The sequence below is a fragment of the Neoarius graeffei genome, chromosome 17 (genome assembly GCF_027579695.1).
Source record: "Neoarius graeffei isolate fNeoGra1 chromosome 17, fNeoGra1.pri, whole genome shotgun sequence".
NCBI lineage: Eukaryota > Metazoa > Chordata > Actinopteri > Siluriformes > Ariidae > Neoarius > Neoarius graeffei.
This window is the reverse complement of record NC_083585.1, coordinates 3,279,095-3,567,452: the sequence shown is the minus strand read 5'-3', so window position 1 is coordinate 3,567,452 and position 288,358 is coordinate 3,279,095. Positions and strand designations below refer to the sequence as shown.

Here is a 288,358-nt window from a genome sequence, read left to right as displayed (position 1 = left end):
CCGCGGGAACCCTGCATGTAACTCAGAGGGACAGATTTGGGGGGAGGGGGGAAGAGAGAGAGAGGGAGAGAAAACACAGGTTGCTAGGTATGCCCAATGTCACCTGAATAAGTAGGAACAGTATACATATTGCACTGAGTACAAGCAGGGACTCCAGCAACTAACTATAACAGCATAACTAAAAGGGGAGAGCCAGAAGGTAACACAGGCATGAGGGAGCCCCGGGACATAAAGCAGCAGCCACTACACCGTCAACAAACTCGAGTGAGCAAGCGAGTGGGGGACTGACAGCATCCATACATCCCAGTTTACCAAAACATTCTGTCTGAGGACCCTCCAGATCTACACCTTTACCTCATAAACACTCTTAACAAAAGGCTTGACTAAACAGATATGTTTTCAGCCTAGACTTAAATGCTGAGACTGTGTCTGATTCCCGAACATTACTTGGAAGGCTGTTCCATAACCATGGGGCTTTGTAAGAAAAGTCTCTGCCCTCTAATGTTGCCTTCACTATATGAGGTACCAGCAGATAGCCTGCACCTTTTGATCTAAGTAGGCGTGGCGAGTCATAAAGGAACAGAAGTTCACTCAGGTGTGAGACCATTTAGTGCTTTAAAGGTCAATAGTAGTATTTTATAATCAATACGGAATTTGATTGGGAGCTAATACAGTGTGGATAAGACAGGCATGATGTGGTCATATTTTCTAGTTCTAGTAAGGACTCTTGCAGCTGCATTTTGAACTCACTGGAGCTTGATTATGCACTTATTGGAACATCCAGACAGTAAGGCATTACAATAATCCAACCTGGAGGTAACAAAAGTATGAACTAGTTTTTCTGCGTCATGCAGTGACATTAAATTTCTTATCTTAGCAATATTTCTGAGATGAAAGAAAGCTATCTGGGTAATGTTATCAATGTGAGTTTCGAATGAAAGACTGGGGTCGATAATCACCCTGAGGTCTTTTACTGCTGCACGCGAAGAAACAGAAAGGCCATCCAGAGTCACTGTGTAATCAGAAAACTTACTTCTAGCTGTATGTGGTCCTAGTACAAGTACTTCAGTTTTGTCAGAGTTAAGCAGAAGGAAATTAATAAGCATCCAGTGTCTAACGTCCTTAACACATTCCTCAATTCTATTAAGCTGGTGTCTCTCATCAGGTTTTGCAGAAACAACTGTGTGTCATCAGCATAACAGTGGAAACTAATATAATGTTTACGAATAATATCACCCAGAGGTAACATATATAAAGAAAAAAGCAGTGGACCCAAGACAGAACCTTGTGGAACACCGAACTTTACCTCAGTATGTCTAGAATTATCACCATTTATATCAACATACTGATAACGATCAATTAAATAAGAGCTGAGCCAGGAGAGGGCCGTTCCCTTAACTCCCACAACGTTTTCTAGTCTATCCAGATGAATGGAATGATCAATGATATCAAATGCTGCATTAAGGTCAAGCAACACAAGCAGTGAGACACAGCCCTGATCAGACACCAACAGTAGGTCATTTACTACTTTAACCAAAGCTGCCTCTGTGCTATGATTAGGTCTAAATCCTGACTGATACATTTTGTGGATGTTATTCCTATGTAAATATGAGCATAACTGTTGTGCCACAGCTTTTTCAAGGATCTTGGAGATAAAGGGGAGGTTTGATGTTGGCCTATAATTGGACAGCTGACAGGAATCAAGGTCAGGTTTTTTAATCAGGGGTTTGATAACTGCTAGTTTAAAGGATTTGGTTACATAGCCAATTGTGAGAGAAGAATTTATTATTTTTAGAAGCGGTTCAATTACTTCAGGTATTATCTGTTTGAATAGACGTGTAGGTAAGGGATCTAGTACGCAAGTTGAGGCTTTTGATGCCGAGATTAATGAAAGTAATTCAGTTTCTTTAAGGGGAGTAAAACATTCTAATTGATGATCTGATACAGTTATATTGTTAACTACAGGGTCACTTTCATTGTCTGACCTTAAATTAGTAGTTTGAATTTTTTGTCGGATATTCTCAATTTTGTCATTAAAAACAAATCATGAAATTGTTACTATTATATACTGCAGGTGTGCATGTGTCTATAGTGGACTTATTCCTCGTTAATTTTGCTACAGTATTAAATAGGAATCTAGGATTATTTTTGTTATCTTCTATTAGGGAGGAGAGATACAGTATGTTTATCTCGCAGCACTAAGAGCTTTTCTATACTTCAGGAAGCTCTCCTTCCATGCTAATTTGAACACTACCAATTTTGTTTGATGCCATTTACATTCCAATTTTCGAGTGGTCTGTTTTAAAGTGCGAGTGTCATCATTATACCAGGGTGCTAATTTTTTGTCTCTGACCATTTTCCTTTTAAGAGGAGCTACATTATCTAAGGTATGGCAGAATGTTAACTCTAAGCATTCAGTTGCCTGATCAAGTTCTGCAGGGGCTGACAGTGACCCAATCAAAGTTGATAATTCTGGGAGATCATTTATAAAGCTCTGTGCTGTAGTTGACATGAATGTACATTTAATACAGTAGCGTGGTGAGGTGCATATATTATTACTCAGACATAGTTTGAATGAGATGAGATAATGATCTGAGATAACTTCAGACTGTGGAAGTATGACTATATTGTCTATGTTTAACCTGAATGTTAAACATAGACCACCATTATGGGTCGGTCCTATGACATTCTGATTAATCCCTACTGAATCTAAAATGGACACAAACGCTGTTTTTAAAGGGTCTTCTGGGTTATCGAAGTGAATATTAAAATCTCCGACAACTAAAGCTTTGTCTAAGGAAATAATCAGATCTGAGATAAAATCTGCAAATTCAGAAAGAAACTCAGAATATGGCCCCGGGGGGCTGTAAATAATAAGCAATGGAATTAACTGGGTAGACTTATTTTTCGAGGCTACATACATTATATGAGTCTGAAGAACTTCAAATGTATTCAATTTTTAACCAGGTTTTTGTGTTACACCTAGATAATCATTATAAATTACCACAACGCCTCCTTCTCTGCCAGTTTGGTGAGGCTGGTGTATATAACTGTATCCAGGAGGACTCACTTCATTTAATGCTATATATTCATTTGGCTTAATCCATGTTTCAGTTAAACAAATTACATTAAACTCCTGATCAGTAATGAGTTCATTAACCATTAGCGCTTTAGATGCAAGAGATCTAATATTTAATAGCCCCACCTTTAGATCAAAGGTGCTGGCAGCAGCTGTACACACAGAGAACAGCTCGCTGTCTGTCACTCAGGTTTGCAGCTCTTTTCTGTTAACGTTTTGGGTTTCTTCAGCTTCAAGTTTGTTTATATTTCAGTTTGTACTTATAACCAGTAGAGTTCTGGTAAATGTGGGTTCGTTCAGACATGGTGCTTGGTAGAAAGCGACTCGCGTTGCATCTCTGCCTGTCAGAGATTTGAAAAAAACAAAGCAGTGTTAATTTTGAGGGTTGAGCACAATTCAGTGTGAACAAAACAATATAGTATTTTCCTGGAGTTCTCTATTTAGCTTCCAACCTCAAACTATGCAATAAAATAAACTAAAGAAACTATGTGATGTGGACTCTGGACAACAATATTGGAAATCTTTAAATAAAGAAAATAAAAATACAAAACCCAAATAAATGCATTTGTTAAACCACACAGCTCATGAAGATGTTTTCTAGTAAAATGCAATAACTGGTAAATATACAGAACATTCATGAGCAAAAACTGCATTTATCAACACTTAAATAACTCACAAATTTCTCAGAATAAAACACACTCTCACTCCAGTGTGCAGCCTGCACACTTACGGTACACACACACACACACACACACACACACACACACACACACACACACCCCTTAACACATCTTCTTTTCTCCCCATTGGACCATCAAAAGCATATAAAAATACACACATAACCAGTCAGAATGCAACGATATAAGTTGATTCTGTACATAAGTGCACTTTATCATGACTTATGCTGACCAGCCACTTACTACATTGCTCGCTCTCTCTACGTCACTTCCTGATTTCTGAAACAACAGTGGAGGGGCACAGAAAATGCATGCGTTAATCACACGTGGGGAAAAAATGGTGGCGTTAAAAGGAATTTGCATTAACTTCAACAGCCCTAATTTTATCTATAAAACTCCCCACTCCTGGCAGGAGAGGTAATCCGCCACCACCATATGCAGCCCCCGGCCTGTGGGCCAAATCAAATTTAAAGTGCTGATGGGCGATAGCCAGAGTGATCCACGCGGTGGTCCCACTGGTTGGAACAGAGGGTGAACGGGTGTCTGAGCAGGTAGTACCGGAGAGTGAGGACTGCCCAATTGATGGCCAAGCACTCTTTCTCCATCGATATTTTCCACCGATCCAGCATTCAAGAGTGACCCAGAAAAAGCAGTGCTGTAACCACAGCCCCATAATAAGAGTGTTTGCTAACTGCCTGTAATGTAATCTCAAAACAAAATTTTGGCTTGCTGTATGTATTTGACAAGGGACAAATTTTGTATCCAACTGTTTGGATTGATCTGTGATGTACTTGCCCCAGGAGTTGCTGAAATAGCTCAGTAGGGAGAGTGTTAGAGTAAAAATCTAAAACCTGTGGTTCAATCCCAGGTTTCAGTATCAAGGACTGTGGCTTGTGAACAACTTAAATTCATCTCATCTCATTATCTCTAGTGGCTTTATCCTGTTCTACAGGGTCACAGGCAAGCTGGAGCCTATCCCAGCTGACTATGGGCGAAAGGCGGGGTACACCCTGGACAAGTTGCCAGGTCATCACAGGGCTGACACATAAAGACAAACAATCATTCACACCTACGGTCAATTTAGAGTCACCAGTTAACCTAACCTGCATGTCTTTGGACTGTGGGGGAAACCGGAGCACCCGGAGGAAACCCACATGGACACAGGGAGGACATGCAAACTCTGCACAGAAAGGCCCTCGCCGGCCATGGGGCTCGAGCCTGGATCTTCTTGCTGTGAGGCAACAGCACTAACCACTACACCACCGTGCCACCCACAGCTTAAATTAATAAGACAAATTAATAAATGCAAATAAACAAATTAATAAGACAGCAGCAATTGCGGCCGGCCCAAGACCAAAAAGGGGGTGAGACAGTTCCTGGGGCTGGCTGGCTACTATCGTAGGTTTATACCTAATTATTTGGACGTCACCAGCCCGCTGACTGATCTCACTAAAAAGGGAGCACCAGATCCGGTCCAGTGGACAGAGCAATGCCAGCGGGCTTTCTCGGAGGTAAAGGCTGCACTGTGTGGGGGGCCACTGTTACACTCCCCTGACTTTTCTCTCCCCTTTATTTTGCAGACAGACATGTCAGACAGAGGGCTGGGGGCTGTTCTGTCCCAGGACATGGGGGGGGAGGACCACTCAGTGCTGTACATCAGCCGGAAGCTGTCGGTCCGCGAGGGCAGGTACAGCACAATCGAAAAGGAGTGCTTTGCCATCAAGTGGGCAGTCCTCACCCTCTGCTACTACCTGCTGGGGTGCCCTTTCACCCTCTGTCCGGACCACGCACCCCTGCAGTGGCTCCACCGCATGAAGGGTGCCAATGCATGGATCACCCATTGGTATCTGGCACTCCAGCTGTTTAAATTCAAGGTGGTCCACAGGCCAGGGGCACAGATGGTTGTGGCAGATTTCCTCTCCTGTCAAGGGGGAGGGGAATCGGCTACAGACCGGACGGCTCCCCAGCCTGAGTCGGGCGGTGGGGGTATGTGGTGGTGTGGCCAAGCATCAGTCTGTGAATGGAGGGCGGAGTCAGGGAAGGTAAGTGGTGGAATCATTGCGCCTGATGGGGATTAACCTGTGTTTATGTGTCTTCCCCAGTGACCGTGTTAGGGTTTTGCTGGGAATCAAACCCGGGTCGCTGGTGTAGTGATCCAGCAAACCCCCACTAGACCACCAGGGGAATGACTCAAGTGCAGAGGCATGAGGCGAAAGTAGAGTATAAAAAAAAAACAGTTTATTTACACTATATACAATCCAAAAAGTATAATCCAAAATGCTCAGAAGATATAAGGAAAAAATAAAAAAATCCAAAAATTCAAAGTCAATAACCAGAAAAGAAGGGGTAAAAATCCAAATGCTCAGAAGATCCAAAAAAGTCAGAAACAAAATCCACAAAGTCCAAAAGAAAGCAAAAATACAAAGAACACAAGGACATAGGCAAGGCACATGGGACAGAGGTAACTAGCACTAAACAGCATAGCAAAAAGACTCCGTGACTAGGGACCACACAGAGGGAGTATAAATACACAAAATAAATGGGAAACAAATGACACTAATGAAGACAAACAAGCAATCACACAAACACCAAACACAGGAGCAATAGCAGCCTCTAGAGGCCAAAATAAACATGACAAGACAGAATAATAGTGGCCTCTAGAGGCCAAGATCGTCCAAGTCCTAACAGGACCCCCCCCCCTCAAGGAGCGTCTCCTGACGTTCCTAGGACACTCAGGATGGGCCAAATGGAAGTCCCGGCAAAGTTCTTTATCTAAAATGTCCTGGGCAGGGACCCAACAGCGTTCCTCAGGGCCATAGCCCTCCCAGTCCACCAGATATTGAAGCCCGCCACGGACCCGGCGGGAGTCCAGCAGACGGCGCACAGTGAACACAGTCTGACCCTGGAAGATGCAGGGGGGGGGGCAGGGGATTCCTAGGGGCAGGGGCATACGTGGATGACAGTACAGGCTGCAACAGGGAAACATGAAATGTAGGGTTGATCCTAAGAGTTCGTGGTAACTGGAGCCGGTAGGAGACAGGGTTCACCCTGTGCACAACTTTGAAGGGGCCAATGTAGCAAGGAGCAAGCTTGCGATTCTCCACCTGCAGTGGAAGGTCCTTGGTGGACAGCCAAACCCGCTGCCCCGGGCAGAAAACATGGGCAGGCCTTCTATGGTGGTTGGCCTGAATCTGGTTGGACCTGGAAGTCTGGATGAGGGTCCTCCTGACCTTGTTCCAGGTCTTCCGACACCGTCTCACATACTGATTGACCGAGGGCACCCCAGCGTCCTCCTCCTGGTCCAGAAACAGAGGTGGCTGGAACCCGAACTGGCACTGGAACGGTGATAACCTGGTGGCCGATGACTGCAGGGTGTTGTGAGCGTACTCTGCCCATGGCAACCAGGTGCTCCATGTAGTCGGGTTATCCATAGCCAGGCCTCGCAGGGTGGTTTCCAGGTCCTGGTTGAGCCTCTCTGTCTGGCCTTGTGAGTCTGGAAGGCCTGTGATAAAGTCGACCGCCACATGGGACCAGGGATGCCGGGGAATAGGCAGAGGGTGCAGGAGGCCCTGGGGATGCTGTCGTGGATTCTTGCTTCTGGTGCACACTTCACAGGACAGGACGAATGACCTCACCTCCTTCTCCATGCTTGGCCACCAGAAGTGTCTTTTCAAGAAGTCCAGACTCCTCTGAGCTCCCGGGTGGGTGGTGAGAGGGGATGAATGACCCCACTGGAGAACCTTGGCCCGGGCTTAACGAGGGACATACAAGAGGCCCGGTGGCCCCGTCCCAGGACCAGGGTCCTGGCGTTGAGCTCGTCAGACGACCTCCTCGACACCCCAGCGGACAGGGGCCACAATCCGGGACACAGGGATAATAGGCCCGACTTCACTCTCCCTGTTAGTGGCAGAGAACAGCCTGGACAGAGTGTCAGGTTTGGTGTTCTTGGAGCCGGGGCGGTACGATAGGGTGAAGTCGAATCGACTGAAAAACAAGGCCCACCTAGCCTGTCATGGGTTCAGTCTCTTGGCTTGCTGGAGGTACTCCAGGTTCTTGTGGTCTGTCCAAACCAGGAATGGATGTTGCGCTCCCTCCAGCCAGTGCCTCCACTCCACAAGGGCCAGTTTGACCACTAGCAGTTCTCGATCCCCCACATTGTACCGGGACTCCGCAGGACTCAGACGGTGGGAGAAGTATGCGCAGGGGTGCAACTTTCCTTCCGAATGTTGAGAGAGTACCGCGCCGACACCACTGTCCGAGGCGTCCACCTCCACGATGAATGGTTGGGAGGTGTCCAGGAGGACCAGAATGGGTGCTGTGCAGAAGCGGTGCTTGAGGTCTTTAAATGCCTTTTCCGCCTGAGGAGACCAGACATAAGATCCACCAGTCCCTTTGGTGAGATCTGACATGGGTGCTGCTACGGAACTGAAGTTCCTGACGAACTTGCGGTAAAAGTTAGTGAATCCTAAGAACCGCTGCACCTCCTTGACGGACTTGGGAGTGGGCCAGTCCCGGACGGCCAGGGTCTTGGCTGGGTCCATTTGGAGTTGTCCTGTCCATACAATAAATCCCAGGAAGGAGACCTCGGGGACATGAAACTCGCATTTCTGGGCCTTAGCAAACAGATTGTTCCGTAGCAGCCTCTGGAGAACCTGGCGGACATGGTGGCGGTGCTCCTGCAAGGTCTTAGAAAATACCAAGATGTCGTCGAGGTAGACAAAAACGTACTGGTTAATCATGTCCCTCAAGACGTCGTTGATTAGGGCCTGAAAAACAGCTGGTGCGTTGCTGAGTCCGAAGGGCATCACCTGGTACTCATAGTACCCTGACGGGGTGTTAAAGGCAGTCTTCCACTCATCTCCCTGTTGGATACGGATGAGGTGGTATGCGTTCCGTAAGTCCAACTTGGTGAAGACGGTGGCGCCTTGGAGCAGGTCGAAAGCTGTGGACATCAGCAGAAGGGGATAGCAGTTGCGCACAGTGATCTTGTTCAGGCCCCTGTAGTCAATACATGGTCGGAGCCCCCCATCCTTCTTGCCGACAAAGAAGAAGCCGGTACCAGCAGGTGAAGTGGAGGGTCGAATGAGCCCAGAGACCAGGGCGTCCTTGAGGTATTCCTCCATGGCCTTGCGTTCTGGCTGAAAGAGGGAGAACAGTCTGCCACGAGGAGGGGTAGTCCCAGGGAGCAAGTCGATGGCACAGTCGTAGGCCCAGTGTGGAGGAAGAACGGCGGCCCTGCTTTTACTGAATACCTCCTTCAAATCCCAGTACTCTGTGGGAACTTGAGATAGCTCGGTGAGATCAGGGGGCTCGGCAGGAGACACAGGAGAGCTAGAGAGCAGACAAGAGGCATGGCACGCAGGGCCCCATTCCACAACCTGGCTTGTTACCCAGTCTATGCGAGGGTTGTGGTGGGTAAGCCAAGGAAGGCCTAGAATCACTGGGAACTCTGGTGAATGAATAAGATGCAGGGATATCTCTTCCTTGTGACCTTGAGACTGGAGAAAGACTGGAGAAGTAACTTGGGTGACTCTTCCATCACCTAATGCTTGGCCATCGAGGGCAGACACAGACAGCGGAATTTCAAGAGGAGCAGTAGGAACATTGATACTTTGGGTGAATTGAACATCCATAAAGTTTCCAGCCGCCCCGGAGTCTAACAAGGCTTGACAAGAGTGGACGGACTCACCCCAGGAGATGGAGACTGGAATGTAGACTCCTTGGCCAGGAAGTTCAGGAGAGAGGGTAGGCCCCGTCACAACCCTCCCTCGGCTGGACGGGGCGGTCCTTTTCCTGAGAGCTCGGGACATGATGCTCGGAAATGGCCAGGCTTGCCACAGTAGATGCAGCACTTGTCCCTCCTTCTGCGCTCCCTCTCGGATGCGGAGAGGCGAGTACGGCCCACTTGCATGGGCTCTGGACAGTCACTGGAGGAGGTAGATGGGCTCCATGTTGAGGCAGTGAGGCCGGGGAGGCTCAGGACTTGGCGGCATTCTCTAATCCTGTTGTCAAGACGAATAGCATGTGAGATCAGAGTTTCGAGGTCACTTGGGCATCCGATAGAGGCCAGGCTATCTTTGATGGAGTCAGACAAACCATGGTGAAAGGCTGAAACCAGGGCAGCCTCGTTCCATCCGCTGACTGCTGCAAGTGTCCGGAACGCGATGGCGTAGTCTGCGATGCTTCCTCCTTGCTGGATGGACATGAGCTTTCTGGCTGCGTCTGTACTGATGTCCGCCTGATCGAAGACACAGCTCGAAATCAGAGCACTCGGGTCCATCTCTGCCAGATAGCTGTTGCCCAAGCTCGTGCCTTACCAGCTAACAAGGTTATCACAAAGGCAATCTTGCGGCGATCTGTAGTGTAGGTGGTAGGCTGGAGCTCAAAGGTGAGTTGGCACTGGGTAAGGAACTCCCGGCACTCACCGTGCTTGCCGTCATACCTCTATGGTGCAGGAAGGCTGGGTTCGCGAGGTGAAGGAGGCAGTGTGGCAGGAGGCACTGGAGTGGGAGCAGATGGTGGAGCAGGAGCCGGATCAGGATGAAGCGATGCGGGCAGAGGAGTCAGCTGTGCCAGGGTTTTCCCAATCTGCTGAAGCAGTACCTCATGGTGAGCAAGGGCCTCACGTTGGCTTGCAAGCGTTTGTCCATGAGCGTCCATGGTCGCTCCGAAGCGTGTCAAAGCTGACATAATTCCCTGAAGGTTGGGCGGGTAGACAGTTGAAGCAGCCTCTGCTCAGTCATGACGGAGTCTTTCTGTTAGTGTTTTGCTGGGAATTGAACCTGGGTTGCCTGGTGTAGTGATCCAGCAAACCCCCACTAGGCCACCAGGGGAATGACTCAAGTGCAGAGGCGTGAGGCGAAAGTAGAGTATCAAAAAAAAAACCAGTTTATTTACACTATATACAATCCAAAAAGTATCATCCAAAATGCTCAGAAGATATAAGGAAAAAATAAAAAAAATAAAAAAATTCAAAGTCAATAACCAGAAAAGAAGGGGTAAAAATCCAAACGCTCAAAAGATCCAAAAAAGTCAAAAACAAAATCCACAAAGTCCAAAAGAAAGCAAAAATACAAAGAACACAAGGACATAGGCAAGGCACACAGGACAGAGGTAACTTGCACTAAACAGCATAGCAAAAAGACTCCGTGACTAGGGACCACACAGAGGGAGTATAAATACACAAAATAAATGGGAAACAGGTGACACTAATGAAGACAAATGAGCAATCACACAAACACCAAACACAGGAGCAATAGCGGCCTCTAGAGGCCAAAATAAACATGACAAGACAGAATAATAGTGGCCTCTAGAGGCCAAGATCGTCCAAGTCCTAACAGACCGCGCCCTTTAAAAGGAGAGGAGAGCAGAGAAAGGGAGCTCTCCCCAACCAGAACACTTGTGTGTGTGTGTGTGTGTGTGTGCATGCGTGGCTGGGAAGTGATAAAAGGCTGAAAAGCTAACAATAAATAGTTCATTGAGAACTCAGTTCTGGCCTGCCGTGCTTCTGTGCTCCACCCACCTGGTCCAATACTAGTGTTACTTTTATATCCAAGTTATATGGTCATCTTTTTTTTCTGAGAGGGTTAAATAGTGTTTGGATTTCTACCAAATGGTTGAATTTTTACTTATTGAAGATAAGTTACTGTATATGCATTGACCTACTTGTCCTTACTGCTCAGGCTATACTGTAGGTTCATTGATCTGTTGTAGAGTTCATTTGCATCAAGTGTTGTAAGAAAAAGTTGAAATTCTCTCGTATTTTTTTCATATTATTATTTTATGTCTTTATCTTTGTTGTCTATCAATGCTAGGGGTCTTAAAAATAATATGAAACATAAGGCATTATTTTAGTTTGCAAAGAAGTACAAGGCAGATTTTTCTTTCTTTCAAGAATGTCACTCAACACCCAGTGATTTAAGCTTTTGGAGGTCACAGTGCGGAAACGATATATGGTTAGCTCATGGATCTGAGCATTCAGCTGGAGTAGGAAATTTTAAATATAACTGTGGCAGTGGGGGCGTGGTCTAGCATCGGTCTGTGACAGGAGGGCGGAGTCAGGGAAGTTAAGTGGCAGAATCACTACACCTGTTGTTAATTGATGTGTTTGTGTGTCTTCCCAGTGACCGCGCCCTTCTTAAGGAGAGAGAGTGAGAGCAGAGGGGCTCTCTCCACAACCAGATGGCTGATATGTGTGCGTGTGTCTGAGTGTGTGTTTGCATCTGAAAAGTGCAAATAAAAGAGAGTTTTGTTAAACAGTTCTGTCCTGCCATCCTTCTGTGCTCCACCCACCTACATGGACTGTTACAGTGGTGCTGAAACCCGGGACCCGAGCACAGAAGACAACAGCCCCATGGAGTCCTCCACCTTCGCCGACCTGATCCACGCCCTCGCCACGGCCCAACAGAGCCAGCACCAGGTGCTGCTCGCCCTCCGAAAGGAGCAAAAACAACGGTTCGAGGCCCTGGTGCTGGCGCAACAGGAAGATCGTCGGGCATTCCGGCACCTCCTCGCATCGGCGGGGTCCACCAACTCCACCGCCGCGGGCCCTTCCACCCTCACCCTCATGAAGATGGGCCCACAGGATGACCCTGAGGCATTCTTCACGCTCTTTGAGCAGGTCGCAGAGACCTCGGGGTGGCTGGTGGAACAGCGCGCGGCGCGCCTCCTCCCCCTGCTAACCGGAGAGGCGCAGCTGGCCGTGCTACAGCTCCCCGCTGACCGCCGGCTGGCCTACGTGGACCTTCGCCGGGCCGTCCTCCAGTGGGTGGGACGCACCCTGGAGCAACAACATCAGCGTTTCCGCGCTCTGTGCTTGGAGGAAGTCGGCCGGCTGTTCGCGTTTGGCCAGCAACTCCGGGACGCCTGCTGGCAGTGGTTGAGGGCCGACAGCTGCGACGCCGAGGGACTCATCGACCAGGTGGTACTGGAACAGTTCGTCGCGCGTCTACCAGCGGGAACCGCAGAGTGGGTCCAGTGCCACCGCCCGGCATCGCTGGATCAGGCAATCGAGCTGGCGGAGGATCATCTGGCGGCTGTCCCGACGGCAGGACAGCAGACGACCTCTTCTCTTCTCTCCTCTCTCTCTCTCTCCCCTCCTCCTGTGTCTTCTTCTCGCCCCATTCCCCCACCGCGGAGACGGGGGCCGGCGCCACCTCAGCCGGCCCGCTGCACCCGCGGTGCCCTTCCGTGTCTCCCTTCTGTGTCTGTCTCTTCCCCCCCTCAGGTGAGTGAGCCCCAGAGCACTAGTGCAGAGAGGAAGCCCGGGCCGGTTTGCTGGCGCTGCGGGGAACCGGGCCACCTCCAACAGCAGTGCTCGATAATGGAGGTGGGCGCGGTGGTTCGGATCCCCAACGCGCCAGGAGCTGCCCTCAATCGGGCCGGAGCGTATCGCATACCGGTGAGTATCAGGCGTTGGTGGATTCTGGCTGTAATCAGACCTCAATCCACCAAAACCTGGTGCAAGACGAGGCATTGGGGGGAGCACAATTGGTGAAGGTGTTGTGTGTGCACGGGGATGTTCACCGCTACCCTTTAGTGTCGGTCCATGTTATTTTCAGAGGGGAAAAATTTATAGTGAAGGCGGCGGTTAATCCTCGCCTTACCCACTCTATAATTTTGGGGACAGATTGGCCAGGATTTCGGGGTTTAATGACACACTTAGTCAAGAGTGGGTCCTGCCATTTGACAGGGGGAGGTCCCAGTGTCGCTTTGGTGGGAGCAGCTGTCACAGAGCCGTCTACGTCATCTCCGCACCAGAGTGAGGAGCTGCTGGCTCCTCCTCTCTCTATTGGGGAATCCCTCGCGGATTTCCCATTAGAGCAATCGCAAGACGAGACTCTGCGGCATGCTTTTGACCAAGTGAGAGTAATCGATGGTCAAACGCTCCCGCCGAACGTCACCCTGTCCTTCCCCTACTTTGCGATTATGAAGGATAGATTATACCGAGTGACACAGGACACTCAAACGAAAGAGCGAGTCACGCAGCTTTTAATTCCGAAGAGCCGCCGGTAATTGGTATTCCAGGTGGCTCACTTTAATCCCATGGCTGGACACTTAGGGCAGGATAAAACACTAGCCCGAATAATGGCCCGATTCTATTGGCCGGGGATTCGCGGCGATGTCCGTAGGTGGTGTATGGCATGCCGCGAATGCCAGTTAGTAAATCCAGCAGCCATTCCAAAAGCACCTTTGTGCCCTCTACCGTTAATCGAGACCCCGTTCGAAAGAATTGGGATGGATCTTGTCGGGCCATTAGATCGGTCAAAACGAGGGTACCGCTTTATATTAGTTCTGGTGGACTATGCAACGCGATACCTGGAAGCAGTGCCTCTTCGCAATATCTCAGCACGCAGTATTGCGGAGGCGCTCTTCCGCGTCATCTCCCGAGTTGGAATCCCGAAAGAGATTCTGACTGATCAAGGCACCTTGTTTATGTCACGAACCCTGAATGAACTGTATGGGTTATTAGGTATTAAGCCGATCCGCACCAGCGTTTATCACCCACAAACGGACGGCTTAGTGGAACGGTTTAATCGCACCCTTAAAAACATAATTAAGAAATTTGTAAGTGAGGACGCGCGTAACTGGGATAAATGGCTCGAACCCTTGCTTTTTGCAGTGCGAGAGGTCCCCCAAGCCTCCACAGGGTTCTCCCCGTTTGAATTATTATATGGGCGTAAGCCGCGCGTCATTTTAGATGTGCTGTGAGAAAATTGGGAGGAGGGACCTTCACCAAGCAAAAATGAAATTCAATATGTTATTGACCTGCATGCAAAACTCCACACACTCACACAACTAACCCAGGAGAATTTGCAGCAGGCCCAAGAACGGTAAACCCGCCTGTACGACAAGGGTATGCGCCTTAGAGAGTTTGCACCAGGAGAGAAAGTACTCGTACTGTTGCCCACATCGAGCTCTAAATTAGTCGCCAAGTGGCAAGGACCCTTTGAGGTCACACGGCGAGTCGGGGACGTCGACTATGAGGTGAAGTGAACGGACAGGGGTGGGGCGCTACAGATTTACCACCTCAACCTACTCAAACTCTGGAACAAGGAGGTCCCCGTGGCGTTGGTGTCGGTGGTTCCAGAGAAGGTGGAGCTGGGGCCGGAGGTTCAAAAAGGAACATTAGAATCACGTCCCTCTCCGGTCCCCTGTGGAGACCACCTCTCCCCGACCCAACTCGCGGAGGTTGCCCAGTTGCAGACCGAGTTTTCGGACGTGTTCTCACCCCTGCCCGGCCGCACTAACCTCATAGAGCACCACATTGAGACGCCCCCGGGGGTGGTAGTGCGTAGCCGCCCTTACAGGTTACCGGAATACAAGAAAAAGGTGGTTCGGGAAGAACTTGAGGCCATGCTCGAAATGGGCATTGTCGAGGAGTCCCACAGTGACTGGAGCAGCCCGGTGGTCTTGGTACCCAAGGCCGACGGGTCGGTCCAGTTCTGTGTGGACTATAGAAAAGTCAACGTGGTGTCTAAATTCGATGCGTACCCAATGCCTCGTATTGATGAGTTGCTCGATCGGCTAGGCACGGCTCGTTTTTACTCGACACTGGATTTAACAAAGGGTTATTGGCAGATCACCTTGACTCCATTATCCCGTGAAAAAATGGCCTTTTCCACACCGTTCGGCTTACACCAATTCGTCACACTTCCTTTTGGGCTGTTTGGGGCGCCTGCTACGTTTCAGCAGCTGATGGACAGGGTCCTCCTCCCCCATGCCACCTATGCGGCCGCGTACTTAGACGATATCATTATTTATATTAATGACTGGCCGTGGCACCTACAACACCTGAGGGCCATCCTTAGGACGCTGAGGTGGGCGGGTCTCACGGCCAACCCAAAGAAGTGTGCGATTGGGCGGGTGGAAGTACGGTATCTGGGCTTCCACTTGGGCAACGGGCAGGTATGTTCCCAAATTAACAAGACTGCAGCGATTGCGGCCTGCCTGAGGCCCAAGACCAAAAAGGGGGTGAGACAGTTCCTGGGGCTGGCTGGCTATTATCGTAGGTTTATACCTAATTATTCGGATGTCACCAGCCCGCTGACTGATCTGACTAAAAATGGGGCACCAGATCCGGTCCAGTGGACGGAGCAATGCCAGCAGGCTTTTTCTAAGATTAAGGCTGCACTATGTGGGGGGCCACTTTTACACTCCCCTGACTTTTCTCTCCCCTTTGTGTTGCAGACGGATGCGTCGGACAGAGGGCTGGGGGCCATTTTGTCCCAGCAGGTGGAGGGGGAGGATCGCCCCATCTTGTACATTAGCCACAAGCTGTCAGTGCGTGAGGGGCGCTACAGTACCATCGAGAAGGAGTGCCTGGCGATCAAGTGGGCAGTCCTCGCCCTCCAGTACTACCTGCTGGGACGCCCTTTCACCCTCTGTTCGGACCACGCGCCCCTCCAGTGGCTCCACCGCATGAAGGATGCCAATGTGCGGATCAGCCGTTGGTATCTGGCACTCCAACCCTTTAACTTCAAGGTGATCCACAGGCCGGGGGCGCAGATGGTCATGGCAGACTTCCTCTCCCGTCAAGGGGGGGGAGTCGGCTGCGGGCCGGACGGCTGCCCGGCCTGAGTCGGGCGGTGGGGGTATGTGGCAGCGGGGGCGTGGTCTAGCATCGGTCTGTGACAGGAGGGCGGAGTCAGGGAAGTTAAGTGGCAGAATCACTACACCTGTTGTTAATTGATGTGTTTGTGTGTCTTCCCAGTGACCGCGCCCTTCTTAAGGAGAGAGAGTGAGAGCAGAGGGCTCTCTCCACAACCAGACGGCTGATGTGTGTGCGTGTGTCTGAGTGTGTGTTTGCATCTGAAAAGTGCAAATAAAAGAGAGTTTTGTTAAACAGTTCTGTCCTGCCGTCCTTCTATGCTCCACCCACCTACATGGACTGTTACAATAACTTTAATGGAAATTTTATTGAGACCAATATAGATTCCTCAGGTCATTTTATTATTATGATAATATCCATAAATAATATTAACATTATTATAATTAATATCTATGGATACTACTCTTTCATGGAGAATACCATCCTCTTTGATACCTTAGAAGAAAAAATTTCTGACTAGTTAACCAAATATCCTAATGTCTCTTTAATCTTAGGGGGGGATTTTAACATAGCATTAAACAATATCTTAGATAGATGGCCTCTGAGGAAATCAGTATCTCTCAACCCCACCTTAAAATGTTTTATGGAAAAATTCAATCTAACTGACGTTTGGAGGGAATTGTTTCCAAATGTTATGCTGTATACCTGGTCCAATAAGGGCTGCTGAAGGCAGTCTAGAATTGACTACTGGTTACTTTCTCAGTGTCTGCTAAATTATAACGTTTTAGATCATATTTATAGCACTCCTCTGACTGATCACAGAGCAATCCATTTATCAGTATGATTGTCTGGAAGTCACTCAGCAAGTCCGAAAGCTTCATTATGGAAATTGAATAGTTCTCTCCTGAACTTAACACAAGTCAAAGAGCATGTCAAAGATTTAATCAAAATTCATTGACCCAATGCAAAAACACAGAAATCTTATGGGAGGAATTGGGAACTTCTAAAATATGAATTGGGGATGTTTTTCAGGAAGTTTAGTGCTAATTTAGCCAAGCAAAAAAGAGCATTTGAAGATGATGTTATTGTGCAGCTAGCTTCTCTTTCTCAAAGGGAGGACCTAACTGATAGGGAGAGATCTGAATACATAGAATAATAATTTAAAAAAACTAGATGATTTATATAAAGAAAGAGCTAAAGGAGCATATATTCGATCTAGAACCAAGTGGTTAGAGGAGGGTGAACAAAACTCAGCCTATTTTTTTAGACTGGAAAGAAATAGGGCTGCACTCACCACAGTTGATAAACTTAAAAGGGATAAACAAATATTTGATGATGCTAAAGATATAGCTTCCATTTGCCACAGTTTTTATAGCAACTTATACATGTCTAAATATTCTGAAGCAGCTACCAACTCATTTATAGATTCAATCAGCCAGTGTAAAATGATTTCCTCGGAAGATAGGGATACCTGTGACTGTAGCATCTCCCCTGATGAGGTGATAAAAGCAATTCATAATTTTTAAAAATAAAAGCCCAGGATGTGATGGTTTAACCTCAGAGTTTTATAAAAGGTTTGATGAAGAACTGTCTCCCTTTTTCGTGAAGTTCTTCTCATAAAGCATTGACAGTGAAGCTCTTCCAACAACTATGACTCAAGGTGTCATCACCCTGATCCCGAAACCAAATAAAGATAAAGAAAATTTAGATAGATGGCATCCAATCACACTCTTAACAAAGACTATAAAGTGTTGGCTACCATATTCGCTAATAGGCTGAAGGATGTTTTGGACTTGATCATAGGTGAGTCACAATCTGGATTCATGAGGAAGACACATTGCTAATGTAGCCCTTCCCATCATATGGTAAATGATAAGTGGACTGGTGTTGGGTTCAGCAACCTAGACTAATAAATAAATATAAACTGTATCTGAATCCTAATAGCTTCTATCCCAGCAGTGAGTGACAAATATATCCCAATAAAGTATTTATTGACAATACCCAAAATATTGATGCTGTCCCAAAAAATTAACTAAGAAGTGCCTAGTACCATGAATTTTAAACTAATAAACAAACAAACTATTATATATATATATATATATATATATATATATATATATATATATATATATATATATATATATATATATGTGGCAGATCACAGAATCCAGGGACACATGTCTGCCTGGGGGCATTTTGAGTTATTGACAGTTTCTAAGCTTTCCAATGATGCCTTCCATGTGGAGATCTGACAATATTTGAAGAATGTGTGGCCTTTTGAAAGTGTATACTTCTTAAAACAGAAAAGGGAGAAAATCGGCCTCAAAGTTTTCCATCTCAGCTACTCTGGGTGTAGGGCGGGCACATAATGGTGCTCATTTGCATGACATTAAGGAAAGCCCTACCCCCTACTAGCTAGCACGATACTACTTTCATGTAAACAAAGATCACCACGTCAATTTTCCTTCCATGCAAAGTATGCCCAAAACAATTATGAAGTACAAAAATAAGTCCTAAAGTATACTTTAACATTTTGTGGTTGAAAAATTGCACTGTAAGAAAGAAAGATAGCACAATGATGACACAACTAACACAACACTAGTTTCATGTAAAGCCTCGGTCACAACCGGCCGTATGTGCTCCTCCGGCCGGTCTACATGCAAAAAATGCAAGAAACACACGGAGAGCGCGCGTGTGAAAAGCACGACAGCGCGCGTGTGATGTGCTGATTTTCAAGCCGCAGACCGGCCGCAGAGGCTCTTTGTCATGTCAAACAAACTCTATGGGTGCTTACGTTTTTTTCAGGTTGCAAGACAAACTTACGGCCAACGCACGTCTTTCTCCATGAACAAAAAAAAAAAAAAACGCAGCGATTAGGGAAACGCCAAAAATCACACGGCCAAAAAATCGTACGTCCGGTTGTGACCTAGGCTTAACCAAACCACAACACTCTCCGTTACATGCAAAAATAACCACACAGCCTTAGATTAATAAACTTACCCCATCAGAAAGAGAAACGGTGCCTTGCACACACCGATGCCTCCGATGGAATGTAATCCTAGAATGGTCCGTGTATCATCCGATCATTCAAGTATTCCATTCAATCTGGAAAACGAGGTTGCGGTTTTTTTTTTGCTAGAAATGGTCATCTCTGATGTAAATACCGTGCATCTGTTTGCTTCGCGGGGCTCCTCTGCGCTCTGTTTAGTAACTCATTCCATAGTGAAATTACATGCCTGTATGCAGTTAAGTAGCCATGCGCTATCATACAGCTGATTCGTGAAAAAAAAACAAAAGACTTGAATCATCATGTGAATGGCCCATATGGTAATTTACCCACACCCCCCAGCAGGCTACAGTCCTGACAAAAACGAGACAATTTGCAACAAAAAATGTATGCTTTTCCAACAAAACAATCTATTATCTGAAATACTGATTGCATTATTCAAGATCTCAACTTGCACATGATGGAAAAAAAACAAAAATCACAAATTTAGAAAAAAATGCTTCTTTTGCGATTATCTCGGATTCGTTTCGGCCGACATGTGTCCCTGGATCCGGTGAGGGGTCACACACACACACACACACACACACACACACACACACACACACACACACATATATATATATATATATATATATATATATATATATATATATATATATATATATATATATATTAGTGCATCTCAAAATATTAGAATACCATGAAAAAGTTCCTTTTTTTCATAATTTAATTCAAAAAGGTAAACTTTCATATATTCTATATTCATTACATGTAAAGTGAAATATTTAAAGCCTTTTTTGTTTTAATTTTGATGATTATGGCTTATAGCTCATGAAAATCAGAAATCCAGTATCTCAAATTATTAGAATATTCCCTAAGATCAATCAAAAAAGGATTTACAATACAGAAATGTCCAACTTCTGAAAAGTATATTCATTTATGCGCTCAATACTTGGTTGGGGCTCCTTTACCATGAATTACTGTATCAATGTGGTGTGGCATGGAGGTGATCAGTCTGTGGCACTGCTGAGGTGTTATTGAAGCCCAGGTTGCTTTGATAGTGGCCTTCATAGTATCTGTATTTTTGGGTCGGGTGTTTCTCATCTTCCTCTTGACAATACCCCATAGATTCTCTATGGGGTTCAGTTCAGGCAAGTTGGCTGGCCAATCAAACACAGTAATATCATGGTCAGCAAACCATTTGGTAGTAGTTTTGGCACTGTAGGTAGGTGCTAAGTCCTGCTGGAAAAGGAAATCAGCATCTCCAAAAATCTCATCAGCAGATGGAAGCATGAAGTGCTCTAAAATCTCCTGGTAGATGGCGGTGTTGACTTTGGACTTGATAAAATACAGTGGACCAACACCAGCAGATGACATGGCACCCCAAATCATCACAGACTGTGGAAACTTCACACTGGGCTTTAAACACCTTGGATTCTGTGTCTCTCCACTCTTCCTCCAGACTCTAGAACTGTGATTTCCAAATTAAATGCAAAATGTACTTTCATCTGAAAAGAGGACTTTGGACCACTGAGCAACAGTCCATTTCTTTCTCTCCTTAGTCCAGATAAGACACTTGTGACATTGTCTCTGGCTCAGGAGTAGCTTGATATTAGGTATGCAAAAGTTGTATCCCCTTTCTTGAAGATGTCTCTTCGTGATGGGTCTTGATACACTGACACCAGCCTCAGTCCACTCCTTGTGAAGCTCTCCCAAGTTCTTGAATCAACTTTTCTTGACAATCCTCTCAAGACTGTGGCCATCCCTGTTGCTTGCGCACTTTTTCCAGCCACCCTTTTCAGCAATGACCTTTTGTGGCTTACCCTCCTTGTGGAGGGCATCAGTGATCATCTTCTGGACAACAGTCAAGTCAGCAGTCTTCCCCATGATTGTAGTTGTGTGTACTGAACTAGACTGAGAGATACACTGTGTTCATACTGTTTTACTCAAACTTGAAATGAAATATTCTAATATTTTGAGATGGGTTTTTTTATGTTTTTGTACTGTATGCCATACTGGTTAAAATTAAAATAGAAAAATGCTTGAAACATTTTAGTTTATGTGTAATGAGTCTATAATATATAACATTTTCACTTTCTTAAATAACTGATGGAAAATATTGAACTTTTCCACAATATTCTAAATTTTTGAGATGCACTAGTATATATATATATATATATATATATATATATATATATATATATATATATATATATATATATATATATTTCTTTTAGTGGAAAATTGGTCCTATACAATGCAGGGACAGCCACAGTCCCCATCTAGAACTGCAAATCACATCAACTAACTCCCGCGATGACCTATGTCACATCATCCATGACCACCTACGTCATGTGACCCTGACTCTATAAGTGACCCGGTCACCCTCAACTTGCTCTCTCTCTCTGTTGATCTTCGCGTCATACAGACATATAGAGATACCCCCGTTCATCGGACCATCCGAAATCACGACATCTGCCTTGCAAGAAAGAAGACTCAACGTGCTTTCATATATACCACTGGCCATGGTAAAGAGTACCTAAGTTGCGTCGTCTCACTCAACTGAGTTACAACCGGTTTATTTGTTTATTATAAGTAATGTTACGACTGCAGCCCAAGCAGTTAATTAAAAGTTAGAAGCGACCGGATTCCTTCTGACTTCATCACTGTGCACATTATTGATCAGAGACTTTTCCTCATGAACGACGAAGCTTCGGCTCAAGGACTTCTCTGTGCCTTCACAGGAGCAACCCACGAGCCTTCTGTGAACCTCCGTAAGCACCCGAAACTCCGGGAAACTTTGGGACATCTCTGCATTCCTGCATAGGAGCAAGATACTGGAAGTAAGGCTGGCATTTGGGCAAACTAGTCTTAGGAATTAGCTTTATGAAGTAGTGTGAATTTAAACTCAGAAACTGTTTAATTGTGCACACTGTAGACACTTAGAATGTCGAGTTGATCATTGTTGTTCTACATTGTTCTCTCCATTGTTTTAATAGATAGGTTGTTGCATGCTCCTTTCTATCCTCTCTAACACCCCTAAATTTCATTATTACACACACTTTGACCTCATCAAGATTTCAGTGGATTTGGTAATGTTATAAGGTAGTGGAATTAGCAACTACGACGAATTCCTTTGTCTCAAGAAAACCACGAGGTGACTTTCCCTTCCCCCAACACCTTAGATAACATTCCAATCTCTGATTTATTTCCAGCACATCCTCATGCATACACACATTCTGTCCATGCACCTCCCGCATGCATACTCAAACTCTCTCTCTCCTCCTCTCTGCCTCGCACTCCTCCCTTCTTACACTGCGCAGCTACACACGGGACACGCCCTAAGAGCTCAGTCGCTCGCTTGGCAGCAAGGAGACAACATCTCTCTCTCTCTATCTCTCCTCTCGCTCGCTCTCCCTCACACACACACACACACACACACACACACACACACACACACACACACGCTCACACACACATACACACATGCTCATCGAGTGTACTACCTCACTGTGCCTTGTCTATATATTGCTGCTGACCATATTGAATGTATTCAACTGCTATTACCCATTTAGTATCGTTGTTATAATAAATTCAATTATTCTGTTAAACTCTGCTTGTCTGTTTTGCTGCTGTATCCTTGAAGTCACACAATCTCAAAGAACTCCAAATTGCCTTCAACCAAGTGTATATGAATGCTATTGGCTGTAGTGTCTATGTAATACGGTAAGTAATACATTATTGCTGCATCAGTAGTGATCATAATAATTTGGAATATACCATAATTTAGCTGTTTGGTAATTTATTATTAAACACCAAAATTAATGGTATTATTAATGAGACTGATTTAATGAGATTGATTTAATGAGACTGATCACTTAAGACCAATTGCACCCACATATTTATTGGTGCCCCATGTGAGGAGATTGGTTTGTTGACTTCTTGAATATTGTTGCAACAACAGATAAATTATTAGTTTGATTAAGCAACTCCCAAGGTATATCCCCAGGTGTGTTAAACGGTTAACAGTAGCGTGATAACCATATCACAAAATACTAATAATCTATTAATAACTTAGGATAAGAGATAGCATTTCCAAACAAAAACAAACTTTATTAATTGATTGATTAATTACGTAGTTAATATTAATTAATTAATTAATTAATTAATTAATTAATTAATTAATTAATTAATTAATTAATTAATTAATTAATATCCAACCTAAATAAAATGGCATCCCCTCATGTCTCAGATGCTGAAGACAACGCTCAAGACATGTCTCTCTTTGATGTCATCGCAGACCTCATTCACTGCTCTGCCTCCGGAAAAGCAAACATTAGGAACATGAGTAAGGGTGAATGCCAAAATAACATAGATAACTCAATAAAACATATGAGAGATCCAAAAAGAACAACTATTAGTGTCCAAGAGGCACTAGGTAGGCTATTCCTGTTACACTTCCAAGATACTGATTTAGAAATCAGATACCTCTGCGGAGAGGTTGACAGGCTGACCACCAGCAATGCCGAGCTGGCAGCCGATAACAATGATTTATATAGGGAGCGTGAGCTCTTGAAAAACTCCCTTGATGATTGCGCCAAAAGGCTAGAGAAAGCCAAAAAGGCTGCCAAGAGGGCTGCCAAGGACCAGACCCCCCAAGAAGGGTGCGAGGGGCGTGAAAGACCCCCAGCAATGCACCAAAGCTCAGAGCAGAAAGAGGCATCCGAACCGGACACCATGGATTACCTGGTTGAGGACCAGACATCCCGCCAAACTCCATCAACTCGCTACACGACCTCTTTGTCGTTTAGCCAGGGTGGAGCCATACTGCGCTCATCCCGAGCCCAGGCCCATAGCACACCCAGGTCAGTGCGCTACCATATCCCTGATCCATCTTTGGATGAATCAGACTACGACTCTAGTGCGAAAAGGGAGCAATACCAGAGTACCTCAGATAGTGAGTACTCAGGAGAGCCAAGGAGGCTGCACAAGGACATGCACCAAGCCCTTCGCATACGGCAAATTGACCTACTTGCCAAAGATGTTGAGCGATTCGATCCTGACAATAAAAGAACAAATGTAAATGATTATTTGTGAGAAATTGACCGATGCCTGATGGACTTGCCGAAAGCCACAACGTGAGAGAAACTTAAACTGATCTGGAAGACCTCCAGTAGCAGCGTTCGTGCCTTTTTAGAGATGCTACCCCCAGACGTTCGTGATAGCTATTTGAAACTTCGCAATTACATGTGGGAAGAATATGCGCCATACACGGATGAAACCTCTGCGACATTGTGTGCAATACAAATTAAACAGAAACGGTCTGAGGTGCCTCGTGAATATTATAGACGTCTACGTACTGCCTATTTCCAGGGTAGTAGCGCACCAGGCTTGGAAGAAGATAGAGGCTTCAAATCCCTCTTCTTACATAACCTCCACCCAAGCGTGCGGACTCAAGTCACACTGACGTGTCAACAAGGTTTCTACTCGATGAGTGAAATTAGGCAACTAGCCCAAATGACCTGGGAGACCATTGTCAAAACTACATCCAGAAACGATGATGAACCCAGGGTCCTTAGTCTCCAGGGTGCAGACAGGCCCCCGCTAGCCTTAGAAGGAGGTGAAGCTCCACCAGGGGGACCCACCTGGAGAAATCCTGGTCCGAACCGCCCCTTGCCGAGCCATCACCAGGATGAGTGGAAGAATTGGCAAGGTAAGGCCAGGAGAGACCGAGGGCAAGGCCACAGTGACCATGGCAACCGCTCATCATATGAAAAGGTTCATAAGGAACAAGGCGGTTGGCAGCAAGATAGTCATCCCCGCTCTGGCCAGAGATGGCAGGAGTGCTCCGACCATAGCTCTACACGTAGGGGTAGAGGTGACTGACACAGTGACTCAGACCAACCTGGTAAGTTCCGCTCAGAGCTGGATTCTTTGAAAGCCCAGTTGGCTGAGGTTAAAGGACTGTTACAGAAGAGGTCAGACCCCTCAACAGATAAAACAAAAGAGCCCAAGAAAGATAACAAAGGCCACCCGCAGGCATGACTAGGCCAGGAACCACGAGTATATCTCGTGAAATGGGGAGGAGATTCCTGTGAAACAGCAGGCGATGGTCAGGATGTAGGGCCCCCCTGATGGTGAAGGCAAACACACAAAACGCACCTCTGATGCAGTTCTTAGGCGATCTAGTTAGAAGGGGCAATGCTAAGCGCATTTACACCCCCATGGTGGTCAAGGGTACAATCAACCTCCAAGCCCTTCTAGATACTGGATCGGAGATCACGCTCATGTGCGCTAAAGTCTTCGCCACCATCTCTCAGACACGGATCTCACAAGGCGACCCAATCCCAACCAAGCCCTGCAACATAATCTTGGTCAGCTTCACGCTCCCCGACTGAGTAATTTCGGAGTTGTTGGTTTTAAGGGTGTAACGATGATCCATCTATACATATTGTTGTCATTTTAAATGGAGGTGACTCCGCCCTCCATTTACAGACCCTCGGCCAATTGAAAATGTCGTTCACACACTTTTCTCCCCCATGAGAATTTTGAAACGGTTTGTAATATTAATAGAAGAATGTGTTACATTACATACTGACAGTGTATTGTAGTTAGAATTAATTCAGCCCAGAGAAAGGCATCTGTTAGACTGAGGAAGATTTTACCCCAAAGGGTCTTGCACAGACAAGTTTGGTCTCATCACAATGGTATACTGAGAAAACGGATAGGCCCCTGTGGGCCACAGGGCCACCACTCATTTGAAAATGTTTGTAATATTAATAGAAGAATGTAGTACACTATAAGCATATCCATGGAAAAACACCCAAGAAATCAGTATTTTCCACTATTTTTGTTTGATAGCTGTTGAAGATCAACATTTCCATGTGACCATGCTATGACAAGCAAATTCAAACGATGATACACTCTGTCAGTATGTAATCTGGGAAAAATCATCGTTACACCCTCAAAAACCGACAACTCCAAAATTAACTCAGTTGGGGATGGTTCAGCGCTATTGCTGACCTTCCCCACATATGAGAAAACTTTAAATCATTTTATCCATAACTCAGGCTTGGATAAAATGATTCACTATATCCATAAACCATATTAAAGGGTACCTTAAGGCCTACCTCAGAGAACATTCTTGTTCAGATAGCCCTTCAGAGATCTGAGTCCACCTCCATCGTTTTGTGGCTTAAAGTTCTCTCATATGTGGGGAAGGTCAGCAATAGTGCTGAACCATCCCCAACTGAGTTAATTTCTGTCAGGGTTTTGCTGGGATTTGAACCTGGAACCAAGTCAATATTTCTAAGTCTGAATGCCTTGTTCTTTTATTGCACTATTTTCAGCAAAAAGCCAAAGTTTTATATATATATATATATATATATATATATATATATATATATATATATATAATTAGAAGGCACAGTTTGAATGTGAAGATTCTAAATACATGTTAAAAGTCAAAGTGCATTAAGAAGCTGTGTTTTTTTCACGTTGCAATTACATGCTGATCTGTTCTAAATTCACAAAGCACGTTTTGTTGTTTGTAGATTTTGTGAAGACTGAATGTATTTTCAAATAAATTACTTGACTAAAGTATTGCAAAAGTAATAAAAAAAACAGTGAACACTATTTTTCAATAAAAGTACAAAACTGCACATTTTAGTGACAGTAAAAATGTTAAATTTACAGTAATGTATTGGCAAATCTGCTGCAGTTGTTTACTGTTTTTATACAGGAACGTAATAAAAAAGGCCCATACTGTATTTTTCATTAACAGTACGAAACCGTAAACTTTAGTGACAGTAAAAAAAAAATGTTAATTTTACAGTAACATAATGGCAACCCTGCTGCCAGTTCTTTACTGTTATTTTACAGGAAAATATTTAACAGTGTAGCTTTTAATAATAATAATAACAATGCATTTTATTTAGAAGCACCTTTCAAAACACTCAAGGACACTATACAAACAGTAAAATCAAGAATAAAAACAACAGTAAAAACAGTAAAACAAGACACAATAAAAGCACAGAGAAAGTAAACAGAGAATTTAGAGATGGTAAGAGTCACAGTGAATATGCTAACTGAAACAAGTGAGTTTTCAGTCTGGATTTGAATAGAGGTAGAGAGTCGATATTACATATGTCAGGGGGAATGAATTCCAGAGTTGGGGAGCAGAGCGACTGAAAGCTCTACTCACCATAGTACTGAGGCGGGCAGAGGGGACAGTGAGGAGGATGGAGGAGGAGGATCGGAGGGAGCGAGAGGGGGTAGCAATGTGGAGAAGGGAGAGGGCTCTGGGGTCAGAGGGCTCTCCCTTTAAAACCAGTGGCTGGTCCCTTGCTGCAGGTGGAGCATCGCCAGCGGGTCCTTGCTGAGACACGAGGAGAGCTTCGCCATCTTCCAAACATCTGCAGTCACTGGAGGCGGTTGCGCCTTCTGATTGGTCAAGCCAACCATAGACTCCCAATCCTAGGCACCGTATGCAAATTGCAAATTTAACTATTACAAAAATAACGGGTAGGTTGGAGACAAATCTGCGACAAACAACTGGGTTTATATGAATGCAAACACCAGGTTTCATGGGAGGATGAATTTCCATGGATAAGCACATTTTCGACTATACAATATTCAGGCATGAGATTTTTCAACTCAAAATCTGATTTCAGACTTCCCTTTCATTGTTATTAGATTAAAATTCAAGGCCAGAGTATTACTTCAGATCAGGGCTTGACATTAACAGTAGCCTGATTGTCCGGGGCAACCATTCAATAGATTCAGACAACCAGACTCTCACAAATGCTTGCCCGATTGGGCAACTACCCAAATATGTCAACTTACGTGAAAAACGATGTTTATTCATTCATATTATGATGAAATTCCATCACGATTTGCAATTGTTTGACTCGGAAAGACCGCGTCCATGTTATCATTACGGGATGTTCAACAACTAGCAGAATTCACATTTGCACATCGTGGGCTCGCAATGCAGTTTCCCATTGCTAATAATTATCGCGTAGTGCATATTCAGTGTTCTATTCAGACCCTCCAGGATTTCATGATGTTGTGATTTGCAACTTCAACACAAATTCAACCAATCCCCGCGAATTCAGGGTGGTGTTGCAATTATATCCAATCACCGCAACTTTCCCACAAACTTGACCAATCGTCGGCGTCATCTTGAGGTGACGTCGACAAACTACCTTCCGCCTTACTTCTGTGTATACGTTCAAGAGAAGCAGCATGTGCGCAGTGTTGCCAGATTGGGTGGTTTTAAGTGCATTTTGGTGGGTTTTGAACATATTTTGGGCTGGAAAACATCAGCAGTGTCTGGCAACATTGCATGATGTGTGAGTCAGTGTTTATGTAGGCTTAAATTCTGTTACTGAAAGTGTGTTATGTTTATAGTGAAGGACTGTGTGCACTTTACATTATTTTTTTTACTTAATACAAGAAATTAATGGATGCCAACATTTTTGCCAAAATGGTATTTTATTTTCCATTGTTTGGCAGCTTCAGCATCATACTGTGAGATTCTGTTCAAATTGTTTTTTCTTCTTCTATGAAGCCTGAGCCATTTATTTTATTAGTTTATAATTATTATTTAATTTAGTCTTCAGGAGAGACTGCCTGCACTCAGTACTAGTATTAATAGTTTTTTTTCTTACATGAAAGCTGAGGCATTTATATTATATTTTAAGGTAACTTCATGTTGTGCTGTGAGGTTCTATGCACTTTAACTTTTGAACCAACAGGTGCATTTGGATAAGTAAAGCCTATTTTTCTGCATTTTTGTAGTCCTGGTAACCTTTTATATTGGTAAAGTTGTTTATAGGACCATTTCTCAGTGTCTTTGTTTTCTTAATTAATACACTAAGTAACTTTAAAAACGCACAGTGATAAAACTTGCTGAATTCGTGCTGAGTTTATCTCAAGAAGAAAAGAAATACATCACAATGGAAAAATAACTTCGTTCCGCCCAAATAAGTTTCAAATCTGTGCTCAAATCAGAATTTAAGGGAGTTGTACTCAATAACGTACAATATGACTTGGGTAGTCAATGACATGGACAGGCTTTAATTTTCAAACAAATTTTGCATACACTGTACACACACAATCTTGCCTATAAATACCCAGGGGAAATGATGGGAAAATTGTCATTATTGAAGATGCCATGCCTAAGCCAAAATCAACGTGAACAGGCCATCGGGATGTTGCGTGCTGGAAGTACACAGACAGAGGTCGCCCGGCACTTCGGTGTTCATCATTCGACCATTTCCCGTTTGAGTCAGCGTTACAGACAGACAGGGAGCACCAGGGATCGTCCACGCCCTGGTCAGCCTCGAGTCACGACGCCAGTTCAGGATCAGCACATCAGGCTAGCTCACCTCCATGACAGATTCCTGACACCCTCAGTCACTGCTGCTGAGACCCCTGGACGACACAGACCCAGAATCTCCAGCATGATGGTCCGAACATGGACCAACTGTCACTTTGAATTTTTTTATTGTGAATTAATTCTTGAGTTTGACAATAAATGTCCTTTATCGATGTTTCAAGATGTGTGTGCATTACATACAATATCATAAATTTCAAATATATGCATAGATCTAAAGTGATATCGTGTTGAATTCCATTGTGCGTTTTTAAAGTTACTTAGTATAGTTTTTCAGTAATAACTTAATATTTAACATATCACTCAATTTTAATCACAAAAAGAGAAAATCACAACAATTTCTTGCAACTTTCACTTCCTCCCGCAATGTAATCACAACAAAAACCTAAAAAACACCACAACTTTCATCGCAATTTTTTGGAAACCCCCCCGCAACATCAGAAATTTTAGCCCACAACAATCACAAAAAAGGCCCACAGAATCCTGGGGGGCGGCACGGTGGTGTAGTGGTTAGCGCTGTCGCCTCACAGCAAGAAGGTCCTGGGTTCGAGCCTGTGTGGAGTTTGCATGTTCTCCCCGTGGCCGCGTGGGTTTCCTCCGGGTGCTCCGGTTTCCCCCACAGTCCAAAGACATGCAGGTTAGGTTAACTGGTGACTCTAAATTGACTGTAGGTGTGAGTGTGAATGGTTGTCTGTGTCTATGTGTCAGCCCTGTGATGACCTGGCGACTTGTCCAGGGTGTACCCCGCCTTTCGCCTGTAGTCAGCTGGGATAGGCTCCAGCTTGCCTGCGACCCTGTAGAAGGATAAAGCGGCTAGAGATAATGAGATGAGATGAGAATCCTGGGGGGACTGAATGATGGTATGTCCTTCACTACATGACTTATTACCGCATTACTCACACGGGGCGCTAGTGTCAATGCTTGTTGATACAGACAGCATCTGAGAAGGTTGAATAATACATAAAAAAATAATAATATGTAATATTTGGGCAACCATCTTCTGAGTTCGGGCAACCAGATTTCTACAAATGGTTGCCCGAATGGGCAACCATGTCTCAAAATTAACGTAGAGCCCTGCAGATTTTTCACTCTGAGCTCTCTCATGCCTGATACAGGAATCCCATAACCTTTAGTCACTGAGAGAACAAAATCAACAATTCAAAAACTCTTTAATTGTATAAATCTGAACCGGTTTGCAGTTAATTGGGATCCCCGGTTTTTATCGTTTCAGTCGCGCATCAGACCCTCGGCCAGCTGAACATGTCCTTCACGCGCTTTTCTCCCCCAGGAGAGATTTGAAAAGTATAATTTTCTTGCCTTTCATTCTCTTGACAAACAAGCATGCACTCATGTAAGTATAACGTTGTGTTGCCAGTAGGGCGATATATATGGAGACTTTTATAATGACACACTGAGAACAAATAGCACTTTTATTTTGATACTTGTTCCTGCCATTTCTGCTTAGCAACGGTTGCTTCCTGCCTTGTTCCTACCAGTTAAAAACAGTTCTAGCAAACGTAAATTCTGACCGTGAGCGGCGCTAGAAGCAAAGTTGTAAGTAAAATTCATTGTTAAGTTAATAAATGATAGATTAAGTTATGTTAAAAGTTGAAAGGGAAGATAATAAATAGTTTAAAAAGATCATTTTTATTTACATGTATGTACAAGAATATTTCATCAAACTTTATGTGAAGCTGAGCCAAATGTTAAAACAGTCATACTTTATTTTTTGTTACAGTTTTCACCCTGTCATGTAATGTCGGAAGCTTCAGTAAACAATGTCAATGTTAACTACATCGCAGACTCCTCATCATTGCATCAGGGTTTAACTGGCTGTATAGCTACAGTTGCTACACTGCAGTAAGGACAGCATAAACGTTATAATCGGTTTCTAACCTCTTTTAAGTCCATTAAATGCATGGACTTCATGCCAACTTCCGCCTCCTCATTAAGCGCGTGCTGCTTCCGCCCAGCACCTGGGAAGACATCGTGCTCTCCAAATCTCGTGAGATTACGATATACCTAGCTTTTAAAGGGAGAGCGCTCTGGCATGACTTGGAAAAAATACAAATGGCTCCAAATATTGTATGAGTATCTTTGGTGTGATTCAGATCTGGGCAGCGCTTCTGTATGTTCAGCAAACCAGCCAAGAGGCTAAAGACTTTAGACAGTTTTTTTTCCAAACAAACCATGTAAGTTGAGTAATGCTGTTGAATGTAGATGATGTTTAGCTAAAAGATGACAAATAGATGTCAGTATGTTAGTTATGCTGTATGTCAGACCTCCCTTACAGATCTTAAACTGCCTTGACCCCAACGTATCACACACCGAAATAAAGCTTATAATAAACTTTATTTCTCACATGCAGGGAAGGTCAACAATAGTGCTGAACCATCCCCGAATTAGTTAATTTTGGAGTTCCTGGCTTTAAGGGGCTAATTTTTGATCCATCTACACATATTGTTGTCATTTTAAATGCATCAAGTGAGACCATTTTCATCGATCCAGCCCTTGACTTTTCTTTCTGTGTGGAACACACCTCCTAAATACAAGTGATGGCAACAAAAGAGTGGGTTGATGCTTGGGTTAAAAAGCAGGGATGGAAGATGATGACTGCTGAGATCAGCGATGAAGTTCTTAAGAACTGGAAACCATCTGGATCTGAGGACTGTATCATGGACAACACACAGATACAGAAATTGGTGTAAACACAGCAGTGGAGAGGACTTCACATCACTGAGTTTGAAGGGAAGGGCAGAGGGATCATTATGACCCACATACAGTGGGGCAAAAAAGTATTTAGTCAGCCACCAATTGTGCAAGTTCTCCCACTTAAAAAGATGAGAGAGGCCTGTAATTTTCATCATAGGTACAATTCAACTATGAGAGACAGAATGGGGGGAAAGAATCCAGGGAATCACATTGTAGGATTTTTAATGAATTAATTGGTAAATTCCTCGGTAAAATAAGTATTTGGTCACCTACAAACAAGCAAGATTCCTGGCTCTCACAGACCTGTAACAACTTCTTTAAGAGGCTCCTCTGTCCTCCACTCGTTACCTGTATTAATGGCAGCTGTTTGAACTCGTTATCAGTATAAAAGACACCTGTCCACAACCTCAAACAGTCACACTCCAAACTCCACTATGGCCAAGACCAAAGAGCTGTCAAAGGACACCAGAAACAAAATTGTAGACCTGCACCAGGCTGGGAAGACTGAATCTGCAATAGGTAAGCAGCTTGGTGTGAAGTAATCAACTGTAGGAGCAATTATTAGAAAATGGAAGACATACAAGACCACTGATAATCTCCCTCGATCTGGGGCTCCACACAAGATCTCACCCTGTGGGGTCAAAATGATCACAAGAACGGCGAGCAAAAATCCCAGAACCACACGGGGGAACCTAGTGAATGACCTGCAGAGAGCTGGGACCAAAGTAACAAAGGCTACCATCAGTAACACACTACGCCGCCAGGGACTCAAATCCTGCAGTGCCAGACGTGTCCCCCTGCTTAAGCCAGTACATGTCCAGGCCCGTCTGAAGTTTGCTAGAGAGCATTTGGATGATCCAGAAGAGGATTGGGAGAATGTCATATGGTCAGATGAAACCAAAATAGAACTTTTTGGTAAAAACTCAACTTGTCATGCTTGGAGGAGAAAGAATGCTGAGTTGCATCCAAAGAACACCATACCTACTGTGAAGCATGGGGGTGGAAACATCATGCTTTGGGGCTGTTTTTCTGCAAAGGGACCAGGACGACTGATCCGTATAAAGGAAAGAATGAATGGGGCCATGTATCATGAGATTTTGAGTGAAAACCTCCTTCCATCAGCAAGGGCATTGAAGATGAAACGTGGCTGGGTCTTTCAGTATGACAATGATCCCAAACACACTGCCCGGGCAACGAAGGAGTGGCTTCGTAAGAAGCATTTCAAGGTCTTGGAGTGGCCTAGCCAGTCTCCAGATCTCAACCCCATAGAAAATCTTTGGAGGGAGTTGAAAGTCCGTGTTGCCCAGCGACAGCCCCAAAACATCACTGCTCTATAGGAGATCTGCATGGAGGAATGGGCCAAAATACCAGCAACAGTGTGTGAAAACCTTGTGAAGACTTACAGAAAACATTTGACCTCTGTCATTGCCAACAAAGGGTATATAACAAAGTATTGAGATGAACTTTTGTTATTGACCAAATACTTATTTTCCACCATAATTTGCAAATAAATTCTTTAAAAGTCAGATAATGTGATTTTCTGGATTTTCTTTTTTTTTTTTTCATTTTGTCCCTCATAGTTGAGGTATACCTATGATGAAAATTACAGGCCTCTCTCATCTTTTTAAGTGGGAGAACTTGCACAATTGGTGACTGACTAAATACTTTTTTGTCCCACTGTATTTGAGGCTGGCGAGGTGCTCTGTGACTGCCATGGAACTGTTGTCACATTCAGTGAGGGCCAGAAAATACACAGGAACATCACTGAGAGGGAGACTGGATATGTCTTCTTTTTCAAAAATAAAAAAGGAGAGTTAATGTGCATTGTTGCCCACTCAGACACCTGTGATTGCCACCCTGGGATGCAGAATATTGGCAGGTTGATCAATCATTCCAAAAAGAAAGCCAACATCAAGCCAAAGTACTTCAGTGTGAAAATTAATGGAGAGGAAAGGGACATGATCCTTTTCCTCACAACCAGGGCTTTGTTGGTGAATGAGGAAGTTCTGTTTGACTATGGAGTCAACAGGAAATCTTTTGGAGGAGAGGGTGGAGACCTCGACTGACTCTCATAGCCTGCAGGGAATCGGCCATCAGACATTCTGTCGCATGTCCCAGACCCGGTGAAATGTTAAATGAATTGTTTTGGCCAGTCCTAAGGGCCCCATCACCATTCATATCAAGACAATAAACTGGGAATCTTCGCTCTGCCTCGCTGAAAAGTAACCTGCACTGCATCTGCCTACACTCACTCTGATCTATATTTCCAACCATCTCATTGCTGAGGAGTGTGCACCCATCACCCAATCAAGGCAAGTATTGATATTGTTTGACAGTATGATAACAGGACTCCGGTGTTCTCTCTACCTGCCCCTTGTTGATCTTTAAGATGTTTTTCCCCTCCGTCCCACATGTCCTGCTGCTTACAATGTCCTTGCTCTGGATCTCCAACCATCTGTTTCTCATGGCTGAGCAACATGTAACAGGCATCCAGCCAGAGCAGGTCATGATAGTTTTAACCATATTAACATGCCATTGTTGTTTATTATGCCTGATGTCAGGACTCTCATCTCTGCAAGCCTACCACACAGACTTAATACTTGTGTCATTTTTAGACATAGACAATAATGAAGGAGCACCACAGACAGTATTATGGCAACTGGTTCTGCGAGGAGATGTCAGATATCTCTTATGAGGAGTGACGGGACTAGTTTGCTCATAAACAGTACAGGAAAAATAAATGAGTTCTCACACTATCTCACCCAATAAGAAGACAGAATATAAACAGAACTATATACTAGTGCATCTCAAAAAATTAGAATATTGTGAAAAAGTTCAATATTTTCCATCAGTTATTTAAGAAAGTGAAAGTTATATATTATAGACTCATTACAGATAAACTAAAATGTTTCAAGCATTTTTCTATTTTAATTTTAATCAATATGGCATACAGTCAGGGATGCAAACAGCGCGCCTTTTGGCGGATTTACAATACAGAAATGTCCAACTTCTGAAAAGTATATTCATTTATACACTCAATACTTGGTTTGGGCTCCTTTACCATGAATTACTGTATCAATGCGGTGTGGCATGGAGGTGATCAGTCTGTGGCACTGCTGAGGTGTTATTGAAGCCCAGGTTGCTTTGATAGTGGCCTTCAGCGTATCTGTATTTTTGGGTCGGGTGTTTCTCATCTTCCTCTTGACAATACCCCATAGATTCTCTATGGGGTTCAGGTCAGGCAAGTTGGCTGGCCAATAAAACACAGTAATATCATGGTCAGCAAACCATTTGGTAGTAGTTTTGGCACTGTGGGGCTGCACAAATGTGCGCAGCTTCCAGATTTAAACTGTTTTTTTTCTCATCCTTATACTTCCTGTTTCATGGACTGTAACGGATTTGCTTATTTAGTAATTTTAATACAGAATTTACTTTGAAATTATAATCAGACACTCCAACGCCCCCCCCCCCCCCAAAAAAAAAAATCGGATCTGCGCGATTCAGCCGTGAAAAAGGCGGCATCTGCCAAAAGGTGCGCTGTTTGCATCCCTGTACAGTACAAAAACATAAAAAAATCCATCTCAAAATATTAGAATATTTAATTTTGAGTTTGAGTAAAACAGTATGAACACAGTGTAACTCTCGGTCTAGTTCAGTACACACAACCACAATCATGGGGAAGACTGCTGACTTGACTGTTGTCCAGAAGATGATCACTGATGCCCTCCACAAGGAGGGTAAGCCACAAAAGGTCATTGCTGAAAAGGGTGGCTGGAAAAGGTGCACAAGCAACAGGGATGGCCGCAGTCTTGAGAGGATTGTCAAGAAAAGTTGATTCAAGAACTTGGGAGAGCTTCACAAGGAGTGAACTGAGACTGGTGTCAGTGTATCAAGACCCATCACGAAGAGACATCTTCAAGAAAGGGGATACAATTTTTGCATTCCTAATATCAAGCTACTCCTGAGCCAGAGACAATGTCACAAGTGTCTTATCTGGACTAAGGAGAGAAAGAAATGGACTGTTGCTCAGTGGTCCAAAGTCCTCTTTTCAGATGAAGGTACATTTTGCATTTAATTTGGAAATCACAGTTCTAGAGTCTGGAGGAAGAGTGGAGAGGCACAGAATCCAAGGTGTTTAAAGCCCAGTGTGAAGTTTCCACAGTCTGTGATGATTTGGGGTGCCATGCCATCTGCTGGTGTTGGTCCACTGTATTTTATCAAGTCCAAAGTCAACACCGCCATCTACCAGGAGATTTTAGAGCACTTCATGCTTCCATCTGCTGACGAGCTTTTTGGAGATGCTGATTTCCTTTTCCAGCAGGACTTAGCACCTACCCACAGTGCCAAAACTACTACCAAATGGTTTGCTGACCATGATATTACTGTGTTTGATTGGCCAGCCAACTTGCCTGACCTGAACCCCATAGAGAATCTATGGGGTATTGTCAAGAGGAAGATGAGAAACACCCAACCCAAAAATACAGATACGCTGAAGGCCACTATCAAAGCAACCTGGGCTTCAATAACACCTCAGCAGTGCCACAGACTGATCACCTCCATGCCACACCGCATTGATACAGTAATTCATGGTAAAGGAGCCCAAACCAAGTATTGAGTGTATAAATGAATATACTTTTCAGAAGTTGGACATTTCTGTATTGTAAATCCTTTTTTTGATTGATCTTAGGGAATATTCTAATAAATTGAGATACTGGATTTCTGATTTTCATGAGCTATAAGCCATAATCATCAAAATTAAAACAAAAAAGGCTTTAAATATTTCACTTTACATGTAATGAATATAGAATATATGAAAGTTTACCTTTTTGAATTAAATTATGAAAAAAGTTTTTCATGGTATTCTAATTTTTTGAGATGCACTAGTGTGTGTGTGTGTGTGTGTGTGTGTGTGTGTGTGTGTGTGTGTATATATATGTATGTGTGTGTGTGTATGTGTGTGTGTGTATATATATATATATATATATATATATATATACACACACACACAAAACATTCTAATGCTGCCTAACATTATATAACATTTATGTAATGTTAGAAGGTCCCAAGCCCTTACAAACCAGAGGGGAATGTTTAATACAACTAATAAATATTAACCTCCTAGGGCTTAGCGGTCACATGTGTGGACAGCACTTTTTAGAAATTCAGAACAAGAATCCACATATGTGGACATACTTTTTCTCTAAAAGTACATCTTATCAAAAGATGATGCTTAGTTTTTATTCTAATCAGGTTCTAATAAGCCCAAATAGCAAAGAGAAATAAAAAATGCATGTAAAAAAACAGCTTGGGCCTTAGGAGGTTAAATACATTTGAAAAGAATGACTTAAGTTACTTTATAACATATGCATACTCATATCCACAATTGCATACAAATATACACACAACCCCAATTCCAAAAAAGTTGGGACAAAGTACAAATTGTAAATAAAAACGGAATGCAATAATTTACAAATCTCAAAAACTGATATTGTATTCACAATAGAACTTAGACAACATATCAAATGTTGAAAGTGAGACATTTTAAAATTTCATGACAGCAACACATCTCAAAAAAGTTGGGACAGGGGCAATAAGAGGCTGGAAAAGTTAAAGGTACAAAAAAAAGAACAGCTGGAGGACCAAATTGCAACTCATTAGGTCAATTGGCAATAGGTCATTAACATGACTGGGTATAAAAAGAGCATCTTGGAGTGGCAGCGGCTCTCAGAAGTAAAAGATGGGAAGAGGATCACCAATCCCCCAATTCTGCGCCGACAAATAGTGGAGCAATATCAGAAAGGAGTTCGACAGTGTAAAATTGCAAAGAGTTTGAACATATCATCATCTACAGTGCATAATATCATCAAAAGATTCAGAGAATCTGGAAGAATCTCTGTGCGTAAGGTCCAAGGCCGGAAAACCATACTGGGTGCCCATGATCTTCGGGCCCTTAGACGGCACTGCATCACATACAGGCATGCTTCTGTATTGGAAATCACAAAATGGGCTCAGGAATATTTCCAGAGAACATTATCTGTGAACACAATTCACCATGCCATCCGCCGTTGCCAGCTAAAACTCTATAGTTCAAAGAAGAAGCCATATCCAAACATGATCCAGAAGCGCAGACATCTTCTCTGGGTCAAGGCTCATTTAAAATGGACTGTGGCAAAGTGGAAAACAGTTCTGTGGTCAGACGAATCAAAATTTGAAGTTCTTTATGGAAATCAGGGACGCCGTGCCATTCAGACTAAAGAGGAGAAGGACGACCCAAGTTGTTATCAGCGCTCAGTTCAGAAGTCTGCATCTCTGATGGTATGGGGTTGCATTAGTGCGTGTGGCATGGGCAGCTTAGACATCTGGAAAGACACCATCAATGCTGAAAGGTATATCCAGGTTCTAGAGCAACATATGCTCCCATCCAGATGACGTCTCTTTCAGAGAAGACCTTGCATTTTCCAACATGACAATGCCAAACCACATGCTGCATCAATTACAGCATCATGGCTGCGTAGAAGAAGGGTCCGGGTACTGAACTGGCCAGCCTGCAGTCCAGATCTTTCACCCATAGAAAACATTTGGTGCATCATAAAACGGAAGATACGACAAAAAAAACCTAAGACAGTTGAGCAACTAGAATCCTACATTAGACAAGAATGGGTTAACATTCCTATCCCTAAACTTGACCAACTTGTCTCCTCAGTCCCCAGACGTTTACAGACTGTTGTAAAGAGAAAAGGGGATGTCTCACAGTGGTAAACATGGCCTTGTCCCAACTTTTTTGAGATGTGTTGTTGTCATGAAATTTAAAATCACCTAATTTTTCTCTTTAAATGATACATTTTCTCAGTTTAAACATTTTGATATGTAATCTATGTTCTATTCTGAATAAAATATGGAATTTTGAACCTTCCACATCATTGCATTCCGTTTTTATTTACAATTTGTTCTTTGTCCCAACTTTTTTGGAATCGGGGTTGTAGTTGCCATTAAGAATGTTCAAATTTGACCATCAATAAACCTGTTGAAATCTGAGGGTACAAATATTGAAAATGATTAAGATGATAATGTCACTTAATAAACAAGTTTGCTTGAATGAATGTCCACACATTTCTCAATGTATTCCCATGCACTACTTGAATATGTCTCCTATTCACAATTTCTTTTTGCACTTGGCAGCAAGATTCAGTAGACGTTCTTCTGTTCACCTCTTTTGGTTCCTCAACTGTACTTTCTGATGAGCCAGTCTTGCAACCTTTGCTGCTTGTTCTTCTTTCCTTTTCTGTTGCTCCCTGCTCTCCATGGCCTCCTGATGCAGCCGCGCACATGACAGCTGTTCTGCTTTCTTTGCTTTCTTTTCTTCCTTTTCTTTCCGATAGGCAGCAGCAGCTTTGTTGAAATTTCGACAAAGACTGCCATTTACCACATCATGCTTTATGTCTCCCTTTTTGAAGAATTCTAGGGCAGACCTTTTTCGTGAGTGCAGGCCATACCTGACGGTTTGCATGGCACTGAAGGTTGGGATGTTCATCCTAGCTGACCTAATGTCAATGATGTCACCCGTTGTATTAAAGGATGACTCTACCATGGGTCCATGGAAGCAGCTCAGGCATGCTCTGACTATCTGGCAAAGGGCAGGATACTTGCTGCTTTCAATGATGAGGCTCCACCACTCATCAATCTTTTCTCCTTCGAGTGCTTTCAGGCTCCCATCCACTTGATATCAATGAACCTCCAAGGGCAAACTTTCTCTCTGCTTTACAGAAAGAAATTGGTCCAGGTGTTTTCCCAGCATTGTCATGGCTTTTGCTGTCAAACTGTGTCCTCTAGCTGTCGGATCAATGGCAGACATTGCTCTCAAAAGGCTGTTGTCAAGAGGTAGCCTCTTCTGCATGTGTTTTGTACACTGGGCATAGGCCGCTGATGCATTTCGTAGGAACTCTGCAACACTCTGGTCTTCTTTGTGAGATGCCTTGATAATTTCCTCTACTCCTGGCCCAACAAACATGTCCTTTGGTGCAAGAAACTGGCCCTCCTGAGTCTCCAGGTTAAAAGACTTGAGCTGCTTTGCAGTCTTCCCAACCAAATACTCAGGTTTGACAAAGCAGGCAAGGAAGTCTCTGAACACTTGTTCTTGTCTGTCATGCAGTATATGGATCATGGGATCACGCAACTGGAACAGGCACACATACTCCTTCAACAGCGGCAGAACTGCAACAAAGAACTTCATTGTCAGTAGAGTCTTCTCAGCCCGAACAATCAGCTTCATGGCAATGCGTTCCTTCCATCTTTGCCCATCATGTGTCAACTTCTTTTGACTAAGTTTCTGCCAGATTTCTTTTATACGTGACATGCCTTGGGGAGAGACCCTTCTGTCAGCGAGGATTTTCCTTACAGTTGCCTGGTAAAGGTTTCTGTCTGCAGGTCCAAGGAAACTGTAATAGAATATTTTGAAGGCATCCAGCATTCCCATGTTGCCTTTGCACACATCGTAACAGGAAAACCACCTGTGGTTGAGGAAGTGCTCTGGCTGGGTAAATTTGATCCCCATAATGAGGCAAATTTCCTCCAGAAGTTGACGAGGGTCTGGAGACCACTTGACATTGTGTAGATCGGACTGCAGATGTTCTGCCCAGTTTTCAAATGGTTGGCAATTTTTTTTTGCATGCATTATGCATGTGGTAACAAGAGTCACCATCCACATCCAGCAACTGAGGAGCCTTGAGACTTAGAATCCTTGTCTCTACTCCAGTCTTGCTTCCCCTCATAACACTGCAAGAATCCATTAATATGGATACAACATTGTTCCATGGGATGTTATGTTCAACAAACATGGAGTCCAGCTCTTGAAAGAGACTCAGCGAGTCAACTCGGATGACAGACAGTGATGCCAAGTGTTCCACAACAACAGCCTTCCTCTGGTGGGAGTAGAAACTTGCAAGGATAGCAAGCACTCTATGATCATTGTTGCTGGTGCTTTCATCGATATTCAGAGAAAATGGGGTCATCTTGAGTGAACTGATGGTTTCATCTTGGAATGTCTTGGCGAGACCAAAGCGCATCTTGTAGGATGATGTCCTCTCCAGGTTCAAGTGATTCAGGGCCTTTGGGTCTTTTGGCTAGTTTCCTTGCTGTGTCCATTATTACGGGTGCCATGGCTAGAGGCAGGGAATATTCACCGACCACGCCAAGTACCAGAGCTTAAACAGAAAATATATTAAATTCAAAATGAATTAGATTTAAACTTGTAATGTCTTTTGTATTGAGGGGTATGTAACATCAAAACATTAACTGATAGCAGATGAATTAAACAGTTAACCAAATAAAGCTATATGACAGACCCTAAAACATTTTTTAAACTACAAATGAGGCATTAAAACCTGATAGCAGGACTAAGAACGACTCATAATTGTACACTTTTGAATAATATTGTTCATTGCGACACCATAGGAATTATGATGCAGTTATCCAGTCTATTTCATCTTAAATTTGTATTTGCCATAATTAAAAGTCATTTGACATAATTGATAAATGTAGGGATACATGTCTGCTGGAGAGGATACATTGTACACATAAACACAATGAGAACCAACACCAAAAGAATATATTATTTTTATATATTAGTCTCAAAATAGGTCAGGGCCTTTAGTCTATAGACTACCTTGTTAAAGATTTTTTCGTTAAATATAGTGACAAACCTCGGAATGTGTCTTCCTGTCCGCTAGTGGTACCAATGGTTTTTCATGCTGCTGCGCCCAACCTGGTGATTTGTGTTGACAGCGGGGCTGCTGCCCCATCACTAGTTGGAGTTTGAAATGCTGACCCCAAAGAATAGTTTGTCCATCGTATGGTGACTTTAGCAGCATGTTTCTTCCCTTTCGCAGTGTGGTCAATTAGTGCAATGCATCCACGAGATCTGTAGTTGATTACCTCCTCGAAGTAGAGGCACTGTGCTTTCCCCGCCACATCACATTTTGCGATGTAGTCGCCCAGCTTCTCGGAAACCTCCTGCGTATTTTGTCCAACTTTAATCATGAGAGTCACAGTTTTCTCCAACCAAGACCACCGAAATCTATTTCGCACATTGTTGCAGCGACCTGCTGCAAGGAGTGTCTGAACGCAGGCTCACATGATTGACAGCTGCCTCCGCCACTCCCTGCTATGCTGAATCTCAGTGCTGTGCTACCAGCACACGGCCTGACAGCACGCTGCACTGAACAGGCAGCCAATCACAACGCTAATTAGCAGGGCAGCGGTCATTCTAGAATGATAGGCAGAATTGACATTCAGTTTGTAACGAAGCAGCAGCACAGCAGTTGCAAAGAGAATTCGCTACTAACACATACTTTACAGCACATCGGGGAAAAAAGGACAAAAAAGGCTACCGGTAAGCCCACTGAACTATATGCAAATGCTGCGCTCGCAGTAATCCGTGGGCATGAGAAATGTTTGTTTCTTATAGCTTGCTGGTAGTTGCTAACGTGTCCTTCGTTTCATTACATTAGTTTAATTCCATCAGTTTCCTTTCTCAGTGGCGTGCAGTAAAATATATTCAGTTAAAGTGCACAAACTGCCTGTTAAAGGGCTAATGGTTAGAAGTAAATGATTCTTAGTTTAAAACTGGTTTTCTGTTCATTTATGTTTGTTCAGCAACATATTGCCTGAATGATTAAAAATGGTTAAAATATACTTAACTTACCTTATACATAAATATTTATATATTGTTGCCTAATTAACTTGGGCTTTGTTGTAGAAAAATAGGCATTTATTCATACATTTATTTTTATGTTTGTTTTTCTACTTCTGCTTCTACTTCTGATTCTACTTCTACCTTTTCTTCTGGAAAAACCCTATATTTTACTACTACCACAATTCTACTATAACGTCAGCTCCACTGAAAACCAATAAAATACAAGACGAGTGGAATCCTGTGTCCGAGTCCTTCCCTTTCAAGTGTGGGAAACCCATGATGCTCATATACACTTAACAGTGAAAAAACAATGCACCAGTGGAAACTGACGACTGCCAGTGAATCACCGCTGCACCAGTGCATCATACCGAAACCAGTGACCAAGAAGCAAGACTCCACTCGTGCCACAACCCAACAGAGAGGGAAGACACTTCACCTGGGGGCCTGGAGGATAAAGCTTGAAGTCACCTGAAAAAAAAGAAAGGAAATGGCGAAGTCATTAGAAGAACTGAAAACAGAGTGAACCACAGCCAAAAGACTTTTCTCCTCTCTTGCTAACTGCATTGCAAGAACATACTCAGAGATGACTGTGGAGGAGCTAAAGCAAAGCTTCAACAAGCTTACAACAGAAAGCTCGAGACTCATGGAGGCGAACGAAGAGATTGAGGCCGCCTACATGGCAGAAGCAGACGCAGCCACTGTAGAGGACCTTGGCACCAAGAAGAAAGCCGACCTGGAGAAGATAGAGGCATACTGTAAGCAGAGGACTAAAGAAGTAAAGCTCCTAATTCAACAAACACTCTGGGAATCGTATGGGGAGAAAGAGCTGCCCCTTGCCCTATACATAGCTGAAGCTGACTGCAAGAACGTCTCCTCTGCCCAGCTCGACATGACTCTGGAGGCATATGAGTTCATGCTGAAGCACTTCGAGGCATTGGTGCTGAAGGCAAAATAAGCGCACCATGACTGGAACCGCTGGGCTCCCGCTGCAGAGCAAAGAGACTTTGATCACCGCATGACAGAGCTCGAAGTGCAACTTCCCCAGCTGGTGTCGCGCAAGGCCACCTTCATCAAAGCTGCAAAAATCAAGACAGACTCTGAAGAGCCTACTGTCCACCATACAGCTCCAGTGCCAGTAATAAAGCTGAAAGCCACAGCCCTTCCAAAGTTTGCTGGCAACCAGCGGAGTTACTACAGGTGGAAGAAGGAGTGGGAAGCTCAACAGAAGCAGGGTGAACCGACAGGGTCTAGAGAGGTCAAGAAATTCCAGCTGCTCGACAGCATCGATGAAAAGGTGGCCAGAAACCTACACCTGTCGACCTACAGCTCCTCAAATGAAATCTTCAGAGTCCTGGATAACCGGTTTGGGAACCAAGCCAACATCGCTCTTGAGATCATTGAAGATCTACAAGCAACTCCTCCAGTCAAAGCCGGCCAGCCAAGAAGAGTCATCGAGCTCGTCCAAACAGTGGAAAAAGCTCTCTACGATTTAAATGAACTGGACAATGCCGAGGCCATAAAGAACCCCATTGTGACCAAATCCATTGAGGGCAAGCTTCCAGAAACTTTAAAGAAAGACTGGCTCACCTACGCCGCTGACGTGAGTAATGCTGTGGACCGTCACAACTGCTTTGACAAACTGCTGGCTTACCTAAAGTCACAGGAAGCCATATATGAGCAACTTGACCAGCTGAAAGATGGCGTTGAACCTGTCAAGGACAAGACCAAGTTCCAGAAGCAAGCCAGAACAAAAGCAACCAACAGTCCGACAGTGTCATCCAACAGTGACGCAGCAGGCTGCATCGTCTGTGGTGACCCAAAGCACAGAAGAAAACTGAGTTTAGAACCAACCTAAAGCCATCGGAGAAGAGGGATGCAGCACAACAACTCGGTGCCTGCAAAAGATGCCTCGAAGTCCACACTGGTGAAAGCTGCAAGAAAACCACTTACCTGTGCGGGAATCCAGAATTCAAAGATCAACACCACTACCTCCTCTGTCCAGTTGTCAGACCCCAGTCCCAAAGAACACCCAAGTTTAGTCCAGTGAGGGCTGAGGGCGGAAGACTCACTGACACCCAGGAGCAGTTCCTCTCCAAACTCACACCAGAGCTGGCACGGCAGTGTTGAGATGCCTTCTGCAACATAGCGTCCAGGGCATTCAACTCCAGTGCTGCTGAGAGAGGTCTTCTAGATGAACACTGCCTCACTGAGTACCCAGTCATCCTAATGCTCCTCAATGTCACTGCTAATGACGGACAGAGTGTCAGGACCCTCATTGACCTGGCATCAGACACAAACTACATAACGCACAAAGCTGCAAGCAAGTTGAACCTGAGAAGTGAAGACATTACACTGGAGGTTCATGGCATTGGAGGGATGGTGTCTGTTGCAACCAAGCACTACCTGCTTAAGATATGTGTCGGCACCCCAAGAGGGACACTCAAAGCACACCAACTCATCTGCTATGGACTTGACAAAATAGCAGAAGTCCACAGACATGTCCCGGCAGAAAAACTGCAGAAAATCTTCTCAGACATCTCCCTGGAAGATCTGGCAAGACCAAAGGAGATCCAACTCCTCATCAGCCACAAAGAAGGGCAGCTGGTACCCCAGAAGGTTTGTTCCATCGGTGACTTGGTGCTCTGGGATGGCCCGCTTGGCAAGACCATTGGAGGCACACACCCGGACCTCTTTGAAGAAGTCACCTTAACGGCCCACACCTCCAAGACTCACTTCACAAGATCCATGCACACTGCAGCTGTCAGATACACCAAACTCACCTGCAAAGTCCCAGTCTCCTGCCGGTTTCCCAGACATCACAGCTCCCAGTCCAACACAGCCACTAGCAACAGAGACTTCCTGAAGTGGTGGAAATGGGAAAGCATTGGAGCAACTTGTGAACCGAGATGCGGAGGATGTCGCTGCGGGAACTGTCATCCTGGTGTGAAAGAGATGACGCTGGCCGAAGAAAGGGAGATGGAGATGGTGAGGGACAGCTTGACTTATGTGGCCAGAGACCACCACAGCCTTGAACCACACTGGCACGCCAAGTACCCATGGAAAGAAGACCCAGCATCTCTTCCCAACAACAAGAGAGCAGTTGAAGCCACGTTCCACAGAACTGAGAGGCAGCTGGTGAAGGAACCGGAGTGAAAAGTGGCCTATGCCTCACAAGTCCACGAAATGGTGAGCCACAGAGCTGCAGTAAAACTGTCCAAAGAGGTTCTGCAGAGCTGGACTGGGCCGGTGTGGTATATAAGTCACCTGATAGCCCCAAATCCACATTCAGTCTCCACCCCAGTGAGACTAGTATGGAACAGCAGCCAGAAGTACAGTGGCCTCAGCCTAAACGACATCCTGATCAAAGGCCCTGATGTCCTGAACCCAGTCAGAGGTGTCCTGCTGAGGTTCCACGCTGGTGTCTTCGCAGCTTTAGGGGACATCCGCAAAATGTATAACTCTGTCTGGCTTGAAGAAAGAAGTCCACCTGCACAGATTTCTATGGCGTGACACAGAAGATGCAGAGATTGAAGAATTCGCCATAACAAGAGTCAACATTGGAGACAAACCTGCTGGTTGCATAGCCCAAGTTGCCATGCGAGAGACCGCCAGCCTGCCTTCATTCAACCATTTCAAAGAGGAGAGATGTGTCCTCGAAGGGGATGCCTATGTCGATGACATATTGACTTCCCACAACAACCTCGACCACCTGAAACGCATTACATCCAACATTTGAGCAGATCCTTCAAGCAGGAGGGTTCTTCATGAAGCCCTGGATCTACTCGGATCAAAGTGGGAGGAGCGAGTCGAGAGGTGAGAAGATCGAGTCAAACACCATGATCCTGCCAAACCAACTCACTGAAGAGGATAACAAAGCCCTGGGCCTCGGCTACACCGTCGACGATGACAAGTTACATGTCATGGTTGTGGTGAACTTCTCCAAGAAGAGGAAGAAAATGCGCTTTGGCCAGGACTTGTTGAAAGAACAAGTGAGAGAACAAACCCATGACCCACTCACCAGAAGAGAGCTGTTAAGCCAAGTCTCTGGTCTCTATGACCCTCTTGGCCTTGTGGCCCTAGCAAAACAGAAGGGAGCCATCCTGATCCGCAGGGCCTTCCAAGAGGCAAAAGTCATGTACTGCGTAGAAGACACCTGGGATGCCGCCTTGTCCAGAGAGCTCAGAGACGATGCCATAAAGCTCCTCGAAGAGTACGCTGAGCTGAGCCAAGTTAGATTCCCCAGAGCTCTCACACTGCCAGATCCAGCTGAAAGACCATGTGCAATCACCTTCTCTGATGGCAGTGAGTGTGCATATGGTGCCGTGCTGTACCTGCGTTGGAGCTGCAGCCATGGTGTCATTGTAAGGCTAGTTGAGGCCAAGGCTAAACTGACCCCCCTCGACCATAAAGGTGACCCTGTGAAAGCAGAAATGTGCGGAGCAGTCTTTGCAGCACTGCTGAAGAATTACTTCCAAAAGCACTGCCGAATCAAGGTCAAGAGGTGGTATCATCTAGTCGACAGCCAGACCATCCTGGGTGCCATACAGCGTGAAAGTTATGGATACCAAACCTTCTACGCAAACAGAATTGGTGAGATCCAGAGCAGCACTGACATCCGAGATTGGTGGTGGATTCCAGGTGCCGAGAACATTGCAGATATTATCACCCGAGGGGCCAGTCCTGATGACCTAATCGAGAAATCCAAGTGGCAGTCAGGTCTGCAGTTCCTTCAGCTTCCTGAGAGTGGCCAAAAAAGTCAGTGAAAGATGTTGCTGCACAGGCAAGAGACAACGTCACAAAAATGCAGAAGAAAACATTCACTGCTGTACTCACCCGAAGTCAGCTGAAGACACAAAGCCCAATTGCAGTCCAGGACAAAGCAAAATCCAAGTCCAGAAACCCACCACCAACAGTAGCAGCAGTCCAAAATCTATTGGACGAAAGGCGCTTCAGCAGTCTAAGATGGCTAGTCGGGACGGTTGCATGGACTTGGAGGGCGGCTAAGAAGTTCTTGCATGCCAAGAGGGGAGATGAAGCAAAGTGGGAGGCAGTACCTTAATCTGGCGTCATCACTGTCAGCGAAAGGAAAAACGTGTTCCTGAAACTATGTCTGGCAGCGCAAGAAGGTGTGAACTTCCCAAATACAACTACTGACAGGCTTGTTGTATACAAAGATCAAGTAACTGGAATCCTGAGGTGTGGAGGGCGGATACAGGCCTTCAAAGAGGACCGCATCAACTACGTAACCCCAAACACGCTGTTGCTTGGCCGAGCCACACAAACTGGAGACTTCAAAACAATAGACTACACCACCTACCCCTTCAAGAGACTGCAAGAAATGCAAACACAAGTTAGCCACTTCTGGAGGTCCTGGAGCCAACTTGCAGGTCCAAACCTGTTCATCCACAGCAAGTGGCACACTGCAAAAAGAAATGTCGCCGTTGGAGACATAGTGTGGCTCTGCGACCAAAACGCACTGAGGGGGCAATTCAAGCTTGCAAGAGTGGTCAGCGTGAATGCAGACTCCAAAGGCATTGTCCGGGATGTCCATGTGAAAGTCCCCCTAGGTGGACGTGCTCAGGTGAAGACTCCAAAGCCAACCAAAAAGTCCTGGGACCCACAGGGTACCACACTGCATCGGGATGTGCGATGCCTCATCATCCTCCTCCCAGTGGAGGAACAAGTCAGCAGAGACCAGCTCACCTGATGGGTGTGATCTTCCCGTGTCGTGCCACGCCAAGATCGAGTGGGAGGTGTCGCGGCAACCTGCCGCAAGGAGTGTCTGAACGCAGGCTCACATGATTGACAGCTGCCTCCGCCACTCCCTGCTACGCTGAATCACAGTACTGCGCTACTAGCGCACGGCCTGACAGCACGCTGCACTGAACAGGCAGCCAATCCCAACGCTAATTAGCAGGGCAGCGGTTGTTCTAGAACGATAGGCAGAATTGACATTCAGTTTGTAACGAAGCAGCAGCACAGCAGTTGCAAAGAGAATTCACTACTAACAAACTTTACAGCACATCGGGGGAAAAAAGGACAAAAAAGGCTACTGGTAAGCCCACTGAACTATATGCAAACGCTGCGCTTGCAGTAATCCATGGGCATGAGAAATGTTTGTTTCTTATAGCTTGCTGGTAGTTGCTAACGTGTCCTTCGTTTCATTACATTAGTTTAATTTAATCAGTTTCGTTTCTCAGTGGCGTGCAGTAAAATATCTTCAGTTAAAGTGCACAAACTGCCTGTTAAAGGGCTAATGGTTAGAAGTAAATGATTCTTAGTTTAAAACTGGTTTTCTGTTCATTTATGTTTGTTCAGCAACATATTGCCTGAATGATTAAAAATGGTTAAATATACTTAACTTACCTTATACATAAATATTTATATATTGTTGCCTAATTAACTTGGGCTTTGTTGTAGAAAAATAGGCATTTATTCATACATATATTTTTATGTTTGTATGTTTAAAACCCTTTGGTGACTGACCCCTTGAAAATGGTTCCTCCAGGAACGATGACGTTTCAGTTGTCAAGACAACGGAAAAACTAAAATACAAGAGCATTTTGTTTTGTGCACAAGAGCATTGTGACGTATCTTTCTGTTTTTGTATTTTAGTTTTTCTGTTGTCTTGACAACTGAAAAGTCATCGTTCCTGGAGGAACCATTTTCAAGGGGTCAGTCACCAAAGGATTAAAGTTTTTTCTACTTCTGATTCTACTTCTACTTCTGGTTCAACTTCTACCTTTTCTTCTGGAAAACCCTATTTTACTACTACCACAATTCTACTATAACCTCAGCTCCACTGAAAACCAATAAAATACAAGACAAGTGGAATCCTGTGTCCGAGTCCTTCCCTTTCAAGTGTGGGAAACCCATGATGCTCATATACACTTGACACACTTTATCGATTTCTTTCACTAACGCTTCGTTCTCTTTAGTGATGAGCTTCATTGCTGCATGACGATGAGGCCACGGAGTGTTTCACAGACCGTTCGCCATGTGCTATCGACTGTAAATGTATCGCGATCCCTGATTTGTTATCCAGCTTATCAACTGATAAGTAGGTCGACTTTCAACCAATCGCAAAGTGCCTTCTATTGAAAACCGCGGTGACCTAAACTCGGCTGCAGACTTTGCTGCTCGTAGCCCGGACTGGTTGGTACACTGAGTAATTGATGCTTGTGCCGTGCCTTTAGTAGACCGGGGCTGGAGTGAATTGTCTCAGCCTCCCCATACACACATTTTTTATACTGAATTTACACGTTTCACAAGAATGACCCAATCGGCCTCCAATTCCGCGGATCCGCAGACAATTCTCGTCCCTGAGAACTTCAGTACCTCACCATGAATTTGAAATTGAATTAAAACAGATCTATAATACATATTTTGTTCATCTTTCTGGTGTGTGTTGTAGTAAATAAAATAAACCTGTGTGTGAAAATTATTTTACTGAATGCATCATGTTCAACAGAACGAATGCACAGGTTTCATTAAAATACACAGTAAATAAAAGAATCACATTTATGGAATGTCTTAGTGGCACTTCTCTGGGGACAGTTTCATACTGTAGTCTTTGAGCCGATTAAGCACTTTAAGCAATCTGGTCTCATGCTCTTCTAATGTCTCTGAGAAGACAATGAGATCATCCAGAAAGACTAGGACTTTGTTCAGGTGTAAATCTCCCACACATTTCTCCATAAGCCTCTGAAAAATGCTTGGTGCATTTGTTACGCCTTGAGGCATCTGGTTAAACTCCCAGAAGCCTAGAGGGCATACAAAAGTGGTCTTGTGTTTGTCTTCCTCAGCAACCTCTACTTGGTAGTAGCCCGACTTCAGGTCCATGACAGAGAACCATTTTATGCCACTAAGAGCAGAGAAGGTGTCTTCAATGTTGGGAAGAGCATAGGCATCTTTCACTGTTCACATGTTCAATTTTCTGTAGTCAACACAAAGCCAAATTTTTCCATTTTTCTTTTTGACAACAATGGGTGATGCGAATGGGCTCTCTGACTCTCTGATGATTCCAGCATCTAGCAGCTCTTGGAGGTGTTGTTTGACAGCTTCTCTGTTGGAGGGGTGAATGGGCCTGGGTCTCTCTCTAAAGGGAGTGTCATCCTGGAGGCGGATGTGGTGCTTGATGGCAGATGTATGGCCGTAGGACAGGTCATCAACAGCAAAGATCTCCGGCATGTTGTTCAGCTTTTCTGTGATTCGTTTCTTCCACGCTTTTGGAATGGGGGAATCTTCCAGGTTGAAACTCAGTCCATCGTTCTGAGACTGGGGGATGTCAGACACTGTTCCATGTGGTTCGGGTGACATCACATACTGTGCTACCATCATCTGAGCTATCACCTGCTTTGGATGCAGCATGACATTTCGGTTGGTCACATTCCTCAGGACAGTGGGAATCTTGCTTGATGATCTGTGTGGAATTTCTTGAAGGGCACTCTCAACGAACATGTCTCTTGGCAATGAAGATGTTTCAGGGGACTCAACCACAAAGAATGAGCATGGAGAGTTCTTCCTCATCCTGACATCACCCAAGACAGACACTGTTCTTTGAGCTTCACATTTTCTTTTTAGTTCTACATTCTTCTGATGGACCAGAACAGGGTTGGGGGCATTCGAACAGTGAGCAGCAATATGGCCGTCCTCACCACACTTAAAGCAGAACCAAGGCTTAGGGAAATGAGGAGCGTCATGTCGAGGCATGGAGGCATTTGCGACCATGCAGCTGGCTTCAACTTGATTTATGCTTGGCTGTGAGTTCATGTCATTCCTAGTGGACAGAGTGGCAACCTGTTTGCGCAGCTCGGATATCTCACTAAGCAACCTCTGTGTATCGTTTTGTTTCTTTTCAACAGGTACTTCAGTGTTGCTGTAACAGGTGGGTAAGCCATATACTGTGTGGGCATGTGCAATCGCTTTCGAGCTTCCCATATGCTTTTTCATCCTATCCATTTTAGCTGAACAGCGGTCTTCTTCAGTTCTAAGCAGGAGCAGCAATTCGGGGAAAGGTGAAGGACTGTTCTTTTTCTGCTCAAGCTGGAGGCTGATAAGCAAGGAGTGGTCCCAGCACCCTCTGCAAAACTGTCGGATTAAGTGTTTGAGTCTTCAAAGTGGACTCCCCCTCTTGAAATGACTTTTGTCAGGAGGGTCTGAAGTCTAAACAAGTAATCTGATGGCTTCTCTCCAGCATTTTGCTTCATGCTCAAGGACTTTGCAAACAGCTCCTCTCCATCCTCTACAACACCAAAAGCTGACTCAAGATGATTTAACATATGCACAAGGGGTTGACGTGGTCCCAAGTGGCTTTACCATGTCAGTGGCTGGGCCAACCAGACTGTCTAGAACCTTCCTCACCTTCTGTGAGTCTGTGACATAAGGGTCACTAAGAAGCAGCTCAACTTGAGTTTTCCATGCTTCATAATCTACTTCACCGTTCAGCTTTGGAACTCTTCCTGAGAAGGTGCGGATTTTAGTCTGGCTTGTGTATGGTGGTGCAGAATCATTCCGGATAGCATGTTCTAGAACTACTCTTTGGACACTTGGAGGATTAATAACATCATCGGCAAGGCTCAGTGGGCTGTACCTAGCGGAGTGGGCGCTCAAAGGGGGAACTCCAGACATGAAAGAGTGACTGTTGCACTGCGTGCTCATGCTCTGAGTGGCTTTGACATCCATGCTGGTCTCAGTGTGTGATATGGGGCTGTCTCCAGGGGTGGGAATGCTGTCTGTTCTCTCAGAAGTCTCTGACTGAATCCGTCTAAGCTGTCCTTCCAGGATGCTGGCATATCCTGATGTGGCACTGCCACCTACAGCAGTCAATTCTTCTAGGTACTGTCGGGCAAGCTCTTTGCCCAAATCTTCTTGGCATATGTCTCTAACTGTTCTAACATGCCATAAAGTGGTTGGGTCATTGGGACTGGGTATATGGCCAAGGGTATCTGGGTTGATCATAATTATTGAGTTTTCTGAAGCATAAACTATTAATACCCTGCCATTAGGTTGATTGGGCTCATCAGGAACTCTAATGCATTTTGAAATCTTGCCATTTTATTCAAGAAAGCTATAATTAGCAAGATTTTTCATCAGTGCATATTTGATTAACACCTGCTACTTTCAAGCAGCATTGTCCGTGTACTTTATAACGGTTGCAAAGATCCATGTTTGACTAAGGTGAGCACTATTTTCAAGTAGCCTAGTTCACTAGAAATATTTTTACAGTGAGGTGTGGTCAAAGGGGTGTGGTACGTGGTCTTAAAACCATTTAACCAATCTCCTGGCTGGCTTGCCAAACTTTCTGTAACCTGCACAACAAGGGAGGGGCCTGTGCTTGTGCAGGAACAGTCTACTTCTAAGTTCTAGGTTCTAGAGGAGACTGGTTTAGGTTAGGCTAGACCACAATCAATTACTCACCCCAAACAACACACAACACTCACTGGTATAAGGATAAAAAAAATACAACAAATATTTATTTAGACAATAAGTTAAAGAGAACAACAGTCATTTACTCTGTGCAAATTATCAATCATGTTACTAGTATTCTAAGTGCAGTTAGTTAAGGTGTCATGAAGAATAAATATGTCAATACGAAGAATCTCTTTGTGTTTTAACTAGGTTAGTAAATGTCTCAATAGAGAGAATAAATAGCCACTCTATCAATAACTATTTAAAGACTTATTTAATTTCTACTAAAAATCTATTTAACTCAGTTAAATTATTAAGTTGTGAATGGTAAGCTACTTTTGTTTCCTAGGGTTTTCTATGTGATACAAGTGTACCCAAAACACTGTTAAATTGTAACTAGATGTAAAAAAAAAAAACCTGTATCAATACCAATACACTATTAGTGCCAGCACTAGGGTTCTAAATAACAAATAAAAGAAATGAATGAAACAAGCAAAATATTAAATAAAACCCAATTGAGATCTCAAAAAAAAAACCTAAATAAAAATAAGCCTAAAGAAAACTGAGTGCACCCAAAAATATGAAATTAAAATAAGAAGAATGTAGTGGGGATGTTAAATGTGTGGCTCAGTCCAATTTCTGATCCTAGTCTGCGTATTGTGTTCAAATTTGATCCTACCACAGTCACAGGGCAAGGGATGGTGGCAAGTAGCTCAGGGAGAGCAGCCACAGGAGATGTGAGGAGGCATGCAAGGGGGAATGGTAACACAAGAGAGATGGGGAACACAGGTGGGGGACTCCAAGGTATCCACAGACGAAGATGACGGTGACACAGGTTTTCCAGGTGTACAAAAAAAAAAACAGTCAGGATATCTGCTCTTAATCAAGATCTCCAACAATCTCGGGGTCTTGATTGTAGATAAGGATAGATTAGATGTCAGTTTCTCTCTCTCGGTATCGAAGGTAATCGTGTCTATCCAGTTTCTCGATTTCAAGTCTGGTTTTAAAGCGGCAGTTGCTTATTATTATTTGAGTAAACACTCTTGCGCATGCTCTAGGGGCTATCAGCAAACTCTCAGTGCATCAGAATGGGTTAGGGGCGTCTAAAAATCATATGGGTTACACAAGCTTGCTCAAAAGTAGCCTTCAGTTGAAATATATTATTTCACAGGCCTAGAAATTCATATATTTTTTCGCCAGCCAGCCGGACTAGTTACCTTCCAAAGTAACTAGCCAAACAGAAAATCAACTAGCCAAAATTTGTTCATGTGTGAATTTTACTTCTGTCAAAAATAACACAAAAGAGAGTAGTTACCATTGTTCATGACTAATGTGCATTTATTTCAAGACCCGAGTATTTTGATACTGTTGTTAAATACATAAATGAGAACAACACAGAGCACCATAATATAATATCAAAAAATAATAATATATTGGGAAACTTGGCAACTTGGTGTATGAGTATTGAAAACAAATATATTTACTATCATGACTATAGCACCCAAAATATGTCCAACATGCTTTCTGTATTTAACCATTTATGAGAGCGAAAGCATTAGGAGCTTCATATTGACTAGGAATCAACTTGAAAAAAATTAATTATTCCATAAAAATCGTATCGCAGCCAAGGCCTACCCTGCTCCCACATTTGCTTATAAGTCCTTTGTTGTTTCTCCTTCTCGTACGCTTTATCGGCGGCCCTTTTCTCCTCTTCAGACCGAGGTCACTTTGTCCCCATCTCTGGCGGTTTCTGTACACCTTTCAGAAAATTCCACATCGCAACATAGCTTTGGCAGATGTAGATGTAAACAACAAAAACACATGTTTAAATGGGCGATAATGTGGCCACATCTATTGAATTTGATAACGTGATTACTGCGATATTCAGCGAGATGCGTTATATGCATCCGCATTTGTGAAAAAACCGACAGCCTGACTTGTACACGATGTGATTCAGAATTCTGCCAAACCTGATGAGAGACACCAGCTTAATAGAATTGAGGAATGTGTTAAGGACATTAGACACTGGATGCTGATTAATTTCCTTCTGGTTAACCCTGACAAGACTGAAGTACTTGTACTTGGACCACATACAGCTAGAAGTAAGTTTTCTGATTCCACAGTAACTCTGGATGGCCTTTCTGTTTCTTCACTTACAGCAGTAAAAGATCTCGGGGTGATTATTGACCCCAGTCTTTCATTTGGAAAATCATATTGATAACATTACCTGGATAGCTTTCTTTCATCTCAGAAATATTGCTAAGAAATTTAATGTCACTACATGATGCGGAAAAAAATAGTTCATGCTTTTGTTACTTCCAGGTTAGATTATTGTAATGCCTTACTGTCTGGATGTTCCAATAAGTGCATACACAAGCTCCAGTTAGTTCAAAATGCAGCAGCAAGAGTCCTTACTCGAACTAGAAAATATGACCACATCACCCCTGTCTCATCCACACTGCATTGGCTCCCAATCAAATTTCGTATCGATTATAAAATGCTACTATTGACCTTTAAAGCACTGAATAGCCTCGTGCCACAGTACCTGAGTGAACTTCTGGTCCTCTATGACCCGCCACGCCTACTTGGATCAAAAGGTGCAGGCTATCTGCTGGTACCTCATATAGTGAAGGCTACATCAGGGGGCAGAGCCTTTTCTTACAAAGCCCCACAGTTATGGAACAGCCTTCCAAGTACCCAGAGCACCCAGAGGAAACCCACACAGGCATGGAGAGAACATGCAAACTCCACACTGAATGGCCCCCCTCAGCCAATGGGCTCAAACCCAGAACCTTCTTGCTGCGACGTGATAGTGCTAACCACCATGCCACCGTGCCACCCACTTTTGACCTCAAACGCAAATGTCTTCAGTGTATGGCAAAAAAAAACCCAAACAGAATTGGCCTTGTTGTTCCAGTACTTTTGGGCTTGCAGCTGGAAATACTGTCAGAGCTGTTGCTATCAAAAATGAATCACTACATTCTGAGCAGCTTTGAGAGTGGTGTGGTGGTGTAGTAGTTCGCACTGTTGCCACACAGCAAAATGGTTCCAGGTTCAAACTTCATGGCTAATGGGGGCCTTTCTGTGTAGAGTTTACATGTTATCTGTGTGGATAACATGTAAACTCCACACAGTTTCCTTTTTCCAGTGCTCCAGTTTCCTTCCACAGTTCAAAGACATGCAGATGAGGTAAAAATAACCAGCCACTGGGGTTGCACAAGCCAGTGCATATTTAGTGCTAGTCCCAAGCCTGAGTACATTGTATCTGGTGTTTGGGGGTGTGAAGCTACACCAAATCAAATATGTGGCTCATGGGAGCAGCTGAAAGAAGCAGACTCTACTTAATCTGTTTAAAAATCTGTCTAATTGATCTCAGAAGCTAAACAGAGTTGGGCCTGGTTAGTACTTGAGTGGGAGACTGCCTAGGAATACCAGGTACTGTACGCATTTTATTTTGCCTTCTTGCAGATATCTGTTTGAATTTCCCCTCTGGGTGGCGCAAGCCAAGCCTTGAAAAACGCCACATTTCCAAACCACTCTGACAATGCCTGATCCTGTCTGATCTCAGAAGCTAAACAGAGTTGGGCCTGGTTAGGACTTGAGTGGGAGACTGCCTAGGAATCCCAGGTACTGTATGCATTTTATTTTGCCTTCTTGCAGATTTCTGTGTGAATTTCTGTCTGCCTGCCTCAATCCCTCTCTGCCCCTGCCAAGGCCTGCAAGGGGACACAGTCACAGCTTAAGCCAAAGCTGTGCCCAAATCAACCAACCCCCCACGGACCAGCTCTTCTGTTAATGGCTCTCTCTTTGTTCAACTCTGGGGGAGGGGTTGTAGGCCTTAGCTGTCAGAACCAGGCCCAACTTGCCTGTCTTTCTTAACAGAGAGATAGAGAAAGACAGAGAGAAAAGCAGGCTAGAGAGAGAGAGAGAGAGAGAGAGATCCTGAAATGTGGAAAAGAGGCGATAGATATGTTAGACTGAATACTACTACTACTACTACTACTACTATTATTATTATTATATTATTATTATTATTATTACAACAATAATAATCAAGTCAAGTTTATTTGTATAGCACTTTTAACAATAAACATTGTCGCAAAGCAGCTTTACAGAATTTGAACAACTTAAAACATGAGCTAATTTTATCCCTAATCTATCCCCAATGAGCAAGCCTGTGGCAACGGTGGCAAGGAAAAACTCCCTCAGATGACATGAGGAAGAAACCTCGAGAGGAACCAGACTCAAAAGGGAACCCATCCTCATTTGGGCAACAACAGACAGCCTGACTATAATATTAACAGTTTTAACATGAGGACAGGTTCGTTGATGTTATAACTCTTCATTGATGGAAAATTGAGTGCAAAACTGTTCATGATAACTGCAGTCCTAAAGTTAGCAAGACAACTGTAGTCCTCAGCCATAAAAGCATTACTGTAAGAGTCAAGAGCATCCTCCAGGTATAACCCTCAACTATCCTCATGGGGCCGTCCTTCACAGGAGCGATGCAATAAAACTCCGACCAGACACAGGGCACCAGGATGGATCAAGCAGGTCCAAGGGGCAGAAGAGGCCAGCATCTCAATCCCAGGACCAACATGTAACTCAGAGGGACAGATTGGGGGGGAAGAGGGAGAGAAAGAAAACACATGTTGTTAGGTATGCCCTAAAAATGACAAGTATTAAATCTGTGTGGTAGGTTCGGAGAGACGAGAGTCTTGACATCAGGCATAACACACAACAATGGCATGTTAATATGGTAAAAAATATATCATGACCTGCTCTGGCTGGATGCTTGATTGGGTGATGGGAGCACACTCCTCAGCAATGATGAGATGCAGATGGGACCCTTAGGGCTGGCCAAGACAATTCAGTTACATTTCACCGGGTCTGGGACATGCGACAGCAAGTCTGACGGCCGATTCCCTGCAGGCTACGATAGCCAGTCGAGGTCTCCACCCTCTCCACCAAAAGATTTCCTGTTGACTCCATGTAACTCAGAGGGGCAGATTTGGGGTGGGGGAGGGAAAGAAAACCCAGGTTGTTAGGTATGCCCAATGTCACCTGAATAAGTAGGAGCAGTATACATATTGCACCGAGTACAAGCAGGGACTCCGGCAACTAACTAAGACAGCATAACTAAAAGGAGAGAGCCAGAAGGTAACACAGGCATGAGGGAGCCCCGGGACATAAAGCAGCCAGCCACTACACCGTCAACAAACTCGAGTGAGCAAGCGAGTGGGGACTGACAGCATCCATACATCCCAGTTTACCAAAACACACTATGTCTGAGGACCCTCTAGATCTACACCTTTAACAAAAGACCTAACATAAGACATAACATAAAGTCTAACATAAACACCATTAACAAAAGGCTTGACTAAACAGATATGTTTTCAGCCTAGACTTAAATGCTGAGACTGTGTCTGATTCCCGAACATTACTTGGAAGGCTGTTCCATAACTGTGGGGCTTTGTAAGAAAAGGCTCTGCCCCCTGATGTAGCCTTCACTATATGAGGTACCAGCAGATAGCCTGCACCTTTTGATCTAAGTAGGCGTGGCGGGTCATAGAGGACCAGAAGTTCACTCAGGTACTGTGGTGCGGGACCATTCAGTGCTTTAAAGGTCAATAGTAGTATTTTATAATCAATACGAAATTTGATTGGGAGCCAATGCAGTGTGGATAAGACAGGCGTGATGTGGTCATATTTTCTAGTTCTAGTAAGGACTCTTGCTGCTGCATTTTGAACTAACTGGAGCTTATTTATGATTTATTTATGGTAGATTTTCTAAATTATTTCACTGCATTGCATATTGCAGGTGTACATAATTTGGTAGGTTAAGCCAGCTTGTGCAAAACGAGTTTTGGCACACAACAATATCAAAAGGCTAGTCAAAGAGTCCCATATACATTTTGGGTACATACGTCAGGGGAGTGCCTGTTAGAGAACACACTCCGTCTATGCCGTTGGCATGGTGGCTAGTTCCTTTCCTCACCGCCTTTGACTTCCCCAGTGTTTTTCCACCAGGTCCCCATTCACTGCTGGGTGGACAAGGAGCGAGCCCCAGATCCCCGTCGAGCCAAGGCTTGAACCGGGGACCATTCGCTTAGCAACCGAGCACTCTAACCACTTGGCTACCTGCACTCCCACAGCAATATATATGCAGTATATTAAAAGCAAGCGCTGTTAGAGATTTTGCTTGACAGCTCACTCACCAGAAAAGCACTTCAAAGTACCCTTCGATAGCTCAGTTGGAAGAGCAGAAGACTGTAATTGCTTACAATGGCCACTCTTAGGTTGCTGGTTTGAATCTGGCTTGAAGGAAGTGTTTGTTCTGACAGAGTGTCTGATGTTATTTTAGTAATAATGTTGGGAAGGGGGGGGGGGAAATCACACACATCCCCAAGCCAAGACTTTTCCCTGACCGGGAATCAAACCTGGGCTGTGGCAGTGAGAGCATCAAATCCTAGCCACTAGCCCACCAGGGAATGCCCAGTGGTGAATGGGAATGGCCACAGGACCTCTGAGGACCACCAGTGGCTGGGTGTAATATGGTACCTTTGAGGCTCTATGTACTGTCTGGGCAAAGTACCTCTGTGGTCCTCGAGTGGCTTGGGGCAGTACCTTTGTGAAACTGTCATCACGTCTGTGTCCGGTACCTTACAAGCTTCTCGTGGCCAGGCGCAGTTCCTCCAAGGCCCTCTGGTGGATGTTTGGGGAGACCTGTTTGAAAATGTCGATGATGACATTCTTCACGTTCTCACCTGCTTGCTCCGGAATGCCAGACACTCATAAAGTCCATCTTCTTTTATAGGCATCTAGGTCGCTGCATTTGTCTCGGAGGACATTGTTCTCTTTTTCTAAGATGTGGACTTTACTTTGTAAGGCAACGACTTTATTTGACACGTCTTTTACTTGTTTCCCCATAGAGTCAAGGAGGTGGGTGACACTTTTAATGGAATTTGTATTATCTTTAACCATTGCCTCAAGTGACTGCAGCTGTTTGAGAGATTCTTCTCGCATCTTTTTAATTCTTTCCATTATTATTAGCAAATGCGAGATGGGCACAGCCTCTTTATCATCCTCGTCATGAGCACGTCTTCGACTTTTTGGCTGGTCGTGGTTTTGGAGTTTCTGGTTGTGGCATGAAACACTGTTCCATTTCATCTTGTAAAGCATCCGATTCAAACTTTCCACTCAGAGACTTTCTGGCACAGGAATGCATTACGCTGTGGATATCTTCCTCTGTTTTCATATTGACGGATAACCTGAATAAAATAACAAGTATGTTTACCAACTCCTGTCAGTTTAGTTTGTATAGTGCAATGTTCACTTCTCCTTTAGTTAGCAGGTTCACTGAATGGTTAACTCTAGGAGCTATTTGGATAACAATTAATAAAATGAAAGAGAATTCTCATCTCATTATCTCTAGCCGCTTTATCCTTCTACAAGGTCGCAGGCAAGCTGGAGCCTATCCCAGCTGACTATGGGCGAAAGGCGGGGAACACCCTGGACAAGTCGCCAGGTCATCACAGGGCTGACACATAGACACCCATTCACACCTATGGTCAATTTAGAGTCACCAGTTAACCTAACCTGCATGTCTTTGGATTGTGGGGGAAACCGGAGCACCCAGAGGAAACCCATGCAGACACGGGGAGAACATGCAAACTCTGCACAGAAAGGCCCTCGCCGGCCACGGGGCTCGAACCCGGACCTTCTTGCTGTGAGACGACAGTGCTAACCACTACACCACCGTGCCACCTGAAAGAGAATTATAATTTAAAAAAAAAAACTTTGAGCAAGGGCCTTGTAGTAGCTATTTAGTTTATTAATTAGGTTCATTCTAATCAGCCCTTAAGCATATTTAGCAATTCAGCACATTAGGTTTTGTTTATCATATTGTGGAGCTACACAAATCACGTGACACAGACGCCATCTTGGCCGCCCCCCCCCCCCCCCCCCCCCCCCCATGGAGGCACACCCTTCATGGTCAATATGAGGTTAAATGACATGCAACAGGATGACTCAACGACACCTTAGATGAGCTTTTCATCCATGAGAGGATAAATACCTGATACTCCCTACTAGTCAGACAGAACTGAAGAAGCCTTTCGGATGAGAGGTGAAACGTCTTCAAGAATCTTCAAGCAAGTCCAGTTGCTCTCTTTTACCACCCACAGTTTCTTTTTTCTTCTTCTTAAATAATCTTCAGTAGTCATGTGCATTATATTTCCATTAGTCAGGCAAAAATAGGTTTACCTTTTATGGCAACTTCATAAAGAATCATTAAACGATCGCTAGCACGAGCTAACTGGCTTTGTTTGGTGGTTTTTTTGGCATTTTTTTAAGATACTTTATTAGTCTTTATTTTTTGATTGGAAATGAGACTTTTGAGTTTAATCCTTCCCTTGTTCCAGTGGTGATCGGCAACCAGTGTTAATTATGCAGCTACTGTAACAAACATTGTGATTGGTGTTGTGTTGTTCAACACGTTTTCATTCATTGTTTACTTGCTGACAATTGCAGGTTTGCTAACATCATGAACTCGTTATTATCTATGTCATTACTGTATTTGATTGCAAAAGAACAACAACAACAACAAAAAAAAACAAATCGTGTAATTTAAGGTGACCAGATTTCTGAGAAAAAAAAATGAGGACATTTTCCGTTCAGCGGTGAAAATATCATTAAAACATCTAATGTTTTCATCTATGTAATAAAAAGAGGGGACATTTCTGTTTTTCATGTATTTTGATCATGCATTGCATAAAAAGTGGGATTTTCCTCACTGAAACAAAACTGTCTTGTTTATCCATCATTCAATGCAGGCACAAACTTTTACAGGTTCCACCAACATTTGAACTCAGATGCCTGGATTGACCATCTAGAGTGCTAACCATGACACCATGGAGCCAAATCATTCAGCACTTGTGCGTTTCGGAAGATCAATACAAACATATAGTGGCCAATACCCTCGAAGCTGCAATGATACTGCAATAAAGCCCAGATGCAAAATTGCAGAACTGAACATCTTGAAAAGAAGTTGTTCCATGGTGACGGTCACAAAGGGTTTGGGACATAAAAGCTGGCTTGACCAAAAGGAGCCTTCTGTTAAGACAGTCTGTGTATGTTAGTTTAGAAGCTGGAAATGAAGGATTCAGAGGTATCACTGAGATTTGAACTCAGATCACTGGATTCAGAGTGCTAATCATTACACCATGGAACCAAAGGTAAACAGTGGGATTGTTTTAACCATCAAATTACTGGCATCGACCTGGCAAAAAAAAAAGTACAGACCAAGATGTACGTAAATCACATTCTTTGAGGTTGAACCAAGGACTTTTAAATTTTCAGCCTAACACACTCCCTACTGAGCTATTTCAGCAACTCCTGGGGTATTTATGTCACGGCTCTATCTAAACAGTTGGATACAAAATTTATCCCTTGTCAAATACATACAGCAATCCTAAATTTTGTTTTGAGATAACATTACATTATGTTACAGGCATTTAGCAGACGCTCTTATTATAGGGCTGTGATTGCAACAGCTCCAGTTCGAATCTGTGTGACAGCACTGCTTTTTCCAGGTCACTCTTGAATGCTGGATCAGTGGAAAATATCGATGGAGAAAAAGTGTTTGCCCATCAAGTGGGCGGTCCTCACTCTCGGGTACTACCTGCTCGGACACCCGTTCACCCTCTGTTCTGACCAGTGGGACCACCGCGTGGATCACTCTGAGTATCGCCCTTCGGCACTTTAAATCCATATTGGCCCACAGGCCGGGGGCTACATATGGTGGTGGTGGATTACCTCTCCTGTCAGGAAGGGTGAGTGGGGAGTTTATATATATATATATATATATATAGTGGGGAGCAAAGAAGATGTGTTAAGGTCCGTGTGTAAGTGTAAGGCTGCACACTGGAGTGAGAGAGTGTGTTTTATTCTGAGAAATTTATGAGTTGTGTAAAAGTGTTTATTAAAAAAAGAAAGAAAGCACAACTTTATTCATTACACACTTGTGAAATTCCTCTCTACATTTAACCCATCTGAAGCAGTGAACACACACATATACCAGTGGGCAGCCATGCTAACAGTGCCCAGGTAGCAGTTGGGTGCCTCACTCAAGGCCATCCCATATTAACCTAACCACATGTCTTCAGGGGAAACCAGAGCACCCAGAGATCATGCAAGCTCCATACAAGAAGGCCCTTGCCAGTCAGTGGGGTCAAACCCAGAAACTTCTTGCTGTGAGGCGACCGTGCTAACCACTACACCGTCTTTGCTCATGAAACTTGTGTGTATTTACCAGTCAGTTACTGCATTTTACTAGAAAACATCTTGATGAGCTGTGTGGCTTAACAAATGCATTTATTTTGGTTTTGTATTTTTATTTTCTTTATTTAAAGATCGCCAATACTTTTGTCCAGAGTCCACATCACATAGTTTTAGTTTATTTTATTGCATAGTTTGAGGTTGGAAGTTAAATAGAGAACTCGAGGAAAATATTATCTTTTGTTCACACTGAATTGTGCTAAACACTCAAAATTATAAAGTTAACATTGCTTTATTTTTTAAATGCAGTGGGGGAATAAAATACCCACAAAAATAATTTTTGATGTGTCCAGCCTTATCCTTCTTGACCTGGCCACATACATTTGCAGAAAGCAAACATATTTGTCCACTCCCACTTCCCAAAAACTTGAAAAGTATCCCTTTAAGGTACATTTAGAACAGATAAAAAAAATGTGTGATTAATCTGAAATTAATCGCAAGTTTACTACCAATCAAAACTTGTATTCAGTCAAACCCAACTCAGGAAGATAATGGAGGAATTGATTGAGTGAAATTGTTCTCATGAACATTCACATGAGGCTAACCAAAGGTAACCTCATCACTTCATCCATTTAACCACATTTCTATAACATTATATCATTAAAATAATATTTTCTCAGAACATATTATCAGTCATTAAATTGCACCAAATAATACGATGTGTAATCATTTCAGTTTTCACAGTCAATACAATATCAATACAATTAAACAAAAGTGAATATTTGAAAGTTGAATTGAAGCTTGATAACTCAGTGAAAGGTAAGATGTATAAGACAGTAGTGAGACCAGCTGTGATGTATGGATTGGAGACCGTACCCTTAATGAAGAGACAGGAGGCAAAGTTGGAGGTGGTGGAGTTGAGGATGTTAAGGATTGCGATGGGAGTGATGAGGTTGGACAGGATAAGGAACGAGCACATCAGAAGGACAGCACATGTGGAGAGCTTGGGAATTAAGCTAAGAGAGATGAGACTGAGATGGTATGGGCACATCCTGAGAAGAGATGCAGAGCATATGGGAAGGAGAATGTTGAGGATGGAGCTGCCAGGCAAACGAAAACAAGGAAGGCCAAAGAGGAGATACATGGATGTGGTGAGAGAGGACATGAAAGTGGCAGGTCTGGTTGAGAAGGAAGACAGGGAGCAATGGAGACGAAAGATCCGCTGTGGCGACCCCTAATCAGGAGCAGCCAAAAGAAGAAGAAGAATCTATGCTGATGGGGCTCCGTTCGCACAGGCCGGAGCTCCGCTAACACTGGCCACTAGGCGGTGTGTATGACTGGTAATTACTTACACTGGACACTAGGCGGTGTGTATGACTGGTAATTACTAACACTGGCCACTAGGCGGTGTGTATGACTGGTAATTACTAACACTGGCCACTAGGCGGTGTGTATGACTGGTAATTACTAACACTGGCCACTAGGCGGTGTGTATGACTGGTAATTACTAACACTGGCCACTAGGCGGTGTGTATGACTGGTAATTACTAACACTGGCCATTAGGCGGTGTGTGTGACCTATTCCTATACCATTCTTGAGGACTCAAGGCATTTAAAAACAAAAAGTGAGGCCATGGTTCTGCATATCTCATTTAAGTACCTTGCTCAAGGGCACTTCAACCCGAGACCAGCCCATGTTAACCTAACATGTCTTTGAACTGTGGGTTAACCAGAGCAGCCCAAATTAATAAATTTTTAAAGCCTCCCCATCAGGGAATTTAACTCCAGTTTTCCATGTAAGAGGCAGAGATACTGTCCACTATACTAACAAGAATGATATAAAAGCTCTTATTTTAGTTTTAGTGGTGCCTCTACATGTGCCTCTACTCCAGATGCCTGTTTTTTCATCTTAATTCTTGTTTGTGTCAAATTAAAACAACAATTTTCACCTTTAAAGTGGTAGGCATGTTGTGTAAATCAAATGGTCCTAACCCCCCAAAAATCCATTTTAATTCCAGTTTGTAATGTGACAAAACAGGACAAATATGAAGGGAGATGGATACTTTTGCAAGACAATGTAAGTTTGATTCTTCAGATACAAATATGTGAAAGATGAATGAATAAGCATCTAAACTATTTAAAGAATAGTTACTTGCCAGTAATCAGATCTTGGCAATGACACATCTAGCTCTGTTAGAAGACCTCTGCACATCCATAAGGCATGAGAGGGTATTTTTGCACTGCTGGGATTTTTTTTTTTTTAATAGAGAGTGATAAGTAGTTATTCAGTCACTTTCTTCTCCTTCTCTCTCACACAGCTCACCATTTCCTGGCTCTGTGGGGTAGCTTCAGGCCGGTTTGTCGAGCCAAAGGCTGAACACCACTGGTGCCTGACATTGATTAACTTGTAACATTAAAATGAGAAAATAACTAAACTTTCCAACCCTTTAATTTTTCGTGACTTGTTTGAGACCTGACCTTTTCTTCTCCTACATGTAAAGATTTATGATGGAAGCTATTATATTATATTATCATGTTATCACTCGGGCAGTGACCTCCCTGCAGTTGTTGGTAAAACCGGTGACGTCCCATCCCGGGTTTTAGTAATTGCCTGAGCTGAGCAGAAATGGCGGAGTACTCAGTACGGAGAAAATGGAGAATGAGTGGACCAGCCGTCTGATTTCTCCGCTGGATATGCTTGCCTCAGCAGCAATATCTTGCCCTTATGTGGAAGAAGTGAATGAATGGAGAACTGAATGAACAACTGAAAGTCAGATTGTTTCAAAACAATCATCCACAAGGTCAGCCTTCAAGAAGTGAGAACACAGAAGGGTAAGATGCAACTCTCATTTGGATACAAAACAACAAAAACAACAACACTCGTTGTTTACCTGCATTTAGATTAATACATGTGACTTGTATTGTGCATTTAAGTTACCGGTATAAGATTATTTAATTTGCTTCAGAATGTGATTGTCTCAGTGCATCTGATTATTTAATTAGCCTTTTACATTTTATCAGTGAAAATGCATGCATGTACATGTATGTTGCATCAGTTATAACACCTATCCTGTTTTAATGAGTCAACCCTCAATCAATGAAGTCAAATCAGTCTTAGTTGAGCAAGTCGGTAACGGTATTTCTTTCTTTCACCATAATTTTTTATTTAGATGACTTTGGTCTATAACTGTCAAAAGCCTCAGGCTTAAAACCAGTTCTTGCTGTGACATCACCCATCCAGGGCTGGCTGGCTCAGTGGGGCAGCTCAAATGCCAACTTTGCGGTTGATTTTAACTCTCAAAAAAAAAAAAAAAAAATATATATATATATATAAAAATCTCCTTCTCACCCCCGGCGGGGGGGTGGTATCCATGTCATCCTCAAGCTCGGGTCCTCTACCAGAGGCCTGGGAGTTTGAGGGTTCTGTGCAGTATCTTCGATGTTCCTAGTACTGCACTCTTCTGGACTGAGGCTTCAGATGTTGTTCCTGGGATTTGCTGGAGCCACTCTCCCAGTTTGGGGGTTACTGCCCCAAGTGCCCCCACTACCATGGGGACTACGCAACCCTTGACCTTCCACATCCGTTCCAGCTGTTCTTTCAACCCTTGATACTTCTCAAGTTTCTCATGTTCCTTCTTCTTGATGTTGGCGTCAGCTGGGATCGCCACATCTATCACCACCACCCTCTTCTGCTCTTTGTCCACCACCACTATGTCCGGTTGGTTAGCCAGGATCTGTTTGTCAGTCTGGAAGCTGAAGTCCCACAGAACCTTGGCCCTGTTGTTCTCAGCCACCTTCTGTGGTATGGCCCATTGGGACTTGGGTACTTCTATTCCATACTGGTTGCAGATGTTCCTGTATACTATCCCAGCCACTTGGTTGTGCCTCTCCATGTACGCTGATCCAGCTAGCATCTTACACCCTGCTACTATGTGCTGGACTGTTTCAGGGGCTTCTTTGCACAGTCTGCATCTTGGGTCTGATCTACTCTGGTAGATCCTGGCCTCTATGGCTCTTGTGCTTATGGCCTGTTCTTGTGCTGCCATGATTAGTGCCTCTGTGCTGTCTGTCAGTCCTGCATTATCCAGCCACTGGTAGGATTTCTTGATATCAGCCACTTCCTCTATCTGATGGTGGTACATGCCATGTAGGGGTTTGTCTCTCCAGGTTGTCTGTTCCTCCTCCTCCTCTGCACTCTCATCAGGGTTCTGCTGCCTGAGACATTCACTTAGCAGTTCATCCTTTGGGGCCATCTTTCTGATGTATTCTCGGATTTTCGATGTTTCATCCTGGACCGTGGTCTTGACGCTCACTAGCCCTCGGCCTCCCTCTTTCCGCTTAGTGTATAGTCTCAGGGTGCTGGACTTGGGGTGGAACCCTCCATGCATGGTGAGGAGCTTTCTAGTCTTGATATCTGTGGCTTCTATCTCCTCCTTTGGCCAGTTTATGATACCAGCGGGGTATCTGATGACTGGTAGTGCGTACATGTTGATGGCTCGGACCTTGTTCTTACCATTCAGCTGACTTTTCAGGACCTGCCTTACTCTCTGGAGGTATTTGGCTGTGGTTGACTTCCTTGTGGCCTCTTCATGGTTTCCATTAGCCTGTGGAATGCCAAGGTACTTGTAGCTGTCTTGGATATCACCTATGTTGCCCTCTGGTAGGTCAATCCCCTCAGTCCGGATGATCTTGCCTCTCTTTGAGACCATCCGGCCACACTTGTCCAATCCGAATGACATCCCTATGTCATCGCTGTAGATCCGGGTGGTGTGGATCAGCGAGTCTATTTCTCGCTCGTTCCTGGCATACAGCTTGATGTCATCCATGTAGAGCAGGTGGCTGATTGTTGTCCCACTACGGAATCGGTACCCGTAGCCGCTCTTCGTGATGATCTGACTGAGGGGGTTCAGGCCTATGCAGAACAGCAGTGGTGATAGCGCATCTCCTTGGTATATGCCGCACTTGATGTTGACTTGGGCAATGGGTTTTGAGTTGGCCTCTAGGGTTGTCTTCCACATTTCCATTGAGTTCTGGATGAAGGTCCTTAGGTTCCTGTTGATCTTATACAGTTCCAGACATTCCAGTATCCATGTGTGTGGCATTGAGTCGTAGGCTTTCTTGTAGTCAATCCAGGCAGTGCACAGGTTGGTCTGTCTCTTCTTACAGTCTCGGGCGACTGTTCTATCGACCAGTAGCTGGTGCTTGGCTCCTCTGGTGTTACTGCCAATTCCTTTCTGTACCTCGCTCATGTATTGAGCCACATGCTTACTCATTTTTGCTGCAATGATGCCTGACAGGGCCTTCCATGTTGTGCAGAGACAGGTAATTGGCCGGTAGTTGGATGGGATGGGTCCCTTCTGGGGGTCCTTCATGATTAGGACTGTCCTGCCTTGGGTTAGCCATTCTGGGTGGGTTCCATCCCTCAGCAGCTGGTTCATCTGTGCTGCTAGGCGTTCATGGAGTGCAGTTAGCTTCTTCAGCCAGTACGTATGGATCATATCGGGGCCTGGTGCTGTCCAGCTCTTCATCTTTGACACTCTTTCTTGGACGTCTGCCATTGAGATGGTTACTGGTTCTTGTTCTGGGAGGTTGCTGTGGTCAGCTCTTAGGTCCACTAACCATTGGGCATCGGTGTTGTGTGATGCCTTTCTTTCCCATATGTCTCTCCAGTATTTTTCCACCTCAGCTCTTGGTGGGTCTGACTGGTTGTTGTTCCCCTGCCACTGAGAGTACACCTTGGCTGGTTCAGTGGAGAACAGCTTGTTTATTCTCCTGGCCTCTCCCTCCTTGGTGTATCTCTTCAACCGGGTGGCCAGAGCTGTTAGGCGCTGTTTGGCAGTTTCGAGTGCCTCTGGTATGGAGAGTGAGTTGTACTTCCTGGGTGCCCCTTTATTCACCATGTTCCCTTTCTGTAGTTCAGCTAGCTGGCTAACTTCTCTCCGTGCTGCCTTTATCTTGGCCTCTAATCGTCTCTTCCATGGTGGATACTGTTTGTTATGTCCCGAGCCCACCTTGTGTCCAAGCATCTCCATGATTACTGTTGCTGTACTGTGTATCAGCTTGTTGGTCTCAGTGATGGTTCTTGTGGAGATTGTCTTCAGAGCAGCATTCACATCTACTAGTAGATCTTCTGAAGGTACTTGGCAACTCAGCTTCGGTATTCGTCGGGGGCTCCAGGTTTCCAGTTGGGTCACGATCTTCCTTCTCAGGTCAGCAGCTGTTGTGTTGAGGCTGTTAGTTTTTGGGGCTTGGTACCCAATCTCTGGTTGTGGGGATGATGACATCTCCCCGCTGACCTGTCTTCCTGGCTCCCCCTTGCCGTAGCATCGTTGTTGTATTTCATTAATCTCTAGTTGTGATAGTAGATTTCGATTACGGATGTTGGAACACTGGGCTAATAGCTGTTTCTTTGTTAGCCTTGATTGTGGGTTTCGAAGTATCCAATGGTCCCACATTCGCTGCATGTATCCCCTCGCTCTGGGATTGCTTGTATAGTAGCATTCCAGCAAATCCGTATTTTCTGTCCTCGTCCATCGATGTCTTGTTCCAGTAGCCCATTTCTCATCAGTTTGCCCTGGTTCCCTAGCAACTGACGCAGACCTTGTTGACCCGGGCGACGTCTGAGCCGGTATGACTCTATCAGTTATGTCTTCACTCATTCCTGAGGTAGGCTGATATATCATGAGGGGTTTTTGCCTAAGAACCCTTACTGGATGATGTTTTGCCCCGACCGGGATTCGAACCCCGATCTCCTGCGTTGTAGTCAGTGAGTGTTACCACTGTACTATCCAGCTGATAACCCTATATATATATAATATTTAGTCCAATTTATGCAGCATACAAGAGTCAAGGATGGAGATACTATCCACTCAGAAATTAATTTAAAAATAAAGGTTCTGCATATCTCTTTTAAACCCTACCTGCTCCCTGGGTGCTGTAGTATGGCTGCCCACCGCTCTGGGTGTGCGTGTGTGTTCACTGTTTCAGATGGGTTAAATGCAGAGGATGAATCTCACTGTGCATGTGAAAAATCAAGGTTTCTTCTTCTGAATGTTATGAACAGATACACAGGTTGTGTTAATTTTAAAACTACACATAACTATGGGTAAAACAGCTGACATTAACACAATGTGTAAATTAGAGTGTTACACATAATTTGTGTAAATATTCCACAAGGACATCTTAATCTACACTAAGAACATTTGATTAATTAAATTATTTCCATGATTGATTTAAAAATACATGATAACTGGGCTTGGTACTGAGTGAATATTCAAAAACAGGAACTATTAAAACCACTCCTTTTAAGAGTAGCTGGACTTTGTTTCTGTTTCCACTGATCTTCATCCAGAAATGTAAGTGCTAAATCTGCATGAACACTACATTTAATTTCATGATATTCCTTACAGTAATTTCATTTCATGTACTGAGCTCATCACTGTTCTGATACACAACTCTGCTGCAATGCGCATCTAGATTCATGATTTCAAGCTTGCTGATGACATGACAGTGTTGAGCCTCATCAGCAAAATGATGAGTTTACATACAGAGAGAAGGTGGGGAGTTTCAGGACTCGTGTAGAAGCAACAACACATGGACATAACAGAAGATCTTATTTTTGACCTCAGGAGGATCCACAGTGGTTAATGTGTGTCTGCTCATGTGATCATGGGATTCTAAGAGTCTTGGGTTGCATATCACTGAGGATCTCATCTGGGCCAAAATAAATGCCTACAATGTCTTAATTTCCAAGAGAGACTGTACCCTCAGGACATTCATGGGAACAACAGAGAGCATCCTGTGCAGCTGTACCACTGTACTACAGCTTAAATAATTAGATAGAAAACTTTACAGAAAGTAAAGTGCTACTGCACTTGTGAGTGCTACTGCAGCCATGCAGTGCACATAGTAACTTTTAGTGGAACCTTTATTGATTTTTGTTTTGGAACAGCATTAAATCATAATGTATTTTGTGTATGTGAGCAGTTTAAGGACAGTTCCTCCATTTCCCCCTGATGAAGCAATCAGCCAGGATGTGTGTTTCTATCTGACACTTAAAGACATTGATTTGAATTAAAAAGTCTGCAAAGGGAATAAATCTGAATTAAGAGTACAGATCTTTGGACAGATAATGAGAAAAGGTGTCATGAATTCAGTTACAGGTGTTTAAATTTTTCCTAAACCTTTGTTTGTTTGTTAAAATTGCATGTTATACTCTATGTTAATATTTACATGTGTTTATTTATTTTGTATGATGCGAGCTCTTAACAACATGAGCAAAGTCTGGAAGGCTAGTGTCTCCCAAGAGCTGAAACGTAGGCTTTTTGTTGCCACTGTCGAATCTGTGCTGCTGTATGGTTGCAAGTGCTGGTCGCTTACTTCCACTCTTGAGCGATTAATTGATGGGTCCTACACCCGGATGCTTCGGACAACCCTAGATGTCCACTGGCAGGACCTGGTACCAAATGAGATCTTGTACAGCGATCTCCCAAGAGTTTCAGACAAAATTGCCTGGAGGCGTTTGGGATTAGCAGGCCACTGCCACAGACACGGCAACCTGGCTGGGGAGCTCATCCTGTGGGAGCCCCGACATGGGTGGAGAGGCAGGGGTAGACCACCCTCTAACTTCGTTGACACCATTAAGAGGGATGTTGGTGTGGTTTACCACAGAGCTCACCGACTGCATGGCTGACAGGCTGGATTGGCGTGCTAGGCATGAGACTCGGCTGCCGTGATGATGATGATGCGATGATCTTTGGTGTGTTAGTAACTCTGTCAAAGTCAAAAATCAGACTCATTAAAATATTTGTTGGAACATTATTGCTGTATATTTAGTAAATAAACCGATTATGAAAATGTGAAAACTACATATTCAAAAATAAATCTGTCTAAAATGCTCATCTGAAGTCTGACTGAAAATGACAAGATAAGCATTTGAAACCAATTGCAGTGAATTCTGTGCTCCTTTTCCTGAAGGTAGAATAATTATTGGACTTGGACTGATGGGTTCGGAACCAAACAAAACTGTTTCCTCATAAAGCAACACGGTGGAACAGAAAGACTTCACCGGCCAATCAGGTGGCACTTTCCTCATGAATATTCATGATTTCCCCACCTACCTCGCGAATATTGTTAGGGTCCAACCCAGTCTGAACGGTCCTTATTTCTCGAGACCCCCGATGCCTTCGTGCCCCTCGGATCCAGGACGAAATACCGCGAGAGAAACAGACAGAAAAACCAGAAAGGTTTCACAGCCAGTTTATTCACAGTCACTTCGTCGAAATGAAAACATTCTTGAAAACATTTTATAGCATCCATTTATCTCTGTGTTTATGTTTTGTCTACATATGTGTGTGTGTGTGTGTGTGTGTGTGTGTGTGTGTGAGCGTGTGTGTGTTATGTGTGTGCGTCTGTGTAAGAATGTGTGTGTGGGAGATGTCAGCCTAAGACATCAGCTATGTTCGTCTCCTTACTTGCGTGCAATTGAGGGGACCTTGATCTGGAAATAATAATAATAATCTCCATCAGTGTGTGTGTATAAATCTTGAATCAATCATAATATAATAACATATTTCTGATCATATGACATGATAGCAAGGTACAGACAGATTTTAAAGGTCTCTGCTTACGTACACCCCTTCAGGTCAGATATAACATAGGGCATGGAATTTTTAAACACAGATAATATGTCTAGTCTATGAAGTCTATTCAAAGAAGGTCAAATACATCAGAAATTAATGAGTTTACACAGAAAAGGATCTAATAGCTAACATATTAAAACCATAATTTCTTAACACATGAATGTGTGCTAAGTCAGTAAATTACATCTTGATTTCATCAATATATATAGTAAGACAATCATAAGCAAAATAACAAATAACAATATGTCTTTAACAATGTTATAAGAAAGTAAACCAAAAAATAAGAACAAACTTAAACAAGAAAGTCATACGAAACATAAGAAAAATGAGAATATGTCTGGCAAACCGACTAACAGGATTCAGAATTAAACTCATAACAAAAACCAAAAACTAAATTAGTTTAATGCTTTTAAACTAAAAACCTTAGAATCATAAAGTCTTAACAACCCTAAGTTATATTCTGTAATTATAAAACTAACTTAAAACTATAAAACTAACTAATTAATCACTAAATGCAGCTTTAATTCTACCATTACAGATTCAGATTCAAAGTTAGTGTGTGTGGGTCGATCTGACATCAAAACAGACCTTGGCGGATCTTTCAGACACATCTCTGATCAAAAATACACATTCATATCAAAATAAACAAAATGTTCCCAAACAATGTCCAGCCGAGACATAAGGTCATTTCAGCTAATAATATAATTTTGTCACAGAATAATTTGCTAACTTCTTGGCCAAGAATTAATACTTAATTAAAACCTAACAAATACTGAAAGGTGTTTGTGTTTAAATGTTTGGAAATCTCCACAAAACACTCATTTGTGGAAGCGGCGAGATCAGGATCCACCAGCGACTCTGACACAGCGGTTATTCCTGCAGCACCACTGGGTTTGTTCCCGCACCAGCAGCAATGAACTCTCAGTTTTCCTTTTCACTGCAACAAGCGCTTTAAACACCTCATTATTACAGAAAGGGTCAAAAACAGCAGTAAATAGGCGGAAACGCTGTGGGGAAAATAGTTAACAGCGTTCAGAGGGGTTTTGGTCAAGGCGACCTGTTCCTTATTGTTTGGCGAATCGGTTTATATCCACGATAATAATGAGCCTAAAGTTAGCGGCTAGTCAGAAAAGTTGGATAAAGTAGCTAAGCTAACTGGCTGTCAGCATTAGCACATTACTGTTTGAGTATTAAAGCTATAACGGATACAAACACTGCAGATAACCTGATGATTGCTAAAAACAGACGTGCTGAAAATGTCATTAAATGTGTTAAAGTACAAACAGCAAACAAGTAGAAAAGAAAAAAAAGTCTTCATGTTTTCAGAAATGTTAATGTTAGCCATTCAGCTAATGGTGTAAGAAATAATAATCTCTCTAACTTGTGTGTGTTAGTTTGTTAGAAAAGTCTGAAAGTTTACTGCAAGTCAAATAGTTACTCGGAGGAGGAATAGTAAATAAACCATATATAATAAATCATATGGTTACAGAACATTTCTGATTTGATTTTTAGCGTTAGAAACCTTTATTCCTTCATCTGAAGCAGTAAAAACACAGCAAGTGTGTGTGAGAGAGAGTGTTTGTTTTATCAAGACAGAACTATGGAAGATTATTTGGCTATTTACAAGACAGTCTTGCTTGAGCTACTCTACACAGATACTACAATTAATTATGAGTAGATCTGATGGTAAAACAAGTGACCTAATTGAAAGAAATGTATTTTGAAGTCATATCCCATTTTATTAACTAGACCTTGTTTCAAGGAGTTTTTTGTTTGTTTGTTTTTTAACTAAGATAAACTTGGTTATGAATAAATAAGCTTTTAAAAGACACCAAACTGAAGATAAATCTGTCACTGTGAACCCTGTTTTTGGATGTCTACTTTCCAACAGAATATAGTTAATCGAATTATTGCAGTAGACATAAATCATGGCCACATCAAAAAAGGATTTTCTTACTCATTATGATCACAGACAGCTTGTAGAGACTCTCCTTGGAATCACAACACCTGCTACACAATTTGTCTCACAGACCAAGACAATTTATTTTTAGCCCTGGTTGAAGACAGCAGAATCAGTAAAGCCATCCAGATTTTCTGAAGAAGGCAAAGGTAACATGAACCTGCTTTCCCCCGAAGATCCAGTGCAACTGTCTGAAATGTTCAGTCTGATCCTGCAGACACGAAAAGACATACATTTGCAGGATATAATGGAACTCCAGCAGCACATGCCAGCTTGTAGGTGGGTCGTTGGTCTTGGGGTTTACATTTTGCTTTGGGTGTGAGAGGTCCTGGATTCAAATCCCAGATGAGCCCATGATTTAATTACAAAATGTCCAGTTCCTGTTGGAAAGAAAAATAAAGGAAGCCTGGACCACATGGATTTTGCTTGGTTGCATTGTTCTTAAAGTGTATGCAATGCCCCTAAATCACACTTCTTTCCTTGTACAAAGCAACAATCATTATGTTGATTGACTATGTGTTTTCGAACCATAGCTGATCCAAAAGGACATAAATTGATGGAAAATCAATAAGATCAGCCGATTTTCACGGAATCTGCTGAGACTGAACTGGAAGATCCCGAATGGGTGTGTGATATCACGTGTAACAATTCAGGTATCAATTTCATTCCCATGCACAGCAGTGGTTAAACCAGTCTCCATATGGAATCACGTTTTGGAAATAATTCTGATATGGCTGGGATTCTTATAAGTTGGATGAAGGGGCAGAAGGTTACCAAGGATATTCCAGAATAAATGGTTATCTTTTCAAGTCCCCAACATGAGAAACTGCCAGTTCACTCAGTTCATGACAGTCTTTCTCTGTAGCACGAGTAAGATGGCGAGATAGAGAGATGTGCAGAATGCAGTGGTTACCTTTCATTTTGTTTTCCTCAACAAAACTAAAAACAAATCGAGTCTTGCAATATTGCAATCTGAGAGCATTTAACATGTTTCAGTTAATAATTTATGATGATTGCACGCACGCATTTTTCTTCCGGTTAAAGTGCATCAGAAATGATAAGATCAGATGTCACGAGTGTGTAAATGTTGCTCATAATTCTGGGTCTGGTGCGCTGTGTGTGTGTGTGTGTGTGTGTGTGTGTGTGAGAGAGAGAGATAGAGAGAGATAATAGGGGAATCAATGAACTGTCCAAATGTCAGATCAAATGTAATTTATTTAATCAATGGGGTTCTTTTTGCTCCAATAAATCCCATGTGGTCTTGCTGGTGGTGGTGAACACTTGATGAATCAGATTTATTATTAGTACACAACACGAACTCCGCCCACTTCTTTGCACAAACCTCACCCACCGTCGCTTTAGATTAGTGTCATTTCTCAGAAATTTGTGAACTGAATGTCCTGTTGTATATGAATTTGAACATCCAAATACAATGCAGTGCTTTCTCATCATTATTTTTGTAAGATTCCAACAACAATATCCAATTTCAGCGAGTAAACAAGAACAGAGTCAGATGAACCGAAATGACCCAGATAACCGGGGTTCCGTGTGTGACATCATGCGAGATGAGCCCTGGGGGAAGGCTGCCTTTTTCTGGGATCTGGAAGCTGCGATTTATTGATAGTTTTGTGCTTGATAATAAAATAGCAAATAATTAATATTATTTTTCCCCTGCTTTATTAATTAATTTTGGTTGTTACTAATGATATATATTCATTTTAAAGCATTACAATAAGCCATTACATACACTAAGAGATTCATGTCCCAAGAGACCCATTGATCTTCTGTAAGGTTGGCTGGTTTTGCTTGGATACCTTTCAAATAATCTCCTTTTCATGGAATCAGAGCTTTCAGGATTAGTCTGCCTCTTGGTTATATGGATTGTCATACCAATTTCCGCAACGAGAACCTGCACATTCTGTATGTCACCACCCATTTGTAATTAAATCAGTGCTCACAGACATCACTTGGCTCTCTGAATACAAAAGCACAAATCATTTTGACAGGAACATATACCACTACACTGAAACGTCTACTGTGCTGGACTAAGGTTTGAACTGAATTCTAAAGGATTTGAAACCTTTCTAAGACACCCAGAGTCATATTGATGCTCAGGTGGTTATGCAACTGGAAATGAGCAAAAACAAAAGTACCTTGAGCGAACACACTACAACAGGCGATTGGGCATGTTGATCCAGGGATATGATGATAATAATAATAATAATAATAATAATAATAATGTATATTACTTACATTGCGCATTTTAACATTTGGTAATATGATCTCGATTTAGGTGTGAGAGTTGCTTTTCTGTCATGTCATCCTTCTCTGATCAAGGGCCTTTTTGTTCAGACGCCAGTCACCATGACCAAGCTTCCTGTCATGGTGTGGCAGCGGGGGCGTGGTCAAGCATCGGTCTGTGACCGGAGGGCAGAGTCAGGGAAGGTAAGTGGCAGAATCACTACACCTGATGTCAATTAACCTGTGTTTGTGTGTCTTCCCAGTGACCACGCCCAATATAAGGAGAGAGAGAGTAGAGGAAGAGAGCTCTCTCCCCAACCAGATGGCTGATGTGTGTGTGCATGTGTTTGAGTGTCTGGGAGAGTGAAAACGCTGAAAAGTGTTAATAAAGAGCTTTTGGAAACTCAGTTCTGGCCTGCCGTACTTCTGTGCTCCACCCACCCGCGCAAAGTTCTACACATGGTTACTGGAATGTCATCTTGTGGTCTCAAACATCAAGCTATGTTTAGGGAGCGTATTAAGGCGCAACTTTTTTTCTCACAAAAGTCTGTTTTTGGGGAATCCACACATTTGGGCTGAGTATGCCTTGGGTTTAGTGCTTTGGCATACCAACTTACCAACACACTCTCAATGTCTCTCAACAAGATTCATGACATAGTGAGTCGAAAGGTGGGCGAGAACGTCTTGCGATATGAAGTGTCCAGCTGTGAATAAAGAGCACATTGATTCTAGCCTTCTAATCAAAGAGGGCCCCTTTCAAGGAATGCACCTTCCAAGAGAAATCCTTTTCAGCCATATACCAGAAGAGGGAAATTGGAGGGTCTAGGATGCAGATCACGAATACAAACAAACTTCCAAGTTCCTTCCACTTAATACTGGCTTCCTTTGCATTCTTTGGCTCATTCTGAGACTTGACCATGTCTCAGTAAAACATGCAAACTAATAAATTAATAAATAAGTAAATATACTAGGCTCCAGCTTGCCTGCAACCCTGTAGAACAGGATAAAGTGGCTAGAGATAATGAGATTAGATGAGATGAGATAAATACATGAATGAATGATAAACTTAAAGTCTTCTGGGCAAATGTTGATATTTTTGAAAATATTTCCTTTTATTGTGAAGGATAATGTTTCTGCCCAATTTATCATAGAATTAACTGAGATGAAACTGAACTGGCTGCATCAACTGCTAAACTGGCTGTATTGCAGGCCTCAGATCTGAAAAGTTCTTCTCAAGCACCCTCAGATGGCATGAACTATCTAGAAAGGGAAAAATGGAAGCGGCAATCCATCACTGTATTAAATCCTATAGTGAAGGAACACAAACTGGGATTTTGGAAGTCAACACAACAAATCAGTGTGATGAAGGGATCATTTCCATCTAATGACCCACAATTACAGGATGTCCGGAGAAAGGAAATGGAACACTGGTGTGAGGCTGCCTCAAAGCAGTGGCACAATCCCAAAGAGCAGCAGCAAGAAACCAATACTATGGGAACATTACAACAAATTTGTCGCCAGCCAACAATGGCACCAGTGGAGGGTGAGCAGAAGCAATTCTCATATCATCAGCAAAGTGGTCAATATTCATCTAGTGACCTCCTTACCATCATTCACAGGGAAAATGACATAACTGCATCTTTAGTGCGACATCAGCACACATTGTCCCTGCCACCCCAAGAAATTCCCATATTTGAAGGGTATCCACTCCAGTACAGGGCATTTATCAAAGCCTTTGAACAAGGAGTGGAGCAGAAGGCAGGAAAGGCAGACTGCTTGTACTATTTGGAGCAGTTTATGAGAGGACAATCACAAGAACTAATGTGCAGCTGTCAGCATATAGCTCCTGAGCGAGGCTATATAGTGGCAAGGGATCTTTTACAGGAACACTTTGGGAATCCATATAAACTTGCAACTGCCTATATGAAAAGAGCTCTGGCATGGTAAACAATACAATCTGAGGATGTTAAATCACTTCAAGCCTACTCCTTATTCTTGTGTGGTTGCTGTAATGTAATAGAGGAGCTGTCATGTGTTCAAGAGCTGGACATGCCAGTGAATATGAGGACCACAGTTACCTTTAAAGATGAGGGAGCGATGGAGGACTAAAGCACATGAAATAATGGAAACACCTAACCACAGAGCTCATTTCAGTGATCTGGTTACATTCATTGAACGACGAGTCAAAATTCTCTCCGATCCTTTGTTTGGTGACATACAGGATCCATCATTTGGTGCTGTTGGGGGAAAGAATCCCACCAAGTTTAAATCACAGCCCAGGGATAGAATAAAAGGAAATATTGTCACCACAACAGTAACATCTATGGATTTGTCTGAGGGAGTTCTTCAACTAATTTCAGATGTAGAGACATCTAAAGGAGCTGAATGTCTTTGTTGTGCTCATAGTCACACTTTGGATGAGTGTAAGCAGTTCCAGAGAAAGGGGCACAAGGAAAAGATAATCTTCCTAAAGGAAAGGGGAGTTTGCTTTGCATGTTTAGGTTCTGGACATATGAGCCATGATTGCCAGCAGCGCTTGATGTGTAAAGTATGCACTCAAACTCATCCTACTGTGCTTCATATTAAGGGGCATCTTTAACTCGAACAATCAGAGGAACCATCCAATGATCAGCTGATCTCACTAAAAACATGTAGCCTTACAGGGGCCGGTAAGGTCCAATGTGCTCGATCCATTTTACCTGTAAAGGTGAAATTAACAAAGGGGAATTGGCTTATACATTCATATGCCTTCCTGGATGCCTGTAGCTTGGCTACATTTTACTCAGAACATCTAATGCAGAAATTGAATCTTACAGGCAGAAGAACTATCCTCCTGTTGTGGACAATGGGCCAAGAAAAGATTGTTCCAGCTTATTCTTTGACTGCATTAGAGATAACTGGTATGGACAGCAATGATTTTCACATCCTTCCAGAGGTTCTTACACAGAAGGAAATGCCCGTTACTGTAGATGATCTGGTAACTCCCGAAGACCTGGCTAAGTGGCTGTTAGGACTGGGACTGTTTTGGCCTCTAGAGGCCGCTGTTATGTTTATCTTGTCATGGTTGTTTTGGCCTCTAGAGGCCGCCACTGTTTTGTGTTTGTCTTGATTGCCTGTTTCCTGCCCCGCCCTGTTCCTTAATTAGTTTGTGTATAAATACCCCTCTGTTTGTTCCCCTAGTCACGGAGTCTTTATGCTATGTTGTCTAGTGCTAGTTTCCTCTGTCCCACATATCTTGCCTGTGCCCTTGTGTTTTTTGCTTTCTTTGGACTTTGTAATTTTTGATCTTCTGAGTGTTCAGCATTTTTGCCTTTCCTTTTGTTTTTTGGACTTTGAACCTTTGGATATTTTTATTTTTGGTCATCTTCTGAGCTTTTGGATTTTCTTTTTGTTTTTTCCATCGGATTGTAAATATTGTAAATAAACTATTTTTTGATACTCTACCTACGCCTTATGCCTCTGCACTTGAGTCATCCCTCTGGTGGCCTAGTGGGGGTTTGCTGGATTATCACACCAGTGACCCGGGTTTGAATCCCAGCAAAACCCTAACAGAAAGACTCCGTCATGACTGACTCAGCAGAGGCTGCTTCAACTGTCTACCTGGCCAACCTTCAGGGAATTATGGCAGCTCTGACACGCTTCAGAGTGACCATGGATGAACACTTGCGAGCCAACATGAGGCCCTTGCTCACCACAAGGTACTGCTTCAGCAAATTAGGAGAACCCTGGCACAGCTGACTCCTCTGCCCGCATCTCCTGATCTGGCTCCTGCTCCACCATCTGCTCCTGCTCCAGTGCCTCCCACCACACTGTCTCCTTCACCTTGTGAACCCAGCCTTCCTGCACCACAGAGGTATGACGGCAAGCACGGTGAGTGCTGGGAGTTCCTTACCCAGTGCCAACTCACCTTTGAGCTTCAGCCGGACCACCTACACTATGGATCACCGCAAGATTGCCTTTGTGATAACCTTGTTAGCTGGTAAGGCATGAGCTTGGGCAACGGCCATTTGGCAGAGACAGGGACCCGAGTGCTCTGATTTCAAGCTGTTTATGGAGGAGATGCTTCGATCAGGCAGACACCAGTAAAGATGCAGCCAGGAAGCTCATGTCCATCCGGCAAGAAGGAAGAGTTGCGGACTATGCCATCACGTTCCAGATGCTTGCAGCAGTCAGCGGATGGAACGAAGCAGCCCTGGTTTCAGCCTTTCACCATGGTTTGTCTGACCCCATCAAAGACGGCCTGGCCTCTATCAGATGCCCAAGTGACCTCGAAACTCTGATCTCACATTCTACTCGTCTTGACAACAGGATTAGAGAACGCTGCCAAGTCCTGAGTCTCCCCGGCCTCACTGCATCAACATGGAGCCCGTCTACCTCCTCCAGTGACTGTCCAGAACCCATGCAAGTGGGCTGTACTCACCTCTCCGCATCTGAGAGGGAGCGCAGAAGGAGGGACAAGTGCTGCATCTACTGTGGCAAGCCTGGCCACTTCTGAGCATCATGCCCCGAGCTCTCGGGAAAAGGACCGCCCCGTCCAGCCGAGGGAGGGTTGTGACGGGGCCTACCCTCTCTCCCGAACTCCCTGTCCAAGGTGTCTACATTCTGGTCTCCATCTCCTGGGGTGAGTCTGTCCACTCTTGTCAGGCCTTGTTAGACTCTGGGGCAGCTGGAAACTTTATGGATGTTCACTTCGCCCAAAGTATCAATGTCCTGACTGCACCTCTTGAAGTCCCACTGTCTGTGTCTGCCCTGGATGGCCAAGCCTTAGGTGACGGAAAAGTCACCCAAGTAACTTCTCCAGTCTTCCTCCAGCCTCAAGGTCACAAGGAAGAAATATCCCTGCACCTGATTCCTTCACCAGAGTTCCCAGTCATTCTAGGTCTTCCTTGGCTTACCCGCCACAACCCTCGTATAGACTGGGTCACAAGCCAGATTGTGGAGTGGGGTCCTGCTTGCTATGCCTCTTGTCTGCTCTCTAGCTCTCCTGTATCTCCTGCTGAGCCTCCTGATCTCACCGAGTTATCTCAAGTTCCCACAGAGTACTGGGATCTTAAAGAAGTATTTAGCAAGAGCAAGGCCGCCATTCTTCCTCCGCACCGTGCCTGCGACTGTGCCATTGACTTGCTTCCTGGGGCTACCCCTCCTCGTGGCAGACTGTTTTCCCTATCTCAGCCAGAGTGCAAGGCCATGGAGGAGTACATCAAGGAGGCCTTGGCCTCTGGGTTCATTCAACCCTCCACCTCACCCGCTGGTGCCGGCTTCTCCTTTGTTGGCAAGAAGGATGGGGGGCTCCGGCCATGTATTGATTACAGGGGTCTGAACAAGATCACTGTATGCAACCGCTATCCCCTTCCACTGATGTCTACAGTGTTTGATCTGCTCCAAGGCGCCACTGTCTTCACCAAATTGGACTTACGGAACGCATACCACCTCATCCATATCCGACAGGGAGACGAGTGGAAGACGGCCTTTAACACCCCGTCTGGGCACTACGAGTACCAGGTGATGCCCTTCGGACTCAACAACACACCAGCTGTTTTTCAGGCCCTAATCAACAACGTCTTGAGGGACATGATTAACCTGTACGTTTTTGTCTACCTCGACGACATCCTAATCTTTTCCAAGACCGTGCAGGAGCACTGCCACCATGTCCGCCAGGTTCTCCAGAGGCTGCTACAGAACAATCTGTTCGCTAAGGCCCAGAAATGCAAATTTCATGTTCCCGAGGTCTCCTTTCTGGGTTTTATTGTACGGACAGGCCAACTCCAGATGGATCCAGCCAAGACCCTGGCCGTCCAGGACTGGCCCACCCCCAAGTCCATCAAAGAGGTTCAGCAGTTCTTAGGATTTGCTAACTTCTACCGCAAGTTTATCAGGCACTTTAGTTCTGTAGCAGCGCCCATATCGGGCCTCACCAAAGGGACAGATGGATCATATGTCTGGTCTCCTCAGGCAGAAAAGGCGTTCACAGACCTCAAGCACCGCTTCTACATGGCACCCATTCTGGTCCTCCCAGACCCTTCGCAACCCTTCATTGTCGAGGTGGACACCTCGGACAGCGGCGTCGGCGTGGTCCTCTCTCAACGCTCGGAAGGAAGGTTGCACCCCTGCGCATACTTCTCCCACCGCCTGAGTTCTGCGGAGTCCCGGTATGACGTGGGGGATCGAGAACTGCTAGCAGTTAAACTGGCCCTTGAGGAGTGGAGGCACTGGCTGGAGGGAGCGTAATATCCATTTTTGGTCTGGACGGACCACAAGAACCTGGAGTACCTCCAGCAAGCAAAGAGACTCAATCCACGACAGGCTAGGTGGACCTTATTTTTCAGTCAGTTCGACTTTACCCTATCATACCGCCCCAGCTCCAAAAATACCAAACCTGACGCGCTTTCCAGGCTGTTCGCTCCCACCAACAGGGAGAGCGAAGTTGGGCCTATTATCCGTGTCCCAGATTGTGGCCCCTGTCCGCTGGGGTATTGAGGAGGCCGTCCGACAAGCCCAACGCCAGGACCCCGGTCCTGGGAGGGGCCACCGGGCCTCTTGTATGTCCCACATCAAGCCCAGGCCAAGGTTCTCCAGTGGGGTCACTCGTCCCCTCTCACCGCCCACCTGGGAGCTCGAAGGACCCTGGACTTTTTGAGAAGATGCTTCTGGTGGCCTAGCATGGAGAAGGAATTAAGGTCATTCATCCTTTCCTGTGAAGTGTGCACCAGAAGCAAGAACCCACGACAGCATCCCCAGGGTCTCCTGCATCCTCTGACCATTCCCCGGCATCCCTGGTCCCACATGGCAGTCGACTTCATCACGGGTCTCCCTGAGTCACAAGGTAACACTGTCATTTTGGTCATAGTTGACAGATTCTCCAAGTCCTGCCGCTTTTTACCACTGTGCAAGCTCCCTTCTGCTCTTGAAACAGCTAAACTATTGTTTAATCATGTCTTCTGAGTCTTTGGTCTCCCACAGGATATCGTCTCTGACTGGGGGCCCCAGTTCTCCTCCCGAGTGTGGCACAGGTTTTGCAAGGTCATCGGAGCCACTGCCAGCCTCTCCTCTGGGTTCCACCCACAGTCCAATGGCCAGATGGAGAGGCTCAACCAGGACCTGGAAACCACCCTGCGAGGCCTGGCTATGGATAACCCAACATCGTGGAGCACCTGGCTGCCATGGGCAGAGTATGCCCACAACACCCTGCAGTCATCGGCCACCAAGCTGTCGCCATTCCAGTGCCAATTCGGGTTCCAGCCACCTCTGTTCCTGGACCAGGAGGAGGACGCGGGGGTGCCCTCGGTCAACCAATGCATGAGACGGTGTCGCAAGACCTGGAGCAAGGTCAGGAAGACCCTCATCCAGACCTCCAGAACCAACCAGACCCAGGCCAACCGCCATAGAAGACCTGCCCACGCTTTCCGCCCTGGGCAGCAGGTTTGGCTGTCCACCAAGGACCTTCTGCTGCGGGTGGAGAACCGCAAGCTTGCTCCTCGCTACATTGGCCCCTTCAAGGTGGTGCGCAGGGTGAACCCTGTGACCTACCGGCTCCAGTTGCCCCAGACTCTGAGGATCAACCCCACATTCCATGTTTCCCTGTTGCGGCCCGTACTTATGTCCACGTATGCCCCTGCCCCTAGGAATCCCCCACCCCCCCGCATCTTCCAGGGTCAGACTGTGTTCACCGTGCATTGCCTGCTTGACTCCCGCTGGGTCCGCGGTGGGCTTCAATATCTGGTAGATTGGGAGGGCTATGGCCCTGAGGAACGCTGTTGGGTCCCCGCCCTGGACATTTTAGATAAAGGACTGTGCCGGGACTTCCATTTGGCCCATCCGGATCGCCCTGGGAACGTCAGGAGACGCTCCTGGGGGGGGGGGGGGGGGGGTGTCCTGTTAGGACTGGGACTGTTTTGGCCTCTAGAGGCCACTGTTATGTTTATCTTGTCATGGTTGATTTGGCCTCTAGAGGCCGCCACTGTGTTTTGTGTTTGTCTTGATTACCTGTTTCCTGCCCCGCCCTGTTCCTTAATTAGTTTGTGTATAAATACCCCTCTGTTTGTTCCCCTAGTCACGGAGTCTTTATGCTATGTTGTCTAGTGCTAGTTTCCTCTGTCCTACGTATCTTGCTTGTGCCCTTGATGTTTTTGCTTTCTTTGGACTTTGTAATTTTTGATCTTCTGAGCGTTCAGCATTTTTGCCTTTCCTTTTGTTTTTTGGACTTTGAACCTTTGGATATTTTTATTTTTGGTCATCTTCTGAGCTTTTGGATTTTCTTTTTGTTTTTTCCATTGGATTGTAAATATTGTAAATAAACTATTTTTTGATACTCTACCTATGCCTCATGCCTCTGCACTTGAGTCATCCCCCTGGTAGCCTAGTGGGCGTGTTACAAATGGTAACACAGGAAGGCGACATGGACACAAAAAGAACAATTCAGAATAATTTAATAAACGAAAGTCTAGGGGGATACACAAAAGGGGGAGCCACGCTCCCGGTTCAAGATGAAAGCAAAAGCAAAGAGCCCCTCAGAAGGCTCAAAACACAAAAATAGGGCGCTCAGGCCAATCAAAAAGCAGTCACAAACAGGCGCGTAGCAGAGACAAGACAAGCGCTGGCGTCAGACGGGTTTAGCGAGGGAAGCGAGCCGGATGTAAGTGAACGGCGCAGGGGAAGCTCCAGCTGCCGCTTAAATACGTTCATGCCCCTCCCTGGCCCAGGTGACATTGAGCAGGTCCTCCTACTGTGCCAGCGGTGTACCTACAGGGCATGGGGCACAACAACGATTAGTGGGTGCCAAACCCACATAGACCCAGAGGGAAGAAAGAGGAAACCAAAAAAAAACAAAAACACCAGGCTGGTAAGAGGGCGTTTGCTGGATTATCACACCAGCGACCCGCGTTCGAATCCCAGCAAAACCCTAACAGTGGCCATATTTGTCAATGGTGCACATCCCAAGCATTAAGGCAAATGTTGAGCTGTTAATTGGTATCAATGCTCCCAAGATAATGGAAACTTGGGAGGTCATCAACAGCTGTGGGAATGGTCCATATGCCTTTAGGACATTGCTGGGATGGGCCATCAATGGTCCACTGGCTAGAAACGATGACAACTTGGAGTAATGGTTTCTTTCTGCTACAGTGAGCAGGATTTCTCTGTGTAAATTAGAGAAAATGTTGACTGATCAGTACAACCATGAGTTTAATGAAAAGACCAGGGAGGAGAAGGAAATGTCCAGAGAAGATCACAGGTTCCTGGAAATAGCAGAGCAGTCCGCCATGTTTCAGAATAGGAGGTATTGTTTGAAATTGCCTTTTAAGAAGAAGGGGGTAAGTGCTTGGGAACATGTTACCAGGGGTAGGACCTACCTGCTTTTACCTTGCGGCATGCAATCCTTTATGATGCTCCAGCAGCATGGCTCATCACAGCTGCTTTGCCTATGGAGTGAACTTTAATTGATTTACTGTAGGCTCTGCATCAGGCCATATGGATGTCCCAAGGATCTTTAATGAGTCAGTCTTTGTAAATGTATTTGGTGAGCCACAAGTCCTGGAATTTACATTTTCCAGGCATAGCTAAAGGTTTGCTTAATGTTATCTTTCTTGCTGTTGTTTAACCTGCATCATTCGACTTCAATCACTCATGGACGTACATGACACTGACCGTCACACTTTCTTGAAGCAGTTGATTTGTGAAACAAGGACACACACAAATGGTGGGAGACACATGCAGACAGCAGCATGTGGCCTATTTACTAATGATAAGTAATAAAATATCAGAATACTTCAAAATATCAGCAACTTCAATTTCTATTTTTGCACAAAATATATAAATTCAAGGACTTTCAATGACCCATGTCTATTTATGTATATTTTCAAAAACTTTCAAGGCCTCAAGTTTTTTTTTTCTCAAATTCACAAACTTTCAACGATTTAAAACTGTGGGAACCATGCATACAAACATCAAACCTTAAGGCAGATGAGTTACAACAGAGGAATATCGGATTAGTTGTATATTTGTGGCTTGTTTTATTCTCCTCTGTTATAATTTAATGCACGAGATTTTGATGTCAGGACTTGGCAAGTTTATTGGTAAACATTAGGATTCTGAGAATGTCAGTTGTTTGTGTAGCCAAGCTAACTTTGGATTTGCTGAGAGCTTTTTGTAAAATTCAAATACTATATTTTACTGAATTCATGTTTCTGGTTGGCACAGTAACCATGTCTGTATTTGGAGGGCTCTCTGAGGAGAAAGAGGCCACTGCTGAGCTGCAGCAAATTTGTGATGAATTTATTTTGAGTTTTTTCCCCATTGCTGAGTCTACAGAAACAGCTTTGATTTTCATAACTGGTCACCACCTGTTTTATCAACAGGCTTTAGTCAGGATAATTATACTATTTGATCAAGTAAAGCAGATTGGTTGAGCATGAAATTCCTGATAGTTGTATTGGTTTATTTTTTCTATCTTTGCTCGAGCCAACTTAGTGTTGAACTGGTCATCATCATGGAGGGATGAAATTATGAAACCATCATCATGGTTTAAATAGTTAGTGTTTAACTATCATCATCATCATCATCATCATATTTATCCTGATCAGTATCTCTATGCCTATTGAGGTATTTCACCTGACGTCACAGGGTCACGTGACGCCCCGGTGTCCACCATTTTGGATGGCAAGCTAGCTAATGTCAACAACAGTAGCTAGCTAGTATGGTACTGTAGCAATATTTACATTCAGTCATTTGGATGACTGTTAAAACCTTTCAGTCTCAAGTTTTTCCTTTACTGGATTTACTAGTTTACTGAGCTAGCGCGCGATGGCTCCCGGCCCGGCCGGAGAGCGCGCGATGGCTCCCGGCCCGGCCGGAGAGCGCGCGATGGCTCCCGGCCCGGCCGGAGAGCGCGCGATGGCTCCCGGCCCGGCCGGAGAGCGCGCGATGGCTCCCGGCCCGGCCGGAGAGCGCGCGATGGCTCCCGGCCCGGCCGGAGAGCGCGCGATGGCTCCCGGCCCGGCCGGAGAGCGCGCGATGGCTCCCGGCCCGGCCGGAGAGCGCGCGATGGCTCCCGGCCCGGCCGGAGAGCGCGCGATGGCTCCCGGCTTGGCCGGAGAGCGCGCGATGGCTCCCGGTTTGGCCGAGCGCGCTAGCTCAGTAAACTAATAAATCCAGTAAAGGAAAAACTTGAGACTGAAAGGTTTTAACAGTCATCCAAATGACTGAACGTAAATATTGCTACAGTAACATACCAGCTACGATGTTGTTGACATTAGCTAGTGCTAACAGCTAGCTGCTAGTACACTGCTACAACACAGACACTGACCCTAATAATACAGTTCTTAGTCATTGCCTGGTAACAGCAAATTTATAACGGGCCATGTCTCAACAGACTAAGAAGTTATTTCAATGACATTTAATAACATTTTGTTTATCCTGAGGACCGAAAGTAAATGAAAATGTGAACAAACCTTAGCTGTAATCAGATGGCGACCACCGGCTCCAGGGACGACCCACTGATGTAGGCATGTTACCCAGCCTGACACAGAATATTTGTAGGCATCCAAACTCTTATACGCTTTCAGATCAATACCTGTGTATAGCGATGGGTTTTTAACGACATAGGTATACAGATCCTGTGGGCCGAAGTCAGGTAAAGACGAGGGCTTCGTGTACTTCCATACGTCAGTGAACAATCCTGGTGGAAGCAGGTAAACATCGTTCTCTAAGCCTGCTAACCTCAATTTTTGCAAATACCTCTCCCTCTGCTCGCCTTGTAAATGCCCTACATCACTGGATAGTGAAGGTGTTTTCTGCATCTCGCTCCTTTTTCTTTTATGTTTTTCATTTGTCGCCTTCCTCGCATTCAAACTGATTCGAGCCGTGCCGTCCAAAATGGCAGCATCACATGACTTGGTCACGTGAGTGAAATACCTCAATAGAGAGAACAAATTTTGGACCTTCTTAATATTCTTTAATGGCAACAACCATCAAAACTGCCAAATATCTGTTCCTAGCCTGGTTTGAATTGCTTGAGATTGCATTTCTTTATATGACAGCTGAATCTGAAGGTCAGAAGGTGTTTCATTTTATAGCACCCGAGTCACAGGGATCTGTATGGCAGACCCTCTGAGGAATTTGAGCACTTGGTTTATTATAGGATCTTCTTCTTCTTCTTCTTCTTTTGGCTGCTCCTGATTAGGGGTCACCACAGCGGATCTTTTGTCTCCATTGCTCCCTGTCTTCTGCATCCTTCTCTACCACACCTGCCACTTTCATGTCCTCTCTCACCACATCCATGTATCTCCTCTTTGGCCTTCCTCATTTTTGTTTGCCTGGCAGCTCCATCCTCAACATTCTCCTTCCCACATGCTCTGCATCTCTTCTCAGGATGTGCCCATACCATCTCAGTCTCATCTCTCTTAGCTTAATTCCCAAGCTCTCCACATGTGCTGTCCCTCTGATGTACTCGTTCCTTATCCTGTCCAACCTTGTCATTCCCATTGCAAACCTTAACATCCTCAACTCCGCCACCTCCAACTTTGCCTCCTGTCTCTTCATTAAGGGTACGGTCTCCAATCCATACATCACAGCTGGTCTCACTATTCTCTAATACATCTTACCTTTCACTTTTGCTGGGACTTGGATGGATATTTATAACTCCTGCCTCACCCGCAAAGCCATCAGGATTGCAGGTGACCCCACCCACCCATCTCACAGCCTCTTCAGCCTGCTGCCATCGGGGAGGAGACTGCGGAGTCTCCGGGCCAAAACCAGCAGGCTCAAGAACAGTTTCTTTCACCAGGCAGTCAGGAGGCTCAACTCCCTCCCTGTTCTGCCCCTCCTCCCCCCTCTGGCCCCTGCCACAGATTCTGCTCACACACCCCCCTGCCCCCCTTCAGCATCTGACATGTCATCCTCACAGTTCCCCCCCCCACACACACACACATCTCATTGTTCATTAACACACTGAACTCAGGGACAGCACATCTCACTTTACCTCACTCATTTGCACTATTCCGCACGACCTCATCTTAACATATGCTAGTTTGTTTATACTGCTATACCTCAAGTGCCTTTGACTGTTTGTTTATTTGAACCAATTTATGTGTGTGAGTGTTTAGTCTACGTCTCATTCAAATCTAGAGTGTTTATACTGTTTATATTGTCTGTTTGAGTGTTTAGTCTTTGTCTAGTTCTTGTCTAGTGTTTACACTGTTTATATTGTCTGAGAGTTTAGTCTATGTCTAGTTCTTCTTATCTAGTGTTTATACTGTTTATTTATATTGTTTTTGCTTATATTGTTTTTCTGAGTGTTTAGTCTATGTCTAGTTCCTATCTAGAGTGTTTGTAGTGTTTATACTGGTTATATTGTTTGTTTTTTCAATTATTCTATTTTTATTTTTATTTATTGCATTGCCTGTTTGCACCGTGGGTCAGAGAGAACTGAAATTTCATCTGTGCTGTATGTTGAGCATGTATAGCATATTTGACAATAAAGTTGACTTGACTTGTCTTTACTATCACAAATGACTCCCGAAATCCTTCTCCAACTGCTCCACCCTGCCTGCACTCTCTTTCTCACCTCACTACCACAGCCCCTATTTTCCTGCACAGTTGACCCCAGGTACTTGAATTCACCAACTTTCTTTACGTCTGCTCCTTGCATCTTCACTACACTCTCATCCCCATTCTCACTGATGCACATGTATTCTGTTTTGCTCCTGCTCACCTTCATTCCTCTTTGTTCCAATGCATACCTCCATCTCTCCAAACCCAACTCAACCTCCTTTCTACTTTCACCACATATCACAATATCATCCGCAAACATCATGTTCCATGGTGACTCTTGCCTCACTTCATCTGTCAAGCTATCCATCACTATGGCAAACAAAAAAGGACTCAAAGCAGATCCTTGATGGAGTCCCACCTTCACCTTGAACCATTCAGTCATTCCAACTGCAAACCTCACTGCTGTTTCACTGTTCTCATATATGTCTTGCACCACTCTAATATATTTCTCATTCACTCCACTCTTTATCATACAATACCATAAGTCATCTCTCAGCACTCTATCGTATGCCTTCTCCAGGTCTACAAACACACAATGTAGCTTTCTCTGGCCTTCTCTGTACTTCTCCATTAACATTCTTAGAGCAAAAATTGCATTCGACATGCTCTTCCTTGACATAAACCCGTACTGCTGTTTACAGATTGCTCTCTTCTCAATCTTGCCTCCAATACCCTTTCCCATAGCTTCATGGTGTGGCTCATCAGTTTTATTCCTCTGTAATTACTGCAGCTCTGTACATCTCCCTTATTCTTGTATATTGAGACTAGCACACTCTTTCTCCATTCATTTGGCATTTCCTCATTCTCTAGGATCTTATTAAACAATCTCGTTAGGAACTCCACAGCCATCTCACCCAAACATCTCCAAGCCTCAATTGGGATACCATCTGGTCCGACTGCTTTCCCAGTCTTCATTCTTTTCATGGCTGCCCTCACCTCGTCCTTACTAACCAACTCTGCTTCCTGATTTGCTGTCTCCACTGAATCTGACCTTTTCTCTCTTGGATTCTCCTCATTTAATAAATCCTCAAAGTACTCTTTTCACCTTCTTAATACACTCTCTTTGTTTGTCAGCATATTTCCATTTACATAGGATCTAGGAGGCCCGTAAGGGTGCCTGTTTTCCAGTCTTTTGGCATAGTCTGTGTTTGACTCACCAGGTTTTCTGTCCTTAACCACTGACATTAACATTTGATATTGCTGCATATTTAGCATGGAGTCTGAGAACGATTGAAGGCCCGAGGCCTCTCCTTCATCTCCTGTGTCATTGGTTATATCTTGCCTTCACAAGTCTGCTTTCTTTTTTCTTTAATTTCCTCAGATCCTGTTTAGGTTGGGATGAGGCAGGCCTGGAAGGGCCTGAATTTGCTTCTTAGGAGTATTGTTCTTCATCCTCTCTTTTGGGCCTCCCTTGGGATCTAATAGTGGTGGATGTTCCTTGGGGCCTCTTAAGGAGAACCCGGTAATTAACAATTGATTTGTTATTTCTCATATGATTGTTAGTCAGGTTGCTTACTGACCTCCATTTGACCACATGATCATGATGGTGAGACTGGACAGGGGAAGCTTTCCCTTGAGATGGACATGTAATGGGTACCGTAGCAATGGCACTGTGGTTGACAGATTGACTCCTGTCACACTGAGATGCAGGAGAGGAACGAGGACACAGCACGTTAGTTTTGCAGGTCTTGCAGTAATTTATTAATAAACATATCCTCTTTTCAAATACACTCTTGTGTTTAGACTCTTTTTTTATGTTTCACATAGTACTTATTAAATGTCCTTTTAGAATTGTCCATGAATTTCAGTGTCCATGTCAAAACAAAGCTCTTGGTATCATGTCCATCCAAAACTCAAAATACTCTTCCAATACAAAATCACTATCAAAATACATCACCAAATACATGTTCACTTACTCTTCATGTTGGTATTTTTAGCTATTTATCAAATATGAAATGCATAGACAATGGTAGTATTAACCAGCTTAATGTTGAAGTTACTTATAAACATCTATTTAAAGGGTTTTACCTCATACTGAATCAATACTGTACTGCATTTCCCCATAGAACTCATTAAGTGCTTAAAGTAAACAAAACTCATTTTAAACCGTCACCTTTTTTTCCTTCTGAACCTTCTTATCAAAACTCGTTTGAAAACTAATGGTTGGGACCTTCTATTCAGCAAAATAAACAATACACATCAACATCGTATACTTATAAAACATTACTCAAATGTACGTTCACGTGGGACAAGCGTGTGAATTAAACCGGCTTGGTTTCTAGTACCATGCTCCGCATGCGTGATCACTGCAATGCTAATTTGGCTAGGCTTTGCCTTCGACATCCAAACTTACTTTAAACAAAAATACAGAAAGTCTCCAGTGAAAGTTACATGACTAAAACAGTTACATATCACCCCAGATGCATTTTAACACGGTTAGTTCCCAATTTCAAGGCATATTTGCACATTTACTGACCTGAGATGCAGGAGAGGAACGAGGACACAGTGCATTAGTTTCGCAGGTCTTGCAATAATAAAGCAAGAAACAATGCAAGTCACTAAAACTCACCACCCGCCCCCGCCCTCTGCTGGCCCAGTGTAAACATGACAGCATACACATGAATTTAGAAACCATACCAATGCCAAAAGGGAATGCAAAAACTCGTGGGGGTACCTTTCAAAATAAAATACAAATATCAGTTGTAGTCAAAATAAAAGACAATAATTCTTTTTCACACTTATATTCAAAAACACAAAAGTGACCCTTTTGTGGTAGTCACACACTCCCCGACAAAAAGAAATGGGTCCCACCATTTTCTTCTCAACTACTCTCAACTAATGTTCTTTTTTTTTTCTTAACAGGTGACAGGAACTGGTAAGATGTATGAAGGGGGTGGAGGTAAGTGGTAAGGCATTTATGTAAATGGGGGATAGAGGGTGAAATAGGGGTTAAAGGGATATGTTGGTGTTGTGTATGGAATGCTCAAGTGTAAGGGTTGTGTGGTGTGAGGTGTAGTGTAAGCAGGCGAGTATAGGTTTGTGTTTGCCATGTTAACTCTAGCTTGTGTTGTCAGTGTGGGCTGACCAAGTCTCTCATATGTAAAGATTTGTCTCGGCTGTCGGTCCCGACTTGACCTCCTGACAATCCTCAGCCAGTAACGAGGACCATCAGAGTCCGAGTCAGAGTCTGACTCCGCTTCTTCTGGTGGGTCTACACGCTCTGGGGTTGTATGTCGGGTCTGGCACTTACTTTTCTGTGGTCTCTTCTCAGGAGCGGCCTGACATGGAGGTTCTTCAACTGGAAGGTCATTCACGAGTAAGAGCAGATTGCGATGTAGTTTTCTTGTCTTTTTCTGGTCCCCAGACTCAGGATACACTACATACACAGGGTTATCAGCAAACTGTTCCTTCACGACATAGATGGCCTTCTCCCAGTATGACCATAGTTTTCCTGGTCCACCATGCTCACTGAGGTTCCTGACTAAGACTCTATCGCCAGGCTGTAGCACCACTTCTCTTGCTCTCTTGTCATAGAGGACTTTGCCTTTGGCGCTGGCCTGCTTGCTATTCTCACTGGCAATTTGATAGGCTTCAGACATCTGCTTTGCCCACTTCTTTGCGTATCCCTTTGATGAGTCTGGCTCTGTGTCTTCAAGCAACCCGAACAGCAAATCAATGGGGAGACGAGGATGACGGCCATAAAGGAGAAAGAAGGGCGAGAAGCCTGTCAACTCGTGTCGAATACAGTTGTACGCATGCACAACTCTCAGGATCTGATCTTTCCATCGCTCTCTTTGTCAGTCAATGTTCTCAACATCTGCAGTATCGTCCGATTAAACCGTTCCGCAGGATTCCCCTGGGGGTGGTACGGCGATGTTCTTGAATGGCGAATGCCTGACAGCTGCTGGAGTGTATGGAACAGTTCATTCTCGAATTCGCGGCCTTGGTCGTGGTGCAACTTTGAAGGATATCCAAAGCGGAGGACGAAGTCATTAAAGATGCGCTCAGCCGCTGTCTTTCCACTCTTATTCTTTGTCAGGTAAGCTTGAGCAAACCTTGTAAAATGATCAACGACCACTAGGATATATTCATAGCCACCACGGCTGGTTTCCAGATGCAAGTAGTCGATACACACCAACTATAGTGGTGAGCTTGATGTGATACTACCCATCGGGGCACGAACATGAGTAACCGGCTTCTTTGACTTAATGCATGGACATCTCTTGGTGATATGGTCTTCGATCTCTTTTGCCATGAATGGCCAATAGAATCTCTCTCTGGCGAGGTTCAGGACCCTTTCTGTGCCAACATGAGCCATGTCATTGTGGAGTTCCTTCAAGACAAGATCTCTGTACTTGGCAGGGAGTACCAACTGCTTTCTGCCATTGGCACGCCTGTACAGGAGACCATTCTCCAAGACGAGCTTTCCCCATTCATGGAAGAGCCTTTTAATAGCTCCACTAGCAGCTTTCCGTATCTCATCAGTCAAAGGTGTTCCTGCCTCTTTCAACCTAATCAGCTCACTGATGGCTTCGTCTGCACGTTGCGTTTCCACAAGCTCATCATGACTGATTGCATTCAAGTGATCAAAGGGAGGAGACGGGTCGGCTTGGGAGGAGATGTTCAGGGCTGCCACCCATGCTACATCTTTCTGCTTGGCTACCTTACTCCCATCCCATACAGTGCGAACCACATCCTGAGATCACTCTTTGGTACAGGACTCTGTATAGGCTTCAATATCTAGAGGTAGACGTGACAGCATGTCAGCATCTATGTTAGACTTTCCAGGTCTGTACTTTATGTCAAATCTGAAGACTGAGTTCCCCAACCCACTGATGGCCTACAGCGTTAAGCTTTGCTGTGGTCATAACATAGGTAAGTGGATTGTTGTCTGTATATATTGTGAAGTGAGGTGCGTAAAAGAGATAATCTCTGAATTTTTCACACACAGCCCACTTCAGGGCAAGGAATTCTAGCTTTCCACTGTGTAGATGGTAGTTCCGCTCAGCTGCAGTTAAGGTCCTAGACCCATACCCGATGACTCTCAACTTGCCATCCTGGTGTTGATAAAGGATCGCGCCTAGCCCCTGGTCTGAAGCATCCATGTGTAATATGAACAGCGAGTTGAAGTTGGGGTACGCCAACACAGGGGGGCTAACAAGGAGAGAAACGAGTCGGTCAAGGGCTTGCTGGTGTTCAGCGGTCCACTCCACAGGTGTTCTGGATGGTAGTTGTGGACCTTTGCCTTTACCACGCTCTACAGCGGTTTTACCTGGCTTGACTTGTAATAGCTCGTAGATGGGCTTCGCTATCCTGGAAAAGTCCTGGATGTAGGAGTGGTAATAGCCCAGGAAGCCTGTGAGCTTTCTCACATCTCTGACTGTCTGTGGCGTCCTGCTGGCCAACGATCTCACTGCATCCAGGTCTCTGGGATCGATTCTCACTCCTTGAGCTGACACAAGTCGACCAATGTACCTGACTTCTCTTCGAAACAGCTCACACTTTCAGGTCTTAGCTTCACTCCGTGTCTCTGAAGTGCTTTAAGTACTTTGCGGACCCCTTCCACGTGCTCATCAAAGGTCCTCGCATAGCACAACACGTCATCGAGGTACGGGAGGCAGCAGTCATCTCTCAAGGGACCCAGCATCTCTTCCATACTCCGCTGGAAAGCTGCAGGGGTGTTTGAGAGGCCAAACGGGATACGGACCCATTCATACAGCCCCCAGGGGGTAATGAAAGCGGTGAGGTGTTGAGAGTCTTTGGCAACAAACCCTTGATGGTAGGCTTTCCCTTGGTCGAGAATACTGAACCAGGAATAGCCACCAAGCGTATCAGTCAGATCTTGTATCCTAGGTAAGGGATGTCGATCAGGGATGGTTTTCTGATTCAAGAGGCGATAATCTATGCAGAGGCAGAGCATGCCGTCTTTTTTTCGGACGCAGACCACTGGCGCAGCATAAGAGGACTTTGACTTGACAATCCAGCCTTTCATCAGCAAATCTTGTATGTACTCTTTCACTTCTTTGAAAAGTGGCTTGGGGACTGAGGAGTATGCTCTCTGCACTGGAATCTCGTCCTTGAGGTTGATTGACATCTGCAAACTGGGAATGCAACCGATATCATGACTGTCTCGAGCAAAAGCAGCTGACTCTTCCCACAGCATCTTCTTTAATTTGTCTTGCTCTTCATCACTAAGGTGGCTGAGGTCCACGGGAGGCTGCCACGGGGTCAGAGCAGTTTTAGCAGCTGGTGTCGTTGCAGCATTAGCCACTACCCTGGGCCAGGACATCTCCTGTGAGCTGGTCTCAATCACCCTAGCAACAGTCTGGACACTACCCAGGATGGTCTTCCTAGGTACAATGACAGGATGTTTTGTGCCATTTCTTATTGGAATTGTGACATAAGGTCGCTTTGTAGATTGCATTTCAAGCAGGCCCTCCGCAATCTCAAGCTCTGTGAGATGAGCATTGTTTTCTTCAGGCTCAAACAAAAGAAGAGGGTCTGACTGGTCTGCAGCTGGTGGGATCTGACACTTGACCCAGGCTATCTGCCCAGCTGGAATGGCAGTGTCGTAGTTTCCAGTTCTTACCCGTCTCGGACACATGGAGGGTCTGTCTGTCTGAATGTAGTTCACCAGCAGCTCCACCTGATCAACAGAGGCAGATATTGAATCAGAGAGGAGAGTGATGAGGGCTGGCACAAACTCTACGGGTCTATTCTGAACCACTTCCTCGAGCACATTGAATCCAAGTATTGGCCGTTCAAGCGTGATGCTACTGATGAGGTAAGGCACCATTATAGACTGGCTTAGAGTGCAATTTCCGGAAAAGCTGACTGCGATGAGGACCCAGCCATCAAAAGGAAGGACTCCTCCATTCACAGCTTGTATTTCCAGCTCTTTGTTATCAAATATTTCACTGAGGGGTCTCACTGGTGCATCTGGCAGGTACTTCTTTTTCCAGCTTCTATCGATCATGCTCACCTGCATTCTGGTGTCTAACAGTGCATTGACTGTCAAGCCATTGAGGTCACATCGTGCGATGGCCTTGGCGCCTATAAACTTGGCTAGACACCTGCTCATTTGAGTGGGTAGGGAAAGGGGAGACTGGGGGTCGTCTTCAGTGCTTACTTTTGGCCTTTTATCCAACAAACTCTCCCTTGCACGACTCTCAGAGCTAAACACATCACACTTCACACTGTGGGACTGAACGTGAGGCCCGGTCACTGCTTGTCCCATGACAGCAACCGGCTCCAGTTTTCCTGATGCTTTGGCTTCTTCAGGCAGCCTACTGCTCTGTGACCATCTTCGCCGCAGTAAAAACAGTGAGTGCAACCTGGGAGATTCTGTGCAAGGCAGTTCGCACAGCTGTACGGTCTGGGTTTCTTTTGGTCAACTTGAGCTTTGCAATGATGGCAAGATTCAGGATTTTGAGTCTGCTGTGGCCGTTGCAGTAGCTCAACTTTGGTCATTAACTCTGCCACTTTCTCTGTTAACTGCTGAAGTGCATTAGTCTTTGGCTGTTTATCTGGAGCATCTCTCTTTGCTCTACTGCCTTGTGCAGCTGCGACTTCAATCTCCACTAGCTCTGTACTATGCACGTGTACTTGCTTCTGCTTCACATCTGACCCCAAACGTCTCTGTCGCTCATTCTCCGTGTTTGTTATCTTCATCATTTGCTTTAGAACTGTCTCATCAGACACAGTGCTATCTGAAAGCAGTACTTTAAGTTCTCTACGTATGTCATTATGCTTATGGCTAAGGCCTTGGTAGATAGTGTGTAGGAAAATGTCTTGAACTGTGTTTGCATTGCACTTCACTTCTGTGTCAGCATGTTTTGAAGCAAAGAGAAGTTTTTGTTTCAGACCTATGACACGGTACAAGAACTGTTGGGGGGTTTCACTGTCATTTTGTTTCGTGCACATCAGCTCTTGGAAAAGCTCTGTGTTGCTTCGCCCACCTAAGTGGGACTGCAGGAAACCTTTCAGCTCATCAATTGTCAAATCATCTTTGTGCATTAGCATGTCTTTAAAGTGACCTGGTTTGATAATTCTGAGAACGCCTCTCAGGATTTCAGTCTCACTAAATCGGTCTTTTACTCCATCATCAATTTGTCTGCATATGTTATTGTAGCTTAGATCTGAGCTCTGGTCACCGATCTGTCCACCTTGAACCCACGTCGAAGCATGGACAGATCTCGAGGAGGAAAGGCTGAGTCTTGTTTGTCTTGTACATGTTGTTCAGGTGTGTGTTTTGTGTCAGAGGAAGGTGTAGAATGTACTTGTGTAGATTGTACTGGTGTAGGCATGAGAGTACACGGTGATGTGGGGTTGTTTAGGTATTGTAGGAGGCTAGAAAGCATTCTATGTAACTCTGTCTCTGTGTTTTGTGTGGCGTTGACATCAGTTTGTAAGTGTTGTGGACAGGTGATTGGTGAAGGGGCAGCTACGCTAACCATAGCTGTATGGGTTATGTTAGTGTTAGGAACACTAGCTGGCACATTATCAGTACTCACATAATCAGTGACTAGATCTTGCTGACCTGTTGTCACATTCTCACTCTGCACTGGGGTTGAAAATACATTGTGCACATCAACATCTGCAACTGCCTTAGACTGAACATTATGACTCTGAATGACATTATTCACAGTATCATTAAGCTCCAACAACACCGCCATACCTGAATCCTCAGAGTCCACGAGAGTGTCACTGGCTCAAACTGCTGGCTCTGATCGTGCTTGCAGCCTGCGCATCTGACTCCGATCCCCGTACGGGCCACCAAAAATCTGTAACGGGTACCGTAGCAATGGCACTGTGGTTGACAGATTGACTCCTGTCACACTGAGATGCAGGAGAGGAACGAGGACACAGCGCGTTAGTTTCGCAGGTCTTGCAGTAATTTATTAATAAACATATCCTCTTTTCAAATACACTCTTGTGTTTAGACTCTTTTTTATGTTTCACATAGTACTTATTAAATGTCCTTTTAGAATTGTCCATGAATGTCAGTGTCCATGTCAAAACAAAGCTCTTGGTATCATGTCCATCCAAAACTCAAAATACTTTTCCAATACAAAATCACTATCAAAATACATCACCAAATACATGTTCACTTACTCTTCATGTTGGTATTTTTAGCTATTTATCAAATATGAAATGTATAGACAATGGTAGTATTAACCAGCTTAATGTTGAAGTTACTTATAAACATCTATTTAAAGGGTTTTACCTCATACTGAATCAATACTGTACTGCATTTCCCCATAGAACTCATTAAGTGCTTAAAGTAAACAAAACTCGTTTTAAACCGTCACCTTTTTTTCCTTCTGAACCTTCTTATCAAAACTCGTTTGAAAACTAATGGTTGGGACCTTCTATTCAGCAAAATAAACAATACACATCAACATCATATACTTATAAAACATTACTCAAGTGTACGTTCACGTGGGACAAGCGTGTGAATTAAACTGGCTTGGTTTCTAGTACCATGCTCCGCGTGCGTGATCACTGCAATGCTAATTTGGCTAGGCTTTGCCTTCGACATCCAAACTTACTTCAAACAAAAATACAGAAAGGCTCCAGTGAAAGTTACATGACTAAAACAGTTACATATCACCCCAGATGCATTTTAACACGGTTAGTTCCCAATTTCAAGGCATATTTGCACATTTACTGACCTGAGATGCAGGAGAGGACCGAGGACACAGCATGTTAGTTTCACAGGTCTTGCAGTAATGAAGCAAGAAACAATGCAAGTCACTAAAACTTGCCACCCACCCCCGCCCTCTGCTGGCCCAGTGTAAACATTACAGCATACACATGAATTTAGAAACCATACCAATGCCAAAAGGGAATGCAAAAACTCGTGGGGGTACCTTTCAAAATAAAATACAAATATCAGTTGTAGTCAAAATAAAAGACAATAATTCTTTTTCACACTTATATTCAAAAACACAAAAGTGACCCTTTTGTGGTCATCACAGACACTCTTCAAACTCAGAGTCATGCCGTGTACTGGGTTTGAGCTCATGGAAATCTGTTTTTTATGGAAACAAAGTCAGAGAGTGATGACGGTGCATTATGGGTGGAGATGTACAAGTTCACCCTTCAGCCATGTCAGAGAAAGGACTTTAAAGCCATGTGTCATGTGAGTTCCATCAGAACTCCATCAGCTCCATCTTTTATGAAAGTCTATCTGCTCTGTCCTACTACTAAACAGAAGAATTGCTCTAATGGACTGCAAACCCAGGTGTCAGTGCTGTGGGGTTTTCTGCAATCCTCAGACTTTACCTTGCCAAAGGTATGTGTGAAACTGTGATTTATACTTTGATCATTTTTATTTTTTTATTTATAGTTCATTATTTCCTGTATCAGTGAAATTAAATTTGCTGCTGTTTGTTTTTCTCTGTGTTGCTTTAAGGTGGCAGAGTAAAATGCCTTCTCTTCTCCATTGGATTGATGACTCTGAGCTCCTCCATGTTCTGTCTGCAGCATGCTGCATCTCTGGCCAAGGCAAGTCTGACATGAGAAAGCCTTCAGGACCAAGAACTTTACATGATTTTGGTCTCTTGGTAAAATAAAAAAAGAGGTGAGTGAGGGAATGTGTGTTCATATCTGCTTTGTAATGTGAATAATAACAGGAACTTGCTTGTTTCATGGATGTCCCAGAACATTAAATGTAGCTATAAATGGATAAAACTTGAGACATTTAGATTTTTAATAAATATAGCTTTTTAAAATCTTCACTCAATTAAATTTTTTAAGGTTGCCAAGACAAAATAACAACCATATCCCATTAGGGGGAAAATGTTTTCATCTAGCAACATTAAGGGTTCTTTAGTTTGTTCCCTTAAGGGGATCCCTAAAGCAGAGATTTTTACAACCCCAATTCCAAAAAAGTTGGGACAAAGTACAAATTGTAAATAAAAACAGAAGGCAATGATGTGGAAGTTTCAAAATTCCATATTTTATTCAGAATAGAACACAGATGACATATCAAATGTTTAAACTGAGAAAATGTATCATTTAAAGAGAAAAATTAGGTGATTTTAAATTTCATGACAACAACACATCTCAAAAAAGTTGGGACAAGGCCATGTTTACCACTGTGAGACATCCCCTTTTCTCTTTACAACAGTCTGTAAACATCTGGGGACTGAGGAGACAAGTTACTCAAGTTTAGGGATAGGAATGTTAACCTATTCTTGTCTAATGTAAAATTCTAGTTGCTCAACTGTCTTAGGTCTTTTTTGTTGTATCTTCCGTTTTATGATGCGCCAAATGTTTTCTATGGGTGAAAGATCTGGACTGCAGGCTGGCCAGTTCAGTACCCGGACCCTTCTTCTACGCAGCCATGATGCTGTAATTGATGCAGTATGTGGTTTGGCATTGTCATGTTGGAAAATGCAAGGTCTTCCCTGAAAGAGACGTCGTCTGGATGGGAGCATATGTTGCTCTAGAACTTGGATATACCTTTCAGCATTGATGGTGTCTTTCCAGATGTGTAAGCTGCCCATGTCACATGCACTAATGCAACCCCATACCATCAGAGATGCAGGCTTCTGAACTGAGCGCTGATAACAACTTGGGTCGTCCTTCTTCTCTTTAGTCCGAATGACACGGCGTCCCTGATTTCCATAAAGAACTTCAAATTTTGATTCATCTGACCACAGAACAGTTTTCCACTTTGCCACAGTCCATTTTAAATGAGCCTTGGCCCAGAGAAGACGTCTGCACTTCTGGATCGTGTTTAGATACGGCTTCGTCTTTGAACTACAGAGTTTTACCTGGCAACGGTGGATGGCACGGTGAATTGTGTTCACAGATAATGTTCTCTGGAAATATTCCTGAGCCCATTTTGTGATTTCCAATACAGAAGCATGCCTGTATGTGATGCAGTGCCGTCTAAGGGCCCGAAGATCACGGGCACCCAGTATGGTTTTCTGGCCTTGACCCTTATGCACAGAGATTCTTCCAGATTCTCTGAATCTTTTAATGATATTATGCACTGTAGATGATGATATGTTCAAACTCTTTGCAATTTTACACTGTCAAACTCCTTTCTGATATTGCTCCACTATATGTCGGCGCAGAATTAGGGGGATTGGTGATCCTCTTCCCATCTTTACTTCTGAGAGCCGCTGCCACTCCAAGATGCTTTTTTTATACCAAGTCATGTTATTGACCTATTGCCAATTGACCTAATGAGTTGCAATTTGGTCCTCCAGCTGTTCCTTTTTTGTACCTTTAACTTTTCCAGCCTCTTATTGCCCCTGTCCCAACTTTTTTGAGATGTGTTGCTGTCATGAAATTTCAAATGAGGCAATATTTGGCATTAAATTTCAAAATGTCTCACTTTCGACATTTGATATGTTGTCTATGTTCTATTGTGAATACAATATCAGTTTTTGAGATTTGTAAATTCTTGCATTCTGTTTTTATTTACAATTTGTACTTTGTCCCAACTTTTTTGGAATCGGGGTTGTAGATCTAACAATTGAACGTTTTAAGAATGTTAGGAGAATGTTGCTATTAAGTTGTGAGAACATTACCCTGTAACGTTCAGGGAATGTTAGGGTGTGGAGTTTTTGTTTGGTTTGCAGAACGTTTGAACAGGACATACTGAGAACCTCTTTAGAACATTATTTAGAAACCAGCTTTTGATTTCTGTTTAATGGAAATAAATAATCATAATTATAATTAGGGTTTGGACTAATTGTTCTTTATTATATATTCACTACAACAGTAAGCAAAGACAGTGTCACATTAATCTGATCTACCAGAAATTAAGCCATTATGTTCATTTTAAACAAATTAGTCCCTGCATGTTCATTAGTCAATTGCTGTCTCGTCAACTGCTGTCTAGGTATCATTCTCGGTGTTGCTGTCATCTAGTTGAGGTTCTCCATTCTGGGTTTTATTCTGTAATAAACCAATGAAAAAATAACTGAATAACACAACAATTTATAACCAAATAACATACGAGTTGACAACTGATTTTAAAATGTTACACCACAAGGTATGCATGTTTGTATGTAGGGGAGAGCGGGGTAAGATGAGCCACTTTTTACATTTTTCATCATAACTACATGTTAAAGCCATTTTTGCTTCCAGTCTACACACCATACCAAATTTCAAAGTGTACTGTTACTATCTGAGCAAAAAACAATTGATAAGCTCTTATGGTTAGAGTGATATTACCTCTTGAAAAAAAAATGTCAAGTGGCTCAACTTACCCCATGCACGGGGTAAGATGAGCCACTGTGTGGGGTAAACTGAGCCAACACAAATCATGTTAGGTTAACAAAGTAAACAACTTTTATTATTAGAAATGCAATCAATGAATCAAGTCAAGTAAATCAAGTGGGGGATAGGGCCGTTGCATAGAGAAGGGGAGATGAAGAGAGAGGTGATAGAACGAGATGGGATAGGGAGGGATAGATAGATGGATAGAGAGAGAGATATGCGTAGATAGATAGAAAGAGGGATGGTTAGAGAGGGAATGAGAGATATACTATATTATAGAAATTACTAAAACAGTAGAGCAGTGCCAAAAAATCTTATTTCTTTCAGTAGGTTAAAACATTGCTAAAACATGCAGCAATCATTCCATCAATCATTTCATCATTATTCAATGTTCCAAGCGTTCAAATTGCAAGGGAACACCATTTGCCTCTCCCTCCGTGCTGTCTCCCCAACAGTAAAGGGGCGGGGCAATTTTTTCACAATATCCTGTCTTGACAGGACAGCCTCATCTTTCTCTTTGAAGACAAAGGTTGGCTTTCTTGCAGAGCCATGGCATGACCGGCTTCTTTTGAGAAATCTTGTCTCTATTTCGAAGACATCCAATTTGATTATCTGGCCAATGAAGAAATGCACTTTCACCAACTTGGTATAACCTGTCTCTACCTCTCCATTCTTTATCTTTTCAATGAACCTAGTCAGAGTCATCCTGTCCAAATGCATATCCCTCGCCACAGCCCGAACAGGCCTGCCTTTCCTGACTTCCTCTGCGGCTCTCTCCAAAACTGCATGGGACTGTGCGGCCCTGTCTGTTTTTCTTTTGTATGAGTGTGGCATCATGCACACCTGTAATAACAGAGGGCATTATTTTATTTATTAAAAATGTTTTAAACATATTATTTATATCTCATCTCATTATCTCTAGCCGCTTTATCCTTCTACAGGGTCGCAGGCAAGCTGGAGCCTATCCCAGCTGACTGTGGGCGAAAGGCGGGGTACACCCTGGACAAGTCGCCAGGTCATCACAGGGCTGACACATAGACACAGACAACCATTCACACTCACATTCACACCTACGGTCAATTTAGAGTCACCAGTTAACCTAACCTGCATGTCTTTGGACTGTGGGGGAAACCGGAGCACCCGGAGGAAACCCACGTGGACACGGGGAGAACATGCAAACTCCACACAGAAAGGCCCTCGCCGGCCCCAGGGCTCGAACCCAGGACCTTCTTGCTGTGAGGCGACAGCGCTAACCACTACACCACTGTGCCGCCCATATTATTTATATTAACATGTTATTTATTTGTTTGTTTATTTGTTGTTGTTGTCATATATGACCAGCAAATGTGAAAACTTAAGTGTCATCCATATTGGGTAAGCTCAGCCACCAATGGGGTAAGTTGAGCCAGTGGCTCAACTTGCCCCACATCTAATGGCTCATCTTACCCCGTGGCCACAATTTTGTAGAAAAATGCTAATAAAGGGGATTAGGCTAATCAAAATTATTTTTATTAGCATTCATATCATAGCTTAGAAAGCCACTAACTTAACCCTAATGTGTCTAAATATTATTCTACTTTTGTCTTCTCTAAATCACCTTCACTGTGGACAAACATGGAATTGACTTAGAAAGCACAAAAACACATTTTTATAAATATCTCCCTCACCTAGTTTGACATGTGGTGCTCCTCTCCACAAGTGTAAGTAAATGGTCCCGCCCCCCTTTGAATGTGGTCACGTGGTCACATTTGTTTACTGTTTCTTAGAAACAGGGGGTGGCTCATCTTACCCCCTGGCTCATCTTACCCCGCTCTCCCCTATGTGTCCTTTTCTTTCCCTTTTATATTGTTAATTTATTTTGGGGGTTTGTTATTCACCTTTGGCGGCTTGTACTTAGACCCTCCAGGCCTGTGGGCTGCGTACTTCATGACATCGGCGACTTCTTGAAGCACATCTTTTTTCAGATTCTTCTTTTTGTATGCAAAGGTTGCAGCCTCTGAAATAATGTAAACAAAATTAAATGATTAAGGACAGTAGGCATCATCTTATTGTCAGGATCTAAAAGTTGATTCAGCCTATGTGTGTCCTGACAATATCAAAACATACTTACTGACTAATACCCTGCATAACCGCAGGTTCTGAAAAGGCACTTTACCTTTCCTCCCCTTCATGCTGTACTGCTCCCACAGCCTGTTTTCTGCAATGTGGTGGCACATCAATCTTATCCCTTCTGGTTTGTCATGTCCTCCCAAGGCAGCCAGGGCCTTTATCTATGTGAAATAAAACAAGAAAATAAACATTAGTCAATTATTTCAAAGAATTTTTCATCTCTACTTATTTACCCATTAGTTTGCCATTCATCTCATGGAAGTCATTTTAGAGTGAAGTGAGTACACAGTACACAGCTAAAAATATAATAAATAATACCAGCAGATTAGATCCATCTAGAGGACTCATCATTTATAGTGGATAGATTTACCATTTACAAGTATAGTTACCATTTTGCCCCTGTATGTGTAGTCCTGTTCCAACTTGTCACAGAGCTCCTGGAGCTCGTGTTTGGTACGCAGTGGCTGGGGGATGAGGTCCTCAATATCTACAGGCTCACCGCCATCAAGAGAGTTGGCCGACATCCTCCTGAGAAGGTGCAGGATTTCTCCTTGGTTTTCAAGTAGAATTTAAACCTTAATTTTCAGCTGGATGACTGCAAAGATAAAAAATATGACAGGCCACCATGTGAAATAGATGTGTTGTTCACAAGCAAATAGCACTATGGTCATGATCAGTAACATCAACCTTAATGATTCGGAATATATGCAAAATACGACTCACTTTCATTCTCAAGCCTCTGCTCTCTTGAGGCAGGAGTGCTTCTCTTAGGTGTCTCCATCGACGGGCTTTGCCTCCAGGGGGTTGGTGAGCGCGGCTGCCTGGTCCCTGATGTGCTCTGCCTCGGGGGGGTTGGTGAGCATGGCTGCCTGGTCCCTGATGTGCTCTGCCTCGGGGGGTTGTTGAGCGGGACTGCCTAGTCCCTGATGTGCTCTGCCTCAGAGGGGTTGAGCGCGACTGCCTGGTCCCTGATGTGCTCTGCCTCGGGGGGGTTGTTGAGCCAGACTGCCTGGTCCCTGATGTGCTCTGCCTTAGGGGGTTTGTTGAGCGTGACTGCCTGGCTAGGGCCAATGATATTCTGTTATTACCAGTGATGAAACAGAATTAACGGAATTTGGGGTTTTGGAGGCAAATAATCAATTTCATGTTTCAAAGCCTTCTGCTGTCTCTACAGCAATTTTGACTTCTTAAAGTAACTTATACTCAGTATTTAATGTGTTTAATATGTTTTGGAAACACTACGAGGTCCCATTACTAAGATGTATCTACTTCAGATTTTGGGTGAAAATACCCAAAAGTGCCCGAAATGGAATTTTTATATGCAAATGTACTAAATGAAATGGAATTACACTTTTCTGAAACGAAAAACATCAATTTTTGAAACGGAAAATCATTGGCCCTATCTGGTTCCTGATGTGCTCTGCCTCAGGGGGGTTGGTGAGCGCGACTGGCTGGTCCTCTGTGACCCCGACGTGCTCTCCCTGATCCTGTTGGCAGATGAACGGCGGGAAGAAGTGGTTGCCCCTTCAAAAGCAGGAGGATTGGGCATGGGCACAACATAGTCCTCTTTCATTCTCTTTCTTGGTGTTGGTAGCTCATCATCATCTAAAAATCAGCCAAACATCACAAAATTCAGACATTTCCAAAACAACTGAATTTTGTTGAATTGCAAGACACTGCTGTCAAGGGGGGATATGTTTTCAGTTTTTGTTTACAAAAAATAATTCTTCTAGTTCATTTTAGTATTGTCCAGTCTTCAATACACATGCCTTGTAATGAAATACAAATATGATGAAAAAAGATGAAAAGCATTTGACCAGTACTCACCATCACCATCGGCATCTACTGATTCATGGTCTGTCTCTCAAGTTCGGAAATGTTCTGGCATCTGGCGTGTCCTCTTGCCTGGGCCCGTCTCAGGATCAGACTCGATGTTTGAGGTATCCTCAGCCTGTTGTTCAAACCAGAGGGCTTTCTCATAGCTCTCTACAATAAAGTAGCCAGAATGATATACTGAATAAAATGTTCACAAAATTGAATGTTCTTGCATAGAAAATTAATGTTATTCCATCTGTACATGTATGTACAGCAGCGAATTACTCCAGTCTATTACATTAGTCATAAAAGGAGAGACTCATTACCAGTAAAGGTGTTCACAAAGATCCTGACTGGCACCCTTTTCCAGCGTTGCTTGTCAGGTTCCTCACATTGCCGGACTCTACTCAAGCAGCTTGCTACTGAGCTGGGTGGCCAGTAGCAGAAATGACCCTAGGTACAAAAACAAAAAGGGATCACAGCTCTTAGGTTTGTCTCGAGTAAGGGAAGTAGTGACAGTCATTGGTTATTGTTACCGGTACTTTAGGTTAAAATCCATAACAAATTTTTCCTGCATACCTTGGCTTCCGGGCAGCACGGTGGTGTAGTGGTTAGCGCTGTCGCCTCACAGCAAGAAGGTCCTGGGTTTGAGCCCTGGGGCCGGCGAGGGCCTTTCTGTGTGGAGTTTGCATGTTCTCCCCGTGTCCGCGTGGGTTTCCTCCGGGTGCTCCGGTTTCCCCCACAGTCCAAAGACATGCAGGTTAGGTTAACTGGTGACTCGAAATTGACCGTAGGTGTGAATGTGAGTGTGAATGGTTGTCTGTATGTGTCAGCCCTGTGATGACCTGGTGACTTGTCCAGGGTGTACCCCGCCTTTCGCCTGTAGTCAGCTGGGATAGGCTCCTGCGACCCTGTAGAAGGATAAAGCGGCTAGAGATAATGAGATGAGATTAGACCTCGGCTTCCGTGCCTGTCCAGATCACTGGCACAACAGAAACTGCACCACGTTCGCTCAGGAACTCCACCACAACGTACATCTTGAAAAACAAAAGCATATTACAAAAATGGAGTTGAGGTTCACAAATTAAGTTTATTAATGTAATAATTAAGAGACCCACAAACATTTGTGAGAGGTTCACAAATTAAGGTTATTAATGCAATAATTAAGAGACCCACAAACATTTGTCCAAGTCACTTTGTATCTATGTCATGCATTAATTGGCTAGTAGTCTAGTTTACTATTTGCATAATTAATGCTACACTGCTATTTTCAAACAGACCTACTAGTATATGCCTATTCATGCAAGAGCCTCATGAATGTTGATTTTCCTGTGTCATCATGCCCTACTCTGATAGCACGCGTGGTCAAGCATTCTGCAGAAACAACTCTCATGTGTGCATTTCTCCTATGCACACTATACACCCCAATGATGCGAGAATCACATGGTTCAGTGAAGACGGCTTCAGAATGTTTGTACACTCGACACATGAAAGAGTCCTCAGGCATGTTGACAGCATGAATCACCTCGCAGCATGAATGATTAGGCAGTACAAAGGCATTGTTTGGTGACTTTGTTGATACTGTTGGGTTGCCCTTCACTGCTAGTTCTGGCTTTGTACTCCTTTCACTTAGTCTTTTGACAATTTGTGCCATTGGCCTTCTTCCTGATCTTACAAGCTTTTTGAGCTCATGCATGTAGTTTTCAAATGGAAAAGCTGAACAGGCATCTAAATATCCATGCTCCTTCACTTCATCAGCTAGATGAAACAAAGAGTGCACATTGTATACAAGTAACTCGTTGCCGTATAACTTGCGGCCCTGTGAAACGAAGTGCACAAGCAGTTCGTTGGCATAGCCTCTGTGCATTTGAGCAAGCTCAGGACTCACAAGGATGGAAAGGGCAACACTCAGAGTCATGAAATGATCATACAAGTCCTGCCTAAGAATTCGATGCAAGGCTATTTTCCCTGTATAGAGCAGGAATTGTCTATATTCTGTGGCTTTCCACCAGTCCACATCTGTCAAGGGGCGTGGTTTCTGTGCAAAGGTAGAGGGGATAAATTTTTTAATTCCCTCCAGCTGGACACTTATCTGATGGATCTGGTCTGCTGAATGCCTCACATCTTGTCTACCTCGCATCTATATAAGTAACAGCCTCTTCATGCAACCCAAACACACTTGATGCATATAGTCTATAGGGAATGATTTCACCATATCAATGGGTAGCAAACGTAGGAGAGATTCCCCATGGTGATGTTCTTCATTCGAGTGGTTCTGAAATTATGAATCTGTACGAAGATCTAGGTTTTCTACTTCTGGGTAGGTTATCTGTCCGAACCACTGACCTCACTGAGCACATTTGTCACATCCAAAATACCCAGTAAATGACTTCATCATTTTAACCATGGCCCTTGTAGGTGCATCACAGGCTATGCATCTGATGGTGATGTGAATGGTTTCCTCGTCATCTTGCAGACCATGCTGAAGAATCATCTTCAGATCTTGAATGGTATCATTTAAGAAATCTGGATTTTCCGCAGGTCAAGGCTATAGGGAAGACTGTCGTTGGCTTTATGTTCACTATAGCACACAGTACTGGCCACAATGACACAGTTGAGCTTCTAAACAATGGCAGGCCATCAATGTTCAATGAAAATTCTACTCTATCCACTTCTGCTCTTTTATGCAGTGGATACATCTTCAAATGTTTCACCAGCTCACTAGCCAATCCAAAATAATAATAGTCCATTCCAGATTTGACTTCAGTTTCCACCTGGCTAGCAGTGTGCAGCAAAGTACAAGCTGTACTCAGCAGATCAGGATGGCCAGATGTCTTGAGTACTTTTAGAAGACTGTCCACAGCATTTTGCTTGACTTGGTACTCTGTCACCCAGGATCATAATTTATCCTCAAAACTATCACTTTCTGAATCTGCATCTGATGACACTGTTTCATGTTCGTCAATGTAGTCCCATCCACCATCAGAATGATCATCATGATCTGGAAGCTCAGGGTAACCATCGGAAACAGCATCTTCAAATTCTGATTCACTGGTAGCCATAGAACCTTCATTTGTAGATGTTGTCCTGGTTTCTGCCTGTACTTGTAATGCTGGTAGTGGTGGACGTGATGCTCCATTATTATGCAGGTCTATGCACTCTTCATCAGATGATTTGTCACTTTCGTCAGTTTCCACAAATGTGTCTCTGCATGGCTTCTTCAAAGTTCTAGTGGCTGCAGCCCACCTACGTTTGTATTCCTGCTGTCGAATTTTCTTCATGGTGGATGGAACTAGTATTCTCTGGAATGCAATCAATGAAAATAAAAAATATATATATATCATGCAGACATGCACCTGTACCATGCAAATATGTATTTTAGAACCTTGACTGTTCAAGACTGGTCAGTATTTTAATCTAGTTTAGACATGGATGCAACTGAAGGTCCAGAGATTTCTATATATATTAGTCTTTATTAAAAATTAAACATGAATAAATAATATTTTCAGGGATGTAGCCTAGGGAATCTAGCACTAAAATGGGCGGACCTAGAAAAAAAATTTCTTTTTGCATGACTGGTATCTATATATAGCCTAGTACTCCAGAAAAAAAAATCTAAAGAAATCTAGGTGGGGGAACATGTTTAAATATTGATGTTTCTTACCCCCTACCCCCTGTAGGGTTGCGGATGTACGTTTCAAGATGTAGGCATATTATGTAGTGTATGTGATTTTTATCATTGTGGCAGTGGGGGCATGGTCAAGCGCCAGTCTGTGACAGGAGGGCGGAGTCAGGGAAGGTAAGTGGCAGAATCACTACACCTGACTGCAATTAACCTGTGTTTGTGTGTGTCTTCCCAGTGACCATGCCCTATTTAGGGAGAGGGAGCGAGAGCAGAGGGGATCTCCCCCGAATCAGACACCTGATGTGTGTGTGTGCGCGTGTCTGGCGATATATTTTCTGAGAGACCACTGAAAAGTGCCAAATAAAACTTATTGTTGAACCTGATCTCTGTCCTGCCATCCTCTGTGCTCCACCCACCTACACTGAACCGCTACAGTGGTGCCGAAACCCGGGGAGTGGAGCACCAATGCCGAACCGCCCCATGGAGTCTTCCCCATTCGCCGACCTGGTCCACGCCCTCGCCACAGCCCAGCAAAGCCAGAACCAGGTGCTAGTCACGCTCCGTAAGGAGCAGGAGCAGTGCTTCGAGGCCCTGGTGTTGGCCCAGCAAGACGACCGACAGGCGTTCCGGCACCTCCTCGCGTCGGCGGGGACAACCGACGCTTCCACCGCGGGCCCGTCCTCCCTCACCCTGACAAAGATGGGCCCGCAGGATGACCCCGAGGCTTTCATCACGCTCTTTGAGCAAGTCGCGGAGACCTCGGGGTGGCCAATGGACCAGCTCGTGGCACGCCTCCTCCCCCTGCTAATGGGAGAGGCACAGCTGGCCATGCTACAGCTCCCCACCGACCACCGGCTGGCCTACGCGGACCTTCGCTGGGCCATCCTCCAGCATGTGGAGTGCACACCCGAACAGCAGCACCAGCGCTTCCGAGCTCTGCGCTTGGAGGAAGTCGGCCAGCTGTTCTCATTTGGCCAGCAACTCCGGGACGCCTGCTGGTGGTGGCTGAGGGCCAACAACCACGACGCCGAGGGGATCATCGATCAGGTGGTGCTGGAGCAGTTCATCGCGTGCTTGCCGACAGGAACCGCGGAGTGGGTCCAGTGCCACCACCCGGCATCGCTGGATCAGGCCATTGAGCTGGCAGAGGACCATTTGGCGGCTGTTCCGGTGGCAGGACAGCAGACCGCCTCTTCTCTTCTCTCCTCTTCTCTCTCTCTCTCTCTCTCTCTCCCCCTCCTCCTGTGTCCCGTCCTCGCCCCATTCCCCCACCACGGAGGCGGGGGCCGGCACCACCCCAGCCGGCCCGCCGCACCCACAGTGCCCTCCCGTTTCTCCCTTCTGTGTCTGTCTCTCCCCCACCTCAGGTGAGTGAGCCCCAGAACACCGGTGCAGAGAGGAAGCCCGGGCCGGTTTGCTGGCGCTGCGGGGAACCAGGCCACCTCCAACAGCAGTGCACGGCAATGGAGGTGGGCGCGGTGGTTTGGATCCCCGACACGCCAGAGGCTGCCCTCGATCTGGCCGGAGCGTATCGCATACTGGTGAGTATCCAAGGGGATACATATCAGGCATTGGTGGATTCTGGTTGTAATCAGACCTCAATTCACCAAAGCCTGGTGCAAAATGAGGCATTGGGGGGAGCACAGGGGGTGAAGGTGTTGTGTGTGCACGGGGATGTTCACAGCTACCCTTTGGTGTCAGTCCACATTTTTTTCCGAGGGGAAACATTTATAGTGAAGGCGGCGGTTAATCTTCACCTCACCCACTCTTTAATTTTGGGGACTGATTGGCCGGGATTTTGGGGTTTAATGACACATTTAGTGAAGAGTGGGTCCTGCCATTTAACAGGGGGAGGTCCCAGTGTCGCTTTGGCGGGAGCAGCTGTCACGGAGCCATCTACGTCATCTCCGCATCAGAGTGAGGAGCCACCGGCCCCTCCTCTCTCTGTTGGGGAATCCCTCGCAGATTTCCCATTAGAGCAGTCGCGAGATGAGACTCTGTGACATGCGTTTGACCAAGTGAGAGTAATCGATGGTCAAACGCTCCAGCCGAACGCCACCCCGTCCTTCCCCTACTTTGTGATTATGAAGGATAGGTTATACCGAGTGACACAGGACACTCAGACGAAAGAGCGAGTCATGCAACTTTTAATTCCAAAGAGCCACCGGGAATTGGTATTCCAGGCGGCTCACTTTAATCCCATGGCTGGACACCTAAGGCAGAACAAGACACTAGCCCGAATAATGGCCCAATTCTATTGGCCGGGGATTCGCAGCGACGTTCATAGGTGGTGTACGGCATGCCGCGAATGCCAATTAGTAAATCCAGCGGCCATTCCAAAAGCGCCTTTGCGCCCTCTACCTTTAATCGAGACCCCGATTGAAAGAGTTGGGATGGATCTCGTTGGGCCATTAGATCGGTCAGCACGTGGGTACCACTTTATATTAGTTCTGGTGGACTATGCAATGCGATACCCGGAAGCAGTGCCTCTCCGCAATATCTCAGCACGCAGTATTGCGGAAGTGCTCTTCCGCGTTATATCCCGAGTTGGAATCCCGAAACCGATTCTGACTGATCAAGGCAACACATTTATGTCACGGACACTGCGTGAACTGTATGGGTTATTGGGGATTAAGCCAATTCGCACCAGCATGTATCACCCACAAACGGAAGGTTTAGTGGAATGGTTCAATCGCACCCAAAAAAAAAATCATTAAAAAATTCGTAAGTGAGGATGCACGTAATTGGGATAAGTGGCTCAAGCCCTTGTTGTTTTCAGTGCGAGAGGTTCCCCAAGCCTCCACGGGGTTTTCCCCGTTCGAATTATTATATGGGCATAAGCTGCATGGCATTCTAGACGTGCTGCAGGAAAATTGGGAGGAGGGACCTTCACAAAGTAAGAACGAAATTCAATATGTTATGGACCTGTGCGCAAAACTCCACACGCTCACCCACCTAACCCAGGAGAATTTGTGGCAGGCCCAAGAAAGGCAAGCCCGCCTGTACAACAAGGGTATGCGCCTTAGGGAGTTCACACCGGGAGATCAGGTACTCGTACTGTTGCCCACGTCGAGCTCCAAATTACTCGCCAAGTGGCAAGGACCCTTTGAGGTCACACGGTGAGTCGGGGATGTCGACTATGAGGTGAGGCGAACAGACAGGGGTGGGGCACTACAGATTTACCACCTCAATCTGTTTAAGCTCTGGAATGAGGAGGTCCCCGTGGCATTGGTGTCGGTGGTTCTGGAGAAGGCAGAACAGGGGCCGGAGGTTCAAAAAGGGGCATTGGCATCACGCTCCTCTCCGGTCCCCTGTGGAGACCACCTCTCCCCGACCCAACTCACGGAGGTCACCCAGTTGCAGACCGAGTTTTCGGATGTGTTCTCTCCCCTGCCCAGTCGCACTAACCTCATAGAGCACCACATAGAGATGCCCCCGGGGGTTGTAGTGCATAGCCGCCCTTACAGGCTACCCGAACACACAAAAAAGGTGGTTCGGGAAGAACTTGAGACCATGCTCGAGATGGGCATCATCGAGGAGTCCCACAGTGACTGGAGCAGCCCGGTGGTCTTGGTACCCAAGGCTGACGGGTTGGTCCGGTTCTGTGTGGACTATAGAAAAGTCAACTCGATGTCTAAATTCGACCCGTACCCAATGCCTCGTATTGATGAGTTGCTCGATCGACTTGGCACTGCTCGCTTTTATTCGACACTGGATTTGACGAAGGGATATTCGCAGATCCCCTTGACTGCACTATCCCGAGAAAAAACGGTCTTTTCCACACCATTTGGTACACACCAATTCATCACCCTTCTGTTTGGGCTGTTTGGGGCGCCCGCTACATTTCAGCGACTGATGGACAGGGTCCTCCGGCCCCACGCCACTTATGCGGCCGCTTATCTAGATGATATCATCATCTATAGTAATGACTGGCAGAGGCACCTTGAACATCTGAGGGCCATACTTAGGTCGCTGAGGCGAGCGGGGCTCACAGCCAACCCAAAGAAGTGTGCGATTGGGCGGGTGGAAGTACGGTATCTGGGCTTCCACTTGGGCAACGGGCAGGTGCGTCCCCAAATTAATAAGATGGCAGCAATTGTGGCCTGCCTGAGGCCCAAGACCAAAAAGGGGGTGAGACAGTTCCTGGGGCTGGCTGGCTATTACCGTAGGTTTATACATAATTATTCGGACGTCACCAGCCCGCTGACTGATCTCACTAAAAAGCAGGCATCAGATCCGGTCCAGTGGACGGAGCAATGCCAGCAGGCTTTTTCTGAGGTAAAGGCTGCACTGTGTGGGGGGCCACTTTTACACTCCCCTGACTTTTCTCTCCCCTTTGTGTTGCAGACCGATGCATCGGACAGAGGGCTGGGGGCTGTTTTGTCCCAGGAGTTGGAGGGGGAGGACCGCCCCATCCTGTACATCAGCAGGAAGCTGTCAGTGCATGAGTGGTGCTATAGCACTATAGAGAAAGAGTTTCTGGCCATCAAGTGGGCGGTCCTCGCCCTCCGGTACTACCTGCTGGGGTGCCCTTTCACCCTCTGTTCAGACCACATGCCCCTCCAGTGGCTCCACCGCATGAAAGATGCCAACTCGCGGATCACCCGTTGGTATCTGGCACTCCAACCCTTCAATTTTAAGGTGGTCCACAGGCCAGGGGCGCAGATGGTCGTGGCGGACTTCCTCTCCCATCAAGGGGGGGGAGTTGGCTGCAGGCCAGACGGCTGCCCAGCCTGAGTCGGGTGGTGGGGGTATGTGGCAGTGGGGACATGGTCAAGTGCCGGTCTTTAAGAGGAGGGCAGAGTCAGGGAAGGTAAGTGGCAGAATCACTACACCTGACTGCAATTAACCTGTGTTTGTGTGTGTCTTCCCAGTGACCGCGCCCTATTTAGGGAGGGGGAGCGATAGCAGAGGGGATCTCCCCTGAATCAGACACCTGATGTGTGTGTGTGTGTGTGTGTGTGTGTGTGTGTGTGTGTGTGTCTGGCGATATATTTTCTGAGAGACCACTGAAAAGTGCCAAATAAAACTCATTGTTGAACCTGATCTCTGTCCTGCCGTCCTCTGTGCTCCACCCACCTACACTGAACCGCTACAATCATCAATTGCTGGTCTCCTCCCATGATGAGATATGGCAGCAGGTTTATGCTGCAAAAATACCCATTTTAAACTTTTTAAACAGTATTTGGAAACAGAAAATGTAAAAAATTGCATATTTTCACTGGGAACAAAGTCAAACGTAATATCATAAAATATTATTTTAACTGACTGGTGTGAATTGTTATACTGGTTGAGGAGAAGTCTAGATTCATATTATTTTATTAAGTCTGTTCCCAGTGAAAATACTTTTTTTTACATTTTCTGTAAATTAATAGTGAGTAGGACGCTTCTTTGCTTTGCTCCTGCTTTCTTGATCTTTATTTCTATACTTTACTTTCTCATTGAATTTCCACTATTTTTTTCTCATTTTATTTTTTAAAATCTTTATAAGCTTTTAATTTTAATTTAATTTCCACTATATATTTTTTTTAAATGCCAGGGAGCAAAAAATCCTGCAGAAAATGCATGGAATTAGAACAGAGGATTTCTATTCTGGAATCAAAGATTAATGCTCTGCCAAAGACGGATGAATTAAAAGCGATATCTCAGGAAAGGAGTACAAAAACAGTGGCTGAGAATGCAGAGATTGCACTCCGACAGACTGAGGACATTGCAGATCAAGTGGAAGAATTCATAACTCAAGATGTGCAAAATGTGAGTACAGAAAACTGGCAAATGATGGGTGGTAAGCCCAAAAATGAAAACAGAAGAGTAATTACTTCAACACCAGCTCGTTCTACAAATTACAATAGGATCTACAATCCTATGGAAAATCCACAGCCCATAAGGCTTCAGAACAAATTTGAATGCCTCAGGGATGTGGAAGAGGATTTGTCAAGTGGACAAACACATAGTAAAAAGAGATCACACCAAGATCGAAGAGCTGTGAGAAGAGGCAAAAAGCAGCTCGTAACACCACCTGATCCCACAACCCTTGTTCTTGGTGATTCCACTGTAAGACAATTAAAAGGTTATGAGATGATTATTTGTTGTCTTCCAAATGCATCCATCTCTGACACCAAAGACAGCATTTTGAAACTCATGTCCGAGCATAAAACTATTAAACATATTGTTGTGCATGTGGGAGCAAATGATGTTTTCAGAGAACAGCTGTTTGTCCAAGATGATTTCAGAAAACTTTTTTCTGAGCTCTATAAGACTGGAATTCAATCTTTTATCAGTGGCCCACTCCCAGCGAGAGGAAGTTTTGCTTTTTCTCGACTCTTCAGTCTTAACACCTGGCTTGGAAAAACTTGTTCTTCATTTGGTATGAACTTCATAGACAATTTTAACTTTTTCTGGAATCACAGAGAATTTTACAAGTCAAATAGCACTGAACTCAGCTGGATTGGAGCCAAAGTCTTAGCAGACCACTACAAACTTGCAATCTTTTCTCAGCCAGCACCGAGGAAAACAGTTGATAAGATGTCGCAGACTGACATAGTTACAAAGCCTAAACAATCATCTTTGCAAGTCGTCATCAAGGACACACAAACATCTGACTTGCAGGCCTCCCAACATTCAAGGACAGACGACTCCACTTCTTCTCGGATGGATTTCCCAAATAGCATGAAAAAATTGCTCCCAATGGCTACACTCTCTTTTTCCAGCCCAAATCTGTCGCGACAAGCAGTGTACCCAGTTCATCAAAATTGTGTTCATCCAGGACTTTCAGCTGGCTACAAATCTTTTTCACCATCCAAAAGATACATGTCATCTCCAATCCTTTCACCCTCAAACCAAATGGAACATTTAGAAAGTCTTGTTTGATGTACTCTGGGTCCCTGCAAATGGGTGTAGTGTTGGAAACCAGCTGGGACCCAATGTTGACACTATTCCTGTGTTGATAAGAAACAGAAAACATAGAGCACATTTAACCCTGGGGGTGAACCAATCTAATCTCCTTCTTGTTTTAAAACAGCATCAGAGTGCACAAGCAGATATTACTTCTAGAATTTCTGTAGAGCTAGCTCTTCTGAACATTAGATCACTTTTAAACAAGTCATTTTTAATTAATGATCTTATTTGCAAACACAATCTTGATTTTTTGCTTCTAACTGAAACCTGGCTGGATCAAGCAAATAGTGCTACTACCCTTATTGAAGCAGCTCCCCCAAATTTTAATTTTTTGAATGTTACCCAACAAGGGAAAGGTGGAGGGATTGCAAATATATTCAAAGTCTCTTTTCAATGTAAACAATCCTCACTTGGTGATTTTATATCCTTTGAACACTTATGTGCACTTGTTACATGCTCTCCTAACATATTATTATTAACTATTTATAGGCCTCCGAGACATTCAGCCAAAGTCTTTCTTGAAGAGTTTGCTGAACTGTTATCAGTCATTTGCTTAGAGTTTGATTGTCTTATTATATCTGGGGATTTTAACTTGCATGTAGATAATACTGATAACATTTATGCCAAAGAACTACTTGCAATTATTGACAACTTCAACCTAGTACAACATGTACAGGGGCCGACCCACTCTCGTGGTCATACTCTTGACCTCGTCATCACAAAGGGTCTTACTGTTTCTAATACTGTTGTTGACCTGGCCTTATCCGATAATTTCTGTGTTTTCTTTGATGTTTCTATGTCTCCTCACATTCAGAACAGCTCAACGACTATAGGTAGGAGAGTCATAAAAGACAACACATGTGCTCTCTTTGAGCAAGCTCTCTCTCAGAACTCAACCAAAATGTCAGACTCTGTAGATGATTTACTGGAATTTTTTAATTTAAATATGACCCAAATTATGGATGATATTGCCCCATTCAAAATAAAAAGAGTCAATGATAAGCAGAAAGCACCATGGAAGCAGTACCCGGCTGTTAAACTGCTAAAGAGAATGTAGAAAGACTGAAAGAAAATGGCGCAAATCTAAACTTCACATCCATTATCAAATCCATAAAGAGATGCTTTGTAATTATAATTATGAAATTTGTAAAGCAAGACAGTCTTTCTTCTCCAACATCATCAGCAGGAATATGAACAATGCCCGTGTGCTATTTTCAACAGTAGAGAAGCTAACTAATCCCCCACCACAATTAGCACCTGAACTTCTCTCAGTTAATAAATGCAGAGTTTGCATCCTTTTTCAAAGGTAAAATTGATAAAATACGGCAGAATATTTCTCATAATATATCTCAGTTGCAAAAAATTGAAAAACTGCAATCACCAATGACACAGATAGATAACTTCAACACAATGTCAGAATTTTGTTTAATTGATTATGAGACTCTTGAAAAAACTGTACAAAATCTCGGTTCCTCAACATCTGAACTGGACATTCTGCCCACCAACTTTTTTAAGTCTGTTCTTCATCTTATAATTACAGATGTGCTTCAAATTATAAATACATCCTTGGAGACTGGCGTTGTTCCTGTGTCCCTAAAAAAAAGCAGTTGTAAAGCCCCTTCTTAAAAAAAAATAATCTGGATCCTTCAGTGTTAAATAACTACAGGCCAATATCAAATCTACCATTCATCGGGAAAATCCTGGAAAAATTGTCTTCAATCAATTAACTGCCTTCTTGATATCAAACAGCCATTTTGATAATTTTCAGTCAGGATTTCGTGCCAATCATAGCACTGAAACAGTGCTGATAAAAGTTATAAATGACATACGTCTTAATACTGATGCAGGCAAAACATCGGTCCTGGTATTACTGGACCTCAGTGCAGCTTTTGATGCTGTTGATCACAACATACTGCTATATCGACTTGAACACTGGGTTGGATTGACTGGTAAAGTTATCAGTTGGTTAAATTCATACTTAAAAGATAGAAGCTTCTTTGTTACCCTGGGAAATTGTTCCTCAACATCAATGTCCTTGACCTGTGGTGTCCCCCAGGGGTCGATTCTTGGACCATTACTTTTCAACCTTTATATGCTCCCACTTGGGCAAATTATCAATAAAAATTCAATTTTGTATCACTGCTATGCAGATGACACCCAAATTTATTTTGCTCTATCACCTAATGATTATGCCCCCCTTGAATGTCTCTACCAGTGTATCGATCAAATCAATAGCTGGATGTCACAAAATTTTCTTCAGCTGAACACAGATAAAACAGAAGTAATTCTATTTGGAAAAAAAGATGAAAGACTCAGGATTACCACTATTCTTGACACAAAAGGGATTAAAACTAAAGAAATGGTTAAAAATCTTGGTGTTTTCATTGACAGCAAGCTAAACTTTGACAGTCACATGAAAGCAATCACTAAAACAGCATTTTATCACCTAAAAAAATTTCCAAACTAAGAGGACTTATGTCAAAAAATGATCTGGAAAAACTAACACATGCCTTCATCTCTAGTAGGGTTGATTACTGCAATGGCCTTTTCACAGGCTTGCCAAAAAAGACCATCAAATGACTTCAGCTGGTTCAAAATGCAGCTGTGAGGGTTCTCACACGAACAAAAAGAACAGAGCACATTACTCCAATTCTAAGGTCCCTTCACTGGCTTCCAGTAAGCTACAGAATTGATTTTAAAGTATTGCTGCTGGTATACAAATCTCTAAATGGTACTGGGCCCAATTACCTCTCTGATATGTTGCAGCAGCCTAACCCAGTCAGATCTACCAGATCAAAACAGAAAAATTTACTATTAAAACCAGTTGTTAAAACAAAGTGTGGTGAAGCAGCTTTTAGCTACTATGCAGTACAGCTATGGAACCAACTCCCAGAGGACATTAAAAATGCTCCTGCTGTTGGCAGCTTCAAATCTAGGTTAAAGACCAAGCTGTTTTCAGATGCTTTCTGTTAAATAATTAATATTGTCTTCTTTACATTCTTTATAATTTTTACTTCTCTGCATGTTTTAAATTTACTTTAACTTTATCCTATTTTATTCTTTATTCTATTCTGCTGGGTTTTTTTTCTTCTCATCCTATTTGAACTACTACTTCATTTTATTATTTTATTTTTACTATTGTTTAATTCTTATTATTTTCTTTTAATTCTTTTGATTAATTGTTTTAGAATAAAAATAAAATTATTTTATGTAATTTTATTTCTCTATTGTTTACTGTTTTTGTTTTTACTTCTGTAAAGCACATTGAACTGCCATTGTGTATGAAATATGCTATATAAATAAACTTGCCTTGCCTTGCCTTGCCTTTAAAAGTGCAAATTGGGTATTTTTGCAGCATAAACATGCTGCCATATCTCTAGCCATGGGATGAGACCAGTAATTGATGATAAAAACACATACACTACATAAATATAATGCCTACATTTCGAAACTTCCATCTGTGCCCTCCTGGACAAATTTTACCAGGCACATTTATGTTATGGGAACGTCTCATCTCATTATCTCTAGCCGCTTTATCCTTCTACAGGGTCGCAGGCAAGCTGGAGCCTATCCCAGCTGACTACGGGCGAAAGGCGGGGTACACCCTGGACAAGTCGCCAGGTCATCACAGGGCTGACACATAGACACAGACAACCATTCAAACTCACATTCACATCTATGGTCAATTTAGAGTCACCAGTTAACCTAACCTGCATGTCTTTGGACTGTGGGGGAAACCGGAGCACCCGGAGGAAACCCACACGGGCACAGGGAGAACATGCAAACTCCACACAGAAAGGCCCTCGCCAGCCCCGGGGCTCGAACCCAGGACCTTCTTGCTGTGAGGCGACAGCGCTAACCACTACACCACCGTAGACCTAGACCCAGAATGTTCTGGGTCTAATTTAGACTGGTCTAGAAAAAGCCTGAAAGCACGCTTTCAAGGCTTTTCGCGAACACCAGGCCCCATGTGCTCTCTACAGGACCAGTTTCTAAAGACTTAGAAACTGTGCAGAAATGTTTTCTGTGCAGAAATGTTCTTCATACTTCTTTATTCTACCTTACTTATGTTTGGTTGACGATGGAACGATGACCCGCAAAACAGATGGATTTTTCTTGATAACTCTTCGATGATTCAAATCCCTCCTTGCATGTAGCGGGAGATATGCAGTGTGCATGTGCATGGTCTTGACCTAATTGGTTGGAAACTCCGAATGGTCATTCCACGTTCCCATGACGTTCATGCGCAATGTTCTCTAAACGTTTATGGTAAACATTTCTAAGAATCTTCAAAGAACGTTCGTGGAATGTTTTCATTTAACAGAACCAAAATAGAACTTCTGTGGAACGTTAGTTTAACGTTTGGTGCTAGCTGGGGATGTGAGCTTTTGTTAAAAAAATAATAATAAATAAAATAAAATCTTGAGCCACATTTACAAAGCAAGAAATTTGATCATTCAGAGAACCTTGTTGAAGGATTGTTTGAATTTGATCTCTCTCTCTCTCTCTTTTTAAATGCTTAATGATTTTTAGGAGGCCAAAGACCTGATCTCCAGTCAGTTCAGACAACTTTATTAGTCCCCAAGGGGGCAATTAAGTTCAAGCAGTTCCTGAACATAAAAAAAAAACACCAACAACAACAACCATGACAACAAGCAGCAGACAGGAGTACAATATGTCAGAAACAACAGGTTCTGGGTTCACAGACTCGTGTGGAAGAGAAAATCACCTGGAAAGGAGGTGAGCACAGAGAACATGAAGTTCTGCAATGTTTCCATCAGAGTCTCAGCTTAACCCCAATCCTTCATTATTATTATTAAATAATTGTTCTGTATGCCAGGTTTGTATAATCTCTTTTCCTCTTTCTCTATCCAGAAATGAAGAGTCACAGGTCAAAGACAGGTGAAAGATTAATAAAGGGAAAGTTCCTCTCCAGCTGAAAGAGACTTCACTCTGCTTAGCTCATTCCTATCAGTTTTATTCTGGTGTGTGGATCTGGAACAGTGCATATTTGATCTATGAATCAGTACAAAAGCTCTCTTCTTATTAGGTTGGGCTGGGGCTTGAACCTAGGTTGTTGGTGTAGTAACCCAGCAAATACCCACTAGGCTAAGCAGAGGAATGACTCAAGTGCAGAGGAGTGAGATCAAAGCTAGAGTTCAATAAAGTTTATTTACCAAAGTTCAGAAGTCCAGGAAGTTCCACAGCTTGTGAGAAAGCAAAATCCACAAAGGTAAATCCAAACACAGGAGATACAAGAAAAAAAACATCCAAAAGTTCCAAGAGTCCAAAAATCAAACCAAAGATCCAAAATCAAAAATCCAAAACCAAGGAAGAGAAAGCAAAAATCCAAATGCTCAGAAGATACAAAAAATGACAAAGTTCCAATTTAACAAAAAATAGTCCAAATGTCCCAAAAGAGCAGTATACCAAAAAACAAAAGTCAACAGGCAAAGGTACGCAGTACAAAAGTGACTCATCATCAGACAGCACAAAGACTCAGTGACTAGAAACACAAAATGGGGTAGTATAAATACCCAAAGTAATTGAACACATGACCAGGTCAGAATTGGCAATTAAGAATTGGCGGGACAGTTAACTCAGAACAGGTGGGGCACAAGGCACATGACCATCAAAACAAAGAAGCACATGGCTGTCAAAACAAACATGACATGACAAAGATACAATAGTGGCCTCTAGAGCCAAGATAGTCACAGAGCCTAACAGGACCCCCCCCCAGGAGCGTCTCCTGACGTTCCCAGGGCGATCCGGATGGGCCAAATGGAAGTCTCAACAAAGTCCTTTGTCCAAAACGTCCCGAGCGGGGACCCAACAGTGCTCCTCAGGCCCATAGCCCTCCCAGTCAACTAGGTACTGAAGACCGCCACGGACCAGGCGGGAGTCCAGAAGGCGGCGCACAGTGAACACAGTCTGTCCATGGAGGATGTGGGGAGGTGGGGGATTCCTAGGGGCAGGGGCATAAGGGGACGACAGTACGGGCCACAACAGGGACATGTGGAATGTGGGATTAATTCTCAGAGACCAGGGCAACTGGAGCTGGTAGGCAACAGGGTTCACCCTGCGCACTACCTTGAAGGGGCCAACATAATGAGGGGCAAGTTTGTGGTTCTCCACCCATAAAGGAAGGTCTTTGGCGGACAACCAAACCCGCTGCCCAGGGCAAAAACTGTGGGCAGGCCGTCTATGGTGGTTGGCCTGAGTCTGGTTGGCCCTGGAAGTACAGATGAGAGTCCTCCGGACCTTGTTCCAGGTCTTACGACACCGTCTCAGGAAATGATTGACCGAGGGCACCCCAGCGTCCTCCTCCTGTTCAGGAAACAAAGGTGGCTGGAACCCGAATTGGCATTGGAATGGAGACAACCTGGTGGCCGATGACTGAAGGGTGTTATGGGCGTACTCCGCCCATGGCAACCAGGTGTTCCACGACATCAGGTTGTCCATCGCCAGGCCTCGCAGGGTGGTTTCGAGGTCCTGGTTGAGCCTCTCAGTCTGGCCACTAGACTGGGGATGGAACCCAGAGGAGAGGCTGGCAGTGGCCCCGATCAGCTTGCAGAACTCCCGCCACACTCAGGAGGAGAACTGGGGCCCCCGGTCAGAGACAATGTCCTGTGGGAGTCCAAAGACTTAGAAGACATGAGTGAACATTAGTTTGGCAGTCTCAGGGGCAGAAGGGAGCTTGCATAAAGGTATGAAACGACAGGCCTTTGAGAACCTGATGATTATAACTAGAATGACAGCATTACCTTGTGAATCTGGAAGGCCTGTGATGAAGTCGACCGCCACATGAGACCAGAGACACTGAGGAATGGGCAGAGGATGCAGGAGACCCTGGGGTTGCTGCCGTGGGTTCTTGCTTCTGGTGCACACTTCACAGGACAAGACGAATGACCTCACTTCTTTCTCCATGCCTGGCCACCAGAAGCGTCTCTTCAAGAAATCCAGGGTCCTCCGAGCTCCCGGGTGAGCAGTGAGAGGGGATGAATGACCCCACTGGAGAACCTTGGCCTGAGCTTGACGTGGAACATACAAGAGCCCAGGTGGCCCCGTCCCAGGACCGGGGTCCTGGTGTTGAGCTTGTCGGACAGCCTCCTCAACACCCCAGTGGACAGGGGCCACAATCCGGGACACAGGGATAATAGGCCCAACTTCACTCTCCCTGTTAGTGGAACAGAACTGTCTGGAAAGGGCATCAGGTTTGGTGTTCTTTGAGCCAGGGCGGTACGACAGGGTGAAATCGAACCGACTGAAGAACAAGGCCCACCTAGCCTGTCGTGGATTAAGTCTCTTGGCTTGCTGGAGGTACTCCAGGATTTTGTGGTCCGTCCAAACCAGAAATGGATGTTGAGCTCCCTCCAGCCAGTGCCTCCACTCCTCAAGGGCCAGTTTGACAGCAAGCAGTTCTCGATCACCCACATCATAACGGGACTCTGCAGGACTCAGACGGTGGGAGAAGTATGCACAGGGGTGCAACCTTCCATCCAAGCATTGAGAGAGGACAGCGGCGACGCCACTGTCCGAAGCGTCCACCTTGACAATGAAGGGTTGCGATGTGTCAGGGAGGACCAGAATGGGTGCAGTACAGAAGCGGTGCTTGAGGTCCTTGAAAGCCTTCTCTGCCTGAGGAGACCAGACAAAAGACCCACCTGTCCTTTTGGTGAGGTCAGATATGGGCGCTGCTACAGAACTGAAGTTTCTGACAAACTTGCGGTAGAAGTTAGCAAATCCTAAAAACCGCTGAACTTCTTTCACAGACTTGGGAGTGGGCCAGTCCCGGACGGCCAGGGTCTTGGCTGGATCCATCTGAAGTTGTCCCGTCTGTACAATCAAGCCCAGAAAGGAGACTTCTGGGACATGAAATTCACATTTCTGGGCTTTCACAAACAGATTGTTTTTCAGCAGCCTCTGAAGAACCTGACGGACATGGTGGCAGTGCTCATGCAAGGTCTTGGAGAATATTAAAATGCCATCCAGGTAAACAAAAGCATATTTGTGACCCCTCACCGAATCCAGGGACACATGTCGGCCGAAATGAATCCGAGATAATCGCAAAAGAAGCATTTTTTTTTCGAAATTTGTGATTTTTGTTTTTTTCCATCATGTGCAAGTTGAGATCTTGAAGAATGCAATCAGTATTTCAGATAATAGATTGTTTTGTTGGAAAAGCATACATTTTTTGTTGCAAATTGTCTCGTTTTTGTCAGGACTGTAGCCTGCTGGGGGGTGTGGGTAAATTACCATATGGGCCATTCACATGATGATTTAAGTCTTTTGGGGGTTTTTTTGCGAATCAGCTGTATGATCCGGGCTGAGCGTATGGCTACTTAGCTGCATACAGGCATGTAATTTCACTATGGAATGAGTTACTAAACAGAGCGCAGACGAGCTGACACACCGCGAAGCAAACAGACACATGGTATTTACATCGGAGATGACCATTTCTAGCAAAAAAAGATGCAACCTCATTTTCCAGATTGAATGGAATACTTGAATGATCAGATTATACACAGACCGTTCTAGGATTACATTCCATCGGAGGCATTGATGTGTGCAAGGCACCGTTTCTCTTTCTGATGGGGTAAGTTTATTAATCTAAGGCTGTGTGGTTATTTTTGCATGTAATGGAGAGTGTTGTGGTTTGGTTAAGCCTAGGTCACAACCGGACGTACGATTTTTTGGCCGTGTGATTTTTGGCGTTTCCCAAATCGCTGCATTTTTTTTTTTTTTTTGTTCATGGAGAAAGACGTGCGTTGCCTGTAAGTTTGTCTTGCAACCTGAAAAAAATGTAAGTGCCCGTAGAGTTTGTTTGACATGACAAAGAACCTCTGCAGCCGGTCTGTGGCTCAAAAATCAGCACATTACACGCGCGCTCTCGTGCGTTTCATGCACGCTCTCCGTGTGTTTCTTGCATTTTTTGCATGTAGACCGGCCGTAGGAGCACGTACTGTACGGCTGGTTGTGACCGAGGCTTTACATGAAACTAGTGTTGTGTTAGTTGTGCCATCATCGTGCTAGCTTTCTTTCTTACAGTATGAGTAATTTTTTCAACCACAAAACATTAAAGTATACTTTAGGACTTATTTTTGTACTTCATAATTGTTTTGGGCATACCTTGCATGGAAGGAAAATTGATGTGGTGATCTTTGTTTACATGAAAGTAGTATCGTGCTAGCTCGTAGGGGGTAGGGCTTTCCTTAATGTCATGCAAATGAGCACCATTATGTGCCCGCCCTACACCCAGAGTAGCTGAGATGGAAAACTTTGAGGGCAATTTTCTCCCTTTTCTATTTTAAGAAGTATACACTTTCAAAAGGCCACACATTCTTCAAATATTGTCAGATCTCCACATGGAAGGCATCATTGGAAAGCTTAGAAACTGTACTTTCTGAATCTGTCAATAACTCAAAATGCCCCCAGGCAGACATGTGTCCCTGGATTCTGTGATCTGCCACATTTGTTGATCATATCCCTCAGGACGTCATTGATAAGGGCCTGATAGACTGCTGATGCATTGGTAAGTCCAAAGGGCATCACTTGGTACTCATAGTGTCCTGATGGGGTGTTAAAGGCAGTCTTCCATTCTTCTCCCTGTCGGATATGAATGAGGTGGTATGCATTCCATAAATCCAACTTAGTGAAGACTGTAGCACCTTGGAGCAGGTCGAATGCTGTGGACATCAGCGGAAAGGGATAGCGGTTGCGCACTGTGATCTTATTCAGGCCCCTGTAGTCAATACACAGTTGCAATCCCCCATCCTTCTTGCTGACAAAGAAGAAGCCTGCACCAGCAGGTGAGGTGGAGGGTCGGATGAATCCAGAGGCCAGGGCATCCTTGATGTATTCATCCATGGCCTTGCGTTCTGGCTGAGAAAGGGAAAACAGCCTGCCCCGAGGAGGGGTAGCACCGGGGAGCAAGTCTATGGCACTGTCATAGACATGGTGAGGAGGAGGAGTGGCAGCCCTACTCTTGCTAAAAACTTCCTTCAAATCCCAGTACTCTGTGGGAACTTGAGATAACCCGGTGAGATCAGGGGGCTCGGCAGGAGACACAGGAGAACTAGAGAGCAGACAAGAGGCATGGCATGTAGGGCCCCATTCCACGACCTGGCTTGTTACCCAGTCTATGCGAGGGTTGTGGCGGGTAAGCCAAGGAAAGCCTAGAATCACTGGGAACTCTGGTGAATGAATCAGGTGCAGGGATATTTCTTCTCTGTGACCTTGAGACTGGAGAAGAACTAGAGCAGTTACTTGGGTGACTCTTCCATCACCTAAAGCTTGACCATCCAGAGCAGACACAGACAAAGGAACTTCAAGAGGTACAGTAGGGACATTGATTCTTCGGGCAAAGTGAACATCCATAAAATATCCAGCAGCCCCGGAGTCTAACAATGCTTGGCAAGAGTGGACGGACTCACCCCAGGAGATGGAGACAGGGATGCAGACTCCTTGGCCAGGAAGTTCGGGAGAGAGGGTAGTCCCCATCACAACCCTCCCTTGGCTGGACGGGACGGTCCTTTTCCCAAGAGCTCGGTACATGATGCTCGGAAATGGCCAGGCTTGCCACAGTAGATGCAGCACTTGTCCCTCCTTCTGCGCTCCCTCTCAGATGCAGAGAGACAAGTACAGACAACTTGCATGGGCTCCGGACAACCACTGGAGGAGGTGGACGGACTCCAGGTTGAAGCAGTGAGGTAAGGGAAGCTCAGGTCTTGGCTACGCTCTCTAATCCTGTTATCAAGGCGAATGGCATGTGAGATCAGAGTTGCATGGTCACTTGGGCAACCTATAGAGACCAGGCCATCTTTGATGGAGTCAGACAGACCATGGTGGAAAGCTGAAACCAGGGCAGTCTCATTCCATCCACTGACTGCTGCGAGCGTCCTGAACGAGATGGCGTAGTCTGCGACACTTCCTCCCTGCCGGATGGACATGAGCTTCCTGGCTGCATCTTTGCTGATGTCCGACTGATCGAAAACATGAAGCATCTCCTCCGTAAACATCTTGAAATCGGAACACTCGGGTCCCTGTCTCTGCCAGATGGCTGTTGCCCAAGCTCGTGCCTTATCAGCTAACAATGTTATTACATATGCAATCTTGCTGCGGTCAGTAGTGTAGATGGTAGGCTGGAGCTCAAAGGTGAGTTGACACTGGGTAAGGAACTCCCAGCACTCACCATGCTTGCCATCATACCTCTGTGGTACAGGAAGACAGGGTTCATGAGGTGAAGGAGGCAGCATGGCAAGAGGCACTGGAGCAGATGGTGGAGCAGGAGGAGATGGGGCAGAGGAGTCAGCTGTGCAAGGGCATTCCCAATTTGCTGAAGCCATGCATTATGGCAAGCAAGGGTCTCTTGTTGGCTTACAAGTGCTTGTCCATGGTAGCTCCAAGGCTTGTTAAAGCAGCCATTATCTTCTGAAGTTCTGTTGGGTAGACAGCTGAAGAAGCCTCTGCTGAGTCAGTCATGACTGACTCTTTCTGTTTGGTTGGGCTGGGGATTGAACCCAGGTCACTGGTGTAGTAACCCAGCAAACACCCACTAGGCTGAGTAGAGGAATGACTCAAGTGCAGAGGAGTGAGATCAAAGCTAGAGTTCAATAAAGTTTATTTACCAAAGTTCAGAAGTCCAGGAAGTTCCACAGCTTGTGATAAAGCAAAATCCACAAAGGTAAATCCAGAGGTGGAAAAACTGGATTGACAAAGTAAAAGTCCTGCTTAGGTTTTCCTTCTGCTTGTGCTGTCAACACAGGTGATTTCACCAATTAGCTCATCAACCTGGCTTAGGGGATGTGGTAATTAGGATCAGCTGGTTCATTTAATTGGCTGGAGCAAAAATGTGGCAGGGTTTTTACTTTCTGCACCTGGGTTTTTCCACCTCTGGGTAAATCCAAACACAGGAGATACAAGAAAAAACATCCAAAAGTTCCAAGAGTCCAAAAATCCAAAACCAAGGAAGAGAAAGCAAAAATCCAAACACTCAGAAGATACAAAAAATGGCAAAGTTCCAATTTAACAAAAAATAGTCCAAATGTCCCAAAAGAGCAGTATACCAAAAAACAAAAGTCAACAGGCAAAGGTACGCAGTACAAAAGTGACTCACCATCAGACAGCACAAAGACTCAGTGACTAGAAACACAAAATGGGGTAGTATAAATACCCAAAGTAATTGAACACATGACCAGGTCAGAATTGGCAATTAAGAATTGGCGGGACAGTTAACTCAGAACAGGTGGGGCACAAGGAACATGACCATCAAAACAAAGAAGCACATGGCTGTCAAAACAAACATGACATGACAAAGATACAATAGCGGCCTCTAGAGGCCAAGATAGTCACAGATCCTAACACTTCTAGTGTTTAAACACTACTATTGTCTGTCTGTATTATGCCTCAGCATTAAATAATTACCTCTGATGACCTGGCCACTTGTCCAGGGTGTACCCCGCCTTTCGCCCGTAGTCAGCTGGGATAGGCTCCAGCTTGCCTGTGACCCTGTAGAAGGATAAAGCGGCTAGAGATAATGAGATGAGATGAGATGATCTTTGGTGTGTTAGTAACTCTGTCAAGGTCAAAAATCAGACTCATCTGTTTTAACAGTATTATATTTATGAAATATTATGAAAGTGTGAAAGGACCATATTTAAAAAAATCTGCGTGAAGCCTGAGTGAAAATAAAATTATAATTATTTTAAATTAAATGCTGTGCTCCTATTCCTGCTCATGGGATAATGATGGGATCATCTCATCTCATTATCTGTAGCCGCTTTATCCTGACGGTGGGATTGAGGAGATCCTCAAAGTATTCCTTCCACCGCCCGACAATGTCCCCAGTCGAGGTCAACAGCTCCCCACCCGCACTGTAAACAGTGTTGGCAGAGTACTGCTTCCCCCTCCTGAGGCGCCGGACGGTTTGCCAGAATTTCTTCGAGGCCGACCGATAGTCCTTCTCCATGGCCTCCCCGAACTCCTCCCAGTTCCGAGTTTTTGCCTCCGCAACTGCCCGAGCTGCAGCACGCCTGGCCTGCCGATACCTGTCGGCTGCCTCAGGAGTCCCGGAGGTCAACATGGCCTGATAGGACTCCTTCTTCAGCTTGACGGCATCCCTTACTTCCGGTGTCCACCACCGGGTTCGGGGATTGCCGCCACGACAGGCACCGGAGACCTTGCGGCCACAGCTCCGAACAGCTGCGTCCACAATGGAGGTAGAGAACATGGTCCACTCAGACTCAATGTCCCCCGCCTCCCTCGGAAGCTGGGAAAAGCTCTCCCGGAGGTGGGAGTTAAAGACCTCCCCAACAGAGTGCTCGGCCAGACGTTCCCAGCAGACCCTCACCATACGTTTGGGCCTGCCAGGTCTGTCCAGCTTCCTCCTCCGCCAGCGGATCCAACTCACCACCAGGTGGTGATCAGTTGACAACTCAGCCCCTCTCTTCACCCGAGTGTCCAAGACATAGGGTCGGAGATCAGATGACACGACTACAAAGTCGATCATCGACCTCCGACCTAAGGTGTCCTGGTGCCACGTGCACTTATGGACACCCCTATGCTCGAACATGGTGTTCGTTATGGACAAACTGTGACTAGCACAGAAGTCCAATAACAAAACACCACTCGGGTTCAGATCGGGGAGGCCGTTCCTCCCAACCACGCCCCTCCAGGTGTCACTGTCATCGCCCACGTGAGCATTGAAGTCCCCCAGTAGCACAATGGAGTCCCCAGTCTGAGCACCCCTCAGTACCTCTCCCAGGGACTCCAAGAAGGCCGGATACTCTATACTGCTATTTGGCCCGTAGGCACAAACAACAGCAAGAGCCCTCTCCCCAATCCGAAGGCGCAGAGAGGCGACCCTCTCGTTCACTGGGGTAAACTCCAACACATGGCGGCTGAGCTGGGGAGCTATAAGGAAGCCCACACCAGCCCGCCGCCGCTCACCACGGGCGACTCCAGAGAAGTGGAAAGTCCAGCCCCTCTCGAGGAGCTGGGTTCCAGAGCCCAAGCTGTGCGTGGAGGTGAGCCCGACTATCTCTAGCCGGTACCTCTCAACCTCCCGCACAAGCTCAGGCTCCTTCCCCCCCAGCGAAGTGACATTCCATGTCCCAACAGCCAGCCGCTGTGTCCGGGGATCAGGTCGTCGAGGCCCCTGCCTTCGACTGCCACCCAATCCACACTGCACCAAACCCCTACTGCTACCTCTGTGGGTGGTGAACCCACAGGAGGTCGGGCCCACGTCGCCTCTTCGGGCTGAGCCCGGCCGGGCCCCATGGGCAAAGGCCCGACCACCAAGCGCTCGCATACGAGCCCCAACCCCGGGCCTGGCTCCAGGGTGGGGCCCCGGCTGCGTCCTACCGGGCGACGTCACGGTCCTGGATTTTTTCTCCATAGGGGTTTTTTGGTGAACTGCTCTTGGTCTCTGCCAACACTGTTTACAGTGCGGGTGGGGAGCTGTTGACCTCGACTGGGGACATTGTCGGGCGGTGGAAGGAATACTTTGAGGATCTCCTCAATCCCACCGTCATGTCTTCCACTGAGGAGACTGAGGCTGATGACTCAGAGGTGGACTCGTCCATTACCCAAGCCGAAGTCACTGAGGTGGTTTGCAAGCTCCTCGGTGGCAAGGCACCGGGGGTGGATGAGATCCGCCCTGAGTATCTCAAGTCTCTGGATGTTGTGGGGCTGTCTTGGTTGACACGCCTCTGCAACATCGCGTGGCGGTCGGGGACAGTGCCTCTGGAGTGGCAGACTGGGGTGGTGGTCCCTCTTTTTAAGAAAGGGGACCGGAGAGTGTGCTCCAATTATAGGGGAATCACACTTCTCAGCCTCCCAGGGACAGTTTACTCCAGGGTACTGGAGAGGAGAATTCGACCGATAGTCGAACCTCGGATCCAGGAGGAACAATGCGGTTTTCGTCCTGGTCGCGGAACACTGGACCAGCTCTATACCCTTCATAGGGTGCTCGAGGGTTCATGGGAGTTTGCCCAACCAGTCCACATGTGCTTTGTGGATCTGGAGAAGGCATTCGACCGTGTCCCCCGTGGTATTCTGTGGGGGGTGCTTCGGGAGTATGGGGTTCGGGGCTCTTTGCTAAGGGCTGTCCGGTCCCTGTACGAACGGAGCAGGAGTCTGGTTCGCATTGCCGGCAGTAAGTCAGACCTGTTCCCAGTGCATGTTGGACTCCGTCAGGGCTGCCCTTTGTCACCGGTTCTGTTCATAATTTTTATGGACAGAATTTCTAGGCGCAGCCAGGGGCCGGAAGGAATCCTGTTTGGGAACCACAGGATTTCATCTCTGCTTTTTGCGGATGATGTTGTCCTGTTGGCTTCTTCAAACCAGGACCTTCAGCATGCACTGGGGCGGTTTGCAGTCGAGTGTGAAGCGGCTGGGATGAGAATCAGCACCTCCAAGTCCGAGGCCATGGTTCTCGACCGGAAAAGGGTGGCTTGCCCTCTCCAGGTTGGTGGAGAAGTCCTGCCTCAAGTGGAGGAGTTTAAGTATCTCGGGATCTTGTTCACGAGTGAGGGAAGGATGGAGCGTGAGATCGACAGGCGGATCGGTGCAGCCTCCGCAGTGATGCGGTCGCTTTACCGGTCCGTCGTGGTGAAGAAGGAGCTGAGCCAAAAGGCGAAGCTCTCAATTTACCGGTCGATCTACGTTCCGACTCTCACCTATGGTCATGAGCTTTGGGTAATGACAGAAAGAACAAGATCGCGGATACAAGCGGCTGAAATGAGTTTCCTTCGCAGGGTGGCTGGGCGCTCCCTTAGAGATAGGGTGAGAAGCACAGTCACTCGGGAGGAGCTCGGAGTAGAGCCGCTGCTCCTCCACATCGAGAGGAACCAGCTGAGGTGGCTCGGGCATCTTTTTCGGATGCCTCCTGGACGCCTCCCTGGGGAGGTGTTCCAGGCATGTCCCCCCGGGAGGAGGCCCCGGGGAAGACCCAGGACACGCTGGAGGGACTATGTCTCTCAGCTGGCCTGGGAACGCCTCGGTGTTCTTCCCGAGGAGCTGGCCGAGGTGTCTGGGGAAAGGGAAGTTTGGGCTTCCATGCTTAGACTGCTGCCTCCGCGACCCGGTCCTGGATAAGCGGAAGAAGACGAGACGAGACGAGACGAGACGCTTTATCCTGTTCTACAGGGTCGCAGGCAAGCTGGAGCCTATCCCAGCTGACTACAGGCGAAAGGCGGTGTACACCCTGGACAAGTCGCCAGGTCATCACAGGGCTGACACATAGACACAGGCAACCATTCACACTACGGTCAACTTAGAGTCACCAGTTAACCTAACCTGCATGTCTTTGGACTGTGGGGGAAACCGGAGCACCTGGAGGAAACCCACGCGGACACCATGCAAACTCCACACAGAAAGGCCCTCGCTGGCCACGGGGCTCAAACCCAGACCTTCTTGCTGTGAGGCAACAGCGCTAACCACTACACCACCGTGCGGCCCGGGATTGGATCAAAAACAGTAAATGAATTATTTCCTCATGTTGCATTGTGCTATAAACCTGTGTTTTGTACATGTATTTTATTTTACTCCTTAAAAAATAAAGTCCATCTTTCAAGGAGTCACGGATAATAATCTATGGATCACAGTAAAATGCATTTGAAACCAATCGCAGTAAATTCTGTGCTCCTTTTCCTGATCACTGGATAATTATAGAATTCGGACTGATGGAGTTGATGCCAAAAAAAAGAAGAAAAAAAATCATTCTCTCTTGTGATGCAACGCCGTGAAACAAAGTGCCTTTACCAGCCAATCAGGTTCCACTTTCCTCTCATCCCTCATATAAATATTCATTATTTCCACGCCCACTCTTGCCAAGAAAGGAAAGCCGCAGCCGTGCTTTGGGATGTTTAATTGTAAAACCGCTCATTTGTGGAATTGACAAGCTCCGGGTCACACCCCAAACTTTTACTCCGCTATTATTCCTACAAAACCACTGGATACACCTCTGGATTGATTCTCTCACATCCTCTGGGTTGATTCCTGCATTTTAACGGTGAGGTTGAGGAGAGAAGACCTGCTGAAGATCCAGGAGGAAGAGCCTCAGACCGGATGGAGCGGACTAACCGACCCCCAGAAAGGTGACTTACTGAGTTTCCTCGTTTTAAACACCGCGTAATTGCAATAAATAAAAAGGTCCAAACAGGCGGAACCACTGTGTGGAAAATAGTGAACAGCAGTCAGGGGGGTTTGGCCAAGGCGACCTGTTCCTTATTGTTTGGCGAATCGGTTTACAGCCACAATAATAATGAGCCTAAAGTTAATGGCTAGTCAGAAAAGTTGGATAAGGTTGCTAAGCTAACTAGCTGTTAGCATTAGCACATTACTGTTTGAGTATTAAAGCTATAATGGATACAAACACTGCAGATAATGTTATGATTGTTAAAAACAGACAAACGCGCTGAAAAAACGTCATTAAATGTGTTAAAGTACAAACAGGAAAGAAAAACAGTTCATGTTTTCAGAAATGTTAATGCGGGTGGAAATGACCCATTCGGCTAAAGGTTTAAGATAATAATAATTTCTCCAACCAAGTGTTCGTTTGTGTTCTCTAGTTTATTATAAAAGTCCGATAGTTTACTTAGAGTTTATTAAAAGTTAATGGTGACTCTAAGGAGGAATATTAGCGAAGCTAATGTTAGCTAGCCGGCTAGTTGGCAGAGTTGATGTCACTAAATTATTGTTTTCAGGGTTTTATTTGTATTTTTATTGGGCTGCAAAACAGTGACTAGACTCTCCGGAAAATAATAACCGAGTTAAAACAGATAAAATGCTTTCAGTAAGATGAAACGTGTCCGAGTTTATTATTGAGTTGTTGACTGGGTGCTTCAGCAAACTGCTGTAGAACTAATGGACCGGTTCACGGATACCGCCATTTTGGATTTGGCGCGGTGCACTCTGGGACCGTTTGGGGACAAACAAACGCCTGAAGCAGGCAGCATGGCAAACTCTTGTGTGATCTGAGAGCATCTTTAGGTCTCTCCGGTTGATCAACCGCAGCCACAAAGGACGTCACATGACAGGACACGAATGCCACTTAAGTTCTTTTACATGATCTTTGATAACTAATCTGAAAAGAAATAAGAACATAAATTTCAATATCTTGGCTCAGATCAACATAGCTCAGATATGTGCCACATGTGAAAAAAGATAGGATTATGGGCACACCTGTGTTTACCTGTACTTCCAGGTAAGTGTGTTATCTATGTCTTGATTTAGATCAGATATATAGGTCTACAGTCTAATAGGATTAATAAATTTAAGATTGATAATAACTTATACATTCACTTTGTCAGGATAAACAGACGAGGACCCAAGAGTGCAAGTTAAATGTTGAGTTTTATTGATAGCAGGGGAAAGGGAGGATGTGCATTTGTGAAGATCAGTGGCCAGAGAGGCAGGTGGTGATGTCTGCAGTCTCCCATCTAAGTACTAACCAGGCTGTACCCTGCTTAGCTTCCGCGATCAGACAGGATCAGGCATTGTCAGAGTAGCATGGCTATAAGCTGATAGCACTTGGGTTTCAGGCGGTCTCCCAGCAAGCAGTACCTCAGCAGACAGACAGGACAGCACAACAGGCAGGAGTAGGGAACAGGCTGGAACACAGAGTCACAGATCAGGTAGCAAGATTAGGGACAGAAATGCAGGGTCAGGTTACCAGGACTGAAGAGTTGACGGAGTCGATGCCTTGAAGACGATCTGACACTGAAGCTTGGGAGGACTGCAGATTAAATACCCACAGAGGAGGAGCAGGTGATAGGCAACAGCCAATGACAGCTACTGAAAGTTAATGAGAGGAGGAGTATGCAGGCGTGGCAGGTAATACTGAGTGGAGAGGAGTGGAAATGTTACCTGAAGAAAGGAAAACCACAGGTAGGACCATGACAGAACCCCCCCCAAGGGACGGCTCCAGAAGTCCCTAGGCGCAGACCCACCAAGATGGGCGGGAGGAGGGGGAATACCGGTGGAGGGTCAGAATTCCTCTGACCGGTCAGTGTCCATAGCCTCCACACCATCTTCATTGTCAGAAGGCTCGGACGCTGGAGCAGGGGTGGCGGCAGGGTCCAGAAGTGGCTCCGTATGGTGAGAACCCCTACGTCGACCCCGTCGGATGGAGGGCTGGTCGGGGTGTAGGTGATGGAAGTCGGCGATGAGGGCTGGATCCAAAATCCTTCCAGCGGGGACCCATGCCCTCTCCTCAGGACCATAACCCTCCCAGTCTACCAAGTATTGGATGCCCCTACCCCTTCTTCAAGAGCGGAGCAGTCGCCGGACCGTGTAGACTGGTCCACCATCAATGAAGCATGGAGGAGGAGGCGGCGGTGTTGCCGGGACCAGGGGGCTCTCGTGCACCGGTTTGAGTTTGGAGACGTGGAAGGTGGGATATATCCTCATGGTCTTGGGCAGCAGCAGCCGAACTGCCGTGGGACTGATGACCTTCTGTACGGGAAAGGGTCCGATGTAGCGAGGCGCCAATTTGCGTGACTCCACCCGTAGTGGTAGGTCTCGAGCAGACAACCATACTTTCTGGCCGACATGGTAAATGGGTGCAGGGGTCCTCCGCCGGTTAGCCCCAATAGCATAGCTGGTACTGGACTTCAGGAGTGCGGTGCAGGCCTGGGCCCACATGCGGCGGCAGCGGCGGGCGTAGGCGAGGCCAGACGGGCAGGTGGCTTCTCCCTCCTGGCTGGCAAACAGAGGTGGTTGATAGCCATACACACACTGGAAGGGGGAGAGTCCGGTGGCAGAGCTGGTGAGGGAGTTGTGGGCCTATTCCACCCAGAGCAGATGTTGAGCCCAGGCGTGGGGGTTGCGTGAAGCCACACACCTACGTGCCTTCTCCAGTTCCTGATTCATGCGCTCTGTTTGGCCATTTGACTGTGGGTGAAACCCGGATGACAGACTGGCAGTGGCCCCGAGGAGGTGGCAGAATTCCCTCCAGAAACTGGCAGAGAACTGCGGTCCCCGGTCAGAAACGATATCCCTGGGCAGGCTGTGGACCCGAAAGACATGTTCTAAGATGACCCGGGCAGTCTCCTTCGCAGTTGGCAGTTTTGGGAGAGGCACAAAGTGGGTCATCTAACTGAAGCGGTCCACAATGGTGAGGATGACCATATTACCTTCCGATGGAGGAAGACCAGTAACAAAGTCCAGGGAGACATGGGACAAGGCACGCATGGGTACTGGCAGGGGCTGGAGTAACCCGGCTGGGGGACTTGTGCTGGTTGCAAGTGGGGCAGGCTCTCACAAAATCCTGGATGTCCTTCCTCATCGATGGCCACCAGAATCGCTGAGACAGCAGATGGAGGGAGCATGTGACCCTGGGGTGACAGGCCAGGCAGGAGTCATGTCCCCATTGAATCACCTGAGACCTCAGGTTGGCTGGAACGTAGAGATGGTTGGAGGGGCAAGTGCTGGGGCCTGGCTGGTCCCTGATGGCCTCTCGAACCTGCTCCTCGATGTCCTAGGTCAGGGCAGCAACGACACAGGGGCTTGGGAGGATGGGTGTTAATTCCTCCTTGGATGTCTCATCCCTCTGAAACATCCGGGAGAGTGCATCGGGCTTGATGTTGCGGGAGCCAGGATGGTAGGAAAGGACAAAGTTGAATCGGGTGAAGAATAGTGACCACCGGCGCTGGCGGGAGTTTAGACTCCTGGCTGTCTGGATATATTCCAGGTTTTTGTGGTCTGTCCAGACCACAAACGGAACCTTAGACCCCTCCAACCAGTGGCGCCACTCCTCGAGGGCTAGCTTGACCGCCAGTAGCTCGCAATTGCCGATGTCGTAGTTGCCTTCTGCTGGGGTCAGTCTTCGGGAGTAGAAGGCACAGGGGTGCATTTTTTCATCCTCTGCTGCTCGCTGGGAAAGCACTGCCCTGACTCCCACATCTGAAGCGTCTACCTCCACCACAAACTGCCGCTCGGCGTCAGGAATCCGGAGGATGGGAGCTGAAGTGAAATGGCGTTGAGGGTTTTGAAGGCTTTGTCAGCTGCTGCAGTCCATTGGAAGGGCTGTTTGATGCTGGTCAGTGCAGTGAGTGGGGCTGCCACGGTGCTGTAGCCCCGGATGAACCTCCTATAGAAGTTGGCGAACCCCAGGAACTGCTGCAGTTTCTTACGGCTCTCTGGAACCGGCCACGACGTCACTGCTGACACCTTCGCAGGGTCCATTTGAATGCTGCTCTCGGTCACCACATATCCCAGGAACGAGACAGACTGAACGTGAAACTCGCACTTCTCTGCTTTCACAAACAACGAATTTTCAAGCAGGCAGCGCAGGACCATCTGGACGTGGTGGGTGTGTTCAGACAGGGTTTTTGAGATGATCAAAATATCATCCAAGTAAACGAAAACGAACTTATTGAGCATGTCTCTAAGGATGTTGTTTACCAGCGCCTGGAACACTGCTGGGGCATTGGTGAGACCGAATGGCATGACCAGATATTCATAATGTCCCGTTGGGGTGTTGAATGCAGTCTTCCACTCGTCACCTTCTCTTACTCGCACCAGATGGTAAACATTCCATAGATCTAGCTTGGTGAACACTGTGGCCCCTTGTAGCAGTTAAAAGGTGGAGGAGAGTAGTGGCAGAGGGTAGTGGTTCTTAACCTTAATGTCGTTCAAGCCCCGGTAATCTATGCATGGGCGAAGAGAACCATCCTTCTTTCCCACGAAGAAAAATCCAGCTCCGGCAGGAGAGGACGATGGACGGATTAGGCCAGCGGCCAGAGAGTCGTTTATGTAGTCCTCCATGGCCTTTCTTTCTGGGGCTGACAGGGAGTAAAGACGGCCCTTGGGGGTGCAGTGCCTGGCAGGAGGTCAATGGCGCAGTCGTATGGTCGGTGTGGGGGCAACGACGTGGCCTTGGACTTGTTGAACACCTCTCTCAGGTGGTGATAGCAGACGGGAACCTTGGATATGTTGGGGGTGGAGCTGGTGGTCTCCTGGTTGGCTGGCAGGATGGCTCCCTTCAAGCAGGTCTGATGGCAGCCCCTTCCCCACTCTCATATGGTGCCAGTCTCCCAGTCAAGTTGGGGGTTGTGTAGATGGAGCCACGGGTACCCTAGGATGAGTGGTTGGCCGGGTGAGTGTAGGAGGTGGAACTGGATGGACTCCTGGTGGTTTCCTGACAGCAACATGGTCACAGGGGTTGTGATATGTGTAACTGTGCCAAGATGATGTCCACCCAGCACTCGTACAGGAACGAGTGGAGTGAGATGGTGGTAACCCACACCCAGCTGCCGTGCAAACTCTGTATCCATGATGTTGGCTTTGGCTCCAGAGTCCACCAGGGCGGTCAGGGCACAAGTGGTGTCGGGAAGCTGAAGGCGGAGCTGAAGCAGGGGTTTACAGATGGAGGTCAGGCAGCACTGTCGTTCCTCGGGGGAGAGGGAGGCATGGCCGATCTCCATGGGCTCAGACTGATTATGTCAGCTTTGGGGCATGACAGGTGAGAACTGGGCAGCAGAAGACTCCCCCCGAGTGCGGGTGGCAGGTTGACTAGGATGCCCCTTATCTTGTCTACAGATCTGGATACGATGATCAATGCGCACAGCAATGGCCTCATCTAGTGTCGGGGGTTGCTCATGGGAAACGAGCTCATCCTTGACATAGTCTGCCAAACTGTGGAGGAAGGCATCCACTAGCGCCACCATGCTCCACGAACTGTGCCTCGCCAGGGTACGAAAGTCAATGGAGTAGTCCGCCACCATCCGGTTGCCCTGACAGATACTCATCAGTGCTCGTGACGCCTCTGTTTTTGACAAGCCCAGGTCTGACACCTTTAACATCTCCTCAGTGAAGGCGCTGAAGGAGGCACAGGCCAGGGTCTGCCAGTCAAATTCTGCTGTTCCCCACAGCCAAGCCTGGCCAGTCAGGTGAGTGATGACGTACCCCACCTTGGCTCCCTCCATCAAGAAGGTCCTGGGCTGCAGAGAGAACTGGATACAGCAACTGGTCAGGAATGGCCAGACCTGGTTTGGGTCACCATTGAAACATTCTGGATTACCGATCTTCAGGTCACCAGAGCAGGAGGAACATGAGCAGATGGAGTGGTGAGGTTGGAGAGTACTTGCAGGACCTGGGTTAGCTCCTGCTGCTGTTTGAACTGCTGTCATTGTTGGTGGTCAAGCTGGAGCAGAGATGCAATGTCAGCAGACATCCAGTTTATGTCTCCCTCTGTACATTCCAGTCACTGCAGGGCAGTCATTTCAGGCTCAATCACCATGCTGGTCAGATCATTCTGTCAGGATAAACAGACAAGGACCCAAGTTAAATGTTGAGTTTTATTGATAGCAAGGGAGGATGTGCATGTGTGAAGTTCAGTGGCCAGGGATGGCTGGTGGGAGCATGGTGGTGATGTCTGCAGTCTCCCATCCACATACTAACCAGGCTCAACCCTACTTAGCTTCTGAGATCAGACAGGATCAGGCATTGTCAGAGTAGCATGGCTATAAGCCAACAGCACTTGGGTTTCAGGCAGTCTCCCAGCAAGCAGTACCTCAGCAGACAGACAGGACAGCACAAGAGGCAGGAGTCGGGAACAGGCTGGAACACAGAGTCACAGATCAGGTAGCAAGATTAGGGACAGAAATGCAGGGTCAGGTTACCAGGACTGAAGAGTTGACGGAGTCGATGCCTTGAAGACGATCTGACACTGAAGCTTGGGAGGACTGCAAATTAAATACCCACAGAGGAGGAGCAGGTGATAGGCAACAGCCAATGACAGCTACTGAAAGTTAATAAGAGGAGGAGTATGCGGGCATGGCAGGTAATACTGAGTGGAGAAGAGTGGAAACGTTACTTGAAGAGAGGAAAACCACAGGTAGGACCATGACACACTTATTGTTATCCTATTTTTCAACAAATGAAACAAGCCTTGGTCCATATATTTAAATCACCATTTTGAACCGAACTCCTGAGGCCTGATGTAGATTCTAAACTAAGCAACCTTTATCCGAAAATTTCAACTAAAGGGTAAACCATGGTAATGTCATGTTTATAAAGTCCCCTCTGACCGATGATACTAAAATTTTAATAATAATACCATTATAATACCATTATGGTTATAGTCTACACGTAGCATAGTACTATTATATTCATAATATCACTCACCTGTCCTTATACCGTCGATCATTGTTGCATTTATAAACTGCACATCGATCAGCACCACCCATTTCACTCTAGGAGTAAAACGAGCCTTTTCTGACTTAATTACTAACACAGCATCTACAAGTTCACGTAGGCTGACATCTCACATGGGATGCTTTGTTTGTTCCCAAACGGTCCCAGAGTGCACCGCGCCAAATCCAAAATGACGGTATCTTTGAAACGGCTGATAGGAAAGAAAGCTGTGTGTCAGTGAGCAGAAATGAGATGATAAACAGTGTTATAGCAGGTGAAGGAGTTAAAACATTTAGTAAAGGCACAATGCACACTAACTATCCCAGTGTTGTCTCAGTCTGGCAAAAAAATGAAGACCATTTTGCCGTTAGAGTTCCTTTTGTATTTTGTAGCTCTGGCATTAAAGGTTCTGGAGCGCATACGTTCAGAGCTGAGGACAGCCTGCGTGTTTGGTGGCATCCATATCCTTTTAGTCAGGCCCTGCCATGCTTAAAAAGCCACAAATTCAATTTCTGCTGCCCTCAGGCCAATAAAATGAACCATAATCTGCTCAAATGAATCAATCAGAGACATGTGAATTTGTCATTAGAGATTGGCAAAGAAGTGATTGATTTTCAAATTGCAAGATTAATAGTTGAGGAAATGTCGAAAGACAAAGAAAATCATCATATTTCTGGTATTTTTGAGTTTTTAGATCAGAAACATTGACAGTTCTATATTGTTTGTATTAATTGAAGTACATTTAAGACTTTTTGAGCCTGCAGAACTTAAGAATACACAAACTTCATTTACAGCTGCAGTAAAGTGATACCCTGCCTGTACGTAACGTTTCTTGAAACGAATTGAAATCAGATTTCCTCTTCATATAAAACCTGAACATGTACCAAGTCAGTCACACTGTATATATTAATAAGTGGTGGGTCACAATAGACGCTTAGCTGGGGCTGAGAGCAGAGCAGTCCATTATTTGTAAAGCCCCATCAGCCACTGGGCTCAAACCCAGAACCTTCTTGCTGTGAGGTGACAGTGCTAACCATTACACCACCATGCCACCCATTGAGCATTGAGATTCAATACAGCAGTCCTTAAAATGAGGAAATTCCCCAAAGATATGTCCATACAGTGTGGGAAATAAGGAATTTCACACAGACTGTCACCAGACAGACAAATCTGAAATGTTGTCTGTTCAAATTTCAGCCTGTCCGAGTGATGGGCCAAAGGCCTGGAACAATGCGGTCCCTAAGGTAGGCCCCAGAAGCTGAAGGACTTTAGATGCCTGGAGATGGCTTCTCCGCTATTTCCAGGCACATTTTTGTGATCTACAAAGGCCAAATTACACTGGGCATTAGTTGTTAATTACACTACAAATTGAATATAATTTCCAGGAAAATGTCAGAAAATTCAAGAAAAACATGCTTAAAGTTCTACCCAAGAAAACAGTAGCGCATACAGGTCAGTTACATGTCTAGAAAAAAAGTACGGGGGGCATGGATGTTCCAGTTGGTTACAACTTACTGATACTCATATAGGTACTATACTAACACTCATGAAACATTGTCAACAATGACTATTTCTATACTATGTTTATAATAAGTCTAAAAGAAATTTGGTAATTAACAATACAACTATTCTTGCATAATAGTTAACATTGTGAGTACAAGATTTAAAGTAACTTTGTAACAAAATGACTTTTAAAATGACTTTAAACTAGACGTGGTCATATCATTCTGCATTCAGACTAAAATCTGCTGGACTAGAACTTGGAAAATAGAAGAAAATAAAAACTCTATTAAAATACAAATCTACATCCGACAAAGCATAGGACTGTCATTCTTATTATGAATGAAAAAAATGCACATAATAATCATGCCATAACCACTGATTAGCAGTTTGGCACTTAATACTGGACTGCAGAGTTTCACTGTTAGGACTGGGACTGTTTTGGCCTCTAGAGGCCGCTGTGTTTCCTTATCGTGTCATGTTTGTTTTGGCCTCTAGAGGCCACCACTGTTCCTGTTTTGTGTTTGTGTTGATTGCCTGTTTGTCCTCATTAGTGTCACCTGTTTCCCATTTAGTTTTGTGTATATATACTCCCTCAGTTTGGTTCCTAGTCACGGAGTCTTTGTGCTACCTATGGTTTGTTTCCTCTGTCCCGTGTACCTTGCTTATGCTCTTGTATTTTTTGGTATTTTGTTTTCTTTGGATTTGTTCTACCCTTTAGGATCTTCTGAGCGTTTTGCATTTTGCCTTTTCTTTTCTTTGGACTTTGTACTACCTTTTGGATCTTCTGAGCGTTTTGCATTTTGCCTCTTCTTTTCTCATTTTTTGGACTTTGAACCTTTGGATTATACTTTGGGTTTTTTTGCCCTGGATTGTATATAGTGTATATATTGTAAATAAACTGTTTTTTTGATACTCTACTTTTGCCTCACACCTCTGTACTTGAGTCATTCCCCTGGTGGCCTATTGGGGGTTTGCTGGATCACTATACCAACAATCCAGGTTCAAAACCCTAACATTCACATAAACTGAACTCTTAATCAACTGACTGGATCAGATACTGTCAACCCTAAAACACTAGTTCAACTGCATTGTGCAATAAAAACAGGGCTAGGGAGGGGCCTGTAAATTTTGACCAGTTTAGGACCTTCGGTGGCCGAGTCGTGAATTTTTAAAATCGGGTCCTTGGGTGCCCCGTGTCACAGGCTGTGTTCCAACATAATGTATTCACTCTGTGTAACATTTGGAAGAAAATTAAAAGTAGATTAGACTCCTATCTTTACAATTTTTCATGGGCCATCCGGTTTAATGCTTTTGAAATGCAGACAGGCACATTTGAAAATTACTGGTAAATGTCCGTCGGCCCGGCCTTATTTCCCACACTGTCCATGCATTTTATTTACGTGTCACTGTCATTTCACTGGAGATTAATTATAGACTATGACCGAGTGTACGTTTTGACATCAACTTGGTTGCTAATATTCATAATTATATTGTATTTGTACAGTGTGTGCTTAAAGGAATACTCCGGAGTGAAATGCTTTTTAGGTTTATTTTCGCATTATTGGGAGTACATACATTGAGTTACTACCACAATCACATCAATCGGTTGTGTTTTGAGAAAATTTGTTTTTTGTGATTTCAACCAGAAAGCGCTAACATGGCAGTGCACGGGGCATGTCTTTTTGCCGATACAAAACGTTAGTTTTAAAACCATTGCAAAGCTCAAAACAACATGACCGTTCTGTGGAAGTGAGTAGAGGGTTCCTACAAACAAAATGAAGTGTTCCTGGCTCTGCAAGTGCATGGACAGTGTGTGTAGAAGAGTAAATATAAAGCCAGTGACCTTACCTGTATTTGGGCTTCCTCAGACGCCACCTCCAGGGGACAGTCCTTAAAAGTCAAGTGCAAAAAATGATTTTTTTTAATCAATTTTTTATTTATCCTTGAACTTTCCACTCTCTTTGAGCACATCACACACAGAAAACCTAGGATTTAATGATGTAATTTTCATTAGACTAGCACTCTAACATGGAACAAGTTCTCTTCAAGATGGGTATGGGCCAGTTCTGCAATTTTGGACCTGGGGTTTATTGTGGTATCATTGCAGCTTCAATGATATAATGCACTATATGTCTGTGTCATCAGTGTCACCAAACCCATTTTACTGGGGCACATGCCCCAGTATATACCTGCTGTGCCCCAGTAAAATTTCCTGATCACATTTCAGAAACAGTAATGCCTTTGGCACAGCGGAATATAGACTATGCATCTGATGCGATCAAACCGCACCCATTCGTCTCTATAAAATTGCTGGTGGAATACTCGTCACACAATTACCACACACACAACTTGAGTTTCGCAACGGTGCTACCCACTAGTTGCTGTGATAAACGGTTTGCGAAAATTAACATCAATGAATTCACATCAAATTTAATCATATTCTGCATACAGCTCTGCATCCATCTCCACATCCGTTTTTGTCGACACAATCCCTCACTGACTCCTGAGTTTACACAACAAACCATCCATCAAAATACACAGCAGTCCCTCCTGTTTCAAATGGTATAAAGTATTCATCTGGGCCTTTTGCCTTTCGCAATTAATCTGGTTTTGAAATTACAGCAACAGCAAATTACAGCAACAATTTGTCTCCAACTTTGGACTGATAATTATTCTAATGTCGCTTACATTACATAGTTATGTCGGTACATGATATAGTTTTACAAAATATTGCTAAGACATGCAGTAGGCTATCTCACTATCATAATATTTATGTTGCCAGATTACAAACTATCCACACAAGTATGAAAAGATATTCGGTTGCCATGCTTCATATAGTGGCATACATTCAAGAACATGGGAAATTCATAAACGCAAAATGTTTTTCCTTGATAGAAAAGCCTGATGGAAATATGCAAATATTATCATAACCTAGACTGTCCTGAAAACAAAACATAGATTATATTATTATAGCATGTAAATGAATGGCCCGTATAATGAACATGAGCTTAAAAGTAAAGATAATATACCGTGAAAATAGCCTATGGTTAATTTAGATCGATAATATCAGGAATAGAGTGGGTGGTTTTCTAGTTCAAGGTGCATCAATGTAGGCAACTTTCTGTCCCTAAATATAAGACACACATTCTGTGTATCTGCACATCCATGTGGATGTAGGGAACGCACATGCAGCCAAGCACGTGAAAAGGAACGTACAGTGATGCCACGCAAGTTCAGTCAGCAAAAGTATATATTTTTAAGTGAAACTGTACTGTATGTCCTATACCACTAAACATTACTGAATTACCTCTGCAGATGGACATCAGGAAATTCTTCATCCAAAACAGAGGCAGGGAGAGAAGCAGTAAGGAGAGATGAGGATAAGGTGGAGGGAGGTAAGATGATCTAACTGTACATTAATATTATCATCATTGAGCTATGCTCTGTCAGCTGGCAAAAGCAGTGCTAGTTGTTGATGCTGTATGCATTTGATTTACGGCTGTCAGCCTTCAGTAAGTTCACTGCATTGTAAAAAGTAGTTAGTTAGTTCTAATCTACAGAATCCCATAGCACTCAAAAGTCAGTGCATACTAGCATTTATATAAGGTACAAAAACTATGCAGTCTTGCCAGGGTGAAAATCAATAACTACCATAAACCTTTGATATGGGGGGGGGCTGTGCCCCAGTAGAGCTTTATGTCTAGCAACGCCCCTGGTCTGTATTCATCTTCTAAAAAGTAAAAGCGGAGCATAACTTGGTTCCATGGTGTAACGGTTAGCACTCTGGCCTTTGAATCCAGTCATCCAAGTCCAATTCTTGGTGGAACCTTTAAAAGCTTTTGCCCACTTTGAATGATGGACAAAGAAATAACTTTTGTTAAAGATGAAACTGGGTCATGGCTGTGAATTTTGGCCCATGCAGTTAAAGAAATGTGTGCACTGGGTGCAACATGGTGGCTCGGGGAGCATTAGAACAGAGCTCTGATGGTGGCAGGGTCGGGCTTTTTCTATGAATGTGGTCATCAGATAAAATTGGATTCACCTTGCTCCTGGACCAAGCGTCTGATTTTTGTCTCATACATTCTTGATTTTCAGGCAAAGCAGCTCAGTTGGGAGAACATTGGAACGCAATATGGACGAAATCTCAGCAAAGCTGCAAAGTCACATAATTCACTGTCACAATATTCATGCAGCTTGTGACCAATAAATACTGTTAAAACCTGACTGTAAGAATGAAGTGAAAATGGCAAATAACATGAGAAAATATTCCTGTTTCAACAACTGTCCTAAACAGAAAGGAAGGATAGCCTTTGTGGTGGTATTTAAATAAACAGATAGAAAGGAAGGAAGAACTATACAAAAGAGAAAGATAAACTGAAATAATGTCCGTAAAAATAATTATAGTAGTAAAAGAGCTGTTCAAAAAATGACCAGAGACTGAAATGGGGGAAAAAAAGTGAAGAGGAGCACTATAAAGATATGTAAGGAATGGGAGTAAAGTTGAGAAAATAAGAGGCGGTAATGGGGATGGGGGTCAGGAGATACTTGTCTTGGGGCCAGTTTGATCGGGTATGACGGTTTAACACACAAACCAAATCCATGTGATGTGAGGGGTAAGATGGCGGCCAGATGGCTTCACTCTGACGAGCCTATGAGCTCTCGATCCGGGAGAGAAGATGTAAAGCCACCCACACAGAATACTGAATGGGCTACTGAGCAAGACAGAGTGATCAGGATGCTCTCTCTCTCTCTCTCTCTCTCTCTCTCTCTCTCAGGGAGCTGATGTCACCTGGTCACATGACCTGGGTTTTCCCCTAAAGTTTAGGGGAAAACCCAGGTCACATGATTCAGACAATTTAATTAGTTCAGTTAGTTTAAATAAAAACAGTTTAATTAGTTATGTTTCAAAATCTGCAGCTATACAAGAGCCACACATCCACACAGAGCTTAAGAGTGACACAAACCTTCACAGCGAGTTTCCAGCGGTTATCAGCAACTTGTCAGCAATTCATCAGTGACTATCAGTGGTTTAATCTTCTCCTTCGTAGTAAGTCACCTTGTACTAACTGAGTGATTTTGTATTTTTTTAAGTTTTAATAGTCTACTAACATGACACACATTAATCGCATGACTGTCTATTCTCATTCCTTCTTCTTTACCTTCATACTGATCAAGGCTGGGTTTCTCAAAAGCCTCTTAACGCTCTTCACTCATACCCCTTTTCCACCAAATCAGTTCCAGGGCTGGTTCGGGGCCAGTGCTGGTGCTGGTTCACAACTCGTTCAACTTGCGAGCCAGCTGAGAACCAGTTTGCTTTTCCATAGCTCGCGGTACTAAGGGAAGCCATGTCATTACATCATTGTATACGTCAGTTACGTCGCTGTATACGTCATTACATCGCTGTATACGTCAGTTACGTCGATACATCTGCATAAACCTTGGCGCGAATATCGAAGCAAAAACAACACGGAAGAAGCAGCAGCAACAACAATAATAATAATGGATGACTTCGCGTTTGTACAGCTTCTGCTTCTCATCGCTTAAAACTGGCGATCTTCCGCGGTCTTGTTATTGTTGTTGGTCTTAACAACTCCGCCCCCCCGCTGACATAAGCGGTTCTTTCCTCTGGCCCAGCAGAGAGTTGGTGCTCGCCTGGAACCCTTTTTTCTTTGTCAGTGGAAACAGAAAACCCAGTTCCAAACTGAGCACTGGCCCCGAACCAGCCCTGGAACTGCTTTGGTGGTAAAGGGGCATCAGTGGTGTGTGAGACTGGTAATTACTAACACTGGCCACTAGGCGGTGTGTGAGACTGGTAATTACTAATACTGGCCACTAGGTGGTGTGTGTGTCTCCTCTCATTATCTCTAGCCGCTTTATCCTTCTACAGGGTCGCAGGCAAGCTGGAGCCTATCCCAGCTGACTACGGGCAAAGGGCAGGGTACACCCTGGACAAGTCACCAGGTCATCACAGGGCTGACACATAGACACAGACACCCATTCACATTCACGGTCAATTTAGAGTCACCAGTTAACCTAACCTGCATGTCTTTGGACTGTGGGGGAAACCAGAGCACCCAGAGGAAACCCACGCAGACACAGGGAGAACATGCAAACTCCACACAGAAAGGCCCTTGCCAGCCATGGGGCTCGAACCCAGGACCTTCTTGCTGTGAGGCGACAGCACTAACCACTACACCACCGTGCCACCCCAGGTGGTGGGTGTGAGACTGGTAATTAACTCCTTTAAAAACAGCGTTTGTGTCCATCTTAGATTCAGTCGGGATTAAGCAGAATGTCATAGGACCGACCCATAATGGTGGTCACACCCTTGATCTAATATTAACATTCAGATTAAATGTAGACAATATAGTCATACTTCCACAGTCTGAAGTTATCTCAGATCATTGTCTCATCTCATTCAAAATATGTCTGAGTAATAATATATGTACCTCACCATTGCTACTGTATTAAACGTACTTTCACATCAACTACTGCACAGAGCTTTATAAATGATCTCCCAGAGCTGTCAACTTTGATTGGGTCACTGTCAGCCCCTGCAGAACTTGATCAGGCAACTGAATGCTTAGAGTCAACATTCCACCATACTTTAGATAATGTAGCTCCTCTAAAAAGGAAAATGGTCAGAGACAAAAAATTAGCACCCTGGTATAATGATGACACTCGCACATTAAAACAGACCACTCGAAAATTGGAATGTAAATGGCATCAAACAAAATTGGTAGTGTTCAAATTAGCTTGGAAGGAGAGCATCCTGAAGTATAGAAAAGCTCTTAGTGCTGCGAGATCAACATATTTCTCCTCCCTAATAGAAGATAACAAAAATAATCCTAGATTCCTATTTAATACTGTAGCAAAATTAACCAGGAATAAGTCCACTATCAACACATGCACACCTGCAGGATGTAGTAGCAAAGACTTCATGAAATTTTTTAATGACAAAATTCAGAATATCCGACAAAAAATTCAAACTACTAATTTAAGGTTAGACAATGAAAGTGACCTTGTAGTTAGCAATATAACTGTATCAGATCATCAGTTAGAATGTTTTACTCCCCTAAAAGAAACTGAATTACTTTCATTAATCTCTACATCAAAAGCCTCAACTTGTGTACTAGATCCCTTACCGACACATCTATTCAAACAGATAATGCCTGGAGTAATTGAACCACTTCTAAAAATAATAAATTCTTCTCTTATGATTGGCTATGTACCCAAATCCTTTAAACTAGCAGTTATCAAACCCCTGATTAAAAAACCTGACCTTGATCCCTGTCAGCTGTCCAATTATCAGCCAATATCAAACCTCCCCTTTATCTCCAAGATCCTTGAAAAAGCTGTGGCACAGCAGTTATGCTCATATTTACATAGGAATAACATCCATGAAATGTATCAGTCAGGATTTAGACCTCATCACAGCACAGAGACAGCACTGGTTAAAGTAGTAAATGACCTAGTCTTGGCGTCTGATCAGGGCTGTGTCTCGCTACTTGTGATGCTTGACCTTATTGCAGCATTTGATACCATTGATCATTCCATTCTTCTGGATAGACTAGAAAATGTTGTGGGAGTTAAGGGAACGGCCCTCTCCTGGCTCAGGTCTTATCTAACTGATCGTTATCAGTATGTTGATATAAATGGTGATATTTCTAGACGTACCGAGGTAAAGTTTGGTGTTCCACAAGGTTCTGTCTTGGGTCCACTGCTTTTTTCTCTATATATGTTACCTCTGGGCGATATTATTCGTAAACATTGCATTAGTTTCCACTGTTATGCTGATGACACACAGTTGTATGTCTCTGCAAAACCTGATGAGAGACACCAGCTTAATAGAATTGAGGAATGTGTTAAGGACATTAGACACTGGATGCTTATTAATTTCCTTCTGCTTAACTCTGACAAGACTGAAGTACTTCTACTAGGACCACATACAGCTAGAAGTAAGTTTTCTGATTACACAGTAACTCTGGATGGCCTTTCTGTTTCTTCACATGCAGCAGTAAAAGACCTTGGAGTGATTATTGACCCCAGTCTTTCATTCGAAACTCACATTGATAACATCACCCAGATAGCTTTCTTTCATCTCAGAAATATTGCAAAGATAAGAAATTTAATGTCATTGCATGATGCAGAAAAACTAGTCCATGCTTTCGTTACCTCCAGGTTGGATTATTGTAATGCCTTAGGCCGAATCCCATTTCACCCCTTGGACCAACCCCTTAGCCCTTCCCCTCCATTTTGCGCGTTCACGTGAAGGGGTAGGGGTATCCCAATCCCAGTTAACGCAGAGGGGTAGGGGAAGGGGGAGGGTTTATGTACCCCTCCAAACGGAGATTTTCCTGGAGCTGACTCCAAACGAAGGGGTTTGAGCGATTTCCCACAATGCCATGCGGATTTCAGCGAGATTTCATGCGGATTTCAGAAAGATGGCGGTTCCCGCGGCGAAAGATTGTCATAAATGTATTTTCTCCATTATTTACGTGTTTTAAGTTGTTATCCAGAGGAAACACGCCGCTTGATTCGCTTTCGAGCTGAGAATGAGCAGCGATTTCTGAAATCCAAGCTGCTGCTAAAAAGCTTTGGGAGTGAGTATTGTTTTCGGTTGCTTTACTGCGTACGTCTCGCTTTTATTGTTTACATGAGTGTTCTGACACCTCATTCTGTCGGATGTGGTGCACGAAGCGCCAAAGATATCCCATTCAGTGGTGTTAGTTAACAAATCACACCCTGCCAGCAGGGATTTCTGCCTCTGGCTCTGACTGTAGCGGCTGGTCGCAGCCAATGACGCATTTGGTCGCGTTTTGCTAACGTAAACGCTGATGGAGGTACGCGATGACGTATGCGATCGTTGAAGGGCTATCCCAATACGTAAGGGTTGAATTTCAAGCCCTATCCCTTGTAGCTCAGTTTCAAGGGGAAGGGCCAAGGGGAAGGCAGAGGGGAAGGGGGAGGGGTAGAAATTAGAATTGGGATTGGGCCTTACTGTCTGGATGTTCCAATAAGTGCATAACCAAGCTCCAGTTAGTTCAAAATGCAGCAGCAAGAGTGTTACTAGAACTAGAAAATATGACCACATCACGCCTGTCTTATCCACACTGCATTGGCTCCCAATCAAATTTCGTATTGATTATAAAATACTACTATTGACCTTTAAAGCACTAAATGGTCTCGCACCACAGTACCTGAGTGAACTTCTGCTCCTCTATGACCCGCCATGCCTACTTAGATCAAAAGGTGCAGGCTATCTGCTGGTACCTCGTATAGTGAAGGCTACATCAGGGGGCAGAGCCTTTTCTTACAAAGCCCCACTGTTATGGAACAGCCTTCCAAGTAATATTCGGGAATCAGACACAGTCTCAGCATTTAAGTCTAGGCTGAACACATATCTGTTTAGTCAAGCCTTTTGTAAATGGTGTTTATGAGGTAAAGGAATAGATCTGGAGGGTCCTGAGACATAGAGTGTTTTGGTAAACTGGGATGTATGGATGCTGTCAGTCCCCACTCGCTTGCTCACTCGAGTTTGTTGACAGTGTAGTGTCTGGCTGCTTTATGTCCCGGGGCTCCCTCATGCCTGTGTTACCTTCTGGCTCTCTCCTTTTAGTTATGCTGTCATAGTTAGTTGCCGGAGTCCCTGCTTGTACTCGGTGCAATATCTATACTGTTCCTACTTATTCAGGTAACATTGGGCATACCTAACCACCTGTGTTTTCTTTCCCTCCCCCCACCCCAAATCTGTCCCTCTGAGTTACATGGAGTCAACAGAAAATCTTTTGGTGGAGAGGGTGGAGACCTTGACTGGCTATCGTAGCCTGCAGGGAATCGGCCGTCAGACATTCTGTCGCATGTCCCAGACCCGGTGAAATGTAACTGAATTGTCTTGGCCAGCCCTAAGGGTCCCATCTGCATCTCATCATTGCTGAGGAGTGTGCTCCCATCACCCAATCAAGCATCCAGCCAGAGCAGGTCATGATATATTTTACCATATTAATATGTCATTGTTGTGTGTTATGCCTGATGTAAAGACTCTCGTCTCTGCGAGCCTACCACACAGATGTAATACTTGTCATTTTTAGGGCATACCTACCAACGTGTTTTCTTTCTCTCTCTCCCCCCCCCCAATCTGTCCCTCTGAGTTACATGTTGATCCTGGGATTGAGATGCTGGCCTCTTCTGCCCCTCGGACCTGCTTGATCCATCCTGGTGCCCTGTGTCTGGTCGGAGTTTTATCGCACCGCTCCTGTGAAGGACGGCCCCATGAGGACAGTTGAGGGTTATACCTGTTAAAACTGTTAATATTATAGTCAGGCTGTCTGTTGTTGCCCAAATGAGGATGGGTTCCCTTTTGAGTCTGGTTCCTCTCGAGGTTTCTTCCTCATGTCGTCTGAGGGAGTTTTTCCTTGCCACCGTCGCCACAGCCTTGCTCATTCGGGATAGATTAGGGATAAAATTAGCTCATGTTTTAAGTCGTTCAAATTCTGTAAAGCTGCTTTGCGACAATGTTTATTGTTAAAAGCGCTATACAAATAAACTTGATTTGATAAACTTGAATTACTAACACTGTCCACTAAGTGGTGTGTGAGAGACTGGTAATTACTAACACTGTCCACTAGGCGGTGTGTGAGATTGGTAATTACTAACACTGACCACTCGGCGGTGTGTTTGCCAGTTACTGTAATCTTCCAGTAAATGTTCCAGCTTATGGTCAGCTGGGATAGGCTCCAGCTTGCCTGCGACCCTGTAGAACAGGATAAGCGGTCAGAGATAATGGATGGATGGATGGATAGACACCTTCTTTGAAATTTCCTGTGAAAGAAAATAACAGATTCACAAATGCAGTAATATTTTATTTATACATACACAGGACTGTGCAAAAGTCTTAGGCACCCTATTTTTTTCATACAAACTGTGATAGATTTCTATTTTATGACTTCTACATTATTGAGTCAGTAAAAAAACATTTCAGTGTCCCAAACATTCATTTTCCAGCACAAAATTAAATGTTACAGAAACAAAATGTTTGAACAGCATATTACATGAGAGCACTTTTCAGATTAAAAAAGAAAATGTTATGAAGGCTGCTGGGTTTTGGTGCAAAATTAAGAAGTGAGTGTGACAGTCAAAGTGTCCAGAAGAACTGTGGCTGGTTCTGTAAGATGCTCAGTAAAACCTACAGCTCATTTCCGCATAAAACTGCACTCATTGTACCTCAGACTACTATTTTTTTAAGCAAGGGGTCATCTCACACCAAATATTGACTTTGTTTCATTTATATATATAAATGAATGACTGAATTATAGTGGAGTGTATAAATTACACCTATTCTTTGCCACTTGGCCACCCAGCTGTCTTCAGGACTCATCATTGCAATGACACTATAAGGAAAACACACAGAAAGCAGCCTTATTTATTTAAAAATAAGTAAGTTAATTAGTTGGTTACTTAATTACTTAGTTCAGTTAATTACTTCATAAATAAAAAGGATTTATTAGAGGAAAAAAATCCAAAGGAATGCTGCATACCCATCAAAAGAGGAGCTTGTGCATCATAAACCATCTCCCGGTTCCCCTTCATTTGCAGTAAGACTCTCAGTTATCACAGCCATCGTACTCGAACTGGTCAGTAGTCTGGCGAAGCAGAGAGAGAAAGTGTAACCATATCATCTTTCACTCCTCTGCCCTTTAACTCACGACAAAAAGACATCAAACTTACACATGCATTCTAAATACAATCATTTACCTCAAAGACTTCATGACTTTTAACTGTTATTCTATATTCATATACAGTACCAGTCAAAAGTTTGGACAGCTCATTCAGTAGCTTTTTGTTATTTTTATTCATTAAAACAAACTTCATGTCTTAAAGTAATGATGGATGTCATTTCTCTTTACTTAGCTCAGCGGTTCTTGACATAATATGGATGACTACAGTTGTGGAACAGGGCTGTTTACTGTATTTTTATTATTTGCCTGTTAATTGAAAAGCATTCTAGGTGACGACCTCATGAAGCTGGTTCACATAATGCCAATAGTGTGCAAAGCGTCAAGGTAAACGGTGGCTACTTTGAAGAATATGTCTAAAATATGAAACATTTTGGGTTTGTTTTTTTGTTTTTTACACTTTCTTTGTTTACCACAATTCCATATATGTTCCATATGTTATTTGATAGTTTCCGTCTCCAACCGTTCGACCGATGATGCCATCTCCACTGCCCTCCACTCAGCCCTCACCCACCTGGAGACAAAAGACTCGTATGTCAGAATGCTGTTCATAGACTTTAGCTCAGCATTCAACACAATCATTCCTCAGCAGCTCATTCACAAACTAGATCAGCTGGGACTCAACACCTCCCTGTGCAACTGGCTGCTGGACTTCCTGATGGGGAGACCACAGACTGTACGGGTCGGCAGCAACTCCTCCAGCACCATCACACTAAACATGGGGGCCCCCCAAGGATGTGTGCTGAGGCCCCTCCTCTTCACTTTGCTGACCCACGACTGCACACCAACATCCAGCTCAAATCTCTTCATTAAGTTTGCAGATGACACGACTGTGGTGGGTCTCATCAACAATGGCGATGAGACAATCTACAGGAGTGAGGTGAGCCGCTTGGCCATGTGGTGCAAGGACAACAACCTCTGTCTGAACATGGAGAAGACGAAGGAGATTGTTGTGGACTTCAGGAGAGAGCACACCCAGCATGCTCCACTATCTATCGACGGTGCTGCAGTGGAGAGGGTGAGCAGCACCAAGTTTCTGGGTGTGCACATCTCTGAAGACCTGTCCTGGAACAACAACACCGCATCACTGGCCAAAAAAGCCCAACAGCGTCTGTACTTCCTCCGCAAACTGAGGAGAGCAAGAGTCCCGGCCCCCATCATGCACACATTCTACAAAGGCACCATCGAGAACATCCTGACCAGCTGCATCACCATGTGGTACGGCGCCTGCACGGTGTCCTGCTGCAAGACTCTGCAGCGCATCGTGAGAGCAGCTAAGAGGATCATTGGTGTCTCTCTCCCTTCTCTTATGGATATATATATATATAACTCCCGCCTCACCCACAAAGCCATCAGGATTGCAGGTGACCCCACCCACCCATCTCACAGTCTCTTCAGCCTGCTGCCATCGGGGAGGAGACTGCGGAGTCTCCGGGCCAAAACCAGCAGGCTCAAGAACAGTTTCTTTCACCAGGCAGTCAGGAGGCTCAACTCCCTCCCTGTTCTGCCCCTCCTCCCCCCTCTGGCCCCTGCCACAGATTCTGCTCGCACACCCCCCTGCCCCCCTTCAGCATCTGACATGTCATCCTCACAGTTTCCCCCCCAACACACACACACACACACACACACACACACACACACACACACACACACACCTCATCGTTCATTAACACACTGAACTCAGGGACTGCACATCTCACTTTACCTCGCTCATTTGCACTATTCTGCACTACCTCACCTTAACAGCTGCTAGTTTGTTTATTCTGCTTATTTCATGTTTCATGTTTACCTGCTATACCTCAAGTGCCCTTGATTGTTTGGTTATTTGTACCAATTTGTGTGTGTGTGTGTTTAGTCTAGTTCATATCTAGAGTGTTTATACTGTTTATATTGTCTGTTTGAGTGTTTAGTCTGTCTTGTTCTTATCTAGTGTTTATACAGTTTATTTATACTGTTTATATTGTTTGAGTGTTTAGTCTATGTCTAGTTCCTATCTAGAGTGTTTATACTGTTTATATTGTTTGTTTTTTTCAATTATTCTATTTTTATTTTATTGCATTGCCAGTTTGCACCATGGGTCAGAGAGGACTGATATTTCATCTGTGCTGTATGTCGAGCATGTATAGCATATTTGACAATAAAGTTGACTTGACTTGACAATGTAGAAAATAGTCAGATATTTTACAGAGAGATCAGTGGGCTGGATGAAGTTACATGCACTTGTTACTCTGATTGGACAAGTCCACACGAGCGCTCATTGAATATTCATGTTTTTCCACAGCACGTGCTAGTGAAGAAAATCCGCATGCTTGTCTCCTTTTGAATGTAAACACGCGAGGCTGGTGCGTGAGTAATGGTTCCCGCATAGTTTTAACGGTTCTGAGAAGAGGGGAGAACAGAGAACCTCCAAAAGGAACCAAAATAACAGGTGTATGTTTCCAGATGTCAGACAATAAGCCACACATGATCGCGTAATTCAAACTGACTTTGGGTCTGGTTTTGTTTGATTATTTTAAAGCAAAACAAACAAAAAACAACAACAAAAAGGAGGCTGATCAAGTCTCCACTGTCAGAAATAGTGTTACAGTAAGAGTTAATTTCTGTTCCCCAAGGTACAATCTACACTAATGTACCCTTAGGGCTCATTATTGGGCCTCAAGGTAACTATGGGTACTTTTTAGGATCAGAAAGGTCCATATGCTGTACGTTCCCAGGAAGTATATAAATGGGACAAATAAGCACATTAGAGGGTACTGTCCCAATGACCATGCATAATAGGGCTACTACTGCACTTTATTTTCTGAGAGTGTGACGTGTCATCGTTGTCGTCCCCCCCCACCTTGTTAACTAGTCAACACTAAAGAGCAACTGTTGTTATCAAGTTAGTTTATAAATGTCTATATAAATCAATAACTCCAGTTCACTAACCCTGAGCTCCTGTCCGTTTTCACCAGGTGCTTGCAAATTCTTCAGCTGGTATGGAACTTAAAGAAACATGCTTCACCCTCCCGATCAACTCCAACCATTTTCCCAGCAAGTTGTGGCGTTTGGTGAACAATCCTCAAATTTGCTCAATCTGCTGGGACTCCGGTGGGGAACAAATATTCATCTATCAGGAACCCTTTGAAGAAGAAGTGCTAGGTTCTCCTAATGAGCAGACGAGAGCGTACTTCAAAACCACTTCCATCATCAGTTTCTTTCGCCAGCTAAACCTGTATGGTTTCAGAAAAGTGCACCCAGATCATGACAGCTCAGAGAAGCAGCAACTCGGCAAAGCTTTCACCTTGGCCCAGCGGCATCACTTTCACAACAAGTACTTCAGACGGGCAAACCCAGAGCTTCTGGTCAAACTAAAGCGACTCACGCCTGGCAACAAGGCCAAGATTGCTGCTGGGATAAAGGTGACCAGCAAGTCAACAAAGTGCTTCTGTTATCAGACGGTGAATTCACCCAAGGAAAACTCTGCTACAATGAAAAATGGTTGGTAGTTTAAAATATGTATTCATTCATCTACATCGTTTCAGTATAATCGCCAAATGTGTGGTCTTGCACCTTGAATGAATCATCTGGTGTGTGCATTCTTACGATTAAAATACAAAAAAAAAAAATCGATTAAATCTGTCTGTCTGTGGCCCACATTTTTAAACTTGGCTAAGATGTGAAAATCCTCAAATGTGCACGAGACATAAGATAACAGATAAGAGAGTGGACTAAATTCCTTGAAAGGGGCATGAATGCTTCACGATTAACTCCACCCATTATGCCAACAAATATTGCAAATCAAGAGGGATCACCTTCCACACGCAAGTATTCTAGTTGAAAACATTTTTGGGTTATTTATGGTATTTTTTTAATGATATTTATGGTAGTTTGGGTGTGGAGATTTTCATATGGTACACCGATAAAGGGCTATCTACAGTACCAATAAAAAGTTTGGACACACCTAAAACTACTATTTCACTAATCGGAGCATAGCCTTGAAAAAAAGGTGAGTCATCTACAGGAATTTGTAGAGACAATAGACAGAGAATAAGAAAAGGAAAGTCATCTTGCTTGTACAGTGCCAGCTAGCTAAGTTTTTGGTCTCTAGCAATCATCTGAAGTTTTAGTACTTTTTATTCATTAATATCTGCCCTGTCTCTGTGTTTTAGATTCAGTTTTGGTTGAGGAAACTCCTCACAACCATCATGGTGGTGGCTCACAGATTGTGACAGAACATCTGAACCTTGCCAAGCATCTGTAATGGGCCATGGCGATCCAGGCTCTGGGTTCCACCACTTCCTGATGAACTCGCAGTGTTCACACCAATCCAGCTGCAGGCACATCCATGAAGGCTCACCAAGCTCAATGCCTGCTGGCACATTCATACCTCATCACTCACATTACGGATTTTACGCACCAGGTAATGAATAGTATGATAGTTTAATTCTTGGAAATCTACTATACATCCCAATCACATGCTTCTGAAGCAAATACTGTGTTATGGTGTATTATTTTGATGTACACTTGCTTGCATGCAATTTGGGATGTAGCCCAGTGTACTGTTTCTCAGTGTTGGTGTTTCATATAAGCAGCAAGTACCACGATGACTTGCAAAACTGCCTTTTTTTTTTTGAACAAAATATGAGTATGGCGGCACAGTGTTGTAGTGGTTAGTGTTGTCGCCTCACAGCAAGAAGGTCCAGGTTCGAGCCCTGTGGCCGGCGAGGGCCTTTCTGTGCGGAGTTTGCATGTTGTCCACGTGGGTTTCCTCCGGGTGCTCTGGTTTCCCCCAAAGACATGCAGATTAGGTTAACTGGTGACTCTAAATTGACTGTGAGTGTGAATGGTTGTCTGTGTCTATGTGTCAGCCCTGTGCAGTGTTTCCCACAGACCAGGTAGCAATTTGTGGTGCTCCACTATGCCAATGAGGGAATCATGCGTGGTGGTGTCGTGGTGGTCGGTGGAGTCAGTCATTGGGGTATATGCAAAGTGTTTACAATGGGCGGTGTTCAAACACACAGTATTTTTCTTCAGAGTCACCTGCTGGGACTATTTTAAAGCTACAAGAAGCATTTGAGATTATTCAGTTCAATCTAAATTCTTTTAAGTTCTTTAAGAGAAGACAGCTAAAACAATTTTTACCAGAACCCTGCCTGGTTTCATTCCTTGACCCAACTTTACATTACAGGGCAGGCCATTAGTTTGCTGGGCTTGATGTTGGTGGAAAACCTGTCTTTTAAATTTATGAAAATTACTCACCAAAATTGAAGTTAAAGTTTAGTTTTTACTAGAGATGCACCGATTGCAATTTTTTGGGCCGATTCCGATTTCCGATTTTCCATGGAGTGTGACCTGCCGATACCAATTTTGGCCGATTCCGATTTCATTTTTTCAAACCACTTCACAGCACACACAAAGACTATTTTCTTTTTATCTTTTCTTTAATAGAACATTCTGCCAGATTTTCAGTAATAAATTTAACACCTCAAAGGTTGAAAACAAACAAAAAGACATTGTTCTTTGTAAAATCTTTCTTCATGTTTGGTATTAACATATTAATTCCTGAAATAGGAAATTCACACAAACATTTTTTCTTTTCCCATCCAATATCTGGCACAAAAACAACTTCCCCCTCATATATTATTTGCCTACTGCTATGGAACACACTTTCATAAGCCTATTTAGATCTGAAAACTTATGCCTTATAGAACAACCCATTTCTTCATTCGATATCAAAATACAAAAATAATTTCCAGTCATACTTATACCATAGCCATTCTATCATCTTTGTCAAATGTGTATTTGTAGAGTAATTTCCAGTGGAATCAAGTGCAACCAAGGTTGTAAAACAAACAAAAAGCCTTTTTTTTCTCTCTCTCTTTGTACAAATCTAACTAGATGTTTGGTAATAGGCTAACGTATTAATTTCTGTAATGGAAAATTCACACAACCACAAACGTTTTCTTCTTTTCACATCCAATATCTGGCACAAAAAAAAAAAATTCACTATATTTGGATATCCAAATATAGTGATTTTTTTTTTTTGTTAATGGCGCGCGCACCGGAGCTCGTTAGGCGCGCAGGACTGACACTGTTCTGCGCAAGCGCAACACAATCGTACTAGAAAGCATGTTCAAGCTGCAGTGTAGCTGCAGTCTTTTTAGTTGTGAATTACGAGTATTTCCACTTTCATCTCTATGTGATACACAAGTTTTGATCGGCAGAAAATCGGCATATTTTAATTTTGACCGGCCGGTCGCCGGTCATGGCCAATCACGTGAAAATCAGCCGATTCCGATCGGCAGCCGGTCAATCGGTGCATCTCTGGTTTTTACCTTAGTTTTTTGCCTTTTTGGTGGCAATCTTTCAATCATTCTTTAGTTGACATTCAAGGAATAAATTGCAAAAAACAAGCTGGAGGTTTTTATTTTAAATATTGAACTCAACACTTACCTCAACCAATACTAAAATGAAATAAATGGTATAATGTAACAAAATAATAATAAAATAAAATGTCAAAATTAGATGTAAGAAACCACTTAAGGTAACACCAAGGCAACTAACGATAATGAAAAAGCATTACCCTAATTGGTGCAAAGCCTGCATGCCCTATCAGAGCATTTAATTCTGCGTGGCTTCCTGAAAAAAAGAACCTCCAGTGCCCTATCGTAAGGGAAGTGATTGCTGAAGCAGGATAAATGGGATAATGCAATAAGGCCAGTTCCTTGCATCAAGCTGCTACTGTATGCATCAAAATTGGTTTATAGCCTGACTCAGGGATGTCCGTTTCATGTAATCCAAGAAGGCTATGATAAAGCTCATCACGAGCATGACGTAGGCTACCTTTTAAAATAAGGGGTTGGAAGGCGAATCGGGAAGGCTGCGTTATTTTTAATTAGCCTAACAGGCCTACTTGCAGTCCGGGTATATGCGCAGTGGCAGGCCTGTGTACACGCCTCTCCATCTCTCTCTCTCTCTCTCTCTCTCTCTCTCTGTGTGTGCGCGCGTGTGAACGAGAAGAAAGAGCGCTATGAATGAACGGAACGATACTCAACGGAATTTTTTTTTCAAAATCGCGAGTCTGATTGTGTGGCAATAGGAATCCATTGTGTGGTGCTGCGCCACACAATGGTCTATGTATGGGAAACCCTGCTGTGATGACCTGGCGACTTGTCCAGGGTGTACCCTGCCTTTCGCCCGTAGTCAGCTTTGGATAGGATCCAGCTTGCCTGCGACCCTGTAGAACAGGATAAAGCGGCTAGAGATAATGAGATGAGATGAAAATACGAGTGATTAATGCCATCTGGTGATTGGCAGTATGTTTTTGGCTTTTGTTTGAACTCATTAATATGTGCTTTTTCATACTGAATATTTATTCTTTTAATGATATTAGAGGTGCTTCATGCACATGATTTCTGTTGATACCAATAATTTAACGGAGCCTTAATTTGGCCAACCAGTCTATTGGTCAGGCTTTATATTGCATGTGATTTCTTTCAATTGTTTCTGACACAACTATTTTAAAGCTTGATATGTCAGCACCGTTTAGTACAGTAGGCAGGAAATAAATAAGAGTGGCTCTAGGAGCTGTATTATAATATTTTCCAGAATAATGCTTTACCGAGATGGTGTTAATGTGTTACCAAATGGGAAGTCATTTAATAACTTTTTTTTTTTTTTGCAGGGTATCACTACTGTAGCCCAGGCTCCTTGGATTCAAACATGAACTTCTCCCAACACCCAGCTGCCTCCAACGTTTATTGTGGATATTACCCTGTGAGTGCTGAGAAACTTTTTCAGATTGTGTAGTAATCAGAAGAAATTGCCAGTCATTATTTGAGCCTGTGTATCCATATTAAGATTTGATGATACATGTTGTGTTGTGAAGGGAATGTTGGGATGTCAAAAAAAGTGAAACCTTGATGTGTGTTGTAACACAATTTTACCCCTTACTGTCCAGTATTCCTTCTTTGGCCACCACCATTACACTGGTAAGAATCCAAACTGGCAAGCAGGTGAATCTGCAGATCTCGGGGAGAGTGACATGATCCTGGAGAGTCTACTCAAACTGGCAGAAGAACTGCAGGTCAGATTAAATGTTCCCCCTTAAAAAACACCCCTGAGTATATGCATTAATAATGTACTCTGTATAATCTATGCTGTAATTACAGTACCAGTCAAAAGTTTGTGTACCCCTACTCATTCACAGGGTTTTCTGTATTTTGACTATTTTCCACATTGTAGAACAACACTGATGACATCACAACTATGAAATAATATCTGGAACATATATGGAATTATGTGGTAAACAAAGAGTAAAAAAAGTGTTTCATATTTTAGCCCTCGTCTTGTGTTCGTTTTCTATCACCATGCCCGGTGTTCATGGGTCGGTTTCGACCCGTCTTTTAAATCAGCTAAAAAAGTCACAAGTAACAATGATTTGTCACCATTTTTTCCCCTGATGTCTTGACTACTCTTTTAGGCTTCCATTTAGATGGAAATATTAGTTTTATTATTTTTTGTCAAGGGTTTAAGGTTATTGTTTTCTGTGTACACCCCTTTATTTCAGTAGGAAAAAATTAAAAAGTAACCTCTTAAGTGTAATACAAATAATTAAAAAGATTTATTGTTACCTGGCTGTTACTGTGGGGTATTAGAACATATCTTGAAAAACAATTTTTTTTCATGTGTTTTTATTTTTGATTTTATTTACAATAGTTACATCTATGGTGTTCACGTCGTTTTCGACCCATATATAATTACCACTGAGAAACAGGAACAACAGAATCTTTTTCAGTGAATGAACTTTAATGTGACCATAACATGAAACAAAGAACAATGAAAATGAACAAGTCATGGCACAACATATAGATTTGTAAGGTCAAACAAACCCCTAATAATCCACCAAATCAAACCGATAAGGCCTACACTCATTTGTGTGCCTAAAAATCTCTCTCTCTCTCTCTCTCTCTGTGTGTGTGTGTGTGTGTGTTGTGTGTGTGTGTCTAGCACTAGACGTCCCAGAGAGGGGCCATTTGGCCTTTTTACCTAGAAAACCCACAAGAGGGCCAATTGGCCCCAAGTCCTTCCTGTAGACACTCATTTTGTTATGGAAATGTGGCTGTTAGTTACCTTACAGCTTAGAAATGAAATCTTACAATGCCTGTTGAATGTTGAATCTCTGCATCTTCGTTCCTTGGAGAGGAGCTTCTTTCACCACAAAATTCTTGAGGGAACTGAAGCGATAGTCCATGTGCACTGAGGTATTTATCCATCAAACAATTGTCTGGTTGCAGTCACATGAGTCGTTATGGTCACATGGGAATAGAATAGAATAGAATAGAATAGAATGTGTTTTTATTCCTCATTCTCACATTCACACAGAAGTAGCCAACATGACTTCACCACTGAAGTGTGAAGTGTGTGAAGTGTGACCCCCTCACCCCACACACTGCCACTAACAGCCTCATTACCATAACAAAATGAGTGATTAGTGTATTGGGGAAAAGCGGTCGGGCCAAATGGACCCCTAAGCTGAACTAATGGCACAAAACATATGTCAACATAACCCAAAAACTTCAAACTAGTGAGCTATTTATATACACAATATCATGATGTCATGCTAGTTCATAAGCTTGAATGGTTGGCAGAGGAGCTAGCTATATCAATTTTAGCTAGCAGTTCATTTATTTGTTCAGTTTTGGTTGTAATAATTGCTCCATAAACTACTTATTAAGAACCGGGTCGAAAACGACCCGAACACCACAAGTGCTATATTTTTAATTAGAGCATAACAGAATTTTGGAAAAAAAAATTTTTTTGTTTTATTTTGTAAAAATACAGGTGGCTGACAAAGTCAGAAAGCCTTGAGGCAAGAACCTAAACCCAAGGGCTTCGTTTACAAAGTCAAAGTTGAAAACGGGTCGGTGACGACCCGAACACAAGAGGAGGGTTAGAGTCTTCAAAGTAGTCACTGTTTATCTTGATGATGCTTTGTACACTATTGGCATTATCTTCACCAGCTTCATGAGGTCGTCACCTGGAATGCTTTTCAATTAATAGGTGTGCTTTGTCTAAAGTTAATTAGTGGACGAGTTTCCTGCCTTTTTAATGTGATTTGCGATAAAATAGTAAATAATAAAAATACAGTAAATAGCCCTATTCTAAGACTGTACTAATCCATATGATATCAAGAACCACTCAACTAAGGAAAGAGAAATGACATCCATCATTAATTTAAGACATGGTGTTGTAATAAATCTTTTAATAAAGAAAAAACATTGAATTAGAAGGTGTCCAAACTTTTGATTGGTTCTGCGTATGTATGTACTATAAAGTCTGAATCCACCATCAAATTTACTCACTCAAACATTATTGCTCACAAACATGTTATTTAAAAGGAAAATTTACAGTTATTTATCTGTGTGAGAAATTCTCATATCTGGAAACTATACTATGTGCTTCATTTTAAAATTTATACTGAAAACAAAATTATGATGCCACTGTAGCAGTTCGGTATGAGTGGGTGGAGCACAGAGGACGGCAGGACAGAGATCAGGTTTATAATAAGGCTTTATTGCCACACTTTTCAGTCTAACAATATCTTAACCCAACAGACAAACACACGCAACCGGCGTCTAGCTTGCGGATGAGCTCCTCTGCTCTCTGCTCTCCCTCTTTAAATAGGGCGAGGTCACTGGGAAGACACACACAAACACAGGTTAATTGGCATCAGGTGTAGTGATTCTGCCACTTACCTTCCCTGACTCTGCCCTCCTGTCACAGACCGGCGCTTGACCATGCCCCAGTTGCCACATACCCCCACCGCCCGACTCAGGCCAGGCGGCCGTCCGGCCTGCAGCCGACTCCCCCCCCCTTGATGGGAGAGGAAGTCCGCCATGACCATCTGCGCCCCCGGCCTGTGGACCACCTTGAAATTAAAGGGTTGGAGTGCCAGATACCAACAGGTGATCCATGTGTTGGCATCCTTTATGCGGTGGAGCCACTGGAGGGGCGCGTGATCCGAACAGAGGGTGAAAGGGCGCCCCAGCAGGTAGTACTGGAGGTCGAGGACTGCCCACTTGATGGCCAGTCACTCGTTCTCTATGGTGCTGTAGCACCCCTCACGCACCGACAGCTTCCTGCTGATGTACAGGATGGGGCAGTCCTCCCCCTCCACCTCCTGGGACAAAACCACCCCCAGCCCTCTGTCCGTTGCATCAGTCTGCAACATAAAGGGGAGAGAAAAGTCAGGGGAGTGTAAAAGTGGCCCCCCACACAGTGCAGCCTTTACCTCAGAAAAAGCCCGCTGGCATTGCTCCGTCCACTTGACCGGATCTGGTGCCCCCTTTTTAGTGAGATCAGTCAGCGGGCTGGTGATGTCCGAATAATTAGGTATAAACCTATGATAATAGCCAGCCAGCCCCAGGAACTGTCTCACCCCCTTTTTGGTCTTGGGCCTTGGGCAGGCCGCAATTGCTGCGGTCTTGTTAATTTGGGGACACACCTGCCCATTGCCCAAGTGGAAGCCCAGATACCGTACTTCCACCCACCCAATCGCACACTTCTTCGGGTTGGCTGTGAGACCCGCTCGCCTCAGCGACCTAAGGATGGCCCTTAGATGTTCGAGGTGCCTCGGCCAGTCATTACTATAGACGATGATGTAGTTGAGATAGGCGGCCTCATAGGTGGTGTGGGGGCGGAGGACCCTGTCCATCAGCCGCTGAAACGTAGCAGGCACCCCAAACAGCCCAAACAGAAGTGTGACGAATTGGTGTAAACCAAACGGTGTGGAAAAGGCCATTTTTTCTCGGGATAGTGGAGTCAAGGGGATCTGCAAATATCCCTTCGTCAAATCCAGTGTCGAATAAAAGCGAGCCGTGCCGAGTCGATCAAGCAACTCATCAATACGAGGCATTGGGTACATGTCGAATTTAGACACTGCGTTGACTTTTCTATAGTCCACACAGAACTGGACCGACCTGTCGGCCTTGGGTACCAAGACCACTGGGCTGCTCTTGTCACTGTGGGACTCCTCGACGATGCCCATTTCGAGCATGGTCTGAAGTTCTTCCCGAACCACCTTTTTTTTGTGTTCAGGTAGCCTGTAAGGGCAGCTACGCACTACCACCCCCGGGGGCGTCTCTATGTGGTGCTCTATGAGGTTAGTGCGACTGGGCAGGGGCGAGAACACATCTGAAAACTCGGTCTGCAACTGGGCGACCTCCGTGAGTTGGGTCGGGGAGAGGTGGTCTCCACAGGGGACCGGAGAGGTACATGATGCCAATGCCCCTTTTTGAACCTCCGGCCCCAGCTCCGCCTTCTCTGGAACCACCAACACCAATGCCACGGGGACCTCCTCATTCCAGAGTTTAAGCAGATTGAGGTGGTAAATCTGTAGCGCCCCACCCCTGTCCGTTTGCCTCACCTCATAGTCGACGTCCCCGACTTGCCGTGTGACCTCAAAGGGTCCTTGCCACTTGGCGATCAATTTGGAGCTCGATGTGGGCAACAGTACGAGTACCTGATCTCCCGGTGTGAACTCCCTAAGGTGCGTACCCTTGTTGTACAGGCGGGCTTGCCGTTCTTGGGTCTGCTGCAAATTCTCCTGGGTTAGGTGGGTGAGTGTGTGGAGTTTTGCACGCAGGTCCATAACGTATTGAATTTCATTCTTACTTTGTGAAGGTCCCTCCTCCCAATTTTCCCACAGCACATCTAGAATGCTGCACGGCTTAAGGCCAATTTATGCTGACAACCCAGTCCTTGCAGACGGTGTCGCAGATAGTGTCTGCGTAGCCCCCCTACCTTTGCAGATGCTCTGCGCGCACCTCCCAAAAATTGTGACCACTGCAGAAGCCTCGCAGACAGCGTCGCAGACAAGAGGGCTCTGATTGGTCCACTCTACATCCGCTGTACACGCACTTCTGCTTCCCTACTTTCCCGGTTTGTTTTGTTTTCACGACCGGCATTTTTAAAAACACGAGCGAAGATGGAGCAGAATGAAGAGCGGTTGATTGAGGAAGTACGTACATCTATACGACTCCAGTTCTAGTCATTATAAAAAAAAAAGTTCTAGTCATTATAAGTAACCGGAGGATAAACACTACTCCACTAACCACACCCACCAACTACTCCTAGCGACTTCGCGCCCCCTTGCGTTGTGCCGGTAAATAACATCGCGCATGCCTATACTCCCCGCTCAACAATAAATTACAACTGTCTGCTAAAAGCTATCTGCGAAAGCCTTGTCGCAAGAGCATGCAGAGGCCTTTACACCCATATAATAATTCGAACGGGGAGAACCCCGTGGAGGCTTGGGGGACCTCTCGCACTGAAAACAACAAGGGCTCGAGCCACTTATCCCAATTACGTGCGTCCTCACTTACGAATTTTTTAATGATATTCTTGAGGGTGCGATTGAACCGTTCCACTAAACCGTCCATTTGTGGGTGATACATGCTGGTGCGAATCGGCTTAATCCCCAATAACCCATACAGTTCGCGCAGTGTCCGTGACATAAATGTGGTGCCTTGATCAGTCAGAATCTCTTTCAGGATTCCAACTCAGGAGATAACGTGGAAGAGCGCCTCAGCAATACTGCGTGCTGAGATATTGCGCAGAGGCACTGCTTCCGGGTATCGCGTTGCATAGTCCACCAGAACTAATATAAAGTGGCACCCTCGTGCTGACCGATCTAATGGCCCGACGAGATCCATCCCAATCCTTTCGAACAGGGTCTCGATTAATGGTAGAGGGCACAAAGGCGCTTTTGGAATGGCTGCTGGATTTACTAACTGGCATTCGCGGCATGCCATACAGTACCTATGAACATCGCCGCGAATCCCCGGCCAATAGAATTGGGCCATTATTCGGGCTAGTGTCTTATTCTGCCCTAAGTGTCCAGCCATGGGATTAAAGTGAGCCGCCTGGAATACCAATTCCCGGCGGCTCTTTGGAATTAAAAGTTGCATGACTCGCTCTTTAGTTTGAGTGTCCTGCGTCACTCAGTATAACCTATCCTTCATAATCGCGAAGTAGGGGAAGGACGGGGTGGCGTTCGGCTGGAGCGTTTGACCATCAATTACTCTCACTTGGTCAAACGCATGTCGCAGAGTCTCGTCTCGCGATTGCTCTAATGGGAAATCTGCGAGGGATTCCCCAACAGAGAGAGGAGGGGCCGGCGGCTCCTCACTCTGACGCAGAGATGACTTAGACGGCTGTGTGACAGCTGCTCCCTCCAAAGCGACACCAGGACCTCCCCCTGTTAAATGGCAGGACCCACTCTTTATTAAGCGTGTCATTAAATCCCAAAATCCTGGCCAATCAGTCCCCAAAATTAAAGAGTGGGGAAGGCGAGGATAAACCGCCGCCTTCACTATAAATTTTTCCTCTCGGAAAAAAATGTGGACCGACACCAAAAGGTAGCTGTGAATGTCCCCGTGCACACACAACACCTTCACCCCCTGTGCTCCCCCAATGCCTCGTTTTGCACCAGGCTTTGGTGAATTGAGGTCTGATTACAACCAGAATCCACCAACGCCTGATATTTATCCCTTGAATACTCACCGGTATGCGATACGCTCCGGCCTGATCGAGGGCGGCTCCTGGTGCGTCGGGGATCCGAACCACTTTGCCCACCTCCATTGCCATGCACTGCTGTTGGAGGTGGCCCGGTTTCCCGCAGTGCCAGCAAACCGGCCCGGGCTTCCTCTCTGCACCGGTGTTCGGGGGCTCACTCACCTGAGGTGGGGAGAGACAGACACAAAAGGGAGAAACGGGAGGGCACCGTGGGTGCGGTGGGCCGGCTGTGGTGGTGCCAGCCCCCACCTCCGCAGTGGGCGAATGGGGCGAGGACGGGACACAGGAGGAGGGAGAGAGAGAGAGAGAGAGAGAGAGAAGAGGAGAGAAGAGAAGAGGCTGTCTGCTGTCCTGCCGCCGGAACAGCCGCCAAATGGTCCTCTGCCAGCTCAATGGCCTGATCCAGCGATGCCGGGCGGTGGCACTGGACCCACTCCGTGGTTCCTGTCGGCAAGCGCGCGATGAACTGCTCCAGCACCACCTGATCGATGATCTCCTCGGCGTCGCAGTTGTTGGCCCTCAGCCACCGCCAGCAGGCGTCCCGGAGCTGCTGGCCAAACCCGAACGGCCGGCCGACTTCCTCCAAGCGCAAAGCGCGGAAGCGCTGGTGCTGCTGCTCCGGGGTGCGCCCCACGCACTGGAGGACGGCCCGGCGGAGGTCCGTGTAGGCCAGCCAGTGGTCGGTGGGGAGCTGTAGCGTGGCCAGCTGTGCCTCTCCCGTTAGCAGGGGGAGGAGGAGCGCAGCGCGCTGCTCCATCGGCCACCCCGAGGCCTCTGCGACTTGCTCGAAGAGCGTGATAAAAGCCTCGGGGTCGTCCTGTGGACCCATCTTGGTTACGGTGAGGGGGGACGGGCCCACGGTGGGAGTGCTTGTGGACCCCGCCGATGCGAGGAGGTGCCGGAACGCCTCTCGATTTTCTTGCTGGGCCAGCACCAGATCCTCGAAGTGCCGTTCTTGTTCTTTTCAGAGGGTGACTAGTGCCTGGTGCTGGCTTTGCTGGGCTGTGGTAAGGGCGTGGACCAGGTCGGCGAATGGGGAGGACTCCATGGAGCTGATCGGCTGCTGTGCTCCACTACGTCCTGGGTTTCAGCACCACTGTAGCAGTTCGGTATGAGTGGGTGGAGCACAGAGGACGGCAGGACAGAGATCAGGTTTATAATAAGGCTTTATTGCCACACTTTTCAGTCTAACAATATCTTAACCCAACAGACACACACACGCAACCGGCGTCTAGCTTGCGGATGAGCTCCTCTGCTCTCTGCTCTCCCTCTTTAAATAGGGCGAGGTCACTGGGAAGACACACACAAACACAGGTTAATTGGCATCAGGTGTAGTGATTCTGCCACTTACCTTCCCTGACTCCGCCCTCCTGTCACAGACCGGCGCTTGACCAAGCCCCCGCTGCCACAGCCACATTTCATGCAAATGCTAACATGTGTGCTTCTATCACACCCAACAGTAGTGATGCACCTTATCATAATTTATGCAATTTTGATTTTGTCTTCCGGTGAAACTGAATTGCAAACAGGTATTGAAAGGAAATAAAAAATCACAAAACCATCCATCCATTATCTGTAGCCACTTATCCAGGTCGCAGATGAGCTGCAGCCTATCCCAGTTGACTATGGGTGAGAGGCAGGGTACACCCTGGACAAGTCACCAGGTCATCACAGGCACATAGAGACAAACAACCGTTCACACTCACGGTCAATTTGGAGCTACCAATTAGCCTAACCTGCATGTCTTTGGACTGTGTGGGAAACCGGAGCACCCGGAGGAAACCCACACAGACAAAATGCAAACTCCACACAAATAGACCCTCATTAGCTGCTGGGCTCAAACCCAGGACCTTCTTGCTGTGAGGCAACAGTGCTAACCACTACACCACCGTGCTGTCTCACAAAACCATAACATAACCATAAAATGTTTGCAATTTAAATCAGTGTGTTCCGTTTATTGTTGCTCCATGCAAGGACATAGATCCTGAAGGAGCCACACTCTATAGCACTCTAGAGCAAGCTGGTTAGCTAGCTCACACTGATTTGTGTGTGTATTCTCCTTATTCAGGCTGATGCTTCCAGCAGTCTGCTCACCACATGAAGACAGTTTGCCCAGGCACCTCATGTTTATTTTGAGTGGAAATATTGGAAATATGTTAACTGAGTGTCTTTATTCCATTTCCTGACAAATATCACTCGGAAGGTACTGCATGAAGGCCAGTCATGTAACTGATTGTCTCTTGCATGTTTTTTTGCTCTCTTGCTTTTCAATAAATCACTCTTACCTGCTGAACTGCTAGTCTTGCTTTTGAGTCCGGTCATCTTGACACACTTAATGTTTAGTTTATTACACAGGGTTTGGTATGCAGATACAATGAGCATCGCATTTAATTATCAAAGCCAACTTTAGTGTTTCCTGAATGATTTCTTTTACAAAAAATGCCTGTGCATATACCGACCAATGAACTGTAAATTATCAAACCGCTCTTTTACATTGTCCATGGGGGGGAAAAAACAAAAAAACAAACTTGGACATAATCTTATTTAAAAATAACATGCAATATTTGTATAGCTTTAACAATCCAGCCACTGGGGGTGCATAAGCGTACTATTGGCGCCGGTCCCAAGCCTGGAAAAATGGAGAGGGTTGTGTCAGGAAGGGCATCCGGCGTAAAACTGTGCCAAATCTCACATGTGGAATGAAAAGAGAAATACCATACCAGATTGGTCGGGGCCTGGGTTAACAACGACCACCTCCGGTACTGTTGGTCAACAGGGTGCCGGTGGAAAGTGTGCTCCTGTTGTGCCAAAACTGAGAAGGAGAAAGAGAGCGGGGAGATGTGTCAGGAGAGAGCATGAAAGATGGAAGGGAAGGAGCTTAGAATTGAGGGTAGGAACACTGAATGTGGGAACGTTGACTAGCAGAGCGAGAGAGTTAGCAGGTATGATGGAAAGAAGGAAGTTTGACATTTTGTGCATGCAGGAAACGAGGTGGAAAGGAAGCAAGGCCAAGAACATTGGAGATGGATGCAAGTTGTTTTATTATGGAGTGGATGGAAAGAGAAATGGTGTTGGTATTGTTTTGAGGGGAGAGTTGGTCAACAGTGTGATTGATGTGAAGAAGGTGTCAGAGTGACAGGCATGAAGTTGGAGATTCAAGGAGTGGTAATCAATGTTGTGTGTGCATACGCCCCACAGGTTGGATGTGAGAATGAAGAGTGTCTTTCTGGGAAAAGATGGATGAAGTGGTAGAAAGTATACCGAGGGAGGAGCGTGTGCTGATAGGCACAGATTTCAATGGACATGTTGGCGAGGGAAACAGAGGAGATGAGGATGTGATGGGCAGATATGGTGTAAGAGAAAGAAATGTGGAAGGGCAAATGGTGGTTGGTTTTTCAAAGAGGATGAATTTGGCAATAGTCAATACATACTTCGAGAAGAAAGAGAAGCACAGGGTGACATTTAAGAGTGGAGGAAAATCTACACAGGTGGACTACATACTCTGCAGAAGGGGTTACCTGAAGGAGATTGGAGACTGTAAAGTGATGGCAGGGGAGAATGTAGCTAGACAACATCAAGTGGTCGTGTGAAGGTGAAAAAGAGGAAGCATGAAATAGTGGAGCTGAAGATTAAGTGGTGGAAACTAAAAGAGGTTGAACATCAGAAGGAGTTTAGGGAAGAAATGAGACAAGCATTCAGTGGTCATGGAAGTCTGCCAGAAGATTGGAATACTACTGCTGTACTAGTAAGAGAGGCAGCAAGGAAAGTGCTAGGGTGGTCATTGGGAAGGAGGAAGGAAGACAAGGAGACATGGTGGTGGAACAAAGAAGTGCAGGAAATTATAAAAGAGAAAAGGCTAGCAAAGAAGAATTGGGACAATCAGAGAGACAAGGAAAGCAGGTGGTTATACAGAGAGATGAGACAGAAGGCAAAAAGAGTGGTAGCGAAGGCAAAAGCAGATGCATACCAGGAGTTCTATGAAAGACTGGAGACCAAAGGAGGAGAGAAATACCTGTATTGACTAGCTAGGCAGAGAAACAGGGAAGCGAGGAATGTACAGCAGGTAAGAGTGATGAAAGATGTAAATGGAAATGTGCTGACAAACAATGAGAGTGTATTAAGAAGGTGGAAAGAGTACTTTGAGGATTTATTAAATGAGGAGAATCCAAAAGAGAAAAGGTCAGATTCATTGGAGACAGCAAATCAGGAAGCAGAGTTGGTTAGTAAGAATGAAGTGAGGGCAGCCATGAAAAGAATGAAGACTGGGAAAGCAGTTGGATCAGATGGTATCCCGATTGAGGCTTGGAGATGTGTGGGGGAGATGGCTGTGAAGTTCCTAACGAGATTGTTTAATAAGATCCTAGAGAATGAGAAAATGAGAAATGAATGGAGAAAGTGGGTGTTCGTCCCAATATACAAGAATAAGGGAGATGTACAGAGCTGCAGTAATTACAGAGGAATAAGATTGATGAACCACACCATGAAGCTATGGGAAAGGGTATTGGAGGCGAGATTGAGAAGAGAGGTAGCAATCTGTGAACAGCAGTATGGGTTTATGCCAAGGAAGAGCACGTCGGATGCAATTTTTGCTTTAAGAATGTTAATGGAGAAGTACAAAGAAGGCCAGAGAAAGCTACATTGTGTACTTGTAGACCTGGAGAAGGCATATGATAGAGTACTGAGAGATGAGTTATGGTATTGTATGAGAAAGAGTGGAGTGAATGAGGAGTATATTAGAGTGGTGCAAGACATGTATGAGACCAGTAAAACAGCAGTGAGGTGTGCAGTTGGAACAACTGAATGGTTCAAGGTGAAGGTGGGATTCCATCAAGGATCTGCTTTGAGTCCTTTCTTGTTTGCCATAGTGATGGATAGCTTGATGGATGAAGTGAGGCAAGCGTCACCATGGAACATGATGTTTGCGGGTGATATTGTGATATGTTATTAGGACTGAGACTGTTTTGGCCTCTAGAGGCCGCTGTTTTTTCCTTTTCTGGTCATGTTTGTTTTGGCCTCTAGAGGTCACCACTGTGTTCTGTGTTTTGTTTTTGTCTTATTGCCTGTTTCCTGCCCCGCCCTGTCCTTAATTAGTTTGTGTATTTATACCCCTGAGTTCAGTCCTCTTGTCACGGAGTCTTTGTGCTGTTATGTTTAGCTCCAGTTTCCTCTGTACTGTGTTCCTTGTCTTTTTGGTTTTGCACTTTGCTTTTCTTTTTGGACCTAGTATTTACTGTGTTTTTGGATCTTCTGAGTGTTGGTATTTTTGCCTTTTCTTTTCTGTTTTTTTTTTTGGCTTTTGTTTTGTACTTTTGGATATTTTATTTTTCCCTTTGTCTTCTCAGCTTTGGATTATACTTTTTGTTTCTTTTGCCCTGGATTGTATATAGTGTACATAGTATAAATAAACTGTTTTTGCTACTTTCTACTTTCGCCTCACGCCTCTGCACTTGAGTCATTCCCCTGGTGGCCTAGTGGGGGCTTGCTGGATCATTACACCAGCGACCCGGGTTCGACTCCCAGCAAAACCCTAACAGAAAGACTCCGTTATGACCAACTCAGCAGAGGCTGCTTCAACTGTCTACCCGGCCAACCTTCAGGGAATTATAGCAGCTTTGACACGCTTTTGACACGGAGCAACCATGGACGCTCATGGACGTACGCTCACCAGCCAACGTGAGGCCCTTGCTCGCCACGAGGAACTGCTTCAGCAAATTGGGAAAACCCTGGCACAGCTGACACCTCTGCCTGCATCTCCTGATCTGGCTCCCGCTCCAGTGCCTCCCGCCACGCTGTCTCCTTCACCTCGTGAACCCAGCCTTCCTGCACCACAGAGGTATGATGGCAAGCATGGTGAGTGCCGGGAGTTCCTTACCCAGTGCCAACTCACCTTTGAGCTCCAGCCTACCACCTACACTACGGATCGCCGCAAGATTGCCTTTGTGATAACCTTGTTAGCTGGTAAGGCACGAGCTTGGGCAACAGCCATCTGGCAAAGACAGGGACCCGAGTGTTCTGACTTCAAGCTATTTACGGAGGAGATGCTTCGGCTCTTCGATCAGGCAGACATCAGTAAAGATGCAGCCAGGAAGCTCATGTCTGTCCGACAGGAGGGAAGCGTTGCAGACTATGCCATCTCGTTCCGGACCCTCGCAGCAGTAAGTGGATGGAACGAGACTGCCCTGGTGTCTGCCTTCCACCATGGTCTGTCTGACCCCATCAAAGATGGTCTGGCTTCTATCGGATGCCCAAGTGACCTCGAAACTCTGATCTCACATTCTACTCACCTTGACAACAGGATGAGAGAACGCCGCCAAGTCCTGAGCCTCCCCGGCCTCCCTGCCTCTACCTGGAGCCCGTCTACCTCCTCCAGTGACTGTCCAGAGCCCATGCAAGTTGGCCGTACTCGTCTCTCCGTAGCCGAGAGGGAGCACAGAAGGAGGGACAAGTGCTGCATCTACTGTGGCAAGCCTGGTCACTTCCGAGCATCATGTCCCGAGCTCTTGGGAAAAGGACCGCCCCGTCCAGCCGAGGGAGGGTTGTGACGGGGCCTACCCTCTCTCCCGGACTGCCTGGCCAAGGAATCTACATCCCGGTCTCCATCTCCTGGGGTGAGTCCGTCCACTCTTGTCAAGCCTTGTTAGACTCGGGGCTGCTGGAAACTTTATGGATATCCACTTCGCCCAAAGCATCAATGTCCCGACTGCGCCTCTTGAAGCCCCACTGTCTGTGTCTGCCCTCGATGGCCAAGCATTAGGTGATGGACGAGTCACCCAAGTTACTTCTCCAGTCTTCCTCCAGTCTCAAGGTCACAAGGAAGAAATATCCCTGCACATGATTCCTTCACCTGAGTTCCCAGTTATTCTAGGTCTTCCTTGGCTTACCCGCCACAACCCTCGTATAGACTGGGTCACTAGCCAGGTTGTGGAGTGGGGTCCTGCTTGCTATGCCTCTTGTCTGCTCTCTAGCTCTCCTGTGTCTCCTGCTGAGCCTCCCGATCTCACCGAGTTATCTCAAGTTCCCACAGAGTACTGGGATCTCAAGGAAGTTTTCAGTAAGAGCAGGGCCGCCATTCTCCCTCCGCACCGTGCCTACGACTGTGCCATCGACTTGCTCCCTGGGACTACCCCTCCTCTTGGCAGACTGTTTTCCCTCTCTCAGCCAGAATGCAAGGCCATGGAGGAGTACATCAAGGAGGCCTTGGCCTCTGGGTTCATTCGACCCTCCACCTCACCCACTGGTGCCGGCTTCTTCTTTGTTGGCAAGAAGGATGGGGGGCTCCAGCCATGTATTGATTATAGGGGCCTGAATAAGATCACTGTGCACAACCGCTATCCCCTTCCACTGATGTCCACAGCATTCAACCTGCTCCAAGGCGCTACCATCTTCACCAGTTGATCTTATGGAACGCATACCATCTCATCCGTATCCGACAGGGAGACGAGTGGAAGACTGCCTTTAACACCCCGTCAGGGCACTACGAGTACCAGGTCATGCCCTTCGGACTCACCAACGCACAAGCTGTTTTTCAGGCCCTAATCAACGGCATTTTGAGGGACATGATTAGCCTGTACATTTTTGTCTACCTCGACGACATCCTTATCTTTTCCAAGACTGTGCAGGAGCACCGCCACCATGTCCGCCAGGTTCTCCAGAGGCTGTTACAGAATAATCTGTTTGCTAAAGCCCAGAAATGCGAGTTTCATGTCCCCGAGGTCTCCTTCCTGGGATTTATCATATGAACAGGGCAACTCCAAATGGACCCAGCCAAGACCCTGGCCATCTGGGACTGGCCTACTCCCAAGTCTGTTAAGGAGGTTCAGCGGTTCTTAGGATTCGCTAACTTCTACCGCAAGTTCATCAGGAACTTCAGCTCCATAGCAGCACCTATGTCGGACCTCACCAAAAGGACTGGTGGTTCCTATGTCTGGTCCCCTCAGGTGGAAAAGGCATTTAATGACCTCAAACACCGCTTTTGCACGGCACCTATTCTGGTTCTCCCGGACACCTCCCAACCATTCATCATGGAGGTGGACGCCTCGGACAGTGGTGTCGGCGCGGTGCTCTCTCAACGCTCGGAAGGGAAGCTGCACCCCTGCGCTTACTTCTCCCACCACCTGAGCCCTGCGGAGTCCCACTATGATGTGGGGGATTGGGAACTGCTAGCGGTTAAACGAGCCCTTGAGGAGTGGAGGCACTGGCTGGAGGGAGCGCAACATCCATTCCTGGTGTGGACAGACCATAAGAACCTGGAGTACCTCCAGCAAGCCAAGAGGCTGAACCCACGACAGGCTAGGTGGGCTTTCTTTTTCAGCTGTTTTAATTTCACCCTATCATACCGCCCGGGCTCTAAGAACATCAAACCGGACACGCTCTCCAGGCTGTTCTCACCCAACAACAGGGAGAGTGAAGTTGGGCCTATCATCCCTGTATCCCGGATTGTGGCTCCTGTCCGCTGGGGTATTGAGGAGACCGTTCAACAAGCTCAATGCCGGGACCCTGATCCTGGGACGGGGCCACCGGGCCTCCTGTACGTCTCTCATCAAGCCCGGGCCAAGGTCCTCCAGTGGGGTCACTCTTCCCCTCTCACTGCCCACCCGGGAGCTTGGAGGACCCTGGACTTCCTGAAAAGACGCTTCTGGTGGCCTAACGTGGAGAAGGAAGTAAGGTCATTCGTCCTGTCCTGTGAGGTCTGCACCAGAACTAAGAACCCATGACAGCATCCCCAGGGTCTCCTGCATCCTCTGCCTATTCCCTGGTGTCCCTGGTCCCACGTGGCTGTCAACTTCATCACAGGTCTCCCTGAGTCTCAAGGTAACACTGTCATTTTGGTCATTGTGGACAGATTCTCCAAGGCCTCCCTCTTTATACCACTGTGCAAACTCCCTTCTGCCCTTGACACTGCTAAATTGCTATTTAATCACGTCTTCCAAGTCTTTGGTCTTCCACAGGACATCGTCTCTGACCGGGGGCCCCAGTTCTCCTCCCGAGTGTGGCACGGCTTCTGCAAGCTCATCGGGGCCACTGCCAGCCTCTCTTCTGGGTTCCACCCCCAGTCCAATGGCCAGACGGAGAGGCTCAAGCAACACCTGGAAACCACCCTGCGAGGCCTGGCTATGGATAGCCCGACATCGTGGAGCACCTGGCTGCCATGGGCTGAGTACGCCCACAACACCCTGCAGTCATCGGCCACCAAGCTGTCGCCGTTCCAGTGCCAATTCGGGTTCCAGCCACCTCTGTTCCCGGACCAGGAGGAGGACGCTGGGGTGCCCTCGGTCAACCAATACGTGAGACAGTGTCGCAAGACCTGGAGCAAGGTCAGGAGGACATTCATCCAGACCTCCAGTACCAACCAGACTCAGGCCAACTGCCATAGGAGACCTGCCCACACTTTCCGCCCTGGGCAGCAGGTTTGGCTGTCCACCAAGGACCTTCCACTGTGGGTGGAGAACCGCAAGCTTGCTCCTCGCTACATTGGCCCCTTCAAGGTTGTACGCAGAGTTAACCCTGCCTCCTACCGGCTCCAGTTACCACGTACGCTAAGGATTAACCCCACATTCCATGTTTCCCTGTTGCGGCCCGTACTGACGTCCACGTATGTCCCTGCCCCTAGGAACCCCCCGCCCCCCCGCATCTTCCAGGGTCAGACTGTTTTCACCGTGAGCCACCTGCTGGACTCCCGCCGGGTTCGCGGGGGTCTACAATATCTTGTGGACTGGGAGGGCTATGGCCCTGAGGAGCGCTGCTGGGTCCCAGCTCGGGACATACTTGACAAAGAACTTTGTCGGGACTTCCATTCGGCCCATCCTGATCGTCCTGGGAATGTCAGGAGACGCTCCTAGAGGGGGGGTCCTGTTAGGACTGGGACTGTTTTGGCCTCTAGAGGCCGCTGTTTTTTCCTTTTCTGGTCATGTTTGTTTTGGCCTCTAGAGGTCACCACTGTGTTCTGTGTTTTGTTTTTGTCTTATTGCCTGTTTCCTGCCCCGCCCTATCCTTAATTAGTTTGTGTATTTATACCCCTGAGTTCAGTCCTCTTGTCACGGAGTCTTTGTGCTGTTATGTTTAGCTCCAGTTTTCTCTGTACCGTGTTCCTTGTCTTTTTGGTTTTGCACTTTGCTTTTCTTTTTGGACCTAGTATTTACTGTGTTTTTGGATCTTCTGAGTGTTGGTATTTTTGCCTTTTCTTTTCTGGTTTTTTTTTTTGGCTTTTGTTTTGTACTTTTGGATATTTTATTTTTCCCTTTGTCTTCTCAGCTTTGGATTATACTTTTTGTTTCTTTTGCCCTGGATTGTATATCATGTACATAGTATAAATAAACTGTTTTTGCTACTTTCTACTTTCGCCTCACGCCTCTGCACTTGAGTCATTCCCCTGGTGGTCTAGTGGGGGCTTGCTGGATCATTACACCAGCGACCTGGGTTCAACTCCCAGCAAAACCCTAACATATGTAGTGAAAGCAGAAAGGAGGTTGAGTTGGGTTTGGAGAGATGGAGGTATGCATTGGAATGAAGAGGAATGAAGGTGAGCAGGAGCAAAACAGAATGCATGTGCATCAATGAGAATGGGGATGAGTGTAGCGAAGATGCAAGGAGTAGACGTAAAGAAAGTTGGTGAATTCAAGTACCTGGAGTCAACTGTGCAGGAAAATGGGGGCTGCGGTAGTGAGGTGAGAAAGAGAGTGCAGGCAGGGTGGAGCAGTTGGAGAAGGATTTCGGGAGTCATTTGTGATCGGAAAGTCCCAGCAAAAGTGAAAGGTAAGATGTATAAGAGAGTAGTGAGACCAGCTGTGATGTATGGATTGGAGACTGTAGCCTTAAAGAAGAGACAGGAGGCAAAGTTGGAGGTGGCAGAGTTAAGGTTTGTGATGGGAGTGACAAGGTTGGACAGGAAAAGGAACAAGCACATCAGACAGACAGCACATGTGGAGAGCTTGGGAATTAAGCTAAGAGAGTTGAGACTGAGATGGTATGGGCACATCCTGAGAAGAGATGCAGAGCATGTTGGAAGGAGAATGTTGAGGATGGATCTGCCAGGCAAACGAAAATGAGGAAGGCCAAAGAGGAGATACATGGATGTGGTGAGAGAGGACATGAAATTGGCAGGTGTGGTAGACAGGGAGCAATGGAGACGAAAGATCCCCTGTGGTGACCCCAAATCAGGAGCAGCCAAAAGAAGTAGATTTGGATAGATTTAACAATTGTACATGTGTATTTCAGGCATTTCAAAAAATTGATGGATTTAAAACACTTTTTAGATTTAAGTATAATTTTAGTGTTTGACTTACATTGATAGATTGTAAATTAATCAAATAAGGACTCTTTCATTTGTACAGCTTTTACCCTGAAGTCAGTGAATCAAACATGTGATGGACTGCATTTCACTCTGATTTGGACAAGGCAAAACTACTTTTAGGAGTAAAAGTGCCCCTAGTGTGTGTAGACCTCTGTTCACTTGCAGTTCAAAAGAAATAACATGATCTACATTTTGCACTTCACAAAGAATCTTAAATAGTTGAATAAGTCATAAGGGAGAGGTTTAAAAAAATTATTTTTTATTTATATTTATATATTTATATTTATTTATATATTATTTTAAATTATTGTTTATTCCAAAACAATTATGAAGTACAAAAATAAGTCCTAAAGTATACTTTAACATTTTGTGGTTGAAAAATTACTCACACTGTAGGAAAGAAAGATAGCACAATGATGACACAACTAACACAACACTAGTTTCATGTAAAGCCTCGGTCTCAACCGGCCGTATGTGCTTTTACAGCCGGTCTACACGCAAAAAACGCAAGAAACACATGGAGAGCGCGCATGAAACGTACAAGAGCACGCGTGTGAAAAACACGAGAGCGCGCGTGTGATGTGCTGATTTTCGAGCCGCAGACTGGCCGCAGAGGTTCTTTGTCATGTCAAACAAACTCTACGGGCGCTTACATTTTTTTCAGGTTGCAAGACAAATTTACGGCCAACGCGCGTCTTTCTCCGTGAACAAAAAAAAACGCAGTGATTTGGGAAACGCCAAAAATCACACAGCCAAAAAATTATACGTCCGGTTGTGACCTAGGCTTAACCAAACCACAACACTCTCCGTTACATGCAAAAATAACCACACAGCCTTAGATTAATAAACTTACCCCATCAGAAAGAGAAACAGCGCCTTGCACACACCAATGCCTCCGATGGAATGTAATCCTAGAACGGTCCGTGTATCATCCGATCATTCAAGTATTCCATTCAATCTGGAAAACGAGGTTGCTAGAAATGATTATCTCCGATGTAAATACCGTGTGTCTGTTTGCTTCGCGATGTGTCAGCTCCTCTGCGCTCTGTTTAGTAACTCATTCCATAGTGAAATCACACGCCTGTATGCAGTTAAGTAGCCATGCGCTCAGCCCGTATCATACAGCTGATTCGCGGAAAAAAAAAAGACTTAAATCATCATGTGAATATGATTTGGTAATTTACCCACACCCCCCAGCAGGCTACAGTCCTGACAAAAACAAGACAATTTGCAACAAAAGATGTATGCTTTTCCAACAAAACAATCTATTATCTGAAATACTGATTGCATTCTTCAAGATCTCAACTTGCACATGATGGAAAAAAAAAAATCACAAATTTCGGAAAAAAAAAGCTTCTTTTGCGATTATCTCGGATTCGTTTCGGCCGACATGTGTCCCTAGATTCGGTGAGGGGTCACATATATGGGCGGCACGGTGGTGTAGTGGTTAGCGCTGTCGCCTCACAGCAAGAAGGTCCGGGTTCGAGCCCCGTGGCCGGCGAGGGCCTTTCTGTGCGGAGTTTGCATGTTCTCCCCGTGGCCGCGTGGGTTTCCTCCGGGTGCTCCAGTTTCCCCCACAGTCCAAAGACATGCAGGTTAGGTTAACTGGTGACTCTAAATTGACCGTAGGTGTGAATGGTTGTCTGTGTCTATGTGTCAGCCCTGCGATGACCTGGCGACTTGTCCAGGGTGTACCCCGCCTTCCGCCCGTAGTCAGCTGGGATAGGCTCCAGCTTGCCTGCGACCCTGTAGAACAGGATAAAGCGGCTAGAGATAATGATATATATATATATATATATATATATATATATAAAATTATTATACACACACACAGTAGGGCAAAAAAGTACTTGGTCAGCCACCAATTGTGCAAGGGTTTCCTCTGGGTGCTCTGGTTTCCCCCACAGTCCAAAGGCATGCAGGTTAGGCTTATTGGTGGCTCTAAATTGACCGTAGGTGTGAATGGTTGTTTGTGTCTACAGTGGGGCAAAAAAGTATGTAGTCAGCCACCAATTGTGCAACATGGCGACTTGTCCAGGGTGTACCCCGCCTTTCGCCCATAGTCAGCTGGGATAGGCTCCAGCTTGCCTGCGGCCCTGTTGAACAGGATAAAGCGGCTAAAGATAATGAGATGAGATGAAATGAGACCAATTGTGCAAGTTCTCCCACTTAAAAAGATGAGAGACCTGTAATTTTCATCATAGGTACACTTCAAATATGAGAGACAGAATGGGGGGAAATCCAGGAAATCACATTGTAGGATTTTTAACGAATTAATTGGTAAATTCCTCGGTAAAATAAGTATTTGGCCACCTACAAACAACCAAGATTTCTGGCTCTCACAGACCTGTAACAACTTCTTTAAGAGGCTCCTCTGTTCTCCACTCATTACCTGTATTAATGGCACCTGTTTGAACTCGTTATCAGTATAAAAGACACCTGTCCACAACCTCAAACAGTCACACTCCAAACTCCACTATGGCCAAGACCAAAGAGCTGTCAAAGGACACCAGAAACAAAATTGTAGACCTGCACCAGGCTGGGAAGACTGAATCTGCAATAGGTAAGCAGCTTGGTGTGAAGTAATCAACTGTGGGAGCAATTATTAGAAAATGGAAGACATACAAGACCACTGATAATCTTGCTCGATCTGGGGCTCCACGCAAGATCTCACCCCATGGGGTCAAAATGATCACAAGAACGGTGAGCAAAAATCCCAGAACCACACAGTGGGACCTAGTGAATGACCTGCAGAGAGCTGGGACCAAAGTAACAAAGGCTACCATCAGTAACACAGTACGCCTCCAGGGACTCAAATCCTGCAGTGCCAGACGTGTCCAGGCCCATCTGAAGTTTGCTGGAGAGCATTTGGATGATCCAGAAGAAGACTGGGAGAATGTCATATGGTCAGATGAAACCAAAATAGAACTTTTTGGTAAAAACTCAACTTGTTGTGTTTGGAGGAGAAAGAATGCTGAGTTGCATCCAAAGAACACCATACCTACTGTGAAGCATGGGGGTGGAAACATCATGCTTTGGGGCTGTTTTTTCTGCAAAGGGACCAGGACGACTGATCCGTGTAAAAGAAAGAATGAATGGGGCCATGTATCGTGAGATTTTGAGTGAAAACCTCCTTCCATCAGCAAGGGCATTGAAGAGGAAACGTGGCTGGGTCTTTCAGCATGACAATGATCCCAAACACACTGCCCAGGCAACGAAGGAGTGGCTTCGTAAGAAGCATTTCAAGGTCCTGGAGTGGCCTAGCTAGTCTCCAGATCTCAACCCCATAGAAAATCTTTGGAGGGAGTTGAAAGTCCATGTTGCCCAGCGACAGCCCCAAAACATCACTGCTCTAGAGGAGATCTGCATGGAGGAATGGGCCAAAATACCAGCAACAGTGTGTGAAAACCTTGTGAAGACTTACAGAAAACGTTTGACCTCTGTCATTGCCAACAAAGGGTATATAACAAAGTATTGAGATGAATTTTTGTTATTGACCAAATGCTTATTTTCCACCATAATTTGCAAATAAATTCATTAAAAATCAGACAATGTGATTTTCTGGATTTTTTTTTCTCATTTTGTTTATCATAGTTGAGGTATACCTATGATGAAAATTACAGGCCTCTCTCATCTTTTTAAGTGGGAGAACTTGCACAATTGGTGACTGACTAAATACTTTTTTGCCCCAGTGTGTGTGTGTGTGTGTGTATATATATATATATATATATATATATATATATATATATATATATATATAATGGACATAAAGTCCAGACTTTCAGTTTTCATTTGAGGGTATCCACATTAAAATTGGATGAAGGGTTTAGGAGTTTCAGCTCCTTAACATGTGCCACCCTGTTTTTAAAGGGACCAAAAGTAATTGGACAATTGACTCAAAGGCTATTTCATGGGCAGGTGTGGGAAATTCCTTCATTATGTCATTCTCAATTAAGCAGATAAAAGGCCTGGAGTTGATTTGAGGTGTGGTGCTTGCATTTGGAAGATTTTGCTGTGAAGAAAACATGCGGTCAAAGGAGCTCTCCATGCAGGTGAAACAAGCCATCCTTAAGCTGCAAAAACAGAAAAAACCCATCCGAGAAATTGCTACAATTTTAGGAGTGGCAAAATCTACAGTTTGGTACATCCTGAGAAAGAAATAAGCTTATTCTTAGCTTCACTTGGGGACCCTTTTCCCCATGCTGTCAAATTTTTTCATTACATGCAATTGAAAGTTAAATAATGGTGTGTGTGAAATAAATAAATATGAATCTGAAAAAAAAAAGAAAGCACTGGTGAACTCATCAATGCAAAAAGACCTGGACACTCACAGAAGACAACAGTAGTGGATGATTGCAGAATAATGTCCATGGTGAAGAGAAACCCCTTCACAACAGCCAACCAAGTGAACAACACTCTCCAGGAGGTAGGCCTATCAATATCCAAATCTACCATAAAGAGAAGACTGCATGAAAGTAAATGCAGAGGGTTCACTGCATGGTGCAAGCCACTCATAAGCCTCAAGAATAAAAAGGCTAGACTGGACTTTGCTAAAAAACATCTAAACAAGCCAGCACAGTTCTGGAAGAACATTCTTTGGACAGATGAAACCAAGATCAACCTCTACCAGAATGATGGAAAGAAAAAAGTATGGTGAAGGCGTGGTACAGCTCATGATCCAAAGCATACCACATCATCTGTAAAACACGGCGGAGACAGTGTGATGGCTTGGGCATGCATGGCTGCCAGTGGCACTGGGTCACTAGTGTTTATTGATGATGTGACACAGGACAGAAGCAGCCGGATGGATTCTGAGGTATTCAGAGACATACTGTGTGCTCAAATCCAGCCAAACTGATTGGTCGGCATTTCATAATACAGATGGACAATGACCCAAAACATAAAGCCAAAGCAACCCAGGAGTTTATTAAAGCAAAGAAGTGGAATATTCTTGAATGGCCAAGTCAGTCACCTGATCTCAACCCAATTGAGCATGCATTTCACTTGTTAAAGACTAAACTTCAGACAGAAAGGCCCACAAACAAACAGCAACTGAAAACCGCTGCAGTAAAGGCCTGGCACAGCATTAAAAAGGAGGAAACACAGCGTCTGGTGATGTCCATGAGTTCAAGACTTCAGGCAGTCATTGCCAACAAAGGGTTTTCAACCAAGTATTAGAAATGAGCATTTTATTTACAATTATTTAATTTGTCCAATTACTTTTGAGCCCCTGAAATGAAGGGATTCTGTTTAAAAAATGCTTTAGTTCCTCACATTTTTATGCAATCATTTTGTTCAACCCACTGAATTAAAGCTGAAAGTCTGAACTTCAACTGCATCTGAATTGTTTTGTTCACAATTCATTGTGGTAATGTACAGAACCAAAATTAGAAAAATGTTGCCTCTGTCCAAATATTTATGGACCTAACTGTATACTGAATTTAATCACAGTTATCACAGTTTGATGACAAATAGTATGTACACACTACAAAAGGGCACGGGCTGCCACTTACAAACTCATACAGACAAACTTAATCTCATGCTTTTATTGTTCACGAAGAACACACATTCTCAGATGAGGTCTATACCGTTTCTGGACAGTTTTATACTGTATATGCAAAAGAACAGACACTAAAAAACAACAACAATAACAACACTGCTTCAAGTTCAGCATTATTTAAACCATTTACACCAGTGTCACATTTTATAGTTTTTTTCTCACACTTTGTAAAGGCTCACCAGTGAGCATAACATGAACTTGTCATCCCTACAACAGCTGAATGCGGCGATTTTCATGTTGCTCAGCAAAACGCTTCACATTACATGTATAGTTAGCTAAATAACATTCTCCAACCTGATTTTTATCCTCTCAAAATCAGCATCTCAACTATGCTAGCACTGTTCATTCATTATAATTTCATTTCTTGATAGATAGTTAATCAGCTTTTACCTCTTTCCTCCCGTGTCTCCTTTCCTCGTGACTCCTGGCTCCCTTGCTTCGTGCCTCTCAATTTTCCAAAACAACCAATCTCTGGCGTTATCTCGTGCTGCAGTCGCCGCAGTCAGACATTGGAAATTCGCGCATGTAAATGTCAAATTGGCCGCAATTTTTCTTTGAATTCGTCGCTGCCAACTGTGGTGGCAGCAGGGGTGGCAAGGCTTTCTTTTAGGGTGGCATTTGCCACCCTATGCCATCCCGGTAGAGCCGCCCATGAGGAAGAGGAAGAAAAGAAAAATAGAGAGGAAGACACCAAAAGACTGGAAGAACTGGAAAAAATTTAAACCATGTCTTCCAACCGTTGAGGAGGAAGGTTGGTCCTCGGACGACACATTGATTTTGGAGCGAAGAAAGCAGGAGAGCATTCAGTTTTTTTTTATAGTTCTCCTGTATAATTGTTTTAAATGTTCATTGTTTTTGTTAGTTCTTTGAATTGCACTATTTTACTTTTGTTCATTTTTTTGTTTTGTTTAATAGATTCCTTTAAAATGCATCTGTCTACAGCCTTACCACTCTCTTCACGCAAAGCACAACACTGACTCCAGCAATAATTCCAGCTATTGGCATTTTTTAGAAAGATGCAGAGTCCATGAAACACAGGAGATGGATCTTTGTATTAGCATCGCCACGCTTTACTATCATAGACAAACTTTAATAACAGACACATTGAAAGAGTACAGTGACAATATGTATTGTCATTTGCAGAGTACATGTACATAGGCAGAAGATGCAGTTAGAATCTAACCAGAAGAGCAAAAAGCAAAGAAGGGCAATGTGATACAGATAGCTGTTGCAGTGTAGACAGTACTATACAGTTAAGAATGTTGTATGGTTTACAGTAAAGACATTAAATTTTAATTACACAGGATGTGATGTTGATAATACATGGTGCCTGGGGACTATGCATGGCAGGGGCATCATTTAGATCAGAGTGAGTCTTTGGATGTGAAGATGGATGGAGCTGGACAATTCAGTTGCATTTCATCGGGTCTGGGACATGCAACTGAAAGTCTGAAGGCACTCCTCCCTCTCATCCAAGAGACTTTTTGAATACACTGGGAAGCAACACTTCTTGATTTGGTGAAATAGTCTTGGTTGCACCAAAAAAAAGTCACACTTCATTCCTCTCCACCCATTTCAAAAGTGCAATGTTTGGGCTTGACGTTGGCATTCTTTTTTGAATACAGGATTAATCTGCCTGGAGTCTGCTTTCCAGGGTAGCAGTCACAGCCACTCTTCATCATTTCCTGACCCTAGCTGGCTGTGACAACATGTCCATGGTAGTCACAGACCACGTCACCAGCACAAAATCTGCGGTTTGCCATGATGCTTGTGCTCTTCCCTTCAGAGTGCTGGATGCTAAGTCCTTTCCACTTCTGCTCCTTCACAAGTCTCTGAATCTGTTTGCACTCCATGATGTTTTCCTCAGATCTAGAGGGTATCCACCTCTCAAGAAGACGTGTGGTACCAGTTTTACTGACCCATTCCTGCTTTGCAACCCATTCTTCGAGCTGCTCCTGTGTTGGCTGATGCCAAGGGAAGTGTGCTGTGAAAAAAAATTGTGTTTGTAAGAGCCATTTTTGAGTTTAAAGTCCAATTGTAATATGTGCTACAAGAGCTCCCTTACCCCCTAGTTCTTTTATTTTGAAAAGGACCCTTAGTTTGATAGAGTTGGATAGAGCCTTGAAGTTAAGATGGCCGCCACTCACCTTTATCTCAGAAGCAGAGAATGAAGGAATTTGTTGGAGGCGCGTGATGAAACTGGATTTTGGGTTCAAGGTGGCTCTTGGATGGCTGAGACGAGTGGAGGAAGTGTCGTAGGGGCGGTTGGCAACAACTGGACTGTGACTGGAATGGGGAGAGGGAAGTGACAGGCCAGGAAGTGAGTTTGTTGACAGGGAATGCGGGAGATTGGAAAGACGGACAGCAAATGCTAGCAACAGGTACAAACGTAAAAAGGATAACAGATCTAATACTGATGAGCTGACTTCTGGTGATGATATGGAGACCGCTAGTGTGGTGAGTGTTATCGAAAGGAGGCTGGAATATAAAGTGTTGGTCAGGTTGGAGCAGGAAGGAGCGACTTTTGAGGAGTGGAGTCCGACCCATCTCACTAAGGCATTGCATAAGGAGTTTGGAGAGGTAAGGAGTGCTAAAAAGACAGCGAGTGGGGGTTTGATTGTTGTGTGTAAGGATGAAGAACAGCAGAAGAAAGCAGTCACAGTCAGTAAGCTAAATGGTAAGAAGGTGAAGTGTACAATGGTGTTTGACAAAAGGCTTATCAGAGGGGTCATATCAGGTATACCGCTGACGGAATCCATAGCCGATGTGATAGAAGGCATACGTAATGTTAAGGTGAAAGAGGCGAAGTGGTTGAAGACTAAAAGGGATGGTGTGTTGACAGATAGTCTTTCAATTCTGTTGACGTTTGATGAAATCAAGCTACCGGAGAAGGTGTTTATTGGATATATATGCTATGATGTGAGGATGTATATACCCCCACCGCTCAGATGTTTTAAGTGCCAGAAATATGGACACGTTGCAGCGGTTTGTAAAGGGAAGCTGAGGTGCAGCAAATGCAGTGGGGAGCATGAGTATGGCCAATGTGATAAAGACGCCAAACTTAAATGTAGTAACTGCGGAGGCGAGCACAGTTCAGTGTATCAAGGATGTGAGGTAAGCAAGAGAATGCAAGAGGTACAGCGGATTAGAGTGACAGAAGGCATGTCATATGCGCAGGCAGCGAAGAAAGTACCACCTCCAAGGGGAGTGAGGGCAGTGCCACCAGAACAAGTGTATCGAAATGAAAGAAAAATGAAAGAGAATGATTGTAAGAAGTGTGAGAAAATTAAGGAAAATACTCTGTGAGTAAAAGTGACTTTGTATTTTTCATGGCGGATGTGATCAATTGCTCAGCACAGACTGATAGTCGTACCAAGAAAATCCAAATAATTGTTGAAGCAGCTGAGAAATATTTGGGGATAGTAGGGCTGCGCTGGGAAGCAGTAATTCAAGGTTTAAAAGATATTGAGCGATCTCAGTCTCAAGAATGGAGTGCCGATACATAATGGTGTTAATAATTCTGCAGTGGAATGCCAGGACCTTACTAGCAAATGGGCAGGAATTTAAGGGATACATTGAAAACCTAGATAGTAAGCCCAATGTAATCTGCATTCAAGAATCATGGCTATTACCAAGGTTGGATTTTGTAATTAAAGGGTACAATGCTGTAAGGATGGACAGGGAAGTAGGCAAAGGTGGGGGGTTGTTACCTTTATAAAAAAGGGGATTCAGTACAGAGAAGTAAGGAGAGGTGAAGAGCTAGAATATGTAACAGTGGAAATATGGTTAAGAGAGGGAAAGATTAATATTATCAACTTTTACAACCCATGCAGGGCATTGCAGATGGAACAGTTAGAAGAGATGTGGAAGGATCTTAGTGGGAAGACAGTGTGGTGTGGCGATTTTAATGCTCACAGTACGCTATGGGGGGACAGAGAGGATGGGAATGGAAGGGTGATAGAAGAATTTATTGAGGAAAAGGAGTTGGTCTGTTTGAATGATGGATTAGGCACAAGGGTGGATGTAGCAAGAGGGATGGAATCAGCCATTGATCTCACCTTTGTAACTACAGATATAGCAGACAGGTGTGAGTGGGAAGCAAGGAGAGATGAGACAGTGGGAAGTGACCATTACCCAATCACAACCCAGGTGGGGGTGGGAGTAGGGAAAGAACAGGAGGTAAGAGAGGAGAGATGGATTTTAGAAAAGGCGGATTGGGATAAGTTTAGACAGAGTAGTGAGGAGCTACTACTAAGGGTTGATGAAAATCTAAATGTGGAGAGTTTTAGTACAGAGGTCAGCTGCAGCATAGTCTGTGCTGCTGGGGTTGCAATACCAAAATCAAAACCTAAGGCTCCCATGAGAATTGTACCATGGTGGAATGAGGAATGTAGAGAAGCCATAAAAGACAGAAACAGAGCGTTTAGACTCCTTAAGAGAAGGCATAACTATCAGAACCTTATTGACTACAAGCGGCAGCTAGCTGTAGTAAGGAAAACTGTGAGAAAGGCAAAGAGAGAATACTGGAGGAAATTTTGCAATTCTATTGGAAGGACTACCCCAGTAGAGAGATTATGGGGTATGATCAAAAAGATGAAAGGAAATGGAAGGGCGTATGAGTACCCAGTGTTGACTGATGGTGAGAGGACCATAACTGACAGTAAGGAGAAGGCAGAAGTTATGGCAAAGACATTGGTGAACGTGCACAGCGCAGACAACCTAAGACAAGAAGAGAAAAGAAGTAGAGAAGAAACTCTCAGACAATATGAGTTTGACACACAGGCAGGTGAAGAGGAGGAAGTGCTAAACAGAGCTTTCTCAAGATCTGAGCTTAATAGTGCCTTGAGGAAACTAGGGAAAACGGCACCAGGCAAAGACCAAATCTGCTACAGCATGCTCAAAAACTTATCAGAAAAAGGACAAGGGGTACTTCTAAAGTTGTTCAATAAAGTGTGGGAAGCAGGGAAGATCCCAACCGAGTGGAAGAAGGCTGTGATCATTCCAATTAAAAAACAAGGAAAAGATCCCAAGCAGCCTACAAGCTATAGGCCCATAGCTCTGAAATCACATATGGGTAAAACCATGGAGAGAATGGTAAACGATAGACTCAGCTACTGGGTGGAGACCAAGGGAAGGCTAGAAAGCTACCAAAGTGGGTTCAGAAAAGGAAGAGGGACAATGGACCCAGTGTTATGTCTGGAAGATGAAATAAGGAAGGCACAGATAAATAAGGAGTCTGTAGCTGCAGTGTTTTTGGACATAGAGAAGGCTTATGACATGCTTTGGAAGGAGGGGTTGCTGATACAGTTAAACCAGATGGGGATCAAGGGGCAAATGTTTCAATGGGTGAAATCATTTCTCTCAGAAAGGTCCATAGCTGTGAGGATAAATGGAAACCTGAGTGAGTGTTACCCTGTGGAAAATGGAACACCGCAGGGTAGCATAATTAGCCCGTTATTGTTTTCTATCATGATTAATAGCATGCTCAAGGACATAAAAAACCTAGCAGGTGTTGCATTGTTTGCTGATGATGGGGCAATCTGGAAAAGAGGAAGGAATATACAGTATATAACTAAGAAAATGCAACAGGCACTTGATATAGTGCAGGAGTGGGCAATCAAATGGGGCTTTAGGATTTCAAAGGACAAAACAAAATCCATATTATTTACAAAAAAGAGGACAAGTGGGGAATTTAAGTTGAGGCTGGCTGGCAAAGACGTGGAAAGGGTTGAAGCCTTCAAATACCTGGGGCTGTGGTATGACCGCCAACTTACGTGGAATATTCACATTGACAAGATGGTGGACAAATGTAAAAGGGTGCTCAATGTAATGAAGTGCCTGTGTGGAGTGGACTAGGGAGCATCCAGAGCAGCGCTAAGCAGCATTTACACAGGACTGATAAGATCAGTGTTTGATTATGGCTGCATGGCGTATGGGTCAGCTGCGAAGACATCGCTTAGGCGATTAGATGTCGTCCACAACCAAGCCCTTAGGATTTGCTGTGGGGCAAAAAAGACAACACCAGTAGCCGCGCTACAAGTTGAGATGGGGGAGATGCCCCTCCATCTGAGGAGAGACCAACTAGCACTGGTGTACTGGGCAAATTTGAGGGGGCATAGTGAAACACATATGGCACAATCAGTGTTGATGCATAGCCAAGAAAGGGAGAGAGAGGCTAAGAGCTTTGGATGGACCATTGGGCAAAAGGTGGACGAGATGGAGCTCAGCACAGTTTGTGTATCCCCCATAGTGGTGCTCCCTGCAGTACCACCATGGATGTATGATGACCTTAAGGTAGACCTATGGTTGCTTGAGAAGAGACAAGAGGATGAAATAGATAGCAGCATAGTTATGTGGTACATGAGGGAAACATACACAGTCACTACAAATCTACACTGATGCATCAAAGAAGGATGAAAAGGTGGGGGTGGCCTATGCCATCCCAAGGGAAAAAGTGGATGTGGCAAAAAGAATCAGTAACAGCTTGGCAGTGTATACAGCTGAATTGATGGCAATATGGTTGGCGCTACAGTGGGTGGAGGATAACAGGCCACAGAGGGTTGTGATTGCGTCTGACTCAAGCTCAGCACTCATGAGCTTAAAAAATGTACAGTCTGAGTCAAGGCAAGACATCATTTTTGAAATTGTACATATGGGAAATAACTTGAGGAAGGCTGGGGTTGAAATCACATTTCTATGGGTACCAGCACACATAAGTGTCAAAGGAAATGAGTTGGCTGACACACTTGCCAAGGAGGCCTTAAAAAAGGAAGAAACTGACATTGAAGTGCTATATAGTAAGGCTGAGATTAAAAAGTATTGTCAAGGCCAGGACAAGAAGTAAGTGGCAGAGCATGTGGAATGCTGGGGACACTGGAAGGCAGTATTATGCCATTCAAAACCAAGTGGGAAGAGCCAGGAGCACAAGCAGGGAGAAAAAGGTGGAGGATGTGTTCTCCAGAATGCGTTTTGGACACACAGCACTTAACAGCACACTATACAGGATTAAGAAACATGATGATGGAACCTGTGAGTGCAGTGACAGCCAGGAGACAGTAGAACATGTTCTTGTATACTGTCCAAAATACAGTGCTGACAGGGAAGTGTTTATAAGGCACCTACAGAGGGAAAAAGTGGTGTTTAATGTCCAGAACATGCTGCAGTTAAGCACAGGAGAGGTATTTCAAACACCTATGTAGGTTTTGAAAAAACACAGGCCTAATTAACAAAATGTAGCTGGAAATCTGAGTGATTTCTCTTCCTTTTATACATTTTTTTTCTTTTCTTTTTTTTTTTTCTTTTTTTGTTAAGAATTGTGGGTGGTAGATATTCTTGTTCCACACTCCAGTCCAGAGGTGGCAGTAATGCACCAACAAAGCTGGTTGCCAACTGCCATAAAACCCTAAGAAGAAGAAGAAGAAGGAATTTGTTGGTTGCATTTCAAAACTTCTTAATTGAGGCGTTTGGAGTGAGACCGGAGGTGTAATCTGGGATTTGCAGGAAGTGAGGTAAATCCAGGAAGTGAGTGAGATGGAGGAGATTGAGGAGGCAGATGAAGGTGATGATCTAGCGTGAAGCGACTACAATGAGAGAAATACATAGGAGAATGGCAGAGGGTCAATCGAGGAAGTAAGAAAAGGAAAGAACTAGAACCCGATGAAGAGAGGAGAGAGGAAGGTAAAAGAAATGAAATAAAAGTTATCCTTAGATTCCAATCCCCGTGTACTCTAAATCCTTTAAAAGTTAGCAAGGCAGTATACAAGCTAGTAGGTGAAGTACAAACAGTCAAAACTTTAAGAGATGGCAATTTGATGGTGGTGTGTAGGGATAGAGACCAGCAGCAGGGGTTAATGATGTGTAAGACACTATTGGGGAAAGCGATAAAGGCGCAAGTGTGGGAGGAAAAGGGAAAGTGTATGGGTGTGATATCTGGAGTATCTACTGAGTTGACAGAGGAACAGATCCGAGTTAACATGAAAGGGGTTAGAGTAACCAAGGTGAAACGTTTGCCTATTACAAGAGATGGAGTTACAAGTCCTAGTTTGTCAGTTATGATAGCTCTGGATGAAGAGCAATTACCAGAAAGAGTTAAGATTGGGTATGTCAGTTATGCAGTACGATCATACATTCCTCCACCAACAAGGTGTTTTTAAATGCCAAAGGTTTGGGCATATTGCTGCAGCTTGTAGGGCTAAAGCCAGGTGTGCTAAGTGTGGGGGGGAACATGAATATGGCAATTGTGCTGTAGGAACTAAAATAAAGTGTTGTAACTGTGGAGGGGAGCACAGCGCTGCTTATAAAGGATGTGAGGCCCATAAAAGAGCAGTACAGATTCAAAACGTAAGGGTGAAGGAGAAACTTACCTATGCTGATGCAATCAAAAAGGTAGATAGCAAAGTACGATCTGATGCTAAAGCAGTGTTTGTGTCTCAACCTCCTACTCAAAGAGCTGCACAACCTTTGAATTACAAAATTTCTGAAGACACCTTGATTGTGGAGAAGAAAAAGTTTGTTGCTTTCATAGTGGAAGTTATCAATTGCTCAGCACAGACAGATAGCAGAACAGAGAGAATAAAGATTATCACAAGAGCAGCAGAAAAGTACCTTGATTATAGGGGAATTATCCTTTGAGTCTATAAATGCAGTATTAGCAACTGGAGTTTCTGAAAGTCAGCAATTATGTGGTGGTGTTTTTTAATGGTACTGTCCATATTACAGTGGAATGCCAGGAGTTTAATTGCGAATGGGCAAGAATTTAAACATTTTATTGAAGAACAGCAGGTTAAACCAAATATCATTTGTATCCAAGAAACATGGTTAAAGCCATCACTTGACTTTATAATCTATGGATATGTAGCAGTATGCAAAGATAGAAGCCTAGGAACAGGTGGGGGAGTAGCCACATTTATTCAACAGGGTCTTAATTACAAAGCACAAAATATAAATAAAGAAATTGAAGCAATATCAGTGGAAGTATGGGTGGGTAGAACTAAGTTTAAAATAATTAACTTCTATAACCCTTGCCAAAAGATTAGAAAAGATTTTTTAGATTGTAGAAATATTTTATGTGGAGACTTCAATGGTTATAACACATTATGGGGAAGCATAAGAACAGATGATAATGGGAGTACTATTGAGGAGTTTATGGATGACCACAATCTAGTCTGTTTAAATGATGGAACAGGCACTAGGTTTGATCTACTACATGGAACAGAATCAGCGCTTGACCTTACCTTACTTTCAGAACAAATAGCAGGAGTCAGTCAGTGGGAAGTTCTTAATAACCCATTAGGAAGTGATCATTACCCAATTTGGACCAAGAAACAAGAGCAGAATGTTAATTTGGAAGAAAACTGGTAGCCAAGATGGAAAATAAGAGAGGCTAATTGGGGGCTACTGTATATAGTATGAAGGCAAGTGGCAAACTTATGGAGAACATGTCAAACTTAAGTGATGTTGAATTAGTAAATTCCATAATCACAAATGTATTATATGAGTCAGCAGAGGAGGTTCTGAGTGAGTCTTCTGGGATAAGGGAAAAGAAAATGGTGCCATGGTGGTCAGATGAATGTAAAAAAGCAGTCAAAGCCAGAAATAAAGCATTTAGAATGGTGAAATCAAATCATTCCTTCAATAATTTAATACTATATAAAAAGGCACAGTCTCAAGCTAAAAGAGTAATAAGGGAAACTAAGAGGAATTACTGGAGAAATTTCTGTAATACTATTGGATCAGAAGTTAAGGTCACTGAGGTATGGGGAATGATTAGAAAGATGGGAGGAATAAGAAGGGATTTCTCTTTACCAGTAATTAAAGATAGTGATGGTGAAGCAGTAACTAATGATGAAAAAGCAGAGATGCTTGCTAGGGCCTTTGTTAAAGTGCATAGCTCTAAAAACTTATCAAATGAAGAGTTACTATGGAGAACAAAAATGATTGAAGATAATGGAAACTTATTAGGAAAGAAAGATATAAGTGAGAGTGCACTTGATAAGAATTTTACATTATTTGAACTGAAAAGAGCATTAGTGGGTGTTAAAAATACATCTCCAGGTAAAGATAGAATTTGTTATAAAATGATTGAACAATTATCTGATGTGGCTAAAAGTGTGATTTTAAAGTTATATAATAAAATTTGGGAGCAAGGTAAGCTGCCCTCTAGTTGGAAACATTCAGTAGTGGTACCTATAGCTAAACCAGGTAAAGATAAAGCAGAGGTCAAAAGCGATAGGCCTATAGCACTAACATCCAATCTTTGCAAGTTGATGGAAAGGATGATAACTAAGAGGTTAGAATATGAGATTGAAAAAAGAAGTCTTTTCTTTCCACATCAAAGTGGTTTTAGAAATGGCTGTACTACTATGGATCCAATAATCTGCCTAGAAAATGAAATTAGGAAAGCTCAAATAAACAAGGAGTCAGTCTTGGCAATGTTCTTTGATATTGAAAAAGCATATGATATGCTCTGGAAAGAGGGTCTTTTACTTAAGTTGAATAAAATGGGAATAGAAGGTAAAATGTTCAATTGGATTAGAGATTTTTTAAGGAATAGAACTATAGAGGTAAGAGCTGGAGTGAGCCATTCAGATATCTACTCTATAGAAAATGGTACCCCACAGGGTAGCGTCTGCAGCCCAATTCTATTTAATATAATGATTAATGATGTTTTTAACAATATTGACTCCAGAATCAGTAGAGCACTTTATGCAGATGATGGGGCACTGTGGGTGAGACGCCAAAATTCGGATAGTCTGAGGAACAGAATGCAAATAGCTATAAATGAGGTTGAAAGATGGTCACATAAGTGGGGGTTTCATTTATCTGTTGAAAAGACACAAGTTATATGTTTCTCAAAGAAAAGGGTTAACTCTACAGTGGACCTCAGGTTGTATGGGCAGCCACTCAAGGAAACGGATAATTTAAGATACCTTGGTGTATGGTTCGATATCAAACTTTCTTTTAAAGTTCATATTCAAAAGGTTATAGACAAATGTAAAAAGGGAATTAATATTCTGAAATGCTTAGCAGGGAATGACTGGGGGGCATCAAGCACATCCTTGAAAAGAATTTATAGTGCCCTAATCTGACCAGTATTGGATTATGGATGCATAGCATATAATTCAGCAGCCAAGTCTTCCTTGTTAGCGCTAAACAGGATACAAGTCAAAGCCCTCCGTATATGCTGTGGTGCCTTCAGGACCTCTCCAGTCCCAGCACTACAGGTGGAAGCAGGGGAGATGCCACTGGACCTCAGGCAACTGAAATTATCAGTGTCATACTGGCTAAACCTACAGGGTCATGAAGATAATCATCCAACCAAACAGGTACTAAGGGAATGCTGGGAGTATGGTCAACCCATACTCAGTTTTGGGTGGGATGGTAATCAGCAGGCAGATCAATTGGGGATCACTGACATTCCTCTTTGCAAAACAATTACAAGGTCAATCATTCCCCCTTGGTTATTTTATTTCCCTATTGTAAATTTGGAAACTAAGTAGATTGCAAAATCCAGAGGTTTTTATCAGAATGTACAGCAGTATTTAGAAGTAATGTATTTTGATACGACAGATATATACAGATGCTTCTAAAGACGAAACTGGTAAGACAGGAGCAGCAGTATTCATCCCCAGCTACAATATAAGTATTGGGAAAAGGACGTCAGATCACTTGTCAATTTTTTCAGCAGAAATGATGGCTATTATACTGGCCCTGCAGTGGGTGGAGGAGGTGAAGCCTAGTAAGGCAGTTATTTGTTCAGATTCTATGTCTTCCTTAAATAGTATCCAGAGTGGAAAATCTACATGCCAACAAGACCTCTTAGATGAAATTAACCACCTCATATTTAAGATAAATCGACATAAAACTTTTATTCAGTTCACATGGGTTCCAGCTCATAAGGGGGTTGAGGGTAACGAGAGAGTGGATAAAATGGCCAAAGAGGCCATCAAGGCAAATGAGGTTGAGTTAGAAGTCCCATTAAGCAAGGCAGAAATTAAAGTAATAATTAAAGACATCAACAAAATGTGGCAGGAGAAATGGAATACAGAGGAGAAAGGAAGGCATCTATATAATTTACAAAAGGAGGTGGTGATTAGAAGGGGTGGTGAACTGAAACGACAGGAGGAGGTTTGGTTGACTAGGCTGAGGATAGGGCACACAAGTCTAAATAGTGGGTTGTATACTATAGGGAAACATCAGTCTGGGGCCTGTGCATACTGTGGAGAAATAGAAAAGGTTGAGCATGTTCTTGTACACTGTACACAGTATTCCAGTGAAAGAGAAAAGATGGGGAGGGCATTGAGAAAACCTGTAACTATAGACAACTTAAGTCAGCCATTCACACAATCAGCAGTAACAGCTCTAACACAGTATTTAAAGGACACTCAACTAGCAAACAGAATTTATTTTATTTTTTTCATAATCAGTCTGCAATTTAATATCCCTTGAGATCACACCTCAGTCCGGTAGATGGCGGTAATACATGTCGATTGTTAACTGCCAGTAAATCGACAGAAGAAGAAGAAGGAATTTGTTTGGAGATGAGTGGCATATAGTTCTTTACAAGCTTTGAGCTTTACAAGCTTTTGAATTTTGATATATTTAGTTTATTTTGATCTCTCCTTGGATATAGTTTGTACCTTTTTTAACCAGCTTGCCACTGACCATTTTGTTTGGATTACGGGATTTGTTTGGAGCATTCTTTGTCCATTCAACTATCTGCCTGCTTGCCTGCTACCCTGCCTGTCTGCTTCACTTGACATTCATCCATCTATCCATCCCTCTGTTATCATCCATCTGAAAAGGTACAAGTTATACTGTAATTGAAAGCTTGTCAAAGAAGTGACCAAAGTCAATTTTGAAACGTGGCACAGCCAAATGGTAAAGAACTTTGCCATCGCTTGCACTGTTTGGCAATGGACTTATTTTTTGAATTGTTTGGAAAGCATGGAATCCTTTGTTGACTACAATGGAAGCAATTGGAGTTTTTGAGTTAAGTCTTTGGAATTTAAGAAGTTTTTTGATCTTTTGAGAGTTTGCCTTTGAAAGTGGTTCACTATTGGAGTGCCCTATTGCTGAACTTGAATTTACTATTGGAGCAGATTACAATTTTGGTTCATGTTTTGAAGAGAATAAGAAAAATATACAACTGCTGTGTGGATTTTTGAAGAGTATTTATTTTGTGTATTGTGAACTGAGCTTAAATATGGCCGATGACAAATTTAATTCACTTTGTGCAATGCGCAGAGGGAAACTTGGGGTGTGTGTACACAGAATGAATGAACTGAAGGAATCACTGGAGAGTGGAAACATTGAAGCTGTTAACACAGGCCTTGAACAGTTAAATGTGGCATTGAATGATTTTAAAGTCAAGTCAAGTTTATTTGTATAGCATTTTTAACAATAAACATTGTCGCAAAGCTTACAGAATTTGAACGACTCAAAACATGAGCTAATTTATCCCTAATCTATCCCCAATGAGCAAGCCTGTGGCGACGGTGGCAAGGAAAAACTCCCTCAGACGACATGAGGAAGAAACCTTGAGAGGAACCGGACTCAAAAGGGAACCCATCCTCATTTGGGCAACAACAGACAGCCTGACTATAATATTAACAGTTTTAACATGAGGACAGTTTCGTTGATGTTATAACTCTTCATTGATGGAAACTTGAGTGCAAAACTGTTCATGATAACTGCAGTCCTAAAGTTAGCAAGAAAACTGTTGTCCTTAGCCATAAAAGCATTACTGTAAGAGTCCAGAGCATCCTCCAGGTATAACCCTCAACTGTCCTCATGGGGCAATCCTTCACAGGAGCGGTGCGATAAAACTCCGACCAGACACAGCACCAGGATGGATCAAGCAGGTCCGAGGGGCAGAAGAGGCCAGCATCTCAATCCCAGGACCAACATGTAACTCAGAGGGACAGACTGGGGGGGGGGGGGGGAGAGAGAGAAAGAAAACACATGTTAGGTATGCCCTAAAAATGACAAGTATTAAATCTGTGTGGTAGGCTCACAGGGACGAGAGTCTTTACATCAGGCATAAAACACAACAATGGCATGTTAATATGGTAAAAAATATATCATGACCTGCTCTGGCTGGATGCTTGACTGGGTGATGGGAGCACACTCCTCAGCAATGATGAAATGCAGATGGGACCCTTAGGGCTGGCCAAGACAATTCAGTTACATTTCACCGGGTCTGGGACATGCGACAGAATGTCTGATGGCCGATTCCCTGCAGGCTATGATAGCCAGTCGAGGTCTCCACCCTCTCCACCAAAAGATTTCCTGTTGACTCCATGTAACTCAGAGGGACAGATTTGGGGTGGGGTGGGGGAGGGGAGGGAAAGAAAACACAGGTTGTTAGGTATGCCCAATGTCACCTGAATAAGTAGGAGCAGTATACATATTGCACCGAGTACAAGCAGGGACTCCGGCAACTAACTATGACAGCATAACTAAAAGGAGAGAGCCAGAAGGTAACACAGGCATGAGGGAGCCCCGGGACATAAAGCAGCCAGCCACTACACCGTCAACAAACTCGAGTGAGCAAGCAAGTGGGGACTGACAGCATCCATACATCCCAGTTTACCAAAACACTCTATGTCTGAGGACCCTCTAGATCTACACCTTTACCTCATAAATGCCATTAACAAAAGGCTTGACTAAACAGATATGTTTTCAGCCTAGACTTAAATGCTGAGACTGTCTGATTCCCGAATATTACTTGGAAGGCTGTTCCATAACTGTGGGTCTTTGTAAGAAAAGGCTCTGCCCCCTGATGTAGCTTTCACTATACGAGGTACCAGCAGATAGCCTGCACCTTTTGATCTAAGTAGGCGTGGCGGGTCATAGAGGAGCAGAAGTTCACTCAGGTACTGTGGTGCGAGACCATTTAGTGCTTTAAAGTTCAATAGTAGTATTTTATAATCAATACGAAATTTGATTGGGAGCCAATGCAGTGTGAATAAGACAGGCATGATGTGGTCATATTTTCTAGTTCTAGTAAGGACTCTTGCTGCTGCATTTTGAACTAACTGGAGCTTATTTATGCACTTATTGGAACATCCAGACAGTAAGGCATTACAGTAATCCAACCTGGAGGTAATGAAAGCATGGACTAGTTTTTCTGCATCACGCAATGGCATTAAATTTCTTATCTCTGCAATATTTCTGAGATGAAAGAAAGCTATCCAGGTGATGTTATCAATGTGAGTTTCAAATGAAAGACTGGGGTCAGTAATCACTCCAAGGTCTTTTACTGCTGCACGTGAAGAAACAGAAAGGCCATCCAGAGTCACTGTGTAATCAGAAAACTTACTTCTAGCTGTATGTGGTCCTAGTACAAGTACTTCAGTCTTGTCAGAGTTAAGCAGAAGGAAATTAATAAGCATCCAGTGTCTAATGTCCTTAACACATACCTCAATTCTATTAAGCTGGTGTCTCTCATCAGGTTTTGAAGAGACATACAACTGTGTGTCATCAGCATAGCAGTGGAAACTAATACAATGTTTACGAGTAATATCACCCAGAGGTAACATATATTAAGAAAAAAGCAGTGGACCCAAGACAGAACCTTGTGGAACACCAAACTTTACCTCAGTACGTCTAGAAATATCACCATTTATATCAACATACTGATAACGATCAGTTAGATAAGACCTGAGCCAGGAGAGGGCCAGTCCCTTAACTCCCACAACATTTTCTAGTCTATCCAGAAGAATGGAATGATCAATGGTATCAAATGCTGCACTAAGGTCAAGCAACACAAGTAGCGAGACACAGCCCTGATCAGACGCCAACAGTAGGTCGTTTGCTACTTTAACCAGTGCTGTCTCTGTGCTATGATGAGGTCAAAATCCTGACTGATACATTTCATGGATGTTATTCCTATGTAAATATGAGCATAACTGCTGTGCCACAGCTTTTTCAAGGATCTTGGAGATAAAGGGGAGGTTTGATATTGGCCGATAATTGGACAGCTGACAGGGATCAAGGTCAGGTTTTTTAATCAGGGGTTTGATAACTGCTAGTTTAAAGGATTTGGGTATATAGCCAATCGTAAGAGAAGAATTTATTATTTTTAGAAGCGGTTCAATTACTCCAGGCATTATCTGTTTGAATAGATGTGTCGGTAAGGGATCTAGTACGCAAGTTGAGGCTTTTGATGTAGAGATTAATGAAAGTAATTCAGTTTCTTTAAGGGGAATAAAACATTCTAACTGATGATCTGATACAGTTATATAGTTAACTACAAGGTCACTTTCATTGTCTGACCTTAAATTAGTAGTTTGAATTTTTTGTAGGATTTTGTCATTAAAAAAATTAATGAAGTCGTTGCTACTACATACTGCAGGTGTGCATGTGTCGATAGTGGACTTATTCCTGGTTAATTTTGCTACAGTATTAAATAGGAATCTAGGATTATTTTTGTTATCTTCTATTAGGGAGGAGAAATATGTTGATCTCGCAGGACTAAGAGCTTTTCTGTACTTCAGGAAGCTCTCATTCCAAGGTAATTTGAACACTACCAATTTTGTTTGACGCCATTTACGTTCAAATTTTTGAGTGGTCTGTTTTAATGTGCAAGTGTCATCATTATACCAGGGTGCTAATTTTTTGTCTCTGACCATTTTCCTTTTTAGAGGAGCTACATTATCTAAAGTATGGCGGAATGTTGACTCTAAGCATTCAGTTGCCTGATCAAGTTCTGCAGGGGCTGACAGTGACCCAATCAAAGTTGACAACTCTGGGAGATCATTTATAAAGCTCTGTGTAGTAGTTGACGTGAAAGTATGTTTAATACAGTAGTGTGGTGAGGTGCATATATTATTACTCAGACATAGTTTGAATGAAATGAGATAATGATCTGAGATAACTTCAGACTGTGGAAGTATGACTATATTGTCTACGTTTAATCTGAATGTTAGTATTAGATCAAGGGTGTGACCACCATTATGGGTCGGTCCTATGACATTCTGCTTAATCCCAACTGAATCTAAGATGGACACAAACGCTGTTTTTAAAGGGTCTTCTGGGTTATCGAAGTGAATATTAAAATCTCCGACAACTAAAGCTTTGTCTAAGGAAATAACCAGATCTGAGATAAAATCTGCAAATTCAGAAAGAAACTCAGAATATGGCCCCGGGGGCCTGTAAATAATAAGCAATGGAATTAACTGGGTAGACTTATTTTTCGAGGCTACATACATTATATGAGTATGAAGAACTTCAAATGTATTAAATTTATAACCAGGTTTTTGTGTTACACCTAGATAATCATTATAAATAACCCCAACGCCTCCTCCTCTTCCAGTTAGACGAGGCTGGTGTATATAACTGTATCCAGGAGGACTCACTTCATTTAATGCTATATATTCATTTGGCTTAATCCATGTTTCAGGTAAACAAAGTACATTAAACTCCTGATCAGTAATGAGTTCATTAACCATTAGCGCTTTAGATGTAAGAGATCTAATATTTAATAGCCCCACCTTTAGATCAAAGGTGCTGGCAGCAGCTGTACAGTCAGTATGATCTAATTTTATATTGATTAGGTTACTGGAACAAACTCTCTGAAAATTTCTACCTTTTTGTTGAGCTCAGGGAACAGACACAGTCTCGATGTAGTGGACCCTGAGTGACGACTCTGTGCAGCTAGCAGACAGTTGGTTTAGCCTGTTCGTCTGCTCCCTGGCCTTGGCTCTGGATTGTCAGAAATTAACTAGGCCTGTTCTGAGACTATGACCTATGCTGCAGGAAATGAGAGCAGCACCTTCCCAAGTGGGATGGATACCATCCCACCCTAACAGGCCAGCAGTGCCCTCAAAATTAGCCCAATTATCTATAAAGCCCACACTGTTTTCAGAGCACCACCTGGACAGCTAGCAGTTCAGCAACCATAACCTGCTGTAAGCTACATCGCCACACCGCATTGGGATGGGGCCAGAGCATACTACAGCATTGGACATCGCCTTCGCTAATTTAAACACCTCTACAAAGTTACTCTTAGTAACCTCAGACTGACGAAGGCATATATCATTAGCTCCTGCATGGATAACTATCTTTGAGAACCTGTGCTTGCCTAGGACCCTAAGATTACCTGCTATCTCTGGCACCCTGGCTCCCGGTATACACCTGACTAAAGCTGCTGGTGCCCCTAAAGGCTGAGCTAATTTCACATGCCTTATGATAGAGTCCCCTATAACCAGAGCTCTTTCAGGTTTCTCAGTGGGTGCATCACTAAGGAGAGCAAACCTGTTCGGCACGTGACGCAGAGAGGAGTGGTGCTCCCGTGGGCGAGCCTCAGCGGTAGCTTTGGCTCTACGCTTATGCCGCCAAGCCGTCACCCATTCGCCCAGCTGTAAGGGCTCTAATGCCGGAGTTGGGGGATTACTAACTCCACTTAGGGCATCCAGACTTTCCCCTACAGAAGCTACACTGTTCTCACGCTCACTAACCTGCTCTAAAGCCTGGACATGCGCTTCTAGCACTGTAGTCTTCTCCGTCAGAGAGCTAACTAATCTGCACTTATCACAAATAAAGCTAATAAAGCTATTGCTAGCGGCAGAGGAAGAATGACTAAACATCCTGCACTCAGCACACTGAACAGGCAGAAGGTGTGCCATGATGAAAAGATTCACGTACCTTAAACAAAGATCTGTTAAAGATGTTCATCAATCTGTGCAAGTGTTACTTGATGAAGATGAAAGGATAACAATTGGTATGAAGCAAAGATGCAAACATTCAAAACATTTTTGAAGGAGGTAGACATATGGAAAAGTGCTCAAAGTGAATTTCAGCCTGTGGTTACTCCTCTAGACAGCATATCCAATGTGTCAGCCAGTAGGATAGGACCTACATGTTCTACTAGTACTGCCTCCAAGTCGTCTTCGGTGTCTTCTGCTTGCCTGAAAGCTGAAGCTGAAAAGGCAGCCCTTCTGCAACGTACCGCAGCACTTCAGAAAAAAACACGCCTTGCAAAGGGAACAAATTGAAGTTCCAAATGCAATGGAAAGAGTTGAACTTGAAACAGAGCTGGCTGCAGCTGATGCTAAAATACAGGTTTTACAGAGCATCGGTACTCAACTAATGAGCTCCAAACTCACATCAACAGAGCTTTTAGAAACACCAGGAGATGCCATGAATGTATATCTGGAGAGTCAGTATAAAAGAGTAAAGGGAGATCTTCATCCAGAACCATCACCTGTGGAATATGCCCAAATTTTTATCGTTCCCAAAACTCCACTGCAAAGAGCCTTAGTACAGGATGTAAGACCCTGGAGGTCCGACCGGCATGTTCAAATGATGCAACTGAATCAGACCAGTCAAGCTGCTGCAGGTGCTTCCCAACCGCTTGCACCCTCAAGCAACAATAACATGGGTGATATGGCTGATCTTATTGTGCAGCAGCAAAGGATGAATTCACTTCCAACTAGAGATCTGACTGTATTCAATGGAGAACCTCTCAATTTCAGACCATTCATACAAGCCTTTGAACACCGCATTGAGAGAAATACCATCAGTAGCTAAGACCGGCTTTATTACCTCGAACAGTTCACCTCTGGCCAGCCGAAGGAGTTGGTCAGAAGCTGTCTTCATATGGGTGCAGACAGGGGCTATGCAGAGGCAAAGAGGCTACTGGAAGTTCATTTTGGAGATGAGTTCAAGATAAGTGCTTACATAGACAAAGCCTTAAGTTGGGACAACATTCCATCAGACAATGGTGAGGCTCTACAGAGTTATGCTCTCTTCCTGTGTGGCTGTTGCAATCTATTGCGCACTTTAAGGTACATGGATGAATTAAATCTACCATCAAATCTGAGACTGCTTGCCTCCAAGGTGCCTTACAAAGTGAAAGAAAAATGGAGAACGCATGCTTATTATTTAAGGGAAAGAACAGGAGCAAGGGCCACATTTGGAGATCTCGTTCATTTCTTGGAAAGACAGGCCAGGATTCTGCAAGATCCCATTTTTTGAAGCCTTCAAGATGTTCCAGCATCTAAAAGCATCAACATTGGTAAGCCCATTCCGAGTTCCAGACAGAAGAGCAAAGGGGCCAGCTTTGCCACAACTGTAGCAGTGGCACCTGAGAACACTGCAGGACATTCTACTGCAGAGAATGTTGTGCAAGTGTCCAAAGTGCCCAGTCTGTCAAAACTCTGTCCTGTCTGTGATGATAAGCATGAGATTATGTCAAGAATTGCTAAAAAGGTCTCATAATGCAAGAGTTGATCTTTTAAAGACTAAAGGTATTTGCTTTGGTTGTCTGATTAAAGGGCTCTAAACACCACCCCAGTATCTTACACATATCACAGAATGAAATGAAAGGCCAGAATTCTTCAGGTGACTCAGGCAAAGATCTTGGAAAAACAGTGAACAGTGGTCTAGTTTCGCTGAAAGCAGAGGCATTTGATAGCAGTGATAAGCACTGCACTCTTTCAATTGTCCAAGTCAAACTGAAGAACTCAAACCACACAATACAGACGTATGCTTTCCTTGACCCAGGGAGCTCTGCAACATTTTGCACAGAGCAGCTCAGAAGAAGGTTGAATGCAATGGGCAAACAACAACAAATACTTCTGTGCACGATGGGGCAAAAGAAAGCTGTTAACAGCCTGGTTGTCAGGGGCCTGGAAATTTGTACACTGGAAGGAAAGGCCTTTATAGAATTGCCTGAAACTTATACTCAGCAGGAAATTCTAGTTAGCAAGAAACACATCCCTACACAAGATGATCTAAGATCAAGATTGAGAAAGACGCCACATGAAGGTAGTAAAGGTAGTATTTCCACTGTCTTATGACGTTTTTGCTTATTTTAGCACGATAAACAATGCATTATGGGTAATCATTAAAATGCTGATTTCAAGGTTAAAATGGGTAAAAACAACGAAATTATATAGAGATTGTAAAAATTGTGCCTAATAGTTATTTCAGTACATAAAATCAAAACCTGAATTTTTAATTTTTTTCCCTATGTTACACCATTGTGCATCTATAGCATGCTACTCATCTAGCATCTTTAAATGTTAAAATCTCAACAGCTTCAGGGGGCTTTGCCCCCTGTACCCCCAGCAGGGGCACTGCCCCTGCACCCCGCAAAGGGCTTGCAGCCCCCTTGACCCATGCTAATAGTTTCTTACATTCCTCTATTTTTTTTCAATTACTGCTGGGATCCCTGGCTTAACCTCTGCCTACTACTCTTTCTTACTTTCCCCTTTCTCAGAAATGTATTGAGAGGGCTGCACTTTCCTGCCGTCGGAACAGCCGCCATATGGTCCTCCACCAGCTCGATGGCCTGATCCAGCAATGCCAGGTGATGGCACTGGACCCACTCCGCTGTTCCTACCGGAAGTCGGGCGATGAATTGTTCCAGCACCACCAGGTCAATAATTCCCTCGGCATTGCGGTTGTCGGCCCTCAGCCACCGCCGGCAGGCGTCCCGGAGTTGCTGGCCAAATGCGAACAGCCGGCCCACCTCCTCCAGGCGCAGCATGCGGAAGCGCTGCCGTTGCTGCTCCAGGGTGCGCCCCACACATTGGAGGACGGCCCTGCTGAGGTCAATGTAGACCAGCCGGCTGTCAGCGGGAAGCTGTAGCGCGGCCAGCTGCGCCTCGCCTGTTAGCAGGGGGAGGAGGCGCGCTGTGCGCTGTTCCACCGGCCAACACCATGCCTCTGCTGCCTGCTCAAAAAGAGCGAGGAAGGCTTTGGGGTCGTCATGTGGACCCATCTTCGTTAGGGTGAGGTGGGGAGGGTCTGTGGCGGTGGTGATGGTGGACCCCGACAACACGAGCAGGTGTTAAACCCTGTTATTTTAGCTTTTCAGCTTTACATTTATTCTCCCACGTACGCATGCGCGTGCACGCGCGCACACACACACACACACACACACGTGTTCTGGTTGGTGGAGAGCCCCCTTCCTCTGCTCTCCCTCTCCTCTTATAGGGCGTGGTCACTGGGGAAGACACACAAACATAGGTTAATTCCCGTCAGGTGCAGTGATTCTGCCACTTACCTTCCCTGACTCCACCCTCCATTCACACACCAATGCTTGACCATGCCCCCACTGCCACAATACATTAAAAAGAAAAATCAATCATTCAATCAATCCTGGCAAGCCACAGGACAATCATACAAATCTTCTTTACTGAGCTAGGACAATAATTGTAGATCTGACTGTGGAAACAACAATGGTGATGATAGTGATACACGGTCACATGGTTCCTCAGCTGCAAAAAGAAAAACAAAAACACGAGTCAGCATTTCAATTTTAAGTAACTTCATTACCAGCATGAGCAGAGATCAATTTTCAGATCTTTTTTTGAGAATATCTAGAAGCAACTACACTGTATGTCCACACGATGTCATTCAAGTACCAACAAGCTTTTCCTGCCCTTGCACTTTGCCCTGACTGAGCAATTCTCTTTATGCTCTCATCTCTGTGAAAGCCACTGGTAAATTGCAGGGTTCTCCACGGATTGAAAATATAGGGGGGTGGGGGTCAATTGGATGACCTTGAAACAAATTTGCATAAATTTACATATGTCATTTGCATAAAATTTGCCAGGTTATATCCTCATGGTTCCCATACCCATATATATACACTTATATTATCAATAGCATGTTATTGTAATTCCTTCTCCCTATACCTCATAAAGATCTGTTCCTTATACCTTTTTTTGAACTGGTTTATAGTTGTACATTTCATGAGCTCCACATTCAAACTGTTCCATAGCTTTACTCCACAAATAGAAATACTGAACATTTTTAACGTTGTCCTAGCACTGCGAATTTTAAATTTCAATTTCCCCCGAAAATTATAGCCCCCCCTCTCTATCCGAGAACATTATTTGGATATTCCTTGGTACTTTATAATTCCTTACTTTGTACATTACTAAGGCAGTTTTATATTCTATAATATCCCTGAATTTTAAACATTTTGAATTCAAGAATAGTGAATTAGTATGAGCTCGGTAACCAGCACTATGAATTATTCTTATAGCTCTTTTTTGAAGTATAGTTATTGCATGAAGTGAACATTTATATGTATTTCCCCACACCACTGAGCAGTAATTTAAGTATGGTAAAACCAGGGAACAGTAAAGAATGCAGAGTGAATTATAGTCCAGGACGTGCTTAGCTTTACTCAACACAGATATGCTTTTTGATAGTTTAATTACTATGTATTTTATATGTGATTTCCAATTAATTCTATCATCTATTATTACCCCAAGAAAGTTATTAGAAACTCTTTCAATATCAACACCATCTACTTGTACATTTATTGCCCTATTTATTTTATAATTATTAAATAACATGATTTTTGTTTGACAGATTTAATGATAATTTATTTCGATCAAACCAACTTTTTAACCTGCACAATTCTGAAGAGATTGTTTTCTAACTCATGTAAATGTGTTCCAGAACAAAACATATTTGTGCCATCTGCAAATAATACCATCTTAAATATCTTTGATACATTGCACATATCATTTATATAAAGAATAAACAGTTTAGGACCCAATACTGACCCCTGAGGGACACCACAATCAATATTCAAAGGAGTTGAGACAGAGTCACCCAACTTCACAAATTGTGTCCTGTTGCTCATATAACTTTTTATCCAATTTAATACAACTCCCCTTATCCCATATTGTTCCATCTTATTAATTAATATATCATGATTAATAGTATCAAAAGCTTTTTGAAGATCAATAAATATCCCAGCGACATATTTCTTATCATCTATAGAGTTACTGATTTCTTCAGTTGATTCCATTAGTGCCATCTCTGTTGATCTATTTGCTCTAAAGCCATATTGACTATCACTGAGTAGTTTGTATTTTTCAATGAATTTATCTAATCTGTTATTGAATAGTTTTTCAAGAATTTTGGAGAATTGAGGAAGTAAAGAAACAGGTCTATAGTTTGTGAAGTTGTTTGTCCCCAGATTTATACAATGGAATTACTTTTGCTATTTTCATATTGCTTGGAAATGTACCGGTTTGAAATGACAAGTTACAGATGTATGTTAATGGTTTAGAAATCCCCCCAATAATAGTTTTCACTAGTTTCATATCAATAGCATTACAATCTGTGGATATTTTATTACTACATTTATTAACTATATCAATAATTTCCTTCTCATCTACTGGTGTAAGAAACATAGAACAAGAATTCCTCTTTATAATATTATCTATACAATCATTTGTTACCAGAGCAGAGATATTTTTAGCTAGTCTTGGTCCAACATTAACAAAAAAATTATTAAAGCTATTAGCAACTACATCCATGTTATAATTTTCAATACCTTTGTCATTAAATTATTTAGGGTAATGTATTTGTCCAGAGCCATCTTTAATAATACTATTTAATATAGTCCATATTCCTTTAATATTATTTTTGTTATTATATATTAATTTACCATAATAATCCTTCCTACATCTCCTTATGACACTCATTAACTTGTTTTTATCTCATCTCATTATCTCTAGCCACTTTATCCTGTTCTACAGGGTCACAGGCCAGCTGGAGCCTATCCCAGCTGACTACAGGCGAGGTACACCCTGAACAAGTCACCAGGTCATCACAGGGCTGACACATAGACAACCGTTCACATTCACTTCTACGGTCAATTTAGAGCCACCAGTTAACCTAACCTGCATGTCTTTGGGGGAAACCCACACCGAGAACATGCAAACTCCGCACAGAAAGGCCCTTGCCAGCCACAGGGCTCGAACCCAGACCTCCTTGCTGGGAGGCGACAGCGCTAACCACTACACCACCATGCTGCCAACTTATTTTTATATTTTTTGTTTATTTTCTGCCTCTTTGGTTCTTAATTTAATAAATTCTCTATATAGAGTGTTTTTCTTCTTACAGGCATTTTGTAATCCCTTAGTAATCCAAGGCTGGTCCTTTTATAATTTTGTTTTGTACTATATTGCTTCAGTGGGCAATTTTTATCATATAATAATTTGAATATACTTAAAAAGTTATCATGTGCTCTATCAATGCTATTCTCTATATAAACTGATTCCCAGTCTTGCATTAATAAATCATTATTTAATGCAAACATGGCCTCCTCAGTCCTAACTCTTCTATACTTAAGTTTATGGTCTGTCACATTTCTCTTATGATTACAGTCATAAATTGTAAAAACTGGTAGATGATCACTAATATCATTGATTAATATTCCACTTATAATGTTATTATCTATATCATTGGTAAATATATTATCTATTAAGGTAGCACTATGGTCAGTAATTCTGGTGGGTCTGGTAATTTTTGGGTGGAGACTCATACTGTACATCTCATCTCATTATCTCTAGCCGCTTTATCCTTCTACAGGGTCGCAGGCAAGCTGGAGCCTATCCCAGCTGACTACGGGCGAAAGGCGGGGTACACCCTGGACAAGTCGCCAGGTCATCACAGGGCTGACACATAGACACAGACAACCATTCACACTCACACCTACGGTCAATTTAGAGTCACCAGTTAACCTAACCTGCATGTCTTTGGACTGTGGGGGAAACCGGAGCACCCGGAGGAAACCCACGCGGACATGGGGAGAACATGCAAACTCCACACAGAAAGACCCTCTGCCGGCCCCGGGGCTCGAACCCAGGACCTTCTTGCTGTGAGGCGACAGTGCTAACCACTACACCACCATGCCGCCCATACTGTACATGGTATTAATAAATTCCTCAGTCATACTGTGCTTATTAGGGTTCAACAGATCAATATTAGTATCCCCACAAATGAAGATAACTTTTTTATTATCTACTGTAAATGTCTTTTCTACCCAGTCCTTAAACGCCTCTATACTAGTTTCTGGCGCTCTACAGTATATATACAGCTAATTAATACATTTCTACTTTTTTCAATATTAATTTCGATTGTTAAACATTCTGATAAGTTATCAATCACCATTGTCATGCCATCTATTAACTTGTAATTCAAATTACAGTCCACATACACCGCCACTCCTCCTGCACCTTTATTTTTCCTGTTTATATAATTAAATTCATATCCATCCAGTTCAAAATCCACTCCTTTCTCCATGTCAATCCAGGTCTCTGATATGGCAATTATGCTGAATGGATGAGTAAACTGACTTAAGTATTTCTTGATGTATTTGAAGTTAGTGTACATGCTTCTGCTGTTGAAGTGTATTATTGATATAGGCCGGCAGGTGGTGAAACAGGGCGGCATGGTAGCGTAGTGGTTAGCGCTGTCGCCTCACAGCAAGAAGGTCTGGGTTTGAGCCCTGTGGCCGGTGAGGGCCTTTTTGCGAGGAGTTTGCATGTTCTCCCCATGTCCGTGTGGGTTTCCTCCGGGTGCTCCGGTTTCCCCCACAGTCCAAAGACATGCAGGTTAGGTTAACTGGTGACTCTAAATTGACCATCGGTGTGAATGTGAGTGTGAATGGTTGTCTGTGTCTATGTGTCAGCCCTGTGATGACCTGGTGACTTATCCAAGGTGTATCCCGCCTTTTGCCCGTAGTCAGCTGGGATAGGTTCCAGCTTGCCTGCGACCCTGTAGAACAGGATAAAGCAGCTAGAGATAATGAGATGAGAAAAAAGAGAAATAAAATAAAATATCTCCGGTGAGAAGCGGCAGCCAGAATGCGCACGACATACTCTCAGCCAGAAGAGGAAAAAGAATCAAACCCTGGAGTATAACTCTAAACAGGACTGCTCAAAGTTGAGTGATCAAGCGCTCACTCCTCATGAGCTCCACAGAGCACCTGTTCTTGCTGTCAGTCTATTTGTTGGGCATTCTAGGAAAGATCCTTTCCACATATACAACGGATGCACATAGTGGTGCAGTGGGAGCATGCTGGGCCCAAAACCCAGAGGTTGATGGATGGAAACCATCCTCCGCTAGTTCTGTGTTCTTTTATGCCAATGTTTTCTATGAGCCAGGGAATATGGGTTCAAGACCCATGTGGAGTGACAGGTAAGCAGAGTTCCACACCAGAAGTGTGCTGGGCTCAAAACTCAGAGCTCAAAACCATCTGCTGCTTTTTCTTGACAGTGGTGTTCTCAAAATTCCCAGCAGAGGCAATAAACTTCATCTATCTATCTGACTATAAATTTATTTGCTGAAGGCAGCTCACTGGCCCACCATTCCCTGACCTCGAAAATTGTCCACAAGGATTTTCAGTGTTCTGTCACTAGTTTGGCATTGATCAGTGTCTTTGTATCACGAAGACAAGCACATAGACATTATGGGAATGAAATAAGGCCCACCCCCAGTACCAACAGCTGTCACAGTATGTTACTCATGTTTAAGACTCCCAACTCAGAGCTGTTTTGGTATCAAAGTGAATAAGGAAAATTCAGAGTCGATTTCATGGTTTTCTAACATTTTTCACCATGTTGTTCTTAAGCACAAGACATAAAAAGACATAATATGTAATTAAACAAGTGCTCTGACTTGTATACATACGGGTATATTCATGATTGATATTTATGAAATGAGGATGTGCTGACATTAAAGCCAGACTTTGCAAGTGTTTGACTTTGGTGCAGACCCAGCAAAGTATTTCAACTGAGCAAATCGAGTACACATAAAAGAAGATTCTGTAGCCGAGATGAGAAACATCTGAAGAACAATCCTAGCAGTTTCTGAGTGACTGTCCTATTTCAGTAGGGTACAGTGGTGACCCAATGGATAAGGCAATAGCCTCTTAAACCAGGAATTGTGGCTCTCAGTCCCACAGGGGCTGAGTGGTACAGTGAGAGTATGCTGGGCCCATCACCCAGAGGTTGAGAGATTGAAACTGTCATTTGCTAGTTCTGAGGTCTTTGATGCCAATGTTTTCCATGAGCCAGGGATTGTGGGTTCATGTCCCACCTGAGGTGTGAGGTCACCAGAGTGGTGCAGTGGGAGCGTGCTGGACCCACAAGCCGATGGATCAAAACCTTTCTGTGCTTGTTCTGAGGTCTTTTCTGTCAATGTTTTCCTTGAGTCAGGCAGTAGGGACTCAAGTCTCAGTTGGGGCATGAGGTCACCAGAGTGGTGCAGCGGGAGCATGCTGGGCCCATAACCCAGCTGTCGAGGAATCAAAATCATCCTGTGTTAGCGCTGGTGTCTTTCATGCCAGTGTTTTCCATGAGCCAGGCATTATGTGTTCAAGTCCCAGGTGGGCCATGAGATGAGCAGAGTGGCACAGCGGGAGCGTGCTGAGCCCATAACCCAGAGGTTGATGGATCAAAACCATCCTTTGCTAGTCCTGAGTGATTTTACACCAATGTTTTCCATGAGCCAGGGATTGTGGGTTCAAGTCTTATCTCAGGTGTGAGGTGAACAGAGTGCCACACTGGAAGCGCACTGGGCCCAGAACCCAGAGATCAAAAGCATCTGTTGCTTTTTCTCTCCAGTTTTTTTCCCAAAATTCCCAGCAGAGGCAATAAACTTAATCTATCTAACTATAAATTTATTCACTGAAGGCAGCTCATTGGCCCACCATTCCCTGACCTCAAAAATTGTCCATAAGAGGCTTGATTTTCAGTGCTCTGTCACTAGTTTAGCATTGATCAGTGTCTTTCTATCACATAGACAAGCACATAAACATTATCGAAATTAAATAATGCCCACCCTAAGTATCAGTTGTTGTCACAGTATGTTACTCATGTCTCAGACTCCCAACTCAGAGCTGTTTTAGTATCAAAGATCCTGGTAAGTGAATAAGGAAATATCAGAGTCGATTTCATGGTTTTCTAACATATTTCACCATGTTGTTCTTAAGCACAAGATATAAAAACACATAACACATAATTCACAGAAACATTTCCTGTTGACTCAGGGCAGTTCAAAGCAGAATGTCTGCCCTCTTTCAAAAAACATGGAGAGGAAATGGGCATTTTGCTTTGTTGTGTGGCATATTCAAAAAATGCCATTGGGAGTGACGGCAGAAAAAAAGAACACTATGGAGCGCTTTATACACTCTGTGCACATTACAGTTGCTGTTTATTTTAACCAAGTAGGTGCCAGATGGTGAAATAATTAAACACCAATCTGCTGTTTCTCAACCCCCCCCCCAAAATAAATAAATAAATAAATAATTGAGAAAGAAACAACCCCAGAATCTTCAAATATAATGAAGCAATTCACTGATAAATCATTCAACATATTGTCAAAAGCAATCTCAGGGTGACAAAGGTGAACAAGGACCCCCTGGTGAGCCTGGGCCAAAGGTAAGCATGCATGTATTGTTCATTATTATAGAGCAACTGATTTATTCTCATTCTGTGGCATGCATGTGACCAGAAGTGGTAGAAGCAGACCAATTTTATACCCAAGTAAAAGTGCTAAGTCTTGTGTTTAAAAAAAAAAAAATCCTTCAGTTAAAGAATTTAAAAAAGAATTCCTTAAATTACCTTGAAGTGCAAGAATAAAGAAAGCAAGAATAAAGAAAGCTTGTTACCCGAGATTTTGGGTAACAGTAACTAACAAACTGAAGCTATATGTGCAATCTCTCAAATGTTAACGAGCCTATTGATAATTCTGACAATACAGCCTTGTTTACATGCTAGTAATAAGCAGATATAATACAAATTTGCTGATACAAATTCAAAATACAGCTCACAACATATATTTGAAACAATGCTGCATTTTTTGGAGAGAAAAATATTGCTATTTAGTGTAAATGCTCTGCTTACACATGTAAAATGTACATATAAATATTTCACCCTTTTATTTATGATTTCACATAAGCTAAAAATTTGATTTAAGTGATCACAAGAGAAAAAATGAGGTAAAGTTTTGAAAAAATATGTATATCATAGAATTTTGAAATTTATTTATTTGCACATGATAAAAGAGATTTACAAGAAAACATAAATGGAACAAAAACAGAAAATGTGCTGGGGGAAGAAAAAAGCACAATGGCTGGTTCTAAGTCTTCCCCCATTTAAATTAACAAGTAATTAATACAAATTTAACAAATTAGAGAATAACTATATTAACAATAGTAAATAATAACAAATAATAACAAAGATAATAAAAATAATATAATAATTGGGAACAAAATTAAACATTAAACTGTAACTAGTATCATAACTGAAATAAATATAAACAATGTCAATTGCAGATGACAAAATATAAGTTAACGAGTGAAAATAAGAAACGAATAAAATGTAACCTAGGATCTATACATAAAGTAAAAAAAAGTATAATTGATTGATTTTGAATGGTGAATAAATATTGTACTAATAACAGAAGCCTGGTGCATGGTGTAGTGTAATATTTTATAATTTGATCCAAGACTGAACTATATTTAAAGATAAAGGTCAAGTGTGGCTGGGGAATGAAAATAGGTAGTTTTTGAGATTACGTTTAAAACTAATCATGGATGTAAAACTTTTAAGGTGGAGGTTATTCCATTCAATTACACATTTGTATTGAACACTCTTTTGACCTAGGGATGTTCACACTAGGGGGATATGTAGTTGGTCGCTTTGTCAAGTTTGGTAAGCATGAAATTGGGAATTAAGATTTAAAAAACTATCAAACATGTCTGGAAGAGAATTTCTAAGAAATTGGAAAGTGAAGATATTTAGCTGAAGTCTATTGATATCAATAATAATTAAAATCTTAAGCTTCGTAAATAGAGGTAAAGAATGGGCATAAAAACTGGATCTGGTGGCCATATGAACAAATCTTTTTTGGAGTAGTATTAGGGGCTGTAGTGTAGTTTTGTAGGCACATCCCCATACAATATTTCCATAGGTCAGATATGGGTATATTAAGCTATTATATATGGTGATAATGGTTTGTTGAGTGAGAAGATGTTTGATTTTTCCCATAAGTCCAATAGTTTTAGATATTTTATTACATTACATGGCTAAATGTGGTTTCCAGGTCAGTTTGTCATCTATTATTATGCCTAAGAATTTAGCTTGACACTCTTGAGAAATGGGCATACTTTTTAGTAAGATTTTTGCATTATTTCTATTGGAGGTTTTATTTTTATTACAGGGGGTGATGTGGTGTGAGGAGGGAGCTGTTGGTGTCAGAGGTATTATGGGGGTGGGTGGAGTAATATCACAGACCAGTCAGGACGATGGTGAGTGGGGGAGGGTGGGGTGGCACAGTCAAATCTGTTGAAAAAGATTCAACTCATTTGCCCAGTCTTGGCCCCCAGATACAGGGCCCCTCCCACTGTCCTTTGTGTGGCCAGGGATGGTTTTCAGGCCTCTCCATACCTCTCCAGTGTTGCTCCCCTTGAGGTGCTCCTCCTGTAGCTGTCCTTGCCTCTCCTTATCCCCCTCTTCAGCTCCCTCTGCACTCTCCTCATCTCCTGCTTAATGCAGATTTTCTGGCAGGTTGCTCCTTTTGATGCCAGCTTATTGTGCTGATACTACAATGAGCAAACAAATGTGAATTTAGTGATATTCATTCACCAAGGCAGTTAACTCTTGCTAAGATGCATAACAGCTTACGACTGACTGTATGTCCTCATCTAACCCTCAAATTTGACTTTTATTTACTCAAATTCACTCTTGACTGTATGTCTGTAGCTAACGCACAAAGACTCCAACCGGAATATTGTAATCAGGTTTTCCAAAGTTTTCTTGTATTGCAATAGTAAGGGGAACTTTAATACAACCAAAAGGGAATATTTTCCAAAAGCTCTCCCGAGGTTCCCAATTTACAAACGTTAGGAGAAAGGAGAAAGATCCATCAACCAAAGCATGCAAACAAAAACTGCTGTTATACATACATGTAGAAATAGTGAAGGTGGGTGGAGCACAGAAGCACAGCAGGCCAGAACTGAGTTTGCAAGAACCCTTTTATTTTAGCTTTTCACCTTTACATTTATTCTCCCACGCATGCACGCGCGCGCGCACACACACACACACACACACACACAAGTGTTCTGGTTGGGGGAGAGCCCCCTTCCTCTGCTCTCCCTCTCTTATAGGGCGTGGTCACTGGGGAAGACACACAAACACAGGTTAATTCCCGTCAGGGGCAGTGATTCTGCCACTTACCTTCCCTGACTCCACCCTCCATTCACAGACCAATGCTTGACCACGCCCCCGCTGCCACATACCCCCACCACCCAACTCAGGCCGGGGAGCCGTCCGGCCTGCAGCTGACCCCCCCCCCCCCCCCCCCCCCGATGGGAGAGGAAATCCGCCATGACCATCTGCGCCCCCGGCCTGTGTACCACCTCAAACTTAAACGGCTGGAGTGCCAGAGACCAACGGGTGATCCGCACGTTGGCATCCTTCATGCGGTGGAGCCACTGCAGGGTCAAGTCAAGTTTATTTGTATAGCGCTTTTAACAATAAACATTGTCGCAAAGCAGCTTTACAGAATTTGAACGACTTAAAACATGAGCTAATTTTGTTCCTAACCTATCCCCAATGAGCAAGCCTCAGGCGACGGTGGCAAGGAAAAACTCACTCAGACGACATGAGGAAGAAACCTCGAGAGGAACCAGACTCAAAAGGGAACCCATCCTCATTTGGGCAATAACAGACAGCATGACTATAACATTAACAATTTTAACATGAAGACAGTTTCGTTGATGATGTAACTCTTTATTGATGGAATCTTGAGTGCAAAACTGTTCATGACAACTGCAGTCCTAAAGTTAGCAAGTCAACTGTAGTCCTCAGCCATAAAAGCAATACTGTAAGAGTCCAGAGCATCCTCCAGGTATTACCCTCAACTGTCCTCATGGGGCCGCCTTTCACAGGAGCAATGCACCGACTAGACACAGGGCGCCAGGATGGATCAAGCAGGTCCGAGGGGCAGAAGAGGACAGCATCTCAATCCCAGGACCAACATGTAACTCAGAGGGACAGATGGGGAGGGGAGAGAAAACACAGGTTGTTAGGTATGCCCTAAAAATGACACAAGTATTAAGTCTGTGTGGTAGGCTCACAGAGACGAGAGTCTTGACATCAGGCATAATACACAAAAATGGCATGTTAATATGGTTAAAAAATATCATGACCTGCTCTGGCTGGATGCTTGATTGGGTGATGGGAGCACACTCCTCAGTAATGATGAGATGCAGATGGGACCCTTAGGGCTGGCCAAGACAATTCAGTTACATTTCACCGGGTCTGGGACATGCAACAGAATGTCTGACAGCCGATTCCCTGCAGGCTATGATAGCCAGTCGAGGTCTCCACCCTCTCCACCAAAAGATTTCCTGTTGACTCCATGTAACTCAGAGGGACAGATTGGGGGGGGGAGAAAACGCAGGTTGTTAAGTATGCCCAATGTCAACTGAATAAGTAGGAACAGTATACATATTGCACTGAGTCCAAGCAGGGACTCCGGCAACTAACTATGACAGCATAACTAAAAGGGGAGAGCCAGAAAGTAACACAGACATGAGGGAGCCCCGGGACATAAAGCAGCCAGCCACTACACCATCAACAAACTCGAGTGAGCAAGCAAGTGGGGACTGACAGCATCCATACATCCCAGTTTACCAAAACACTCTGTCTGAGGACCCTCTAGATCTACACCTTTACCTCATAAACACCATTAACAAAAGGCTTGACTAAACAGATATGTTTTCAGCCTAGACTTAAATGCTGAGACTGTGTCTGATTCCCAAACATTACTTGGAAGGCTGTTCCATAACTGTGGGGCTTTGTAAGAAAAGGCTCTGTCCCCTGATGTAGCCTTCACTATACAAGGTACCAGCAGATAGCCTGCACCTTTTTATCTAAGTAGGCGTGGCGGGTCATAGAGGAGCAGAAGTTCACTCAGGTACTGTGGTGCGAGACCATTTAGTTCTTTAAAGGTCAATAGTAATATTTTATAATCAATACGAAATTTGATTGGGAGCCAATGCAGTGTGGATAAGACAGGCGTGATGTGGTCATATTTTCTAGTTCTAGTAAGGACTCTTGCTGCTACATTTTGAACTAACTGGAGCTTATTTATGCAATTATTGGAACATCCAGACAGTAAGGCATTACAATAATCCAACCTGGAAGTAACAAAAGCATGGACTAGTTTTTCTGCATCATGTAAGGACATTAAATTTCTTATCTTTGCAATATTTCTGAGATGAATGAAAGCTATCTGGGTGATGTTATCAATGTGAGTTTCAAATGAAAGATTGGGGTCAATAATCATTCCGAGGTCTTTTACTGCTGCACGTGAAGAAACAGAAAGGCCATCCAGAGTCACTGTCTAATCAGAAAACTCACTTCTAGCTGTATGTGGTCCTAGTACAAGTACTTCAGTCTTGTCAGAGTTAAGCAGAAGGAAATTAATAAGCATCCAGTGTCTAATGTCCTTAACACATTCCTCAATTCTATTAAGCTGGTGTCTCTCATCAGGTTTTGCCGAGACATACAACTGTGTGTCATCAGCATAACAGTGGAAACTAATACAATGTTTACAAATAATATCACCCAGAGGTAACCTATATTAAGAAAAAAGCAGTGGACCCAAGACAGAACCCTGTGGAACACCAAACTTTACCTCAGTATGTCTAGAAAAATCACCATTTATATCAACATACTGATAGCGATCAGTTAAATAAGAGCTGAGCCAGTAGAGGGCCATTCCCTTAACTCCCACAACTTTTTCTAGTCTATCCAGATGAATGGAATGATCAATGATATCAAATGCTGCACTAAGGTCAAGCAACGCAAGTAGCGAGATACAGCCCTGATCAGACGCCAACAGTAGGTTGTTTACTACTTTAACCAGTGCTGTCTCTGTGCTATGATGAGGTCTAAATCCTGACTGATACATTTCATGAATGTTATTCCTATGTAAATATGAGCATAACTGTTCTGCCACAGCTTTTTCAAGGACCTTGGAGATAAAGGGGAGGTTTGATATTGGCCGATAATTGGACAGCTGAGAGGGATCAAGGTCAGGTTTTTTAATCAGGGGTTCGATAACTGCTAGTTTAAAGGATTTGGGTACATAGCCAATTGTAAGAGAAGAATTTATTATTTTTAGAAGTGGTTCAATTACTTCAGGTATTATCTGTTTGAATAGACGTGTAGGTAAGGGATCTAGTACACAAGTTGAGGCTTTTGATGCAGAGATTAATGAAAGTACCCCTCCTAGAACTGCCACCTTATTGTGGTGGAGGGGTTTGTGTGCTTGAATGATCCTAGGAGCTATGTTGTTGGGGGCATTATGCCCCTGTAAGGTTTTCCCAAGGCAGACAGGTCCTAGGTGACAGGCCAGACCAAGAGCAGTTCACCAAAACCCCTAATGGAGCAACAACCAAGGACCGAGACGTTGCCCAGTATGGCACAGCTGGGGCCCCACCCTGGAGCCAAGCCCGGGGTTGGGGCTCGCATGCAAGCGCTTGGTGGCCGGGCCTTTGCCCATGGGGCCCGGCCAGGCTCAGCCTGAAGAGGTGACGTGGGCCTGACCTCCTGTGGGTTCACCACCCAAAGAGGTAGCAGTAGGGGGCTGGTGCAGTGTGGATTGGGTGGCAGTCGAAGGCAGGGGCCTCGGCGACCTGATCCCTGGACACAGCGGCTAGCTGTTGGGACATGGAATGTCACTTCGCTGGGGGGGAAGGAGCCTGAGCTTGTGCAGGAAGTTGAGAGGTACCGGCTAGAGATAGTCGGGCTCAACTCCACGCACAGCTTGGGCTCTGGAACCCAGCTCCTCGAGAGGGGCTGGACTCTCCACTTCTCTGGAGTCGCCCATGGTGAGCGGCGGCGGGCTGGTGTGGGCTTGCTTATAGCTCCCCAGCTCAGCCGCCATGTGTTGGAGTTTACCCCAGTGAAAGAGAGGGTCACCTCTCTGCGCCTTTGGATTGGGGAGAGGGCTCTTGCTGTTGTTTGTTCCTACGGGCCGAATAGCAGTGTAGAGTATCCGGCCTTCTTGGAGTCCCTGGGAGAGGTACTGAGGGGTGCTCAGACTGGGGACTCCATTGTGCTACTGGGGGACTTCAATGCTCACGTGGGTGATGACAGTGACACCTGGAGGGGCGTGGTTGGGAGGAACGGCCTCCCCGATCTGAACCCAAGTGGTGTTTTGTTATTGGACTTCTGTGCTAGTCATGGTTTGTCCATAACAAACACCATGTTCGAGCATAGGGGTGTCCATAAGTGCACATGGCACCAGGACACCTTAGGTCGGAGGTCAATGATAGACTTTGTTGTCATTTCATCTGATCTCCGGCCCTATGTCTTGGACACTCGGGTGAAGAGAGGGGCTGAGCTGTCAATTGATCACCACCTGGTGGTGAGTTAGATCCCCTGGTGGAGGAGGAAGCTGGACAGACCTGGCAGGCCCAAACGTATGATGAGGGTCTGCTGGGAACATCTGGCCGAGCACTCTATTGCGGAGGTCTTTAACTCCCACCTCCGGGAGAGCTTTTCCCAGCTTCCAGGGGAGATGGGGGACATTGAGTCTGAGTGGACCATGTTCTCTACCTCCATTGTGGACGCGGCTGTTTGGAGCTGTGGCCGCAAGGTCTCTGGTGCCTGTCGTGCGGCAATCCCCAAACCTGGTGGTGGACACCGGAAGTAAGGGATGCCGTCAAGCTGAAGGAGTCCTATCGGGCCATGTTGACCTCCAGGACTCCTGAGGCAGCTGACGGGTATCGGCAGGCCAGGCATGCTGCAGCTCGGGCAGTTGCGGAGGCAAAAACTTGGAACTGGGAGGAGTTCGGGGAGGCCATGGAGAAGGACTATCGGTCGGCCTCGAAGAAATTCTGGCAAACCGTCCGGCGCCTCAGGAGGGGGAAGCAGTACTCTGCCAACACTGTTTACAGTGCGGGGGGGGGAGCTGTTGACCTCGACTGGGGACATTGTCGGGTGGTGGAAGGAATACTTTGAGGATCTCCTCAATCCCAACATCATGTCTTCCATTGAGGAGACTGAGGCTGATGACTCAGAGGTGGACTCATCCATTACCCAAGCCGAAGTCACTGAGGTGGTTTGCAAGCTTCTCGGTGGCAAGGCACCGGGGGTGGATGAGATCTGACCTGAGTATCTCAAGTCTCTGGATGTTGTGGGGCTGTCTTGGTTGACACGCCTCTGCAACATTGCGTGGCGGTCGGGGACAGTGCCTATGGAGTGGCAGACTGGGGTGGTGGTCCCTTTTTTAAAGAAAGGGGACCGGAGCATGTGCTCCAATTATAGGAGAATCACACTTCTCAGCCTCCCAGGGAAGGTTTACTCCAGGGTACTGGAGAGGAGAATTCGACCGATAGTCGAACCTCGGATCCAGGAGGAACAATGCGGTTTTCATCCTGGTCGCGGAACACTGGACCAGCTCTATACCCTTCATAGGGTGCTCGAGGGATCATGGGAGTTTGCCCAACCAGTCCACATGTGCTTTGTGGATCTGGAGAAGGCATTCAACTGGGTCCCCCATGGTATTCTGTGGGGGGTGCTTCAGGAGTATGGGGTTTGGGGCCCTTTGCTAAGGGCTGTCCGGTCCCTGTACGAATGGAGCAAGAGTCTGGTTCACATTGCCGGCAGTGAGTCAGACCTGTTCCCGGTGCATGTTGGACTCCGGCAGGGCTGCCCTTTGTCACCAGTTCTGTTCATAATTTTTATGGACAGAATTTCTAGGCACAGCCAGGGGCCGGAAGGAATCCTGTTTGGGAACCACAGGATTTCATCTTTGCTTTTTGCAGATGATGCTGTCCTGTTGGCTTCTTCAAACCAGGACCTCCAGCATGCACTGGGGTGGTTTGCAGTCGAGTGTGAAGTGGCTGGGATGAGAATCTGCACCTCCAAGTCCGAGGCCATGGTTCTCGACTGGAAAAGGGTGGCTTGCCCTCTTCAGGTTGGTGGAGAAGTCCTGCCTCAAGTGGAGGAGTTTAAGTATCTTGGGATCTTGTTCACGAGTGAGGGAAGGATGGAGCGTGAGATCGACAGGCGGATTGGTGCAGCCTCCGCAGTGATGCGATCGCTTTACCGGTCTGTCATGGTGAAGAAGGAGCTGAGCCAAAAGGCGAAGCTCTCAATTTACCGGTCGATCTACGTTCTGACTCTCACCTATGGCCATGAGCTTTGGGTAATGACCAAAAGAACAAGATCATGGATACAAGTGGCCGAAATGTGTTTTCTTTGAAGGGTGGCTGGGCGCTCCCTTAGAGATAGGGTGAGAAGCACAGTCACTTGGGAGGAGCTCGGAGTAGAGCCGCTGCTCCTCCACATCGAAAGGAATCAGCTGAAGTGGCTCAGGCATCTTTTTCGGATGCCTCCTGGATGCCTCCCTGGGGAGGTGTTCCAGGCAAGTCCCCCTGGGAGGAGGCTCTGGGGAAGACCCAGGACACGCTGGAGGGACTATGTCTCTCGGCTGGCCAGGGAACGCCTCGGTGTTCTTCCCGAGGAGCTGGCCGAGGTGTCTGGGGAAAGGGAAGTTTGGGCTTCCATGCTTAGACTGCTGCCTCCGCGACCCGGTCCCGGATAAAGCGGAAGAAGACGAGATGAGACGAGATTAATGAAAGTAATTCAGTTTCTATAAGGGGAGTAAAACATTCTAACTGATGATCTGATACAGTTATATAGTTAACTACAAGGTCACTTTCATTGTCTGACCTTAAATTAGTAGTTTGAATTTTTTGTCAGATATTCTCAATTTTGTCATTAAAAAAATTCACGAAGTCATTGCTACTACATACTGCAGGTGTGCATGTGTCTATAGTGGACTTATTCCTGGTTAATTTTCCTACAGTATTAAATTGGAATCTAGGATTATTTTTGTTATCTTCTATTCGGGAGGAGAGATATGTTGATCTCGCAGCACTAAGAGCTTTTCTATACTTCAGGAAGCTTTCCTTCCACTCTAATTTGAACACTACCAATTTTATTTGACGCCATTTACATTCCAATTTTCGAGTGGTCTGTTTTAATGTGCGAGTGTCATCATTATACCAGGGTGCTAATTTTTTGTCTCTGACCATTTTCCTTTTTAGAGGAGCTACATTATCTAAGGTATGGCGGAACGTTGACTCTAAGCATTCAGTTGCCTGATCAAGTTCTGCAGGGGCTGACAGTGACCCAATCAGAGTTGATAACTCTGGGAGATCATTTATAAAGCTATGTGCAGTAGTTGACGTGAATGTACGTTTAATACAGTAGCGTGGTGAGGTGCATATATTATTACTCATAGTTTGAATGAGATGAGATAATGATCTGAGATAACTTCAGACTGTGGAAGTATGACTATATTGTCTACGTTTAATCTGAATGTTAGTATTAGATCAAGGGTGTGACCACCATTATGGGTCAGTCCTATGACATTCTGATTAATCCCCACTGAATCTAAGATGGACACAAACGCTGTTTTTAAAGGGTCTTCTGGGTTATCGAAGTGAATATTAAAATCTTCGACAACTAAAGCTTTGTCTAAGGAAATAACCAGATCTGAGATAAAATCTGCAAATTCAGAAAGAAACTCAGAATATGGCCCCGGGGGCCTGTAAATAATAAGCAATGGAATTAAGTGTGTAGACTTATTTTTCAAGGCTACATACATTATGAGTATGAAGAACTTCAAATGTATTAAATTTATAACCAGGTTTTTGTGTTACACCTAGATAATCATTATAAATAACCACAATGCCGCCTCCTCTGCCAGTTTGATGAGGCTGGTGTATATAACTGTATCCAGGAGGACTCGCTTCATTTAATGCTATATATTCATTTGGCTTAATCCATGTTTCAGTTAAACAAAGTACATTAAACTCCTGATCAGGAATGAGTTCATTAACCATTAGCACTTTAGATGTAAGAGATCTAATATTTAATAGCCCCACCTTTAGATCAAAGGTGCTGGCAGCAGCTGTACAGTCAGTATGATCTAATTTTATATTGATTAGGTTACTGGAACAAACTCTCTGAAAATTTCTACCTTTTGTTGAGCTCGGGGAACAGACACAGTCTCGATGTAGTGGACCCTGAGTGACGACTCTGTGCAGCTAGCAGACAGTCAGTTTAGCCTGTTCGTCTGCTCCCTGGCCTTGGCTCTGGATTGTCAGAAATTAACTAGGCCTGTTCTGAGACTATGACCTATGCTGCAGGAAATGACAGCAGCACTTTCCCGAGTGGGATGGATACCATCCCGCCCTAACAGGCCAGCAGTGCCCTCAAAATTAGTCCAATTATCTATAAAGCCCACACTGTTTTCAGAGCACCACCTGGACAGCCAGCAGTTCAGCGACCATAACCTGCTGTAAGCTACATCGCCACGCTGCATTGCGATGGGGCCAGAGCATACTACAGCATCGGACATCGCCTTCGCTAATTTTAACACCTCTACAAAGTTACTCTTAGTAACCTCAGACTGACGAAGGTGTTTATCATTAGCTCCTGCATGGATAACTATCTTTGAGAACCTGTGCTTGCCTAGGACCCTAAGATTACCTGCTATGTCCGGCACCCTGGCTCCCGGTATACACCTGACTAAAGCTGCTGGTGCCCCTAAAGGCTGAGCTAATTTCACATGCCGTATGATGGAGTCCCCTATAACCAGAGCTCTTTCAGGTTTCTCAGTGGGTGCATCACTAAGGAGAGCAAACCTGTTCGACACGTGATGCGGAGATGAGTGGTGCTCCCGTGGGCGAGCCTCAGCAGTAGCTTTGGCTCTGCGCTTATGCCGCCGAGTCATCATCCATTCGCCCCGCTATAAGGGCTGTACTGCTGGAGTTGGGGGATTACTAACTCCACCTAGGGCATCCAGACTTTCCCCTACAGAAACTACACTGTTCTCACGCTCACGAACCTTCTCTAAAGCCTGGACACGCGCTTCTAGCACTGTAATCTTCTCCATCAGAGAGCTAACTAATCTGCATTTATCACAAATAAAGCTAATAAAGCTATCACTAGTGATGGAGGAAGAATGACTAAACAACCTGCACTCAGCACACTGAACAGGCTGAAGGTGTGCCATGATGAAAAGATTCACGTACCTTAATCGAAGATCTGTTTATATTAAAGCAGATCCGATGTGGATGGCCTCTGCTTGTGGTCTTTACACAGGAGGAGTGAAAAAGAAAGCTTCCAGTCTTGGCGTTCTTCCAAAAAAAGAAAGGGAGAGAAAGAAAAAAAAAAAACGGAAAAAGGAAAGCGACAGTACAATAAAAATGAAGAGGATACTGGAAAATTATTTGTAGAAAAAAGTTAAAAAAGGATTAGTCAAATCAAATCAAATCAAGTTTATTTGTACAGCGCTTTTAACAATAAACATTGTCGCAAAGCAGCTTTACAGAATTTGAACGACTTAAAACATGAGCTAATTTTATCCCTAATCTATCCCCAATGAGCAAGCCTGTGGCGACGGTGGCAAGGAAAAACTCCCTCAGACGACATGAGGAAGAAACCTCGAGAGGAACCAGACTCAAAAGGGAACCCATCCTCATTTGGGCTACAACAGACAGCCTGACTATAATATTAACAGTTTTAACAGGTATAACCCTCAACTGTCCTCATGGGGCCGTCCTTCACAGGAGTGGGGCGATAAAACTCCGACCAGACACAGGGCACCAGGATGGATCAAGCAGGTCCGAGGGGCAGAAGAGGCCAGCATCTCAATCCCAGGATCAACATGTAACTCAGAGGGACAGATGGGGGGGGAGAGAGAGAGAAAGAAAACATGTTGTTAGGTATGCCCTAAAAATGACAAGTATTAAATCTGTGTGGTAGGCTCGCAGAGACGAGAGTCTTTACATCAGGCATTACACACAATGGCATGTTAAGGAACAGTATACATATTGCACCGAGTACAAGCAGGGACTCCGGCAAAAACTAACTATGACAGCATAACTAAAAGGAGAGAGCCAGAAGGTAACACAGGCATGAGGGAGCCCCGGGACATAAAGCAGCCAGCCACTGCACCGTCAACAAACTCGAGTGAGCAAGCGAGTGGGGACTGACAGCATCCATACATCCCAGTTTACCAAAACACTCTATGTCTGAGGACCCTCCAGATCTACTCCTTTACCTCATAAACACCATTAATAAAAGGCTTGACTAAACAGATATGTTTTCAGCCTAGACTTAAATGCTGAGACTGTGTCTGATTCCCGAACATTACTTGGAAGGCTGTTCCATAACAGTGGGGCTTTGTAAGAAAAGGCTCTGCCCCCTGATGTAGCCTTCACTATACGAGGTGCCAGCAGATAGCCTGCACCTTTTGATCTAAGTAGACGTGGCGGGTCATAGAGGAGCAGAAGTTCACTCAGGTACTGTGGTGCGAGACCATTTAGTGCTTTAAAGGTCAATAGTAGTATTTTATAATCAATACGAAATTTGATTGGGAGCCAATGCAGTGTGGATAAGACAGGCGTGATGTGGTCATATTTTCTAGTTCTAGTAAGGACTCTTGCTGCGGCATTTTGAACTAACTGGAGCTTGTTTATGCACTTATTGGAACATCCAGACAGTAAGGCATTACAATAATCCAACCTGGAGGTAACGAAAGCATGGACTAGCTTTTCTGCATCATGCAATGACATTAAATTTCTTATCTTTGCAATATTTCTGAGATGAAAGAAAGCTATCCGGGTGATGTTATCAATGTGAGTTTCGAATGAAAGACTGGGGTCAATAATCACTCCGAGGTCTTTTACTGCTGCACGTGAAGAAACAGAAAGGCCATCCAGAGTAACTGTGTAATCAGAAAACTTACTTCTAGCTGCATGTGGTCCTAGTACAAGTACTTCAGTCTTGTCAGAGTTAAGCAGAAGGAAATTTATAAGCATCCAGTGTCTAATGTCCTTAACACATTCCTCAATTTTATTAAGCTGGTGTCTCTCATCAGGTTTTGCAGAGACATACAACTGTGTGTCATCAGCATAACAGTGGAAACTAATACAATGTTTACGAATAATATCGCCCAGAGGTAACATATATAGAGAAAAAAGCAGTGGACCCAAGACAGAACCTTGTGGAACACCAAACTTTACCTCGGTACGTCTAGAAATATCACCATTTATATCAACATACTGATAACGATCAGTTAGATAAGACCTGAGCCAGGAGAGGGCCATTCCCTTAACTCCCACAACATTTTCTAGTCTATCCAGAAGAATGGAATGATCAATGGTATCAAATGCTGCACTAAGGTCAAGCAACACAAGTAGCAAGACACAGCCCTGATCAGACGCCAAAGTAGGTCGTTTACTACTTTAACCAGTGCTGTCTCTGTGCTATGATGAGGTCTAAATCCTGACTGATACATTTCATGGATGTTATTCCTATGTAAATATGAGCATAACTGCTGTGCCACAGCTTTTTCAAGGATCTTGGAGATAAAGGGGAGGTTTGATATTGGCCGATAATTGGACAGCTGACAGGGATCAAGGTCAGGTTTTTTAATCAGGGGTTTGATAACTGCTAGTTTAAAGGATTTGGGTACATAGCCAATCATAAGAGAAGAATTTATTATTTTTAGAAGCGGTTCAATTACTCCAGGCATTATCTGTTTGAATAGATGTGTCGGTAAGGGATCTAGTACGCAAGTTGAGGCTTTTGATGTAGAGATTAATGAAAGTAATTCAGTTTCTTTTAGGGGAGTAAAACATTCTAACTGATGATCTGATACAGTTATATTGTTAACTACAAGGTCACTTTCATTGTCTAACCTTAAATTAGTAGTTTGAATTTTTTGTCGGATATTCTCAATTTTGTCATTAAAAAAATTCATTAAGTCGTTGCTACTACATACTGCAGGTGTGCATCTTTCTATAGTGGACTTATTCCTGGTTAATTTTGCTACAGTATTAAATAGGAATCTAGGATTATTTTTGTTATCTTCTATTAGGGAGGAGAGATATGTTGATCTCGCAGCACTAAGAGCTTTTCTATACTTCAGGAAGCTCTCCTTCCATGCCAATTTGAACACTACCAATTTTGTTTGACGCCATTTACGTTCCAATTTTCGAGTGGTCTGTTTTAAAGTGCGAGTGTCATCATTATACCAGGGTGCTAATTTTTTGTCTCTGACCATTTTCCTTTTTAGAGGAGCTACATTATCTAAAGTATGGCGGAATGTTGACTCTAAGCATTCAGTTGCCTGATCGAGTTCTGCAGGGGCTGACAGTGACCCAATCAAAGTTGACAGCTCTGGGAGATCATTTATAAAGCTCTGTGTAGTAGTTGACGTGAAAGTACGTTTAATACAGTAGCGTGGTGAGGTGCATATATTATTACTCAGACATATTTTGAATGAGATGAGACAATGATCTGAGATAACTTCAGACTGTGGAAGTATGACTATATTGTCTACGTTTAATCTGAATGTTAGTATTAGATCAAGGGTGTGACCACCATTATGGGTCGGTCCTATGACATTCTGCTTAATCCCGACTGAATCTAAGATGGACACAAACGCTGTTTTTAAAGGGTCTTCTGGGTTATCAAAGTGAATATTAAAATCTCCGACAACTAAAGCTTTGTCTAAGGAAATAACCAAATCTGAGATAAAATCTGCAAATTCAGAAAGAAACTCAGAATATGGCCCCGGGGGCCTGTAAATAATAAGCAATGGAATTAACTGGGTAGACTTATTTTTCGAGGCTACATACATTATATGAGTATGAAGAACTTCAAATGTATTAAATTTATAACCAGGTTTGTGTGTTACACCTAGATAATCGTTATAAATAACCGCGCCACCTCCTCCTCTGCCAGTTAGACGAGGCTGGTGTATATAACTGTATCCAGGAGGACTCGCTTCATTTAATGCTATATATTCATTTGGCTTAATCCATGTTTCTGTTAAACACAGTACATTAAACTCCTGATCAGTAATGAGTTCATTAACCATTAGCACTTTAGATGTAAGAGATCTAATATTTAATAGCCCCACCTTTAGATCAAAGGTGCTGGCAGCAGCTGTACAGTCAGTCTGATCTAATTTTATATTGATTAGGTTACTGGAACAAACTCTCTGAAAATTTCTACCTTTTTGTTGAGCTCGGGGAACAGACACAGTCTCGATGTAGTTGGCCCTGAGTGACGACTCTGTGCAGCTAGCAGACAGTCGGTTTAGCCTGTTCGTCTGCTCCCTGGCCTTGGCTCTGGATTGTCAGAAATTAACTAGGCCTGTTCTGAGACTATGACCTATGCTGCAGGAAATGAGAGCAGCACCTTCCCGAGTGGGATGGATACCGTCCCGCCCTAACAGGCCAGCAGTGCCCTCAAAATTAGCCCAATTATCTATAAAGCCCACACTCTTTTCAGAGCACCACCTGGACAGCCAGCAGTTCAGCGACCATAACCTGCTGTAAGCTACATCGCCACGCCGCATTGGGATGGGGCCAGAGCATACTACAGCATCGGACATCGCCTTCGCTAATTTAAACACCTCTACAAAGTTACTCTTAGTAACCTCAGACTGACGAAGGCGTATATCATTAGCTCCTGCATGGATAACTATCTTTGAGAACCTGTGCTTGCCTAGGACCCTAAGATTACCTGCTATGTCCGGCGCCCTGGCTCCCGGAATACACCTGACTAAAGCTGCTGGTGCCCCTAAAGGCTGAGCTAATTTCACGTGCCGTATGATAGAGTCCCCTATAACCAGAGCTCTTTCAGGTTTCTCAGTGGGTGCATCACTAAGGAGAGCAAACCTGTTCGACACGTGACGCGGAGAGGAGTGGTGCTCCCGTGGGTGCGCCTCAGCGGTAGCTTTGGCTCTACGCTTATGCCGCCGAGCCATCACCCATTCGCATAGATTAGTCTGCGTGGTCTGACCAGAGGGTGAAAGGGCACCCTAGCAAGTAGTAGCGGAGGTCGAGGACCGCCCACTTGATGGCGAGGCATTCCTTTTCTATGGTGCTGTACCTGCCTTCGCGCACCAACAGTTTCCGGCTGATGTACAGCACTGGACGGACCTCCCCCTCCACCTCCTGGGACAGAACAGTCCCCAGCCCTCTGACCGACGCATCCCTCTGCAAAACAAAGGGGAGAGAAAAGTCAGGGGAGTGTAATAGTGGCCCCCACACACAGTGCAGCCTTTACCTTAGAGAAAGCCCGCTGGCATTGCTCCATCCACTGGACCGGATCTGGTGCCCCCTTTTAGTGAGATCAGTCAGTGGGCTGGTGACGTCCGAATAATTAGGCATAAACCTATGATAGCAGCCAGCCAGCCAGCCAGCCCCAGGAACTGTCTCACCCCCTTTTTGGTCTTGGGCCTTGGGCAGGCCACAATCACTGCTGTCTTATTGATTTGGGGATGCACCTGCCCATTGCCCAAGTGGAAGTCCAGGTACCATACTTCCACCTGCCCATTCTCACACTTGTTCAGGTTGGCTGTGAGACCCGCTCACCTCAGCAACCTATGGATAGCCCTTAGGTGTTCTAGGTGCCGCAGCCAGTCATTACTATAAATAATGATGTTGTCCAGGTATGCGGCTGCATAGGTGGCGTGGGGGTGAAGGACCCTATCCATAAGCCGCTGGAACATAGCGGGTGCCCCAAAAACCCAAAAGGAAGTGTGACGAACTGGTGTAAGCCAAATGGTGTGGAAAATGCCGTTCTCTCTTAGGATAGCAGTGTCAAAGGGATCTGCCAATATCCCTTTGTCAAATCCAGTGTCAAATAAAAACGAGCCGTGCCTAGTCGATTGAGCAACTCGTCAATACGAGGCATTGGGTACGCATCAAATTTAGACACTGCATTGACTTTTCCATAGTCCACACAACACCGGACCGACCCGTCAGCCTTGGGAACCAAGACCACCAGGTTGCTCCAGTCATTGTGGGACTCCTCGATGATGCCCATTTCGAGCATGGCCTCGAGTTCTTCCCGAACCACCTTTTTCTTGTGTTCGGGCAGTCTGTAAGGGCGGCTGTGCACTACTACCCCTGGGGGCGTCTCAATGTGGTGTTCTATGAGGTGGGTGTGGCCGGGCAGGGGCGAGAACACGTCAGAAAATTATGTCTGCAACTGGGTGATCTCCGTGAGTTGGGTCAGGGAGAGGTGGTCTCCACAGGGGACTGGAGCGGTGGGCGATGTCAATTTTCCCTTTTGAACCTCCAGCCCCAGCTCTGCCTTCTCTGGAACCACCGACACCAATGCCACGGGGACCTCCTCATTCCAAAGTTTTAACAGATTGAGGTGGTAAATCTGTAACGCCCCACCCCTGTCCATTCACCTCACCTCATAGTCGACGTCCCTGACTCACCGTGTGACCTCAAAGGGTCCTTGCCACCTGGCGATCAATTTGGAGCTCGACGTGGGCAACAACACAAATACTTTATCTCCCGGTGTGAATTCCCTAAGGCGTGTGGCCATGTCGTACAGATGGACTTGAGGTTCCTGGGTCTGCCTCAAATTCTCCTGGGTTGGGTGGGTGAGTGTGTGGAGATTGGCGCGCAGGTCGATAATGTATTGAATTTCATTTTTGCTTGCTTTTGCAGCACATCTAGAATGCCACAAAACTCACAAAAACCATCATTGTCATTTAATAAATTCCAGCTCACAAAAGTCAGGAAGTTCAGCATACTTGCTGACCAAGTATATACAGTGTTAGCCCAAAAAGAATATGATTTTTTTTGACATTACCATTTAATAAATCTACGATCACTCAAGTCAGTAAGGTCAGCATACTTGCTGACCATACCAGGGAAGAAGCTGAGGTGGCCCTGCATTACCTTGTCTGACCACCAGATGGAAATAGTGGGCTATATTGGCCTCCAGTGAGGTTTTGCAGGCAGACTGGTGTACCACAGGGCCCAAAACAAAGGAAGGGCCATTAAGCAGGACAAAGAACTGTGGAGGGTTGGGTTGCAGCCTGGGTTAGCAAGTTGGGTTGCAGTTCCATGGCCTGATTAGATAAAAAATGTTGAAAAATGGAACTAAAAGTTAAATCTATCCCAAAGTCTCCAAACTTGTTATATGAATATTGGCCAGTATACAGGTGCTACTCAGTGGGTCCAAGGGTCCAGGGTTGGGTTGCTTTCAGCAATGTTTTGGCCTAAGCTGTGACTGTCTCTCTTGGCAGAGAACACCAAACTTACGGTTAGTTCCCTGTAATCTAATGTCTTATTTTTCTGTATTTCCTGGTAGTCCTCTCTCTATCTCTCAATCCTCTCTCTCTCTCTCTCTCTTTGATGATGATTAAGTCCTGAGGTTTTTTACCATGGGCATCAGGTGGAAAAATGGGAACATCCCACTGCTCAGTTTTACCATAGGCATCAGGCGGAAAAATGGCAAAGTCCCACAGTTCAGACAAATGGCAAAGTCCCACTGCTCAGTTTTACCATGGGCATCAGGTGGAAAAATGACAAAGTCCCACAGTTCAGGGTTAGTATGTATGCTGACTCACCAAGCGCATGAGCTTTTTACACCTGCATATATGCTTTTCATGTATAAAAGCACCCTAAAAACATCAGGAGTCATCAGGCTTGGGTTCTGTCCTGGCTGTTACATCTCTATCCATGCCCCATTGATGGTCTACTATGCTTGCCAAGTACACAAAGGACTCAGCCTCCTTCACTTCTTCCCCTCTGATTGTGACTGGTGTGCTGTTTGTAGTGTTAATCTTCATGAGTTCAGTCTTCTTTTTGCTGATTTTGAGTCCTGTACTGACTGATGTTGTGTCCAGATGAGTTGTTTTATCTTGCATCTGTTTTGTGGTTGTGTGAAAGGAGTACCAGGTCATCAGCAATATCTAGATCCTCTAGCTGCGTCCAGAGTGTCCACTGGATCCCCTTGCTCTTTCCTCTAGTAGTTGTCCTCATGATCCAGTCAATAACCAGGAGGAAAAGAAGTGGTGACAGTAAGCACCCCTGCTGTACTCCTGTCTTCACATCAAAGCTCTCTGTTAGCTGTCCTGCATGGGCTACTCTGCATTTCATGTCCTTGTATGTACTCCAGATTAGATATACAAATTTCTCTGGTATACCATAGTGTCTTAGCATCTTCCAGCTCACATAAATCCCAACTCACATAAGTCAGGAAGTTCAGCATACTTGCTGACCAAGTATGTACAGTGTTAGCCCAAAAAGAATATGATTTTTTTTCTACATTGTCATTTAATAAATCTAAGATCAATCAAGTCGGGAAGGTCAGCATTCTTGCTGACCATTCCAGGGAAGAAGCCTCTGCGGTGGGGGAAAGGGGCAAGGATGAGGAACAGAAGGGGGAGAGAGAGAAGAGGAGACATGCTTTCCTGCCATCAGAACAACCGCCATATGGTCCTCTGCCAGCTCGATGGCCTGATCCAGCAATGCTGGGCAATGGCACTGGACCCACTCCACTGTTCCTACCAGAAGTCGGGCAATGAATTGTTCCAGCACCACCAGGTCGATGATTCCCTCAGCGTCATGGTTGTCGGCCCTCAGCCACTGCTGGCAGGCGTCCCGGAGTTGCTGGCCAAATGCAAATGGCCAGCCGACCTCCTCCAGGCACAGCGCATGGAAGCGCTGCCGTTGCTGCTCCGGAGTGCGCCCCACACGTTGGAGGATGGCCCTGCGGAGGTCGATGTAGACTGGCTGTCGGTGGGGAGCTGTAGTGTGGCCAGCTGCATGGCACCTGTTAGCAGGGATGGGAGGCACGCTGTGTGCTGTTCCACCAGCTAACCCCATGCCTCTGCTGCCTGCTCAAAAAGAGCGAGGAAGGCTTCAGGGTCGTCATGCGGACCCATCTTTGTTAGGGTGAGGTGGGGAGAGTCTGCGGAGGTGGTGATGGTGGACCCCGCCGACACGAGCAGGTGCCGGAACGCCTGGCGATCTTCCTGCTGTGCTAGCACCAGGGCTTTGAACCGTTGTTCCTGCTCCTTCCGGAGGGCAACCAGCGCCCGGTGCTGGCTCTGTTGGGCCGAGGCGAGGGCATGGACCAGGTCCTTGAAGGGGGAGGACTCCATGGGGCTGTTCTCTTCTGTACTCCGTCCTGGGTTTCGGCACCACTGTAGAAATAGTTAAGGTGGGTGGAGCACAGAAGCATGGCAGGCCAGAACTGAGTTTGCAAAAACCCTGTTATTTTAGCTTTTCAGCTTTATATTTATCCTCCCATGTATGCACGCACACACACACACACACACAAGTGTTCTGGTTGGGGGAGAGCCCCCTTCCTCTGCTCTCCCTCTCCTCTTATGGGGCGTGGTCACTGGGGAAAACACACAAACACAGGTTAATTCCTGTCAGATTCGGTAATTCTGCCCCTTACCTTCCCTTCCCTTCCCTGACTCCACCCTCCATTCACACACCAACGCTTGACCACACACCCGCTGCCACAATACATTAAAAAGAAAAGAAAAATCAATCATTCAACCAATCCCGGCAAGCCACAGGACAATCACACAAACCTTCTTTACTGAGCTAGGACAATAATTGTAGATCTGACTGTGGAAACAAAAATGGTGATGATAGTGATACATGGTCACGTGGTTCCTCAGCCGCAAAAAGAAAAACAAAACAAAAACACAAGTCAGCATTTCAACTTTAAGTAACTTCATTACCAGCATGAGCAGAGATCAATTTTCAGATCTTTTTTTGAGAATATCTAGAAGCAACTACACTGTATGGCCACACAATGTCATTAAAGTACCAACAAGCTTTTCCTGCCCTTGCACTTTGCCCTTACTGAGCAATTCTCTTCATGCTCTTATCTCTGTGAAGGCCATTGGTAAATTGGTGAGGACAAGCCTACAACGTTTGAATAAATCCATTTGAATAAATCAGAATAGGAAATAAAGCCTCAAGGTCCGGAATACTAAAAATAAATACTGTTTTAATAGAACCTGGAGGTCGACTGGAGTTTTGTGTACAGAGTATCACAGTCATCATCAACACAACTTCTCTGGAGTTTGCTTTCACATTTGCCAAAATGCCCGAAACAAAAAAGTCCATTCATTTGTTTCTATTCTTTTGAAACTGAGCTTGTCATCAGCCTTAAAAGACTGAAGAGAAACCACTATTTATAATAGATTTTCTAAATTATTTCATTGCGTTGCTTATTGCGGGTGCACATAACTTGGTAGGTTAAGCCAGCTTGTGCAAAACAAGTTTTGGCACACAACAATATATATGCAGTATATTAAAAGCAAGCACTGTTAGAGATGTTGCTTGATGGCTCACTCACCAGAAAAGTACTTCAGGGTACCCTTTCATAGCTCAGTTGAAGGAGCGGAAGACTGTAATTGCTTATGATGGCCATCCTTACATTGCTGGTTTGAATCTGGCTCGAAGGAAGTGTTTGCTCTGACAAAGAGTCTGACGTTATTTTAATAATAATGTTGGGGAGGGGGGAAAAACACCCCCAAGCCAAGACTTTTCCCTGACTGGGAATCAAACCCAGGCCGCAGTGGTGAGAGGACCGAATCCTAGACCACCAGGGAGTGCCCAGGGGTGAACGGGAATGGCCACAAGACCTCTGAGGACCACCCGTGGCTGGGTGTAATACCTTTTGAGGCTCTGTGTACTCTCTGGGCAAAGTACCTCTGCGGTCCTCGAGTGGCTTGGGGTGGTACCTTTGTGAACCTGTCATCATGTCTGTGTCCAGTACCTTACAAGCATCTCGTGGCTGGGCACAGTTCCTCCAAGGCCCTCCGGTGGATGTCCCTCTGGTGCTTCTCATGGCGGAGTGCAGAACTTTTGGCTGGGCACAGTACCTTTGGGGCATCTGCAAAAATAAGGCAAATTTTAAGTTACATCTTCACAAATTATTCTCTGGGATAGGGTTCTGTCATTTTTACAAGTTTGACTGACCTTGACATCTCACCCAGTGTTATTGCAGTTTTTCTGGCAGGTTGCTCCTTTTGATGCCAGCTTATTGTGCTGATACTACAATGAGCAAACAAATGTGAATTTAGTGATATTCATTCACCAAGGCAGTTAACTGTTAACAGTTTACTACTGACTGTATGTCCTCATCTAACCCTCAAATTTGACTTTTATTTACTCAAGTTCATTCTTGACTGTATGTCTGTAGCTAATGCTCAAAGAACCCAACCGGAACATTGTCATCAGGTTTTCCAAAGTTTTCTTGGATGACAATAGAAAGGGGAACTTTAATACAACCAAAAGGGAACGTTTTCCAAAAGCTCTCCCGAGGTTCCCACTTTACAAACGTTAGGAGAAAGATTCATCAACCAAAACATGCAAACAAAAACTGCCATTATACATACATGTAGAAATAGTTAAGGTGGGTGGAGCACAGAAGCACGGCAGGCCAGAACTGAGTTCGCAAAAACCCTTTTATTTTAGCTTTTCACCTTTACATTAATTCTCCCATGCATGCGCACACACACACACACACACACACACGCGTGCGCGCGCGTGCACGCACACACACACACACACACACAAAAGTGTTCTGGTTGGGGGAGAGCCCCCTTCCTCTGCTCTCCCTCTCCTCTTATAGGGCATGGTCACTGGGGAAGAAACACAAACACAGGTTAATTCCCGTCAGGTGCAGCGATTCTGCCATTTACTTTCGCTGACTCCGCCCTCCATTCACAGACCGATGCTTGACCATGCCCCCGCTGTCACATACCCCCACCACCCGACTCAGGCCGGGGAGCCATCCGTCGTCCTGCAGCTGACTCCCCCCCATTGATGGGAGAGGAAATCCACCATGACCATCTGCATCCCCGGCCTGTGGACTGCCTCAAACTTAAACGGCTGGAGTGCCAGATACCAACAGGTGATCTGAGAGTTGGCATCCTTCATGCGGTGGAGCCACTGCAGGGGTGCATGGTCTGGCCAGAGGGTGAAAGGGCGCCCCAGCAGGTAGGAGCGGAGGGTGAGGACCGCCCACTTGATGGCGAGGCATTCCTTTTCTATGGTGCTGTACCTGCCTTCGCGCACTGACAGCTTCCAGCTGATGTACAGCACTGGACGGTCCTCCCCCTCCACCTCCTGGGACAGAACAGCCCCCAGCCCTCTGTCTGACATGTCCATCTGCAAAACAAAGGGGTCAAAACAAAATGCTTTTCATGTTTTAAAGCACCATAAAACATCAGGGGTCGTCAGGCTTGGGTTCATCACACCCCTCTGGAGTCTTAAATTTCAGACAATTTTTTTTTTTAGAATTTTTTTTTTTTCTCCCCAGCGCATGTGCTGCCAAGGCTAGGGCTCTGGAGGCCAGGGCTGTCAATGCCAAGGCCTTAGAACAAGTGGTGCAATTGGACAGAGAACCTACAAAAAACATCAGAAAGGATTCTACGTACCCCTGCACAGTGTTAGCCCACAAAGAATATGAATATGATTTATGAATATGATTTTTTTTTTCAGAAAATCAAAATTTTTTCCCCAGCGCATGCTACCGATGCAAGTACTAATACTGAGAAGTCCAAGTGTCCAATTGGTCAAAGTGGCCAGAAAAAAAGTGGTTCATGTTGACAGAAAATTCACAAAAACCATCAGTCATTAAATAAATCCCAGCTCACATAAGTCGGGAAGTTCAGCATACTTGCTGACCAAGTATGTACAGTGTTAGCCCAAAAAGAATATGATTTTTTTTTTACACTGTCATTTAATAAATCTAAGATCACTCAAGTCGGGGAGGTCAGCATACCAGGGAGAAGCTGAAGTGGCCCTGCATTACCTGCTCTGACCATCAGATGGCAATAAATCTCAGTTCACTTTCGTCGGGAAGTTCAACACCATTGCTGACCATTCCAGGGAAGAAGTAGTCTGGCTAACACGACTTCAAAGCTCTGCGAGCATTTGGTCTGGCAAAGATATTAAGCCCAACCATTTCCCAAAGTGCATGGTTGACCCACCTCCCTGAAATGCCTCAGTTTGTTACTGGTCGAAGCCAGAAAAGGCTGTGACAAAGCTTAAACCTATCGCATCACTCTTTCCTCTGATGTATGTGACGCGACGGGGCTAACTGGTAGATTAAACTCTTACCGAAGCCGGTCGGGAGCAAGGCGAAAACGTCCTTCCTTTCAATAAATACCTCCAGGGCTGCTCTTTGCTCCATTTTCAATGAGAACTTGCTCCATGTTCGTAATGTTTCTAGTGAATGAAGCGCTTCCGGCATAGATTCTGTAAACAATCTATGGCTTCTGGTCACAGTTCTACTACGTCACTGCCTTGAACACGCCTCTACCCAGGGCCGTTGGAGATGCTCAAAGTTGATTGGCTCCCGATTTTTCGGGAGCTTGGAAGAGCTGTAGATAGCTTGCCTGGCCAGACTAAGCTCTTAACAGGCCCTCGTGTTGTATCATGCTTAGGATGGGTGGGCCCAGGCTAGGAAAGAAGCTGAGGTGGCACTGCATTACCTGCTCTGACCACCAGAATGCAATAGTGGGCTATATTGGCCTCCAGTGAGGTTTTGCAGGCAGACTGGTGTACCAGAGGGCCCAAAACAAAGGAAGGGCCATTAAGCAGGACAAAGAGCCGTGGGGGTTTGGGTTGCAGCCTGGGTTAGCAAGTTGGGTTGCAGTTCCATGGCCTGATGAGATAAAAAAATGTTGAAAAATGGAATTAAAAGTTAAATCTATCCCAAAGCCTCCAAACTTGTTATATGAATATTGGCCAGTATACAGGTGCTAATCAGTGGGTCCAAGGGTCCAGGGTTGGGTTGCTTTCAGCAACGTTTTGGCCTAAGCTGTGACTGTCTCTCTTGGCAGAGAACACCAAACTTATGGTTAGTTCACTGTAATCTAATGTCTTTTTATTTTTCTGTATTTCCTGGTAGTCCTCTCTCACTCAATCCTCTCTCTCTCTCTCTCTCTTTGATGATGATTAAGACCTGACTTTTTTTACGATGGGCATCAGGCAGAAAAATGACAAAGTCCCACAGTTCTGAAAAATGGCAAAATCCCACTGCTCAGTTTTACCATGGGCATCAGGCGGAAAAATGACAAAGTCCCACAGTTCAGGGTTAGCATGTATGCTGACTCACCAAGCACATGAGCTTTTTACACCTGCATATGTGCTTTTCATGTATAAAAGCACCACAAAAACATCAGGGGTCATCAGGCTTGGGTTCAACACACCCATCTAGAGTCTTAAATTTCAGATTTTTTTTTTTCAGAAAATTTTTTTTCTCCCCAGCGCATGTGCTGCCAAGGCGAGGGCTCTCAAGGTCAGGGCTCTCGAGGCCAGGGCTGTCAAGTCCAAGGCCTTAGAGAAAGTTGTGCAAGTGGACAGAGAACCTACAAAAACCATCAGAAAGGGTTCTACACACCCCTGCACAGTGTTCGCCCACAAAGAATATGAATATGATTTATGAATATGATTTTTTTTCAGAAAATCAAAATTTTGATTAAATCTTTGACATGCTCTTTTACTTGTGTTAAGTTCAGGAGAGAACTATTCAATTTCCAAAATAAGGCTTTCGGACTTGCTGAGTGACCTCCAGACAATGATATTGATAAATGGATCACTCTGTGATCAGTCAGAGGCCATCTATCTAAGATATTGTTTCATACTATGTAAAAATCCCCCCCCCCCCCCAAGATTAAAGAGGCATTAGGATATTTGGTAAACTAGTCAGAAATTTTCTCTTCTAAGGTATCAAAGAGGGTGGTATTCTCTATAAAAGAGTGGTATCCATAGATAATGATGTTAATATTATTTATGGCTATTAGCATAATAATAAAGTGTCCTGAGGAATCTATATTAGTCTGAATAATATTTCCCTTAAAGTTATATTTAAAAATTCTGACTCCAGCTGAATGCTCAGATCTGTGAGCTAACCATATATCGTTTCCCCACTGTGACCTCCAAAAGCTTAAATCACTGGGTGTTGAGTGACATTCTTGAAACAACTAAAAATCTGCCTTGTACTTCTTTGCAAACAAAAATAATGCCTTATGTTTTGTATTATCTTTAAGACCCCTAGCATTGATAGACAACAAAGACATGAAATAATAATATGAAAAAATTTTGAAAGGTAGAGAATTTCAACTTTTTCTCACAACACTTGATGTAAATGAACTCCACAACAGATCAATGAACCTATAGCTTGAGCAATAAGGGCAAGTAGGTCAATACATATACGCTAACTTATCTTCAATAAGTATAAATTCAACCATGAGGAAGAAATCCAAACACTATTTAACCTTCTCAGAAAAAAAGGAGAATATCATATAATTTGAATATAAAAGTAACACATTGATAGAGTTTTCAAACAAAGAAGTTTTTTTCTCCTTCTTTCATTTTAAGTGACACCAAATCATGACAGGAATGCACCATCACCTGGTGACTAGTATAGCATGCAAACCTCAGATTCAAAGATTTAAATGAGAAAGATTGATATTGCTTAAAAAACATATTACATGCTTTTTAGTAGTTTAACCCCACAGAAGGCAGTACTACACAAGAATGGCAGCAAATAGAAAAAATGTTTTCATTCACTGTTACTATTTTTTTTTAACCAACAATGTATGCAGAGGGACCTTTGAAGCCTGCTTTCTTGCCCTCTTTCCCAGCCTGTTCAATCAGCGGCCACAGTTTGTTTCTTGCATCCTTGATCTCTTGAGTCAGATAATGTTGTGACCTATCTAGTTATTATGGGATATCTGTGACTGGACCTGAAAAACTAAAACAAATTAAAAACTCAACTAAAATTAGTCAATTCCTCAAAATAAAGCTAAACCTACCTATGCGCTTGTAAAATGAATGAAGAACTAAACTGAAATTAAAAAACAAACTGACCAGCTAAAAAAAACTGATGAAAATTTCAAAACTATAATAATTCTGGTGAGGACGCTGTGTAAAATATAAATAAAAATAGAATGTGTTGGTGCAGTTTGCATGTTCTCCCCGTGTCTGCGTGGGTTTCCTCCGGGTGCTCCGGTTTCCCCCACAGTCCAAAGACATGCAGGTTAGGTTAACTGGTGACTCTAAATTGACTGTAGGTGTGAATGTGAGTGTGAATGGTTGTCTGTGTCTGTGTCAGCCCTGTGATGACCTGGCGACTTGTCCAGGGTGTACCCCGCCTTTCGCCCGTAGTCAGCTGGGATAGGCTCCAGCTTGCCTGCGACCCTGTAGAAGGATAAAGCGGCTAGAGATAATGAGATGAGATAATAATTCTGGTGAGGACGCTGTGTAAAATATAAATAAAAATAGAATGTGTTGGTGGAGTTTGCATGTTCTCCCCGTGTCTGCGTGGGTTTCCTCCAGGTGCTCCGGTTTCCCCCACAGTCCAAAGACATGCAGGTTAGGTTAACTGGTGACTCTACATTGACCGTAGGTGTGAATGTGAGTGTGAATGGTTGTCTGTGTCAGCCCTGTGATGACCTGGCGACTTGTCCAGGGTGTACCCTGCCTTTCGCCCGTAGTCAGCTGGGATAGGCTCCAGCTTGCCTGCGACCCTGTAGGACAGGATAAAGCAGCTAGAGATAATGAGAATGAGATGAGAATGTGTTGGTTTGTAAATCATGGAAACCCTATCTTTCATTGAAAACAGTCCAAAGAAAACATATCAAATGTTGAAACTGAGAAATTTTATTGTTTGAAAAAGATATGCTAATTTTGAATTTGATGCCAGGAACACATTTCAAAAAGTTTGGACAGGGGCATGTTTACCACTGTGCTGCATCACCTCTTGTTTTAACAAAACTCCTGTAAAAGTTTGGGAACTGAGGAGACCAAGTGCTGTAGTTTTGAAAGAGAAATATTGTCCCATTCTTGCCTGATTATAGGATTTCTGTTGCTCAAGAGTGTGGAGTCTCCTTTATCATATTTTGCATTTCATAATGCACCAACTGTTTCCAACGGTAACATTTTCCAAGTGACCTGATGGACAAAATTCTAGTAACATTTTCAAAGTGAGCTGATGGACAAAATTCTTCACGTTCTAAAAGAAAATACATATCCTATGGGTCAATATAGCTCATCTTAGAGCCTGCACAGCTTGGTAGATAGGACCAAGGTTCAACATTCTTTGAGTTACATTTAGCATTTTCTGAAGCTAAAGCGTCCTTCAAAAAGGCCACTGAAACCTGCTTTCTGAAAGCTATTCTCTGACAAAGCTCAGCTCACAGTCTGACCATGGGCTGTGACCAGCAACCAAAATCAAATCAGGTTGCAAGATCTTGAAAGCATTTAGCTGCAAATTTGCACTTAATAAGTAAAACTGCCTTGGGATGAGCAGAGAAAATGCAATCATGACGAAATATTTAATGATTTCATGAGCAGATGACCATTTGCAGATGGATCTTTGACTTTCTTACAGGCAGACCCCAGGTGGTGATAATCGGTAGCCACACTTCCTCCTCGCTTATCCTGAACACAGGTGCACCACTGGGCTGTGTGCTCAGTCCCCTCATGTACTCCTTGTTTGCCCATGACTGTACTGCTAAATACAGCGCCAACATCATTATCAAGATTGCTGACGACACAACCATCTCGGGCCTCCTTACGGACAACGATGAGACGGCATGCAGAGAGGAAGTGAAGGCATTAGCCAGCTGGTGCCAGAACAACAACCTCTCTCTCAACATCAGGAAAACTAAGGAGATGATAGTGGACTACAGGAGACAGCAAGGGAGGACACACTAGGCCATCTACATCAACGAGGATGAGGTCGAAAGGGTCAGCAGCTTCAAGTTCCACACTGTGGTCAGAAAAGCTCGCCAGTGGCTGTGCTTCCTGAGGAGGCTGAAGAAGTTTGGCATGAAGGCAAACATCATTTCAAACTACTACAGGTCCACAATCGACATATCACAAGACTCTGTTTATTTCACAAGACTCTGTTTACATATCACCAAAGCATTTACATATTTACTGTTTCCACATTTACCAACACATATCAAAACTCTGTTTACATGGTCAGTACTTACTTTGTCTTCAACAAAGTGCAATTACTTGTAACCGCACGTGTCAAATTTTCCCGATGTGCAATACACAGACCCTCCAGGATGTTGCAATTTGCAGTTTCAACGCAAATTCAACCCACCCCCGCGAATTCAGGGCGGTGTTGCAATTATATCCAATCACCACAACTTTCCCGCAAATTTGACCAATCGTTGGCGTCGTCTTGAGGTGACGTCGACAAACTACCTCCCGCCTTACTTCCGTGTATAGGTTCAAGAGCAGTGTTGCCAGATTGCTTGGCGGTTTTGAATTCTACTTTGCGGGCAAAAAATGGCTTGGGCTGGTTGACAAAAATTGGGCGGGTTTGACATTCATTTGGCGGGTTTTTATCATTGGCATAAATTAATCATTTACAATAAACATTAATCTCTAAGTATTATTTAAACAAAAAAAATGTCGACGTAACTGTAAGACTAATATGAATGTGTGCAATGTAGTGCAGGAACTGAATTCATAAACTAGTAAATAAAATGACGCAATCCATTCTCCATTTTCTCTTCTCATGTTACATTCAGCCATGCATCATAGCCTAACTTTTTTTTTTTTAATTTAAGTATATAAAACAGGTACAATCTAACAAATCCACAAAAATCAGGATAACAGATGAAGAAAATTCATGGATGTAGACAAAAATAAATTAAGCAGAATAACTAGGCCTATAAAATTAATAAAACAAACAGGATAAATAAATAAATGAAAGACAAATAAAAAATAAATAACCTCAGCAATGCAGATGTTAGATATGCATTGTAGCCTAACATAGCCTACATAATATTCTGCGTGTGCATCACCTACTGGTGAATGTAGGATTCAGAACACAGCAGATGATTGCAAAGTTATAATCTGATTCAACCATACGGAGCCGAGTACCAGACAGCAGATTTTTCACCTCCAGCACTGACGGGCTCATGTTGCCATTTAGAAGTTGTTTGCATTGTTGTTCGATTTACAAATAGTATACTGATCTTTAGCTGCATATTTTTACTTTACAAGACAGGCATCAAGTACATTTTATATTTTGGGCAGTTTTAAGTGCATTTTGGTGGGTTTTGAATATATTTTGCGCTGGAAAACGTCAGCAGTATCTGGCAACACTGTTCAAGAGAAGCAGCATGTGCGAGTCAGTGTTTATGTAGGCTTAAATTCTGTTACTGAAAGTGTGTTATGTTTACAGTGAAGGACTGTGTGCACTTTACAATATTTTTTTATTTAATACAAGAAATTAATGGATGCCAACATTTTTGCCAAAATGGTATTTTATTTTCCATTGTTTAGGCAGCTTCAGCATCATACTGTGAGATTCTGTTCAATTTTTTTTCTTCTATGAAGCCTGAGCCATTTATTTTATTAGTTTATAATTATTGTTTAATTTAGTCTTCAGGAGAGACTGCCTGGACACAGTACTAGTATTAATAGTTTTTTTTTTCTTACATGAAAGCTGAGGCATTTATATTATATTTTAAGGTAACTTCATGTGCTGTGAGGTTCTATGCACTTTTTAACTTTTGAACCAACAGGTGCATTTGGATAAGTAAAGCCTATTTTTCTGCATTTTTGTAGTCCTGGTAATCTTTTATATTGGTAAAGTTGCTTATAGGACCATTTCTCAGTGTCTTTGTTTTTTTAATCAATAGTTTTTCAGTAATAACTTAATATTTAACATACTCAATTTTAATCAAAAAAAGAGAAAATCTCAATTTCTCGCAACTTTCACTTCCTCCCACAATGTAATCGCAACAAAAACCTAAAAAACACCGCAACTTTCATCGCAATTTTTTGGAAACCCCCCCCCTCTCAACATCAGACATTTTAGCCTGCAACAATCACAAAAAAAGCCTGCGAAATCCTGGGGGGACTGAATACAGGTGCTTGTGCTCTGCTACACCCCCTCCCCACACTACCACCCTGAGACAATGCATGCATACATCTCAGTTATTTCTATGTTCACTTGAATTTAACTTCCGTTTTTTTTATCTTTAGGACTTTGAATCTTTTTTTAACTGCTATTCTGTTAAACTCCTGTCAGGCTCCAATGCAGAGAGACTTGTTTCTGGTTCTTATCTCGTTCACTGCATTTCATTGTAAGTTGGCCATGTGTTAACATAAAATGAGCAATGAAATTGAACTGAACTGAACTAAAAAGCTGACTGTTCTCACAACACCAGGCCAAAAGTTGGCCGGGATGGCCTGATCCATGTCCAGCCACTGAGTTTGTGGCAACGTGATCACGCACTCTGGCCTTGGGAGGTGGTGTGCAGTGATAATATAGTGGTTTATACTCTTCGTTGTAGCTGCAGCAACCCTGGCTTGAATCTGGGTCACTATTTAGTGACTCACTATTGAACAGTGACTAAATGGAAAATCATACATAGTTTGGATCTCACTTACCAAGGCTCTGCTTGGGCCAGTGGCGCAATGGATAACAGGGCTGACTACAAATTAGAAGATTCTCTGTTAGATGCTTGGCTGACCACAAAATGCTTCAACCAGCAGCTGATTTTCTGGTAGGGGATCACAGATAACTCAGAGTCTGGAGAGCTGTAATCAGGGAAGTGATTGGATTCTGTTCTGGCATCTCCGTCACCCTGGTAGGAATTTGGGTTATATCATTGAAATTTCAGTTTCACTGAGTCACTCTTCATCTCTGAGTTTGTCCATGGATTGCAACTGTTAGCATGGCTTGTGAGGGATAGCAAAATGAGAAAGGATCACCACTGCCTGAAACCTTACGTCGGCTTGGGGCATGATGGTTGGTGCATGTGACCTCAGATCAGATGCTTCTTGCTTTGCTGCTTGGTTCTCTCTTACCCCAGACAGCACTTTGTACAAGACTCATTGTTCACACTGACAAAGCTTGAAGCTTCTGCTCAGAGTCTGACCATGGGCTGTGACCAGGAACCCTTTGAGAGAGGGAAAATTTTCTTACAGATAACATCTCCACTCAGTTCTGCATCACTCTTACAGTGGTGCTTGGAACTTTGTGAATCCTTTAGAATTTTCTCTATTTCTGCATAAATATGACCGAAAACATCATCAGATGTTCACACAAGTCCTAAAAGTAGATAAAGAGAACCCAATTAAACAAATGAGACAAAAATATTGTACTTTGTCATATATTTATTGAGGAAAATGATCCAATATTACATATCTGTCAGTGGCAAAAGTATGTCAACCTTTGCTTTCAGTATCTGGTGTGACCCCCTTGTGCAGCAATAACTGCAACTAAACATTTCCGGCAACTGTTGATCAGTCCTGCACACCGGCTTGGAGGAATTTTAGCCCATTCCTCCGTACAGAACAGCTTCAACTCTGGGATGTTGGTGGGTTTCCTCACATGAACTGCTCGCTTCAGGTCCTTCCACAACATTTCGATTGGATTAAGGTCAGGACTTTGACTTGGCCATTCCAAAACATTAACTTTATTCTTTAACCTTCTTTGGTAGAATAACTTGTGTGCTTAGGTTCATTGTCTTGTTGCATGACCCACCTTCTCTTGAGATTTAGTTCATGGACAGACATCCTGACATTTTCCTTTAGAAATCGCAGGCATAATTCAGAATTCATTTTTCCCTCAATGATGGCAAGCCATGCTGGCCCAGATGCAGCAAAACAGGCCCAAACCATGATACTACCACCACCATGTTTCACAGATGGGATAAGGTTATTAGTCTGGAATGCAGTGTTTTCCTTTCTCCAAACATAACGTTTCTCATTTAAACCATAAAGTTTTTTTGGTCTCATCCGTCCACAGAACATTTTTCCAGAACATTTTTCTGGCTTGTCCATGTGATCTTTAGCAAACTGCAGATGAGCAGCAATGTTCTTTTTGGAGAGCAGTGGCTTTCTCCTTGCAACCCTGCCATGCACACCATTGTTGTTCAGTGTTCTCCTGATGGTGGACTCATGAAAATTAGCCAATGTGAAAGAGGCCTTCAGTTGCTTAGGAGTTACCCTGGGGTCCTTTGTGACCTTGCCAACTATTACACACCTTGCTCTTGGAATGATCTTTGTTGGTCGGCCACTCCTGGGGAGAGTAACAATGGTCTTGAATTTCCTCCATTTGTACACAGTCTGTCTGACTGTGGATTGATGGAGTCCAAACTATTTAGAGATGGTTTTGTAACCTTTTCCAGCCTGACTAAATGAAATAAAAATTAACAGCTACTTTTCTGGAAAATGCCTGAGTTCTCACCAATGGCCTAAACACTTCAAAGATGGCCTTTTCACTTCAAGGCTGTCCCATATGGTCTAGTGGTCAGGATCCCTGGTTTTCACCCAGATGGCCTGGGTTCGACTCCCAGTATGGGAATGTGTCTTTGTTGTGCCACTCTAGTTGCAAGTCACATGACCTTGAGTGAAATCTTCATTCGATAGGCTCTTGCTTTCATGAGTCCTTTTGGTGTCATGATGGGACAAGAATTCTGATGACAGTGCAGAAGATTCCAGGATTCACTCCTGGCCTACTCAGCTTAGCTCTCTCTTACCCCATCTAAGGCCCTGGGCCCAGCTGTTTGTTAAATCCAACAAAGCACAAAGGCTGTACTCTGACCACAGCAGCTGGTGTTCAGCGTTACAGCTATTTTTTCACACCGTGGGCTCAAACCTGTACAGAGGGAAAGGGTAAGGGTCTGGGTTTTCACTACACCAGGCCAAATGGGTGTCAGTGCATCCAGCTGTTCTTCCAACATCTGATGTAGGGGTGGCTATCATGCCCATAACCATAGTAACCCTTTCACAGTACAGTTTGAACACACCAATCTCTGTACTCGACGCCATGTTCTATCTCCGCCCATTCTTCTGAATCCCTGTAACGGTATTGGACAGAGACAAAACCAGATACCAAATACAGTGATGTCATGACTGCTTTAAACCAGTGGCGGCACTGAAATTCTGTCTCCCTGGCGGTGGATTTCCTCTCTGGCGGTGGATTCCACACGTGAAAGAGAAGCCGTGCATTGGTGCTACAGAAGGACAGAGAACGAAGAACCAGCTATTGATACCGGACTTTAGCCAAAGTTCAATGTATTTTACCATCGCAGAGTTGTAATAATAATTGAACTGCTTAGTTACTGCAGCCCACGCAGTGTTTCAAAGAGAAAAGGCGACCGGATTCCTTTTCCTTTTTTCAGTGTCGACGAATTATAAACAAGATTCTCAGTACATCGAATAATACTATAGAGCTAGGGGGTGAGCGGCCTGAAAACTTTTGTCAACATGTCTCAAAATGCAGTGGCTAGGGTTCTCACACGAACAAAAAGAACAGAGCACATTACTCCAATTCTAAGGTCCCTTCACTGGCTTCCAGTAAGCTACAGAATTGACTTTAAAGTATTGCTGCTGGTATACAAATCTCTAAATGGTACAGGGCCCAATTACCTCTCTGATATGTTGCAGCGGCCTAACCCAATCAGATCTACCAGATCAAAACAGAAAAATTTACTATTAAAACCAGTTGTTAAAACAAAGTATGGCGAAGCAGCTTTTAGCTACTATGCAGTACAGCTATGGAACCAACTGCCAGAGGACATTAAAAATGCTCCTGCTGTTGGCAGCTTCAAATCTAGGTTAAAGACCAAGCTGTTTTCAGATGCTTTCTGTTAAATAATTAATATTGTCTTCTTTACATTTTTATAATCTTTACTTTCTCTGCATGTTTTAAATTTACTTTAACTTTATTCTATTTTATTCTTTATTCGATTCTGCTGGTTTCTTTTTTCTCCTCCTATTTGAACTACTACTTCATTTTATTATTTTATTTCTACTATTGTTTAATTCTTATTATTTTCTTTTAATTCTTTTAATTCTTTTAATTAATTGTTTTAGAATAAAAATAAAATTATTTTATGTAAATTTATTTCTCTATTGTTTACTGTTTTTGTTTTTACTTCTGTAAAGCACATTGAACTGCCATTGTGTATGAAATGTGCTATATAAATAAACTTGCCTTGCCTTGCCTTGCCTTCAAACTTTCTCTCTGAGTAATCATTTATATGGAAATATAGTAACTATCATTGCACGGTTGTTTTCTTTAAAATTACGTGCATGCTGATTTTGTCAGATGACACTGGGCTTATAAAATAGGAATTTTCTCAGTGCAGAGCAGCAGCATGAAAATGGCTTGGATGTGACTGCTGGTGAAAATGTTGTTTTAATGGGCCACATTTTAGTCACTATTTCATACTCGTTCCATTGCCTGATAATAGAAACAGGAAAAACATATGTAAATGGGAATAGCTTTATTGGGAATTAGGCTGTCTTAACATCATGTCCGTCACCAGCTATGAGGTCACTGAGGTCTGGACTTCAGTAATTTTTTTAGAACAAAAAAAAAAAAGTTTAAACCTAAATACAACTGGATAAAAAGCAAACTTCTCTAATAAGATGACTGCATGCTGTCCAAACACCTCATCTCACCAGCCATCATCACATGGTCCACCTTGAAGTCTTTTTTTGTTGATGTTATCAACTGTGCATTGATTGAGACTTGAGTGCAACATGTTTTGCAGAAATTGGACACCAAAGACACCTTCAGGTCCTCAGTCTCATCCACAGTAATCTCACTGAGCTTCAAACTGTCCAAATGGGGCCATTCTTCACCAGCAGAAAGTGGTCTTCAGGTGATGAGAAATCATGAGCAGCACTTGCTCACTTTCTGGTGTCAGTGCTCTCAATATCCCCTCTTTTGTCTGGATCACCTTTTTACATTCAAAATGTCCCTTACAGGCCCCAGTGAGGCTTGAACTCATGACCTCTGGTTTACAAGACCAGCACTCTTACTACTGAGCCCTGACTTTCATTGCAGCTGAAGATTGGGGCCACAGCAGAACCTTGAAGCCCCTGTGCCAATCGTCAAAACAGCCCACAGAAACTGCTATAACGTCACTCACAACTTTAGTTCCTCGCTGCAGTTAGCTTCTGTTTACTATTTGCCTTGCAAAAAATGGACACACATTTTAAATAATGTGGTGTGTCAATCATAGAGTGAGCTGTGGGCTGTACATTCTGGCTACTTTCTCATCTGAGATAACAAAAACACTGGACAGGCCACGCCCTCAAGAGACATGGTTATAAGCACCATGAGTGACTTCACTGATCTTCAGGCTCTTCATGTGGGGCCATCCTCAGCAGCAGCCAGTGGTTTTCAGGTGATGAGAACACCAACCAAAAAAAAGCTGACTACTGTTTTTGGTTCTTTAAAAAAAAAAGTAATTTTCTCAACCTCATGCTTTCTCCATGCATATTTCACAGACTTGTCCCAAGTTTCCTAGTGCTACATAGTCCAAAATTATAATTGTGTAACCAGGAACTTACGAATATGTGCAGCCTGATAAGAATCCTTTAGAGTTTTAGCTGCAGTCTTTTTGTTGATATCAACTGGCTCACTGATAGAGAATTGAGCAGAACTGTTTTGAAAAAAGAGTGAGAACTTACAAGCAATGAATGATACAAGCACCATTTTCCTCAGTTGGAATATCTCACATCAGAGCTCTCTCCCTTCAGAAAGTAGGTTTAAGGCTCCAATGAAGATTGAACTCAACACTCCTGGTTTATAAAGCCAGTGCTCTAACCACTGAGCTATAAATAGACACTTATCTATCATAGATTCAGCCCAAAGCAGAACCTTCAGGACCCTCTGCTGATCCTCAAGTACCACTTGTCCACCAAGTCACCACTTTTCCACTGAGGGCTGGTTCCGAGCTGGTGCCTAATCTTGAGCCAGTTCTTGAAGGCGGGGTACACTTGTCCAGGGTGTACCCCACCTTTTGCCCATTGTCAGCTGGGATAGGCTCCAGCTTGCCTGCGACCCTGTGGAACAGGATAAAGCAGCTAGAGATAATGAGATGAGATGAATTTAATCTGAATGGAATAGAAAAATATGAATCTTTCAAGCATGTAATTTTGTATATGCTAGGAATTTAATTCTGATCTAATTCTATTTATTGCAGTAGGATTCCAAATACTCTCTAAGCATTCCATTCCAAAATATTTTCAAGTGCTTATTTTTGCAACGGCATGCCAGCTGAAGCCTCTCAGGCTCCAATCTGAAAATATTGGGACCTGAGAGAAGTGGTGCATGTATTGTTGCTTGTGAGTTCTCACTGCTGCTGAGGAAGGTGCAGTTTCTTCAAAACATCTTGCACTCAAATCTCTCTCTTTGAGCCTTTGATACCATCAACAACACTGGATGAACAGCTAGACAGCCAGACGGATGGACAGAACCCGTTTCTATATCCCCCGCCAAACTTCATTTGTTGCATCCCATTAATACACTTTACAATAGATTATTAGATTCTAATAGAATAGATGAGACAAAATAATTGGGGATCTTTTTTAATGGGCCTTGATTCGTTACAAGTATGAATAGGTGGGCCTCAAAGCAGAAAAGGTTGAGAACCCCTGGCATACATCACATCAGGGGAGTGAAACTGAAGCACTGGAGAGCTTAAACCCTACAGGGATTTTTACACACCAAATTTCACCCACAATTCCTAATTCCAAACAGCATTTGATTTTAGAGTATTTAAAATGACACAATAGATTGTTTAACCAAAAACAAAAGTGTTTTTACTGGCAACTTTTGACAGTCAGTGTGTGTTTCAAAACATTGTTTCAGATCCCCTCGAGCAAGACTTGAATGTCTCATGACTAAAACAAATAGCAGAAATAGTGTGACTATTTTCTATTTGCATGTGCAAAAGTTCTGAAGATTCCTAACAACATCCTTAAGTTTAAAAAGTATCCTTTTTGTGGGTTGCTTGGCTCGTTGGTCTAGAGGTATGCTTCTTGCTTTGGGTGCGAGAGGTCCTGGGTTCAAATCCTAGACGAGCCCAGGTTTTACCTTAAATGGCCGACCTGGACTGCTGGCTCTATGGATTTCACTTGGCTGCATGGTTCAACTGATTTGGTGTTTGACTTTCAGAGTTATGTTAAAGCAGTGTCTCTTTGTCAGCTCACTTGCCAGGCAGATGGCAGTAAATTTTCACTTTACAGTGCTGCAGGAGCAGGTGGCACACAACAGGCAGGAATTTGTTAGGATTCACCTCCAAAACTAAGTTGCTCATAAAACTACCAACCTTTTCTGGTTCTAATAGAACCATGTAGACCCTTTCTATTTTGTGCTACAACGTTAAGTAGAGGTGGAGGTGTGTGTGTGTGTGTGTGTGTGTTGGGGGGGTCAGCACGCAATAACCGTTATTTAGTTTTTACTAAAATCATCGTATCTCTGCAACCATTTTTTTTTTCAAAATTCCAAACCCTATGATCTTCTTGTGGTGTCCCTTTACAGAGAGCTGATTTTAAGGTGAATTGAACCTGTTTGAAATTTTAAGGTAAAGTCCCTACAATAATCACAGAATTGGTGTGAAGGAAAAGGCCACTGCAAGAATAATTTATAATTTACACTCTGTGATAAACTTCCCTGTGCATTTCTGAATCTTGTCGTTGCCTTTTTGTCCACTGAAACAGGTGCGACATTATATTGCATCTAAAAGCATGATTTCAATATAAAATGAATGGATACGCCATCCTGTTATCTCTCTCAACTAACTCATCGGGGTTTTTCTGTATTTATAGACTCTGAAAGAGATTCTCTCACAACATGAACAAAATGTACACTGTTCAATTAATACTGTATCTTAAGCTGCTGACACATCATATCCATCTTCCGTCAAATACTGCCTGGAAACACAATACACTGTCCAGGGATGAGAATGAAAAATATTAAAAAAGTCTGAAAAAAGCCGGGGGTTTGGGGGTCGCAGGCATCCAGCAGGGCCCAGGGGCAGAGCCCCAGGAGCTAATGATTTTTGGCTATTTTTTTTTACCCCAAAACCATTAAATTTCATCAGCAAAAAGTTGCAGTTTATTTGAAAATAAATTCCCCTTCTTGGTGGACTACCAGGTGAAAATGATTAATATGGTACATGAGACTTGTTTTTAATCAATTCACATTTGATGATTTCAAAAAATCAATGCACCTTTTAATCTAAACAAGAGCTCTACAGTATCATATTTCTGCATTTTTGCTATTCATGTCTTTGTTAACATGTGGATATCAAGTAAATGAATGAATATATAATTTTTTAAATATATAAAATTCCTTACCAAATGGAGACTGGGCTGCTTTCTCTGAAGTTCTTTTCATAATAGTGATAAGGTTACAATACTTTTCACAATACAATATTATTTACACGATCAGCTACTGATATCAGAGGCTTTACAGTGGAAGTGTGGCCATCTGTGCTTTTCACCAGTGGTTGATGTATATGAGATGCACTGCTATTATCACTAGTCTGAAGTGATGCTGGTAACTGGTAGTTTGTCCTCAGAAGTTTCAGTTTGTCTAAAATATCATCAGTATCATATGAAATTTATGTTCTTTGTTGATATACTCTAATCCTTTAAAATGAAGGGCAAACCAGAAAAATATAATTCTCTAAAGCTTTCTTCTGATGTTATCATGGTAGCAGGAGGTCTAGCATATTAAGCAGGCAACATTCAACATCACTTATCACTTCCCTTTCAACTGTTCTGTGTACTAACTAGGTTTTATCTGGACAGGATGTTGTGTAATGTAATACATATACCATATGGTCAATTTGAAGATCTAGATGGTGATTTTGAATTACAGAACAGGCATGTACAATGGGCATTACATACTGGAAATTCTTTTTAAATCAAAAGCTATAAGTTCATCTCGGCCTAAAAAATTTGGGCAGACGCTCCCGCGTGGCACATGCTGGCAATTCCCCCGTCCCCCTATGAAATGAGCAATAAGTAGTTATACATGGAATCATACCTAAAATTTTATCAGAAATATAGATATGATACTATGATTCTCCCCAACATGCTACATTAGATAAGCTAACCCCATTTAAAAAAGATACACACTGATATAACCCCATTTATAAAAGATACACACATATATGACATGTATTTGATAGATATATATTATATACACCATGGCATTGATTCGTGCAATGTACATTATAAATAATATAATGAATCATTGAACAGGCAAAATAATTTTCAACCTACCTTTGTGTTTTTTGGTGTATATGTGAAGTTCGATAGTCCTTGCCCCTCTACTAGCGTAGTTTATCATGTCAGAACACGATGGGCAAAGTACTTTTCCTGGGATGTCTATTTTCCGTATGTGATCACCAAGCTTCGTTGTGACAGTCTGCTTGTCGATCTCGACATTCAGTGTTCTTTCTAACCAAGCCCATCGAAAACAGTTCTTTATTCCAGCATCTTTATCAATCTCCCTCACTTGATCCTCTTCTCTCTTATCTAGGACTTTTGCCATTGTCGATATGCTAAAATATCCCGCCTGAATACGTGTCTTTCTGATGTTACCAATGCGTATCATCAAACAGTGTGTACGGTCGGTGAATGGCGATTGCAAGCCACATGTGGAGAGCATGTGTACTTGTGTTTATACACTGCACGTGATGGGATTTCCCAAAAATTATACCGCAAATAAGTCAAACATTGTCGCAAAAGTGAATGTTAATTACAACATGTCGAAAGACTCGAGTGTGTTAACCCGGAGCCCACCTAGAATCAAGACGTTTTAAGGTTACCACAGATCATTAACCATACCCCCCCGAAAAGTTCTCAACGGATTTACATCGATCTCAAAAACGATCATTTTGGTCTGAAAAAGTCGGAAATCCGCCGATCGTTGGAAAATTCTCATCCCTGACTGTCTCAACAACCTCTCTCTTCTCCTTTTGGTATTTCATCCAAGTATGCTATAGCTAAAACAGCTCGAGCATCTGTGTCTACTGTTGTACAAATAGCAGCTCCTCCTTCTTCAAATGCTGCATCAAACACAAACAGCCTTTACACCCTCTCCTTCAACTACAGAAAGCTGGTATAGGGTAAGGTGCCCTGGGCAAAATCTCTTACACCTTTACAGCTTTGTTAGCCATTGCACACAGACAGAGAAATGTCTGACCAATGAGCATTTTTGATAGATTGAAAGAAGGGTTAGGGGGTGGGGGGGTGTTGAATTTTGAAAAGGAACAGTTGTGTTGTGTGATCTGTCTAATGAAAAAGTAGGGAAAAGAATTACTGCAGACTAATGGTCCAGTTGCTTGTTGAGCATGGAGAAAACCAGGAAAAGCACTGCAAAAAAGGGTAGCCTAAATATATCAACACTAAATTTGAGGAGAAAATTACTTAAAACTAGTGAAATTATCTGTCCATGCAGCAAGTTAATTTTACTTGATTAGAAATCTTGAAATAAGATTTTTAAATCTAGAAATAAGTAGTCCCAGATAAGCATTCAAAAGGATTAAAATAGGTTAAAAATGCTGATTTTTTTTTAGATCAAATTACTTGAAATCAAACTTAATACAGTCCAACAATAAGTGAAATATACTCAATATAAGCAAATAATTCTCTTTTTTTTTGTATTCTTAATTGTAGCAAATTAAGGCTTAAGAACAAGAAAAATATTGCAAATTTAAGTAAAAATTATGTAGTATTAGTGCAGCATGATTATGGTCATACAGGACAAGGGTGAGCCACACAAGCTGGCTCCTCCCTGACCTCCAGAATGCGCATAGCTGCCACTTCAGGACCCAGCAGAGATCCTCGCCCTTTGTCTGCTGCTCCATCCTTGTGGTTTTTCACATATCTTTGGTGGGCCTCTATGGGAGCCGAGTACCGTGGTGTCCAGAACCCCCCTGCGTGTGACCCCGGCCCCCTCCTCTGACTGTCAGCATGCAGCGCCTCCTGCAGCAAAGGTTTTACTAGCTTTTTGAGTGCATGCAAGGGCACTGTCACCCGCTTCCCCACCAGCAGGTTGCAGGAGGTCCACAGGGCGGCCTGCATGCTGTTCAGGGTCAGCCAGAGCATGGTAAATTCAGCTGCTGGTAACTTTTTGATGGCCTGGCCCACCCTGTTTACTGCTAGCCAGTAAACTTGCAGATGAACCTCCCCTGCTGGCAGGCTCGGGCATTCTAGGGGGCCGGTTATGGCCCACAGATCCCTTGCCACACTACACTCCCAGAGCACATGCCACATGGTTTAGGGCTGGCTGCACCCTGGCCGTGGGCAGATCAGATTTGCCGCCATGCCCTGGGAATGCATCATGGCCCTGACCAGAAGGATCTCATGGACAGCCATCCATGACAGGTCCTTGTGCTTGTTCTGAAGAGCGGGGTGGGCTGCATTCCACCAAACATAGTGTGAGGTCAGGTACGGGGCTCACTTCCTCCCGGTCCTGCACAAGAGAGACAATGCATTAGTTAAAATGGTGACATCTTCTCATCTCATTATCTCTAGCAGCTTTATCCTGTTCTACAGGGTCGCAGGCAAGCTGGAGCCTATCCCAGCTGACTACAGGCAAAAGGCAGGGTACACCCTGGATAAGTCACCAGGTCATCACAGGGCTGACACATAGACAACCATTCACATTCACACCTAATTTAGAGTCACCAGTTAACCTAACCTGCATGTCTTTGGACTGTGAGGGAAACCAGAGCACCCACAGGAAACCCATGCAGACACATGGAACATGCAAACTCTGCACAGAAAGGCCCTCACCAGCCACGGGGCTCAAACCCTGACCTTCTTTCTGTGAGGCGACAGCACTAACTACGACACCCACGGTGACATCTTCCTTTTCAAAATCTCATCTCATCTCATTATCTCTAGCCGCTTTATCCTTCTACAGGGTCGCAGGCAAGCTGGAGCCTATCCCAGCTGACTACGGGCGAAAGGCGGGGTACACCCTGGACAAGTCGCCAGGTCATCACAGGGCTGACACATAGACACAGACAACCATTCACACTCACATTCACACCTACGGTCAATTTAGAGTCACCAGTTAACCTAACCTGCATGTCTTTGGACTGTGGGGGAAACCGGAGCACCCGGAGGAAACCCACGCGGACACGGGGAGAACATGCAAACTCCACACAGAAAGGCCCTCGCCGGCCCCGGGGCTCGAACCCAGGACCTTCTTGCTGTGAGGCGACAGCGCTAACCACTACACCACCGTGCCGCCCCCTTTTCAAAATCATATTTCTTTAAAAACTTTTCAGTAAAAGCATATTCTTGGCTCAATACAAAAACAACTGGCATTTTAAGATCTGGCTTTAAAATGTTCAGCCGTTTAAGATGTGACCCCATCCAGAACTTGACCATAGCTGCTGTTTTATTGTCTCTGGATGGGAAGTTGGCATAACTGATGTGCAGGGCGATGAATTTGGAACCTAAAAACAGGTGGGGGTCTGGGAGGCCTTTCCTACCATTATCTGGTCTGTAGGTGCATTTGGTAATTGAGTGATCAATCTCATTAAATCTGAAGGTTAATAATTAAATTGAATCAGTCTCATTGACTCAGTCTCATTAAATCAGTCATGGCAGGGGCGCAGATAGGATTTTTGAACTGGGGGGGACTGAGCTGTCAGCAAATGATTCCATTTTGTGTAAATGCATATATATATATATATATATATATATATATTGTGTGTGTGTGTACTGAAGCTTCAATATACATGCGAATTGTGAGTTTTCTAACTGAATGAACATTGGTAGACAAAGGCCTACCTGGTCAACATTGCTCGGTTTTTCAAAAAATGCTGTAATTGTTTTTTGTTTTTTCATTGTTGACCCCACCAGGGATTGCCTGCAGGCCAGGAGGACAATGTTAACATCTTGAATCTCATAATTTCAGTTAACAGTTGCTGCTTACTAAAATAACATTATACATAAAAATAACAACATTAAAAGATATTCACCTACAGCCTAGAATACTGTTATTTTACATTTAGCCTACTTCAGGTAAGTCCAAATTCCTTCTTATTATTATCAGACTAGCTACTCAACATTACAAAACAAGTATTTGTCACATCTGGGAAAGGCAACAGGCATAGGATATTTACATCTTTTGGTTCTTGAAACAAATGCTGTGATTTTTTTTTCCCCTCTTCTCTGGCTTAATGTGGCAGAAAGATCACCAGCTTGGTCATTCGACAGTTGTTTATGATCACTGTGGTTACCGTGACAGGCAAAGTCCCCAGCTCCCCTTAGGACCCCGGGGTCGAGATGGTGCATTACATTTACAATGGAAGTCGGAACTTGGAGCTCCGAGCAACATAACCTCAGAACTGAGCGCTTCCCAGTTTAAAAACTGGGACATCATGGAACATGGAATTTAAAAAAAATGGCCAGTTAATAAAATGAAACGAAAACACCAATGTTTATGCTGGATTTCAATGCTTTTCCGACTTCAAACTTCCAACTTACGAGTACAACTGAAGGCACCATTAGTCGTAGCAGAAACACCTCTGCTATCAAATGGATGAGCTGTGCAGTGTTATTAACCGAGAATTACGTGGAAAATGAATACCTTGCTTTCCCAACTCTGCAAGGATCTGCTCCAGCCTACACCGATTCAAGAAGGGGAAAATGTGGATTGATCACTGACAAGGCTGCTGCTGCTGCCATTTCAACTTTGTGCTGCAGTGTAAGTTAGTCTAACTAACGGAACATTAATCCTCACTTTTTCTACCTATGTGTGGCGCCTTACGTAGGGACGGTGGGTGGGGGGGACAGATGGGGGTCACTATAAATCTGGGGGGCACATGTCCCCCCCGTCCCCCGTGCTATCTGCGCCCTTGAGAGGAACGGCCCTCTCCTGGCTCAGCTCTTATTTAACTGATTGCTATCAGTATGTTGATATAAATGATGATATTTCTAGACATACTGAGGTAAAGTTTGGTGTTCCACAAGGTTTTGTCTTGGGTCCACTGCTTTTTTCTTTATATATGTTACCTCTGAGTGATATTATTCGTAAACATTGTATTAGTTTCCACTGTTATGCTGATGACACACAGTTGTATGTTTCTGCAAAACCTGATGAGAGACACCAGCTTAATAGAATTGAGGAATGTGTAAAGGACATTAGACACTGGATGCTTATTAATTTCCTTCTGCTTAACTCTGACAAGACAGAAGTACTTGTATTAGGACCACATGCAGCTAGAAGTAAGTTTTCTGATTACACAGTAACTCTGGATGGCCTTTCTGTTTCTTCACGTGCAGCAGTAAAAGACCTCAGAGTGATTATTGACCCCAGTCTTTCATTCGAAACTCACATTGATAACATTACCCAGATAGCTTTCTTTCATCTCAGAAATACTGCTAAGATGAGAAATTTAATGTTACTACATGACGTGGAAAAAACTAGTTCATGCTTTTGTTACCTCCAGGTTGGATTATTGTAATGCCTTACTGTCTGGATGTTCCAATAAGTGCATAAACAAGCTCCAGTTAGTTCAAAATCCAGCAGCAAGAGTCCTTACTAGAACTAGAAAATATCACCCCGTCTTATCCACACTGCATTGGCTCCCAATCAAATTTTGTATTGATTATAAAGTACTACTATTGACCTTTAAAGCACTGAATGGTCTCACACCACAGTAGCTGAGTGAACCTCTGCTCCTCTATGATCTGCCATGCCCACTTAGATCAAAAGGTGCAGGCTATCTGCTGGTACCTCGTATAATGAAGCCTACATCAGGGGGCAGAGCCTTTTCTTACAAGGCCCCACAGTTATGGAACAGCCTTCCAAGTAGTGTTCAGGAATCAGACACAGTCTCAGCGTTTAAGTCTTGGCTGAAAACATATCTGTTTAGTCAAGCCTTTTGTTAATGGTGTTTTTGAGGTAAAGGTGTAGATCTGGAGGGTCCTCAGACATAGAGTGTTTTGGTAAACTGGGATGTATGGATGCTGTCAGTCCCCCACTCGCTTGCTCACTCGAGTTTGTTGACGGTGTAGTGGCTGGCTGCTTTATGTCCCGGGGTCCCTCATGCCTGTGTTACCGTCTGGCTCTCCCCTTTTACTTATGCTGTCATAGTTAGTTGCTGGAGTCCCTGCTTGTACTCAGTGCAATATGTATACTGTTCCTACTTATTCAGGTGACATTGGGCATGCCTAACAACCTGTGGTTTCTCTCCCTCTCTCTCTCCCCTCCCCCCAAATCTGTCCCTCTGAGTTACATGTTAGTCCTAGGATTGAGATGCTGACCTCTTCTGCTCCTTGGACCTGCTTGATCCATCCTGGTGCTCTGTGTCTGGTTGGAGTCTCATCACATCACTCCTGTGGAGGACGGCCCCATGTGGACAGTTGAAAGTCACACTTGGAGGATGCTCTGGACTCTTACAGTCATGCTTTTATGGCTGAGGATGACAGTTGACTTGCTAACTTTAGGACTGCAGTTGTCATGAACAGTTTTGCACTCAAGTTTCCATCAATGAAAAGTTTATAACATTAACGAAACTGACTTCATGTTAAAACTATTAATGTTATAGTCATGCTGTCTGTTGTTGCCCAAATGAGGATAGGTTCCCTTTTGAGTCTGGTTCCTCTCGAGGTTTCTTCCTCATGTCGTCTGAGGGAGTTTTTCCTTGCCACCATCACCACAGGCTTGCTCATTGGGGATAGATCAGGAATAAAATTAGCTCATGTTTTAAGTCATTCAAATTCTGTAAAGCTGCTGTGCAACAATGTTTATTGTTAAAAGCACTATACAAATAAACTTGACTTGAAACCTGTGTTCTGAAAGCATCTCAAGCAGTATGCTGAAGCATTTTTTTTTCAGCCAGAGCAATGGGCAAATTTTGGAAACATATTACATTAGGTTCTCATCTCATCTCATCTCATTATCTCTAGCCGCTTTATCCTTCTACAGGGTCGCAGGCAAGCTGGATGGAGCCTATCCCAGCTGACTATGAGCGAAAGGCGGGGTACACCCTGGACAAGTCGCCAGGTCATCACAGGGCTGACACATAGACACAGACAACCATTCACACTCACATTCACACCTACGGTCAATTTAGAGTCACCAGTTAACCTAACCTGCATGTCTTTGGACTGTGGGGGAAACCGGAGCACCCGGAGGAAACCCACGCGGACACGGGGAGAACATGCAAACTCCACACAGAAAGGCCCTCGCCGGCCCCGGGGCTCGAACCCAGGACCTTCTTGCTGTGAGGCGACAGCGCTAACCACTACACCACCGTGCCGCCCTTACATTAGGTTATGAGTGATAATTTGGTGAAAGTGTTGTTAGTAGAGCAATCTTATCTTTCAGCATGAGCTTGAAAAAATGGATGCTCATTGTAGAGATTGGAGTCCAGCTGAAAGTTTCTGCATAAAACTGTGCAAAAAGCCCAGCAGCCTGTTATGTGACTGACATAATTTAAACACTCAAATTGTTGATCTGGTGTCAGACACACTACCATCGCACCATGAGGTCTGAAGGGAGAGGGTCCATACCATGTCATCATGGCACAGAGTTGGCATCACTCTGAAATCTGAACTCAAGTTTTTACAAGGATGAGCACTAGCTCAATACAAAAGCACAACCTGGCTGGATACCCCTTCCCAAGGTATTAACGGACATTTTCAGGAGCATATAACAGTTTTCACCTCAGTGTGTGGGTGTAAAGTGGAGAATGAAATCATGAAATATTTCGTCATGATTGCATTTTCTCTGCTCATAACAAGACCTGCTTCACCAGTCACTTTTTTAACCTGAGCCTCAGTCTGGAGAAAGTTCCACTTCTGTGGAAAACATCATGTGTGGTTCCAATTCTCAAGACTGCGCACCCCAGGGAGCTCAACCACTTTCAGCCAGTAGCTTTAACATCTCACCTAATGAAGATCATGGAGAGGATTGTTCTCTCCCACCTCCAACACCTGGTGAACAGCGAGATGGACCCCCTGCAGTTTGCATATCAACCGGGGATTGGTGTTGATGACGCTGTCATTTACCTGCTACACTGGTCACTTTTGCACCTGGAGGGCACTGGGAGCACTATGAGAATCATGTTCTTTGACTTCTCCAGTGCTTTCAACACAATCCAGCCATCACTGCTTAGGGGGAAGCTGGAGGGAACTGGTGTCGACTGCCACCTGGCTGCATGGATCATTGACTACCTCATTAACAGACCGCAGCATGTGAGGCTCCGCAACTGTGTGTCTGATGTGGTAGTCTGCAGCACAGGGGCTCCACAGGGTACAGTGCTCTCTCTTTTCCTCTTTACACTTTACACATCTGACTTCAGCTACAACACAGACAGCTGCCACCTCCAGAAGTTCTCAGATGATACAGCCATTGTTGGACATGTGTCAGAGGGGGACGATCTGGAGTACAGAGAGGTCATCACCAACTTTGTCACCTGGTGCGAATTGAACCACCTGTGCATCAACGCCAGCAAGACAAAGGAGGTGGTGATCGATTTCCAAAGGACGGTTCCTCAAATTGCACCAGTGAACATCCAGGGTTTGGACATTGAGATCGTGGAGGAGTACAAATACCTGGGTGTTCACCTCAACAACAAACTGGACTGGACTAACAACACAGATGTCCTGTACAAGAAGGGCCAAAGTCGTCTCCACCTCTTGAGAAGACTGAGGTCTTTTGGTGTGCGCAGGACACTGCTTAGGACTTTTTATGACTCTGTGGTAGCATCAGCGATTTTCTATGCTGTGGTCTGCTGGGGCTGTGGAAGTTCAGAGAGGGACAGGAAGAAACTTAATAAACTGGTCAGAAGGGCTGGCTCAGTCTTGGACTGTCCTCTGGACTCCATTGAGGTGGTAGGTGAGAGGAGGATGTTAGCCAAGCTGACCTCTATCATGGATAACCCCTGTCACCCCCTACATGAGGCTGTGGGGGCTTTAAGCAGCTCTTTTAGTAGTAGACTGCTACACCCACGGTGTAAGAAGGAGAGGTACCGCAGGTCATTCATACCTACTGCTGTCAGACTGTATAACACCCACAACTTGTAACGTAGCACCAATAACCTGTTTGTCATTTAATTTGCACTACTTCACCACTACTAGCTCTGCCATCTCTCATCGATGCAATTATTATGTGCAATAATATACAGTGGTGCTTGAAAGTTTGTGAACCCTTTAGAATTTTCTATATTTCTGCATAAATATGACCTAAGACATCATAATTTCACACAAGTCCTAAAAGTAGATAAAGAGAACCCAGTTAAACAAATGAGACAAAAATATTATACTTGCTCATTTATTTATTGAGGAAAATTATCCAATATTACATATCTGTGAGTGGAAAAAGTATGTTAACCTCTAGGATTAGCAGTTAATTTGAAGGTGAAATTAGAGTCAGGTGTTTTCAATCAATGGGATGACAATCAGGTGTGAGTGGGCACCCTGTTTTATTTAAAGAACAGGGATCTATCAAAGTCTGATCTTCACAACACATGTTTGTGGAAGTGTATCATGGCACGAACAAAGGAGATTTCTGAGGACCTCAGAAAAAGCGTTGTTGATGCTCATCAGGCTGGAAAAGGTTACAAAACCATCTCTAAAGGGTTTGGACTCCACCAATCCACAGTCAGACAGATTGTGTTCAAATGGAGGAAATTCAAGACCATTGTTAGCCTTCCCAGGAATGGTCGACCAACAAAGATCACTCCAAGAGCAAGGCATGTAATAGTCAGCAAGGTCACAAAGGACCCCAGGGTAACTTCTAAGCAACTGAAGGCCTCTCTCACATTGGCTAATGTGAATGTTCATGAGTCCACCATCAGGAGAACACTGAGCAACAATGGTGTGCATGGCAGGGTTGCAAGGAGAAAGCCACTGCTCTCCAAAAAGAACATTGCTGCTCATCTGCAGTTTGCTAAAGATCACGTGGACAAGCCAGAAGGCTATTGGAAAAATGTTTTGTGGACAGATGAGACCAAAATAGAACTTTTTGGTTTAAATGAGAAGCATTATGTTTGGATAAAGGAAAACACTGCATTCAGCATAAGAACCTTATCCCATCTGTGAAATATAGTGGTGGTAGTATCATGGTTTGGGCCTGTTTTGCTGCATCTGGGCCAGGACGGCTTGCCATCATTGATGGAACAATGAATTCTGAATTATACCAGCAAATTCTAAAGAAAAATGTCAGGACATCTGTCCATGAATTGAATCTCAAGAGAAGGTGGGTCATGCAGCAAGACAAAGAAACTAAGCACACAAGTCGTTCTACCAAAGAATGGTTCAAGAAGAATAAAGTTAATGTTTTTGAATGGCCAAGTCAAAGTCCTGACCTTAATCCAATGGAAATGTTGTGGAAGGACCTGAAGTGAGCAGTTCATGTGAGGAAACCCACCAACATCCCAGAGTTGAAGCTGTTCTGTATGGAGGAATGGGCTAAAATTCCTCCAATCTGGTGTGCAGGACTGATCAACAGTTACCGGAAACATTTAGTTGCAGTTATTGCTGCACAAGGGGATCACACCAGATACTGAAAGCAAAGGTTCACATACTTTTGCCACTCACAGATCTGTAATATTGGATCATTTTCCTCAATAAATAAATGACCAAGTAATACTTTTGTCTCATTTGTTTAACTGGGTTCTCCTTATCTACTTTTAGGACTTGTGTGAAAATCTGATGATGTTTTAGGTCATATTTATGCAGAAATATAGAAAATTCTAAAGGATTCACAAACTTTCAAGCACCACTGTAGGCCCTAAACTATTTTTATGCATACTTTATATATATATATATATATATATATATATATATATATATATATATATATATATATATATATATAATTTATGTATATACGTGTATATACCGTATACAGAGTCTACCTGTAAAGTGCAATTTTTCCGAGCCTCTCAATAAGGCAATTTTCTATACTTTTTCACAGTAGATAATGCAAATAGCCCTCTGTATTTAATCCTTCATTTGTCTAATTTTTATTTCAGTTTCATTTGTTATCTGTTTGACATTTTCTTGCTACTGTAACACGTGAATTTCCCCGATGTGGGATGAATAAAGTGAATCTAATCTAATCTAAGACAGTTTATCCTTATGAAATCCAAATTTGCACCTAAATTCTTTCAAGATCTTGGAACCTGATTTGATTTTGATGGGAAAGATCACCAAAGTAATATTAAATATTAATGTTATCTATAAAGATGACCTCATACATATCTATACTATACTTCCTTTTGAATTCAGAAAAGTACACCACAACCCATATACACTGCATATTTGGTTCAATTCCACTTTAGTAATTGCACTCACAAACACAGACAGAAATAACAGGCAGAGAGACTACTTCTCACTTCGCAGTCAACAAGCTTCAATGCAACTTTCAATAATTCACTTTGGTTTAATTGTAGTGATATAGTGCTTTGGGCAATGAATTGAAATAAATGCAACACCAACAATTCAGGAGTTCCATCAATGACCATGTTCAGATTCTGTGAAGGAAATGGTCATATGTGACCTGTCTTTCGTTTGCTATGTGATTTGCTGAACATTTTGCTCATTTTGAGCATTTGTGTGACATTTGAGCATTTACAAGACAGGAGGTTCCTTTCGGAATATGCAGATTGGTGTGTGAGAAAATGACCCTGAGGCACGAACTAACATAGCCTGATTTTTTTTTTCTTTTACTTTGCCAGGAAACCAGGAAGAACAGCTGGATGCACTTGCACACATTTGGCCTCGTGTAGTGAAAACATGGACTCTTACCGTTTCCTCCTGTACAGGTTTGAGCCCATGGTGTTAAGAATAGATTTAACACTGAACAGCAGCTGTTGTGGTCAGATTCAGAGTACAGTCTTTGTGCTTTGTTGGAGTTAACAAACAGCGGGGCCTAGGACCTTAGATGGGGTAAGAGAGAGCCAGGAGTCAATCCCAGAATCTTCTGCTCTGTCATCAGTCTTCTTGTCCCATCATGACACCTGGCAACAAAAGGACTCATGAAAATGAGAGCCTATGGAATGAGGATTTCACTCAAGGTCATATGACTTGCACCTAGGGTGACACAACAAAGACACATTCCCATATCAGAAGTTGAACCCAGGCCACCTGGGTGAAAAACAGAAATCCTGACCACTCGACAATATGGGACAGCCTTAAAGTGTAACGGCCATGTTTAAAATTCTTAGTCCATTGTTGAGAACCCAGGAGTTTTCCAGAAAAGTAGCTGTCAATTTTTATTTTATTTAGTTGTGTGGCTAGCAGGTTGAACTGTGTTGTGGTTAGTAAGTGTGCAGTGGTGCTTGAAAGTTTGTGAACCCTTTAGAATTTTCTATATTTCTGCATAAATATGACCTAAAACATCATCAGATTTTCACACAAGTCCTAAAAGTAGATAAAGAGAACCCAGTTAAACAAATGAGACAAAAATATTATACTTGCTCATTTATTTATTGAGGAAAATTATCCAATATTACATATCTGTGAGTGGAAAAAGTATGTTAACCTCTAGGATTAGCAGTTAATTTGAAGGTGAAATTAGAGTCAGGTGTTTTCAATCAATGGGATGACAATCAGGTGTGAGTGGGCACCCTGTTTTATTTAAAGAACAGGGATCTATCAAAGTCTGATCTTCACAACACATGTTTGTGGAAGTGTATCATGGCACGAACAAAGGAGATTTCTGAGGACCTCAGAAAAAGCGTTGTTGATGCTCATCAGGCTGGAAAAGGTTACAAAACCATCTCTAAAGGGTTTGGACTCCACCAATCCACAGTCAGACAGATTGTGTACAAATGGAGGAAATTCAAGACCATTGTTAGCCTCCCCAGGAGTGGTCGACCAACAAAGATCACTCCAGGAGCAAGGCGTGTAATAGTTGGCGAGGTCACAAAGGACCACCATCAGGAGAACACTGAACAACAATGGTGTGCATGGCAGGGTTGCATGGAGAAAGCCACTGCTCTCCAAAAAGAACATTGCTGCTCGTCTGTAGTTTGCTAAAGGTCACGTGGACAAGCCAGAAGACTATTGGAAAAATGTTTTGTGGACAGATGAGACCAAAATAGAACTTTTTGGTTTAAATGAGAAGCGTTAAGCTTGGAGAAAGGAAAGCATTGCATTCCAGCATAAGAACCTTATCCCATCTGCGAAACATGGTGGTGGTAGTATCATGGTTTGGGCCTGTTTTGCTGCATCTGGGAACAATGAATTCTGAATTATACCAGCGAATTCTAAAGGAAAATGTCAGGACATCTGTCCATGAACTGAATCTCAAGAGAAGGTGGGTCATGCAACAAGACAATGACCCTGAGCACACAAGTCATTCTACCAAAGAATGGTTAAAGAAGAATAAAGTTAGTGTTTTGGAATGGCCAAGTCAAAGTCCTGACCTTAATCCAATTGAAATGTTGTGGAAGGACCTGAAGTGAGCAGTTCATATGAGAAAACCCACCAACATCCCAGAGTTGAAGCTGTTCTGTACTGTAGGGACAGCCACAGTCCCCGTCTAGAACTACAAATCCCATCAACTAACTCCCGCGATGACCTATGTCACGTCCTCCATGATCACCTACGTCACGTGACCCCAACTCTATAAATTGACCCGGTCACCCTCAACTCTCTCTCTCTCTCTGTGGATCTTCACGTCATACAGACATATAGAGATACCCCCATTCATCGGACCATCCTAAATCACGACCTCTGCCTTGCAAGAAAGACGACTCAACATGCTTTCGTATATACCACTGGCCATGGTAAAGAGTACCTAAGTTGCGTCGTCTCACTCAATTGAGTTACAACCGGTTTATTTGTTTGTTATAAGTAACGTTACGACTGCAGCCCAAGCAGTTAATTAAAAGTTAGAAGCGACCGGATTCCTTCTGACTTAATCGCTGTGCACATTATTGATCAGAGACTTTTCCTCACGAACGACGAAGCTTCGGATCAAGGACTTCTCTGCGCTGTCACAGGAGCGACCCACGAGCTTTCTGTGAACCTCCGCGAGCACCCAAAACTCCGCGAAACTTCGGGACATCTCTGCATTCCTGCATAGGAGCAAGATACTGGAAGTAAGGCTGGCATTTGGGCAAACTAGTCTTAGGAATTAGCTTTATGAAGTAGTGTGAATTTAAACTCAGAAACTGTTTAATTGTGCACACTGTAGACACGTAGAGTGTCGAGTTGATCATTGTTGTTCTACATTGTTCTCTCGGTTGTTTTAATACAACCCCGATTCCAAAAAAGTTGGGACAAAGTAAAAATTGTAAATAAAAACGGAATACAATAATTTACAAATCTCAAAAACTGATATTGTATTCTCAATAGAACATAGACAACATATCAAATGTCGAAAGTGAGACATTTTGAAATTTCATGCCAAATATTGGTTCGTTTGAAATTTCATGACAGCAGCACATCTCAAAAAAGTTGGGACAGGGGCAATAAGAGGCTGGAAAAGTTAAAGGTACAAAAAAGGAACAGCTGGAGGACCAAATTGCAACTCATTAGGTCAATTGGCAATAGGTCATTTACATGACTGGTTATAAAAAGAGTATCTTGGAGTGGCAGCGGCTCTCAGAAGTAAAGATGGGAAGAGGATCACCAATCCCCCTAATTCTGCGCCGACAAATAGTGGAGCAATATCAGAAAGGAGTTCGACAGTGTAAAATTGCAAAGAGTTTGAACATATCATCATCTACAGTGCATAATATCATCAAAAGATTCAGAGAATCTGGAAGAATCTCTGTGCGTAAGGGTCAAGGTCGGAAAACCATACTGGGTGCCCGTGATATTCGGGCCCTTAGACGGCACTGCATCACATACAGGCATGCTTCTGTATTGGAAATCACAAAATGGGCTCAGGAATATTTCCAGAGAACATTATCTGTGAACACAATTCACCGTGCCATCCGCCGTTGCCAGCTAAAATGCTATAGTTCAAAGAAGAAGCCGTATCTAAACATGATCCAGAAGCGCAGACGTCTTCTCTGGGCCAAGGCTCATTTAAAATGGACTGTGGCAAAGTGGAAAACTGTTCTGTGGTCAGACGAATCAAAATTTGAAGTTCTTTATGGAAATCAGGGATGCCGTGTCATTCGGACTAAAGAGGAGAAGGATGACTCAAGTTGTTATCAGCGCTCAGTTCAGAAGCCTGCATCTCTGATGGTATGGGGTTGCATTAGTGTGTGTGGCATGGGCAGCTTACACATCTGGAAAGACACCATCAATGCTGAAAGGTATATCCAGGTTCTAGAGCAACATGTGCTCCCATCCAGACGACGTCTCTTTCAGGGAAGACCTTGCATTTTCCAACATGACAATGCCAAACCACATACTGCATCAATTACAGCATCATGGCTGCATAGAAGAAGGGTCCGGGTACTGAACTGGCCAGCCTGCAGTCCAGATCTTTCACCCATAGAAAACATTTGGCACGTCATAAAATGGAAGATATGACAAAAAAGACCTGACAGTTGAGCAACTAGAATCCTACATTAGACAAGAATGGGTTAACATTCCTATCCCTAAACTTGAGCAACTTGTCTCCTCAGTCCCCAGACGTTTACAGACTGTTGTAAAGAGAAAAGGGGATGTCTCACAGTGGTAAACATGGCCTTGTCCCAACTTTTTTGAGATGTGGTGTTGTCATGAAATTTAAAATCACCTAATTTTTCTCTTTAAATGATACATTTTCTCAGTTTAAACAGTTGATATGTCATCTATGTTCTATTCTGAATAAAATATGGAATTTTGAAACTTCCACATCATCGCATTCCATTTTTATTTACAATTTGTAGTTTGTCCCAATTTTTTTGGAATTTGGGTTGTAGATAGGTTGTTGCATGCTGTTCTCTATCCTCTCTAACACCCCTTAATTTCATTATTATACACACTTTGACCTCATCAAGATTTCAGTGGATTTGGTAATGTTATAAGGTAGTGGAATTAGCAACCACGACGAATTCCTTTGTCTCAAGAAAACCACGAGGTGATTTTCCCTTCCCCCCAACACCTTAGATAGCATTCCAATCTCTGATTTATTTACCTTGCGCACCTCCCACGCGCATACTCAAACTCTCTCTCCTCCTCTCTGCCTCGCACTCCTCCCTTCTCACACTGCGCAGCCGCACATGGGACACGCCCTAAGAGCTCAGTCGCTCGCTTTGCGCAGCAAGGAGACAGCATCTCTCTCTATCTCTCCTCCTCTCTGCCTCGCACTCCTCCCTTCTTACACTGCGCAGCCACGCATGGGACACGCCCTAAGAGCTTAGTCGCTCGCTTGGCAGCAAGGAGACAACATCTCTCTCTCTCTCTATCTCTCCTCTCGCTCTCCCTCTCATACACACACACACAGACACGCTCACACACACACATACACACACGCTCATCGAATGTACTACCTCACTGTTTGTGCCTTGCCTATATATTGCTGCTGACCATATTGAATGTATTCAACTGCTATTACCCATTTAGTATCGTTGCTATAATAAATTAAATTATTCTGTTAAACTGTGCTTGTCCGTTTTGCTGCTGTATCCTTGAAGTCACACAACCTCAAAGAACTCCAAATTTCCTTCACCCAAGTGTATATGAATGCTATTGGCTATAGTGTCTATGTAATATGGTAAGTAATACATTATTGCTGCATCAGTAGTGATCATAATAATTTGGAATATACCATAATTTAGCTGTTTGGTAATTTATTATTAAGCACCAAAATTAATCGTATTATTAATGAGACTGATTTAATGAGACTGACTTAATGAGACTGATCACTTAAGACCAATTGCACCCACAGTACAGAGGAATGAGCTAAAATCCCTCCAAGCCGGTGTGCAGGACTGATCAACAGTTACCGGAAATGTTTAGTTGCAGTTATTGCTGCACAAGGGGGTCACACCAGATGCTGAAAGCAAAGGTTCGCATACTTTTGCCACTCACAGATATGTAATATTGGATCATTTTCCTCAATAAATAAATGACCAAGTATAATATTTTTGTCTCATTTGTTTAACTGAGTTCTCTTTATCTACTTTTAGGACTTGTGTGAAAATTTGATAATGTTTTAGGTCATATTTATGCAGAAAAATAGAAAATTCTAAAGGGTTCACAAACTTTCAAGCATCACTGTATTATCCAGAACATTCCATGGGATAAAAGAGAGCCATGCCGGCCAGAAGTCAAACTCAGAATCTTCTCATCTATAATAAAACACAGTATCTCTTGTTCCACTTTGTTGATTTTTCCATGGCAAAGTTCACACCCATGCACCCATGCACAGGTTCAATTTTTGTTGGAGTTTAAAACAACTTTACACTGACCCATTTCTAAGGGGCTGCAGGAGTGATACCATGACCAAAAGCATTATATTAGAGTTGTGCAGAACTACAGTGGCAGCCATTGAATTTGTTCCACGTTTCTGTGACTGGCCCTCAGCAGGCCCTTGGCCATCCCCTGACTGGTTCGTGACTGTCTGCTGATTGGTCCGTGCAGATAATTTATCCCCCACAATGATGTAGTCAATGCAGTCCTGACTGGTGACGCCCCTAAGCAGCTTGTGTGAAAACCAGCTGCTATCCCTCATTTTTCCACGGGGAGGAGCAGTGATTGTCCGTTTCACAAAGCAGGTTTATCAAACGCTGAGAACAGCTGATTTCAGTTAGTTAATTCAACCCGGAGGAGTTTTACCGTGAGTTAAAAAGCCATAAGATTTTAATGCGCTCATTCAGTAAGTTTGAATATGTTTATATATAATTGAAATAAAAGATAGATTGATTGATTGAAGTGCGCATGCTCTCTACATAAACACTGTCTAGTGCAGCATAGGCATAAATAAATAAATAAATAAATAAATACAGCCTCCGCTACTGTCTAGTCCCAGGGAGGCTCGGCGTAGGCCACTGATGAAACTATTTGGCTGTCCTACTACTAGGCAACTACTTGTCTACTACTAATACTAGGCCTTTTGTAGTAGTAGTAATAATGATATTTGCCTACTGAAAGGTGATCAGGTGAAAAGTTGAAGCCACAGCAAGACCTATGCTATTAAGCCTTTTGTAGGTTAAACAGGCTTCGGCAGACAACATTCTGGAAAGGCTGTGTTTTTCTTTGGTTTGATTAGCCTACGATTTAATCTTTAAACATTATGGTTTCAGCAGTTCGCTTAAACATTGGAGGTTGTAGAGTCGGGCTGCAAGATTTCCCGACACTTGTTTAACCCTCATCCTACCATGCTATTTTACACCTTAATCTTACCATGTGGGGTCCGTTTGGACCCCAATGCTTTTCTTTAAAATTAAAGCTTATAAAGACAAAATCACCAGATAAGTTTTGTTCAGAACATCTTGTATTAATAACAGCAATACACTAAAGGGCCCAAGGCATAAAGAACACACTTAACCTTCATCCTACCAGCCAATTTTACATACACAAACTACCAGGCGGGGTCCGTATGGACCCCAGGAGGGAATACCTTGAAATCAATGCAGTAAGAACCAATTCAATGCAGCAAACAGACATAACTTTATTGAAGAACAAAATCCACTATGGCTGAATATCAATGATGTATTATAAATGCAATAACATTGCAATAATATTGCAATAACTAGCATACATGTAGCAAATTATAGCGCCACAAAAAAAAATTGGCATTATATACATGATTATTGCAGCTCATGCAGCTGTAAAGCATTCTGGATTACAACTTAGGTCTTTTCTTACAGAATTTAAAACAAAAAAGTAATTGTAAAATAATTTAGGGCTTTTGTTTTGCAGCCTGTGCTTATTGCAGCAGTAGGGTCCACACGGACCCCAAGAAGGAATGCCTTGGTAGTTTCATTATGGAACATAAAAGAAATAAAAGAAGTTAACTTTCAGTGTGCTATTCAATTATAAAATGAAAGACAGATAAACTTTACTCTGGGGTCCGGTTGGACCCCAGTAACAAATTAATTATACCTTCACAATGCAAAAAGCTGATCTTCCGGTGCTTTAGTGTTTTAATTAAGACATAAATTCCGACAAATTCATAAAACGGTGAGGCAGTATGTCACATATTTTTAAAATGGCAAACAAACATATAGGTGGGTCCAGATGGACCCCACTTGGTAGGATGAAGGTTAAGATGACAAACTTCATAGTAAGGAGAAAATAATTCCACAGTATTTAGTGCCTCGTCAGTCTCAAAAATTAATAGTGAAGGACCAACGTGAATTAAGTCCCCAAAAAAATGTCGTAGGCCTATATTTTACATTTTCAAAAAAGTCCGGAATTGGAAGTTGGTCAGTGGAGTGTAATGAAGTGTCTCATTCACTAAGCACAAAAGGTCGGAAAACAGTGGCGAAAACAGCGATTGCTTAAATAGGCTACTAATGGTTTACATTAGTAATTTAATGTATGTGACAAATAAGTTCATTGATTAAATAGATAAAGAAGCCAATACTCAGAAGCTCAAAATTCAGGAAAGTGGCTCTGGTGTCGCAAGTGCACAAGAACAGTTATTTGAAAGTTAATCTAATGAATTTGTGCATGCGCGTGCGATTTCATGAAGAACCGGGACAATTGGCATTCGGTGAAAGATTCATACCTGTGACTCATTATATTCGCACGTGCCCTCTCGCCCACTGTTGCTTCGTTTTCCCGATTTATATGAGCGTCTGAAGATGGAGTTTTCAGAAATCTCCACTCTGCCCAGAGTTTGCAAAAGTAGCTGTTTTCAGTGACTGAAACCTCCGTATAGGTGTGAATGAGAGGTGCAACCGAATAAATAAATATGCGTCTTTTTTATCCGGCTACATGTAGGCTATCACTGCGCAAAGCCTCTAATGTTGAAATGGTAGTAATATTTGTTAAAATAATAGTAGGCTAAGTTCCACATTAATCGGTAAAATGGCACAAGGGATGTGATGGGGGGATGGCCGTTTTATAAGGGGAATGATTTGAGATTTTTATTTCAGAAGGGGGATGCCTCCCCCTACACCCCCCCCAACTCGAGTACTGCGTATAAGGCCACCGGATATAGGCCCTTCGATTTCCATCACTAGAGCGCGTCAAATTACTTTCAGTTTTGCCAGCATAGACGCGCTTCTTTTAAATGAAAGCACAGATGTATCAGACATCGACAAAACGGTAATTCAGGTGAATCCGATACAATTGTTTATCGTTTCGGCCTGGCGTCCACACGGCACCGGCGTTTTGGGTGCCCCAAAACGCAATCTTTTGAGAATGGGTTCCAGAGTGGAAAGATCTGGCAACGTTGCCATTGCGAAGTCGTCTGGATGAGTAGAATGGATTTGTTACGATGATGTCACAACCACATGACTGTGAGTGCTTCACGCCGGGTAGAAGTGTAACGAACTCGATGTGAGTTGTCAACAAATCCTATAACTTGGTTCATGAAACACGCTTACAAAATATTTTCACTGTGAATATTTATTGTGTAATGGTGCAAAGTGAGAAAGAGAGAGAGAGAGAGAGAGAGAGAGAGAGAGAGAGAGAGAATAGCCCTTAGGGCAGAGTCAATCCCGCCAGCAAAAATAGGGAAAAAAAGGAGCGATCTCACCTCTTCAGATGTTGGTTTAAGTCCTACAATACATTCCTCAAAAAGGGCGTAGAAGAACAAATTAATCCATCAACATGTAGCATTCAATTTATTCCGGACCATTAAAGACGCCGCCTTCCGCGTAGAATCATATGTCATCCTCGCCGCCATATTGGATGGGTCAAAGCGGAGAATAAAGATGCCTCATTCATGTGCTGCGTTTAACTGTACCAACAGGTTTACCATCCAAACGAGATCACATGGGATTACCTTTCACAGGTGAGACTGGAAAAATACTTTTCATTGTATTTGGTCATAATAATGTAATTTTACGAACATATTTTTCTGACTTTGTGGCTAATATGAAGTCTCGTGCATAATAGCTTATGCGCATACGTCCTTACTGCTTCTATTGTTCTGGTGTCTCCGAAGGGACCGTCTTACAGCGCCCCTAGAGGTGTGGCATGTGTATTGCATTGTTTTCAGCAAGCGTTGCATTGCCATATGGACCTGATATTTTACTGATCGTTGCCCATGTGGACGCGATATTTTTTTAAATAACATCTCGTTGCTGTTGTCGTGTGGATGTAGCATAAGTGGAGATGGGCTTGGCTAAATGAAATGGGCGATAATGGCAAGCCATTTAGTTCATGGTGCAAAAAGATGAAAATGGCAGGTGTGTGCTTTTGTGTAGTTTGCCATAAAAAAAGTCTATGGAAGCAATGGCAAAAAAATAGATGCCTTTGGCTTCACTGCGAAGGAGCACAAAAAGTGAACTTTCACTTTACTTTTCTTGCAAGTTCTTTCTGTTCCACTCTTTTGAAAGCATGGTTCAAGTTCGACTGCACTTGCACTTTTCTCTTAACCACTGTTGTGCAAAGTATTGTTGAAATAAATTTGCACTTTGCGCTGAAAACTTGATGTTTCATCATTTATAGCCAATAATGACAATGGTAAAGTCTTACCTTAGCTTTAGTCATTGTTAAAATTATGTAAATGTACTATAAGTAGGGGCCGAGGGGATAATGGACAACATGGCGTTTAAAATTTGACGCATCGCTGATGTGGTAGGGGCCAACGACATGGAGCTTTTTTTTCAGTCAGATGATTTTTTTTTTTTTGCTTTAATCCATGAGTGCAGACATCCCAAGTCTCCCGGAAGTTCCGGGAGTCTCCCGCATATTGATAGTGGCTCCCTGATGCCCGCAAATTGGAGAATATCTCCCAGAATCTAGAGCAAGTGAGCAAGAGCATGCACGCGAAACATTAATGTCTGCATCACGCATATGACGGGGTACGTGAGAGAGCCTGTGTGTGTGCCTGTTCATGTAGCGCATGCTCGACAAAAAACATCCTGATTGGTTTACAGACATCCAAACTCATTTAGAACAGTATAGAAATGAGCAGAAGAAAAACAGGGAGGGCTCGGTAAATGACTGCAGGCCAGAATTGAAGCTGGGTCTCCGGATTTATGGTGTGGCACCTTATCCACCTGAGTCACAAAGTCCTGCTGGCATTGCTTTTAAATAGCCTACTTAAATCCTTAAAATGAGTCATGTAACACATGTCTTGTGTGATCTGATCTCCAATGGTGAAATAAACCGGTTGTGATATGAGTACAGTCTGTTATTTTAGAAGATAAATTTAATATATAATTTAATATATAGCCTAATGAAAAATAATATTTTATAATATAATATCACGACATATTACTGTCTGGAACTGTTCATCACTAAAGCGTTTTCTAAGATCATAATGTCTGATATCTCATCTCATTATCTCTAGCCGCTTTTATCCTGTCTTACAGGGTCACAGGCAAGCTGGAGCCTATCCCAGCTGACTACGGATGAAAGGCGGGGTACACCCTGGACAAGTCGCCAGGTCATCACAGGGCTGACACATAGACACAGACAACCATTCACACTCACGGTCAATTTAGAGTCACCAGTTAACCTAACCTGCATGTCTTTGGAGTGTGGGGGAAACCGGAGCACCCAGAGGAAACCCACGCGGACACAGGGAGAACAGGCAAACTCCACACAGAAAGGCCCTCGTCAGCCACTGGGCTCAAACCCAGGACCTTCTTGCTGTGAGGCGACAGTGCTAACCACTACACCACTGTGCCGCCATGTCTGATGATATTATTATTTTTTATTACATATTAATATTACAACATCACTTTTAGCGATTTTAACAAAAGGTCTGCAAACATTTTTTTTCTCAAGACCACATTTACACCGTAATGTAATCATATGAAAAATACCATTACAGACTGGTGGAGCAGCGTGCCGAAAATAATATGTATTTGGTCCAAGGTGTGGGTTTTTTTCATACGTCACTGGCTCTTTTGCCAGTAGCGCATCACTTGCGCAGGTCTGGGGTTACCCTGCAATTTTTGGGTTGTTCTATTATTATTAGGTTACCGCATAAAAGCGGTCACTTTGTGTGCTCAATACCTGTACACAGCACTGAAATAAACGTTTTGCAATGAATAAGAAGTGTTTTGAGTTAACAGCATATTTTTAACACTAGAAGGCCCAAAGTGCAGACTTTAGTCTGCAATGAAATCCCCCCCAAATTTGTGAATAAGTCTAATGTACCATGACCTGCCTCCCATTGTTGTGTAAAGAAGCCTAATTATTGTGTTACCTGAGAAATAGCCTCTTTGTTTCTAACCCTAACCAGACTTCGTCACAACCAAGGCAACCAAGAAGGATCAGTTCTAACCCTAACCCCAAATCCTGGCTCTAACCCCAACCTGAGCTCACCCCTAACTCAACCCCTAGCCTTAGCCCCAGCCCAAAACCTAGCCTCAAATAATAATGGAATAATAACCCAAATATAACATGGGGGTGCTGACCAGGCACTTGTGGAGCATTGAGGATGGGGCTTGGGAAGTAAAGTGCACCCTGCAATAATAACAGAAGCACTGAACTTTGTGTATGCTGCCACAAATACACCTGTGGCAAATGTACCGTAGGAAAGACTCACCATGGGAATGTGGAAACTACTAGATGGGACAACTCTATGCTACATTTCTGTGCTTTGTATAGCCTCCATGTGTAGTGAGTCTGCTTTTCTTAGTGTGAAATAAATGTTTATTTTCTTCCTGAAGTTATACCGTCTGTAGTTTTTCCAAGCTGAAATTGTGTTTTTTGGGCCACTAATTCCAGTCCTCTGTCCTCTGACATTGTAAGCTTGGCAGAGTAAATTGTCACTGAAATTAGGGTGTAACCTAAAACCAAATTACCATTCATGAATAGCAACCTCAGTGGGGGGTGGAGTGGCTGTTCACAATACAATGGAGACAGTTAGCACCTTGAGAGGAATACACAATTTTTGCAGAGAGGAGGGGGCATGCAGCAGAAGTGGGCCTTTTAATGAACCATGCTTATCACATACGGTAACACATTATCAACAAAGAAAGAAAAAACACAATGCCAAGGATCAGGAAAAGAACCACAGCGCTGTGATTAGTTGGGCTATCAATGACTGACAAAGCCCCGGCACGTAACTAAGCATTATAAAGTGAAAAAATATTATTTTTATTGAAAAAACAAGAATGTAATGATTTCTAAAATTTCTAAAATGATTTTACCTAACGCAATTTTCTGCTTTAATCCACATTTGCTGGTGTTGAGCATTTTTTTTTTTTTTGCTTCTCAAAATCATCTCATCACAGATCACTCGCTGCTGTGTGTGAGCTTCCCTGCCCCCTATTTGTTGAAAATCTTCTGTAGATGTCGGGGTTTTATATTGATTTATTATTATTATAATTGTTAATAATTAAACGTGATAAATCTGGTTATTAGGAACAAAGGAGGGCATAGTGGGAAATGATACAGTAACTGTCTCTTGTCGGTTCAAATATGATACTGTTTTGTGATTACACCCCAGATAGCAAAAGGGCGTTGATTCGACGGGGAATCATCAGCATGTTCTTCGACCATACGCCGTCGAATCATCGTGGAGCACCGGCGTTGATTCAACACCGCTTTGCTCATAGGAGTTTGCGTTGAAACGACGTTGAAAAGTGGATGGTGGCTGACAGACAATAGACCCCCTTTCACCCTTTATTCAACTACGGATTTCGGTCGATTTATAGTTGAATTTTCGGCGATGATTCATCCAACTTTACTTCCTGTTTTATGTACAACAGGAAGGCTACAAATTAAGCAAAACAGGCTAAATTAAACTAGCTAACAATAAAGCATTGGGGCTCTTCCCTAGGATGAACACACACACATGCATACTTCAACCATGAAAGTGAAACTTAATTTATATCAATGTGCGTAGGCTACGTCCTGTTTAATGTACAACAGGATATAAAAATGCATGCAACAATGCACCTCTCCTAATGTTTGTCAAGCTATCTAACGAGGCATAACTTTTAACATTTATAAGGAACAGAACACACTTGAACAAGTTCTTAGAAACATTTTATGATTTATTTATAATTTATAATTGTGGCCTATTCCTCCTGCGGCTCAGACACCTGTACATGGAAACAGAAAAACATAACCAAAATTAATTTGATGCAGCATTGATAAAGAAAGTCAGCAGTAGGCTATGGGTTTCTAAATGCCACCCTACCTCATTATTTGGACATGGGGAAAAACTATATTTAAAATCCAAAGAGGGATGGAGGGAGGAAAATTAAAACAAAAGAAAGAAATGAAATATAGAGTAGAGAATATCTGATAAAATTAAGGATGTTTTTATTCAGTAAACATTTAAAAAAATGTTCTACAACACTCTAGCCTAGTGACTTACCAGTAACAAAATAGACTTGAAGTATTCAGATCCGCTCTGCATAAAGCAGCTAAATCCTCACGCTGTCTCCTGGCAGAAAGCTCCTTGGTTTGCTTGTTGTCTCAATCACAGCTGGTATTCTGTAGAAAGACTTCTTTTCACCTTTCCCATCAGCTTTGTTAGAACCCTAACACAGCACAAAAGTTTACCATTGTAGGTTTTTGATGAACCAAGTGCCTCGTGGGTTCACATACCGCACGCTGCCGTTATTTCCCCCTAATCACGAGTTTGTTGGTCTTCCAATGTGGCGCAGGGTTTGTTTACTTCCAGTTTCGGGTGACGTCAGTGAAAGGGGTCTAATGGGGGCATTACCGCCACCCACTGGATTGGGGTATAAAGCAGTCTGAACAAAACGTGTAAACATAAACATAGGAGAAATGAACCCGTTTTTCTAACTCGTCCTCACTTAGTCTACTTTTCTTTTTTGATTAGTCTGGATTTTATATTGTAAATTTAAATGTGAATCAATGTATATTCATCGGACATGAACAAATGAATAAATCTTGAGTAATCTTGAGGGGCGTGTATGTGTCCGGGGCGCGGTGTCGCGGGGGGGGAATCGAACGAACCTGGCTACGGGCCAGAATTAGTTGCTCATCCTACCAATGTTGAAAACTGGCCGGCAAAAGGGACGATGGTTCAACATCGTATATTCGACCTTCTCTGACGGTCGACAGATCAACCTTTACCCACAGTGATTCAACATTGATACTTCGGCGGAGAAATCGACGTTTCACGGCGCCGTTTCAGCGTTGATTTTCTGACTTACGACGGAAACCGACCATTCTGACCAAGAATCGGCGCCGTTTCAACGTCCCTCTGCTATCTGGGACTGTACCGGTACATTTTAATAAAAATAGACAAATGGCATGAACCTCTCTACTGTCTCTTATTACACTAAAGAAAGGGCCTGGCCGAGTCATTGCATATTACTGAAAAAAAGAAAGAACGAATGATACACGGATTGTGTATCATTCGTTCTTTCCAGTTTTACTTGGCAATCAAAAAATGAAAAAAAAGAATTGTTTTTCATTTCAATTTTAGGCTCATATAAAAAAATGAAAAACCAGTCATTTTTTCATTTTTTTTGTGTTAAAATAAAAACAAATAACAAAATAACCAGTCACTTTTTCATTTTTTGATTTTTGATTGCCATTTGAAAATAGAAAGAATGAATGATACACTGATTCATGTCCTCTAATAAAAAGCAAAGTTGGTCTGACACAATATGTTGAAAGCGACAAAATGAATGCCATGTTGTTATCATTATTTATTATTACTATCAGTGGTCGAGTTGTAAAATCAAACCAGGGGGGATGGTGAAATTTTTAGTCGCGTGTTGACCCATCGGTCGGTCCGTCGGTGGGAAACTGGTTTGCTTTTAGGAGGCTTTGCATACAACGTAGGTCTGTGGACCTTGTTCATTTACCAGACATGCAGTATTTTGTGCTGATAAAGTGTGTAGTACACACTGTGTACCCTTTTTATTGTTGTAAAAAAAACATAATACACTGGTATTTTACTGTAAAACATGCACAGTGTGGATGTCGTGTCATATTTAGTCAGTCTCCTGGCTGACATACCTCCCACATTCTCCATATTAGGGTGAAATGCAGATGACAAATTTGAAGTGCAACTTCATAGTCATGGTAGGCTCCTTTTAAATCATTTGGTAAATAATTTATTAAAACCTCAGCAGGCAATGTAAATGAACAACTGAATCTTTTCATATTAAGTCAATAGAATTTTTATTCAAAGCTGAACATTGGGAACATTGAATTAAATACAGAGGTAGGTAGGTAACCAATAAGCTAAAACAAGCAACAGTAAATTGTAAATCTTCAGCTCTTCAGCTGTTGGTTCTCCTGCTTGCTCCTGCTCCTGTATTGTCTCACACTCCGGGTCCTCCAGCTCCTGTCGCACTGTGTTGCAGTCGCTGCTGACTGTCATCTGACTGTCAGCACTCTGCCACCTTTTCCAAATGATTGCCCATCATCTGGCACAAATAACAATTAAAAAAGTACTTGTGTAACCTGCAAAATTATATCATTAACTCAAAGAACGTTGAATCTTGGTCCTGTCAACTGAGCTGTGCAGGCTATAAGGTGAGCTGTACTGAACCATAGGACATATATTTTCTTTTCGAACATGAAGAAGTTTAACCATCAGGTCACTTCGAAAATGTTACCATCATGAGTCTACTTTATAACAGTTATTCTAAAGTCTTATCCTGGTTCAAGGAATCCCTTTCTTGTCATGGTATTGGACTCCTTTGAGAAGCATCACCATTTTCAACCATACCTGTCTTTTTGGAACAAGGAGACCAATTGACTAAAAAGCAAGTCTGTTCCTCTGACAAAGACAGAATTCATCATTGGACCATCAGATTAAAACACTGATGCGCTCCTGACTGAGCTTTCCAGGCTCTGCTCTTCTGTTTCTGTAAGAGTCAAAGCATGTCAGGACTTTGGACACACATTTTCAACAGGTTCCTCTGATTCAGTTGAAGCCCTGCTCATACCATCTGCTGTTTGTCACATTCAAAAGTATCTTAATATACTTTTCCTTTGAACCCTCAAGACAGGGTACCCTCAAAAAACAACTTTTCCACTGAATGCCCATGATGTGACACAAATAGTGACATAAAGGATTCATATAAAATGTAAAAGTGTGAAGTTAACTGAAAGTCAGTTGACGCCTTGGGCTTATCACATTGGATGACGACTGCTTAAGTTGAGCAACAGTTGTCTACAGTTTATACTCACACACTGAGGTGAGAACTGCCATATGATCTTGGAAAGATCCCTTAATATATTGGGAAGGGGAATCAAGCCAGGTTATGTTTTCATATTGAGCTCATCCTCTGAAAAAGCTCGAGTTCAGAGCGATGCCAACTTTGTACCTTGCTTGTACGGTCCACTGTACTCCAGCTCAGACCTCATGGCGCAATGGTAGCGCATCTGACTCCAGATCAGAAGGTTGCGTGTTGAGGTCATGCACCAAGATAATGCTGTTGGTTTTTTGCACCGTCTCATGCAGAAACTTTCAGATAGACTCCTATCTCTATGATGACCATTCAGGATTTTGTCAAGCTCATGCAAAAAGCTAAGATTGCTCTGCTAACAACTCTTTCACCAGTGTGCCTTTCATAACTTCACAATGTAATGCAATATGTTTCCAAAATTTGTCCACTGGGCTTGCTTGAAAAAATGCTGCAAAATACTGCTTGAGAAGCTTTCAGAATACAGGTTTCAGTGGCCTTGTTGACGGATGTCCTCGCTTCAGAAAATGGTATAGGTAACTCAAAGAATGTTGAACCTTGGTCCTATCTACTGAGCTGTGCAGGATCTAAGGTGAGCTGTATTGTGTGAAGTTAACTAAAAGAAAGTTGACACCTTGGTCTTGTCACATTGGATGACGAGTGCCTAAGTTGAGCATCAGTTGTCCACACTTTATACTCACACACTAAGGTGAGAACTGCCATATGATCTTGGAGATATGGTTTAATATATTGGGAAGGGGAATCCATTCAGGTTATGCTTTTGTACTGAGCTTGTGCGTGCACACACACACACACACACACACACACACACACATCTTCTGTACAAATAATTTTTCAGTATATTTTTCATTTTTTTATTCTACTTTCACTTTCTCCTTTTCCGCATTTTGAAATTTTTTTTCAGAGAATGCCAAACTCTGGATGTTTTAACTCCCATGCAAAGGCCGCAAGCAGAAGCCATCCACATCAGATCTGCCTTAATATCAACAGATCTTCAATTGAGGTATGTAAATCCATTCATCATAGCACATAAAAGGAGACCTTTTTTCCCCACGAGTGTTGGCGTTAATTACTAATCTTTTTTAAAAAAAAATTCTACAAATAATTTTCCAGTATCATCTTCATTTTTATTGTACTGTTGCTTTCCTTTTTGTACTTTCCACTTTCGCTTTCCTGTCTCATCTTCTTCCGCTTTATCCGGGGCCGGGTCGCAGAGGCAGCAGTCTGAGCATGGAAGCCCAAACTTCCCTTTCCTCAGACACCTCGGCCAGCTCCTCGGGAAGAACACCGAGGCGTTCCCAGGCCAGCCGAGAGACATAGTCCCTCCAGCGTGTCCTGGGTCTTCCCCAGGGCCTCCTCCTGGGGGGATATGCCTGGAACACCTCCCCAGGGAGGCGTCCAGGAGGCATCTGAAAGAGATGCCCGAGCCACCTCAGCTGATTCCTCTTGATGTGGAGGAGCAGCGGTTCTACTCCGAGCTCCTCCCGAGTGACTGTGCTTCTCACCCTCTCTCTAAGGGAGCGCCCAGCCACCCTGCGAAGGAAACTCGTTTCGGCCGCTTGTATCCGCGATCATGTTCTTTCGGTCATTACCCAAAGCTCATGACCATTGGTGAGAGTCGGAACGTAGATCGACCGGTAAATTGAGAGCTTCGCCTTTTGGCTCAGCTCCTTCTTCACTACGACGGACCGGTAAAGTGACCGCATCACTGTGGAGGCTGCACTGATCCGCCTGTCAATCTCATGCTCTATCCTTCCCTCACTCGTGAACAAGATCCCGAGATACTTAAACTCCTCCACTTGAGGCAGGACTTCTCCACCAACCTGGAGAGGGCAAGCCACCCTTTTCCGGTCAAGAACCATGGCCTCGGACTTGGAGGTGCTGATTCTCATCCCAGCCGCTTCACACTCAACTGCAAACCGCCCCAGTGCATGCTGAAGGTCCTGGTTTGAAGAAGCCAACAGGACAACATCATCCGCAAAAAGCAGAGATGAAATCCTGTGGTTCCCAAACAGGATTCCTTCCAGCCCCTGGCTGTGCCTAGAAATTCTGTCCATAAAAATTATGAACAGAACCGGTGACAAAGAGCAGCCCTGCCGGAGTCCAACATGCACTGGGAACAGGTCTGACTTACTGCCGGCAATGCAAACCAGACTCCTGCTCTGTTCATACAGGTACCGGACAGCCCTGAGCAAAGAGCCCCGAACCCCATACTCCCAAAGCACCCCCCACAGAATACCATGAGGGACACGGTCGAATGCCTTCTCCAGATCCATAAAGCACATGTGGACTGGTTGGGCAAACTCCCATGAACCCTCAAGCACCCTATGAAGGGTATAGAGCTGGTCCAGTGTTCCACAACCAGGACGAAAACCGCATTGTTCCTCCTGGATCCGAGATTTGACTATTGGCCGAATTCTCCTCTCCGGTACCCTGGAGTAAACCTTCCTGGGGAGGCTGAGAAGTGTGATTCCCCTATAATTGGAGCACACTCTCCGGTCCCCTTTCTTAAACAGAGGGACCACCACCCCAGTCTGCCACTCCAAAGGCACTGTCCCCGACCACCATGCGATGCTGCAGAGGCATGTCAGCCAAGACAGCCCCACAACATCCAGAGACTTGAGATATTCAGGGTGGATCTCATCCACCCCCAGTGCCCTGCCACCGAGGAGCTTGAAAACCACCTCAGTGACTTCGGCTTGGGTAATGAATGAGTCCACCTCTGAGTCATCAGCCGCCGCTTCCTCAATGGAAGATGTGACGGTGGGATTGAGGAGATCCTCCAAGTATTCCTTCCACCACCCAACAATGTCCCCAGTCGAGGTCAACAGCTCCCCACCCGCACTGTAAACAGTGTTGGCAGAGTACTGCTTCCCCCTCCTGAGGCACCGGACAGTTTGCCAGAATTTCTTTGAGGCCAACTGATAGTCCTCCTCCATGGCCTCACCAAACTCCTCCCAGTTCCAAGTTTTTGCCTCCGCAACTGCCCGAGCTGCAGCACGCCTGGCCTGCCGATACCCGTCAGCTACCTCCGGAGTCCCGGAGGCCAACATGGCCCGATAGGACTCCTTCTTCAGCTTGACAGCGTCCC

The 288,358-nt window shown here is 44.0% G+C and overlaps 1 non-coding gene across 1 annotated transcript; it reads left to right on the top strand.

Moving 5' to 3' along the window:
- Window positions 1-250,601: 250,601 nt before the first annotated feature.
- trnae-uuc (transfer RNA glutamic acid (anticodon UUC)) lies at window positions 250,602-250,673 on the top strand. Its single transcript has one exon. It is a non-coding gene; the product is annotated as a tRNA-Glu (tRNA).
- Window positions 250,674-288,358: the final 37,685 nt, after the last annotated feature.